The sequence below is a fragment of the Marmota flaviventris genome, chromosome 11, assembly GCF_047511675.1.
Source record: "Marmota flaviventris isolate mMarFla1 chromosome 11, mMarFla1.hap1, whole genome shotgun sequence".
In the NCBI taxonomy this organism is placed as follows: domain Eukaryota; kingdom Metazoa; phylum Chordata; class Mammalia; order Rodentia; family Sciuridae; genus Marmota; species Marmota flaviventris.
Window position 1 is genome coordinate 75,759,663 of NC_092508.1, and position 288,358 is coordinate 76,048,020.

General features: G+C 33.7%; 1 protein-coding gene across 1 annotated transcript; it reads right to left on the reverse strand.

The window, feature by feature from the left end:
- Positions 1-77,791: 77,791 nt before the first annotated feature.
- On the reverse strand, positions 77,792-211,120 carry Kcnj3 (potassium inwardly rectifying channel subfamily J member 3). The gene is made up of 3 exons (XM_027938018.2): positions 210,425-211,120; positions 199,736-199,952; positions 77,792-78,378 (listed from the first exon to the last, which is right to left on the reverse strand). Exons 1-3 carry the CDS (start codon positions 211,118-211,120, stop codon positions 77,792-77,794), a joined length of 1,500 nt encoding a protein of 499 aa, XP_027793819.1.
- Between the last annotated feature and the right edge of the window lie 77,238 nt (positions 211,121-288,358).

The window sequence follows — 288,358 nt, forward strand, 5'->3', positions numbered from 1 at the left end:
GCTAGAGATGTTGAACACTTTTTCATATATTTGTTGATTGATTGTAGATCATCTTCTGAGAAGTGTCTGTTCAGTTCCATGGCCCATTTTTTTAAATTTTTTTTATTGGATTATTTGTTTTTTTGGTGTTAAGATCTTTGAGTTCTTTATATATCCTAGAGATTAATGCTCTGTCTGATGTGCATGTGGTAAAAATCTGTTCCCATGTTGTAGGCTCTCTCATCACCTCACTGATTGTTTCTTTTGCTGAGAAGAAGGTTTTTTAGTTTGAGTCTGTCCCATTTATTGATTCTTTTAAAAAGAATTATCAGTGTAGATAGACAGAATGCCTTTATTTTATTTGTTAATTGTTATGTGGTTCTGAGGATCAAACCCAGTGCCTCATACATTCTAGGCAAGCATTTTACCACTGAGCTACAGCCCAAGACCATTTATTTATTCTTGATATTAATTCTTGTGCTATAGGAGTCTTATTAAGGAAGTTGGGGCCTAATGAGACATGATGGAGATTTGAGCTTATTTTTTCTTCTAATAGATACAGTGTCTCTGGTTTAATTCCTAGGTCTTTGATCCACATTGAGTTGAGTTTTGTGCATAGTAAGAGATAGGGATTTAATTTCATTTTGTTACATAATGATGTCCAGTTATCCAAGAACCATTTGTTGAATAGGCTATCTTTTCTCCAATGTATGTTTTGGCGCCTTTGTCTACTATGATGAGATAACTGAAATTATGTGGGTTAGTCTCTGTGTCCTCTATTCTGTACCATTGGTCTATAAGTCTATTTTGGTGCCAATATCAAGCTGTTTTTGTTACTATTGCTCTGTAGTATAGTTTAATATCTGGTATAGTAATGCCACCTGATTCACTCTTCCTGCTAAGGATTGTTTTAGCTTTTCTGGGTCTCTTATTTTTCCAGATGAATTTCATGATTGCTTTTACTATTTCTATGAGAAAAGTCATTGGTATTTTGATTCAAATGCATGAAATCTGTATAGTGCTTTTGGTAATATGGTCATTTTGAAAATATTAATTTTGCCTAACAACAAGGAAGATCTTTCCATCTTCTAAATTATTTTTTAATTTCTTTCTTTAGCATTCCGTAGTTTTCATTGTAGAGGTCTTTCACCTCTTTTGTTGATTCTGAAGTATTTTTATTTATTTATTTATTTGATTATTTATTTATTTCTTTTGAGGCTTGTAAATGGGGTACTTTTCCTCGTTTCCCTTTCAGAAGATTTGTCACTGATATACGGAAATGCCTTTGATTTATGGGTATTCATTTTGTATCCTGCTACTTTGCTGAATTCATTTATTAGGTCTAGAGTTTTCTGGTGAAATTTTTTGGGTCTTCTAGGTATAGAATCATATCAGCAGCAAATAGTGCCAATTCTTTACCTATCCATATCCCTTTAATTGCTTTTGTCTGTCTAATTGCTGTGAGTAGAATTTCAAGAACTATGTTAAATAGAAGTGGTGAAAGAGGGCATCCTTGTGGTGTTCCAGTTATTAGAGGGTATGCCTTCAATTTTTCTCCATTTAGAATGATGTTGGCTTGGGTCTTAGCATAGATAGCTTTTATGATGTTGAGATATGTTCCTGTTATACCTAGTTTTCCTAGTGTTTTTTAACATGAAGGGGTGCTGTATTTTGTCAAATGATTTTAGGCTTCTATTGAGATAATCATATGCTTCTTATCATTAATTCTATTGATGTGATGAATTACATTTATTGATTTCCATATGTTGAACTAAACTTGCATCCCTGGGATGAATCCCACTCGATCATGATGTACTATCTTTTTGATATGTTTTTGTATTCATTTTGCCAGCATTTTATTGAGAATATTTGCATATATGTTCATTAGAGATATTGGTCTGAATTTCTCTTTCTTTGATGAGTCTTTGTCTGGTTTTGGAATCAGGGTAATATTGGCCTAATAGGATGAGTTTTGAAGTGTTTCCACTTTTTCTATTTCATGAAATAATTTGAGGAGTAATGATGTTAGTTCTTCTTTAAGTTCTGTAGAATTCAGCTGTGTATTCATCTTGTCCTGGACTTTTCTTGCTTGGTAAGATTCTGATGTCATCTTCTATTTCCTTGCTTGAACTTGATTTGTTTAACTTGTGTATATCACCCTGAGTCACTTTCGGCAAATCATAAGGCTCTAGAAATTTGTTGATGCCTTTGATATTTTCTATTTTATTAGAGTAAAAATTTTCAAAATAATTTCTAATTTTCTTCTTTAACACTGTAGTGTCCATTGTGATATTTCCTTTTTCACCATGGATGTTAGTAATTTGAGTTTTCTCTCTCCTTCTCTTTTTTAGCATGGCTAAGGGTTTATCAATTTTATTTATTTTTTTTAACAAACCAGCTTTTGGTTTTGTCAATTGTTTCTATTTCATTGATTTCATCTCTGATTTTAATTATTTCTGGTCTTCTACTGCTTTTGATATTGGTTTCTTCTTATTATTATTCTAGGGCTTTGAGATGTAATATTAGATCATTTATTTGTTGACTTTTCTTCTTTTAAAGAATGAACTCTATGCAATGAACTTTCCTCTTAGTACTGCCTTTATACTGCTCCAGAAATTTTGATATGTTGTATCAATCTTCTCATTTACCTCTAAGAAAATTTTAATCTCTCTTTGATATCTTCTGCACCCAATTTCTCATTCAGTAGCATATTATTTCATCTCCAGGTATTGCAGTAGCTTCTATTTTTTTAATTTTATCATTGGTTTCTTATTTTATTCCATTATGATCTGATAGAATGCTGGGTTTTATCTCTATTTTTTTATTTGCTAAGAGTTGTTTTGTGGCAAAATATATGGTCTATTTAAGAGTAGAATTCATGTGCTGCTGAGAAGAATGCATATTCACTCTTTGATGGATGAAATGTCCTATTCAGGTCTGTTAAGTCTAAGTTTTTGATTGTATTATTGAGTTCCATAATTTCTTTTTGTAACTTTTGTTTGGAAGATCTATCTTTTACCTAGTGGTAAAAGAGGTATGTTAAAGTCACCCAGAATTATTGTGTTGTAGTCTATTTGACTCTTAAACTTGAGCAGTGTTTGTTTGATGAATATAGGTGCTCCATTGTTTGAGGCATATATATTTATAATTGTTATAGCTTATTGATGTATGGTTCCTTTAAGCAGTATAAAATGTCATTTTTTCCCCTTTTGACTAATTTTGGCTTGAAATCAACTTTGTTTGATATGAGTATGGAAACCCCTGCTTGTTTCTGCAACCAATTTCAGTGGTATGTTTTCTCCCAACATTTCACTTTCAGTCTGCAGATATCTTTTCCTATGAGATGAGTTATCTTGAAGGCAGCATATTGTTGCTTCTTTGTTTTAAATCCAATCTGCCAGTCTATGTCTTTTGATTGATGAGTTTAGATCATTAGTATTCAGGGTTATTATTGAGACATTATTTGTATTCCCAATCATTTTTATTTATTTTGGTATTTAACTTGACTGGGTTTCTCTTTTTATTTGTGTTTCCTTTAGTATAATACCTCCCTTTGCTGACTTTCATTATCATTTTTCATTTCTCCTCAGGGAATACTTTGCTGAGGATGTTCTGTAGTGTAGGCTTTCTAATTGTAAATTTTTTTAACTTCTGTTTATTGTGAAAGGTTGTTAATTTGTCATCAAATCTAAAGCTTTATTTTGCTGGATATAAGATTCTTGGTTGGCATCCATTTTCTTTCAGAGCTTGGTATATGCTGTTCCAGGATCTCTTGGCTTTGAGGGTCTAGGTTGAAAAATCTATTGAGATACAAATTGATCTCTCCCTATATGTGATCTCATTCCTTTGTCTTGTGGCCTTTTATATTCTATCCTTATTATGTAGGTTAGACATTTTCATTATAATGTGCCTTGGTATAGATCTGTTGCACTTTTGTACAATTGGTGTCCTGTAAAACTCTTGTATTTGATTTTCGGATCCATTCTTCATGTTTGGGATATTTTCTGATATTATCTCATTGAAGAGATTGTGGATTACTTTGGTATGAAATTCTGTGCCTTTCTCTATCCCAATTACTCTTAGATTTTGTCTTTTGATGCTATCTCATAATTCTTTGATATTCTACTCATAGTTCCTTACCATCTTCACTGTGTGGTCAACTTTATTTTTCAGATTGTATACTTTGTCTTCATTATCTTATGTTCTGTCTTCCAAGTGATCTAGTCTGTTTGTGATGGTTTCTATTGAGTTTTTTCTATTGAGTTTGGTTTATTGTTTCTTTCATTTCAAAGATTTCTGAATTTTTTTTTCAGAATCTCTCTTTCTTTCTAGAAGTAATCTTTTGCTACCAGTATTTGCTCTCTTATCTCTTTGTTGGTGTGATAAATGGCTGCCTGCATTTACTCATTTAGGTCATTCTTTAATCATAGATAATTTTAATTATGAACATTCTGAACTCCTTCTCTGACATTTCATCAACGGCACTGTCCGTAGGTTCTATTATTGTAGTATCCTAGTTATTTGGAGTGCTTTCCTCCCCTGTTTTTTTATGTTGTCTATGGGATTTCCTTACTTGCAGTGTGGATCTGAGGTATTACAATTTCTACTCTAAAATCTTATAGTATCTGTGCAGATATCTGTATTTCACCTTGGTGTTGGTCTTCCAGACCCTACCTGTGTCCCAGGATGGATGCTACTGCAACTATATTTGGCGGAGGCAATATAGGTAACTGGCGATAGCAGTGGAGGTGCCCCAAGATCCCAAGATGGATGCAATGTCTTTCATACATGGGGCTGAAAGTGTGGGGCTTACACTGGCTTTGGGATGCCTGCTTCAAGACGCAGCTGCTTCTAGGCCCTGTCTGTTGTCCCAAGGTAGAAGCTACTCCATGGGGAAGTCTATGGGGATGGCTGCATTGTGTCAAAATGGAAGTGGATTAGACGTTGGCTCCCAGGTGGTGGTGGGTGGGGGCAGACCCAAGCTTACCCTCTCATGTGAAGGTCAACGAGTCAGGTCTAGGCCAAGCAGGACTCCATTGGTGTCTACCGGTGGGCGGAGGTGGTCCTGGGCTGAACCTGAGCTCTGGAGGGTGTCTGCTAGTGACTAGATGGACTCAGGCCTTCCTTGGTCCAGAGCTCCTACACAGGTCATCCAAGTGAATCTAGGCTGAGCTTGACTCCTGCAGATGTCTACAGGTGGGCCAAACCTTATAATTTTTGGAGTATAAATTATTTTCTCTTTCCACTATATACTCACAAAAATTTATTTATTGCTAATTTTATTATTATTTTCAGTAAAATTTGTAAGAAATTTTAATGTTGTTCTTTAAGGCTTTCCTTGGGAAAAATATACTCAGATAACAGAGTAGGTATATTATATAAAGTAATCTTTTTAATACATTTATTCCCTAAATAACAATATTTTAAAATATTATTTTGCCATATCAGTATAATTTTTTAAATAAATTGTGTATCTTAAAATATGAAATAAAAATAATCATGTTATATAACATAAAATATATAAATAAAATATATATTTTTTATATAACATAAAATATATAAAATATATATAAATAAAATATATACAGATAGTGTATATATTTTTATAAAAATTTTACATATATATAAATACAGTAAATGTCATGCCTATGACAGCAAGACTCTTATGTGAGTTGAATATGATACAGAAAAATGAGATCATAAAATGCCTATTTCATGTATATTTTTAGTTTATGATACAGAAAACACATATGACTCAATCAAATAAAGAAAGGCAAAATAACAGGACAACTAGAGATATAACCAAGTGTTAATATTCACTGACAAGGAGAGAAATATATATAAATTGGAAGATATGCAGCGGGAAAAAAGAGAGGTATTATTAAGAAGGCATTAGAGTTCTACTTCTTCATGTAGTGTAAGATTTATTTGTACAGAAGTTTTCCCCATATGACTGCATTCAATAACTAAAAGGTACACACAATTCTCAAAAGTATGTGGTTCAGGTTAGTTAATAAATAATAGGAAATGGTAATGGCCTGAATAAAGGGTTTGCACATTTTCAATCTACATTATCTTTGAATACAAACTGGGGGTTCATTTTATACAACAATATGGGAAAATAGTTAATTTAACTCAATAGCAAATAACAGCAAGAAGAATCACTCATGTCACACTAATTTAAACTAAATATTACCTTAAGCTCTTTTATATAATATTAATTAATTTAATTTATAATATAATCCCTCATTGTAATACTGTTCTATCCCTATTTCATAGATGAGACACAGAACAGATAGGGATTGGCCCAATGTGCCCTGTGAGGTGGTAGAGGAATAGAAGTCGTGCAATCTGGGTAGAGGGACCAAACATCTACATGATCTTGTCCTTATTAATTTTTACTTTACATTGCATTTCCCTTCAAAGAATTAATGACAGTAGTTCTTTGAAAAAAAACATAAATATATTCTCAGTCTAAAACTTGTTGAATTTTCTGACTCAGTAAAAGAACTGAACTTTATAGGTAGGATTCATGTTTCATAAGTATAAATTGATATCGTGAATGAAATGCTCCACAATGCAGATAGCCACTTCTGTGCATGAGATAGAACTATTTTAACTAAATAAGATAAATTTTTAAATTGTTTTATATCTTCTTGTTAAATATCAAATTATCTCTAATTTTACAAAACCAACTGAAGGCAGATAATAGTTTGAGTTCCATTTATGATTTTAAGGAAACCAAGAAACCCCACGAGATTATGATATACATATTTCAGCAAAATAAATTATTTAAATATTTCCTTCATTTATGAACTGTGTACCCCTCTTATGATGTCCACGATTAGATTTTTGATCAATGGAAATAAACTATAGAAGTTTAATACTTCCTCATGCTCATCAGAATGTATTCAATCATGATTCTTAGGAAATATCTGAGTTTATGCCTTTATTTTATGTTTAAACATTTTTACTTAATTTCTCCATATTTTTCTACTCTGCATCATCATCCCCCCTCCCTGTCAGTTAAAACAGTTAAAAGAGAGTTACACTGAGAGCTTAGAGCACCTTGAGCAGCTGGTGATGGAATAGCTCAAGCTGTTTTTGGATCTCTGATTAGTATAGGATTCCAGCATGAGGCATTAAAATAAATTAGCCTTAGACTAAAAGAATTGTAATCTAAGTAAATAAATGCATGCATTATACCACAACATTGCAAGCTGTTTATGCCCCAAAACACACAACACAAGACTAGAATAATTCCAAATTTCTAACAAAAATTTTTGATTAATATATATTAATTATACATATTAATAGGTTTCAGTGTGAAATTTTGACACATGTATACATCATGCAGTGATCAAATCCATCCTTTCTTTATACATTCCTTCCAACAACTATTAACCATTATTCTCCATTCTGGCTAAGTTTTTTTTTTTTTTTTCCTTCTTGACTTTCAATATGAAACAGAGCTTGCTGTACTCGTCCTTCTTTGTCTGAATTATTCACATAATAATATGTCCTCCAATTCCACACAGGTTGCTACAAATGACAGGATTTCATTCTTCTTTATAGTGAAATACATTCCATAGCATATATATATATATACATCATAATTTCCTTATCCATTCATCTACTGATGGACACTTAACATTGATTTCTTATCTTGGCTATTTTTATTAGTGCTGCAGTATACAAGTGTATGCAGGTATCTCTTTGGTATGCTGATTTCACTTCCATTGGACATAAACTCAGGAGTTGGATAATATGGTAGAACTACTTTTAGGTTTTGGAGAATCTCAGTACCATTTTCTATAATGGTTGTATTAAATTATATTCCCATAAAAAATGTTTGAGATTCCCTATTTCCCCACATGTTCATTAAAACTTCTTTCTTAAAATAGTTGCCTTTATAAATGAAGAGAGATGATAACTCACTGTAGTTCTGATTTGAGATTCCCTGATGACTAATGATACAGAGCATTTTTTCTACAGACTTTTTGTAATGACCAATAAATTATGAACCTATCATTCACTAGTAAAAATTACCAATTAAAGTTTTTAGTCAAGAGTCTTACATCCTAAATAACTGTAAATATTGAATCTAAAAAATTTCCTTTGCCTATGTATATTTGGAGGCATCAAAGAGCACAGAATTATCTGTCATTCAGCATCATTAAAATCATTTTAAGTGTTAGATAATTAATAATATCTTTCTCATACTGAAATGCAACATCTGTTTAATTCTAGATAGGGCATTAATATGCATGGTATGTGTTTAAACTCCATAGTGTTAACTGGGCTATAATTAGACTGTGCTAATAGGAAATGTGTCACTTGAGATGGATAACACATTCATATTTATTGAATTATATGAAAAATCCTATATTGGTGAGAATGATTAAATTTAAAATGTGAGGTGACTATGAAATGTGAACTCTATTCTCTTTGGTTGACTCCCATTATCCCTAGTTATAACTTATTCCTTAACTGGGGAAATTAGAGTTTCTTCTGGTTTGAGGATATATTTTTTGCAGATTGCCAATTGGACAAATCTTGGAAATTCATGCTCATTTAAATATATACTGTGAGTGTTTATAAAAACAGAGGTTAAATCTTAATTCAGAAAAAAATGTGTTTTAAAAATATTCTGATAGAAACAAGGATTTTGTCTACTTGCTGACCAATTAGACATAATTACATGGTGAACTTAAGAGGTAACTAAGTTCCCAGTTGGACCACTACTATTTTTCTGTTGTGTTCCTTAGCTATAAGCTTGTGTCTCCAGGATTTGAAAAGTTCGTTATCATAATGATCATGGGTTAAACCCATATCCATGTGATATATGGTGAAATTTTAATGAATTGCAGTAGGCACCATCAGCAAGAACAGCAGGATGAGCTTTATTAAAGTAGTTTTACCACAGTTTACCTAAAACATTCAGACTGTACTAAAACAGCAGTCCTGATATAGGTTGTCTTCTAGAGGTAAAATTCTTTTCAAAATTTCATGATACAAGTTCTTGCCCTGGGTATGTGATTGGTTTTAAAATGTCTTACTGCCCTTAAAATTTAGATATTCTCTCTACCTACATTTTTCCATCTCATAAACTAATGCTACTAGAATTAAATCTTTACTATCAATGTAATTTTGTCCTGTAAAATATTTACTATACAAGTTTTAATTTTGGCTTATGTCTGATACTTATATTTTGTAGCCCCATTTTGTCATAATGAAGTTTTTAGGAGATGTTGAAAATGTCTGATGATAGCACCAGGCAATAAAAATCATGACTTAGACTCACCTGATTTTCTCTTAACCTTTAGATTGATCAGGCTCTTGAAAGCTGTTTGATGTGCATTGATCAGATTAAAGTTAATTTTGGATTTCTATCTTTAGCTATTTAGACATTGTTGATTTTCAAATCACAATACAGGTCCATAGTATATGAGAGGAGGTCTGTCTGATTTTTCTCATGGATCCCTGCTGAAAAGTATTGCATAGTTGGGGACTGGTTTTTCAATTTGTAATAGAAAAGCTAGAAGGACAAATAGTGATAAACTTGTAGCAAGATGCTTTTAAATAAAAATTAAAGAAGTTTACAGTGACATTTAAGTATTTAAACTTTGGAAGAGCTGCAAGGCAAATTAACCAACTATATCTCCCAGCATTATTACAAAAAGAATACAGGACTGTGGAGTATTAAAACATCTATTGGCATGACAGGGGGATTTGGAAGCATTCTGCCGTTTTATGCTCTAATGTTAAGGACCTACATCTTAATAGTACCTAAGTGCCAGGGGAAGAACTAAGCTTGGGTTTCTAGATTCTTCCCAGGTTTCCCCAGGATCTTGGTTCAAATATCTTAATCTGATTGCTAGTTAAAGAGGATGCTCTCCCCCCCCCTTTTTTTTACCCTATTGTCATTTTACTTATTGTGTAGTGATAGATCATAGTCTGATTACTGTCATGTTTGGAGAGATGCTTGTAATCAAACAAACTAATATTTGGTCAGCCTGTTTGGAATTTTTGCTTTATTTTGCTTACAGTTTCCTTACCTTTTTAGATCTTCCACAAAAAAAAGGCTACCTGTTCTGCCATCTGGTTTCTGCTCTTCTTTTTACCTAGTTTTTCCTCAAGTAATATTGCTCCATGGACCTCAGTTCCCTGTGAGAACTGCCTACTGTGAGAATCAACAATCATAGAATTTAATTATGATTTTTTTCTGAGAGGTTAGTAAGGAATAGTAATCTCATGTATGGTTTGTTATCAACTGATCAGCTGCTACTGATCAGTTATATAAAATTGTATATAATTGATCTTTTATTTGTAGTGAGTCATCCTGTGCAAGATAAAGTAACTAACAATAACAGGAAATCCAACATTATTTACACCACTCTTACTTATAATGATAATAGTAGTTATGCCCATTGTCTTGAGGAAGATGGACTTCTAGTGAACAGCTGAGAGTAGGTGGAAAGAAGCGATAGGTTGCTGATTCATTATCACAAATATGTGATGATTATCTTACCTGTTTCCATGAACCATGAGATTTGACCGAAAGGCTTTGACTTTTCCTAAAAGAATAGCCTTGGAAAAGATTCCAGATCATGAAGACATGATTAAAAAAAGAGTTAAGATGGCAAATCCATCACTATTCTATTCACACAGAGAGGGGAAGCCTGGATCATGTAGGCAACTGAGCAGTTATAACTTTTGTGAATTCATTTTAAAGAAGACAGATTTCGCAAACACATTGTCCTCTTTTCAGCCAGAAGAATAAGAAGAAAAGAAGAAAAAAAACACCTCAAGGAAAATATAGTTAGACAGAATCAATATATATCACAGAAAAGAGAATGAAAGGGAGAGGTATCCATAGAACAAGACTTTTAAATCTTCTAAGATAAGCAAACAGGAAGCCATTGCATGGATGATAAAGATATGAGGGAGTGTAACTGAAAGACCTCAGGACTAGATGATACTCTAGTCCAAGTGTATGGAGTTGGAAGTGAGACAAGAGTAATGCAGTGAGTTGAAGATCTGGAAATGGGTTAACATTTCCAGGGACTGTGAAATTAGAATGATAGATGTTAACCCCAAGCATTCTAGTAATGAGAAATATTTATCAAATCAATATGGTGTTAAAGCTATTTAAAATGTCAGTGCCAAAGTTTATAAAGGTAAGAAATATTTAGCTGAAGATGAGGGTGTAAGTTAATATCAGTTGCCTTAACAATGTAAAATTAAGAAATAAAGACAGTATATGAGAAGGAAGAAAAGAGAATTTTAGGAGCTCTACTGTTCTCATATTTAAAAACAGAGAGGAAAAATTTGTTAAAAATGGCAAGAAATAAAATTTTACTTATTTATTTAAAGATATTTTAAGCAATACTAATGAAATGATAATATAACTGAAAAATTGAGAAAATGAGAAGACAAAAGGAAGGGGATACAATAAGCTAAATACTGCTTTTAAAATGAAAGATGATATCAATAAATATGACTTGGAATTGCTGAATTACAAAGTTGAGATAAACTAATTTTATCTACAATTATGGAGAAAAATCACTAGAAACTAAAACAGAAAAACTGTTAGAATGTTGCCTCAGGATAGGAACTCTGGTATTGGAAAGGGTGCTCTTAAAGACATGATTTTAACCATAAACTCTTCCATAGTATTTGGTTGATATTATCTTTTTATGACAGGTTGATAAAATCAGATTTACTTGATTCCTAAATGTAGATATAACTATGTTTATTCTTTCTCAATCCAAATTTTCTTAGGTCTAAACAAGATAATGAAGATAAGTTGCTTAGCATGATTCCTCTTGCACAATTAGTTCTCAGTGACAGATTTATTATCAATTATTAGTTTGCTCTTCATTCACATTATTTTAATTTTTTGGGAGGTGATAGGGTAGTTGGTAGAGAAAAATCAATACTCAATAATAAATCATATTATTACATATTCTTATTTTCTTAACTGTAAAGTAGAACTTAGAACTTTAAACTATCAAAGAATAGGAGAAGTCACATTTTTATAGTTTTAAAGCTTTCAGAAAAACCTAAGCAGCCTTCAGAAAAATTTAAGCAGCCTGCTTCTGGATTTATGTCCCTACCATTAACATCATGGCAGGGTTTTGGTTTGCTCCAGGCAGAGACATGAGTTGGAAGTAAGCATTAACAGAGTGGTTTTGGAGTTGTTTTCCTCCATTAGCATCTAACCTGTTTAACTTGGTAACAGGACCCAAGCTGTTCTCATTCATTTCATGAAAATTTTATGTAACCTACTAGCAGGAAGTGGTATTCTGTATACTGCTTCAAATTTTAACTTGGAGTATTTTCTCTTTCTGATTTTTTATATATTATTCTACCTAAGTGTAGGAGGTTTTCACTAGCAATGGAATTAATTTTTCCACATTTTTATTGGTGCATTATAGTTAATAAGGCTAATTTAACAAAAGGTGATAATGTCACACATTGAATCATTGATTGAGAGAAAAGTACACACAAGGGAGATGATAATCGATATTCATTGGTTATTTGTAAGCTTTGCAGCTGTTATCTTATTTATAAAAATATTTAATTTAAATTAATTTTATTTTTATCTAATACACAAAAACATAATTGGATATTATGTGATATTTTTCAAACTTGTATACCCTTATGTAAGGTTTAAATCAGGTTAAACATATCCATCTTTCAAACATTTATCATTTCCTTATTGTGAAAACGTTTTTAAACATACTTCCTTCTAGCTTTTTGAAATACACAGTACATAACTATTTATATTTAGTCACTCTAATGTGCAATAGCATGCCAGAATTCTCTTCTCTTATCCAACTATAACTTGGTACTCATTGATCAGCTTCTTCTCAGTCCTCAGCCTCTGGAAACCACCACTTCACACTCAACTTCCATGAGAACAACTTTTTTAGACTCCACATGAGTAAAACCATGCAGTACTTGTCTTTCTGTGCCTGGCTTCATCATTTACATGTTTTAGATATAAGATGTCCCCCAAAATCTCTTGTGTGAAATAATGTAGGAATTTTCTGGGGTGAAATGATTAGATTATGAGAGGTATAATTAATTCACTGACTAATCCGCTGGTATGGGTTAAGTTTGTGGTAACTGTATACTGTAGACAGGTAGGGTGTGACTGGAAGAAGATGGTCATGGGCAGAGACCTTTGGAGTTATTTTTTGTTTTTGTGAATGGAACTTTTCTCTCTCTCTCTCTCTCTCTCTCTCTCTCTCTCTCTCTCTCTCTCTCTCCTTACTGATTGTCATGTCCTGAGCTGCTGCTTTCTTCTGCCACACCCTTCCACCAGAATGTTCTGCTATGAAGTCAACTGACCTTGCAATGAACCTCAGAAACCATGAGCCAAAATAAACTTTTTCTCCCCCTATGTCTTTCTTGTCAAGTACACTGATCACAGTGATGCAAAAGCTGACTAAACACATAATGATCTTCCACTCCACCTGTGAGGTTGTAAATGATAGGATTTTTTTTTTTACATTTTATAGCTGGATCATATTCCATTTGGTATACGTATGACATTTTTTCTTTATGCATTTCATCAGTTGATGGACTAGCATGCTGTTTCCATTTCTCAGTTATTGTAAATAGTGTTACAATAACTATGGGAGTACAGATGCTTTTGGCATATTGATTTAATTTTATTTGCATATACACCTGAAAGTGGAATCACTAGATCACATAGTAGTTCTATTTTTAAATTTTTTTGAGGAATGGAATGGCTTAAATAGCAGGTGTCTCACAAAAGCTCATGTGTAAGACAATGCAAGAAAGTTCACAGGTGAAATGAGTGGGCTGTAAGAGTTTTAACCTAATTGCATGGACTCTGTTTCATCCAGCAAGGAGATCCATGGAACAGGGTAGAGGAGAGTGTGGCTGCAGAGCTGCTAATCAAGACCAAGCAGGAAGCATGTCTTATTTTATTGTGCAGTTATACTTAAGCAGTAGCTAATAAGATTATAGGCAGTCACCAATACAATTTCTGGCCGACGACTATCCCTGTAGTGACCAATCAAGGAGTGTGCTTACAGGGTAAGAGGTCTGCCACTCACACGCCTAACCCTAGGGGAGTGGCCTGCCACTCATACACCCTTAACATATGCCATGTATGCAGTAATCCATTCACTTGTCCCCACACCTAATCAGTGATATTAATCCCCTGATAGTATTAACTGTGTAGTAACTATATGCAGGTAGGGCGTGGCTGGAGGAGGTGGGTCCCTGGGGGCATGATTTTGGTATATATATTTTGTCCTAGTTAAATAGAGCATATTCTCTCTCTCTCTCTCTCTCTCTCTCTCTCTCTCTCTCTCTCTCCTGATTGCCACATCCTGACCTGCTTTATCTAGCACATTCTTCTACCATGTCTGCCTCACCTAGAGCCCTGAGAAATGGAGCCAGCCACCTATGGACTGAGACCTCTAAAACTGTAAGGCCCTAAATAAAATTTTCCTCCTCTAAAATTTTTCTTATCAGGTCTTTTGGTCACAGCAACAAGAAAGTTGACTCAAACAAGGAACAAAATATTGTTTTCTATAGTGACTGTAATAATTTATATTGCCACAGTGTACAAAGGTTCCCTTTTCTTCTGAATTTTCATTTCTCTGATATGATTAGTGATGTTAAACATTTTTTTCCATTACCTGTTGGGTATCCAATATTTTTAAATGATGAGATAGAGAATTCTGTTACCTATAGTATGTACTATACATGTATCAGGAAGGTGAAATATGCTTATACAAACTGCATAATTTCAGTGATGCTAAAATAGTGTGCCTATGTATATATAAAGACCTTGGTTAGGAATAGACCAAAAGTAGAGGCTATGATTCTATTTCCAAAGCATTTCCTCTCTAAATTCTGTATTAACATTTAAATTTAGCACCATATGATCATATTGTTTTAAATATGAAAAGGTTGCATAAATTTCTTGAAACATTGTATAAGCATATAGCATATGTGCTATAATCTGGATATAAGGTATCCTTTTAAAAATCCTATTGATGCAGGAATATACTGAGGTGAAATGATTAGATTTTGAGAGCTGTAACCTAATCAGCTCATCCTAGTTTAAATGGACTGTTGACTGTAGACAGCTGGTTGATGGCTGGAGGAGGTGAGTCACTAAGGGCACAACCCAGAAGGCTGCATCTTCTTCGCAGCTTTTTCCCTCTCCATCTATGTATCTGATTCCCAACCCCTCCATGAGCTGAGCAACTTTTCTCCCAGGGGCCCTTCCCCAGAGATGTGCTGCCTCACCTTGGACATAAAGCAATGAAGTCAGGCATCTATGGAATAAGAATCCCTGAAACTGAGCCCCAAATAAATTTTTCCTCCTATAAGTTGGTCTTGTCAGGTATTTTGGTCATAACAACACAAAAACTGACTAAACCAATATGCTACATGAGGGAACATAAAATAACCAAATTGATAAAGACATAAAATAGCATAATTTGGGCCAGATACTGAGGTAAAAAGAGTTTCAAATTTTTTACTTATTGTATACTAAATTGGAATTTGGGAAAATAAAAATGTTCTAGAGATAGATAGTGGGGATGGTTGAACAATAAATAGTGAACAATCTGAATATACTTAATATCACTGAACTGAACACTTTTAATAATTATTAAAATGGTAGATGTTATGTTTACTTTTACTCTAATTTTAAAATTAAAATTGAAAATAATGTATGTAGAGGGGTGGCTAACCATTGTAAATATCAAATCAATGAAATTGTTCTAAGATAATAATTACTTAAATCATGGTAGTTTAATTATTGGAGAAAAAAATCTGCTGTTGGTTATGGCATTCATGAATACTACAGTAAACACAAAACCGAAAACATGCTGCAGAGCATATATGAAAAATCTAGACCGACCCTCTCAAAGGCTGCTTTATCTTTAAAATATTAGGCATTTCTTGCCATAAAAGCCATTACATCTGAGGAAGAGTTGTCTCTGTTGCTAAATCCAAAAAATAAATTTTACACCAAAAGGCATAGCAAATGCAGGATCTAGTATAGACATGTGTCTACTCTCAGAACTCCAAACTTTTAGAATTATTTTCTTATGACTTCTCTCATGGCTGGAACTCAGTCAAAGTCCTCAAGGACATTAAATATTTTCTTCCCTGTTTTGTAGTATTGAAAAAAAATTCTGTTCTGTTTGAGAGAATTTCTTTCTAATTTTTTCTGACTTAAGTCTTGATCTAACAAAATTTAAAAAATAGTATTTGGCTACTTTTCTTTTCTAGAATATTCTGACACATCTCTTGAAACAAATGACTAAACATAGCATTGCTCATCCACACAAGAGAATCACATTTTTTTGAAATACACTTTATTGAGATATAAATTACATTTTTAAAATTGAATCCATTTTGAGTATACAGTTCAACAGTTAGATTAAGTCTATACTACATTTAACTACGAGTTAAAGAATATTTCTATCACCTCAAAATGTTCTCCTATTCCCAACTCAGTATTAATTCTAACCCCTACTTCTGATGTAAACAACTATGGTTGTGCTTTTATAATTATAGATTTTGTTTTCCTAATATTTTATATAAATGAAATTATTAAATATCAGATCTTTTGTGTCTGAGCCCCTAAAAGTAAAGAACTTTCTAGAAGAAGAGGAGATTGGCAGAAGAAGAAGTCAGAAAAATTTGAGCACTGGAAAGATTTGACTTGCTTTGCTAGTTGGAAGATGGAGAGGCACTATGGTAGCAATGCAGGTTAGGAGCTGAGGAAGTCTCCCACTGACAGACAAGGTGGTAGAAAACAGTCCTATGATCACAAAATTTGAATTCTGCCAACACATGCATAATCTCAGAAGGAGATTCTCCCCCCTAGGTGAGTTGATAACTAGCTTTTGGCATTTTGAGAACTAGAACAGAGGAATCAGTTAGGCTTACCCTCCCTGAAAATAACCTCTGATCATCAAATGACAAAGGAAAGCCACAGACTTCCAATAAATATACTTGAATGAAATATATACATAAAATTGCCCAGTATGCACTTTAAAATACGTGTAACCTTATTAGTCCTCAGAGAAATGCAAAATAGAACCAAGAGACTATCATACCCTTGTCAGAATGACTGTGGTTAAAAGGGGCAATGATACCAAGTGTACATTAAGGATGTAGAGGCCTATAACTCTCATTTGTTTATAGTGAGAGTTTAAACTAATTCAACCATTTTAAAAGTTGAGGGCATTGAAAAAGCCAAAAAATCATGTAACCTTCATCTATATGATGCATCAGTTGCACTTTTTAATAGATAGCTAAAATAAATGAGTTGATGTTTCATGAAAAGATTGTTTATAGTAGCTTTATTCATAATAAAGGAAAACTGAACATCAAATATTCATCAGTAATGACTAGGTATAATAGGATATTGTTGCATTGCAATTGAAAAGAATTTTAAAAAATCTTTTTTCATGAAATGCAGATGTATAATTTCATAGACAAAATGTCAACTCATAGAATTCAGACAAAAAATCATTCTTGTGATTCCTTTTAGATTATGTTCAAGAAAAGGCAAAACATACCTATGGTTTTAGAAACTCCAATAATTTCTATAGTTTTATATTTTTGAATAGAGCTATATTATTGTCTAGCATAGGACTAAATGAGTTTTTTACAGTGCTGATTCAATAATTTGACCAGAATGACATTTAAGTTGGTTTATCCCCATGTTCTTTATCAAGGCATGCTCTTATAATTATTACTTAAGTCATTATTCAATAAAGTAAAAGTAATGTTACAATTAAAAGGTGACTTAACTAATGACAGTAAGTATATGAAAGTGCTATGAACTGCATTATAAAAATAAACTTGTAAAAAATATTACTAGGAAGATAATTCAATTAATTATAGACACAAATGAGGTTTAAAGATTGAAAGAAAAAACCCTAAACTTGTTTTATTGGTCTCACGATGGGTATATCCAGCTATCACCCAGGGAAGGTAAATCCCACCATCACTTTATTGTTCTCCAGCTGCTTTATCAGCAGATGTCGACTGGTCCAGAAGAAGGGTGATATATTCTCACTTCACTGATGTGAATACTGCCTAACTTTCCACTCCTTAAGCCTTGTTTTAGTCATTGTTTTTGTTGCTGTGACCAAAAGATCTGACAAGCTCAAGTATTTTAGAAGGGGAAATGTTTTGTTGTTGTTGTTGTTTGGTGCTCAAGGTTTCAGCAGTTTCAGGTTTCAGTCCATAGATAGCAAACTCCATTGCTTTGGGGCCAGGTGAGGCAAAACATCATGGTGAAAGGGTGTGGAGGAGGAAAGCAGCCCCGGACTGCTTTCTGTGGATCAACTCATTGATTAGGTTAAGATTCTCAAATCCAATCATTTCACTTCTACACTTTCTTGCATTGGCTTACACATGAGCTTCTGGGGGATACCTCATATCCCAACCATAACAAGCTTCTTTCCCATTACAAATACAATCTGTATCTCAATAGGTAATGAATTTTCTGAACAAAAGAACTAGAGATTATTTCAAAACAGTAGGATGTGGAGGAGTTTGTGAAGTATAATCCCAGAATATATTTTTCTGTTCTTCCCTTTCTCCTGGGTTTTTATGAGTTCATTCCTCATGTGGTTACTTCCAGACTTTATGAAGATCTACTTACTAATTCCTTGTCATTCCCTCCCAATTCTAGCTCATGATAGAAATGAATAATCTCTTTGTTTAAATAGTTTTGACTATCTGACATAAAAGAATGCTTTGTATCTAAAGCCAGACTACTACCTGGGTTGGAATATGAATTCACTTCTAACTGTACAACCTCAGGATATTTATTAAATTCCTTAATTCTTAGTTGATATAAAATTTTCATCAATCTACATATGAAATAAAGTTGAATAAACATCTTTTAAAAGTTTCAAAAATAATGCATAAAATATATGATTTGGTTCAAAAGCTATAATCTACCATATAGTAAAATAATTATACATTTGATCATTCACCATGTAATTTATTTTGTGTAACTAACACAAATATTCTGTATTTCTTGTATCTGGTAGTATTTGTCATTTCTGTAATTTTATGTTTTTGATTAAAAGGAATTAGGCTATTCTGAAAGCTATGATATAATTAGGTTTCTAACCATATTTGTGCTTTGATTGAGGAAATGATATGCTGAGTTATAAATGTGATTATCACAAAAAAGGACAACATTTTGAAAGAAAATATTACCAAAACCCTACAGATGTTGAATTCATTAAAAAAAATGTTTTAAAGTATTTAGACTTAATGATTCTTAAGATTTTCTGAAAGCAGTAACAGATTATTTTATTATAAAATTATTTATTTATTATAAATTTATTTTATTATAAAATTATATTATTTTGTTATAAATATATTATTACTGTTAAAATTCCAATATTTAATTAACATAATCTTGGGTTTCGTTTTACTATTCTCTAAAATAAGAAACATTTACTTACCCATTTAATTTATAAAGTAGGTTTTCTTAATAAATAAAAAGCCATTTATTAAAAAAAAAAAAACAACACTGTTTACTTCATCCTAAAGTGCATTATTTACTTATGGTTTGTACAATGGCATACTATTTATTTTTATTTTATTTATTTATTTATGTATTTAGAGAGAGAGGGAGAGAGAGAGAATTTTTTAATATTTATTTTTTAGTTTTCCGCAGACACAACATCTTTGTTTGTATGTGGTGCTGAGGATCCAATCCGGGCCGCACGCATGCCAGGCGAGCGCACTACCGCTTGAGCCACATCCCCGGCCCAATATTTATTTTTAAAAAGGTGTAAGGAGCACTTCAATATATTGAGCTGACCATATATATATATATATATATATATATATATATATATATATTTTTTTTTTTTTTTTTTTAAGAAAACAAGTGAGAAAATCTGTTAATCTTTCTCCAACAAAAGTGAAGTATAACATATGTCTATGTATTTGCTTTTATTTAAAAATGGAAACAAAAATAAAAATCTGTATTTAATGATCTTTTGAAGGTAAATAAAAGAATTAGATTTAAGGGACAGTGATAGAAGCTAAATATCACTAAATATATTTTAAAGTTTATTTTTACTATGTAAAAGTATTTTATATAATAATGAAATACTTAAAAATAACCTATAAAAATCTAAAGTGAAAACATAAATTACTATGTTTTGTTAGATTTATAATTAACATTACACAGAAGGTATTTTAAATGAATTTAAAATAATGTTATTGTATGGCTCTCACAGAATGTAGTTCAAGCAAAATAAAAACTATTAAAAATTTTTAGAAGTGTCAGCATTGATATTGTGCACAGATTTGTGTGTGTGTATTATGGTGATACAACAAAAAATAATAATTTGACCATAATCTTTGAGAAATTTAACATTTTTAACAAAAGAAGAAAGACAAACAATAATATACATGATGCAAAGTAAAAGTTCTATAGTCTTCAATATGAATTCAGGGAATGGATTAATGTTAAAATATATGTGCATACATGTGCTTATATGAGTACAAATGCAAACATATGTACAAATTTCCAGCCCCATCTAATCGATTGGACTTAGTAACAAAGACCAATCTCATGGAATAAACATCCCAGAATCTAAATATATATCCATACATATGTGTATGTGTGTATAATTTAATGTATATTATTTGTGAATAATATATGATTTTGTATAAAATTAACATACAATGTGTATACTATATATAATTTGACATATATAAATTTGTATAATCTATATTATATATGTATGTATATAAGTCAAAATAAAATATTTGATTTCTGGAGAAAGAAAGAACATGCTGCCAAAAGGGATTCTAATATTAAGAAATAATGATGCTTTCAAAGACCATGAAAAAAAAAAAAAAAAAAAATATATATATATATATATATATATATATATATATATATATATATGGTAGCTTACCTACAAAATGGCCACTAATGACCCTCATGTTCTAGTATACATTGATTTATGTTATTCCCTCTACTTTGAAGAAGAGAGAATGTGTAGTTGATAAGATATTTGGAAATAATTATGTGTGTATACTGAAAATAAGTCAGAAAAGTTATTGCTAGTTTGTGGCTTGATAGTACTGGATGACTTGCTCTGGGGAAGCTGTCATGTCAGAAAAAGAATAAAATAACCTCTGTAGAAGTCAACTCAAATATTCATCTTAACCTTCCTAAACTGGCTACATATCAGACAAGCAAATGATTGGTGAGGGGATCATCAATGGATGATGCTAGAGGAATCCTAGTAAGATTGAGACTTTTGCCTCAACACACTGATAACAAGGAAATCTTCCCCTGAGGTGTCAGTGAGGGCAGATGGAGAACACTAATGTGACACACCCATGCTTCCCAGCCAGAGAGGGAACAGTGGATATCTAGAGGTGAGCCAGAACTACCATTTCTACTCATGTGTATCAATTGTCAATTGAGATCAAACTAGGACCTGGACTTCTATCCCCGTTGGCAGACTAAGCAGTTTTCTCTTCTCCTGCCAGACCATTGTCAGAGACAACCAGATAAAATACATTTTAAATAAGAGCCAGTCTCAAAACATAATTGGTAAATTGCCTAGTTTTCAACTAAAAATTAAACATTACACCAAGAACCAAGAAGATTTTAAAGTGGATCATAAAATGTAAACAATATATGTCAACACTAAGATGACAAAGATCTCAGAATTATCTGATGAAAATTTTAAAGTAACCATCATAAATATGCTCAATGAGCAGTTCAGAACTTACTTGAACAAAATAAAAACTTGAAGCCCAATAAATAAATAGAAAGTCTCAGGAAAGAGAAGACATAAATTTAAAACAAAGGGACATTTCAGAACTAAAAGATGTTACAGAAAAAAATATATATTACAACACAAATACAGTAGTGGGAAAATTTCTTCAAAAACAGTAGCTAAAATTTCTCAAATTTGGCAAAATACATAATTCTACAGATTAGGAAGTTTATCAGACTTCAAAGAAGTTAAACATACAGAAATACACATAAAGACATTTCTTAGTCAAGATCTGAGAACTAAAGACAAACAATTTTCAAAAGAACTAGATAAAAATCTACCATATTTATAGGAGAATGCAATTGAAATGGTAGTAAATTTCTTATGAGAAAGCACAAATTCGAGCAAGAAGGAGAAAAATATTTTTTGAGTGCTGGAGGACAGCAATTTCCCAGGCAGAAGTTGTAGACAACAAAATTATCTTTAAAAAAATATGCAGAAGGGGGACAAGATGCTGAATTAGAGTGAGGCAGTATTTCTCCTGCTTGGCTACTGGAACTTAAGCAACAAGAATAATTCTTCTCTCCAAGGCTTAGAGTGAAAAACCCTGAGACTGTAGGGACAGTCTGCCCTAGCCAAGCAAGAAACTGTTCAATTCATTAAATGGAACTAAAAAAAGTCATCCACGGTTTTCTGCAGAGAGCTGATCCAGGATCCATCTTGGGACTACAGTGCCATTGCATGAAACCCAAATCCATGAGTTTGCAACTAGGTCTTTATAAATCTATCTGAGCCTAGCAAAACTTAAGTGAGCCTAACAAACCCATGGAAAATCAGAAACAGAGCATTTCACCTGGTCTGCAGCCATCTCGGGGTGATGGTACTGCAGTGAAGGCTGCAGGAGGCTTGAGATCAAAGAAAACATTTCCACAATATCCTAGTAGATGCCTATCAGGTGGCCTAGGATGTGTGAGTGAAACAGGCTTGGAAAGGACCATATTTGGATATCTGAATTATCAGGGCAAAGAGCCCAAAGGGCTTCTTCCTTGAGCTTCTGGGCTCAAGTAACCAACTGTGGCAGGTCAGGAATGTGAGCAGACAGATGTGAATACACTCAGGAAGAAAGCCTGGGAATGCTGTTTTGGGGCAGCAGAGTGTGTGGAGGATTGACACCCTAGCCTCATGACTGGAATTCTTGAAAGGCTCCAGAGATACAGACTCCCTTCAGAGATGAGCAACTGCCAGGCTCTAGGGGTTGGTAGATATAATCTCTCCAAAACAGACACCATTCAACAAAGCCCATGAGGCCTTACTAGTCCTAAACTCCACCCACTGGCACTTCACTCTTAGAACTCTGCAGCAGCCCCACCCTGGAAGCTCACCAATCTGATTTGAGAGGGCAAAACTCCAACTGGACAGTACTTCCTAATTCATCCCACCTCATACTGATGAGAAGGGAAGCTGAGATTTGTTTCAATCAGCTTCAGTCTTAAGCCTGTCCAATTGGCAGCACAGAGAGAAACATAATATCACATAGGGGTTAACAATCCACTGTCCTTTCTCTATCAGTACTTAGCTCAAAAGGAAATGGAAAGGAATCCATTTGTTTATAGACAGTAACCATTCATTCTGGTCAACAATTTTAGCCACCTCATTAGAAATGTTTCCTTCATTTTTCTTTTCTTTTTTTTAAAATTATTTTTGTGGTTGTATATGGATGGAATGCCTTTATTTTATTGTTTATTTTTATGTGGTGCTGAGGATCAAACCCAGTGCCTCAGCCTCACACACATGCTAGGCAAGGGCTCTGCCACTGAGCTACAGCCCCAGCCCTCCTTCGTTTTTCATTAAGAATCTCTCTCTCTCTCTCTCTCTCTCTCTCTCTCTCTCTCTCTCTCTGTGTGTGTGTGTGTGTGTGATGCATGCTGTGCTGATAGGTTAATGAGCATATATACATACACTTATCTGTTTCTTCCCCCCACCTCATTTATCAGCATTTTTTAATGTAATTATTTTTCCTTGCCTTATCTTTTTAGGGAAAAGATTTTTTGTTTGTATATTTTGGTTTTGTATTGTATTGTTTTCATTTGTCTGTATTTATTCTTTCTATTTCTCTTTTCCCTTCTCCTGATAATGGCCAAATTCTATTTTTGTCACTCCTATTATTTTGCTTCTCATATTTTCCCCTTCCTTTATAAACATCATCTGCTATATCACTTCTTCATTCTCTCTGTTCACGTTTTGAAACTGTAAACTCTTTTCTACCCTCCTCTCCTAATTTGCTGTATTTTTACCATTTTTTAGAAATAATTGGTTTATATAACTCCTGCCCCCACCATTAATTATGATGCAATCATTGCTGCTGTGGATGTCATAGTCTACACCTTCTCTTTGCTTTAAAGCCAGATTTAGTTCATGGTTATTGTAAAAACAATAACTGTGTAAAAACAACAGTAAAAACTGTTGACAATTTCTAACTCCACCATTCCTGTTTATTTGTGATATTTAATATTGAAGATATCATAGTATGAACTGGATATTTAATGCTGTGTGTTGTTTGCAATAGTTGTTATTATTGTTTATTTTACCCTCTTCTGTGAGGTGCTGGGAAACTACAGGGATACTAAAAGTTCACAGAATAAAAAGTTTGGTGCTGAAATAAAAAAAAAAAAACCATACATCTTGATCCACAAACAAATTAATGACACTCAATTTTCAGCAACACTTTCATCAAAGAATAAAAGAGATTAAAAAAAAAACATAACTAAAGTTTAGACTATATAATTCCTGGCCCATTCAATCTGGTGTGTCTAATATTCTAGACAACATAGAAGACATCTGCTATCAAACTCCTGATATAGTTTGTGTTTTTTTTTATTGTTGATATTCTTGTTAAATGCTTACTCCACCATACCTATATGGGTGGCAATTATTTTTATAGATGTCAAAGTAGAAATCAGATAATTCTAACAAAGATGTATATCTGTTGATGACATTAGTACCACTCCTGGCTCTCTCCCCTCCAAGAGGGGATGAAAGGAGATTGAGACACCTCAAGCTCTCAGACTAGAAATCAGGCAGCTGAGAAATGTCACATCCCAACCAAGCAACACAATCTCAGTTCACACACAATCTATTCCATATGATCCCTGAACTCACTGCAACTCAAAGAATTTAGGGGAAAAAAAAAAAAAACTAAGAAAAAGGATCCATGGAAGTACGATTAGAGAGGGGGACCTCAGTTCCCACCCGTGGCATTTACTCATATATCAAAAATGGAAAATGTCCCAAAACACCTAACTCACATACAAAACAACATGCATAAATAAGAGGAAGAGTATTTATATCAATTGATGGAAAAGTCGAAAACCAAAATTTCCCCCAATATTCACAATCCCCCCCAAAAAGGATCCCATTGATAGTGATGTGGAAAAAAATCTCAGAGAAAGATTATTAAAAAAAATTGATTATTTAAATGTTCAATGAACTAAAAGAAGATCTAAAGAAGGAATTAAGAGAGCAAACAAAGATCATCTTTAGATCAAAGATCATCAAAGATCACTTTAATAAAGAAACAAATAGTGTGGACAAAACAATCAAATTCCTAGAAATAATACAATAAATAAAATTAAAAATTTACTTGAGAATATAACTAACAGATTAGATAGAGAACATAGTGATATAAGCTAAAGGTATAAAGAATATTTTCAATGAGATAGTTAAATAAAGCTTCCCATATTAGAAATGAGACATCCACATAATGAGAGAAACTCTCCAAGACACATCATAATCAAAATGCTTACCATGCAAAATAAGGAAGGAAAGAATATTAAAAGCATCAAGAGAGAAACATCAGATCATATTTACAGTCAAATCAATGATGCTTCCTTCTTATTTCTCACTTCAGAACCCAAAATCAAAGAAGAAATTCTGGAATGAGATATTCCAAGCTCTAAAGATAAAACTGCCCTCCAAAGTTACTATAACCAACCAAGCACAGTTTCAAATTCAAGTGGGAAATAAAAACTTTATATAACAAGAATAAAGTAAAAGAATTTATAATACCTAAATACTAAAAGAATTCATGAGCACCACAAAGAATACTCAAAGATAAACTGCACACAGCAGAGCTAAAAAACAATTCTCAAAGCCATTAAACAGAAGAAATTCAATAGAAGAATAATAACCCACTGATTGAGAATTAAGACAGGATTAAATATAGCAAAAAAATCAAAATTTCAGGAAACTACAAACACATATCCATATTAACAGCAAATGTTAATGGTCTCAACTCTCCAATTAAAAGACACAGATTAGCAGAATGGATCAAAAAAACAATATCCCACTATATGCTATTTATAAGAGACTTATAGGCAAAGACACTCTCAGGTTGAAGGTTAAAGAATGGAAAACAATATTCCATGATTCTATGTATATGGATCAAGAAAAGAAGCAGGAGTAGCTATGCTCATATATGAAAAAGCAGACTTAAAGGACAAATTAATCAGAAGAAACAAAGAAGGACACTACATCCCAGTAAAGGGAACAATCCAACAGGAATATCTAAATATATTAAACTTTTTTTTTTGCCTCAAATGTCAGCATACCAAAGTACATTAAAAAAAAAACCCTTTATGATGTTATCCCAAATAGACCCCAAAATAATAATTTTGGGTGATTTCAGTACACACTTATCACCAATAGAGCGGTCTTCAAAATAAAATCAATAAAGATATTCTAACCAAAATAATATGATAAATCAAATGGGCCTACCAGGCATGTACAGAATATTTCACACCAAAACAGCTGAATTTACCTTCTTCTCAGCAGCACATGGAACTTTTTCCAAAATAGGCCATCATCTAGACCACAAAGCAAATCTTAATAAATAAAATATATATATATATATATATATATATATATATATATATATATATATATATTCCCATGTATTCTACAAAACCATCATGAAACGAAATTAGAAATAAACAAAACAAATAATAGAAACCACATAAACATATGGAGATTGAATAATACTCTCTTTCATGAAGACTGAATTAAAGAAGAAATGAGAGTAGAAATCAAGAAATTATTAAAAATGAATGGGAACAGAGATACAACATATCAAAATCTTTAAGATAGTATAAAATAAGTTCTAAAAGGAAAAATTATATCACTGAGATCCTACATTAAAAACAAAATAGAAAGATCCCAAATAAATAAGCTTACATTTCACCTCAAGACTTTAGTAAAAGAAGAAACTCCAAAAGCAGTAGAAAAGAGGAAGTACCTAATATCAGAGCCAAAGTTAATGAAACTGAAAATCCCAAATCAGACAATGATGGGTTAAGGAAAAAAAAATACCGAACAATTACCCTGATGAACATAGATGCAAAAATCCTTCATAAAATACTAGCAAACTGCATTTAAAAAAATCAAAAGACAATACACCATGATCAAGTGAGTTTCATTCCAGGGATGTAAGATTGGTTCAACATACAAAATCAATAAATGTAATTTGCCACTTAAACAGAATTAAGGACAATAATTACATGAAAGTTATCAGTGGATGCAGAAAGGCCTTTGATAAAAGCCAGCACCACTTATGTTAAAAATGCTGGAGAAGCAAGTAATTGAAGGAACTTACCTCAACATCATAAGGGCCAGTTATGAAGAACTCAAAGCCAACATAATACTAATTGGCAAAAATTAGGAAAAAGATAAGGCTTTACACTCTCACCACTCCTATTCAACTTAGCCCTAAAAACACTAGCCAGAGCAATCAGGCAAGAAAAGGAAATCAGAGAAATACAAATAGGAAAAGAAGAAGTCAAACAATCTCTGTTTTCTAATGATGTGATCCTATATATAGAAGATCAAAAAAAAATCACCAGAAGACTTCTATAGTTAATAAATGAATTCAGCAGTCATGTTATATGCATATATAAATATATGACAGGGAACTTTACCTTATACATAGGTAGAAATAACAAATAAAATATGAATAAATAGATGAATGAAAGGAAGTCTAATAGAAGGAGAATAGTTTGGGAGGGAGAACAGTACAAAACAGGGAAGGGATATTATGAACTGAAATTGAATCCCATACATTTATGAGTTTGTTGTGATGAACCCAACTACTATTTATAACTATAAAGCACTAACTTTTAAAAAATCAATTAAAAGATAGCAATCTAAGCATCACACAGCATCCCATAATTATATATAGTTTTGATGTTTCCGTGATCACTTAAAAACATGTATTTAATTTTTAAAAAAGCAATTAACTGAATGGATTTTAAATGAGACCCCCAAAATATAGTATCTATGTGAAACTCATTTCCAATATGAAGTTATAGGGAGGTCCAATGTAAAAGGAAGGAAAAGACATATGCAAACACTGATCAAATAAAAACAAGAGTGATTATATTGCTATGAGATAAAGAAAGCCAAGCAAACAAAATTGTCTGCTAAACAAAATTTTACTATTTGGTGCAATTCTGCACCTGCACCAAATAGTAAAATCATGTAATATATGAAGAAAAACAGATATATAGAAAATAAAAGGAATGGATAAATCTACAAATACAATTATACAATTGAAAATCCTACTTTTAACAACTGATAAAACAGCTTGAGAAAAAAATCAGCAAGGATATAGAAGAATTCAACAAGCCCAGATCAAAATTGCTAGACATTATAATAAATTTAGGGATCATGTTTTTAAATTTTTTATTCAAATTTGGGTAATACAGTGAAACCCAGAAATAGAAAAAGAAAATTTACATTGCTTAAGGACCTATGAAGTAATTTAAGTCAAAACATTGTAAAATTAATGCAGTTTAGAGCAGCATTGCTTTCTATAAACAATGATTAAGTGATTTCAGATAAATTTCTATAACAAAAAAATTAATCTGTATGCTGTTGTCTCAAGTTAGCAATATACTACACAGTTACTGCCCATATTTTTGTGAATATATTTCATGAATTTTGTTTTAATACCAAATATTCAGCTCCCCAGTTTACATTGCTCACTTCTAGAGATGTCTACAAGCAGTTACAGGGAAGGTGCTCTGCTTTGCCCCACATTATCAAGGAAACATTCAAAGAAAAGGAAGAGATGTTGACAGGAACTGATTTATGGTAGATCATCAAATTCCACTGGAGACTGGAAGATGCCAAATGGAGCTCCCCAGCTTCAAAACATATCCATACAAAGTCTGTGATTCCTCAAGTGTTATAGAACTTGCATATAACCTAGAATTTATGTTATTCTTTATTTTGGATGAACATGATTATCTTAATAAATGAATTCTATAGCAATTGTTTAGATAATTCTAGAAAATAAATTTAAACCACATTTGTTGCCCTCATTTCATTATGCTTCAGAAAGAAGTTTCAGGGAATAGTGTCACCAGCAGTCATAACTTGTAAGCAAGGTCATCTCAAGAGCATAGTTCTGACTCTACCAATCCTTCCCCAGCATGATATGAACAGATGAATGTCTCTTTATAGTCGTTTTTTTCCTTATCTGTAAAAGTCAAGGAAAACATGCCTTTTAGTATTTTTGTCATGAATATCAGTAATGTCATATGCAGTGCCCCCCAAAAATATAGCAAGTAAAGCACATTTATCTCCTCAAACCTGTACCATTTATTTAGGATAAGAACATTCAAAAATTTTGTTTTACTTTTTGAAATATACAGGACATCATCATTATCTGTAGTAAGCCTGCTGTGTCATAGTGCTCCAGAACTTCTTATTCTATTAGCATAGTACCTATCGATCAGCCTCTCCCATTCCTTCCCACTCCACAACCCTGTGAGTTTGTGATAACCACTGTTCTAATCTCCACTTAAACCATTAATTTCTTAAAGGTGGAGATGAACTATTGTAATACATACATTGCTACAGACATAGTCATGTCTGTAGCAATGTATATATTAAGAAGAAAATGAATAATTGATCATGTATGTGAGAACATAAAGGTTCTGGGCTACCTAACACTCATACTATTATTGAATACACTAAAGGGTATTCTAATCAATGCACATGGTTATTTTCAACATGCAGGGGTCTGGGGGAAAAGTTTAATACATGGCCCAGTTTTTCTATAAATAGACATCAACCCAGCTCCTACCCCATTAGTATGACCCTAAGATACCCAAGGTCATAGTTAGTGACCAAATCATATGACTATGCTACAGAAATTAATATTACTTAATGCTTATTGTTTAATATTATTTATCAAATAATAATTCTAATACTGGAATATTATCTACTTGCTTTGCATCCTTGTAAAATTCCTAAAAACTATATTAATTGACTCAGTTAATATACAGGTGCTATAATCATCTTCGTTTTAGATGAAAAAATTGGTTCAGAGATCGTATAGCTTGCCCAAGGACACAGAAAAAGCAGGTAAATGAGCAGGGATTTAAACTCAGGCAGCATAGCTTCCGAGGCCTGTGTTCTCAGCCATTATTTTATTTCCCTTTATAACTGACTAAAGAGTCACAAGATTTTGACTCAACCTGTTTCTAGGCTTGTCTGATGAACAGTTGGTGAGTCCATCAGGAGTTATTTGAAAGAGGAATTTTTTTTGAAGCTGAAAAAATAATAGGAAAAATAAATTTCTATGCAGGTGTCAAGGAGAGTTTAAAGAACTGCAGAAGATGGCATGTTGCATTTGATGGCCAATAGTTCCCCAGAAGGGCCAATGAACCTGTCCTTGGGGATTATGGACAGTAGAACTTAAGGCTGAAAAAAAAAACTGTTTTGCAATAGAATTTTAGAGGCACAAGGCATCAACAAGCTCTCAGAACTCCAGAGCACAAATTAGGGTGAGGTTTGCATTTATCTTACTTTGCACAGATTAGAGCATGAATTTGGCCTATCAGTACATTAGAGCTATTCTTCTAAAACTTTAACATACATAGGGAACACACAGGGAGTTGTGAAAATGCAGATTCTTTTTCAATAGGTCTTTTCTTGTTTAGCCCTCACCTCCTTTTCTCTTCTTTGCTCTATTTTCTGTTAGTTTGTGGATGTCTCCCTATGATATTCTTTATAGTAATGAAAACTATGTAGAGCCATATGTCTACCACACTCACACACACAAAAACACACGTGTATGCATATGTGCAAAACAAGGGAGTCTAGAGATGTAAAGATGTTCTGTGATGGAATTGCTTTTTTAAATTCAATGGTACATTGGGCTGGGGTTGTGGCTCAGCGGTAGAGCGCTCACTTCGCACGTGTGAGACCCTGGGTTCGGTCCTCAGCAACACATAAAAATAAATAAACAAAATAAAGACATTGTGTGTATAACTAAAAAAAAAAAAATTAAAAATAAATAAATAAATAAATAAATTCAATGGTACATCATGAGCATACCTCTATGTAATATCATATAGCTATAATTAATTCTTTTTAATGCCTGATTTGACATCAAAATTTCTAAATATGTGGAAAAATGAATATCTGTCCTCAAAGTCCCTTCTCTTAAAAGGGTGAGTTAATCTCCAGGTAATTGGTAAGAGCAATCAATGAAACCATATCTTCTACAAACCTAAACTTGTTTCATAAAAGCAGACCTCCAAATCACATAGATGATTACATGATAAGAGATTAAGAAACTCACCCAATCTCACAATTTTTGTTATAATCACCGCACCTGGACACAGAAGGAAGGCACCAGAGTGGTCACAAGGCAGAAGATAATAGTAAAGGAATGGGTTAGACCATTACTTTTACTTGCAGTTTCCACAGGGAAACGCAAGACAGAGCAAAGTGAATGACTTATGATTTGCAGTCTGAATACTTTTCAAGGGCTTTGGGTACAGGAGTGGGCACTTGTTCCCTGTCTCCTGGTCCAGGCATACTAAGGCAGAGGAACATTGTTTACTGGGGTCTCTGGGCCAGGTGGAAAATGTATGGCTCTGGATTGTTTGTGGACATATCAAAGATATGCTCCAGGCTGAGACTTTTGTTATATTTAAGAATTGGCTGAACTAGGGAGGGGCAGGCTTTCTAGTCAGAAAGGATTTATAATATGTCAAAACAATATAGCATACAAGAAGTTTTAAAAAAAATCAATTACTTGGTTAAGTTTACTTGTGGAAGAGAATCATGATGTCTCTTGGACAGAGGAATTTATTGAGAGCTCAAGTTACTTACAACTACACTGTGAAGTCCCTCACAGGGGAGACTCATTATGCTTTCTTTTTGTTGACATGCTGAGGTAAGGCAATGTTTTTTTCTTTTGCTGAATAAAGATAGTGAATACTCTTCCTACAGTTACATCTTTGTCACACTGAGCTCTAAGCATCATGAGTTACACCCAGTATGACTTTACTCTGAGTACATTGCACACTTGCTATCATTCGTAGCTCAGTAAGTACAGGGTCATTTAACCTCTACAACCTAAAAGGAAAAGGAGTATGAACTCTATTCAACCACTAGAACGATTCATTAAATTATACCTTATTGTGAAAAGTAAGGAAAATCACAGGAGGAAAAATAGAAGATAGAGTAGAAAGAAAATACATCATAATTGCTACAGTCAAATAAAAATTAGCACACATATTTGCATAAGACTACATGGTGATGTCATGAGTAGTAAATAACTATTTCTGCTCTGATTTTCATAGCAGTAACACATTGGGAAACCACTCTAGATAATAATCTTGGTCATTAAAACACAATTGTATCTTATATTTCAATGCCCATTTCCAAAAACCTCTGATGTCAGTTTGCTGGACACTTGCACAGAGCATGTCACATGTTACATATTGACATATTAAACAGTAAATGATGTTTCTGCAGACGTCTTTATCTAAAATCTCTTGTTCCATGTCCCAGGTTGGCCCTTATTATTTCCTTGCACAGCAGGAAGAAATACTAATGGTGTTATCTTTGACTCTGAGGAGAGAGATATGTCATTCATTTTTTAGTTATCTCTTGAGTTTTTTTAACTGGAAATTTCTCTGTAGTGCTGAGCTCCTAATCTATAGTAACATCTTACACTTTTAAAATAACTAGACTCCAAGCACTTTTCATCTAGAGACAGTAGGAGAGATAAGGGAAGGAGAAATTTATGATAATATATGTGATGGAAATGAGGAATTGGCAAGTAAATTGAAAAGTAATAAATGGAGTAACATAAAGAAATAAAAGATTAAAAAATAATGAATTCATTAAAACGTAATGGTTACTATTAAGAAAATATTCTGCAGGAACTTGTGGCTATTGATTTCTCTTTTGGATGTAGTAAATCTGAACTATTACCTAGAATCTATATTTCTGACCCTCACTCTTGTTCTTCAAATGCTGAGGTTTGTAGGTTTGTTACCCAACAAAATTAGGAAACATTTCCATTATTCTTTCTATTATTCACATATCAGTGTTGACTGCTACACACACACACAAACAAACACATACACAGAACACAAGCAGACACTGAAACGCAAAATTTTATGAAATGTTAAGTATTTTAAAAACATATTTTAATTTTATGATTATGAAATTAGGCATTTTCCAAGAAAAAAAAATACATGCAATATAAGTTAGGCAAATTTGCAAAAACAAACACATGTCTAACAAAGCTATTTAATCACATTTGATTTACATGTCATTCTTGTTATTTACCCAAAGCAAAATAGTACAATGCTCTAATACCTGTCTTTGTTTTGGTTTCTGCAATACTCATACAACTTGATAAATTTTCTTACATTGTATTTTAATTTCTAACAGTATGCACTCATACATTTTATGAGTATTATAGTACGTCATATCTTCCTTTCTTGTTTATCTGGGAGAGGTTTTTGTTTTTGTTTTTTTCTTGGTATAGGAAATTGAACTCAGGAGCACTTAATCACTGAGTTAAACTCCCAGCCATTTTTAATTTTTATTTTGAGATGCTCTAAGTTGCTGAGGGTCTTGATACCTTGTACAAGGTGACCTCAAACTCCTTAGTCTCCTGCCTTAGCCTCTTGAGTCACTAGGATTATAGATGTGTGCCACCACAACCAGCCTAGAGAATTCTTTTTAAGCTTCTGTACATTACATTGTATTATGTTTCTTATTAAAAGTATTTAGTTTTTCTCTTCACAACTAAAATTCCAAAATCTAAATATATACCTACTTTATATTTCTTATTATTAGTCTACTTTTATAAGAATTCGTTTACATCTCAACTCTCTTTTAATTAACATTTCTTCTAAGGCTAATAAGATTATATTTGTTCATGTGATGTTGTTATCCACATGATTTGTGTAAAATACTTACCTACTTTGCACATTTGATACTTTTAGAGCTACAATAATCTGGACATTTTGGTCATGGCACAAGAATATACACATCGATTAGTATAGCAGATTTGATAATCCAAAAGTAAACTCTTCTGGTTGTGACACATGGATTCTTCATAGGAAAGCCAAGAAAATTCAAAAAAATGGACTTTTCAATTAACAGTGGTGAACATGTAGATAGTCAATTCAATATTTATCCTATTTCACATCATGCACAAAATTTAACTTAAATGGATAATAATTCTCAATGTAAAAGCTGAAATTACAAAACTGTTATTTAAAAAAACTGGAGAAAATTCTTATGAGTTTGAAATTTCTTAAGATACGATACTGAAAGTACAATCCACTAAAAAAGAAATGATAAACTTTATAAGAAACAGTGTTGGGAAAATGAAAAGCAAGCCATATATTGAGATAATGATAATTGCAATTCACGTATAAAGAAAAATCATTTGTATCCCAAATGTACTGATAAAAATTAATCCAAAATATTAGAATATATATTTCATCAAAATACATATGATTGGCAATTAAACAAAATTTTATGCTTCTACCTATATAAAATGTCTAGAAGAAAGTAAGTCTATAGAGACAGAATGGAAATTAGTGATTGACTGAAGGTGGGAGTAGACAATGACTGTGACTGTAGATGGACAAGAGGTATCTTCTGATACAACAGAAATGTTATAAAATTAGATTTCTTGATTGTTATCCAACTTTATATATTTACTAAAAGTCATTGAATTGAACATTTAAAAGAGGGGTAAGTTTTATTTGTGCAAATTATGTCTCAACAAAGTTGTTAAAGAAAAGATTTCAGAGATTCAAGATGGTGGATTAGATTAAGGCTACATTCCTAGTTGCTCCATGGCTTGGGATTCAAGCAGGAGCACTGCTTCTAAGAGACTCAGTGAAAGAGGTATTTTTACTAAAATTCAATATTGGACAGTCAGATCATCTTAGGAGACTCAGAAATTCGGGTACATTTAACAAAGAAGAAAGGGTACATTGGAGCAGAGCCTTTGCGGTAGTAATAGCAGTGCTAGTGGTGCTAGTTTACCATAGAGGAGAAGGATAACAACAGAAAGATATTGTATGGTAAAACCTGAGATCAGAAAAGCATCCTGAAGTTAGTTGATACAGAAACTATATTGTGCACTGGTGTTTGAAAAGTGCAGTTTCTCAGCTGGGTGCAGCAGTGATGCACGTTTGCAATCTCAGCTTGGGAGGCTAAATCAGGAGGAACTTTGCCTCAGCAACTTAGTGAGGCCCTGTAAGACCCTGTCTCTAAATAAAAACTAAAATAAAAAGTGGTCTGGGGATGTGTCTCAATGGTTAAGCACTCCCGATTTAATCTCTGGAACGAAAGGAAGGAAATGAAAGAAAAAAGAAAGAAAGAAACGTGCTATTTTTCAACTGGCCATGTAGAACGAAGGTGGTGTCATCTTGAGGAAACCACTGTGGCTGCTGTGGGAGCCAGGAGACCATAGCAAACACTACCACAGTGTCCTGGCAAGTGCCAACTGTGTAGCTTAGGGCATACCTAGCAGAATGTGAGTGAAACAGACACAGAAAAGATTGTACCATGGGGATTTACATCAGAAAAATTAAGAAGATTCCAATTTGCTTCTCCTTTTAGTCTGGTGGCTCATGTGACCAGTTAAAGAGGCCGATGTGAATACAATCAAGATGTTAGTGGGCAACAGACTGTGTAGATTGGCTCCCCTGCCCTGTGAGCAGAATTCCTTCTTAGAATGCTCCAGAGATCAAGATTACTGACAGAGATCAGCAACTGCAAGACCTTGTCTCTAAATTAAATATATATATTAATACATATATACATATATATATATATATATATATATATATATATATATACACACACACACACACACACACACACACACATACATACATACACACACAAAGCTGGGAATGTGGCTTATTGGTTAAGAATCCCTGGGTTCCAACCCTGGTGCAAAAAAAAAAAAAAGCTTTGTTTTGTTGTTCTTACTGTGCTGATTTGTGTGTGTGTTTGTGTGTAGAGAAAGAGAGTTTTTTCTCATTTTTAGCATTTTTTAAAATTGTAGTTATTTTCTTCACTTATCTTTTGAGGGTTAAAATTTTTGGTTTTCTTATTTCAGTTTTGTTTTGATTTGATTTGCTTGTTTCTCTTTCTTTCTTCAGTTAACAACCAAATTCTATTGTTCTCCCTTCCTCTCTCCCTTTACTTTGTTTCTCTTTTTTTTCTCTTCCCTATAATCATCAACTGAAATATCTTGTCTGCATTCCCTTTGTTTACTTTTCAAAATTAAAAACATTTTTCTGCCTTCCTATCATATTTTTTCTGGATAAACTGTATTTTTATCATCTTTTAGAACTAATTGGTTTATGAAAGTCCTGCCTCCACTATTCATGCAGTTGTAATTGTTACTGTTGTGGATGACATAATTTACAACTCTTGTTTGCTTTAATGTCAGATCTAGTTTATGCTACTTATTGTTTTTGCTCTTGGCAATTGCTGAATCCAAAATTCCTGCTTTTTGTAGTAATTAACATTGTAGATGTCATAGTATATTGTTGCATTGGTTGTTGCTATTACTTGTTTTCTCCTATTTTGTGAGGTGCTGGGAACCTATAGGGACACGACAAGTTCACAGGGTAGAGACTTCAGCTGACCAAAACTCAACCGAAAGACAGCACACTTTGCTCTACACACAAATTAATGACATTCAAACATCAGCTATACTTTAATAAAAGGGTCAAAACTCCGAACTAACAATCAGGCCCCAAGTAGAAATGGCTTACAGTGGACACTCAAGTCCCACTCTTGGACAACCACTGTTCCACCAAAAACAGAAAGAATTAACACAAAGGCTGTGGACACCACACTTATAAGGGTGACTCAATATAGATCATGATAGGATGCATTGGCAAGGGAAGACTATGCCCTAAAAAGACCCACACATAAGATTAAAAAAAAACCTATTCAAACAGATGCATAAAACCCCACCCAGGAATAGGAAAAATATGGGGAAAAAAGGTACCGTGATATCTCCTAAAGTTTATAATTCACCAGCAACTGAAACTCAAAATATGGAAGTGGTTGAAATATTGCATAAAGACTTTAAATGAATGATTATAAAATTATCAATAAATATCAATTTATAAACCTCAGAAAAACAAAGAGAATGGGAGAAAATCTTTACTAGCTAATCTTCTGATAGAGAATTAGTATCTAGAATATATGAAGTACTCAAAAAGCTTAACATTAAAAAACCAAATAACCCAATTCACAAATGTGTAAATAAGCTAAACAGACACTTTTCAAAAAAAAAAATACAAATGGGTATCAAATACATGAAAAATTTTTCAGCATATTTAGCAATTAGAAAAATGCAAATTTAAACTACATTGAGATGTCATCTCACGCAGTCAGAATGGAAGCCATCAAGAATACCAACAATAATAAATGCTGGAGAGAATGTGGAAAAAAGGAACACTTTTACATTTTGGTGGTGTTATGGTTTGGTTTGTCCCCCAAAAGATCAAGTGTGAGACAATGCAAGAAGATTCAGAGAAGAAATGGTTTGGTTATAGCCTTAAACTAATCATTGAATTAATCCCTAGTAGGGTTAACTGAGTGGTAGCCGGAGGCATGTGGGGTGTTGCTGGATGAATTGGTTCATTGGGGGTGTGGCTTTGGGGCATATATTTATATCTGCTGAGTGGAGCTTCTCCCTCTGCTTCATGATTATCATGTGAGCTGTTTGCCTCTGCCACAATCTTTGGCTATGATGCCCTGCCTCTTCTTGACCCCTGAGCCTAGTGTCTATGAATTGAGACCTTTGAAATCATGATCTCCTAAATAAACCTTTCCTCCTCTACAGTTGTTCTGGTCCTTTCATCATAGTGGTGAAAAAGCTTACTGAAACATGTAAGATTGTAAATTAGAACAACCACTGTGGAAATCAGTATAGAGTTTCCTCTAAAGGCTGATGATGGAACCACCATGTGAGATAGCTATACAATTCCTTAGTATTTATCCTAAAGAATTAAAGTCATAACACTATACTGGTACATGTATACCCATGTTTAAAGCAGGACAATTTACAATGACGAAATATAGAACCATCTTAGGTGTTCATCAATAGATGAATGGATAAAAAAATGTGATATATATATATGTATCATATTTTATATATATATAGATATAGATATAGATATCATATATATCTATATCTATATATATAGATATAGATATAGATATAGATGATATATATAAAGTTTTATTTAGCCATAAGGAAAAATGAAATCATGTCATTTGCAGGAAAATGAATAGAACCGGAGATCACTATGTTAAGCAAAATAAACCAAACTCAGAAGGTCAAAGGTCATATGTTTTCTCTCATGTGGAAGATAGAGAGCAGATAAAGGAAAATAATTGTGGCAGGGGTAGGGATCTCATGATATTCAAAGAGAGATTAGTAGAATAAAGAAATAAGGAATAGGAAAAGGGAAAGGAGGTGTATGTGTTGGGAAGTTATATTGGCCTAATTATATTGTCATATTGTGTTCATATATAAATATGTGATAACAAATTCCGTCTTTATGCACAACTCTAATGTACCATTAAGAAAATGTGGAAAGAAAAAAAATATTTTATACAATCTTAGAATCACATAATTCAGCCCAGAAACAATGTGTTGAGTTATGATTGTTTCCTAATCATATTTTTCCATGATATAAATGAAGTATGTGTGAAATCTCTATACTCTTAAGGTACAGGATATGATTCTACTCTGCAACAAATTCATGCTTATGAAGTTTTGTTTTTTATCTGTATTTACTGCTCTTAGCTTCAGACTTGTTTCCATTCTAGAAATATATACTGGTGGCCTGCTAAAGGTGTGTCTGTGGGATAAGTTGAAAATTGTAAGATAAGTCTAAGTCATTTTACTGATGACTGTGCTTTCACAGAAATGAATCTAAATGGATACATTAATTTTGATATAAATAATTTTAATTGCCAGGATTACTGTTTCATTCAATATTAGTTCTATGTGCCCTTGATCATATATCATTAAAATAACTTAAAAGGACACAGAAAGGGAAATTATCATTCCAGGAAATTACTAAAAATGATTAGCTTATTATATATCTGGGAAATACCACATAAAATACACTTTTAGTTTTATAAGGAATTTGGTGGAGTTTCTTATAATTCCTTTAAGTGCATTTAAAAGAAAGTATCTTCTCATTAGATTTATTATTATATATTGATCATTTATATTTTGGCCTAGGAAGATGAGATAAAATTCTAATAAAAGAGACTAGGAAAAAATAAATGTGTAATAAATAGAGATCTCAAAATGTAAGAATTGTGTAACACGAGCTACAGCCACTTTTTGCAGAGGTGTGGGTGAGTAGGCAGGATTTAGTTGTTTAATTTCTCCTCTAGATTTTGTATTTCTAATATATGACACATTCAGGAGAATGAGCTATAAACCCCTTAGAAATAAAGGAGCTATGAACCCCTTATTCATTTTTGAAATATCAAAGCCCTGTAATATTTGAAACTTGTTGGAGTTAATAATAAACACAAAGTATACAATCTTGAAAATAAACAGATCACACAGTGAAGATAGTAAGAAACCATGAACCAAACATCCAAGAATTATGGGATAACATCAAAAGGCCAAATATAAGATTCATGGGGATAGAGGAAGACACAGAGATTCAAACCAAAGGAATGCACAATCTCTTCAATGAAATAATATCAAAAAAATTCCCAAACATGAAGAATGAATTAGAAAATCAAATACAAGAGGCTTATAGGACACCAAATGTATAAAATTAAAACAAATCTACATCAAGACCCATTATAATGAAAATCTCTAGCATACAGAAGAAGGAGAGAATTTTAGAGTCATCAGACAAAGGAATCAAATTACCTATAGGGGAAAACCAATTAAGATCTCTGCCGATTTTTCAACTAGAACCTGAAATCTGGAAGATCCTGAAACAACATACACCAAGTTCTGTGGGGGAAAGGGGGAGGAAATGGATGCCAACTAAGAATCTTATATCCAGCAAAATTAAGCTTTAGATTTGATGGTAAAATAACAACCTTCCACAATAAACAAAAGTTAAAAGAATTTACAATCCTCAGCCAAGTATTATATGAGGAGAAAATGAAAAACAACCATAAAAATCAGCAAAGGGAGGTATTATACTAAAGGAAACACCAATCAAAAGAGAAACCCAGTCAAGTTAAATACCAAAATAAATAAAAAATGACTGGGAATACAAATCATGTCTCAATAATAACCCTGAATGCTAATGGCCTAAACTCACCAATCAAAAGATATAGACTAGAATATTGGATTTAAAACAAAGAAACAACAATATGCTGCCTTCAACAGACTCATAGGAAAAGATATCTTCAGACTGAAAGTGAAATGTTGGGGAAAAATATACCACTCAAATGGATTGCAGAAACAAACAGGGGTTTCCATTCTCATATCAAATAAAGTTGATTTCAGAGATTGCGGCGAGGGGAGTGCATTGCCCCTGTGTGCCGCGTCACTGTGTGGGAGAATGACGAGTCAGGACGGCTAAAGGCTATCTTGTTAGGAATTTCCAGCAATAGTGGGGTGCTCCGGAACCTGGAGGAAGGATTTCCATTGCACGAGGATCGGCTACGGGGGCTCAAACGCGAGAGATTTGTTGCATGGAGGGTCACACTGCTTATTCAGCAAATCGCCCCACGGCTAGAGTCTGCGGCGCGCTGGGAAACCAGGAGATAGCGACGCAGGGATACAGCGCTGCAGTTTCTGCCAGCTGTGAAAACACCGTACTCAGTGCTGAATTCTGGGTTCGAGACGGGGGAAGGAAGCGGTCCAATTCGGTTCTCCAAACCGGTCAGACCACAGAGGAGGCCAGCGGCCACCATCTTGGAGAGCTGACGTCACCATCCCTGTTTTAGACTGACCGCAGCTCATTCAGCCATAGAACAGGTAATTTCAGGCTGCCATTCGCCTGCGGCTTGCAGACAAATTACTCAGGCTCAGTGCTAAATAACCCACTGAAACTGCTTCTTGGAGCCTGCTCTTATCAGAGCATACACCGAGCACGGAGCGGCCGAGTTCCGGCTCCCGGAACTGCTCTGGCCCAGGGCTAAGGAGCCCACAGACTGCTTCTCGGTCCGGGTCCTGCTGAGAACTGTGGAGGTAAATACCGACCGAGCCTTCGAGGGCAGTGGCAATAGGACTGAGACGGGGCCTGTGAGGGCCGGTCATGACTCACCCGTTGCTTTGGTCACCTGGCAAAGGGAACGAAATGCTGCTATTCGCATAGGACACCAACATGGCAGAGATCTGATGTCATCAGAAAGCGGCGGAGGAGAGAACTTCATCAATACCAGCGGCGACAGAAACAGTTGGTCTCCTGGTAGGGAGGGTGAGTCACAGACACCCGAGTCTCTCTCGCTTTGTCGTCGAGCCAGAGGGGAGGAGCCAGGCCGCGCCCGCGCCCGGAGCAGGCCCAGCGGGTCGCCGGCGTGGTGGTCGCGTGACCCCAATTGGAGAGGGGGCGGAGCGGAGCCGCCACCCGCGCCCGCAAGGTGGGCAGACCTGTGACCGACCGGCAGAACAGGCCAAGTGGTCCGTGGGCCTGGTAGGAGGGGCAGGGCAGAGCCGCTGCCCGCGCCTGCAAGGTAGGCAGACCTGCGACAGACTGGTGGATCAGGCCCAGCGGCCTGCCGGCGTGGTACACACGTCACCCCAATTGGAGTAGGGGCAGAGAAGAGCCGCCGCCGCGCCAGGAACAGGCCCAGCGACCTGCCAGCGTGGTAGTCACGACACCCCAATTGGAGTAGGGGCAGAGCAGAGCCACCACCCATGCCCGAAAGGTGGGCAGACCTGCGACCGACCAGCGGGACAGGCCCAGTGGCCTGCCGGTGTGACAGACACGTCACCCCATTTGGAATAGGGGCAGAGCAGAGCCGCCAACCATGCCCGCAAGGTAGGCAGACCTGCGACCGACTGGTGGAACAGGCCCAGCGGCCGGCCGGGGTGCTAGGCACGTCACCCCAATTGGAGTAGGAGCAGAGCAGAGCCTTCGCCCACGCCCGGAACAGGCCCAGCGGGCCGCGGGTGTGGTAGACAAGTCACACCAATTGGAGGGGGGGCAGAGCAGAGCCGCCGCCCGAGCCCGGAATAAGCCCAGCGACCCGCCGGCGTGGTAGACACGTCACCCCAATTGGAGTAAGGGCAGAGCAGAGCCGCCGCCCGCGCCTGCAAGGTAGGCAGACCGCCGCCCGACCCTGCAAGGGAGACTTTTCAACTATACAAGAGCAATATAAATATATAGGGGGAAAATGTTTTCAAAAACACAACAGTTTCACCAAGCAGAAAGAAACGCAAGCAGTATGAAAAGACAAGGAAAGAAAGGACCACAAGCAATGCAGGTCAACTCAACTTTAGAAGAGGTAACAGCTGCAGCAGATGGAATGTCAGATAAAGAATTCAGGATATACATGCTTCAGATGATCTGGAGTCTCAAGGAAGAGACAGCAAAATCAGACAATGAAAGATCACTTCGACAATGAATTACACAAACAAATCCAGGCAGCAAAAGATCAACTATACAGGGAGATAGAGGTTATAAAAAACAAACAAACAGAAATCCTAGAAATGCAGGAAGCAATAAACCAACTTAAAAACTCAATGGAGAATACTACCAGCAAAGTAGAACACTTAGAAGATAGAACATCAGACAATGAAGACAAAGTATTTCAATTTGAAAAGAACATAGACAGCTCAGCAGGACTGTTAAGAAACCATGAGCAGAACATCCAAGAAATATGGGATAACATAAAGAGACCAAACTTAAGAGTCATTGGGATACAGGAAGGTATAGAGCTCCAAACCAAAGGAATGAGCAATCTATTCACTGAAATAATATGAGAAAACTTCCCAGACTTAAAGAATGAGACAGAATCCCAAATCCTAGAAGCCTACAGGACGCCGAATGTGCAAAATCATAAGAGATCCACACCCAGACACATTATAATGAAGATGCCCAACATACAGAATAAGGAGAGAATTTTAAAAGCTACAAGAGAAAGGAAGCAGATTACATTTAGGGGTAAGCCAATCAGGATAACAGCTGATCTTTGAACACAGACTCTGAAAGCTAGAAGATCCTGGAATAACATATTTCAAACACTGAAAGATAATGCATTCCAACCAAGAATTGTGTATCCAGCGAAATTAAGCTTCAGGATGGAAGATGAAATTAAAACTTTCCACGATAAACAAAAGTTAAAAGAATTTGCAGATAGAAAACCATCTCTTCAAAAAATCCTCAGCAAAACATTACAGGAAGAGGAAATGGAAAATAACAATGAAAATCAACAGTGGGAGGTAGGACAGTAAAGGGGGGGAAATAATCAAAGAGGAAAACAAACCATGTTTAGTAACAGAAATAAACAAATATGGCTGGAAGAACAACCCATATCTCAATAATAACCCTAAATGTTAATGGCTTAAACTCACCAATCAAGAGTCACAGGCTAGTAGAATGGATCACAAAACAAGACCCAACAATATGCTGCCTACAGGAGACGCATTTGATAGGAAAAGACATACATAGGCTGAAGGTGAAAGGTTGGGAAAAATCATATCACTCATATGGACTTCGGAAACAAGCAGGAGTGTCCATACTCATATCAAAAAAAATAGATTTCAAGCCAAAGTTAATCAAAAGGGATAAAGAGGGACACTACATACTGCTTAAGGGAACCATAAACCAACAAGACATAACAATCATGAATATATATGCCCCAAACAATGGTGCAGCTATGTTCATCAAACAAACTCTTCTCAAGTTCAAGAGTCTAATAGACCACCATACAATAATCATGGGAGACTTCAACACACCTCTCTTGCCACTGGACAGATCTTCCAAACAAAAGTTGAATAAGGAAACTATAGAACTCAATAACACAATTAATAACCTAGACTTAATTGACATATATAGAATATACCACCCAACATCAAGCAGTTACACTTTTTTCTCAGTAGCACATGGATCCTTCTCAAAAATAGATCATATATTATGTCACAGGGCAACTCTTAGACAATATAAAGGAGTAGAGATAATACCATGCATCTTATCTGATCATAATGGAATGAAACTGAAAATCAACGATAAAAGAAGGAAGGAAAAAGCATACATCACTTGGAGAATGAACAATAGGTTACTGAATGATCAATGGGTTATAGAAGACATCAAGGAGGAAATTAAAAAATTCTTAGAGATAAATGAAAACACAGACACAACATATCGGAATCTATGGGACACATTGAAAGCAGTTCTAAGAGGAAAATTCATTGCTTGGAGTTCATTCCTTAAAAAAAGAAAAAACCAACAAATAAATGATCTCATACTTCATCTCAAAATCCTAGAAAAAGAAGAGCAAAACAACAGCAAAAGAAGTAGAAGGCAAGAAATAATTAAAATCAGAGCTGAAATTAATGAAATCGAAACAAAAGAAACAATTGAAAAAATTGACAAAACTAAAAGTTGGTTCTTTGAAAAAATAAACAAAATCGACAGACCCTTAGCCATGCTAGCGAAGAGAAGAAGAGAGAGAACTCAAATTACTAGCATACGGGATGAAAAAGGCAATATCACAACAGACACTTCAGAAATACAGAAGATAATCAAAAATTATTTTGAATCCTTATACTCCAATAAATTAGAAGATAGTGAAGGCATAGATAAATTTCTTAAGTCATATGATCTGCCCAGATTGAGACAGGAGGATAAAGACTACCTAAACAGACCAATATCAATTGAGGAAGTAGAAGAAACCATCAAAAGACTACCAACTAAGAAAAGCCCAGGACCGGATGGGTATACAGCAGAATTTTACAAAACCTTTAAAGAGGAACTAATACCAATACTTTTCAAGCTACTTCAGGAAATAGAAAAGAGGGAGAACTTCCAAATTCATTCTACGAGGCCAACATTACCCTGATACCTAAGCCAGACAAAGACACTTCAAAGAAAGAAAACTACAGACCAATATCTCTAATGAACCTAGATGCAAAAATCCTCAATAAAATTCTGGTGAATCGGATACAAAAACATATCAAAAAAATTGTGCACCATGATCAAGTAGGATTCATCCCTGGGATGCAAGGCTGGTTCAATATAAGGAAATCAATAAATGTTATTCACCACATCAATAGACTTAAAAATAAGAACCATATGATCATCTCGATAGATGCGGAAAAAGCATTCGACAAAGTACAGCATCACTTTATGTTCAAAACTTAGAAAAACTAGGGATAATAGGAACATACCTCAATATTGTAAAAGCAATCTATGCTAAGCCTCAGGCTAGCATCATTCTGAATGGAGAAAAATTGAAGGCATTCCCTCTAAAATCTGGAACAAGACAGGGATGACCTCTCTCACCACTTCTGTTCAACATAGTTCTTGAAACACTGGCCAGAGCAATTAGACAGACGAAAGAAATTAAAGGCATAAAAATAGAAAAAGAAGAACTTAAATTATCACTATTTGTAGATGACATGATTCTATACCTAGCAGACCCAAAAGGGTCTACAAAGAAACTATTAGAGCTAATAAATGAATTCAGCAAAGTGGCAGGCTATAAAATCAACACGCATAAATCAAAGGCATTCCTGTATATCAGCGACAAATCCTCTGAAATGGGAATGAGGACAACCATTCCATTCACAATATCCTCAAAAAAAATAAAATACTTGGGAATCAACCTAACAAAAGAGGTGAAAGACTTATACAATGAAAACTACAGAACCCTAAAGAGAGAAATAGAAGAAGATCTTAGAAGATGGAAAAATATACCCTGTTCATGGATACGCAGAACTAACATCATCAAAATGGCGATATTACCAAAAGTCCTCTATAGGTTTAATGCAATGCCAATCAAAATCCCAACGGCATTTCTTGTAGAAATAGATAAAGCAATCATGAAATTCATATGGAAAAATAAAAGACCCAGAATAGCAAAAACAATGCTAAGCAGGAAGAGTGAATCAGGCGGTATAGCGATACCAGACTTCAAACTATACTACAGAGCAATAGTAACAAAAACAGCACGGTACTGGTACCAAAACAGGCGGGTGGACCAATGGTACAGAATAGAGGACACAGAAACCAATCCACAAAACTACAACTATCTTATATTTGATAAAGGGGCTAAAAGCATGCAATGGAGGAAGGATAGCATCTTCAACAAATGGTGCTGGGAAAACTGGAAATCCATATGCAACAAAATGAAACTGAATCCCTTTCTCTCGCCATGCACAAAAGTGAATTCAAAATGGATCAAGGAGCTTGATATCAAATCAGAGACTCTGCGTCTGATAGAAGAAAAAGTTGGCTACGATCTACATACTGTGGGGTTGGGCTCCAAATTCCTCAATAGGACACCCATAGCACAAAAGTTAATAACTAGAATCAACAAATGGGACTTACTCAAACTAAAAAGTTTTTTCTCAGCAAAAGAAACAATAAGAGAGGTAAATAGGGAGCCTACATCCTGGGAACAAATCTTTACTCCTCACACTTCAGATAAGCCCTAATATCCAGAGTATACAAAGAACTCAAAAAATTAGACAATAAGAGAACAAACAACCCAATCAACAAATGGGCCAAGGACCTGAACAGACACTTCTCAGAGGAGGACATACAGTCAATCAACAAGTACATGAAAAAATGCTCACCATCTCTAGCAGTCAGAGAAATGCAAATCAAAACCACCCTAAGATACCATCTCACTCCAGTAAGATTGGCAGCCATTAGGAAGTCAAACAACAACAAGTGCTGGCGAGGATGTGGGGAAAAGGGTACACTTGTACATTGCTGGTGGGACTGCAAATTGATGCAGCCAATTTGGAAAGCAGTATGGAGATTTCTTGGAAAGCTGGGAATGGAGCCACCATTTGACCCAGCTATTCCCCTTCTCGGTCTATTCCCTAAAGACCTAAAAAGAGCATACTACAGGGACACTGCTACATCGATGTTCACAGCAGCACAATTCACAATAGCAAAACTGTGGAACCAACCTAGATGCCCTTCAATAGACGAATGGATAAAAAAATGTGGCATTTATACACAATGGAGTATTACTCTTCATTAAAAAATGACAAAATCATAGAATTTGCAGGGAAATGGATGGCATTAGAGCAGATTATGCTAAGTGAAGCTAGCCAATCCCTAAAAAACAAATGCCAAATGTCTTCTTTGATATAAGGAGAGTAACTAAGAACAGAGTAGGGACGAAGAGCATGAGAAGAAGATTAACATTAAACAGGGATGAGAGGTGGTAGGGAAAGGGAGAGAGAAGGGAAATTGCATGGAAATGGAAGGAGACCCTCAGGGTTATACAAAAGTACATACAAGAGGAAGTGAGGGGAAAGGGAAAAATAATACAAGGGGGAGAAATGAATGACAGCAGAGGGGGTAGAGAGAGAAGAGGGGAGGGGAGGGGAGGGTAGGGGGGATAGTAGAGGATAGGAAAGGCAGCAGAACACAACAGACACTAGTATGGCAATATGTAAATCAATGGATGTGTAACTGATGTGATTCTGCAATCTGTATATGGGGTAAAAATGGGATTTCATAACCCACTTGAATCAAAGTGTGAAATATGATATATCAAGAACTATGTAATGTTTTGAACAACCAACAATAAAAAATTAAAAAAAAAAAAAGAAAACAATCTGAGAAGATGAAAGAAAACAAATAAATAAATGTTGGCGAGAATGTGAAGGAAGAGGTACACTCACACATTTCTGGTAGGACTACAAATTGGTGCAACCACTCTGGAAAGCAGTAAAGCAGAATGGAGATTCTTCAGAAAACTTGGAATGAACCACCATTTGACCCAACTATTTCACTCCTCGGTTTATACCCAAAGGAATTAAAATCACCATACTACAGTGATGCAGCCACATCAATGTTTATAGCAGCTCAACTAATAGTAGCTAAGCTATAGCACCAACCTAGGTGCCTTTCAACAGATGAATGGATAAAGAAAATGTGGTATATATACACAATTGAATATTACTCACTCTTAAAGAAGAATGAAATTATGGCATTTTCTGTTAAATGGATGGTGCTGGAGAATATCATGCTAACTGAAATATAAGCTAATCCCAAGGAAACAAGGGCCAAATGTTTTCTCTGATGTGTGGATGCTAATTCACAATAAGGGGCGGGTAGGGAAAATAGAGGTACTTTGGATTAGGCAAAGGGTAGTGAAGTGAGGGGAGTGGGTAAGGGGGTAGGAGGGAGAGTAGAATGAATCAGACATTATTACCCTATGTGCACTTATGTTTACACAACTGGTATGATTCTACACCAAGTACAACCAGAAGAATAAGAAGTTATACTTCATTTATATATAATATATCAAAATGCACTCTACTGTCATGTTTAACTAATTAGAACAATTTTTAAAAAGTGAAATTAGAAGTTGAAAAAAGAAGCCAAAATAAACACATTAATTTGAATAAGATGATATAGGAGCAGAATAAGAAACTGAAGAAAGGCTATGAAATTCTATTTCCTTGATGTTTCATTTTCATGGGAGGAGAATATTTTATGGTTTAACTCTGTAATTGTAATAATGGGGCAATTCATACTGGTCAAATTTGGGAATATTTTAATACTTGTATGATATCATTTAGAATATTGTTATGCTATTATTTGAATTATATGGTCATTATTGGAGAAAAAAAAATAAATAAAGTTGATTTCAAGCCAAAGTTCGTCAAAAGGGGAGGGGGGGCGGACATTTCATACTGCTTAAAGGAACCATACATCAACTAGCTATAACAATTATAAATATATATGCCTCAAACAATGGAGCACCTACATTCATCAAACAATATCTTCTCAAGTTTAAGAGGCAAATAGAGCACAACATAATAATTCTGGATGACTTTAACATACCTCTTTCAACACTAGATAGATCTTCCAAACAAAAGCTAAAAAAAGAAACTATAGAACTCAATAATACAATTGAAAACTTAGACTTAATAGACCTGAATAGGATATTTCATCCATCAAAGAGTGAACACACTTTCTTCTCAGCAGCACAAGGGTTCTCCTCTAAAATAGACCATATATTATGCCACAAAATAACTCTTATCAAATACAAAAAAGTAGAGATAATACCCTGCATTCTATCAGATCATAATGGAATAAAATAAGAAATGAATGATAAAATTAAAAAGTAGAAGCTACTCCAACACCTGGAGATTAAATAATATACTACTTATGAGAAATTGGTTGCAGAAGACATCAAAGAGGAGATTAAAAAATTCTTAGATGTAAATGAGAACACCGATACAACATATCAAAATATCTGGAGCAGTATAAAGGCATTACTAAGAGGAAAGTTCATTGCATAGAGTTCATTCTTTAAAAAAAGAAAAAGTCAACAAATATATGACCTAATATTACATCTCAAAGCCCTAGAAAAAGAAGAAGAAACCAACATCAAAAGCAGCAGAAGACAGGAAATAACTAAAATCAGAGCTGAAATCAACAAAAGAGAAATAATTGACAAAACCAAAAGTTGGTTCTTTAAAAATTAAATAAAATTGATAAAACCTTAGCCATGCTAACAAAGAGAAGGAGAGAGAAAACTCAAAATTACTAACATCTGTGGTGAAAAATGAATAAAAAAGATAATTAGGGCTGGGATTCTGGCTCAGAGGTAGAGTGCTCGCCTAGCACAGGCGGGACCCTGATTTGATTCTCAGCACCACATAAAAATAAAGGCATTGTGTTGTGTCCATCTACAAAAATAATTCATATTCTCTCTCTCTCTCTCTCTCTCTCTCTCTCTCTCTCTCTTTTAAAAAAAGAAGATAATTAGAAATTGTTTTGAAAATTTTTACTCCAATAAAATAGAAAATATCAAAGGCCTCAACAAATTTCTAGAGTCTTGTGATTTGCCCAAACTGAATCAGGGTGATATACACACAAGTTAAACAGATCAATTTCAAGCAATGAAATAGAAGATGACATCAGAAGTCTACCAAGCAAGAAAATTCCAGGACAAGATGGATACACAGCTGAGCTCTACAGAACTTCAAATAAGAACTAACACCATTACTCCTCAAATTATTTCATGACATAGAAAAAGATAAAACACTTCAAAAATCATCTTATTAGGCCAATATCACTCTGATTCCAAAACCAGACAAAGACACATCAAAGAAAGAGAAATTCAGACCAATAACTCTAATGAACATAGATGCAAATATTCTCAATAAAGTGCTGGCAAATTAAATACCAAAACATATCAAAAAGATAGTACACCATGATCAAGTGGGGTTCATCCCAGGGATGCAAGTTTAGTTCAACATATGGAAATCAATAAATGTAATTCATCACATCAATAGACTTGAAGATAAGAATCATATCACCATCTCAATAGATACAAAAAAAGCATTCGACAAAATCCAGCTCCCCTTTATGTTCAAAACACTAGAAAAACTAGGGATGATAAGAACATATCTTAATATCATAAAGGCTATCTATACTAAGCTCCAGGCCAACATTATTCTAAATGGAGAAAATATTGAAAGCATTCCCTCTAAAAATTGGATAAATACAGGGATGCCCTCTTTCACCACTTCTGTTTAACATAGTTCTTGAAACCATAGCAGATCAATTAGACAGATGAAAGAAATTAAAGGCATACAGATAGGAAAAGAAGGACTCAAACTATCACTATTTGTGGACAACATGATTCTATACCTAGAGGATATAAAACATTCCACTACAAAACTTCTAGAACTAGTAAATGATTTCAGCAAAGTAGCAGGATACAAAATCAATACCTATAAATCAAAGACTGTTCTGAACATCAGCAACATATCCTCTGAAAGAGAAATTAGGAAAACCACCCCATTTTCAATAGCCTCAAAATAAATAAATAAATAAATAAATAAATAAATAAAATACTTCAGAATCAACTTACCAAAATAGGTAAAAGACCTCTACAATGAAAAATTCAGAATGCTAAAGAAAGAAATTAAAGAAGACCTTAGAAGAGGGAAAGACCTTGCTCTTGGATAGGCAGAATTAATACTGTCAAAATGACCATACTACCAAAAGCACTATACAATGCAATGCCAATCAAAACTCCAATGACATTCCTCATAGAAATAGAAAAAGCAATCAGGAAATTCACCTAGAAAAATAAGATACCCAGAATAGCTAAAGTGATCCTTAGCAAGAAGAGTGGAGCGGGTGGCATCACTATACCAGACCTTAAACTATACTATAGAGCTATAGTAACAAAAACAATTGGCATTATACTGGCATGAAAACAGAGTGGTAGACCAGTAGTAAAGAATAGAGAACACAGAGACAAACCCACATAAATAAGTTATCTCATACTAGGCAAAGGTGACAAAAATATATATTGGAGAAATAATAGCCTCTTCAACAAATGGTGCTAGGAAAACTGGAAACCCATATGCAGCAAAATGAAATTAAGCCCCTATCTCTTACCTTTCACAAAAATCAACTCAAAGTGGATTAAGGATGTAGGAATTAGACAAGAAAACCTGCACCTAATAGAAGAAAAAGTAGATCCAAATCTTTATCATGTTGGGATTAGGCCCCAACTTCCTTAATAAGACTCCAATAACGCAAGAAATAAAATAAAAAATCAATAAATGGGATGGATTCAAACTGAAAAGCTTCTTCTCAGAAAAAGAAACAATCTGTGAGGTGAGAGAGCCTACAGAATGGGATCAAATTTTTACCACATGCATATCAGATAGAGCACTAATCTCTAGAATATATAAAGAACTCAAAAAAACTTAAAACCAAAAAAAAAAAAAAAAATCCCCACACAATCCAATCAGTAAATGGGACAAGGAACTGAACAGACACTTCTCAGGAGATGATATACAATCAATCAACAAATATATGAAAAAATGTTCATCATTGCTAGCAATTAGAGAAATGCAAATCAAAACTATTCTTAAGATTTAATCTCACTCCAGTCAGAAGAGCAGCTTTTAAAAATACAGACAACAATAAGTGTTGGTGAGGATGTGGGGGGAAAGACATACTCATACATTGCTAGTGGACTACAAATTGGTGCAACCAATCTGGAAAGCAGTATGAAGATTCCTTGGAAAATTTTGAATGGAACCACCATTTGACCCAGCTATGTCACTCCTAGGTTTATACACAAATGACTTAAAAACAGCACACTACAGGGACACAGCCACATCAATATTTATAGAAGCACTATTCATAATAGCTAAACTGTGGAACCAACTAAATGCTGTTCAGTAGAAAAATGGATAAAGAAACTGTCATTCATATATATATATATACAGAATGGAATATTACTCAGCATTAAAAGAGAATGCAATCATGACATTTGCAGGTAAATAGATGGAGTTGGAGAATATTGTGCTAAGTGAAGTAAGCCAATTCCAAAACATCAAAGGCTGAATGTTTTCTCTGATGTGTGAATGCTGATTCATGATGGGGATGGGGTGGAGGGGGAGCATGTGTGGAATGAAGGAACTTTAGATAGGGCAAAGGGGAGGAAGGTGAAGGGAGGGGAACAGGATTAGGAAAGATGGTGGAATGAGATATACATCAACTTAAGTACATGTATGAAGACACGCACAGAAAAAAAAAGAAAAAAGAAATCTGCCATGGAAAATGGCCATCTATCATGTGCTGTCTGATAAAATTAGCTATATGTACAAAGTATTTAAAACTCCATTAAAATACTAAGAGCAAAAAAAAAATGAAATGTGTCAAATAAAGCATTTAATCAGTCTCCTGTTACCATAGCATATATATCTAATAGATCATAAAGTAACACAAAGAGAGTAACTTCAGAGCAGAATTGCTTTTTGGGCTCTTACCTGCCTTTTATGGTATTTGGAATTGAAATACACTCATAAAAACAGTCTTGTTCTAAATTGAAATGAAGATTGTGAAAATTGTAGCTTGGCTTAACATAAGGCACAGTTAAAAACCAAACAGAAAATTTTGGCCTACCGTGACCTCTATCATGAAATCATTATCTAATGAAAAAAACATTGCATTCACTTGAAACTATTGTTACTAATCCTAAAACAGGGTTTAAATGTGGACTAGGAGGGAGAGAATTTTTGAAAATAAGTGAAGAACCAACTCAATTTTCTCCCCATTCATACTCTTGCTCTCACTTTTGAACTTGTTCCAAAAAATGTACTATAGTTTCAGAATAAATATGGTTTTAAAGCTGAACATGTCTCTGATTATTTCATTATATTGTATGCAGAAAATCACATGGATTTGAAATTTTAATTAAATCATCTGTTCTTTTCTTTATGCTACCGACCTCATTCATCTTAACTTTATATTAAACTGATAATATTTGCTATTTGCTTATCCACTTATTTTTGCCATGATTTATCTAAAATTTATTGCACAATTTACTTTCACCCTCCTTCTCTATTTCAAATTGGATAGTCTAATTACGTTAGACAAATTTCAGTTTTTTCTTACATGCTACCTTTTTATACCTATATATCTTCTTAAACTATGCATGCAACAAAGGATTTTATCTCTATGTACCAGTTAAGAAAATTTCACTTAATACTTGATCCAAGGATTTCTTGCCCTTCTCAGGTGTGCTGCACTGGAAATTCTTTCTTTTATCTTCATTTCTAATAAAATGTCTGCTCACTTGCTTAAAAAAAATAAAGCTAAAAAAAAAAAAAACAAAAGCTTTCATCCATGTTGTCAATGCTCTACTCAAAGGTCACCATAAACACCTGCAGTTGGATAAGTTGATTTATTTCATTGCAGCATGGGACAATGTACACTATGGGAACAGTCATTTCTCTCAGTAAGAAAGCTCAATGGACTGATAACAGGATTTGAGCATGTGGTACATAATTTGGGAGAGGACTGCAGAATCACAATAATTATAATTTACATTCATTCTCCATCTTACCTGCCATTACTAGGTCCTCAAGGTCTTTGTTCTTAGAAGTGATGTTATGAAGAAATAGTCTCTCCTTCCCTAACTCAGAGAATACATTATTTGACATTTTATGTTTCAAATATTCATTTTGTTTCTGTAAGTATTGATTTATTTTATTGGTTGCCATTAATATTTACCATTAATGAGAGTGAAATTTACCAAATGCATTTTAATTAATTAGATAATCATAAAATCTGTCAATGATGTGACTTAAAATAATTGCAATAATTATGTTTTGCAATAATTTATTTTCTAATCAATAAATTTAATGAAAACTAACTTGATAGATGTTTTATTATATATATATAACTATTGCTAGATCTTCTCAAGTATATTTCATTTAGATTATGATAATCAGTGTAATAATATCATATAAGTCTATTGTGACCTTGACAAGTTCTTTTTTTAATTTTTTAATTAATATGATTGGAAGGTTTTTTCCTTTTTTATAATCTGAAATAATTAAATAAAATTGGAATTAATTATCCCTAAATAGTGAATCTTTTAAGGAAGGAAAATTCTTTTGACTGTCCACTTATTGTTAGAGACAGATCCAGGAATTTAAAATCAAGGATGAAAAAGTAATTCTTGATATCATTACTGCTATTCATAATCTTACTAAAGTTTATAGTTTAGTAAATTGTTAAAAGAAATAAGATGAATAAGAAATGGAAGGCAAAAATTAAAATCTTCATCATATGATTTTATACATATAAGATTTTAAAAATGCATACATGGTTAGGAAGAAAAAATATCATTATCCCTCAAATATATAGCTACCTACATAAAAAATATGAGAAAGCCAGGGTTTTAGACGCACTTCAAAGCATTCCTATTTGAAAGCATTATTTAGTAAGAAAATTTATTTGTAAAAATATTCACAATGGAAACATAAAACGTCTAGAAATCTCAAGATATAAACTTGATATATAAAGCATATGTAAGAAAATTTTAAATATTTATTGAAGTACATCAAAGACTTGGGTAGGAATGTTAAATACTACTCTCTATTAATGTAGAGAATTAGTATATTAAATTGTTCTCAAATGTACCAAAAATTGAATTTTGGTTGAATTTCTAGCAGAGCTTTTAAAATATATTTGGGGAATGAACTCAGGGGTGGGTGCATGCATGCTAATCAAGAACTGTATCACTGAGTTTCAGACCCAGCACCCAACAGAGAACAGTTTATAGAATTTAAATGTATGATTATAAAAGTTATGAAAGTTGAAAGAGTAAAAAGGCTCAAATACTAATACTAATACAATTTTTAGTTCATCACATCACCTGAAAAGTCTTCCTTTAACAGGCACTCCAGTTCCATAAATTAAAACTCTAAAATCTTCCATAAGTCTTATTCCCAAAAATGTGCATGTTTGTTTCTGTGATGTCTGTTTTGTTTCCTTAGTAACCCTTTCTGTTTTATTTGAGGTCTCTCATTAAATAAGTGTCAACATTTGCTGAAGTTCCTGTTTCAAGAGTAGACTTTTCCTAGTTTAAGTGTTCTTCATTGAAATAGTAAAAGCAGTCAAGAATTTTATTTGGAAAAATAAGAGGCTCAGAATAGACAAAACAATCCTTAGTGAGAAAAATAATGCGGGAGGCATTACAATACCAGACTTTATATTATAGATCTATAGTAACAAAAACAACATTGTATTGGCACAAAAATAGACTTGAAAACCCATGGAACAGAGTAGAAGACAGAGACAAACCCACATAAATACAGTTACTTATACTAGACAAAGCCACCATAAACATATATTGGAGAAGAGATAGCCAGCCTCTTCAACAAATGGTGTTGGGGAAACTGGAAATCCATATGGAGTAGATTGATATTGAACCCTTATCTCTCACACTGCACAAAATTCAACTGGATCAAGTGGATCAAGGACCTGGACGTTAGACTGGAGACCTTGTGCCTACTAGAGGAAAAACTAGGTCCAACTCTTCACCATGTTGTCTCAGGAATGGGCTTCATCAATATGACTCCTAAGGTGAAAGAAGTAAAATCAATAATAAATAAATGGGATGGCATCAAACTAAAAAGCTTCTTTACAATAAAGGAGATAATCAAGAATGTGAAGAGAGAGCCTAGAGAATGGGAGAAAATCTTTATCACCTGCACCTCAGATAGACTATAATCTCCAGAATATATAAAGAACTAAAGAAACTTAATACCAAAAACAAAGAAACAAACAACAACAACAACAAGAAAAAGCCAATAACCTAATCAATAAATGGGCAAAGGAACTGAACAGGCAATTCACAGAAGAAGAAATATGATTAGTCAAAAAATACATGAAAGGGGCTGAGGTTGTGGCTCAGTGGTAGTGTACTTGCCTAGCATGCTTGAGGCACTGGGTTCGATTCTCAGCATCACATACAAATAAATAAAATAAAGGTCCATCAACAACTAAAAAATATTTTTTAAAAATACATGAAAAAAATGTTCAACATCTCTAGCAACCAGAGGTAAGTAAATTAAAACTACACTGAGATTTCATTTTACTCCAGTCAGAATGGCAATTATCAGGAATACAAGCAACAATAAATGTTGGCTAGGATGTGTGGGAAAGGCTCACTTATACATTGCTAGTGGGACTGCAAACTGTGCAACCATTCTGGAAAGCATTATGGAGATTCCTTAGAAAACTTGCAATGAAACCACCATTTGACCTATTTACCCCATTCCTCAGTTATACCAAAAGGTACAGTGTCGATTTTATTGAAAGTTGTTTGTATACTAATCATTTTTCCATTTAATCTGTTGATGTGGAGAATTATACAGAATAATTTTTATATACTCAATCTAATTCTTCATAAGTAAAAAAAAATTGTATTTGTTGTAATATATTACTCTTTTAAAATACTTTTGCCTAAAGTTTGACCATACTTATTTTTAAAGGACTTCTCCTGTCCCTTCTGTTTATGAGTAAAATTTTATTAGTAAATATTCCTGCTCAGGGCTTGGTATTAATAATATGCAGGCCTCAGACATTAGCTTGGTAAATGTTCCTCATTCTCTATTCTCTGAAAAGTTTTTAACATTTGAATTATTTACTTCATGGCCTTTGATAAAATGTACTATAGGAACCATCTACCCATGGAGGTTTCTTTGCCATTAGATTTTTTTCTAAGTTGTTCTCTATGTTTCTGTGTCTGTTTTGGTAATTGACATTTTCCTAGGAAATGTCAACTTTATCTAAATTTTTTAAAGTATTAAAATACAATGATTTCTAGTGTCCTACTCTCATATTTTATGCAGTAATCCACACCTTTTTGATTCTGATGTTTTGTTGAGTCTTTTTGCGCAATCTTGCTAGAGCTCTGACAAACATTCAAATTGGTTCATCATCTCCATTTTTTATTTGTTTTCTGACTCAAGTCATCTTATATCTGTTATTTTATCCATGTTATTTTCAATTGCTTTACTTTGGTCTTCTTTAACTTAAGTCTTGACAGAGATAAGTCCATTAACTTTAATTAATTTTCTTTTCTAATATTTGAATGCATTTAAAGTGTAAGTTTGCTTAAATTGAATTCTAAATATTTTGATAAGTGTTCTCTTGTCATTTCAGTCAAATATTAACTACTGCTCATTACTATTTATTCTTTGAACCATGAACAGCTTAAGGTGGTTTGCTGATTTTTAAGTATATGGATTGTTTTTATTTAGCTTGGTTATACTTGTAACACTTAAATTGTGCTATGGCCAGAAGGCAGATTTTATGATTTTTTAAATTGAAACTTGCTTAATGGCCCTAGTATGATCAGTTTTTAATATTATAACTGTATTTAAATTTAAATTGGTGATTTTTTTTTACCAATGCAATGCTCTAAATTGTTTTACCAAATTTCTTAATAATTTCATCTGATTTTTGTTTCTAATAAGATTTTTGAAAATATCCATAATTAGAATAAATTATGGATTTTCAATGTTTTGCTTGGTTTATAAATTTTCTACATACATATCTTATGTTTCCATTTTAGGGTCATTGTGATTGAAAAAAATGTTCTTTAATCATCTTTGATGCTGTTCTGATTGGTGTCTTTCATCACCTTTGGTAAAGCTGTCCTAGGTTTATTTGAGCTAAAATTTTCATCATTTGCATGCTTAATTTGTATCTCTTAGAAATAAATATAGAATTAAATTGTTTTATAGTCTATTTTTTCTATGAAATCATTTGCACATTCTATTGTTTTTACAGTTTTCATTTCTATCCACAATGGAATTAGAATATCTGCCAAGAAATTCCTGAGCTATGGAAGTATTAGTGATGCCAAAATATATTTAAATTGCCTTTTATAAGAAAATGCAATACAGTGTTCACTAAAGCTATTTTTAAGAACTACTTTCAGAATCTAATTCATCAGTTTTGTAATTCTCTTCTTTTTTAGCTATGAAACTCCATCACTTTTTTATTTTCACTGTATGAAATATTGATGTGTAGGAAAAAAATGACAGTACAAAAATGATGTGGGTAGAAATACTTTTGAAACCAGGCTTTTTACTTTCAAATAAATCACTCGTCCCTTTCAAAATATATCTTGTTCTTGTTTTGTGTTGTGACGATTTACCCTTTTTACTAACTACCTACTGTGCTAATTCTAGAATTTGCATGGTCTTTCTTCTCATTTAGTCGGTTATATTTCTACTTGATTTATAACCAATTTTTTACTTTATTGCTAATTCCCATTTCAATGTATTTTATTAAAATAAATGTACAAATAACTATTTCTAAAATATAGTTATATATCTAATCACTTTGTGCAAATCTAAGTGTGCATTCTTTTTCTAAGTCTCTTAAATATATTGCTATATACTTGGTAACCTACATAGCTCTCACAAGATTAAAAAAGTTGTTATATTTATTTATTTTGTTTGATTGTTCCCCCCCCCCTTTTTTCTTTCTTTTTTTTTTGTGGTACCTGGAATTGAACTCAGGGGTACTCGACCACTGAGCAACATCCTCAGACATATTTTGTATTTTAGAGACAGGGTCTCACTGAGTTGCTTAGCACTTCACTTTTGCTGAGGCTGGCTTTGAACACGTGATCCTCCTGCCTCAGTCTCTGGAGCCACAGGGATTATAGGCGTGCCCTACCATGCCTAGCTATTCTGTTTACTTTGGATAAAATCTATGTACAAGTATCTTCTGAATTGAGATACATAATAACCTCTAAAATATTTACCATTCGAACATTCATTTATTAAATTAAGGTTATTTTGATAAACCTTAAAAATTATGAGATATTTTAAACTAAAATTAGGTTAAAAGCAAAATTACATATGCCTATGTACATTAAAGCAACATAACGTGTATTTATTTTCATTAGTTCATAAGAAAAGTAAACAAAACATTCTTGTATATAATTACATATTTTAATCTATTTCTTAGTTACTTTGTTCTCTAATGCTGTGGCACTGGTTTTGTTCTTAAGTATCTCATTTGGCTTATTTTTCATTTCTTTTAGATTTTGTGTGCTATTATTTATAAAAGTTGTGAAATGATTTTAATATTGACTAATTTAAATATTTTAATTAAGAACATTCTCCACACAACTGTAGGACAACTGATAGTCTAATTGTAATCTGCTAAATGAAGCTTATGTTCAATGCAATTTGTATTTGCATTGTATTCAAAATAAACAAGACATCTTCATCTTATGAGACCTATACAGACTTCCAGCTTCTTAATGATTTTGTTATTATAGTTGTAAAAAGACTGAAAACTGCCCTTAAAGAACCAAATTAGGCCCAGTGAAATAACTAAAAATTTATATGTATACATAATTCAATTATTATTCAATGCCAAGCACTGAGTATTTGCAATTTAAAAGACACTTAATGACAGATATGATCACATTTTCAGCGTCCATCAGAACTCACTCCTCATCTGCTATAGACATGGTATGCCTATCCACATTCTCTTTCCATGAAAGAATGTGCTCATTGTTTGGGGTGCTCTGTAGAGCACCCCAAATATCTAATATTCACCCCAAATATCTAATATCTAATATTCAATATTCATATCTAATATCTAATTTCCAACTCTGTCTCTATTTCTTACTAATTATTTCAGACTTTTTGTTTCCCAAGCTACTCACACCTCCTGAGCAGGAACTTACCCTGGCAGGGTAGTGGTCACATGCAATATCTGGCACCTGGAACAGCAACTGCTCAGAAGGAAATTCAAAACAAAAGTCAGGAGGGCTACCCTCCCCTGCAATCAAAGGTTGCACCCCAATTTAGAAAGAGAGACTGGAGGGGGAAAAGTGAATTTTTAGATAGACTGATGTTAAATTGGAGCAAACTCTAAAAGAGAAAAAAGCTGATGCCAACAAATCCTGTCAGCTATCTCCCAAAATAAACAGAATAAGAACCATAATTAATAAATACATCACCATATCCCTGTATATTTTTGTGAGCATCTCTTGTATGGATTATTACAAAATCTTCCTAAATGTTCTCACTGAGTTGTTTGCTCCTTATCAATTTATTTGCAATACAGTAGCCTGTGTCACTCTCTTGATTAAAAATTCAAAAAAACTTCTCATTCCATGGCGGCAAAATCTAAAATCACTAAAATGTTCCATATATCTTTCTATATCTTCCATTCACAAAACTTCTTAAATTTTACTGATTTATGTGAACTTTCTCAATTATCTCTAGCTAATTGTCCTGTTGTTTATTGAAATCAAATCATTATGTTTGTTACTGACTTGAGAATATTCTCACATTATGAAAATTTCTTTTCCCCAGGATCTTCTAGAAACTTCTTCAGGTCTTTATTCAAATGTCACTATTTCAGTGATCTTACTTTGCCCCCAATTCTAGCAACTTTTCCCTTCCTTTCCTATACTTTTCTGCATGGTGCTTATCACTATCTACCTATTATAGGATTTACTCATTTGTTTAATGCTTGTATTTCCAAACTTCAAACATACGCTCCAGGAGAAAACCCTCATGCTTGGTTTTGTTGTTGTGCCTTCTCTTGCAGTAGGTATTTGTTCAGGAAATGGAGTCATTCTGTTGCTTGAGCATGTCCCTCCCTGTATCAGAAGAGCACTCACCAAGCTACTTGAGGTGTCACTGTCTCAGCATCTTCATTTTTAACATGAGGGTAATAACTTAATTCATCTTATTGAAGGTCTTTAAAGGTTATAAAAGAAGAAAATGCACAGAAGGGTTTGTGCTATGCTGTGTACATAGTAAGAAAAGTAACTAAGATATGATCATGATAACAATTTGCTATGTGGCTTAGAGAATACTTAGTAGGATTTGGTTTCTTATAAATATAAAAATTAGGCCTGGGGATGTGGCTCAAGTGGTAGCACACTCGCCTGGCATGTGTGCCACCCGGGTTCGATCCTCAGCACCACATACAAACAAAGATGTTGTGTCTGCCAAAAACTAAAAAATAAATATTAAAAATTTAAAATGAATAAATAAATAAATATAAAAATTAAAAACAAAAATCTGTTAGTTATCCATTAAAGAGCATTGACAACCAAAAGTTGATTGCAGAGAAGACTTACATTCTCAGAATTTATTAGTATTTGCCTGCCATTTTAGGTTTACCAGGGCAGTTCATTCCAATTTCATACATCTCTTCTATCTTGCAACTTAACTTTATCATAATTCTCCTTTCAGTATTCACTGTCAAACAAAATAACATCCTTTGAAGCAAAGGATTATCCTTTCACTTGTCTTTATTAAAGCTGTATGTTCCAAAACATACAGGTAAACATTGAATTTCTCAAGCCTTAATTTTAGGAGCAATGCTAGCCTCCAGTGCCTGGTAGCAAACCATTTCATCCTTAAATAGAACTATTATTTATATTTTCCACTTCAGTTAAGCAATAAAGCACTTTCCCTTCCATGTTATTGGAATGCCACTAATTTCTATCCACTCATTTTTGTTGTCTTGTTTGATTTTCTATTTTTGTTCTTTTTTCCTAGATTGTCTAAAATATTTCCTAGGAAACCAAATACAATTGTACCAAGAAAATTGTGATAATATTATTACATTGTCAAGAAGCATTGAGATTGCAAATGTTCAAAATAATTACAGATTATTGCTATACTGCAATAAACTTTGTCTAAAGGTCATACTGGCTCTGAGATACCTTTACAAGACAATGTCTTGGGCTAGGGTTGTGGCTTAGCGGTAGAGCGCTCGCCTCACATGTGTGAGACCCGGGTTTGATCCTCAGCACCACATAAAAATAAATAAACAAAATAAAGGTATTGTGTCCTCTATAACTAAAAAAAAAATTTAATTAAAAAAGACAATGTCTTAAACATATTTTAAAAAATTTTTGTATTGAGTGTCTCAAATTAAAATTTCATTATCAAATTTAATAATTGATCTCAAAACAGAAATATATTTCAAACAACTATATACAACATATGCTGCATATACACACAGAAAACACTTTACACTTTTATCCTGAAAAAGTGAAAAATTTCAAGGTCAGTATAAAGATCATTGTACTTTTCTTTTTAGTATAATAAAATAAAAATTTCTCTTATATGTACTTTTGAAATTTAATTATGCTTTAATCTTACCACAAAGAGGTATACTGTAGATAAATTGGTTTTAAAAATGTATACTGATTGAAAATAATTGTTGAATCCAATGATTGAATATACTTGTTTGCATAGGCTTATATTCACTCTTGAATTATTATTTCTATAGGAAAACATTTTAAGAGTGAAGAAAAAAGTCTAAGGTATTAAGGAACTAATTTGTTGATAAATTATTTATATTCAGAAAGACATAAAATAGTGTAAATTGATAGAAGCTATCTTCAAAATTCAAAACATTGGATATATTTGACAATATGGTTTAGGGAAATTATCATCTTCTTGTTGAATTATTGAGCAATGAAAAATTATATTTCTAGCTGAGTTTTTATCAATTGCTGTTCAAATATGTAAGTTGAAATTTTCAAATCACAGCTTGCATTGCTTTGTTGTCCTGGTGATGGAGGTTTTCATGTTTATCATCCAACAGAGAGACAGTGTAAGATAAAGCTAAACCAGCCTGGTTATTTCAGTAACCAATCTGTGACAGAGATAAATTGATAACATCATAATGGTGTCTGTCAAGATTCTCTTTGTGAAAATGAATGTGAAACATTAAACTTTTCCTCTGTCCCACAACACTATTCTTATAAGATTAATGCACATTATTTTCTTTAGACTAGTTCCTTTTGTTACCATTGGGATGTCCAGTTGAAGTACAGGCCTTTGGTGTCCTGAACAAAAAATTAAGAAAGACACACAGAAGTAACTGTTAAAGTACAGCTTTATTTAAGGTGAAGATAGCACTTCCTTGGGTAGAGCAGAGTGGACCCATTGAGAGAGAGCGGCTCCAGGACCCAGTGTCTGCAAATTAGGGTCATATATTCCTGAACTGTGGGGTGTTGTCCTCTGTATACGAACCTGATTGGAGAACTTACCCCATATTCTCCCATTGATTATCTTATGATACCTGATTAGGATACTTTCCAACTTCCCCCATTGTTTACTTAAGAAAATCTAATTAAAATAGAGCCCACTTTACTCTCACTGGTTATTTTAAAATTTTAACATGTGGCGGCAGTTATCATGTTGATGTCCTCAGTGGAGGGATTTGTCATGGTGATGAGATTTATGGTAAACAGAGACAGGACTCTTCTCCTTGTCTTGTACCCCAGAGGGTTCTACTACTCCTTCTCTACCATCTTGGTGTCTCTGAACTCCTAATACTTTTTCTTTGCCTGATAACATTTAGTTGTAAAGATTCACTCATAATTTTCTTTTCAACTCTTAAATGACATTTGGATCCTTTTATTTTTTCGCATTATGGACAAATACTCTTTTACACGCATCCTCCTATAAATGTGCCTAGGTTTCTTTAGTGTAAATATGTAGGAATGAAAATGTGATTATAGATATAGATATTTTAATACATAAGTCCAATTTGCATGAGGATTTCTGTATTTTAAGAAACACAATATATGTACCCTACTTTACCTTGCCTGCAAATTCAACCAAAATTCTCAGTCTAATTAAAACAAAATGTAAGAGGTTATAGGTCACATATTTCTGTTTAATTTAGATCCGGGAACACTCTTTTGTTCAAAATTAAAAACTAATTTTGTTAAATTTTAAATTTTTATTATAATTTGAAAGCTAAATCAGATCTTGTAAATAAGGCTCTAAAAAGCAATAAAAATAATAAATAAATGCACAAGTAAATGCAATTTATATATATATGTATATATACATATATATATACATATATATATATATATATATATATATATATATTTATTTATAACTGATATATCAAGAAGGTAAAATATTAATTTAAAGATAAATACAAAATTATCTCTCCTAATTATGGCCATAAAGATTTTTTCCCCCATAGAAGTCTCTCTTCACATATGGGAAAGATCTTACTCATAGGTATTTTTTTTTTTTTTAGTGTTTTTTAAGTAACCTTGAAACTTGCATAAATTTCAATAAAAATATGTTTGGTGAGATAGGAAAGGTTTTTGTGGAATGTTCAACCACCCAATGTAGTTTAAAGTTGAAGAAAATGCCAGAGGACAAATTTTGGTAATTACCTAAATTTATGGTATGTTCAGATTATTAAAATTATCAAAATTATGAGTGTCCAAGGCAGAGAGAAAAAAATAAAACAAACAAACAAACAAAGCCCTCAATAAAAGAAAAGAAACATCTCAAATGGTCCTTACTTGTTGGTGTTATGCCTTTATGGAGTCCCCACCCCCATAAGACTTGTGGCTTGCTCAAATGAAATGAATGTGACAAAGGCAATGAGATTTCCATGATTACATGTATGTGACACTGACAGTATGGCACCCGTGTATTATTCCTAAAGAAAAGGAAAACAGCAAAACATCATGTCCCTGAATGCCCCCTTTCTGTTCCCAAAATATCTAACCAAGTTAAGGGAACAATGAGAGCAAGCCTTGGATACAAAGTCCAGATACATATTATCTTGGGACACTGGCTTTCTCTTATGCACACTGGGAACTAAGGCAAGTTCCTATTATCTGTAGAAAGCTACTTTCTTACATGTATGTCAGGACTGTTGCTCCCTAGGATGCTGGTCACACCAGCGAGCTAATGCTGACAATGACATTGCTTCTACAGCCTAACATATAATACCCTCTTCTGAGTAGGGGACAGGCTCAGAACTGAGGGCACTGGAGAAAAGACACGTGCTTCCTCTCCAGTCACCCCTGATGGACAAAATACTATGAGGAAGATGAGGCTCTGCCTAGCAATGAATCAGGAGGGATGCAGGTGCTATCTGTCAGACTTTGACCACTGAACTCTTCATGGAGAAGTAATTCTTGTAAGCTATCCCCAATTAATCACATTTCCCATCCTTTTTTAGGCACTTTCTTTGACCTTCCTGAAACCTGTCCTAGTTCCTTGGTGCAAGAAACATGCTGCCATGAATCCCTCAGCCAAAAGGAAAGAAATTTTTCTTACATATTCTGATCATATTATTTCTAAGCAGTAGGGTTTTAGAGTGCATTAATTATATTCAGAAATAAGTGGGCCCACATATTTCCAACCCAAGAGTGGGAAATCAAAAGTCATTTTCATTCAACTTAAATTACTTAAACAGGGAAAATAGCTCTTAACAACTATATTGTGTATTTTACATTAGAAACTTCAATTGCCCTGGCTATGAAAGGAAGGAGGATTAAGAGTTCAATACACTTAAATCTAGAACTTTCTTGAGGGTGGTTTTAATGATAATGGGACACCTATTACTAACTGAGGAATGTGTCCTTTTATGCCGTTGTTATGGAAGAGAACCTGATGTGATTTAGTGCCAAGCATATCCTCACTGGCCTGGGGCTTCTACTTGGAAGATACTATAGCAAGGCAAAAGACTCTACAGTTTGGCAAACAAAGGTATGATCTGTTTACTGGAAACAATTATTGATAAACAACGAAGCCACAGTATGAAACCAACTATTTGAACAATCCAGATTGTTTACATGAATGCCTGGTGCAGCCTAGAAAAAGTGAGTTTTCTCTAGTATAATTGGTTCCCGCCTCAAGACCTAATTGAAATTGTTCATGATCTGAGTGGTTCATTTATAGATATATACAAAAGTAATCCTCTTGATGTGTGAAAAAATTATGAGGTTTTGCTATTTTTCATGTTCTTTGAAAACTTGTATATTTATTTTGAAATTGCTAATATATGAGTCCAAGCATCTACAATAATAAATGTAGGTTTTTACCGAAATATAGCAACATTTTTATGTCTTTAACGTTCTGAGAATGTGTACAAATACAGCTATGCCAAAATATATTAGGTCATTTACTATTGTAAAACTATAATCTAGTTGTTTATGCATTGAATGGGCAGGAATTATAACATTAATTAAAGTAAACACTTGGCTTAGTAGTCTGGCACTTTAATTTTTTTTCCCCAAATCTAATGTGAGATAGAGTTTAGCTGACTCCTCTCTTATTATTGTCACACATTTCAGAGTTGCTTCCCTTTTGGCTTTTACCAAGTTGGTGACCAGTAATGATTCTGAGCACCCAGGTTAAGTCCAGAAGTGAATTTCTTCTAAGACAGTTTTCTCTTGAGGAGATAGTAAGCCTCAAAATATCTGTCATATTTATGTAATTTTTATAGGCATAAATTAAACTAAAGTGGTGTTCTGAGACTCAGTGGAAGCTGACACATGTTCATCCTCTCCACCTGTTCAGATGATATGCTGCATGCATGGCCATCATGCCAGATGTTCATTACTGTGGTCGATTAAATTTCCATTGATGTTCTAAAATGGTATATGGCTTTAGGGGCACTGAGATAAATGCCACCGATTGACCATGCTTCCATTTCTACTTTCTTAGACATGGAAATCACTATGAATTAAAAGTATAAAACTGGCCACTCTGATTTTTTTTCATCATACCTCATACAAGTAATAGAGATGTAGTGCATGTGACTTATGTATGACTATCAGCAGTTCACATGTGGTCTGCACAGAACAGTCATTATTATGAACTCCTAATTTGAAGAAGGGGTTCAGTATATAAACATTTATTGTCTATAGTGATATCTTCTAGCAATCAGTTATCTATAGTCACACAAACAATTACTGAAAAATATGATTTGTTACATGTGTCTTAATGCTAGTGATACAGGGTCAGGATGTAGTTCAGTGGGACAGTGGGACTAGCATGGCTAAGGCCATGGGTTCCATCCTTTCCATCCTTACCACTGCAAACAAAATAATAACAATAAATGTCAGAATAAAGAATATATTTTTAAAACATAAAAAATTTCTACTGATTTAACCAGTGAATCTTTATAAGATTTAAAATGGAATTTGTATATTTTGTTTCAGTTGTCTTATTTGTTAACACTGGGACTTTAGTTTCTTTTTAAATTTTACCTTGGATTAAAAATTAGTTAGATTAATTCATCTAAAACACAAACTTGATACAAAGTGAGCAAGCACCCCAATATCAAAATAATTATATTTTTAAATATTTGGTTTCTAACAGTCTGCATTTTGTTGTCTGACTTTAAATCAACTTCCAATTCTTAAAATAGAAAAAAAGAGAAGAAATTAATTTTAAAATCAAACAGTCCTTCAGGGAATGTTTTAGTTGGAGTCCAATTGCAAAAGTTGAAGTAAGACAGACCTTAAACAATATGACAGAATAATAGTAACAAAAACAGCATGGTGTTGGCATAAAAACAGACTGGTAGACCAATGGTGCAGAATAGAGGACACAGAGACGAACCCACAAAATTACAATTATTTTATATTAGACAAAGGCACCAAAAACATGCATTGGAGAAAAGATAGCCTCTTCAACAAATGGTGCTGAGAAAACTAGAAATCCATATGCAACAAAATAAAATTAAACCTCTAGCTCTCACCATGCACAAAACTCAACGCAAAATGGATCAAGGACCTAGGAATAAAACCAGAGACCCTGTGTCAAATAGAAGAAAAAATAAGCCCTAATCTCCATCAAGTCAGTTTAGGCCCCAACTTCCTTAATAAGACTCCTATAGTGCAAGAATTAAAATCAAGAATCAATAAATGGGATGGATTCAAACTAAAAAACTTCTTCTCAGCAAAGAAACAATCTGTGAGGTGAATAGAGAGTCTACATCATGGGAGCAAATTTTTACCCCTCACACATCAGATAGAGCACTAATCTCTAGGGTATAATAAAGCACTTAAAAAGCTAAAAACCAAAAAAAAAAACCCCAAATAACCCAATCAATAAATGGGCCAAGGACCTGAACAGACACTTCTCAGAAGATTATATACAATCATCAACAAACATATGAAAAAATGTTATCATTGCTAGCAATTAGAGAAACGCAAATCAAAACTACTCTAAGATTTCATCTTACTCCAGCCAGAATGGCAGCTATTAAGAATAAAACAACAATAAGTGTTGGCAAGGATGTGGGGGAAAAGGTACACTCATACACTGCTGTTGGCACTGCAAATTGGTGCAGCCAATATGGAAAGCAGTATGGAGATTCCTTGGAAAATTGGGAATGGACCCACCATTTGACCCAGCTATCCATCTCCTTGGTCTATATCCAAAGGACTTAAAAATAGCATACTACAGGGACACAGCCACATCAATGTTTATAGCAGCACAATTCACAATAGCTGAATTATGGAATCAACCTAGATGTCCTTCAGTAATGAATAGATTAAAAATGTGGAATTTATAAACAATGGAATATTACTCAGCATTAGAAGAGAATAAAATCATGGCATTTGCAGTAAATGGATGGAGCTGGAGAAGATAATGTTAAGTGAAGTTAGTGAATCCCAAAAACTAAATGATGAATGTTTTCTCTGATATAAGGAGGCTGATTAATAGTGGAATAGGAACAGGGAGCATAGGAGGAATAGATGAACTCTAGATAGTGTAGAGGGATGGGAAGGGATGGGAAGGGTAGGGAGGGAGCATGGGGTTAGAAATGATGGTGGGAATGTGATGGTCATCATTATCCAAAGTACATGTATGAAGACATGAATTGGTATGGGTATACTTTGTATACAACCAGTGATATGAAAAATCATGCTCTATATGTGTAATATGAATTGCATTGCACTCTGCTGTCATATATAAATTAAAAGAAAATTAATAAAAAATTGTTGAGGTGAGAGTCATTATTGTGTAAGTCTAAGGAAATATAAAAAGATCTAAAATGCTTGGTCGGTCTTTAGGGAATTGGTGACTTTCTCTTTTTCAGATAGAGACCACATAAAATGACTCCCCTGGACTGGAGTTGTAGTTCAGTGGTACAGCGCTTGCCTCGTACATGTGAGGCCCTGGGTTCGATCCTCATAAATAAATAAATAAAATATAAAGATTCGTGTACATCTATAACTAAAAAAATGACTCCCCTTCATTTCTTTTACATTACAGTAGTGAAACATTACATTCACCAAAAGCAACTATATTAACCTTCAAAGTTAGAATCTAATTTTCCATCTTTCTTTCTGTTTAATTTTATTCATTTTTTCATATAACACGTTTTGAGGCTCCTAAGTTCTTTTTTTCTGAAAGACATGAGTTATAAACAGTTTAATGAAAAATATATTGATTACAATGAAATGATAATTTTAGAATTAATTTATCCTGAGGCATTTTAGCAGAATAAATTTTATAAAATATATATTCTTATTTCACCATATTTTTAAAAATTCCCTTCAACATAAACTCTTTTCTGTGGGTGATCTTACCTTTCATGGATGGGCCCCTACTTGTCTATGTCCCATATGAATCCATTTCTCTTACCCCATGTTTTAGTCTTTTTGAACTCTCTGTATTTGCAAAACATGTTTTTTAAACTATGAATCTATACATGCTGATTCATGTATTTCTCCTCTTTTTCCTTATCTATGTCATCTCTTCAAAGCTCTTAAAACATACTCCAGCATCCTACACTGTAAAATACTTTTTAAGGTCTTCCCACCTTCCTTAATCCCACAATAATCACATCTCGAATGATTTGGATCACATTCTTGCTCAGTGCTCCCATAGTATACTGTGCAGTTATGTTTTAAAACATATACAACACTGTACTTTTGTTAGTAGTCATCTCTAATAGTTTTGGAGTTTTTAATTTTTATTATCTTCTATAACTCTAGGGCAAACTGTAGATTTGCCACACAAAATTGACCAATCATGTAAATACTGATTTAAAGATTTTGAACTGAGGATATTTCAAACCTGTAGATAATTCCAAACTAGATGTGATTACCTAGAAAGTGCGTGTTGATGGGCAAGAGATGGTATAGATACCACCACACATGATACAAATTGCATCCGTCATTCTCAAGTAAGAGCTTCCCACATACAAAAGTCATATTTAATAATTTTAAATCAATAGCAGCATGTTGAGGAAAAATAATTTCATAAACAGTGGCTGTAACTTATTAGTTAAGAATAATGGAATATTAGTTTGAACACTGGTCATTCACGGGTTGCTCTCCAATCTAATTGTAGTCAATGATTAGATTCTCATCTAAGGCGACAACTACTTTCTTCAAGGCTAGATATAATTCCCATTCCTCAAAGTAATTTTTCCCTGAAACTTGGTTATTAATTATTTTATCCACTCACAAATCTAAGGTTTATGGTTAAACCTTTCTTTAAAAAAATCCAAATACTTCTGTCATAGCATAGATCTCAATTTAACAGATATCTGCCACTAATGTCTAGTTGACAGCTGAATATCAACTCAGTCAGTCAGAAGGGCAAATGGCTGTCATTATACATGAGTTTCAATCAAAAAAAGCTTATTGAATAAGAGAGCTCATTGACTTGTCCACATCTGGATTTTTAAAGAAAAGCTGTGGATAATGTGAAACATGAATCCCAGAAGGAATGGAATGAAATTTTATCCTATAAATTTTATATACAGGGCCAAAGAGCCAGTGAAGTTAAATTTATGCAGGGTTACAAAATATGAATATATAAAAGAATTGTCTGATTCTGTACCTGTATTTCCCTTTACCAGCTTGCTTATAAAAATAAGAAGTCATTTCAGTGATGAGAGGGAAGAGAGAAAATTTCACAATTAAAATGTCAATCTTCATAAAAATAGTTTTATTAAGTACAGGATACATAAATTTCATCAGATATCACAAACCTTCTTTTTAACAATGGGCAGCAGGAGAGGACAGCTTTCATTTATAAAAATAAAGCCAAATCTAGGTGACATTTTCTGGCTTGTCTTTCTCATTTTTCTGACTTGCCACTGAAACTTGAAACCTGATAAAAGTGCCCTCTAACATGCACCCACTGAAAGTTTGAGTTACAGTTCATTGATCATTGGAATCTTCTTCTAAAATATTTTCTAGGTCACAAGTTTTAATACATATTGTTTCTATATGGGACAGTATTTTTTTTTTTTTTTTTGCCAACAAATGTTGACAATAGCTCTCAGGTTGATCTGCTGAAACTTAGTCTATCCTTGATTTTGTTTTAAGGCCAAAGAGTGGGGTAGTTAATCAAGAGAAAGTGAACTTACTATATAAGCTTAGATTCAGGGCACTAAAGTTATGGATGCTATTTTGAATCTATTTGAATGCATTTGACGGTCCCCCCACCTCTAGTGAGAAGTATAAAATATTTGCTTGAAGATTGTAAAAAAAAAGACATTTTTGATAACAGATATTTTTCCATCACAGATGTTTATTGTTAGAAAAATTCAAATGTATACGTAAATAATAAAGAATGAAAAATATAGAAAGGAAATTGAAGAATAGATAAAACATGTATGTGAGTAATAATAGATATATCAACTTAAAAACCATAATTTTTGTTAGAACATTAAAACAAGTGTAATACTATATAAAATAACAAAATATGAGAAGATCTGGGTGTATTTAAGATGCTCTAAGATGCTTGATTTTCTACTTGTGTTGTTTAAAAGGAAGCTTAGGATGTTAATTAAAGTTTCATTAGATCACGTATGCTAGCTTAAATATTCAAGGTTACTAAAATAATGAAATGTTTAACAAAGGAAATAATGGAAATACATAATCTAAGAAAAGGCAGTAAAGCCTCAAAAAAAAAAAAAAAAGACTAATTACAGGGGCTGGAGTTGTGGCTCAGCAGTAGAGCACTCGCCTAGCACATGTGAGGCGCTGGGTTCGATCCTCAGGGCCACATAAAAATAAATAAATAAAATGAAGTACTGTGTCCAAATACAACTACAAAATAAACTGATTAGCTATCTACTAACCTATCTGGTTAATATATATGTATATATATATGTGTGTGTGTGTGTGTGTGTATGTATATATATGTATGTATAAGTATATATGCATATATCAGTATATTTTCTGTTATATATGTAAGTATACTTATACTGTGTTTATATTTATACACACATAGGCATACACACTCACAAGCATGGGAAGCATACACACAAATTTCCAGAAAGTGATGCCTTCTGATGAGAGAGGCAGAGAAATACAATCCTGTAGGTTTCAAAGAAAGGAGGTAGGTGTTTTAGTGATTTCTATCACTTTTAATTTCTTTAAAATTACTTGGAGCAAATATGGCAACATGTTACTGTATCATTTAACCTTTTCCTCTGAGGTACTTGAGTATGAGATTTTCTGCTTTTTTTTTTTTGAAATATTTCATTTTTTTTTTCCAAGTAATCTGGTGGATTCCTGAATTTTTAGTGTGGCATTTATTTTACATTTTTGCCATTTATGTATTTCTCTGTGCACCACTAAAAGTTTCTGCCTTGCTCTATATTTCCTTAATTTTTGTTTATATTTCTACTCACCTTGTTTTTCTTCAAGTATCCCATAATGATTGCAATATATGCCTTATGCCTTTTTGCCTTTCACCCACCACTTGTTCAAATCACAAGGAAAAATGTAAACCTAATTATGCAAGTCTGAAATGATTGCCCAAACTCATTGAATATTTATGTTCATGCATCCGAATTGTCTGGGATATTCAAATGTTTTTTAAAAAAGATTCTCCATATACTTTATTCTCCCAGGGGGGTAGAGACTAACCTCATGTTTGTGGAATTAATTTTAAAAACCCACTGAAGAGCCTCTCTGAGAATCAGTTTCTTCAAATGTAAAATGGGAATAATGTACCATGCAGAGTTATTCCAAGAATTCAAATAACATCTGCTTGTCACTATGCAAGTGATTGACATATTCAATGCTGGGAAGGGATAAATAGCAGTGATTCTTCTTAAGCAGTGACAATTCAGTGGGTCCTACCATATTTATTCTCTATAGCATTCTTCGGTCATACACAGCTGAAATATTCTGAAATTGCTATGATTTCAAGAAATTTTATAGGTGAAAATAAATACTAATTTTCAAAAAATTAAAAAAAAAAAACATTTCACTTAATGGTGAGGACTGTCCTGAAACTCACCAGGTCAGAAGCTACAACTACTTAGCTTTTTAGATTAATTATGTAAACATCCTGGTGGTGGGGAACATTAAGTATCACAGGACTCTTCTGATCCAAGATGAAGAATATATGTCTTTCTATGAAACACTTTCAGCTGAAACAACGTTTTATTAAAAGATGGTTCATTATTTAAACCAAATTAGAAACCACATTTTTTTTCTAGTTTACTTACTTTAACTTTTAAAACACTGGTTTGTTCAGGAAAGGGTAAGATGATCATGAAGCTTCCTCCCAGAAAAACAGCTCTCAGGTCATCAGCATTATTATGTTCAGGTTGCAGATTGCTGAAGCAGCTCACCACTAAGGACCCAAATGAAAGGGATTCTCAAAGAATATCTTCTGATGAATGGAATGATTGTCTTTCAGGAGTTATGAATGTCATGATAAACAAAAATGAATCAAGGAATGTGAATGACTGTAGAAAAATGAAAAAAAATGATAAGCACACTATGAAAATTAAACCCATTGATGTTTCAAAAGTTTAATATGGTTTTTATAAAACTGAACTTGCAGTACTGAATACATGAGTTTTATATTTCTGTAACCTAAATGACCTTGTACATTTAAATAATTATAGATTGCATGCCAAAAAATGCAATTAGTTTGATAATAATTTGAGTATGTACAACATAATTCAAGCATAAATTTTGAAGTAGAGTTCATAGACATACTGTGCCAAACCCTCTGCTAGTAAGGAACTGTGGAAATTTTTCATTATACATGAAGGATGTAAGTCAGCTTCCGCATGACCTCAGTCTCCCTCCAATAATAATAATGCATGATGGAAACCCATCCTGTTCAGACAAAGATGGTTTTGGATGCTGAGACAACTGAATATTTTTCATGATATTTAAAGCCATGTATGCATGAATTTAAAACAGCATAAGAATAATTTTTCAGAAATAATTATTATTTTTCATTTAGTATATATTTACAATGTATATTCACATATTGCTGAAAAGAATAAGGATCAGCATTATCAAAATAATTCTTTTATTTACAACATTTTGATAAATAGAATGAAATATTTTACTATAACAAGAGATATACTATTAAAATGCTACAAAAAGGACAAGTTTTCTAGTTGTTAAGTGGAGTGATTCAGTTCAATGATCACATTACGCTTTGCTTTCCAATAGCCAGCACATTGGTGAAATGAAAATTGGTTTAAATTGACTATGACTCTTTGATTTGAGCTCTTACAACTTCCTGAAATGGAAATACTGAGATTTATTTTTTTATTCATTTAATAAAATGAGTAACTTTTCACTGCCAAGAGACATGTCACATACAGAGTGAACAAATGTTACATGAAACCACTTTAATAAGAAGTCCTTTAGGAACTATACGAAGCTGAGATTATTTTGCTTGGACTGATCCATGTCAAGAAAAAATGAGCAAAAAGAGAAGAAAAGCAATTCTTTATTTTTATCCAAATATATCAGACTTTATAATATAGTTAGTTTCAACAAAAACTTTGCCATATATCATCCAAACCAGACATTATAGGAGTGAAAGAGAATGCTACTAATAATTACACAAATACAACAGGTATAAACTGGAATTTTCCTGGGTAAACTGGGATCTATGATCAACCTAGAAATAGGGGTTAAACTGCAATTACATGCAGAAATTGTACCTTTCCCACACATGTGGAAAAGATTAAAAAAAATATCATTCACTTTGATTAATCAGTTTTGGCAACAGGAACTCCTCATCATTCAGGTCTCTATCCAAATACGACTCACCTCCCAAATCTAGTCATCTCTATTTAAATACTCAATTCTTACCCCACACAGTCATTGGCCATCATTACCCTGTTTTCATTCTTTTGCCATTTTGACTATCTGAAATTGTCTTGTTTGTTTTTTCGTCTGTTTCTTCCCCTCCCACCTACTGGTATGCTGTGTCTATGATGAACAATGACATCCTCTTCGTCATGTTCAAATCCCCAGGAAGTAAAAATTGCCCAGGACATGGAAGGCATGCAAACTTTTGTTGAATGAATGAATACATTCAAAGATTTTGTTTTTGGTTCTTCTTCTTGGTACCAAAAACAAATTTAAATGACCCTCCAAAGTAAATTATGGCTCTGTTTAGTTTTAAGGTGTTAGACTAAATGATCTATGCAGTTTCTTCCACTGCTAATAAATAGAGTATGCCATGCCTCTTAGGCCCTTTTCTCTGCTACTATCTCATTTCCTACATCCAGCAAATAAGAAAGTTTAATAATCAAGGGGTAGGGCCACCGCTCTTTTCACAGTGGATGAATATTCAAGGTTGATCATTTTGCCAGTAACAATTCCCTGGTATATGTTTGCACCTACAGAATTTGGTTGATATAGAGGTAGCCAGAAGATATTATTATAGTTAATGATAGAATCATTGATGTAATAATTTGCCAATAATAAAATCATCACAGGATTGCTAAAAAATAGCAAATGATGGGAGCCCAAACCAGCTATTAGTGATTTGCACATTAGTCAGAAGTGGAGTATTTCTGTGCAGAATTAGATTGCAATGCCCAAAGAAGTTTTGGAGGAAAAGCTGTAATATTCTAATAAGGAACACTTCTAACTTTTCATAAAACATTTGCACTTCAAATCTTATTTTGAATGTGTTCTACTGATCAATAATTTTGATTCCCAATAATGTGTATGACCATTGGGGTTATAAATATCATACTGCTAAAACTGAGTAGGCCAGGGATCCAAGATACCAATAAAATCAGTGCTCATCAAGAAGAACTGTGTGTAAGTTATCTTCAATTCATCTAATTTTAATTTCTTTCAGGTCTGTCCAGACAATCTTCCAGAACTATAAGTGACAGGTCTGGGACAGTTCCCAGGTATGGAAAAAAAAATCTCTCTTCTTACAACAAATGTCATAAACGAGAACAGCATAAAAAGAGACTCAATTAGACATACATATTTTAAGCATAAGTATTTATCATCTGTTTCATTGCCTTATTGCATTCCTTTAAAGATATTTTTTTTTTTTGTTTTTTAAATGGACAGAAAAATTCCAGAATAGGAGTGAAAACGTTTCCAATTGATTCTGTTTGAAACAGGGACTATGTCATTTTACACAAATTCTTATATATTCAAATAGAACCTGGCTACTGATTATTACAATGATTTAGCATTTGTTCAGAGCTCATATTTGTATTATACCATGTACAAAACAGATTTCCAGATTTTAATTAGTCCAGGAAAGAACTAATTCTCAAATAAATCAGCACTAATTTCCCCCCAGTACTAGCAACTTTTAAAATCATGAGAAAATTTCAATGATATACCAGGTATTGGTATGCTCTAAAATTTACAAGTCAAATGTATAAGGCAATACTTTTGCAGGACTGTAAATGGCAAACTTTTGTGACCTTCTCATGATAAAACACAATTGAACCTTCTATGACCTTGAACAGCAGAAAACATTAAATCAGATTTTTAAATGACAAATAATTTAAGGCTAAAATATTTGGTATTAATAATTAATGCCAGTAGCCTTCCTAGTCTAATAAAGTAAACATGCACAAGAACTACAACTTTGAACAAAACATCACAATTTTTATCAGATATATATGTATGTATGTGTACATGGATGTGTGTGTGTATATATATATATATATATATATATATATATATATATATATATATATATATATATATATACACACACACACACATGTATGTGTGTGTGTAGTTTTATCACCCTGAAAGCTATCCACTCATGTTTGGCTTAATACATGTGTTAGAAATGATAGGGAGACTACCTCTCCTTTAAATATATATTTGTATATATTTTCCAGAATATACAATATAAATATGACATATATAAATCATGCCATAAAACTAAATGCAAAATTTTCACATTATTGCATGCTTGATGTGATAATACATGCCCATTAACAGCTTTCTTATGATGTTCTCCCTTCCTGATTTTCCTTTCTGCACAGTAGCAATACTTGGGAATAAAGAGTTCTCAAATATGCTAATTAGACTGGGGGAGAAATATATCTTTCAGATTTCTTAGGGAGGATTATCTCTTCAGCCAAATATTGGACTATTACTAACTCAAAACATTAAATAATGCCTAAGGGGGTGTTTTGTTATGTGAAACGATCAGAGTTCATTTTTCTTAATTTGGCTGGAAGATTCCCTTCCATCCTGGCTGCTCCTCCAGCCATTTTTTGAAGCTTTGGTGGCAAATCAGCCACAGACTGGCTCATGGGATCAGATAACATCTTGGTGGTTTTGGATACCAGTTTTTCTTCTGAGTTGCCAGGAACTGAACTTATTCGTTGAAGTTTCATGGGCAAGTCTCCCAAACTGTAGGCTTTTTCTGAAGTTGTAGAACTCATCCTTAAGAGTTTTTTAGGAAAGTCTTCTCTTCCAGTAATTTTCTGCAGCTTCGATGGAAGTTTTGTGCTAATGTCATCTAGTCCATCTAAGCACTCCACAGAATTATGTCTTTCTTTGCTGTTAGTTATGGCTGGTGCTATTAAAGGGGATGACATGAGAAGCATTTCCTCCTGCTCTTTCACACTGTAAGGTGGGGTGGGGACTTCAAATGTTGCATGGAACTGAGAATAATCAACTTTAAAGAATCCTTCTTCTAAGGATATTACTGGAAAAAAACGATGACCCCAAAGAACTTCATCTTCAGTGTATGATGTTCGAGCTTGGCAAGTCATTCCTATAAACAGAGAGAAAACTGTTGATAAATTATGCTTAGTGGAAGCACATGGAAAGCAAGTTACACAGTTCAATTTGCTCAAACATTTATCTAAGTTAACTAAATGATAAAATAGGTTAGAAGTTTCATTGTGCATGCATAATACCTTTGCTACATATACCTTTTTCTAATGAAAAAGAGGGTGCTGAACTGTTGATGTTTGAAGGGTAATACATCATAACATAATTCATTGTTTATTATCTGTAAGCCAAAAGCAAAAAAAACAGCATAGCATACTCTCACAACATATGTGTCTCTATAAGGAGCTAAGTAGACAAATTATGTAATCATTTTCTGTCATTTAGGAAGCAATGTGATATGCAAAATAAATGATTTCAAATCCAAACTTTTCCACTATGTAAACTTAAGAAAGATTCTTAACTGAGCAGCATTTTCCTCTGATTAAAGCATGGAAAACAACACCTGTCTCAAGAGTGAGCATGAAAATAACATATAATGTTTTACATTTTCACATACGTTATCTACACATATTTGACTCTTTATAGAAAAGAACTCTTTCTCTTCATACAGAGAAAACAGAGGGAGGGAAGAGGACCAAAGTTAACACCCTCTCATATTTGTTACATGAATAAAAGATGAAGATATTTCTATATTGGGTATGGGACAGTCGTTGTGGTACTTCTATCCTTTTGGACCTACAAAGTCCGGGAATAAACTTTTTGCTCAGGTTTTAGACATCCATAATATAAAATCAGTAATCTGGGTCACTTGATGTGCCAAAATTCCATTCCTGCTCTAAGAGTTTTTGGAACCGGATGCTGGATATCAGATGTAAAATTTTGCTGTTTGTATGTTATGTTGCTTGAATATCGTTTATCTCATGGTACTCTGATTTACTCAATTTTGCTCTCTTCAAAATCAGTTATTTAGTTTGAGTTACTATCAAATCAATCAGCCTCTGAATATGCATTTTTTGAAGACTGGAAGTGCACGAATGGATTAAAAAGATACATCAAAGTTTCTGGCAAAAGATAAAATTTTGTGTTAGTAAAACTCACCACCTTCCTCTACCTTTACTATCAGACTTCTATTAAAAGCTATTAAAGTATAAAATAAAAAAAATTAAAAACCATTTCTTTAATTATTAAGTGTAATTTAAACAAGTTATGACAGTCTTTCAGCATTTAATTCAATGTTCCTTGTCACATTATTTTTATTGTTTTTAAGCCTGGAACTTGGAATAAAGGGATATTCTGCCCTTTTCCTCCCTGACTAGTAATCACACATACAATATTTGCAAAAAAGTTGGATAAAATGTATAATTAAAAGGCACACTGAAAGTAAAATGATTTTTTTTACTGAATCCTTTCAAATTGTTGCCTTGTGAATACTGTTACTTATATATTATGAAAGAATGTTATCAATACATACCATATTTTTAAATTTTTTTTTAGTTGTAGTTGCATGCAGTACCTTTATTTTATTTATTTAGTCTTTATGTGGTGCTGAGGATCAAACCCAGGGCCTCACCTGTGCTAGGCAAGCGCTCTACCGCTGAGCCACAACCCCAGCTCCAAATATCATATTTTTAAGGACAGTTAACAACAAAACAATTTGTGTTGAAGACAAATACTTATCATGAGGCAGGCACTGTGCTAGGTGCTATCTACTTTTTTCTAGTCCTCACTATGGTTCTGTCAAGAAGATATTCTTCCCTTCACTTTAAAGATAAGGAATCTAATACTTCAAGAGATTAAATCTCTTGGCCTTCTGTGGTCAGAGATCTAGTATGTTTTAGAGAAAAGATGTCAGTATCATTCTCATTTCTCTCTCTGAATGTACACATGTGTGTGTGGTTTTGTACTTTGTTAGAATGCCACTAATATTTTAATTAGGAAGTTGATTCTAAACAATTTATCGATTTAACTCTGTATGAACTAATTATCAGTGTTCTTGATCAATTGCATGTCAAGAATAGTCCCCAGAAACATTAATGTATTAAGATAATGTAGTTTAAAAGGTTATTTGTAAGTTTTGTAAACTAACATTGGTCCACATTTTGTATTTTCAAACAATTTTTTAGTCTCTGACTAAATATTTTTAGGATCAAATGAAAGAATTCTACCTTATCAGAAAAGATATAAAATTAACTTCTTGATACTTTTACTTGGTTTTATATTGACAAATTTAAAGATAGAGAAAAGACCCTACAAGCACCCTACATATAAAATAACAAAACAAATGATGTTGAAACACCCTTTAATTTCTCCCTAAAAAACATTACTCTATGCATTCATAAATTCTTTGTATCACAATTTAAATCAATGAAAAAGATCATAAATATACATTTTTTATTTTGAGTAGTATTTTCCTTACAACCCCATTTTGACTAAAAGAAGTCTTCTGATTCCATTGGCAATTGAAGGCAAGCAGGATTTTCTAAAGTGAAAGCATATACTCCATACAATCTAGTGTTTTGAAATGTAAGGTATGTTTCACAGGTTTTTCCTTTGACAAATGAATTTTAATTATTTCTAAAGGAATTAATACTGGAACAAAATTTGATAACTACCACCATTATAATCTATCTTTCTGTAACTGTTTGGCTTTATTTAGGGCATGCTCATGAAGCACAGCAACATAGACACCATTGTGGAAGAATGATCTCCAGCCTGTTCTTCTTCTGCTTCTATTGTCTCCTCTGCCCAAAGCAACTTCTATATTGGGTAAGATTTAGATAAAGCCTCTGCTGTTCAGCAGTTATTGATTGTGTAATATTTTCTGTGTCACAGGATCTAGTGATTCCCTTTGGCCTGTGGTTATATCATTTTTATCCACATCGTGCCCATCTCATGTGAGTGACACAGAAGAAACAATGGAGAAGAGTTGAGTTTGAGGTGTTCCGAGTTTAATTAAAGACTCATTACATGGAGACTCTCTGTCATTTTCACTTTAAAATATTTCAGATGTGTTCTTTAAATGGCCATTGAATTAGGTTAAAGAGATGAACTTAGTGTGGTGTCAAGGCAGAATCATGAAAGGGAAATGTCAAAAATAAAGGGGTTAGACTTTCCTGTCTCTGCATTTTAAACAGATGTACTGCCACTGGAATAAGGCACAGTAAACAACAATGTATACCCTTTTAATAGGTGAATCAATCCACAGAATAAATCTTTTTTCACAAAGTGTTTTTCATCTCAAGACTAAGAAGTCCCAGCTATTTCCAGTAGCAGCATCTGCTGCTTTGCCAGTTTCCACAGAGATGAGCTCGTGTTGATTTTCACCACATTTGTTCCAGTCTAGAATCTGGTTAAAACATGCAAACAGTAAGATTGCCAGTTAAGAGGTACAATCACATAGTACCCTTTGAATAATGGTATTCACCTGCATTTACTTTAATTCAAATAGTATTTTAGTTATGATTCTAAACACAATTTATTTAAAAATGATTTGAATTAGAGAAAGAAATATAGGGTGAAGCATTCAAAAAGGAAGAATTCTATCATGCATGCATATTCTTAGAAAACATAATTATATCTACTTCAAAGCTTCTCAATTGAAATTTGCATTTTATTTTTGAGCACCATTTTGAAATGGCCTTTGCAAAAAAGAAGTAGCACTCAAGTATATATCTTAGCTCATTGTGCACTGGTAATCATAAACATTTTTCCTATTATCCAATTTATAAAGCTCTATATCACAATTCATATATTGATTTTAAATTAATAATAACCTGAGGTAAAATCAAATTTTAACACTATGATGCTGAAGACTGGAAATATCTATTATTAATGTACTTACATCTAATAAAGTATGAAAGAAACAGCAAAAAAGCAAACAAAATTAAACTGCTAGCAAAATTTATTGGTATAATTAAAACAGTGTTATAATTTATTTTAGTTATATAGTCTGTTTGTTTTGTTTTGCAGTACTGGGGTTTGAACCCAGAAGAAGTCTACCACTGACACACATCCCCAACCCTTTTTATTTTTAACTTGAGACAATCTAAGTTGCTGAGGCTGTCCTAGAACTTATGATCCTCCAGCCTCAGCATCCTAAGTCTCTGGGATTATACAGTGCACCACTGTGCCCAACTTTTGAAATAAACCCCAAGTTTTCACACTTAGTCTCCCTTGCCAGTAGAGGTATTTAGGCAGAAAATACTGAGAAACCCTAAAAGTTGAAAATATGAATAATGTAATTTTTTTCCTATGATTGAAAATATTTTGAATGTCTATGGCTGAAAATTAACCAAAGCATTGCTTATATTCAGTGACTTAATAAAATTTTCTACATTACAAATGTGGGACAAATTACTAATATATCATACTTTCTCACTTATGTATTAATTCACTAATTTTCAGGGAAGCACAGGAAATACAGGCAAGCACTGTGGAACAATAAAAACAAGTCATCTTGATCACTATCTAAACACCAAATTCTTTCAAACCTTTAATAGGTCTATAAGAGAAGCCATTATTATTTATAGCTTATAAATGACAGGTCCAGAGATAACTTTCACAAGCTGTTTAGTAGAGGAATTGGTAAAAAATAATAATAATAATTCATATTTTTCAATTTTATAATGTTGTTGCTTCACATATATCAGTGGAAAAAAAACGAAGTTAATTTCAAACAGGAGAATAGAATCTCACCTTCCTTTCAGGCAAAATCACATGCTGGTATTTCACTAGTGATGCTTACAGGCATTTTAATATGAACAAACATTTGAATACCTGCTTCTATTGTAAATGTCGTAACACCTTAAGTACATAAAAAATCAAAGATCTGTAAAGTCAAAATTTTGTAAGGTTTTCACCTCTATTTAAGTTTTTCTAGCTCTTATCCTTGGCTTCTGATAATCCTCTAGAAAACAACTCAAGGTAGTCATTGACAATCAGTAATGTGGTATGTTGTAATAGTGACTAGGAGGGGTAGAATTCAAATTTTTAAATTAATACTATTTTTCTTATTATATAAAATCATAAGTTCAGTAAAGCCATGTAATAACAATGATTGTATAGGGGGGATGTTCCAAGTGTTTCTCTAAACTCACAACTCTGTGAGGAAGCACTGTTACCTTAGTCTCATATTTCTAGAGGGGTAAACTAAATCCACAGAGCGGTAACAAAACAGTAAGTTTACATAGAGGTTCTGAAGCTGGAATCTGAACTCAAGAAAATGGGCTTGAGAATTCATGCTTCTAATACCTACATTTTACTCTTATCAAATTGTATTATGTAGTCCAAAGAAGGAATAGGAGAGATATAAGTAATAGAAATATGGTTAATGGGGCTAAGGCTGTAGCTCAGTGGCAGAGCACTTGCCTAGCATGTAGGAGGCACTGGGTTTGATCCTTACTTAGAACCACATAAAAAATAAATAAAATAAAGTCTGCTGACCATCTACAACTATAATTTTTTTAAAAAAAGAAATGTAGTTAATGAATACTCAAAGTTTCAACTTTGGATACAATATTGTAGAATCTATGATTTTTTTTGTGGTTAGGAGGATCCAATTTGACACAATGAAGACAAAAACATGAGGCATAAAGAAAATGAGGACCATTTTTATAGAGATGAACTCAAGAGGCACTTTGCATGGCTCCATGAAGAAAGAACTCTTCTTCCAGAAAATCTTGGAGTCACATTCCAGTTCTACCATCTATGTAATTTAATTTTGGGAAGGTATAGTTGTTTCTTCTCCCCAGTTTTCTGAATTAAAATAATAATGGTACTTAGATCCTAGAATCATCCATATAGTTTTATGAGATATTGTTTGCAATGTCTGAATAAATATTAGCTATTAAATTTATGGTACCTCTTATAAATGTAGAAAAAAATATAGAACACAAAAAATATCAGTAAGCTTTTAAAAATTAAATTAATTTTTGACTAATCAGGACAAAAGTTGTCTGCCTATGTTCCCCTGGCTATTGGTTAAATGGTTGAATATTAATAGTAAAAACATTAGTGAATATATCAGTTACATATTTCAATCTTAAAAATGTGCTGAAAAATAATAAATGAAAAGTAAAAATAAACATAAAAGACTGTGCCAAACATTGTGCTATAGAGAGTTTATGAATTTTATTTTATTATATCAGAGAAACACTATGAATCAGGTTTTATTATTTCAGGGAGCTTTGGAAAATTCACATAATAAGATGTAAACAGTTGAGCTCAGTTCATACCCTATACTGAATTCTAAACCTATGCTCATAATCAATAACTTTTCTACCTCATGATTTTCTTAATGATATGGTACTGAAATATAAATACAGAATTCAAAATTAATATTATATATGTGTATAGTATGCATATTTCATGTTATTAAGTAAATTGTACATTGTTTATTTCTAGTGTAGGGTGCATATTTTTCAATTTTCTTTCTGAGGAAACAAAACCTTTAGGAATTTCTATCCGATTAGAAAAAAGGAGATGCTGCAGGATAACAATAGCTGATCTTCTAGGGTCCAAATGAAGCTGGGAATACAAGGCCACTTATACAGAGGACATAGCAGATGTCCCATCTAACACCAAGCACTGAATCCCTGCTCCTCTACTAATTAATATCCTCCACTAATTAATGTGTGACCCTGAAAAAACTATTAAATTTTTTTAAGCCTCAGTTTTATCATCTGTAATTGAAGCCAATCCTACAGATTTCACTTGCATATTGTGAGCACTAAATGAAACAAAGGAAATAACACATTATTTTTCCTCCTTAAATCTATCTTCTTTGTTTTTTTTTCTTCAAATTGGCTGTTGTTTTTATTTGCATCAGCTAAGAGCTTAGCACACAGAGCATGTTATATATCACAAAATAATTTCCTAGTTCACCCTAAATATTGCTCTGGAGATTATTGAATGAGATTGTAGCTGTTCTTTCCCTAAAGTACTTCCAAAAATTTACCCATCCCCCAAGACATAATAACTGTGAGGATCACTTGGCATTCTCTGCATGCTCTCTATTTTATTACACTGAGCTGAGCCTAAATTTAAACTATAAACTTTCTGAAGAAGCTTATGATTTTTATCTTGTTTATAAAACATAAAGACATTGTGTACTCTACAGTTCAATAATACTAAGGTTACTGGCATCAAGTTCTTTTGAGATGCAGGTTGCAAAGCCATTAAGAATACATAAACCGTTTCCAGAAACTGCAGTTTTCAAATAGAAGGAATCCCTTTAAAGCTCAACATAGTCTGCTCAGACAGACTTTTAGAGAGAAGTGGAAGTTTCTGGCAGGCATTCAACCCAATATTATCCTCTATTATTTACAAGCACTTGGTCTTACAATGTGTTCTCAGACATCAGTTTGCCATTATTGCTCAAGCTAGGTCAAAGAATTCTTAAAAAAATAAAAAAGAAGAAAAATCTAATTGTATTTGTTAGGAAATAAAACTACAATCAGAAATTTAGCAACAGATATTTCAAACATAATACTCTAGGTTTCTAAGTTCCCAGAAAAAAAGAAAAAATATGTAGATTCTTAGCAACGACGTGCAGAACAAATTGCTACACTTCCCCAAAGGAATAGAAGTGCAGATGCTAAGGGCCAATGGCAGATATAAAATATAACAGGGAATTCATGCTGGAAACATACTCAGGAGAGACAGAATAACATTAAGCAGTGTAGCAAGGATTTAGGGTATAAATTTGAGATTGTTTCTGTTTGAACCATTCAATATAAGATCAAGGGCATATTGCTTACATTCCTGAACCTTACTTGCTATTTAATATGCATAGTAACAGGAATATTAATATATAATTCATAAAGTTATTATGACAATAAATGTTAAAACCTATTTATGGGTTTACCATATTAGCTAGTAAATAATAAAGGTTGGATCATTAATAGCTCTTTTTAATCTTTATTATTGGAGTACCAATGAATTAAAAGGCCAATTTAGATATGTTTTAAATCATTCTTTGACAATCATCTCATGTTGTAGATGCCACTCAAAGCAAATGTAATAATTTTTCCTCATTAATCTCTGGGGATTTGCACAGACCACGTTCCCTCCTCTTATCTGGAGACTGAGGAAGCATGTATCATTACACACATTTTGAAATAAGTCAAGTCTATTTCCACTGTCAATCTGGCCTGCCCTGAACAAATGTTACTTAACTTTATAGTAACAACTACTTTCCACAAAGTACAATTAATTTATCTACTGTGTTTTACAGCACTATCTTCACCTTTCCACGGTCACATCATATGGGAACATTATAGAATCTGCCAAATTAATTTTCAACTGGTCATCATTCCCTTAACAGTGGAAATGTTCCATTCTTAGCCCACCTGTTTTTTGGCTTTTCCCTATGGTACCTATTAAAAACATGATTCCTTGCATTGTCAATTACAGAATCCAAACAAGAGCTACCATAATCCATTCATGCTATTGTTTTTTCCTAACACGATGTGATTTTAGTTTCCAAAACACCATAATTGTAAAGGTATAATGTGACACAGTTGCTGTTGGAGGATGCCCCACGTATTCAGGCTCATAGCTGAAAAGGTTATTTTTCAAAAGGAAAATGTAATAACTTGCTAGCTTAAAGAAATATAAATGGAAAATCTTTTAGGTAATGCTGACATTTAATTGTATTGAAGAACATTATTCCTAGTCATAAGAAAGAAAAAATCTTTTAAAGTATTTTCTAAAACAATTACATGAATGTCAACTTTTTCTAAATGTTACATACAATTATAGTGATTAAACGCTTAGATTAATACCCATTTTAAAAAAACATTCCTAAAACTTTTCTTTAAAATGTCATGCCTTACAATCTGATACTCATACAAAATAAATAAATTAAATATTTGCTAAGATGTCTTCCTAATTTCTTTAAAAACTTGTTCTAAATTGCCATTATAGTAAGTTTCATCTCTTAAAAACCCTTTATAATAATAACTATAGCCAGGCATGGTGACACAAGTCTATAATCCCAGTAACTATGGAGACTGAGACAAGAGGATCACGAGTTTAAAGCCAGTTTCAGCAAAATGAGGCACAAGACCCTGTCTCTAAATGAAATACAAAATAGGGTCGGGGATGTGGCTCAGTGGTTTAGTGCTCCCGAGTACAATCCCTGGCACTCCCATCCTCCATCCAAAAAAAAAAAAAAAAACCCTATAATAATAGCTATAACACATAATGAAAAATATGTGCCAGATCATAATGTTTTATGCACGTTATCATCCAAGTCTCCCCACTTCCCTATAAAGTATTTATTATTCTTTTTTCTCATATGAGAGATAAAGATACTAGAGTATAGGATAATGAAATAGCTTGTCCAAAGTTACATGACATGAGATGGTTGTAGTTAACATACAAACCTAGTCCTTCATTCCAGAGACAACTTTTTAAACTTCATGCTATTCTGCTATACTTGTCTTGAATGATGACTTTCCCATCAGATAGAAAATACCACTTTCCACCCCTATTACTTAGTCCATGCTATTTCAAATGCATGGCATGTTCTTTTTTACCCCATTTGACAATTTCTCGCAATCACAGCACAAATCAAATGTATTTAATTCTAACTTATTATCTTTTAAAATGTTATATCGGCCCCCATACATGTGTGCTTGCATGTATAAACATACACATTCCTCACTAGGCACTTTAAATGTCTCAATGACATACATAATTAACTTCAATCCATAATAATATTTAACATTAATTTATTAAGCATCTGCTTTCTGCCAGGCATTCTTTCAGGCACTCAATTCCAAGGTGCTATAACAATGGGATGAAAGATAACCCTCTTGACCTCCATTTCCCCTAAGTTTCATAAGGAGACTCTTATCCATCTTATCTACCTAGTAGCCAACACTATACCGGGCATTAGATGCTCAGTGCATGGCTGAGGATAAAAATGGAGGCAAGGGAACAACGAGGCTAATAACCTTAAAGGAGGAGAATGATACAGATTTGCCATAGCCATCACCAAGCTACACCAACATCTCTACAGAGAATCACTAACAAAACTGCAAGTGATATAATTTTTAATGCAATAGGTAACCACAATATGTAAACATGGGTTAATTTCTGTGCTTTGAAGATGATGATATATTGGGGTATTAGTTTTATTTTGCAGTGTTGGGGATAGAACCCGGGGCTCTGTGCATGCCACACAAGCTCTCTACCACTGAACTATGTCCCCATCCCTAGAAAATGATCTGTCAATTAGTTCAACAAATGAACTCAAAAATTGAGTTTGAAATATCTGTACTAATAGATTCTTATATTGATTAGTGGTGCAATGGGAAAGAATACCAAAATGAATTACATATAATCACTATGTAAGTTATGAATAACTTACATAAAAGAGCATACTTTCTTATAAATAATATTTAATGATAATTGGTTACTTTCTTCCTCATATCTCTATGAAATCATACACAGATATTCATAGAAACAGTAACTAGAAATGTTGGAGTTAGCTGTATTAACCATTATACCACAGAATTATTAAATTAATCAGACTTTTCTTATATGCTCAAATATATGACTTCTATAAATCAATCATCTTGGTGAAATTCCTACCCTTCATGTAACTATAACTGATCACCTTTTAAAATAGAGTACATCTATTTTTCCTGACACTTTAAAATTTGTTTCCCCTCTAATTCATGAGTATTACTTTTTATATAGACTGCCACATTTTTTTCAATCAAAAACTATAGTTATTTTTTAACATCTCTTTTGGCAGAAAGTCAAATACATTTTGTTTGCTTGTAGGCTTAGAACAGAGCCTGAATAAATATTTGCAATTCAGCAGTTGTTCTGAGTCTATGTTTTGCAGTAAAAGGTCAGAGAATTATAATGACTTATAATTCTAATTTTGCTCTTATGTTATTTATAGAGGCTAAATGAAAAATAAATTCTCTACAATTTTGTGGGAAGTACTCTGAGTGATTTTGAGTGTGAAAATACCACATCACAGTAATATCCACAAATATATGATATTTTGACACATGTATTTTAAAAGAAAAATAATGATTTGTTTGAACATGTATATACAAGTCTTCTGAAGGAATTTAATTTCCTTTCATGACAAACAGACATCTGAAGTCAAACGATTAAGTTTCCTTAAACTACATGGATTCTCATCTCTTTAGATACTATTTTAATTTACCTCAATTTCATGAAAAATAGAAAACCACTTTTTAGAAGTTAAAAAAAAAAGTACTGAGGCAAATAATATATGAAAAATGAGATGAAACTGTGACTTCCTTAAAAATCAAAATTTTCAGAAGAAATGATAACCAAGCTCTATGAATTGATGCTAAAATGTAGCTCAAACCTAAGGCAGCTAAGACCCCTCCCCCTACACACACATGTAGTTTTTAAAGTAAAAAATTGTCTATCTACAGGATTCTGTTAATATGCATATCCGGAGTCCAGAGGTAAAATTCTCAAATGGCCTAATGACCTGTAGGGAAATTTTATCAAAAAATATATATATCTTTGAAGAATATTTTGACATCTATGAGTACAATTATCTATATCATACAAGTGGTGCTAAGACATACAATATATTAAACTGCCTCATATTCAGACTTGTTAATATTGCAAAGCAAAAAAGCCAAGGAAGGGAAAGAGAAAATATATTTTGATCCACCTGAAATATCAAAAATCAAGTGTTCTGGCCAGATCTCCGCTTTGGACTCATTACACAGAATTAATTATTGGTTAAGAGAAGTTTTACTTTGTGGCCATACATATTTATAATTTTTGTGTAGGTATATATGGCCACATATATTTTTGTGCCATTTAGATTCAGAAACTATATTCTTATGTATTCTGCCAATTTTAATATCTAACTCATGATGTTCATCCTTCAATATGTTACATTTTGAACAACAAAAAAGGAAAAGAATTTAATGTAACTCAGTTATTTTGTTTCAAGTAATATTTCACTCTGCTTATAAATATTTTAGAGTTAAAAATAGAATATTCTAGTTAGCCTGAAAAAAATACATAAACTGTGTATGATTAAATCTTCACTTTAACATGTTGCCCTGAACTTAAAATCATTAAACTACAGGGACACGGCCACATCAATGTTTATAGCAGCGTGATTCACAATAGCTAAACTGTGGAACCAACCTAGATGCCCTTCAGTAGATTAATGGACAAAAAGAATGTGGCATATATACACAATGGAATTTTACTAAGCAATAAAAGAGAATAAAATCATGGCATTTGCAGGTAAATGGATGGAACTGGAGAAGATTATTCTAATGAAGTTAGCCAATCTCAAAAAACCAAATGCTGAATGTCTTCTCTGATAAAGAAGGCTGATTCATAGTGGGGTAGGGAGGGGGAGCACGGGAGGAATAGACAAACTCTAGACAGGGAAGAGGAGTGGGAGGAAAAGGAACGGGGCAGGGGATTAGCAAGGATGGTGGAATGTGATGGTCATCATTATCCAAAGTACATGTATAAAGACACAAAGTGATGTCAACATACTTTATATACAACCAGATATATGAAAAAATTGTGCTGTATATGTGTAATAAGTATTATAATGCATTTACTGTCTTTTATTTTTTAAAAAAAAATCAATAAAAAAAGAAGAGATTAAAATAAATGTTGCCCTGAGTATCCAAAAATTATTCTGAGGCTGCTATATTCACCAATGCATGTATTTATTTAAGAAGAAGGTAAAATGAGAGAAATCTCTCTATATTTAGAGGATGGATCAAGAATAACAGTAATATGTAAAGTCAAATCAAAAAGAAGAATATTGGAGGCATTGATATTAATAAATAAATGGAAAGAAAACCTGATTAGAGAGGTGGAGAGAGTAAGTTTTGTTTCAAATACGTCATTATGAAGTAATGCAGGTAATCAATAAAAACAACATCATCTAATTCTTAGTTGTATAAATATATAACATGTGCATATATACATATATATTATATGTAAGTTTTATGCTTAAAGATTAACAACATTTTATTTTTAGAATTGCTGTGACATATTACTATTTTTTTCAGATAAAAAATTAGACCTAAATAAATGAGCAAAAGTTCTCAACAGACATCTCAACAAAGGAGATACACACAAGGTAAAAAAAAAATGAGAAGATGTTCAACATCATGTCATCAGGAAAGTGATAATTAAAACAACAATGAGTTACCATTGTACTCCTATGAGAATACACCAAATGGCACACCCATTCTGACACAGTTTGCCAATGTCCAGTACAACTAAAGTACTCTTAAGATACTATCTAGTCATCAAACTCCTTGATATTTATGCGACTATATTAAAAATTTAGGTACCTGTAAAAGTCTGCATAGAAATATCTACAGCAGCTTTATTCATAATTGCCCAGGCTTGGAAGCAACCAAAATGTTCTTAAAGAGGTGATGGATAAATAAGCTGTGGTATATCCATACCACGGAATATTATCAATGATAAAAAGAAATGACCTATTAAGCCACAAAAGACAGAGAGCAATGTTAAATGCACACTATAAATTGAAAGAAGCCACTCTCAATAGGCTTCATGGTGTATTATTCCAATTAAATAACATTCTAATCATGTAAATTTTTTTACTGTTATGCATCAGTGGAAAACAAAATTTAATTAAAAATAAAAATGAGTACATTTAAGTTTTACAAAAGCTTTTAAAAATTTACTTCTAAGGCAGGGTGCAGTAGCCAATGCCTATAATCCCAGAAGCTCGGGAGGCTGATGCATGAGGATAGTGAGTTCAAAATCAGCGTCAGCAACTTAGCAAGGCCATTCGTAACTTAGTGAGACCTTATCTCTAAATAAAATACAAAAAGGGCTTGGAATGTGGCTCAGTGGTTGAGTGCCCCGGGTTCAATCCCTGATACAAAAAAAAAAAAAATTACTTCTAAGGATGACACAGAAGTCCCATAAAGAAACAGGCACATCTGTTAGGAAAGAAACAAGTAAGCTTTCTATGTCTTCTAAGTTAATTTCCAGATTTAAGTCTAATGTCAAAGTTTCCATAAACAAAGCTAAAACTATGTAATTATTCTCTAAGTCATGAAGAAAAGTCCCCTCTATAATTTGAAGTCATCATTACGGTTTCAGCCGTGCCACTCCTCTGGTGCTGACAGCTCCCAGTTATTCGTAAGCTATAATCATGCTCTTTTAAATCTGTGTATTTCTCAAGTAGTATATATTGTTTTCTTTTGTTGGGGATATTCTGCTGGGCATCAAACACAGGTTCTTCCACATGCTGGGCAGGTACTGTACCCCTGAGCCACATCCCTAGACTATTCTTTCCTTAATCTCTATGTAGACACTAATTCCTTCCATAGTTAGAATGTCTAATAAAGGATGGAAGGAGTATAGCCCCATATAAAGCGGTATCACATAAGATCTATGTATGGAACTCCTGTGAGAATATGGCAGCCTCTTCATAAAGGTACTCATCATCACCAAACAAAGGGAAACATGTCCAGATTGCTTTTTAAAAGAAACAGAAAGTAAACATTCAAAACCTTAATTCACCAGAGATGGTTTTAACATTATACTGGTAAAGTTCAATCTTTCAAGACTCTCATCGGCACAAGTACTTTCCATTTTCATAACTTTGATTCATACTCTTTTATTTCTTTTTTCTTAAAGAAGTCTTACCAAATATGTGTAAATTTCTAGCCCTACCTTTTGCTCCTGCAAAATGTTATAATGTAATCAAAGCAAATTTCCCTGATGTGGAATACCTTTACAATGAAGCAGATTTGCCATTGCCTGGGTGCCAATGAATTCTTCTGCTGTTAATACATAAGAACATTGGAAGCAGCATGTACCTTTCCCATCCCTTTTATAGGCATTGCCTATTTCATCTCAATTACACATCTCATCCATACAAATATCCCAAGGACATTGTTCTTAACCTGGTATCAGTAGCACTGTCTTTGACAGCAAGACCTGATGATTTATCTTGACTTAACAACTCTCCTTCACAATCCCCATTCTTTTCTTTCAAGGGATATTGATTTAAGAGTGGCTACTGTCAGTAGAAATATTATCATTAACATTTTAGTGTTTATTTTCAGGAACTAAGATTGTCTTATACAAAACTCTTTCTATAGTAAAAGGTTATACTTCTCCATTTTCTTTGCCGGAAAACCTCTATCAGATACAGACTATTTGGTGTATATAGAAGGGAAATTGTACTTATCACCTGAAAAAATGTGTTATTGCACTCAGTAGGAGGTAATTGATGGTTTTTATCAAAGGCTGTGACACAGTCTGATAGTGTGTTAAAGACATCACTTGGGCTGCTCTGAGAAAATAGTCTGACTGAAGCAAATAGAGCAGGTGGGAAGTTGTAGTAAAAGACAATAACCAGGAGTGGCCATGGAGAGAGAGCAAAAAGATATTTAAAAGGCAAATTGAACAGGACTTGACAACGGATTGGAGTTAAAAGGTGAGAAAGACCACCTACCAAACAATTTCTTATTGTTAGAATGATGAAGATGGACATGCTCAGAAATTTCACTCATATATCCCCCAAGAAAGGGAAGATAAAAATTGTAAATCAAATCATACTGGTTTGTTTTCTGAATTTCCTGATCAAATATATCTGACAGTTTTGTAGCATCAAGACTGCAACAGTCTCAACAGTCAGTAGCATGAGAAAAATAATCATCTTCATCTCATCATGTGCCATTAAACTAAAAACAATTACTTGCAACTAAATTGTCTCTCCATTCTGCTAAGCTCAAAGAAAATGTTATGACCGAAGTGTCACCTCAAGTCTTAAGTTCTATATCTGGCATTAATTTCATTAATTATAGCCTCTTTGTTTTACTTTCAATCTGCTGACAGAGCACTGACTGGGTCTCAGCCAACTAATCTGATTAAATATATTAAGTTTGAAATACATGATATGCATCATAATGCAATTGTTTTTTCAAGTCTTTTGTTTGGACAAACAGGTATCAATAATCTTATGGTGATTTGGTAATGTTTAAATATAGTTTTAATGAAAGCTACTCACTTTCCTATAATCAATCAGAATCTGTTGAAATAGATGAAAAACTCTTGTTTGTTTTTCCAAGAAAATGAGAGCAAAATGGGAAAATAAAATTACTTAAGGGACAGCTGTAATGAGACAAAAATACTATCCTTTGTAAATGAATAAGTCTTATCACCTAAGCAGTATATTTACTAAAATCTAGACTGATTTCAACTGGAGAAGCCTTAGCAGACATATTAGAATTCTAACTTGTATCAAAAAAGGAAAATGAGGTTCAAAAAACTAACCTATGCCAGCCCTACCTATTTTACATTTTTTATGACAAAATTTGGTTTACAGATGATGTCAACAGTAGAGAGTTTAAACTGGGAACTTAGGTTCAATGACCTCACAATTTGAACATAATATAAGTCCTTGCCTTAAAATGAAAAGAATGTGATTATGTCTAAATTATTCAGATTAATTTAATTCTCTGAACAGGTTTGAGAACATTCTGAGTTACCTCTTATTTTAATGAACAGTCTAGTTGCTATTAGAATATGTGAAGGAAACGACCATCTGTCTTCTTCTCTGCTGTCATTTAAAAATATTTGAGTTTCAGTCCTTGCTATACCTACTCTGAGGTCCCATCAACTATTTGGACTCTCTAATTCACCATGGCAAGAAGGCAAATAACAGAATCAAGATGGTATAGCTGATGAAAAGGTATAGTCACTGAGTATTTTTAAAGATTTTTATTTCAGACCTAAATATTATGTAAAACCATTTTTACATAAAAGAGTATAATTGGTATTACATATTTTTGATCTGGTAAATTGGTTAAGTAAATTCTATTTTTCTGCTGTCTTCTGTGTGAAAAGTTCAAACTAAACATTTTTCTCTAAACCTATCTATTTAGCAATTGAGATTAAAAAGGATATAAGGTTTTACACATCCTGGATATGGACAAAAGATAGAATTAGCAACAAGAGACTTCCCACCGCTGCCTGAGTGAGCACCTTGCAGTGGAGGAGGCTGGGGATGAAGTGTTGATGTCCAAGCTGTGCTTCACGTTAGACTGCAGTGACCCTGTCTGGTCTAAGGATCTAGCTGTTGTTCCTGTTGCCATCTCATGTGATGCAAGCCTAATGGTGATAAATCCCCCGATTATGTCAAATCCCCTACCAGTCTTGACAAATCACCACCCAAAATGGCAACACGCAACCCATGTCCAGCAAACTGATGAGCCTAAATATATTGGAAACTTCTAACTCAACCCTCCCCTTTCCCAGCAAGTGGGAACTCCCACCCTCTTCCTTCTGCCTCGGCTGCCCTTGCTTGTGGGAGGCATTTAGACCTGAGATCACTGAGAGTTGCAGTAGGATATATAAAGCTTTTAATATCTATTAAAAACACTAGGATAGGTTTTCCAAGGTTCAGCTGAGCAGGATTTTGATATGATGGATCTTGTCAGTAAAACCTCCCAAGGCAGCAGGGTTTTGTGAAAATCATGTTTTAGGATTTTTAAACGTAAACAATAACAGGTAAGTCACGGTGATTCTGAAGAACTTTGTCATCCTAATCTGGCTATTTATCTTCTAAGGCTTGGTTTTAGCATAACTATCATGCAAATGTCAAATTTGTAACCCATTTAACATGATGGTAATTAATATCAAAGGGAACAACTACAGAAATGCAATAAAAATGTGTTGAGTCTAAAACACAAAAAGACATTGGACAGAATGTATAAAAATATTGGAGTAATGTTAAGAACAAAATTTCTTCTTATATTTACAATTAACTATATTACTATAAATGCCTATCAATGTATACTAGATCAATATACAATACACTGGGTTGTGCTAACATAATGAAAGCTTCTGAAGAATGAAATCTTTTAAAGAGAAATGATAAATTTCTGAACATTTATAGAAATACACCTAGATGAGTCTATTTTAAGTTTATTAACCCTTCTCCCTCCATCCTATGTCCTCCAAATATTACTGCTAGAGACTCAGAGAGGTTTAAAGCATACTTGTATTCTAGGCAGGGAACGTCTCTGGAAAGGGGCACATACTTGGCTCTTCATATTTGCCAAGCAAACATAGTCTCATTAGCATGATGCAGCCTATCTAGCAGAACATCAGTTAAGCTGATTAGGAAGGATACCACTTTTCAGAGGTCTTATGGAAGATTTCTTAAAAGCATTAAGCCACAGAATGGTGATGGACTTTATCAACATGCCTGTCAAAAGAAATAAGGAGCCCTTTTGAGCAATTTTTGATTGAAGCAGAGAACAACAATTACAAAATTATTGCCAACCAAAAAATCTGAGAAGCCAAAAATAAATTAAAAAGCCTATGACTAGAGCACTTTCTCTAGGAGTTAGAATTTCTTAGCATGATGAAGAGGGTATCAATTAAAAAATATATTTATGTAATGCTATCTGAATGGAAATATAAAAGAAAAATAAAAGTGAATTCATTATGCTGGAAGTAGTGAAATCTGGGATTTGGCAAGGGGTAGTCATCTTGAAGAACAGACTATGCCTATAAAAGAGGAATCTTGGATACTTAGCTAAGAAGAAAAGTAAAGGAAATGGAAATGCACACTCTGAACTGTTCTTGAAAGGAAACTATATAAGATGCCTGGAGGTCCCCCACACAGTGTATGCTATTTTTGCTCAGTAACTAGAAATATATGAAACCATATTGTTTCAAATTTGTTAAACGGCAGGTACCTGATTAAAATTAAAAAGAATTTGCAGAAGATATCTTGCAACGTGCCCCCTCAATACACACACACACATACACACACACACACACACACACACACACACACATGCAGGTAAGTATATTTTTTGAAAAAGTCTGGTCTAAATATGAATAACAGAATGATTGTGCAGCCAATTCACTGTCCAGAATTTTAGACTGAAAAATCTGTCCAGACTCCAAGTTGCTGGGATGACAGGAGAGTGCCACCACACCAGCCTCTGAACTGTTTTTTATGAACCTTTTCACATATCCATTGGGAAGACTATTTCTTATCCTTCTGTGCCCTTTCTAATCATTAGTTGAGTCTAGTGCATACCTGGTCTTTAATAAATGCCACATAAATCTTAAATCCAAGATATCAAGGATGCCATGGGGAAATTAACCAGAGCCTCAATCTGTCTCTCTCTCTCCCTTTGCCTCTCCTCTAAATTAAATAGGTATGCAATGAGACTAATCAAAAGACCAATAAATAAAAGGGAAGTATTATTGCTGAGGACTTTTGGTAAGGCATCAATACATTCATTCACATGTTAGATATTAAGAATCATACTGAGTACAGAAGATAAATTGATGAGCAAAACATGTTTGATCCCCATTCTTGTAGATCCAAGAATCAACAAGAATAGATGTTTAAATATAACATTTCAGCAAAATGTGATAAATTCCATCCTCAGCACCACTGGAACACAAAGCTGAGGCATTCACCCTGGGGCAAGGAAGCTTTCCAAGATGGGTAGAACACAGAGGATGGAAAACAAATGGTAAGTTGGGAAGAAGACTGTTGCAAGTCAAGATTTCGTCTTACGAGGATACCCAGAATAGAAACTAGAAAAACGCCCTGAATGAATGAAGAAGATGGATTGTAGACAAGGCATAGACTACTAAAAAGACAGGAAGAGTGAGATACCAAGTAAGTTAGTAAAGTTGCAGAAGATATCTTGCACACCCCCCACTCACAGGAAAAATATTAAATTTGAAACAGTAGGATATGTTAATGTTAAGACAATTTAGCAGTCATATCATTGTTGAAATGAAAAGCTTCTGTTTAATAAGACTAGTGTAACTTTATCAAGAATAAACATAAAAAATTAAAATGATATATTCTCAGGTGAAGGGTAATTTAAAGGCCAAATAAAGTTTTCTTGTATTCACATTCCTTATGACTAAAGCAAAGAAAATAAACACATAAATAGGTTTTACTTTAAGAAAGTGGCAGCTCTTCCTTCATCCAATAATTATGATAAGTACTTCCTTTATTTTAAACACTAAAAGGTCATGAGAATAGAAATGAATAGATGACACAAACTGCCCAAAATATGAACAAATGCCTCACTAAAGAAAAAAATTATAAATGAAACAAGAAATGCATGCATAAATATTGAGTTAATAGAAAAAGAGACTAATTAATGTTGGACATGAAGGATGAGATCAGAACACGAATTAAAAGGAGGCAATGTTTGCACTTAGCTTGCAATACAGAAATAAATTACATAATTGAGACGATCAATAAAAGATGAGGAATCACTAGACTCAAGGATTCACGAAGACAGTGGATCAAAGACAGGAAATTACACTTGAGAGATGTTGGCATTAATTATCTGTGTGCTGCCATATGGTAGATACTTGGAAAATGTTGTTGGCAAGGGGATAAAGATTAAATAAATAAAACCATGAGTGATTACTGGACTTTGGTCATTACTTGGATGTTGGAGAGAGGAGTGGCAAGTTACCATGGTCACTTTACCTAGCCCTTTCTTTCTTTCTTTCCTTCTTTTTTTCCCCCTAGTACCTGGGATTGAACTCAGGCACTCAACCACTGAGCCACAATCCCAGCCCTATTTTATATTTTATTTAGGGACAGGGTCTCACTGAGTTGCTCAGTGCCTTGCTTTTGCTGAGGCTGGCTTTGAACTCAAGATCCTCCTGCCTCAGCTTCCCCAGCCACTGGGATTATAGGTTTATGCCTCAGCATCCTTCTCTTTCTTTGTTTTTTGATGTCCTCTGTGATATAATTCTTTATCAACATGAACTATTCCTTGTTTTGCCAATGTTTTTTTTTTTTCCTTTTAATTACTATCAATATATGTACAATAATTTAGAGAGGTAAAGGTTAAAAGTCAATTCAATGTTGCATAAGCATGATTCTATACACTATGTACTTTGTGTTAGTGCCATATTGATATCTTCATGTAGTGTAAATTGTTTGAAACATTTTTAAGATTCCCAAAAGTCAGAAAGTGGATATCATGGGTTAACGGTGTAGTTCAAGGATAGACTGTTTGCCTAGCCCGTGCAAGGCTCTGGGTCCTATCCCTAATGCCAGAAAAGAAAAGAAAAGAATATTCTGATATATAGTTCATAACAATAATGCATCTCATTCAAAAATTCCATATATTAATAGTATATTAATATAAATATAATATGTATAAATATTCATATATTAGTTATATATGATTTATTATTTATATTGATGTTTTAATAAAATATCCAATGCCAAATTTTACTTAAAAATTCAACTACTACCTAGTCAAGCAACAATAATTCTGGTATCACAAACTCTCTTTCTTCCTTCTACATCAGATTGTTTCATCCAACATTTTTTGGTATACCGTGTCCTCAATTGTTGATATTTTAATATCTTGAGAAACTTAAATATACATTTATGAAAATATTACAAGAATATTAATTAAAGCCATGATTCATCTACTCAGAGCAATGAAAACCTTACTCTTCTATCATAAAAGCTATGTTCTGCTCCCCTTCAAATATAGTATCCATTACTTTGGTAAAATGTTTAGAATCTGCTGCAGATTGTAACAGCATCATTGGCTAAACTAATTTCAGTTCACCTTATTAATGAAGCAAAGGAAATGGAAAGATACCTATTTTATTATCATAATGAGTGGATAGATCTTCTTGATCCCAATGTATGGTATTGGTCATATTATAGTTTCATTTTGTTTAAAGAAAAAAAATGAACAAACTGTGTATAAATTTTATTCTAAGTCAGAGCTGCTGAACTGCCCCAGTGTTTCCTGATAATTATGAGGCAGACATGTCAAAATGAAAGTATTATGAATACCTTCTTTCTTATAAGTAGTTTTTATTTCACATATTAAAAAAATATTAAGGCCAGGTGTGGTGGCAAATATTGCTAATCTAGCTACTTGGAAGATTAAATCAGGAGAATCACAAGTTTGAGGCCAATACAGTACACATAGAAAACAGAGTAATATCCTATCTCAAAAAAAGATTAAAATAAATAAAAATTTAATAAAAACATTTTTTAAAAAAAATGATTAGGGACACAAGATTTATTCCTTCTTGACATTTAAATACAATCTCAGGCCTATTTGTAAACATCTGAAAATCGAATCCAAAACTAACTACTGGAATCAGAATATCATGCCACTACTTTGTTATTAGTATTTTGGAGGAGAACATCATTAATTTTGATAAGTTTTCTACAACTAGTGAACAGTAATAATGGCATGCTGAAGTATTTTAGTCCACAAATAAGAGTAGCGTGACTGCTTTCTTTGAGTAGTTCTGTTGTCAGATGCACACCAATTTTCTAAAAATTTGCACATTCTCTCTTACTTTTATGGAAGAGTCATGCCACTAGCAATTCCACCCAATCACTCAGTTTCTGAGGAAGGTTGTGATTTTTCTAAATCATAAAGCCATCAAAAGGAAGGTGGAAGCTATAACTAATAGAATTCTGCTTAAAGTACTATGCAAAAAATGATTTGTTGATAGCTTAGCTTTGAAATGATGTGGGGAAAATATTTTAAACAAAATTGCCAGCCGCAAAACTTTCTCAATAGATTATTTTCTAATAGCCATTTGCCTAGTAATTTGTCCATGAGAACAATGCACTGAAAATAATAGCATCCATGTTTTGAGTCTTGTGTCCAGGCTATGAGCTTTCAATACCATTTTTATTAAAAAAATTAATAACTGGGGTTTTTTGAAGAATTGGATAATCAAAGGTCCATGGCAAGAGGTACATACGACAAAACTCCAAGAAAATAAGATAGTCAGAGTCTAGCTTATGTACAAAAGGCACAGAAGCCAGCTGATTGTGGACTGATAAGCAATGAGGAGTTTGAACGTGAAAAATAATAATGAATACAATTAACAGAAACAGTAAGTGCATACAATTCAGGAGTTCACAATGAAACTTAAACATCCTAATACAGATTACAAAAACAAAACAAATGAGAAAAAGTCTATCTTCAGGGAAGCTAGATAGAATGGAAACTTTTTACTCTAAAAGTTGGACATTGAAGAAAGAAAATTAAAACTCAAGGTAACTAATCTCTAGTTGTTAAGGGCAAATTTTTCTTAAAAGTAATTTCTTAAAAGATGCTAAGTTTTAAAAGAAATAATAAAAGTAGAACATTACTACCACTTTGCAACTCAAAATGAAAAAAAAAAAAAAGATTCAGGCAATGATTATTAATGGATATTAAGGTTAAACATTTCACCTTTACCCATCACTAAAATGGATCAAGTACTTATGTGTTTCCTGATGTGATATAATATTAAGTTCACAGCATCACTTTTGAAGAATTTTTGTAAGAATCAATGAACCTAAAATTGAATCAAGCCAATTTCTTCCAATGCTTAAAACATTTGGATTGAGGTATATACTGAATATATATTTTCAGTATATATATATATATATATATATATATATATATATATATATATATATATACATAATATATAATTTCCATGAGGAAACAGTAAGACAAGTTCAGAGTGCAGGACATCCCATTCATCAATTATTTGATTTCTTCAATAACTCAATAAAATGTGGGAGAAAGTGGATTGCACATTTAACAAAGGGGTTTGGATTGGATTCTGGAAGGAAAAAAAAAATAAACCTTAGTAAAAAACCTGGTAAAATCTGAATTTTACCAACAGGTTAGTTATGAAGTTTGTGACCTCTTAATTTCTTGGTTTTGATCCTTGCACTCTAGCAAAGTAACATGTTAATACTAGAAAAGCTGAGGGAAGAGTATTCTGCAGTTCTACTGTTTTGACAGTACTTAAATAATTCTAAAATTATTTCAAATTAAAAATTAATAACTATAGAGAGACATTACAAATGCCAAGCATACATTTTTCAGTTTCAAACTGAACATACCATCTATAAAGAAACATTTTTCAGCAATCAGAGAAATCCATATATAAAATCAGTATTAAACATGCTGAATTTTGTTATATTTTGATAATGGTATTGTGGTTATAAGAGAAAATCATTATTTTTAAAAAATAGAGAAGTATTTAGTCGTATAATGTCATGATGCTAAGATCTGACTTAATCCTACAGAAAAGCAAATTAAGCACTAAATATTTTTCATTGATAATGGTTAAATCTGAGGATGAATATACAGGGGAGTTCATTACAACACTCCTCTCCACATTTATGCTTGTTCACAAACTCTATCCATCAAAATTCACTAAAACATTTATATTCCATAGCTTTTGCTTGGCCTCACAACTAGAATGGAGCTCTGAGTCTGTCTCTGCCTTTGCTCAGAACATTTAGTCACTATATGCTGTTTGGTACAATAACTGCCTCAAGAGCTTACTCTTGCAAATGTCGCCTTGTAACTCTTGTGCTGACACTGAGATGGCAGAATTTAACAAGATGATTTTTTTTAAAAAATGCTTTTGCAACTAAAGCTCAAATGCTATGGGATTTCTATTACAGTTGGTAGGCTACTGAACTGTAATGAAAAGGTCAAGTGTGGCAGCTGTATTTTCTACAAAATTAAGAGTTTCAAAAGTTTTGAAACTTCCATGCATATGAAGACATAATAACCAAAAGAAAAGATTTTGTTTCTTCAGGGTCTGTGTACTTAGTAATTATTATTAAAAAAAAAAAAAAACTTAAAAACAAGTACAACATGGCAGCATAGCAGTGTAGCTAAAAGCAGGAGTTAGAATCATTTTAGCAGGTCCATGACTTTCATATGTCTTTCTTTTAACTTCAGTTCTCTCATCTGATAAGAAAATTCTGAGAAATTACTGAAATATTACATGAAAAGCACCTAGCAAAATATCTCATGCAAAAATACTTGTAAATTGAACTGAGTAATGGTATTATTTCACTTCTTTTGTTCTTCACATAGAGAAGTAAATATGATAATGATTGTTAAAATAGGATATAAACATCTAATTTATGTCCATTTAAAAAAAAATAAACTAGTTTCACTCAGTTGCCATTTGTAAGAGAAAAATAATTTCAAAGTTAATTCTAATCCAAGATCCATGCATCAGAAAGGTTTCAGACACTGAGGAAGGACATGTTGCTCTACATAATCTGTAGGAAAATTAGTGTCCACAGTAAGAGGAAAGCATTCTCCATTTCCTGATACTTGTCAATGAAATACTTGTTCTAATCTTTTTTGCACCAAAAGGGGGTACAAATATCTTTGAACGATCAAGTGTGGTTCATGATTTTAATAGAACATAAAAGACAATAATATAAAAAGGATTATATCATTTTTAAAGACATGGAATGAGAATTTCTTAGCTGATTAACAAATATGACTTTGAATGATCAAGTTTTTACCTTTTATAAGCTTTCCTGTTATCCATGTTCTGACTCTTAATGGAATAAATGCAATGCTTAATTGAGATGCAGGCTGTATATGAGGAATAGGAAAAAAATGGACAGTAAAACAAAGCTTAAAATAAAAGAAGAGCATGAAATTAAAGGAGGAAAAGATTTAGCAATTAGGGAGCATTCCCAACAATGAAATCTATTAGAGCAGGGAAAGTTCTCCTGGGGGAAGTATAGAAGTCTTATGGACCAAGTCATTTAGGTAGCTAGATAAAATCATCAAAAATGGCATTAAGAGAATGGTCCCTCAAGAGAAAGAGAGGGGTGGGAGGTTGATTAGATCATCTAATAGAGCAGTCTCATTTTAAATTTCTGTGATTCTAAAATTCTATGAGATTTTTAGACAGCTTGATCATTCACTAGAGAGTCCTTAATTTCATTTTTTTATGACATATCTAATAGGTGAACAGCAGCTATCATGCAAGCTTGGCCTGACTTGTTCTCTGGGGCTTGAATTTCTGGCACAGAGCTAACTACAGCTCTAATATAAACCTCAATGAAACCAATAATTACTAAGTAATCCCTGTGCAGAATTTCTATCAGACATCTAAGGCTCATATCAGCACTGCTAATGTAGAATTATTGAAATTTAAATCAGAAGTGTTTATCCAACACTGTGATGAGATAAAGTGATTTGAGACTGCTTATCATGATTAAGGCTGCAGATTGCAGGTTATTATTAGAATGAAAAAGGAATATGAAATTAATGGGAAGAAGACCAAACATAGGTTCTTATTATCAGGGGAAAGAAAAAAGATTGTTTCTTGTATGCAATTAATGCACTAAAATGATGGTGGTATTCTCTTGCTTTCTCATATTAATTACTTTTTAACTGAGGACTGGCACAGCTATGAAATAATGCCTCAGGACCAAATGATTTGCAAGAGAATAAAAATAAGACCCAAGATATTTAATATTCCTTACAAGGCCTCATCTTTTAGATAAGAAACTATTATTACTGACCAAAGATAAGGTCACTGAGAAATTATATCATGGATAGAAGGGCTAACACTGAACTGTGCTTTAAATCCCATATTTCAGAACATTTCTACAGAATAATTATTAATACTTGCATGAAAATATCCCAGAGAAATTTCTCTATCCCAAGACTTATAAAATCTGAAGACTTAATGCTGAAAGTTATTTATATATGATAACAGCTGATGTATTCAGGATTTTCTATCCATTACTTTATTACCAGAATTAATAAAGAATACTGCTTATAGAACTTAATATATAACTGTTTACAGTTACTAAATGTCACATGTATAATTTATTGCAGGTTCATTATGTTTCTGTTTGTTTCCAACAATTTTCATATCTTTAATGTAATTTTATTTCAACTAAAAATGACCTCCATCAGATTTGGGATTTCTTTATTCATATACAACACTGTGTGACACATAACAGGCATTCCAAAATGCGTGTTTCATGAAAAGAAATGCTAAAAACAACCTATGAGGCTTTTTAAATTTTCAAATAATGATATTCATACAGTAATACTGAAGCTATTTTTAAAAAATTAAGTTTTAAAAATTTTGATCAACTCCCAATAATCAATATTCCCTTTCTATTATATTGCATATAACAATTTTACTTAAGACAGCTATTTTATATGAGTTTTTGTGTTTGATTTTGTAAAATAATTACTTGCTTTTATTTTTAAAATTCTGAATTTCAAATAAGGATTTCCTTCATTATTTCATATCCAGTTTTGCAAATTTACTATGTGCTGGGAAAAATAACACTCTCATAAAATTTGCATTTTAATGGAAAAAGAGACAACATTTTTAAAACAAGCAAACAAATAACTAAACAACATCATGTCAAATAGTGATCAGCCCTCTGAAGAATATAAAGTAGTATGGTGGGCTATGCATTTATATATTGGGTGCCAAGAAATACTTCCCTGATGAACAGATGTGTGAATAAAGTGACCAAAGTAGGCCATGAAAATATCATCAAAATTACACTAGGATGCAAAGGCCCTAGGATGGGTGCAATGCTAGCAAGTAGGAGCAGGATTGGAAATCTAATAAGGCTGAAAGGCAAAGAATAAGGCACTGAATATTCAGAATTGAATAAGGGAAGTAGGAAGGATTATGTTCAAATATCTGTTGTATATTGAAGGAAAGAAATACAAAGTATAGGAGACAGGACGGGGATCTCTCTTTAATCAAAATGCATGAGCACCTCATATATGCCTATGCATGAGTACAAGGTCAGTATTGGGTTAAATCATGCATTTTCCATCTCTCTAGCCCACTGATTCTTTCTGGTGAACATGGGTATTTGTGATAAAGCTATAAATAAATTAAAAGAAAGGATACTGTTGAAATCTGACTACACAATCAATATTAATGTCTAGTACACTTTTTACAAAAAAAAAAGATGATGTAAAATAGAGAACTAAACAAAAGATAAAAGAACCCAATTACTGCTACCAGTAATCAATATGGATTTTGGGAGAAGTGTTAGCTGTTGCAATATTTTAAATGTCCAAATATGCTCTATAGCTGAATTAATGATAGTATATGTTTATCTTGTAAAAAGAGCTAACTTCAAAATACACAGTATTTAAGAAGCTGAGAAGATCCTGTTCCTTAAGGAGAAAACAAAGATACAGAAAAATATCTTATATAGAAATATGGCTTTAAAAGAAATGCTTACATTGAATAGAAGTCAAACAAATTAAGTGATGCAGCTTTCATGTCTGTTTGACTCCCGAGGGCAGCAGCAGCTATTCTTACACATTCAACTTGCCATAAATATACAAGCCCAGCCTCTGTGCAAGTCATGGTGCCTGCTCTGCCTTACCTATTTATGGTTGTGATCTTTTCTAGAATTGCGTTCTGGCTCTAAAAGTATTATGTGTTAAATTTTCTATCTTACAATGAATCCTTTTGTTACCACGTTATTCTTAGAATTAACCATTACAAAGTGTTCCTAAGAGACCCCTTTTATAAAAATGCATATAAAGCCATTGACTACAAATTTTCACCTGAAAGTCTTTGAAGGACTTTTATTGAGATAGTTATAAAAGAAAGACTGAAAGGAGAGCAAAAACAATTTTTATCAACTTCATGCATTGAGAGATTGCCTTCCTTAATATAGTTCATCTTTTATCATACTCCCAAGTATTTTGGGAATTGCAGTCTTATTTTACCTATTCATTATATTAGACACTATGTATTTAAATGTTCAAAAATAACTCACAATATTACACTTGTGTCCTGGAATAGAGCTGGGTCATCCTTTGTCAAAAGTCCCACAAAGAGGTAAAGAAACAAATCACTAAATTTAGTTTTTCTATAGAAGTAAGTAAAAATTTAAAAAACATCTTTTAGGCAAAAGTCTTAATAGAACTTCTGAGGAAGTCATAACAGAATAGGAGAAAATGTGATGAGAGTAGTATCTAAGACAAAGTTTAATTAAGAAGAAATGTAACATTTGCTACAGTTGTAGATACAGAGACAGCACAAATACATGATAGACATATACCTTTTAAGGGCTAAAAGTTAGGACAATTTCTCTGGGATATGTAAACCCAATCTGAGAACATAATATTATAGGAATAATGCACTTATCTCTGACTCAGTAGGAGCAAAATGCATTGTTCTTTACGTGAGAGGAAGATGCCATCTTACATCATCAGTCTTGTAGCTCAAGCCCTCCTACACACTCATCATTTTGTCCTTCAGCAAAAAGGCTGAATTTATAAGATCAATAACAAGAGTTATATACTGCAACCTCTAGACATGAAATTTGATGTACCTCACTGAATGATATCAAGATCAATCGCATGCTATTTCATATCACGTTGAGCAAATTATAAAATTTATCTCAAATAGTAACAAAGTCATCATAAAAATGTCAAATTAGCATGTATATAGCAAATCAATATATATATATGTATGTGTATATATATATATATATATATATATATATATATATATATTTCAGTTAAGTAGGCAAAAACCTATAAGAAATAAAAGTGGGGGAAAGAGTTAAATTTTGGATCTTAATAGAAAAAAATATTTGCAAAATAAAGTGTAGGAAGAATCAGAGGCTGGAAAGGTCACTCTGACCGAAGACTTTGTGTATGATGAAAAAGTTTGAGAAATATGTGCAGCATAACTCAGGAGTCTGTGGATGCCCTGGTCTACTTCGAGAGAGTCTCAGTTCCTATCAGAATCCCTTCCAGTGGAGGCTCCAGGATTTCCTGCACTTTGCACTTGGAGGACTGTTGTGCTAAGCAGAAAGTGGGACATGGTTGCAAGCTGCTTACTAATGAGGGAACATACATTAGAAAAAGATGGGACCGGTCGATGTTCATAGCAGCACAATTCACAATAGCTAGACTGTGGAACCAACCTAGATGCCCTTCAATGGATGAATGGATAAAAAAAAATGTGGCATTTATACACAATGGAGTATTACTCTGCATTAAAAAATGACAAAATCATAGAATTTACAGGGAAATGGATGGCATTAGAGCAGATTATGCTAAGTGAAGCTAGCCAATCCCTAAAAAACAAATGTCAAATGTCTTCTTTGATATAAGGAGAGTAACTAAGAACAGAGTAGGGTCGAAGAGCATGAGAAGAAGATTAACATTAAACAGGGATGAGAGGTGGGAGGGAAAGGGAGAGAGAAGGGAAAATGCATGGAAATGGAAGGAGACCCTCAGAGTTATACAAAAGTACATACAAGAGGAAGTGAGGGGAAGGGGAAAAATAATACAAGGGGGACAAACGAATGTCAGTAAAGGGGGCAGAGAGAGAAGAGGGGAGGGGAGGGGAGGGGAGGGGAGGGGAGGGGAGGGGAGGGGGGATAGTAGAGGATAGGAAAGACAGCAGAATACAACAGACACTAGTATGGCAATATGTAAATCAATGGATGTGTAACTGATGTGATTCTGCAATCTGTATATGGGGTAAAAATGGGAGCTCATAACCCACTTGAATCAAATTGTGAAATATGATATATCAAGAACTATGTAATGTTTTGAACAGCCAACAATAAAAAAAGAAAAAAAAAGAAAAAAAATAAAAGTAAAATCATATACGACATATATGTCTATAAATTTTTATAACATATCATATGATTTTTGTCCTCTTTTTAATCTAAAAACATTAGATCTATTCTGTGCCCCACACACCATGATAAACAGTTTGTCAAAATGTCTTTCATTATATAAGTACTTGATTTCTACTGAAACTTTATTAGAGTTGCATTAATTTTTGAAATCAATTTGTGTAATTTTACCTTTATAATATTGATTCTTCTCACCCAAGACAATGACATTCATGTTTTTGTATAATATTAGGTCAAAATGTATTTGTTAAAGGAATTAGGTTAATGTTGCCCAATTATTTTTTGCAACGCTATTAAAATAGGTCATAAACATTTCTTTTCAAATATATTTCAAGTATTTTGTTATTTTGGCTCTTTACATGTGGCAGAATTAAATGATAGTCCACCAGTCTCTGCTACCTGCAATTCTTCCTCCTTATCCACTTCACCAAGCCAGATGAAAAGCATAAGGAAATATATTTCTTATTTGGATATTTCTGAATACTGAAGCCTTGCTGACGCAATCATGGAATAGAAAAGACAGCAATGATGTGGTGGGTAGATGTTCCTAGAGCCCGTAGGGGAGTGACGGAAGTGCTGGAAAGAGTGAAAGCACCTGAGGAAGCACTTCATTGGAAGAGACTCCAAGAGCATATGGAACCAGTTTGTGCTGACCACCATCCTTGTCACATGTAATATAACCCATTATTTAACATCTACTGAGTCTCCTATCCCTCTTCTGACCTGAAATTCCAGAAGATTTAGAAGTGTTAGGGGAGGAGATGTTATAAGTCACATATACTCCACAAGATTCTGTATGAGTATATCCTAATCATTTCCCAGAGGGGTGCTGGGTACATATTAAGTATACAATAAATATATAAAATGGGAGAAAGTTGTCCTGGTTTTATCCCACACAGGAACAAATCTAGCCACCCTATTTTTAATTCAAATGATAGAATGTAAGACACATCAAAAGAGATATCACAGCAACATGCTCTAAAATAACCTTAGTTTGGAGTAGTTCAGGGACCACCCATGAACCAGGGCAAAGGAAATTGCTTTAATCAAAGTTTTATAAGAATCTGACACCAAAGCATTTGCCAGGAAAGGAAGTTTTATGTATTTAGATCTCAGTCTTTTTTTTATTAAAATTCCTTTTTCCTGTCTAAGAAATAGATTAGCTACATTAAAATTCAAATACATACTTAAACTGTATTTCCAGATACTTAATTTGGGCTTAATTTTATGTTTTAATTCATTTTGGGTTATAGTTTGGTATATTTTCAAATATTTTTTGAAACAGTAGTAAACCAATTACTAATAGTAGTACCATTTAACATTTTTAAAATACAAATTGAATTGAAATGCTAGTTTTAAGATATGCTGAATGTTTCTGGGTTTTCTTCTTCTGTTAACTTCTCTAACTATCCTTATGACAGCAATAAGCATTGGCCTCATAATTTTTATGAACTGCTTCAATAATTGGCTCTTATGATTTCCTATCCAGTGCCATATAATTGATGTGTCCTTGTCTTGCCTGTTTTACTGACTCCTGAATCTTAATGTAGAAGATGATCTTAATCACCTTTAAAATTATATTTAGTGCCCTGCATATATAAATGCTCCAACTATGTGATAACAGAGAAATTTAGGAAAAATAGTATATGTGTGAATGTGTATGTTTATCTCTAGGTTAAACATATATGTGTGTGTGTGCGTATGTGTGTGTGTGTGTAGATAGATAGATACAAATATATATAATTTTAATAATAGAGAATTTCACATGCAACATGTGAAATAGATAATATTATTTCTTTATAAACCATCATACATAGGTATGAAAACTTGAAAAAAATTATCTATACAATGTTGGTTTTTTGAGCATTTGGCCCTCCCAAAAATTCACTGTGGACAATACAACACTCTGTAAAGTATATTATTGCTCCATATGAGTACAGAGTCAACATTTATTTATTTAAGTTCCCTCTGCTTCTGACAGAAGACTGATAAATTAAAAAAAAAAATCCTCAAGCCCAGATTTTTCTCACGGTAAAAGCTAAAAAAAAAAAAACAAAAAAAAAAACCTGAACTGCTCTGTTTCCAATACAGCAATTCTTATTCTAAGAGTGTTTCTGATAATTGCTTTTATATGTATTTCACTTTGCTTCTCAATTTGGTAATTAACCTGCTTTTCTAATTTAATTAGCTAACTTTGTTATTTTCATAGCACTGCAGTAGGTGAGATAATTCACTGCTCTCCTCTGTCTTCTGCAGGTTGAAAGTTGGTTCTAATTGCTGAGATGTAATGGGAAATCCCTCTCATCAGGTCTTTCCTATCTTGGGAGATCTGGGGAAAGAACAAGGTGATTTATTAGGAGTTGAAGGCTTTTTCTCCTTCTCTCCTCTGCTATATGGTAAGGTGTCTACTGTTGGATGGGGCAATCTAAAGCTGTCTGGGCTTATTATAGCTGGAGGAGTGAACTTCTGGAGAGGGAAATATAATTGTAGTCTGATCAGTCAATTCCAGCTATGTCTCTGTGGCCCATGAATCTAAACAGTATCCTGTGTTAAATTTCAGACTATTTACGAACTAATAATGGTGCAACTTTTATTTCAAAGGTCACCCAATAGGACCAGTATCTGATAGGTCTTCATGCTCCTTTTCATTCTTAAACTCTGGTATCATTAGTTAGTTATAAAGCATACTGAAAAGGATTTTTGACTCCACATGCTGCACTTTCTCTTGATCCAAACACAACACTAAAAGCAGCTTGGTAAATGAATGTGGCAGTTCCCCCAGATAGGAGATGATCAAGAACTGATCAACTGAGTAATAATCAGGATAAAAGGGTCAAGGAATTATACAGATCTATTCCGAAAGTTTGGGATTTAACTCTCACATTCTCAACCATAACGCTTGCTTCTTTTTTACCTAAAAACCATGGATTAGCCTGGTCAAAAGGTGGCCTAAGGAATCTGAATTTCATTCTTGTTTAGACATATACCTTCTTTTGTTGGGTGGTTATCTTCAAATCATAAAGAAAATGATCACTGGGTTGAATACACTGCCCCCTCAGTCATGACAAAAGTCCATATGGGGCAAGGTAGGGTATATAATTACACTCAATATATTTTAGTGAAATAGCTTCTCTCTTTTCCATCTGACTTTCCACATGAAAGATCTGGGTGCACATAGATGATGATTGAAGAAAAGTCAAATTTATACTTCCTAGGTCTAGACACATTGCTTTTGTGGGAGTACTGGGAAAACAGCAAAGCCAATATACCCAGGGAGCTGGAAGACACCATAGAGCCCAGGAGAGCTAGAGCAGAGAGGTTTAGCAATCATGGTTTGTCTTTGTCTTTCAGAGGCCTCTTGGAGCCTTCCTCACAACAGAAAAGACCCTGGTGTTATTTTCTCAAAGAGCAACTTCTAGATCTGCAGTTAACCCAACCCCCCAAAGTGTCACCATCCTGGTCACCAGGATTTGATCTGCAGTCTCTATTTACTTTACAAAACAAACAAACAAACGAAAAAGAGGCAGCTCTTGCTCCTATAGCTCCTAAGCAAAATGCCTTTCACCACCATTAGATGTCTTCTTGTTCCCATTCCATTCATATTAATAGATAGTCCCTTGGAATAGATGGATGCCAACTGACAGGTTGGATACAGACAAATATTATAGGTGAGCTCTCAGGGAATCTCTTCAAAGACAAAGACTTGACTAAATGGAGGACAATAGGATTACAGCTGGCCAGAAAGCCCCATTCGCAGCACTGTTAGTGCCCGATACTGTTCCCCAACTGATGTGGGTCACACTTGGAGTGAGTGAGCAACACCTACAATTGTCATTTTCCTTCCATATGTACTCCTAGAACTCTATGTCTGTGGAATCTAGTTATTAGCATGTCTTTTCTCTGAGCCTGTTGTAACCTATACTTAAAAAGTGACCATAAAAACCCTTCAAGTGCTTAATAAAACACTACAGTAAACCATGTAGCCTTCAACAACTCTGGAGATCTCTCTGGAATGAGCTTTCAGTAGTCATAAATGATTTATTATTTATGTTCATTCTTTAGGTGGTTATCTCTGCAATGGAAGCCATTCAATTAAAACAAAAAAGTAGCAAGAAATGTGTCCCTGCCTTTAGTTCAAGTTATTAATGATACCACTTTTAACAGAGAAAGCATTAAGGTCAGCCTCAATTCACTAGCCTGGACTGTTATGCAACAGGGCATTGTCTTAACACATTCCTTTTTGAGTCCAAGGTGAAACCTGTATAATCACTAACATATCTTGGTGTGCCTGGATTAATTTCTCTGGACAAGAGAATAGGTCAAAGCAAAGACTTAAAAAGAAAGTCATGTGTCTTCCTAAGGTATTCCTGATGTTTATAGGATTTATTCAGTGGACTGAATGGGATACACTGGGGGGACATGGTTAAGATCAATAGTGCAGGTTGGCTCCATCTAGTGTGGAATCACAGAGACAGTAGTCTTAAGTAAATGTTATATGAGACAAATTGACCCTAGAGTTGCAGACTCTGCTGATAATATTAATTGAGTGGCTCACAGAGTGGCATACACATGTGAAAATTTGAGGTCAGCTAAGAATGGATAAGGTCAAGAGGTTTTCTGGGGATAGGCAGTCCTTCAAGGTTCTTAGCATCCTGTACATTCTTGCTGAGTATGCCAGCCTTCAAAGCTTATGTCTTCTCATAGTGAGCGGCAGTTTTTAGCGAGTCACATAAGCTACTAAGTAGGTCAAGTTCACTACAGTATGAGAACCTAACTGCTTTGTAGTGGGAAGGGGATCTGCTTGTTTGCCCCTTGCTGCAATGTTTCATACTTATACAAAAAGTGCTATGCTTTTGGTCTTGTATTCCTCAGCTGTAAAACAAACCTACGTCTTTCGTAGCACCTATCTTGATCATCACATTGCCTCAGTAGTATATGGGGGGTAAGGGGTCAGAAACCAGTGTGCTGATGCTCATGCTACTTGGAATACCATTAGTAATAAAATCATTAATTTCTGACCCAGGAATCTTGTATTTTCTGTCAGCATCCATGTAATGGTGGGAGACTGAGGTGTCAGAAAGTGGAATAAAATCAGATCTAAGAACTTTCACAATTCTTGAGAAAAACAACATATATTTTAAATATAATAGAATTGTATTTCATTTAAGCATTTCTTAATAATTTTCAAACAAATCTTAAATACATACTTATAGCCTCACAAAAATCACACTAGATAGAAAGAAGCTAATCTAATTTTTAAATCAAGCAACATAATTGCAACTGTTATCCTACACTTCTCTATATAATGTTTAGTTTAAAATTTGGAACACTTCACATTTTACTAAGTTTCCCATATTATTTTATATATGGGAAACTTAGTAAAACTGTTGCATACCCACTAAATATCAGACTTTTTAATCTTATATTCTACATTGATAATCACTTCATGTAAAATTGACATGTCTAATAATTACTCTCTTTAATTTGTATATAATATACAAACATGTTTAAAACAAACCAGATAATAACATGTCCATGTAATACATGGCAATCTATCATTTGAAACAAAGTTAAAGGAGGCTGGTTCAATGTAATGAATAATTAAATCTAGACAAATAATAGTCCTTTCATTGGAAAGTTCCAGAAATCTAGATGTCAAATTTATGAATAAAAATACAATATTTTAGTTCCTTTGCTCCAAATTGTAATTCATATGATGACTTTGAAACTCTACCTGAACTATACCATTCAATAATTAATCAAAAAGAAAGGCAAACTTAAAATCATTTCAAAGTGTTACAGAAATGTTTTCCGTAACAGAAAAATAAATAATAAAAAGACTTAAAAACAGCCTATTTATGAGTACAAAATAGTTCAAATTCCAAGAGTTCTTAATCTTAGCCTGGGTTATTCTACTGTCTCTGAAATTTCCACTCCTAACAAGCCACTTAGACAGTGTTAGCACTACAGCCACCTCAGGCTGGTGGCTCCTCCTTCAGCAGCAAAGGAAATTATCTTGCTCCAAGTTCCTATTAATTCCTTTTAGCCCTCTCAGTCTTTGAGATCAGGGTTTATACAAAAAACTGTTTTGTTGCTGTTTTCCTCTTTCTCCAGTTATTAAATCCAATTCTCACAATAGACTCATACATTGTGATTTTTCACTTCCACACCATATTCCAGTAGATGCATGGTCTTAGGAAAATTGTTCATTCTCAGGATCTCATTTTTTGTCCTTTAAAGTACTAAGAAGGCCCCATTTGGAGTTTTATACATCTTTCTCTATGCCTCACTATTCTGTTCTGATTGTACTTAGTATTTGTCAATTTAAAGTTAAATTTTAAATTGTATTTATTATCATTACATTCTAACATCTGATTTGGAAATAAACATCTGGAACACAATCCATCTGTAACTTGGAGACTCCCTAAAATTTTACACTTGTAGAACTCAAATGATGAAATAATGAAAAATTGATAATGTGCAAATATTTATTATGGATTATTTATGTTTAATATTTAGAAGTTTAGAAACTTGTCAGATACAGGTAAACACATTCTCCATTTGGGAATAAAGTTCAGATCTGACTGACCAAGACTTCAACATCAACACTATTATTATTTAATGTATGAACATGGATAACCTCCTTAAAGCTTTTTATTTTGCATTATTCATAAAGAAAATGTATATAATAGCTACTTTACACAGTAGGATAAATATCAACAGTACATTGCCTAGCAATTGGCACTTACTTGTGATAGACTGAGTTAAAGCTATTATCTGAGGACAAATTCAGCATAAAATTTATTGTAAGAACATGAGGGATGGCTTCTCCTTTAATTCTTACTCATTTTGCCTTTTCTGCACATTACAATGTAAAGTATCTTCTAGGCAATCAGAAAATTAAGAATTTTTAGAAATGTATAAAATGAAGAAAAACAAAGTTTGTGTGATTGACAAGAATAGCTAATAACATGTCAGAAACAGATCAGGTGGAACTGTTCTGGTTTTCATGTATTCTCTTTCACTATGTATGAAAAATATTAGCCTTTGAAATAGGTATTATTTTTAATAATTTTACAGATAAAAAAACAAAGCTTGAAAGACAAAACACCTTGTGAAAAATCATTGCTAATGCAATTCTTGGCCTTCAAAGTGTTTTGAAATGGCCTTCATAATACTGAAATCATTCCTATAAAAAATAAAAGCTTTTGAAAAATAAGCTGAAATCCCCTTAGCATACCATACCATGTGTTGGAATACTGTAAGACTATCACAAATATTACATTTTGTAACCCTTCATATACTCCTTTTGATTTTTACTTTAGTTCAAAAGTGATATGTAAAACATCATAATCTTCTGTAGCCAGTACATTATTATTTACCCACAACTTTATTGCATTATTGAATCACTTTGCATTAAACTTCAACTCAAATTCAAAATTTTTGACTCTGAAATTTCCACTCCTAACAAGCCACTTAGTGTTAGCACTGCAGCCACCTCAAGCTGGTGGCTCCCCCTTCCGCAGCAAAGGAAATTATCTTGCTCCAAGTCAAAGGTTTATTAAAAAAAAAACAAAAAACTGTTGGTTGCTGTTATTTTCTCTTTCTCCAGTTATTAAATCCAATTCTCATAATAGAATTATACACTGTGATTTTTCACTTCCACACCATATTCCAGTAGATGCACGGTTTTAGGGAAACTGTCAAAATCTTGACTGCATTTCATTTTATGCCACAGTATATTTTTATTTGTCTACACATCTTGTTGACAATATATTCTAATTAACTAATCTCATTTTCATTTCAAATCCATCAGAAAAATAATATCAGCAAACACCCATGAATTTTAGACTCAGAATTTAACTCCTAGATTTTTTAAAGTAATAATTAAAGAGATGTAATAATTTAGTTCAAGAATAAATATAGTAGATTCTTAATTGCATGGGACAAAGTATGACTTGCCCATCATCACTCTTTGGCCACCATACTTAAATCAGTCAGTAGATATTTAATAACTTAATGCACCAACTCAGCAGCAATCATTCTTTTTGTGTCTGTGTATGTGAAACATTTTGACTTAGAATCAGTTTGTAAAAGACCAATATTTGTGGATGATTTTCTTATTCACAATCTTATTTTTTAAAATGGATACTCATTTAATTTAATTCTAATTTTATGATTTACCAAACCATTATTTTATATTTTACTAGAAAATATAGGACAGAAAAAGTAGGTTATTTACTGGAAAAAAAAAAAAACCTTTTTTGGCCTCTGGGACAATATATTCCCTTAATATGAAAAAATCTACTTACAGTAGATGTTTAAAACACTATTTATTAATAAAATCTCCAAGATTTAAAAAATATAGGTTTGTTCCCTGTGAGTAATGGAGGTGTTCTTCAAAAAGTTTGGTCACCAAGAAGATGCAATTTACAAATATTCTATTTGTAATACAATATTTATTTAATATCTTTCTCTTCATCATTATTTGAAGTATGAGAATTACAACAGTTTGTTTTAGAGCCTTTAAGATAACACTAAGTTTATTATTAGAAAATGGGTAGGTTAATTTCAAAATATATAATCTATTTATGATTTAATTGTTCAATCCTAGTTAGTAATCCCCCTTTTCTTAAAAAAAAGAGAATGCATTTTTAAATGCATTTTTAAAAATAAATATTTTTTACTTAGAGGTGGACACATATCTCTATTTATTTATTTATGTGGTGCTGAGGATCGAACCCAGGGCCTCACAGGTGCTAGGCAAGCACTTTACCTCTGAGCCACAATCCCAGCCCTGATCAGTGCATTTTTAAGGCTACTGAAAAATGAGTAATATATCAATGTCAGTTTTAACTTCTTGCCTTAATAAAACAGCTATAATAACATGAATTTTGCTATAAAACGATTAAACATATTTATATATAATAAAATATGATTATATACATTATATACACACATACATACACAGAAATAAGGAAACATACAGAAATAAGGAAATATGCAAATGTATCCTAAATACTGAAGCTCAATTAAAATTCATATTCAAGGCAGTAAGAAGCAGAATTGAAAACTGAAAATGAGTGATGTGAAGGAAAAGTGCAATAAGTGCTCTGACAATATAGGAGCAAGCCACTGCCTTCTTCAAAGATAAGAAGAATGAGAGATATGGGAGAAGGAGAATGGAGGCCAAATCTATACATTCCTTCCATCACTCCACAAATACTTATTAAACATATACCTAATACTGGTAGAAACCTAAAACCTCTTGCTTCTAAAATTATGTTATATATATCCAATATATATGAACTTTCTCATATAAATGCTGTTTTCCAGTAGCCTTAAAAACGTACTACAAATATTTCAAAATGCCTATTCTATATATATATATCTGTGATGATGAATGAAATAGAATTCTTTTTTTTTTTCTGGAAGAAAATGGGATGTGAATCATTTAATTGACAAAAAAAATCAGTCATGTTTATACATCATGCAAAGAATACATTTAATCTTTTAGACAACAGTGTCAGTATATTTAAAGGATAAAATTGTGATTGCAAACATGCAATCTAGATTTTTGTTTCTGAAGTTCTTTAGGTACTTGAAAGCATGTGAAGATACACAACTGTATAAAATCAGGCAATACTCACTGAGGATCTAAGTGATATTACCGAACCTAGTCTTGGCAATGAACCAACACTGGGATAACCTGGTCTTTCCTAGGGTCCCTAATCCAGGCCAAACTGAGCCATAGCTTCTCACATGAGCACCCCTCTCTGTCACCATCAGCACTTTCTACTATACTGCAGACAACTGGGACAAGAGAAAGCTGGAGGCACAGTACAAGAAAGAAGTGGCTATAAAAAAAAAAACCTTTAGAAACCCTGGAAATGTCACATAATAAGTAGCAGACTCTTTCATCAGATTTGAACAAACAGCTCAATATTACACCTGACTCAGAACCACCATAAGAATCAAATAGCCAAAGCAGGAGAAAATCACTAAGCAGAGGTTTTATAGACACAAACTATATTAGTACATATGAAGAAAATGAAGACTAATATTTTTTCATTGTCATTCTGTTTGAGTTTAAATTTTAGGTGTAATATAAAAGAGGGGATATTCTAGAAGCAGGGGAAGCTGAAGTAGGTAAACACAATTCCTTCAGGTATCAAAAGCTAACAAGTAATAAATATGTTTTCTTTAAAGATGAGGAAGCAAAAACAATCAAAAGGTATTGAATCTATAAAAAATAAAAAAATTTTGCTAATACAGAGTTGTTATTATTTGTCAATCATTCTTTCAAACATTTAATATACATGAACTTATTCCAAGAATAAAGCAGCCAAATCAGTGGTACTTTTATTTTTATTTTACAGGTCAGAAAACAAAGAGCACAGAAATTAAGGTAAGTGACTTTCCTTGAGTCATGCAGTTGACAAGAGTGGGTAAAAGTAGAATTTAAACTCAGCCATCTGGCACCAGGGTAAACAGGCTTAATATTACACTTTACCTTCTATATCCGAGGCTTTAAAAAAGTGAGAATGCCTGAGATAAATTCTAAAACATCTCTAGGTGCATCCTTCAAGTGAGGAGGAAGCCAGAGGGGCCTAAGGTGGTAAGAAGACCATGGGAGTTTGCTTCTCTTATGGTCATAATATCACCCCAAGCATCCCTGCTTTGGTTATCCACCTTTCAGATATGCTTTTAACATATTTTACTTAAAATATAATCCATACAATAAGCAGAAACTTCCTCTAAAGTCACTGTGGGAAAACAGAGCAGTAAAAAAAAAAATAGCTTCACAATGGGGAAATGTATTTTGAAAATAATTGTTCAGTGTCATTACAAAATCTTAAGCTTTGTGAAACAGGAAGCTGAACCATAAGGAGCAAATAAGCTAGGATGAAGAAGGTATCATAAGTAAGTTGGCAGAAATAAGGAAATATACAAAAATATCCTAAATACTGAAGCTCCATTAAAATTCACATTCAAGGCAGTAAAAAGAATTGAAAACTGAAAACAGTAAAAAGAATTGAAAACTGAAAACAGTAAAAAGAATTGAAAACTGAAAATCAGTGATGTGAAGGAAAAGTACAATAAGTGCTCTGACAATATAGGAGCAAGCCACTGCCTTCTTCAAAGAAAAGAAATATGAGAGATATGGGAGCAGGAGAATGAAGGCCAAATCTACACATTCCTTTCATCATTCCACAAATACTTATTAAACATGTACCTTAATACTGGTAGAAACTTAAAACTTCTTGCTCCTAAAATTATGTCCAGTTATTTTATTTTATTTTATTAGTACCAGGGATTGAATCCAAGAATGCTTAACCACTGAGCCACAGCCCCAACCCTTTTTATGTTTTTTGAGACAGGGCTTGCTAAGTTGCTGAGGCTGGCTTTGAACTTGTGATTCTTCTCCTTCAGCCTTCCAAACTGCTGGGATTTCAGGTATGCACCACTGCACCCAACATATCCAAATTTATATAGCATTAATAATTTGAAAGAAGCAGAACTCATCCTCATTTTGCTTGAACTTAAGTAGAATTACAGAATAAACTAAAACAACCTAAAGATATTTTTGCTTGTTTTAATGGTACTGGAGACTGAATCCAGGACCTCACACATACTAGGCAAGTACTCTACAATTGAGCTACATGTTTATTGATGAAGAACAGACAATACAAATGAAGAATTAAACATGTTTTTGAGTTTCACATGTAATGAAAACATACTGTTTAGTGTAGAGTCCAGATATTTACACTGCTAACCTCTCCACCCTCTTTCAAGACTTGACACAAAGGTCAGCTTTTGGTTGACTCTGTCCTGAACTTCCCATTTAAAATTATAATCTTCTCATTAAGTCCATTTCACGTTGCTTTTATTTATCCTTAGCACTCACCATATACTAAAGTATTAAATAAAGTCTTATGTATTATTACTAGAATGCAAGCTTCATGTAGGATGAGACTTTAAAAAAAAAAATGCTGGTCAGAGATAAATCCCAAGGGCAGAGAATAGGGCCTGATGAATATTAGGTTATCAGTAAGTATTAATTTTATTATGGAATAAATTACCAAACAAGGAAGTAATGGGCCTGTTACACACCCAGGAGGAAATAGCAGGGCTTGTGCACTAAGAGAAGACCCAGAAATGTGCTTGGAATGGAAGACTGGAATCAAATGGGGAAACAGACTTGGATTCTAAGCCTGGAAATGGTTTCAGTGGTAATGGATTGAGGTTTTTAGCTATCTAAGATAAAATAAGAAGGGGCAGTTTAATCCAACATGCAGAACCTTCAAAACATCCTGGAACATGTTTGGAGCATGGGCTCCATCCGTCACCTACCTCCTTTCCTGAAATGCCTTGTTTCCTTAACATCTTACCATGCATTGTTTTTAAATCATGAGATTGTGACTGTGGAGTCTGTCAGATTCATATAATCACATACATAATCATCACAGATTTACCATTTTATGTATTCAGCCCTCTACTACAACACATACACACATACACACGCACGCACACACACACACACACACACACACACACCATACATACATCACATACATGCACACAATCTGTTCTCCAGCCACAGTACTCCTGTTCACCACAATACCAGATATAAGACATATGGTTAAGCTTAAAAGATTCCTACACAAAAGGTTCAATACTTTAAATATGTCAACTCTTCCCAAATACATCTGAAATTCAGTGCAATCCTAATCAAAATCTCGACACTTTTTTCCTTTCAGAAAACTTGTCAAGTTGATTCTAAAGTCCATCTGGAAGAAAAACTGTGCAAGAACAGCCAAGATATTTCTGAAAAAAAAGTAAAATAATAAAGGAAGACTAGCCTTTATTGCTATCAAAACATGTGAAAGATTTCAGTGATTAATACAATGTGGTTTGGTGAAGGCATAGCAATGAAAAAGAACAGAAATTGTGAAAACTGTAATCTAAGCATTAAGATAAGTGAGCCATGGTTGTTTGCTTCAAAATCATTTAGTTTTTTTAGAAGGTACAGTTTGACCTTCTAAGACTTGCTTATTTCATCTATCATAATATCCTTAAGGTTCATCTATGTTGTTGCCCTTTGTAGAGTTATCTTTTTTAATGCTGAATCATATGCCATTGCATCTATATACCACATTTTTTTTCATATATTTATCCATTCATGGAAAATTTACATCATTTCCACTATTATAAAAAGTGCTGAACATGGTTCCCAGAGACTGCAAGGAGGAGGAAATGAATAGCTGATATAAAGTTTCAATTATGAAAGATGATTAAGCTCTAGAAATCTGCTGTAAAACATGGTGCCTATGGAAAATATCATATTCTATCCCTAAAATATTTCAAAATGTCTTGTTACATCACTCTTATAATAATTTAAAATAATAATAATAGAAACTAGAAGTGACCTAAATATTCAAGTTATGGGGAATGATTAAATAAGTAAATCATCATATATTCCATGAAATATGGTGTATAGAAAAGATTGCAACAGTTTCAGAAAGATAAAAAGAGAATATAGGCACTTACATATGTGTGTACTGTATAAATACATATGAAATGTTTCCATCTTTATAAGATCATAACATTAAAAACAACAACAAGGGGCTGGGTAGTGGCTCAGTGGTAGAGCGCTTGTCTAACATGTGAGGCACTGGGTCCGTTTCTCAGCATCATATATAAATAAATAAAGTCCATTGACAACTAAAAAAAAATATGTTAAAAAAACAAACAAATACAACAAAACTAAGTGTATTTACATGCATGAATAACCACAGCTAATAGCATCAGATAACACACTAATCTGTGAACAGTGATGTTTCAGGAGGAGAGAATTCAATTTTTTTTATTTTATAAAGTTCTAGGTTAATGGAATTTTCAAGAAACAGATTTCATGTTATTTTGTAATTATTATATATGCACATGTATCATAGTATTAAATAGTTTTCTTAAACAGATATTATCTAATCTAAGGCTCATATCAACTGTGTAAAACATAATCAAATATATCAATTTAAAAAGAGATAAAACAAATCAAAAGATAATCCACAGAATGTAATTGAAATGATTAGGTCAGAAAAATGTTGCCTAATTTCACAAGGTCCTAGAATATTGGGTAGCTAATTATGTCTCCGTAAATGCTGAATGACACAAAGAAGAGATGGGTTGTTTCTATAAGCCAGAGATCTTAACATCTAGTTAAAATTCCTGAACAAGAGAGCTTTTTGCTAGACATTTCCCAAGAGGTGTGTGCTACAGCTTGTTAGTTAGGAATGCTACAGCAGAATGGGATAGAATGAATCTAAAATAGAATGAACTTGCTCAGCTATAGATATTTTTCAAAAGACTTTTCTATCCTTATAAGATTATTTTACTCAATTGAACTTGGTAATTTCTTTTAATAAATATATTCTGGAATTTTTAAGCACTTTTTTTTTCAATTTAAAATAATAATAAATATCAATAAAACTAACAAGATAATCAATGGGGAACCTAACTTTAAATGTTGCCCACATCAAGCTATTTAACTGGTTATATAGTTTCTTTTCTTCACAATTACTATCAATATTACACAAGAAACATTAAAAATACTTTGGATGTAGTGAAACAAAAATTATTCAGCAATATAAATATGTTATCATTTAATTGCTGAATGTTTTGCCGAAATTGATAGAAATACTTGGTTCAGGATCCTCAGTTGAACCTCAGCCAAAAGATATCACTTCATTTAGTGAGACAGTTACTATCTGAAAGACCCACACACAAATAATTGTGTCAATATATCAATAAAACCTCTAAGAGGCTACAATAGGTGGGTTATTGGGCTACTTAAACCCTGTTTGGGCAATGTAACTGGAAAAACTACACTTTTAAACTTTTATATGAAGGATTAAACATCCACAGAAATCCACAGAGCTCTTGAATGTCTACCTGGCTTGACAATTCTTCTTTCCTGACCATTTCCTCGGCGCCCATCTCAGAACGAGTCTATTGCACAAGTAGACTTTGTACCTCAAAGAAAGACTTTAATTGCTAAAGTATCATCCTATGATTTTGTGATTTTTGAACTGCGTCACAATCCCCATTAAGACACTCAACACAGTTTGCTGTGTAATTTATTACCCGTGATATACATGTGATGATTAGAGAAAGGTCAATGAAAAAAAAAAATCAGCAAGCTGGTAAAACCACTATGGCCCAGGGTTTTGTGAACAAGTCGGTTATTCTAAAGGACATCCTTCTCCTGGAGTTAGAGTTACTGTCAGTCACACTCTACTGGAGAAACCCAACTCCTCAAAATCCAATTTCCTGAGAAGAAATCCAATTCTCTAAGTCCTTCCTACTCTGTAATGATGCTTTGGGCTCCACACTGATTTAACAAAAGGGATAAAAAGAAAAGCACCTCAGAAAGACCTGCAAAAATAAAGAGCCAGGTATTTTTGATGATTCATATCAGAATTGCTTATCAAGTTTACATAAGAAATACTCATCTATATAATTAACAAACAAATTAATAGGAAACATAACAAATAAAGCCTTTTAATTTATCTCAAAGAAATAGAGAATACAATAGGGGTGACCAGAGTTGGGGAAGGGTGTGGAAGAAGAAAGGAGGGATGGAGACAGGATGGTTAATGGGTACAGGAGTATAGCTGGAAACGAGGAATAACTCCTAATATTCTATAGCACAGTAAGGCAACTATGGTTGACAACAATTAAGTGAATATTCAAATTAGCCAATACCACTGTGAATGTTCCCAACACAAAGAAATGGCACATGTCTACACTGATAGATATGCCAATACCCTGATTGGATCATTACACATACATTTGATCATTACACATTACATACTGCAACATATTGCACACTGCTCTAACTTGGAACAAGCACCAACCTCAAAATTCAAGTTTTGAAATGGCACACTGTGCCATATAATATGTACAATTACTATGTGGCAATTAATAATAAAATATATATACTTAAAGAATAAAGCCATGTCTGCTAAAAAATGCTTTTAACCTGTTTGATTGACTCATAGAAATTGAACAAAAATGCCTTTCATAGGTAAAAACCTAAAAATTTTAAATAGAAAAGAAGTTATGAATGTAGATAATTTTAAAGAGCAAACAGATATTTCAGAAGTTACCTGAAACATTTACAAAAAGTATACTAAATAATGTTATTATATTAAAATAATTAAATAAATTTAGGAAATTACTTTTGAGCATTGAATGCCCACTAAATGAAAATCTACCTGTCTATCCATTTGTCTACAATGCACACAATGTATACAATACAAATTAAAAGCAATGAAATATAATTTCAGATTCAAATAATTTGGCTTGATAGCTTTTACATGAGAATTATAGATATATAACCTACAATTTCACAGAACATGAATATTCCTTTAAAACTGCAAAATACATCGTAGTTATTCACCAACTCCATTTAAAGGCAGAACAAGTGGGTCAACATGTTTTCTTAAGACATACATATAAAAAGAAAAATTAAAATAGATTCTGAATGGATAAAATTAGCACATACTTTTAATAGTATAAATCTGATCAATTTTAGTAAAGATTAATGCTAGCAATCAAAATTATTTATTGAGAAAAACTGTGTATTCCCCCCAAGGAACATATATGCTTCTGTTGGACAAAGTATACTTATTTGTGAAAATACAGGCTACAAATTGAAGATAAAAGGAAATTATGACTAGTTACAAATTTGATTATCCTGAATGACGGAGTTTAATTCAGAATATTCCAAGATACTTGTAAATGTTACTGAGGATACTTCTCAGTGTCCTATGTAACATCTTTCCCTTAGTCTTACAGATGTGCATCCCCCACTTCACTGCTGATCTCCTGATTGCTGGAAAGCTGCCAATCACTCATTTTTATATCTTATTACTCAGTACCTGGAGTAAAGTGTTGGATATTGGTAAAGGGAATCATTCTTTGATAGGAAGGAGAATAGTCCACTTCTTATAAGTCCACTTCTTATAAGTGTTCAATAAATAATATTCACTGTCATTTATTGAATACCTACTGTATGCTCAGCACTGTACACAAACGTATTTCAATATAACTAAATATTAAATTACCTTTCATCCCAAATGAGTGCCTAGATAATTCCTTTGTTACTCAATAATATTTAGTTCTTCATGTAAACAAAAATATTCATCAAAAGTAACAACCCCACTTGTTCATAAATGAGATTCATTATGACTCTAAGGAAAGATGCCATTTGGCAGGTTAATCCCCTTTGCAGGAGAAATGAAAAGGGAGAATTTTGCAGTGAGCACTCTTCTAGATATATTTATTCCTGGATCTCTTTCTCTCCTCCACTCAGTCATACTGCAACATATTGCACACTGCTCTAACTTGGAACAAGCACCAACCTCAAAATTCAATTTGGAAAATCTTAAAAATAGACTGAACATATCATGACAAATCAAACATTTTGAAATAACACTGTTGGCAAGGTGGTTTTTACTTAAAATTGAAAATGTTAACATTTTGCAAGAAGGTGAATTATTTTTCTTGGCAGATATATTTTAAAGATCATTGAAAGGAAATACTGAATAAGAACAAAAGTTTCTAAAGTTAAATCAGTTCTCCTAAAGGAAATAAAACATCAAAGAGAAATGACAACAAAATATATATCATTTTTATATGACAAAAACAACTTTATCTGAATAGCTTCCTAGCAATGAAGCAATAGAAATTCTCACTCAATTGTCCAAGACATAAAATTACAGTATATAAGATATAATAATCTCAGTCTTACAATTAGATTTGAAATGTCAGCTCCCAGTTCAACAAAACCAAAGTTTCCTCAAAGATTGGTTTTGAGGAGTTTCCAGACACCTCCACTTTACATTGCTGAAAGTGAACACATAACAGTCCCTGAAAATAGCAAGGCATTTGCTCCAGGGGGAAAAAAAAATTACCATAATGTTTGGGCTCAGAATCTGCAATACAAGTGCCTAGAGGCTTTAAATCCAATTACATAGATTCAATCCATAGTCATTTATTCATTCAACCAGCAAATGTTTATTAAGTACAGGCTCTCTGTACTGGTTGCAGAGTTTACAAAGAAACATTAAAGGTCAGCCCCCAGTCCCTGGAAATTTAAATTCTAGCTTAGCTTCTATATGGGTAGTGTGTGTTCATGTATATGTACCATGTTTATATGTGTGTGTGTGTGTGTGTGTGTATAAGAACCTTCAATACTGAATGCTTGGCAAACCTAAAGTTTCAAAAACTACTGATAAATATTCATGTAAACATTTCTTTTTGATTTTATGTGTAGAAAACACAAAAAAGAGATTGAGTCATGTAGTCATGGAAGCTGAAACAATCTCACTTTCTGATTTGCTACAGTCCGGGGTCATATTTTTTTCAAAAGAAGGTTAAAAGAACAGTTGCATACTGTGGTGTTTCTTGTTTGCATCTGTTCGGATATATGCTAGAAGTTTCCATATTTCATCATAAATTGATAATCATAGCACAAACCTGATAGAGCTTATGTGGTTGTCTTGTATTATTAAACAACACAGGGGCTGAGGTTGTAGCTCAGGGATAGAACACTTCCCTCACATATGTGAGGCACTGTGTTCAATCCTCAGCACCACATAAAAATAAAGGCACCGTGTCCTTCTACAAATAAATATATACATATATTAAAAAAAAAACTTCAGTGTCATCAATGGATATTTTCCAATAAGCAAAGATGAGTGCAGAAAAGAACATTACATATATTGTGCCTCCTCAAAGAAATGGAAAAATGTAGTAAAAATCTTTGCTAATACCACAATTATTACATATGCTTGTGTTTTTCAATAACACCATTTATCCAAAATTTTGAAGTTTACTTTCAAATGTCACTATACAAAACCTTATAAACTATACTACAATCTGGGGGAGAAAGAATGGTCAATCAGTCTGCTAAAGTTTAGAAGTTGAAGGTCCCCCAAAAGTTCATGTGTGAAAAGCCTGGCTCCCAATGTGGTGCCACTGGGAAGTGGCAGAACCTTTACATTGTATTGCTTAGTTGAGGTTCTTAGGTCATTGGGGACCTGCCCTCAAAAAAGACTTAAGGGCCCTCAATTCTTCCTCCTCTTTGCTCCCTGGCTCACAATATAAGTGGAATTTTTGTTCTAACCTGTGCTCCCCACTATTGCCATCTGACACACCCACCAAAGGTCTACAGCAATGAACCTGTGTCATTCTTTGAAAGCTCTAAATCTATCATCTAAAATAAAGAATCTTTGTTTATAAATTAATTATCTCCAGTGTTTTGTTATAGTGACAGAAAGCTAACACAGCCTATAATGTATTTATTCTGTTTCATAAAACTGACCCTGTCAGGAAGCACTTTCTAATGTGTTATTTAGTATAACTCTTGGCTTTCATTTCAAATGAAACTGCTCATAAATTCTGTTTTTTCTAATTCACTTCTGAAGATCCATGTTAAAGCTTTGTGGTAAAGATTCTTTCTTTCTGTACTATCTCTGTGATTGTTATTTACAATCACGAAAGACAATTTTGTTCTGAAAACATTTTCCCCCAGTGATATAAATATAGTTGATAACAAGGTAAACTAAGTTAATACTTTTAGGTTCAATAGTCATTTCTCTGAAGTCATGCAAACAACTAAGTGATAATTAAAAAAATAAATGAAGACAACTGTTCTGTATGGACACACAATCTCTCTCTGCCTTTGGCCTTGACAATGACCAAAAATAAAGAATAACTCTACAGGCAAATAGAATGTGAGTGAGTGATTTGAACGTGATTGATTAAGTAATATGCTATTCCTAATGGAATATTATTGGAATTTTATCCTAGTTAAATAAGTGTGGTTATGAGGCAGAGAGCTAGTGGAAGGGCGGTTCACACATAAACAACCATATGAGCTAACAAAGTCAGCCTGCCAATCTTCACGGATTCTGAGAGAAGACATAGGACTCCAGATCAGAAAGGCAGAAGTATCAGCATGGTTCTGCCTATTCCCCAACCCCCAAACCCCACACAGTGATCCAAAAGACAAAGTGGAGTTTGCACATACAGTAAGATACGGTACCAAGAGAAGAGCCCTGGGTTTATAAAATCCACTATTTTTACAGCATGCAATAAACAAGCCTCTGCTCTGCCCACTGGAGGACCAAGTATATCTCAGGACTTCACGATGCATCCCTGGGGCACCCTGCCTCACTTTTCAGAATTACAGTTGGGGCATTGTCATTTTACACATTTCGGAATACAAGTCGAAGCACAAGGGGACCAGGATTACTGCCTCCAGCATATGTGAGAATTGCTTTATATGTATGCGAGGTTGGGAAGTCATGTGCTCAGAACTAGAAATATAAAAGCAGTTAAAAGACAAACCACCCACTTCTACTTCTACTTTTCCTCTTGAAGTGGCCACACAAGGATAGGGCACATCATTTGATTTGCTGATTCATGTCATCTCAGGGCCTAATCTAAAATCTGTCCCATGGTGAGACTTTTAATACAACTTTTTTGAATGAATACAAAAATTCTGTCTGCTGGTGCACTTGCCACATTCTCTGGGCATTCTACAGGTTAACCACTTTATTATTTGGTATTTTCTGTCTGAATCACCATCCTTGGATGTATCAAAAGTTGGCTTGTTCCTGTAGTCTAATGCTAATGGCTTTCTAGTCTCTGCTTTGATGCTGTGGCTCCCAAATCCTTGCATGAACTCTCTTACCCTTTCTCTACCTCAGAGCTTTTATCCCACCAGCCTTTTTCTACTGTCCACAGTCATACAACTTTACCTCCTATTTTGCCAGTTCTGACACTTACCCATATTAGTTAAAAGGCTGTGTTTCTGTGTCAGAATGTTTAGTTTCATCCTAGCCATCTACTATCTGTGTGAACAGACAGGCTTGGTGACCTTGACGGGACTCATATTCCTCAAATGACAATAACAGGATCTAGTTCACAGGGAATGAGGTAAAACACAGGCAATCAATTTGTAGAACAGGCTGGACAGAAGCCTCCAGCAAAGTAACTATTTTTTTTTTAAACACGAAAGCTTTCCAAAATCAACTTTGCAGTTTCCTTCTTCCTCTTGCCCAGACCAAACTGTGGGCATACACGTTAGCTGTTCAGTCAGTTTCAGAAATTAACTCATAAGTAGTTCTTATGTACATTAAGCTACTGTAACTTGAATCTCCATCAATTAAAATTTTAATATTTCCCTAACTCAACGTGGCTAACAAACTGCACTGACCAACAGTTTCTGGATCCAGAAACTGGAGGAAGGGACCAGGGAATGTGAGGACAAGATCAAAGTCCTATAAGATGTTGAAATCTAAACGTTGGTGATGTCTTAAATTTTTTCCCCAATTATTCAAAGATCATGTTCTCCCCTTCTCCATACTCCTCCTTGTTAAAGAAGCAAAGCTGACCTGACAGATCACTCAGGTGCCTCCCTCAACTCCTGCTGGACATTTCTAATGGCTTCTTTCTGGTAGGGTCAAGGTAACACTGAAGGCATACAGATTTTAAAATACATGCCGCCCTAATGAGAACTAGTCCCAAAACAATAACAACAACAAATCTTGTCATTTAAAAGAAGCATATCTAATCTATATCTTATGGAAAGCTACACATCATAATCATGTTCAATTTTTGTTTTATGCAGGAGCAAACTTCTTCAAAGTATTTACCCTCACTACAAAACTACAGTGAGAAATTAGAAGACAAAGTAACATAGTTAAATGTTCCTGTTTCCATCATCCTATCTTTCTACCTCACTTGGGAGCCTCAGAGCAATTGCAGAGTGTCAGATTCAGGACAAGTATATAAGAGGAATATTGAAAGCAAGTGGAGGAAATAATTGAAGTTCACGCAACAACATAATTAGAAAATCATCACAAGTGTCAGAAAAGGGTCTATTTATATTTGGTGTCTGCTTCTCTACTTCCCTAGTAATTTGGCTTTTAGAGTACGATTTACTAAAGTTATACTCTGGTACACGAATTACCTGTGATGGAAAAATAGATATTCTAGGATACTTTTTTCTTACCTGTATTACTTTGATTCATTAGGTCAACCTGCTTGAAAGCTGTGCTACTTTTTACACTTCTGTGAAACTAGTATCTGATATTTATCTTTTTATCTGTCATGAGAAAAGAGCAAAGATCATGCTCCCCAATGACAGTGGCATTTATGAGACATCAGATCAGTTGCTTTCTCTTTATCCTACAGGTAATAAAACTACTACCTATTATTAGTAACACCTGGTGGAGATGATTTCTGTGTGTTTCTCAAACACTATAGTATTACTAATATTCTTAGTAGGGATTTCTAACATTTGTAGGTGCGATGTATTCCTTTATTTTTCCATATACTCTCTGTTGCAAATCCTTATCCCCATCACATCCTCTTTAAGTTCTCTTCTTGTATTTATCTTTGATTATTCAAAGTCTTTCCTATTTGAATGCTTTATTTAAAAATTTCACATTTCCTCATTGAATATCAACAAATATTTTTAGACTCTGTGATAATTTGAAATACTTAGTAAAAATGGGTATGTGTGCATACCTAATTAAAGAACAGAGGATAAAGGAAATTAGTTTAATTTCCCTATATCCAGTATGGACTATCTTTTTTTTTTTTGGCCAGGAAGAATTTGTTTTTATATCCTAATAATATGTAATATTCAAACAGTGTTTTTGTATCTCAAGCCACTTTTGAATGCAACATCCTGGTAATTGAAGTTGACATCTACCTCTATGCTGTGAAGTTTACAACATATACAGTTTCCAAAGAAAGTGATTCCAGTTCCCAAGCTCCCTTTGCTCCTCTAGGTCTTAATAAATTCTGCCTTAAAGCAACCTTGCACAATTCACATTCTTAGATAAAGTAAATACTCTCAGTGTTTTTCTCATATAAAAAACCCATGATATTCCAACAAAGTAAATTCAAGAGATAGTGGGTTTAATTTCCCCTGTGACCATTCTCTTTTTTACTCTAAGTTTTTAGCCTGATTGCTATTAAACCCTAGGTACATGGTAACTTTTAGGCTTGTTGGTTAGAAAAGAAATCTAATACTCAAAATCTTTATGCTTTATCTTCTTGCAATATTACGCAGCTAAGAAAAATATCAGCTACACAATCTCTGTACCTTCAACAAATAAAAAGTTATAGATATAAATACATAGGAAACTATAATAACAAAATTATAAGAAAAGTCAATGTGCATACTAGCAAATTCTCAACCATCTAATAAAGATTTCTCAGATTCTGAAACTGAACTTCAGAGGAAGAGTCATAAACTACTCTGAATCAAGAGCAAGTAAAATAGTTATTTTCTTAGAACTCTCATAGACCCAATAGTTTGGCCCCTATCCTGCTCAGCAAATAGCAAATTTGGGTTAGACCTTTTCTCCAGCAAATTTTAATTTCTTCAAAGATTAACTTTCAAATATCATCTACTACCAATTCTCACATCTGATTCTCACATCTCAAAATATCACATACTGATATTTTCTCCATACTTCTTAAAAACTATAGCAATATTAATATCAGAAAACATAAATATAATTGAATTCAATATTTAAAAAACAGAAAGAATGCATGATCATACAAAATGATATCTATAATGAGCATTACTAACCATTTCAATTTTTTTCCATCCATATTGATTTCAAAGACTACTTTTTTTAGCAAACACTAGAAGTTTCAAAGTAATAAAAGGGAATATTAAAATCTTCATTTACACATGGGAAACTATCAAGCAAATTGTTTCCTCAAAACAAGAGAAATGCATGCATTTTATGACAATGATAGGCACTGGGTGTTGATGGATCTATGTCTTTCTGAACATATTCCTCTGTCCAGTATTTTTTGACTAACACAAGAATATGCTGGACTGCATTAAAAAGAAGGGGAGATAGTCATCATTAAAAAACTACAAAAATTCAATTAGTTGGACAGGACCAGGGAATGATACTTGGAATTCTTCAATGACTACCAGAGAATGAACAGGTTTTCAAAAAGCAGAGCTGAAGGAGCTGGAGAGGGGAAATCATGACAAGAAATAATTAAGTGCAAAAGAATACACGGTAGGTTCAGGAACTTGAGCAATACAGGTTGATTCATGGATAAGGAATCAACTGATCTACACCTAAAACTACCTAGAGATGGCTTCATTTTGTAATAATCACTACTTGTGAGAACTAGATTTCAGAAAGTTTGAGAATATAGAAAAAAAAAGAGGGGGAAATAAGTGCCTTTCCTATGTTTGGAACAGATTCAACCTTTGATCCTGGCCCCCTAGGGTTTCGAAGAGATGCTCATGTTAGTGTGCTGGGTTTGGAAGATGAGCAGAGAAAAAGAAGGAAAAACACACAAGGTTGAGTCAATCCACAGTGCAGAGCAATTCCATACTGATATACTGAAATTTTCTAAAAGTTTTATTCAAAAGGAAGGTAAAAGGGATAACAAAGAAAATAATATTTAAATCAAAATTTTCAAAAGAATGCTAGGAGAAAAACGTCATTAGTGAGTGGTGGAGCTGCAAGAACAATGAGATGTTATTGAAAATGCAAAAGGAAGGAAACAGAAGTTTAATTCTACAGCAGAATATAATGAGTGTTTCCATCCATTTATGAATTAACATTTTTTAAATATACATTATAGTGATTTTTAAATTGACACATCAGAAACAACAAAAGGAAGATTTCAACAAGTAAGCCAATTGGTACCATCCATTACCAGAGTGTTCCTACTTGTTATCTCAAAATTTCTCCAGTTTATATAGTATGCTAAATTTTGGAAAAGCAAATTAATATTTTCTTTTTAATGTAATTTTTTATTTATATGTGACAGCAGAATGCATTATAATTCTTACATATATAGAGCATAATTTTTCATATCTCTGGTTATATACATAGTATATTCAAACCAGTTCCTAACTTCATACATGTGCTTTGGATAGTAATGATCATCACATTCCACCATCATTAATTACCCCATGCCACCTTCCTTCCCCTCCAACCCCTCTGTCTTACCTAGAGTTCGTCTATTCCTCCCATGCTTCTGCTCCCTATCCCACTATGAGTCAGCCTCCTTATATCAAAGAAAACATTCAGCATTTGTTTTTTGGGGGATTTGCTAACTTCACTTAGTATTATCTTCTCTAGCTCCATCCATTTACCTGCAAATGACATGATTTTATTCTCTTTTATTGCTGAGTAATATTCCATTGTGTATATATGCCACATTTTTTTTATCCATTCATCTACCAAAGGGCGTCTAGGTTGGTTCCACAGTTTAGCTACTGTGAATTGTGCTGCTATAAACATTGATGTGGCTGTGTCCCTGTAGTATGCTACTGACCCAGCTGTCCCTCTCCCTGGTCTATAAAAACATTTTAAAACAATGATTTTATGAGTTGGCTTTTAGAAACTATTAAGTAAATGGTATATTTCATGATTCTTTTCAGTTAACTAGAATAAAATCGTTTTTATAATATACTTTTATAATTTGGGCACATTTATGTAATAAAAATATTTTAACATGTTTGGTTTTGTCCAGGCAGAAGTAAAACATAACAAGAGTCTTGACATGTACATCTGTATCAGTGGCACCAAATACAATGGTATTGTACAAGTACTATGAAAAAGAAGTTACTGAAAATAAAAAATGGGTAGTGACATTTGATCCTTTATATAAGTGGTCTGCAATAACCAATTATTAATTATATAGGTTTTGACAAATAACATCACTAAGCCCCAAAAAACAACTCTCAGAAATAAGTGAAATATCTATATATTTTAATATTTGTTTTTCCAGGAAATGTTTGGGCTTCAATGACTCCCTGGTTTCCAAGGATTTAAAAAAAAAAAAGTTCTTATAATTTTCCTTCCAAAGCTCTCAAAGTAAAGGGATCAAATGTTCATCGGAAGTCAATTGAAGTAAAAATAGATGAAAAACTAAATTTTTCTAACTGGTGCTATTTTATTTCAAAATAAAAGTGATCAAAACCCTCTTCTAAAAGTTTTCATCAGATTTATAACCCTTTACAATAGCCTCAGCCTCAGATAGTGGATATGATCCATACCTTTCCATAAGGGATGATGTTGATTTCATAATAGCAGTCCTAAAAGACTGATGTACATCAATTTCAAGATCAAAATGTTGAAAAAAGATGATGACATTTCATACTTCAGACTTTTTCTAGTTATTTAGTCACAAGTTCATTTGCTACTAAAATGGTCAGCTTGGGCTGAACTGTGTTCCCCAACTCCCAGAAAAAGATTTATATGTTGGTGGATCCTTATCTCTGGATACAAAATGTGATTTGGACATATTCTCTTTCATTTTTTAAAGGGCATGGAAATATAATTTTGTGGGTAATCTTGGATGTTGTACATCATAATATAATTGAATTTTAAGATGGACAGTCGAATATTTACTTAAGTTAAAATGAAGTTGTTTATGGTGGGCTATACTCTAATTTGACTGGTATCCTCCAACGTAGGGAAAACATGGGTGTATAAAGACCAAGGATGTGTATACATAGAGAAAGGAATGCCTGCAGACACATTGAGAAGGTGGTCATCTGAATGCTAAGGAGAGATCTCTCAGAAAAAAATTCAAACCAGCCAAACCCTTGATGTGGGACTAGGACCCTCCTCCCTGCAAGAAATGTTTCTGTTATTTAAGTCACTCAAGTCTGTGGAATTTTGTTATGGCTGCCTTAGCAAACTAACACTATCACTTTGCCACATATCTTTGAATTTCATCAAAATGATACATTTTACTTAGTCATCATATATTCTCTAGGAGTAAACCGTTCATAGGAGCCACATTTGGAAAAACTGCTTCTCTTACATAACGTGTTATCTGTTCTTTAGCACATATGTACCACAGTTCAGTAAAGCCCCCACCATCTATTCCTCCTCCTTCTCCTCATCACCATCACCATCATCACCATCACCATCATCACCATCACCATCATCACAACAAAAATCTTTTATTGAGCAAATAGTATGTTACAGGCTCAGTTCTAAATTTTTTTGTATATTTAATTAATTAATTCTCACAATGATTCTACAGGGTATGTATTATTACTGTATAGGAAAAAAGACATAGAAAAATGAAATAACTTGCCCCAAATTACAGAGCTAGAATTCCAAATGTACTACGGACAGCTCAAGTGCATTATAAGGATACAGCTTGTATAAAACTTAAACTGAGCATTAAAAAAAATAACAATGCAAATAAGTACTATTGAGTTTCTTGTTTAGAGGAGGGGGAAAATTTAGATTAAAAAAATAGCTATACTACAAGGTCACCTGGGTTCAAATTTGACTCCAGAATTTAGTAACTGTGCTACAATGGGCAAGTTATTAAATTTCTCTTTTATAAAATGGATACACATAATGCCTAAGTCATACAGATTTTATGAGTATTTAATAATTTAACATTTACAAAGCAGTTAAAATGTGATTTGGACATATTCTCTTTCATACATGTTTTTTAAAGGGGCATGTAAATATGATTTTGTGGTTAATCTCGGATGTTGTCAGTGGCAGGAAAAGCAAACACCAGGAAGCACTCCTCTCACATCATATGAAAGCATGCTTCCCTGTTTCCTTGCCTCTGTTTCATTCCAAGAGAGTTGAAGAATCCAACAAATAAGGAATATATCTGTGAACCTCATTAAAACTCAGTTTTTAAAAAACTGAATCATGAAAAAATTCACTGGGGATGCAGATAAAATCCTTTAACATCCTTGACTACTCCAACACTGTTAAAATACAAAGCACATTTTATTATCCCAGTGTCTCCTCTGGATATTTCTTTGCCAAAACATTCTAAAAGTACTCTTCATGATGCAGACCTCTTCATCAAAAAAGAAACACAAAATTTTGTCTGAATTTTACTTTAACCCCTATTCTTTTATATTGTTACACACCCTGGTCAACTGAAAAGACAATGAAATAGGGTCAGAATTCTCTGTACTATGATCTGAATAGAAAACCATGAGACAATCATCTCTCGCTTCTAAATCTTTTCAACGAGGTAGTTATGAGGGATCATTTTATTAGTTTTCACACATGGCACCAGACAAGCATTTGAGGGCGGAGTTTTATAAGTAGATATCTTATAATGTCATTTTCCCTTATTCTCTGATCTATAAAATGCATGCTGAATATGCAAATTTGTTTGCATGTGTGTGTGTGTGTGGTGGGAACATGAATGCACATGTTATTTGTATACTATGCTTCATAAGAGTTTAAAATGTATGCTTCATCTAAGTGCAATTATGTTTAAGTAAATCATTATCACTAACATTTATTTAACACCTACTGCGGGCCATCACTGTTCTGAGCACCATAAATGTGTTAATTGATTTTATCATTTCAATATCCCAATGAAATATCTACTATATCATTTCCATTCTGCACATAAGAAAACTGAGGAATAGATAGGATGAGGAAAGAAACCAGAATTACATGGCTATCATGTAGCAAAACTTTCTTCCTCTTAAGCATCAGAATGCTTCTTTCAGTTATTCAATACCACTGTATGCATAAGCATGATGAAGCACCTGAAATATTCCAAATTAAGCAATAGTGTTATACTTAAATATTTCTGAAAGGCAAAATAATTACAAGAACATATTAAATGGTGCAAAGAATTATTTACCAACTTAAATGAGTACATTTCTCAACACTCAAAGCCACTGAACATTATGTCCAACAAAGAGCAATTCACTGCCTGTTATTAGACTGACTTATTTAAATACTGAATAAATGAAATTTAATTCATTAAGCTTCTTCTGAGTTGCTAATGAGTGTAAAGTAAGCAGAGCAGGAGAAATAACATATCTATGATATACTCTACATTAATATTATGATTTCTATATGCATTAGCTATAGATATTGCAAATAAATTGTTAAGTGGTTAAGAAGAATAAGAAATATCCAAATATTTTTCATTTAATTTCATTTGTAATTACTCTATCATCAGTAGCAATAAGCATGCCAATCAGGAGACGAGGTCTTACACGCTATTGAATTCTGCTATCACTTAAGTGATTAAAATGCACATAATTTAAGTACCATTCAAAACAGAAAACTCCTGCCTAATTCTTGCATTTTTACATTTGTTTCCTCAAGTAATGGTTATTTTTCTTCCTAAGACTGTTCATTCTATCAGCAATAGACTAAAGTTAAAAGGTGATGTACCACTTGAAATCTTCCTGTAAATAATTTTTCAAAAGTTGGCTTATTTAAAAAGTCATCAAAAGACACATTGATGTTCTACAGTTGAATTTACCTCTTATTATGCCTGTAAAAAATTGCCACAACTTTTGCAGACTAAACTATTTTAAACACATTATTTTGCAATTCTGTAAATCAGAAATTTTCCGTGGGTTTTACAAGTAAAAATCAATTGTTAGCAGAGCTATACTTCTTTCTGCAGGTTCTGAGGAACAATCCACTTCCTTGGCTTTCCACCTTCTAAATCCTGCCTTCATTCCTCTTCACAGGACCCCATCTATCTTCATAGTCTTCAATGATCTGTTGTCCTTCTCATATCTCACCAGGCTAACATTGATTCATTTGCCTTTGTCTTCCATATTTTAAAACCACTGTGATCACATTGAGATTCTCACTTTACACTTAATTCAGGATGATCTCCCTATTTTAAGGCTAGCTGATTAACTACCTTAATTACACCTCCTTCTTGGATTCCTCTTGACCACGTAGTATAACATAGTTAGAAGTTTGGGAATAGTATGTGAGTATCTTTGGGGGGATATGCTTTATTCTACCCACCACAAAGAGACTATTCTTTGTCATTCAGAAAATACTCAAGTCAAGTCTTTTGTTCAAGAAAAAAGAAAAACCTGAGGGATAGTTTCTAAACAGATGTGTATATACACATGTATATACTATCTATGTATAAACAATAAGATCACAACCACAAACATTCTATACCTCCTGTCAGAGAGAGTGCAAGCGGAACTTAGGTGCCCCTCACTGGACCTACCGGCTTCTCTCCATCTAGTCCACTGAACCTTCCTCTCTCACATCCCCACTAATACTGCCTAGTTCTGAACCCCATGCATTTTTTTTGCCTGGACTATCCCCATTGACTATTAGTTGCTCATCTTCCCCTCTCCTCACATCCTTTATACTGTTGATAGAGTCATTTTCTATGATATAAATTTTATTATGTGCTCTTTGCTTAAAATTCTTGCATAGTTATGCATCACCTATGATAAACTTAAGTCAGTCAAGATAAATGCCCATCTCAGTATCTAGAAATCAGATCACCTGAAACAGACAATTTTCTCCCCTACAGTGTATGCACACACAATGCATGTATGTGCACACATGCTAACTAATATGTACACACCTCTAATCCATGCTAACATACTTATTGTATCCAGGATATGCCAGCCTATCTCTTACCCTTGTGCCTTTAGCTCTTTGTTGAAATTCCTTCTTTATGTCCCTCAAAATCTAAGTAATCTAGTTCAAATATTTCCTCATGATTAAATTCTCCCCTGACCTTTCCATGGTAGGCTACTTCCTTGTCTGTATTCCCAAAGAATATGAAATACCACTCTATTAGACAGTTTATTACATTGTTTGCAATATATGGCTGTTACATCTCTTTCTACCCCTCCCTATTTGTGAGCACACAGATATCACTACTTTCCTCTCTTTTTCCCTTTCTTTCTCTTCCTCTCTTCCTCTCTAACTAGGATTTGATCCCATCAAGGTCAGACTCTGTGCAATCACTGTCTTTGAATGTGTTCAATATGTAACTGGAGTTTACTGACATTTTTAAATGTTTGTGAAATAAAATAACAAGTTAGTATATAGAAAATTGACTTCTTCCTTACAAGGGAACAGTCCCAATAGAGATATATTTTGAAGCTATAGAAAATAAAATTCCAAAACTACAACATAATCCTAAACTAGAAGAACAGACAGAAGAGTCATATACTCTTTAGAAGAGTCAAATTCTTTGGAGATACCCTTTCCAGTGCACTCATCAAATGTCACAGTCATGATGTCAACCATGACCTAAGAACTAGCCTAAGAAATCAAGTGTTTCAGCTAATTGTGTAGCTGGGGGAAATTCTCATGTTGGAGGAGCAAGTACCCTAAGCAGCTTCAGGTTACAAGTGCCATCTCATGAAGTCTCTTTTTCTTAATAATTCCTTTGCACAGGTGCTTCAAATACCTCTTCCTGGCTAGGAAGAGCTGAAATCCACCAGAGTTATACTTCTCAGGTAATTCTACTTTCAATAAATCTACAAACTGTACGATGCCATGAATGCTAGAAGTCATTCTCCTTGTACCGTACAAGAATAAAAAAAAAATTATCAGACACATATTTAATCCTAATATCTCACTGAGAGGTGCATTACCATCTTTCTTTCACATGTAATACACCTAAATTTTAAGGCCTTACACAAATGCCTTGGTACTGAGGGTACTTAGCCCTCTCCAACAACTAAGCCAATGCCATAAACTATTAGCCTTTCTACTTTCCCATAAATCTGAGGGGGGAAAGTATTTAAGGGGTTAACCTCTCTCTGTCCAAAAGAAAGGAAGGAAAGTAATAATATTCCCAATCTTAACTATAATTCCATAGGGATATCATTGAATTCCAAATGAAAGACACATGAAAACTTTATGAAGATTAAATAAATCAATAAAAACAATTAAATAAAAAAATTAGCTTCTAAAGCTATTGCATTGTTTATATGGTGGCTTAATTATCTTAAGGGAAAACTATCCATGTCTGACTTTATGACAAATCCTATTATGAGGTAATAAGATAAAAGTCTGAAATAAGCTTAATGACTTCATTCACTGAAATAATTTCTGACAGGTGTGGTGTGGCTCAGGAGGCTGAGGTACGAGGATCACAAATTCAAGACCAGCTTCAGCATCTTAGAGAGGCCCTGAGCAACTAAATAAGAAATTAAAATTAAAAAGGACTGGGGATGTGGCCCAGTGGTTAAGCACTTCTGAGTTGAATCCCTGTTTTAGAAAAAACACTTCCTGACTGGTACTACAGAAAATACTTCCTGTCCTAGAGATTTCAGACTCCTAGAAACTAGACAAAAAATTACTAAAGGGAAATCTGTTGGATTCTTCAAAGAATTTTAAAGAACAATTGGATTTGTTGTTTTGCTTTGATCTTTAAATATCTCAAATCACTATAGTAATTTTGGTAAAAACAAGTTAATAAGGAACTATAACTGATCATTAATTCTCTGTTTTAATAAAAGAACAATATTTTTCAATGTTTTTAATATAAGTTCTATCAGTGAAAATATAAATAAGTCTGACATGAAAACTTTGAAGCAACCGCTAGCATCTGAATAACCAAATTATACAGAAGACCTAAAAACTCTTCAATAAAGATTTAAAAGACAGCATAACATCACAGGCATCACACATGTATCTATCCTTTATGATTTCTAGTTGTCTTTTTTGTGTGTGTGAGGAAAATTAAGACAGAATAAACCAGTTAACAAACTAGAAATATCTAACACATGGCAGGGTAGGACACAGTGACCGTGGAGAAAACAATCACTAAGTTAGTTTTCAGTTGGTTGCCATTAAAGCTCTACCTTAGAGTTGGGGCTGTGGCTCAGTAGTAGAGTGCTGGCCTAGCACATGTGAGGCACTGGGTTCAATCCTCTACACCACATAAAGAAAAAAAAAATTAAAGCTCCACCTTAAAGTTCTATATTTATGGTAATGTTTCATTGCCTAGTGGCTTCTACCATAAAGCCTATCTTCTGTTCTCATTTGTCACCCAAGTCTACAAACTAAATCAGAACAATGGACTCAAAGTAAAGTTGAAAAATTCAGCAAGCTTATGCAAAAATATAATCCTCTATAAAATCATTACTTTTTAAAAAGAGTAAAATTAGTGTTATAAACCCCAAAGTTCCCTTATATTTAAAACAGAGTGTTCCACACAGTGTGAGTGGAGGGAAGGACAGCTATGATTCAACTAGTATCACCACTTTCAATATCCCACATCACAGAGATATAAAAATGTATCAGTTCACATGTAAGGAATGAGAGAGGGTAAATAGGTGAAGTAGAAATAAAAGATAAATAGAACTTGTCAAAGTGACAGAAAATAAGGAAGACAAGTTACAAATTTCACAGGACTGTTGATGGTTGTATGGTTTACACTGGGTCAGTACTTTTTGACAGCAGACAAAGTCTGGACTAAGCCAAGAAACGCACAAGTGCTCATTAGAAAATGAAAACCTAAAAGAACATTTGCTTAAGTTAGAGACACACAAATAAATGTATGCAACCACCACCACACATTCAACCATTCACAAAGTCGGGGAATAGGATATAGCTACAGGAAAATAGCAAGATGTTTTGGCATTTCAATCCACACATTCACAGTGGAAACTGAAAAGACCCTAGTTACAGGGAGAATTTTCATGTATGTGCATTATGTATGAAGGGCTATTTGCAGGCTGGATTTCCTATTTTGATCCTTGAGACAAGTTTAGCTTGATCCAACTGAATGTTTCTGATTGATGACTGTGTGTGTGTGTGTGTGTGTGTGTGTGTGTGTGTGTACACAAGAGAAAATGAAAGAGTAAAATGGTGAAACTTCAGCAGAAAACTAAGAAGCACAAGATTACCTTGGAACATCTAGAAACTGAATGAATGGTATGCGTCATTTTAAAATGAAACACTAAAAACATAATTCCCTTCTTTTCATATTCATTTTTGTTTAGATAAATTTTTTCCTATCAGTTACCAATGGATTGCTAATAAGCCTGAAAATACAAGATCAGAGATGATAAAATTTCAATTATCTTGTGGAACATTGTTAAATGTCTAGTACTATCAGATTTTTTTCCGGATTATCATCATTTAAGTATAGTAATTTGTTAAAATATAGTTATACATCTTTTTTTTTCCAAAGGGGCTAGGATATTAATTCAATATAAGAGGCTAAGATATTAATTCAATATAACCATAAGAATAATTTTAAAATACTTTTCTGTCCTTACTGAATCTAGAGGTTCTGCAATCAAAAGAATGTTTCTTATATTAGACATGAGAAAATTTCAAGAATGAAAAAGACTATTACAAAATAATGAGGCTCAAAAATTACCATGAAATGTTTGAAATGCTCAGCTTCAAGAGAGAAAGAGCAGAGGCATAAAGAACCCCTTTTCTTGAGTTCTTTTTAAACATGTTTATCAACTGAAAAATAAAGGTGCCTCTATACACTGCAAAATAAAATGGGAAAAAGTAAGCTCAGTATTTTGAAAGAGATTTTTGCTGCCTTATATAATAAGGTGAGCTACCTGAACTGTCATTATATCCTCATCTTGGTTTTGTTTCCTTTTTCCACCTTCTAAGGTTTCCTGGACTAATGTTTTGTCTTTCCAATGTTTTATGCAATTACTTAGGCCTAAATAGTTTAACAGAGCAGTTCTATAAACTTCCGAAAGGAAATGTACTTAATTCCCTTGGTTCTACAGTGAATGCTGTATACACGGCAGCATTCAGAAGAAAAGATATGTGTTCCAAATTTAGGAAGCTACTTAATAAAATTCTCATTTGTTTTTCATGTTGACTAACCCCCCCAAAATGTATTGCATACTCAATCTTCTATTTGTTAGTTGTCTGTGACAGGAAATGAAAAGAAAATATTAAGAAATGTATATATTAAGGAAATATCCAACACAAAAATATAGATGCTTAACTCTGTGAAGCAAACAGCACAGTAATACAGATTCTGAGACAAATAATAGAGATGAGTGGTATGTCAAAACTTCTGAAAAATATTGGTTCCTAAACAGAAAAATAAATTACTCAAGGTTCTTTGAAATGATTTAAAAAAAAAAATATTCAACTGAAAATATACATAATTTACTATTTTGTGGTATTCACTAAATTTTATTTAAAAAGACAATTATTTTGTCTTGAAAGAAAAGTTAACCAAAAAAAAAAAAAACCTTCAGTGGGAAAAGTTAAAAAAGATAGCCACAGGACTTTATTAGAATTTTAAACATAAAAAGTGCCTACTGTTATTACAATAGCTTAAAATATGACATTTCTAAGACTAATCATGATTTAAAAGAAAAACTTTGAGTTTGGCTTTTTCTCTTTTCTAACATTTGCTAAATTGAGGATTTTTCCATGTGTTACAGAATTGCTTCCACACAGTACTTAAGTAAAACTGGTAACTGTAAGGGATATGTTTGCTTTTCATCAAATGGAATTACAGTGCTCTCATCAGATATAACCACTTCATGAATATTTGCTCCTTTATTACTGAAATTAAGTCTTTGAATCAATGAAAACATTTTACTCCTCCAAAGGCTAACAATAGTTTTAATTATTAATTTTAAAAATTAAATCCCAAAGTAAGCCAATGTAAGAAATGACCTCAGTCAATTCTGAGTATAAAAACACTATACCAATCACCTTTCTTTAAATATTTTCATTATAGGGCTATAATAAATATTGCAGTGTGTACAAATACTTTCTATAGTATGCTAAATATCCTTGTGACCATAAATTACTATGTTAAAACACCAAAGCAATTCAAGGAATCAAGAGGTAAATGAATATTGGCTTTTTTATCCAAGTGCTAGAAAACTCATCTGGGAGATGAAAATAAGCAGAATTTATAAGCATAGAAATTAATTTTTTATTTGAGGGATATAGTTCTACTCTATAAAATTTTCTTTAAATCATTTGTCACAGACTGTAGAGTTCTTCCCTTTTGAGTACACATATCATTTCAAAAATTATGTGCTGGAAGCACACCATGATTATGAAATGATAGTCAATCTACTTTGAAGTTATTAAAATATTAAAGTATTACTGAATTAACATTTAAAACTTAAAATAGAAGTGCAATATCCATCTTTGGTCAACTTAAATTGTCAAAACTAAATTTGAAGGTCTTCTTTGCCATTCACTGGGATGCCTTAAGTGGAAATATGAACTCTGATAAAAGGATAGAATTAAAGAATAGCACTCCAGGCAATTATGAACTGGTGGTATAAATAGTTGTATAGTAAGTATAAAAATAGCTGAAGACTAACAAATTTGTATATAAAAAGTCATTCTCTGACAAAGTACTAAAGAAATTTAACATCTCATAAGAACTACACAAATGTTTTAGTAGATATAATTTACATATTAAGACACGCTGTCAAGTATGAATATTATACAATCAATTTAATAACCCTTCAAAATTTCCAAAAGTGCTTAATGAAAAATGTGCAACCCAAAAAGAATATGTCTGAATTATTAAAAGAGCACCGAAATACAGAACACTAGTGATATCAAAGTTGGAATAAAAATGTATTAATTAAAACACTGCTTCACATGACTCTGGTTTAATAATTCTTAATGTGTGGGAGAGGACGTAAATGTACCATGGATTTGAGCAAAACCAAAAAAGTTCCAAAATGAAGTTTGTCTCTGGATCATAAAACCTCTCCTTAAACCCTGTATACTTCATATCCTAATGTTACCTTCAATGCAAACCTATTCCAATTTTCAGAATCACCCTTCAATCATCTGATAAAATATCTCATGATCCAAAGACAGGCCATACTTCACCAACTTCACCACCACCACCACATGAGAGTGCGTGCATAACACACAAAAACACACTTAACAATTCCTTTTTAGTGTTAATCTCAGCAGGTTATCAAAAAGACAGTAATGCCACTAGGAGCAGTTTGTCGCACGCCTGTAATCCCAGTGGCTCGGGAGGCTGAGGCAGGAGGATTATAAATTCAAAGCCAGCCTCAGAAAAAGTGAGGCACTAAGCAACTCAGTGAGACTCTGTCTCTAAATACAAAATAGGGCTGGGGAGGTGGCTCAGTGGTTGAGTGCCCCTCAGTTCAATCCCTGGCAACCCCCCCATAACCTCCCCAAAAAGAAAAAAAAAAAGTAATTCCATGGTGTAATGCTTAGGGGGAATACGGTACATCATGCAAAAAAGGTTTTCCTGGTGGAATCAAAGACTAAATCATGAATTAATATTAATTAAAAATTAATGTCAATAGTTAAAATATGTTTTTCTCTTATTAAATGTGCTAATTTTTCATTGAGGAACCATTATTATGTCCCCGTTTAATATATGTTACTGCTTCTTATGTCACCATTTAATTAATTTTACTGAAAATTCATTTTCACTGGAATTTACCATCCTACTGTTAAGGTCTCATGGACTGTACATACAGCACACAGCAATAACACACAAATGATTTTGACAGAAAAATGGGTAAAACTCAGAAATATTATTTTAATACACTAGTGAGTTAATTATTTCTGATGAAAAAATCCATCACATTTGTTAATGTACAACTTGAATGTCTAAAATTCTCTGTGAATTTTAAGACACTGAGATGTGGGAAAGGCTGCCATTGCTGATCAGGTTTATAAAAAATGATCTCTGCAAACAGAAGTTTAAGGATAATTATTCAGAATAATTTTTGATATTCAGACAAATCTGATTTTCTTAGTTAATATTTAAACTCAAAATTTTTAGATATTCTTTCATTTGCTAGAATACATTTTCATAATCACTAATTTGGGGGAAAGTTAACAAGAGTAATAAGTTTAGATGTCCATCCAGAATTGTTCTCTCAAAAATCATATTTCAAGAACAAAACAAACTGTCAAAAGTATATTGTATATTACTCATGTTTCCATCATTCCAAATGCCATGCTCTATTTTCAATACCCAGGGATCGCACATAAGAATCTTCATATATTCCAGCAGACATGGAGCAAATTAAAAAATGAATTGAAAAAAGAAACCATTAGCCATCATCATTCTCAGTCTTTATCTCTTGCTTGCTTTTTCTCTCCTCATCTCCATGTATAATCCAAGGGAGAAAATAAATAAAATGAGATGGGGACAGGGGATGAGAGATCCACTGAGTATAATATTCAGTGTACAAAACATGAAAATATCCTGCCTCATTGTAAGATAGTAAGAAAAATATTTATCATAATTTTTATTTTTCCCAAAACTCAAATATTCATTACAGATAATTGTTAAAATGTCAATGTTGGTTTATGGCCTCACTCAAATCTTTCTCAGTGTCAGTTTGCATATTATCAGCATCTTCATGCTAGCTCTTCATTTCATTCAAAGCTCCTTGTGGTTTCTCTAACCCAAACATAAGCAAAAGGAATTCAAGACAACATAGCACTCTGATACTTGTTCAGAAGTTCTCCTCTGAGTGCAGTTACCACTCTTGTGTTCCAGCATCTGTGAACTAACTTGCATAGTGTGTTTCACAAGTATCATCTCCCCCCATGGCTTGAAGGAATCCAACCTGTGATCCTAATCTAAGGTATGGTCCTACAGTCAAGCAACAGTATTATCTAGTTCCTGAAGTCCACGTGTACAGTGTTGAGCAGTTCCTTTTCCCATGTTTGCTTGGAACATTCTGACCATGTTGAACACAGCTATTATTTACCTGTAATGGAGAACAGCTTGGCAAATGGCCTAAGTTCTGAGGGCTCTACTTGTTAGAATGAACCTCCCTCACAACTACCATGTCTCCATCTATGGTTTTCTACCCATCCACCATTATTCCTTCAACTGTCCTGTTCTACAGACTGTGAACTTTACTCCAGATTCCTACTTGCAACCATCATGTTGGCTTTCAACAGTATTGTCCCAGACTTAAAGAGCAATTCTCCAGTATTTTCATCTAATGCTTTTGATTAATTTTATATTTAAATATTTGATAAAGTTTCAATTTATCTTATATAAAGTATTACTTCAAATTTACTTTCTTTTTCAGATATATACATACATATTTTTTACTGTTCCCAACATTATTCATTGAAAAGCCACATCTTCTGTTGGGAACAGAATCTACAGGTTTTTAAATTCCTCTTCTAGATATGATACTTTTTAAATTTTTTTTTTATTTATCAGATAAATCAGGTTCTGTTGCACTTTCAAATGTTGGTGTCAGTATTTTCCTATAAAATAAATATAATCTAGAGGCTGGAGTACAGGATAACAAAATTGCTTCTGATACACTAGTGAATGAAAATGACAAGACCTTCATGGATTCTTATGATTCCTAACACAGCCCTAATTCACCAGCTCTCCAATGCTCCAAAACAACAACAAAAGTAGAATTTTTGTAAATAACCTACGGTTGAATGGAAAAAAAAAAAACAGAGGGAAGATTATTCATTTGAATCAGAAAAATCATCAAAATAGCAATGACACAAATTGATCGTTATACAATAATATATCCTTAAAACACTGTAGACAAGAAAGAAGGGGGAAAGAATAAAATAGAGAAAAAAATCCTTTTTCTTGGATCCTTCAAGCTGCCAAATACACTACTTTCTGTTTCCAAGAGCTGTGTTGGAACAGAATTAAGGACTAGGAACAATTCCATCAACATGAATTCTACTCATCTTTCCAAGAAGTATCAGTGATACAAGTTCTGAACAAATTAGTTTGGTGCACAAAATCTGGAATTTCAAAGAGGACTGTTCAGAGGGCAGATGTACTAAGGAGATGGTTTTAAGAATAACATGTGCTTTCATAGCAAATATAATATGAGTTTCTGACACTGTTGTCTTTATATATATATATATATATATATATATATATATATATATATATATATATATACATATGCACACACACATACATATATATGTGTGTGTGCAAGATATATAAAATATGTTTACTACTGAGAAGTGCAGAGTGTTGAATTCGCTGTCAAAGACACACTCATCTAGTCAGCAAAGGTGCCCGAATCATTCTCAAATGTAATCAATAATTGTTGTCCCTTCCAAGAACTTGTAGAAGTTTGAAGATATAATCACCTTATAGAAAAAGTCATTTAAAAGGTTTGGATTTATTACTGAAAATTTTCACATTAAAGCTACAAGTGGAATAATAAAAACAAAAAGTGAAATCTGTTACTAGTTTCAGGACTCATAAAGCTTCTTTTCCACCTATTTCTGCAGGAATTCTTATAACTACAGAATTCTGGAGATGATATATAAAGTCCATTAAAAGAGAAAGACTGTCTCAGCGGTTAAATAGGATTTGGATTTTCTACACTAAGTCAACTAGAATTGGTTTAGTTACAATTTCATTTATAGAATCTGTAGCACCACTGAGAAACGGTCACTGAAAAGTCAAAAAGGAAAGGAAATTTAATTTAAATTTTTTTTTAGATGTTGATGGACCTTTATTTTCTTCATTTATTTTATACATGGTGCCGAGAATTGAACCCAGTGCCTCGCACATGCTAAGCAAGCACTCTACCACTGAACCACAACCCCAGACCAGGAAAGGGATTTTTAATATAAGAAAAACAGATCTAACCAAAAAAAAAAGTATCTCTTACAAGAAGTTATTTGAAATAAATCTTAACTAGAGATACTACACCCAAGATACTAAGTACTATAGATAGTAATCCTCTGGTGGGTTCAATGATGAGGTCTAATATCTAAAGATAACAGCTTAAGTTTAGCACGAAAATGAGAATGAAAATTATAAATAACATCGGTCATATTTATGTTAAAATTCCTTCTATCTGGGTAGCTTAGAAATTTCTCTCAAATAAATATAGTTTCTTTGAACATTGAGCTTGAGCATTATGGCAGAAGAACACTTCCATGCATGCAGTCCTTGTCACTCCTGAGTTTCTTACTACTTCTCTTTCACAAAGTATAATGAGATGTCACATCATAAGTAGATAGATACAGATCAAACCTATTAAAATATAGTATAACGTGAACTGGAAAACAGTATTTATAAAAAGAAAATATTTAGAATGAAATGGTTAAATTTGCTGGTGTAGAGTTTCTAAACTTTCTTGCTTCACACCCTTACCATCTCAGAAATTTTTTTCATGATATCCCTTGGCCAAAAAAAAAAAAAAAATCTACTCATTCTAGTTATTAAGCAGTTAAATTCAAACCTCTAAATCAAATATGTCCTTAATAACTTGGTAGTCATTCTTAAAACTAGTACACAGAAGGAGAAAATAAATTAGCATTTTCTTTCTTTCTTAAATAACCATAATTAAAACTTACTAATTGCATACATGTTACTAATGGTACATGTGTACCTGTTTGGTGTTGTACCATTTCTCATATCCTGGAGTCATACTGAACATTACCACTCTCTTTTGTGGCTGTAGTTGTTATTCCACATCGATTTTCTCATGATACTTGTTTTTTAGCACATAGTCAATATGTAGCTGCACAAAGATGTGATATCATCAAAAGTAACATAATGTATTCTAATGTTAAAATTGTGAACTATCAGGAGCTAGTAATTTGTAGCCAAATGTATGCCAAATGTCACTGCATTTTCCTTGAATATTAAAAATATTCTACAGCAACCCACCAACTATGAACACACTGGAGCATACTGGCACAGAACTGTGGAATTACTGGATTAATATCATCACACTAGCAAAGCTTGTGTGGACTCTGATGAATGCAAAGTTTTACTAGTCTCCAATATACTATTTTTATATAGTTGAAGTAAGTTTAATTATGATCAAAGATCAATAGGTTTACAAAGACATACAGTATATATATAAAGGTATATATGTAAGGCAGTGACGTAGATAATAGAAATAAGGTAGGGAACCAAGCAGAAAAAGTCATTTCCTTCCTGAATTTTACATTTTGGCAAAGAAATTAATGTAAAATGTACAGATGTTTCTCAATTTACAATAAGGTTACTTCTGATAAAGCAAAAATAAGTTGAAAATATCCTAGATTGAAAATGCATTTGCTACACCTAGCTTGTCAAACATTATAGCCTAGCAACACAATGTGCTCTAGGGTATCAGTTGTTTACCCTCATTATCTCCTGGTTGACTGGGAACTGCCACTTGGAGTTTCCTAGCATCAAAAGAGAGTACCCTACTGCATATGGCTAGCCTGAAAAAAGATCAAAATTCAAAGTGTGTTTTCTACTGTATACCTATTGCTTTTACATAGTTATAAAGTTTTTTTAAAAAAATCAAACAACTGTAAATTGGGGGACATCTGTATACATAAATATTCATTCTGTTATTTTATTGGTAATTAGTAGGAGATAAATGACTAAGACAGACTAACTTGAGAATGAATAAAAGGTGGAAAGAATCAAATTATTTTAGGGGATGAGAGAATCCTTTCTTAATAAGGAAATAATATCTGTAGTAAATTCTAATTTTATAGTTCCCAACCAAGAATAAGTACCCTCTTCCCGGGAGATATATGACAAAGTTGTTTTTGTTGATAAAACTGAGGAGGATAGATGCTACTAGCTCTGTATCAAGGACAGGCTTGGGCTGGGATTGTGGCTCAGTGGCAGAGCGCTTGCCTCACAAATATGAGGCAATGGGTTTGATCCTTAGCCCCACAAGAAAATAAATAAATAAAATAAAGTTCTTGTGTCCATCTACAACTAAAATGATATTTTAAAGGGTAGGCTAGGGATTCTGGTAAACATCCTGCAACACACAGCACATCCCCAAAACCCTTCTTCACAACAAGTTTTTCATTCAAAATATCTATAATACCCAGATTGAGAAATGCTGTTCCAAAGCCAAAGAGGACCTAAACAGACAAAGGTGTGTATGTGGGTGTGTTTGGAGTTAAGTAGATTCAGTGAAAATTTTGTTCAAAGCAGACAGTGTGCAAAAACTTTGAAAAGTTGCAAGCATGGTGCATCTAAAGAACTGAGAGAGGGCCACTATAAATGGAGCTTGTGTAGACAACTGCAATTATTATCAACATTCATTCAAGGAAGTTAAGAAAATATGTAATAAACATGGTTTGGCTTAAATAATCCAGAGAAAAAAATTAATAAGAACTATTATTATAACTATTCAGGCAAATTCCAGGCTACATATAATATTCAACATTGCCTTCTGCTGTGAAATGTGACAGCATAAAAAGCAAGTCATCTATGCAAAGGGCCACATTTGTGATGGCCATGCCATGATTGTGGTGGCCATTAGGTAACTATATTGGCCTCTTCTGTAAGATTTAGAAGGTTGATCAAACATAACCTGTCAAACAAAAAAAAATCTGAACAGGAAAAATCAGATGTTTTCACCTGTGAAAACATTCTTATAAATGATTACTTTTGGTACTCCTCATAAAACAATACCTTTTAGCTCAAAATATAACTGAGAAAGTTATAGCATTTTCCATGCTTAAGCAACTCAGCGGTGTAGTAAGCCGAAAACAAACACTGATATCACAATTCAAAATAGAGATATGTCATGGTTTGAATGAGAACACTGAATCATTCATATGGGATACGCATATACCAGTAATATCCCTATCTATAAGACAGAGGCTATTGTAAGATCTATATAATCTTTAAAAATAATTTCTCCAAACTTAGTTTTATTTTCATTTCTTTATCAAGTACACAGCAAAAGAGAAAAGAGAAGGGATATTTTGTTTATTAAATATCTAGTTTGCATAGTCAAAGTACAGAACTGAAGCTTTTCATTTCTTATATTCATCTGCACAAACATCCTCATTTTTAAAGCAGAGAAAACTGAGGTCATACAAGAAGTCACTGACCCATATTTGGCTTATAGAAGATAGAAGCTAGAGCCAGGTTTGATTTCCATATGTAGCCTCCTACCTACCCTACTTCATTTCCGAAGAAAAGGATAAGAAGAACAACTTCCCCTTTTCTCTACAATGAATCTTCTGCATTCCAGATACTTGGTACTCTATAGTAGCTTCCAGGCACACACACTTAATTGAGCACCTACTATATTCTTCCTCTGGAAGGGAAAGTCCATCTCTACTTTGTGCCCCTAAAGTAGAGAATCAGTGCCTGCATAAGATCATCACTCTTGCACATTCTTTAGTCTAAAATAATACACGACAATAAAGATACTGAAGAGAAGAAACATCCATGTTATTAAAATGTAATGATACTCCCAGAAGCTTCAACTTATGCTGAACCATGTTAAAAGGACACAGACTAGAGGGTATAGAGGAAACCCAATGAGATGCCAAAGAGTCCATTTATTTCTTGTTGACACATTAGCTTCTAAACCATACCAGATAGCTACAGACAGGAGAATAGCTTCACCTAACATACTTAAATTAAATATTGACTTATAAAAAGTTTATTAATTTATTAAAAATTTTTAACACTTAAAAATTGTCAATTACTAAATTGGTAGTCAGAAATAGAAATCACAAAGCTACAAATATAGATACACAGAACAGGGATTTTTTTTTTTTAATTTGGTAGTAAGAATTGAAACCAGAGATGCTACACCACAGAGTTACCTACTCTGCCCTTTTTGTTTTTTTTTTTTTATTTTAATACATTTTTAATTTTTTTTAGTTGTAGATGGACACAATACCTTTATTTCATTTGTTTAATTTTTTTTTTTTTAAGTGGTGCCGGGGATGAAACCCAGTGCCTCATGTATGCTAGGCAAGAGCTCTACCACTGAGCCACAACCCTGGCCCCTCTGCCCTTTTTATTTTGAGACAGAATCATTCTAAGTTGTTCAGGCTGGCCTCGCACTTGTGATCCTCCTGCTTCACCCTTCCAAGTCCCTGGAATTGCAGGTATATACCACTGCACCTGGCAGGACTGGGTGCTTTCATTATATTATTTCATTTCAGCATTACAACAGTTCTGCAAAGCCTTGGAACTTTTCTCATGTTACAGATGAGACACTGAGGCAGGAAGAATTTAAATAATATCACCTGAGCAGATAATTCTTGGTAGAATGGAGGTTTGTCTGCACTTTCCAGAAGACCACCTGCAGGGCTTTTTTTCCCTTTCTTTTCTTTTCTTTTGACCAAATAGTTTTAAATTTCCTAAACCTCTCAATAATCACTAAAGGCTACTTACAACACATTCAAGTCAATATCCAATGTAATGCAATGGCAATAGTCAAACAGGTCTCATCTATTTTCATTACCAATTTGTTTTCTCTTTCCAATAGTATTTTTCCTTGTATGATCCCCAGGGAGGTTCCTCTTACTATTAATTTTCTGCATATTATTTGACAGTTTATATATAGATCTCATTTTTTTCTTATGACAACCTCTTCAGATAGGAGATATAAATCCAGTTGTGAAAAGAAAGAAGGAGGAGGAAGGGAGAAGATAAATGGATGAAACTAAGTTCTGAGAGGTAAACTGACATTTCTAGGATCACTTTCATAAATACAATCACATCTTGAAACATCTAGGCCAGAACTGCATCCTCTATTTTCAGTCAGACTTAAGACCTGGTCCCCTGTTCAGGAACCTGTGTATTGCTCTTGGATGCTTAGCTGAATGAATCTCCATTAAGTGCCTGTACTCCTAAATCAACTTCATTAAAATAACAGACTTTCAAAATGATCCAGTGTTTGTTTTTTTTGTTTCTTAATAGTACTGGTACTTTTTCCTCATATTGAATTAGTCAGAGCCTTGCAAAGAAACTTCACAAGAAGGTGAATTTGCTTCCTAATTTTTCTGTAACAAATTGGCATAAACGTAACAGCTTAAGCCAAAACATTACTACCTTGCATTTCAGAAGATAAGAAGTATGATATCAAGGTATTGATGGGCTGAGTTCTTGCTAGAGACTCTTAGGAAGAACCAATTATTTTCCTTTTCTTATCTCTAAAGGCTATCCACATTCCTCGGCTTGTGGTTACATCAATCTAACCTCTTCCACGGTTACATCCCCTCTTCTAACAGAACAGGATAAAGTTAATGAGCACCATCTACTTTATTCCACTTTTATGTGTGTCAAAACAGAAAAGATTAAAACAGATGAGGATGGGAAGACCCAATATTATGAAGAGGGCAAGTCTCCACAAATAAATCTAAAAGTTCAAGGAAATTCCAGTCATCGTTACAATAATTCTTATTCCAGAACTTGAAAGCAGATCCTAAAATTGTGTGAGATATAAAGTGACAAAAACTAATAAGGGGACATAATGATTTATTTTAAAACTCTAATCATTAAACTAGTGGGATACTGGTGAAGGGATAAACACACGTTTCTGAAATAAAGTTAAAGCCTAAAAACAAAAACACGAATAAACAGAAATTACAGGGAATGTACATAAAGCTGGAAATGGCATTACAAATGGGTGGATAAATTGTGCTCTATTTCTTCTGTAAAAGTCAACTCTCCAAACAGAAAATGTTAAGGTGGCATCATGACCTCATAAAATATAGATTCAAGAATTCAAAAGAGATTACAGACAAAAAAGCAAAACTTTACAACACTTAGAAAAACAGAGGAGAGTGCCTTTATAGTACTAAAGCGGTTCATTAAATGGAAATAAAACAACTGATTTTATTCACTTATTTATTTTGTAGTGTTTGGAATTGAACCCAGGACCTTGCACATGTTAGGCAAGAGCTCTCCACAAAGGTAAATCTGCAGTCCCAAACAATTAAGTTTAAAGAAAAGAGCTACTAAATCTAACAACAAACTAAAAGCTACTTTACAGCAAATATTCCTAAGCAAATGTTCAGAGCCAAAATCTGGGAGAAAATAGTTATAACGATACACATAGAAAAGGTTACATCCAAAATAATGAAAGAACTCCTACACTTCAATAAATAGATAATTTAATACAAAATCAAATGGTGAATAATCATATAAAAAGCTTAAACTTTTGTAGAACCAGGGAAATACAAATTAAAACAATGACAAGGTATCATTTTGCAGTCACCAGACTGTCCTAAAATTTTAAAAGACTAATATCATGTATTGCTAGTTAGGATGTGTTGATTATAGAGTTCATGAATAACTGATAAAAGTGTAAATTGGAGCAATCACTTGGAGAGTAATTTGGCAATGGTTACACAGTACTTAGGAAAGCTTTTCATGTACATTGCCTGCTATCTAACATTTTTGTTAAAAATTCTGTGGACTTGAAAAACTCTGTGCTATCTAAAAAACTTTTTATTTAAATTATATTCAATTCAGAATAACTGATAATAAATGAAATTGGAAACAAATGACCAGCTAATCAAATTATCAATTAATGAACACTGTCTGTCCATGTAAGACTGCAGAGCTGTTAAAATACATGAACAAAAAACTTTTGAAACATATAGTGAATTTTACAACTGAAAATTTGCAAATGATATAATTTACCCAGATTTTAAAAAAACAGACTAATCAGTATTTATTTTTATAGGTATATACAAATACTTGTGATATGTATGTATAAACAATTACAGGTGGTGTTGAAGTTTCTTTGTGAAAGAAGATAAGGAAAGGTAGGTCTTTCTTAAAAGAAAGGGAAGAAATGGAGAGAGAAGGAGGAAGGAAGAAAGGAATGAGGTATCTTTTTATACAGATATAGATCATTTAAAAGAGAAAATGAAATATTTCAAATATGAAATAAATATTTCAAAATGTAAATAACTGTTAAATTTGGATGGGTAGATACAGAAATCTTTTTTACCTGTATGTTTGAAATATTTTGTAAATAAAATTAAGTTAATGTAAAATAAATATGAAGAGAACTCCTTTAGTTATATTGTAAAAGGAACCACTTCAACTGGCAAATAGTGGATTACTGGCACAGGACAGAATCTTGATGCATCTGAAAGTCATTCCCACTCCAAACACTTGACTATATAAAGGACTAAAAATTAAGGTCCATGTCCCAGCACTGGGTGTTTGTTCTAGGGTTTAATCCAATTGCACCTGACCCTGTGCTTTATAAGCATGAGTCTTGCTCTGAGTTGGCTACAGACATAAAGATTTTAAATGGATATTTAATAGAGGGATTAGGAACATAATCTGTTCCTGAATCAGCAAAAACAGAATTTCCATCAGTCATGTTATTTCTATCCTTCTGAAACTTGTTTTTATGTTGTCAGAGACCTCTAAGGTAAATCCAAGAGTCCAATCAACAGCATAAGCTGCAAACTCAAAATAACTAAACATAATGCCCTGAAGAAAAGGTAAAAAAAAGAGTTGTCAAGACAAATACTTTAGAAATATCCTTTTCCTTAAAATTGGGTTCCTGTCTAGATAAACTTTCATCCTATATATTTAGCTTAATGTTTAATCCAATAAGGGGATCAGCATTTTCTTCAGAAGCTTTCTCCCTTAACGCATCTCACCTGATAGCCAAGAATGCCATTCCTTCAGGAACATCCAGCATTAATTTGCAAACATATATACTTAGGCAAAGCTCTTACATTATTATGTTGTGTGCTTTATGTCTTCAATTTGTATTAAACTGCATTAACGTGCCACTTCTCTAGAATTCAGCACCTTATATAAATTAGGAACAAGTTGTTGCACAAATGCCATCCTGGCAAAAACAACCTTGGCTCTAATTCTGGAATTCCCCACTAGAAGTCCTGCAAAGTCACTCGCCTTAACATTCAGCTTAAAAATAACTTCCAAGGGGTTCTCTATTAAGAGATTCGTAAAATGTTTGAAATAAAAGACCTAAGTTAGTGAAGATGATATTCAAATGAATTTGAAAGGCTGAGCATTTCTCTGAATTTTTTAAAATACCATCTGCTGCATTCTAAATATTGGTTTTCCCCCAATATTCATGTGTGGGAACCTAATATCCAATGTGATACTGAGAAGAGGCTGGATCTATGGGAAGTCATTATGCGAACAGCACTGCTTCTCCCTCAGAAATGGAATTAGTGCTCCTGTGGGTGAAGCTCAAGCAAGTGCCATTTCCGTCCAGCAAGTGCCATTTCTGTCATGTGAGGACACAGTGACAAGGCCCCATATTTGAAGTACAGTCCACACCCTCATCAAACACCAGTTCTGCTGGCACTTTGATCTTGAATTCCCCAGCTTCCAGAGCTCAGAAATAAATTTCTATTGTTTGTCTATATTTTCATATAGACAAACAGTCTATGTTTCCTAAATCAGCCTGAATAGGTTAAGACGCCATCAAAAACAGAGACAAAAAATAAGTTTACGAAGTAGAGAGAAATCTTATGTCCTGTCCATACTACCTAATAAGATCTAGTGTGTAGGAAACAAAAAATTGTGCACATATATATAATTGAAATACACATAAGGGAGATTTAAGGAGGGAAAAAGGGTGAAGAGCTTTCTTGTTTGAGTGAAAACTGTATTTTAAGATCCCACTCCTACTTTTGATAGTCTAGAAGCACTATTTCTGATAAGGCAACAGCCTGAACCAGCTGTTGCAATACTAAATCTTCCTCCCAAAATATTCACTTCGCTTATTATACTGCTGTACTGCTCACAAATACAAAATCAGCAGCTTTCCTTAGTTGCTCATCTAGAAAAATGCCAAAAAATAAAAGTGGGGGAAAGAACATTCTGTTGCATTCAAATGTCTTAATTTATACTATTTTATTTGCTAATATGTTTTATTCCATTCTGAGAAGTTCATACTTACTGTTAAAATGCTTTGGCTACTAAAGTATATTCTAAGCTCAACATTAATTTATTTCTAATGACTTAAAAATGATAGTTTTATAAGTTTTATAACTCATCATATGTAAAACTGTAGAAAGCTTAAAGACAAGTTTTATAATTTTTCCAAGAACATATAATTCCCAAGGGTGGGTTCTAGTCAAAATCTTCTTATATAAATTGTGTGCTCCTTTGACTACATATTTTTGGGTGATAAAATTTAAAAATATACTTTGTCCTAAATATTAAATTAGACTGAAAATAAAGGAATTTGCTTGATTGCACACATAATACCTTTAATGAATATGACATTGTGAATACATAATTACTTACAGCACAAGTTTTATAGAACTCATGTAGTTTCCCAATATATGAAAAGTTTAATTCATTAGATATTCACTGAATTATCAAAACATGGATCCTAATAAGTTTAGGGGAGCAGGGCACAGTGGAACATGCCTATAATCCCAACAGCTGGGGAGGCTAAGGCAGGAGGAGTATTGTGAGTTCAAAACCAGTCTCTGCAACTTAGGGAGACCTTAAGCAATTGAGCAAGACCCAGTCTCTAAATAAAATATAAAAAGGACTGGGAATGTGGCTCAGTGGTTGGGCACCTCTGAGTTCAATTCCTGGTACCAATAATAATAAACAGCCAGAATGAATGTCAAAAAAGGAATGCCCCTAAAATTACATGCAAGGTAAGACATTGTAGAAGAAAAAAAAAGCATGTTTAAAATTTAACAGAATTTGTGATAGCATATTCCTAAAAACTACATCCACATTCATTACCCTCAATTTACAGATGAAGAAACACCATGAAAATTTATCTAATATTAGAAAGACAGTACAAATGAGCCAAATCCAAGCCATCTACTCTATCACACCAGCCTTTGGATAAAACTGTTACATTATCTGCATTTCTTCTGTGTAACTTCATATTTAAGTACACTTAAGAAGCAATAAATAACATACTAATCTGTATTTGATTTCAACAACAGAAAAAGCTCAGGTTTGTTAGAAAAAGGTAAAAAGAACTTTTGGGTAAAATGTTTTAACTTCACCTTCATAGATATGAAGAACATAAAAATCTTGACCATGTACAGAAACAAGGAAGTAATAAAAATTAAAATTATTAGAATTTGAGCATCTCCTGTACTACCTAAATTTATAAATCCTTTCTTGAGACTTGGATTCTTTAATAATAATAATAATAATAATAATAATAATAATAATAATATTTGTAAAATGTACAGAATATCAGATTAAATAAAATATTCAAATAATTGGAAATTCAGCAACAAAACTCTAACAATAGCTACATGATAAAACTTAGAATGAAAACCAGGATTCTGAAATTAATGAAAACTTAGAATAAAAAATGTAAGCTTTCATCTCCAGAAACTAGGGAAATAAGATAAATCAACCTCAAGAAGGAGTAGAAGACAGCAAAAAAGAATGATAATGGAAGAAATCAATGACAAAATGGCAGACACACAATGGAAAACCTCAATACATTTAAAAGCTTACTCTTTTATAAGCTTTACTGATCAGGGGAAAGGAGAAAATACACATTGCCAATAACAGAACTGGGAAGAGAGGTACTTTTACAGATGTTGAAGATATTATAAAGATAACACAGAATGATCACATACAAGTTTACATTTACTTAGAAGTAAAGATAGTTTTCTTAAAAACACATCTGAACAAAATTGATATAAAGAAGATAGAATATTGCTATATCAGACCAAGAATTAAATGTTCATTTAAAATCTAAAACCAGAGTCAGAGATTTTCACTGGTGAATTTTATCAAACATTTAAAAAGAGATAATATCAATCTGACACAAATTCTTGCAAGTAGAGAAAAATTTTCCCAATTTGCTTCATGCCACTGGTACAATTTTGTTACAAACTTGATAAGGACATTGCATATAATTTTCACCAACAACAAACTGAGGGCTACTCTCTCATAAAAATAGATGCAAAACAGTAAACTTATTTCAAATCAAATTCACCAATATATAAAAGGATAGTATTCCATGTATTGTTAAAACAAATGTTAATTCAAAATTTAATGAAGGAGTAGTAGGTTGATTAAATATTCAAAAATTACATTAGTGGAATGAAGAAAAATAACCATACAACAGATGCAAAAATATTATTTGATAAAAGTAAGCAATTATTCCTGATACAGACTAGAAATAAAAGGGAATTTTGTTAATCTATTCAATTTTGTTATGGATCCAAACCATTCTAAAAATGATTATGAAAAAAAAAACAGATAATGGGAAAATGGGTAAAATTCAAATGTTCTGTAGTAAAGAATTATGGAGTTGATGCCCATTTCCTGTTACTATAATTGTAGTATAATTATGAATGATATTAAATTTTATTTCACTTATTTTGATGTTAAGTGGAAACTTTACTAATATATAGCTTTTTATAAATATAAAATTATTTCAAAATAATGTTTTTAAAAAGAAAGTGTAAGTCATGGGTAAATGAGCAAATCTTCATTTATGTCATATAAATGAAGAAAATGTATAAAATATTTTTGGAAATACCATCTGAAGCATATTTAAAATCTGATTAAAATCCATTAACATGGTTAAAAGAAAAAAAAATAGACTCTGGAGTATAACTTGCCAAAACAAAATAAGTACAAGAAAAAAAACATAAATCCAGTGGAAATCAAACTTGGATGAAAGACATGGTATTTATACTTCAGTGCTGCAATCTGGAATGAATTCTAAAATTAAGATTAGATTTCTTACAATCTTAATTCTGGGTAAAGGCAATAATAAAAAGAGAAATAAAAGAGACATCTTCCAAATGCTAGTGTCAATACAATTTTAATAAGCCAATGTACAATGCTATTTCTAAAAGGCTTTGAGTTAATCAGACATTCTATTAATAAGCACCAGTGTCATCAATTTCTGGGGTAGTTTAATCAGTATGACCTGTATTGAAAGTAATGGGAAACTGTCATGTCATTGGACTTTGCCCTCATTATTATAGCTTTAGCAATCCATTACAAAGAAATATTTCAATGGCTTAAAAAGGCCTGTTGTGAAAGCAATAGTAATTATATTTTAAACCACTAGACAAAATTTATGTCCAATATGAGAGTACAAGGGTCAACTGCCTAAGTTCAATAATAACATCATCCCCCACAAGAATACTGTTTTAACAAAAACTTGGACATAAAGACCCTCTATATTATTTTTATTAAGCTGTCTCATATACAATTTGGTTATATCTACTGAATATTTTAGACATTATAATTTGTTTGATGGCACATGTTCTCTTTCTGTTACATATCTTTTAACTCTGTCCATTATATTTTAAGATTCAGAAGTTTTTATCTGTATTTAGTCACATTGTCAACAGCTTCCTTTACTTATGTAGAATTCTAGATATTTGTGCATAATAGCCTAATAGAATCTTAAGCCTTCTAACACTTTATGTCTTATTGACACAACTATGATTCTTATATTACAATTGAGGAGAAGAAATTATAGAGAGTCCAGAGCCTTACGTGGAACTTTAAAAATAAAATAAGTTGAAAAATTTGGGGAAATGATATAGAATACGCAAGTGAGAAACTACGGGATATTAGTAAGTATTCAGGAAACTTTAGTGGTTAGTTAACATCGATTATTGTTGCATAATATTTTCTATTTCTGTACTTAAGGTTACACTAAATAAAGTGTTCTTATAAAATTAGTATTTCACAGTATAGAGTTTATTTTAATCAGAAACACATCTCTTTTCATTTCTTCAGGTTTTTAAAATCTCCTTCCATAAAGCTCCATAATTTGTGTATATCTTCTACATTCTTTCTTAGATTTATTCATATACTTTGGTAGTTTATGTGGTTGTTTATGTCCATGTGGTTACTGCTACTGCAAAGGAAAATCACCTCTGTTGAATTACTTTTATAATGACAGCAGTACATTTGAAAGAAATGGACTATTCATTTTTAAAGAAAGAATTCTCAATTTAAGTATAACAAAATCTTTCTCTATTCAGTAAATTTTATTGCTCAGCCCTTAAAATAACATCAATTTCACTTATGTGAATATTTATAAGAAAAGATTATTTAGAAATGAAATCAAAGAAGTTATATTGACTTATGTGAGTGAAGATTACTCTTAATCAAGATTATGGTCTGAATAAATAAGTGTCTTTCCAAAACACATATGTTGAAATTCTAACAACCATTATGGTTGAATGTGACTGTATATGAGAGAGGGTCTTTCTCTTTAAAGACACAATTAAATTAAAATGAGGTGATCAGGATGGGCCCAAATATAATATGTCTCAGGTCTTTCTAAGAAGAAGAGATTAGGACAGAGGTAAACCCAAAGGAAAAACCATGTTGAAATCACAGGGAGAAGACATACATCTACAACCCAAGGAGAGAGGCCCCACAAAAACAAAACAAACAAACAAAAATCCTGCTGACACCTTGATGTTGAACTTCTAACCCCAAAAAACTTCCAGAAAATAAACTCCTGTTGTTTAAGCCACCAAGTCTTTGTACTACATAGACTGCTATAGTAAACTAACAATAACAAACAATAAAGTGGTTTTTTTAAAAAAATATATACTCATAAAAAGGATTTATAATTTTCAATGGATGCGAATCATATAGAATATATCCTTTGTGTGAAATACACTTAACCTAGAAATTAATAACAAAAGATTAATTTGAAGTGTCACATATTTTGGCACATTATAAAATAAAAATCAAATATCCTACCTCAAAAACGAAATAAAAATAGAAATTAAAAAATATTTTGATAGTTAATGAAAAACTCTATTATCCAGCTTTATTATTACCATAAACTACATTACTCAAGCGTTAGTTGAGTGCACAGCTAAATCCTTCCTTAGAGAGAGATTTTTTGTTCTTAGAGAGAAATTTGTATCTTAGGGGGATATTAATAGCATATCCTGAAAACAGACAAAAGTCAACAAGGTAAACTCCCATTTCAAAAAATTAGGAAATAACAGTAAAGTAAATTCAAATAAGTGTTATTTGAAAGCAGTATATATAATCAAAATTTTGGCAATGTAATGGTAATATGCAGAGCTTGATTTTGTCCAATACCAAACACAAATTTTTGAAGCTTATTTCAAGAAAAAGAATTTTCTTGAGAAAAAGAGTGAAAAATACTCATTTCTGATTAGAAAATTTATAAACAATTATTAGGATTCCTGCCACCACTTAAGGCACACAGCTTTTATGTTCTCATTGAATAAATGATCTCTGAATTAAACAGTTTCAACAAGAGCAAAACTACCAAACATCTCTGGTTGATAACCAGTCTACAAGGGCAGATAGAAATCATACACTTCAATAGTTCTAAGCCTGTTAAAAAGTTATATAAAGTTCGTCAGAAGTTACAGAAAAAGAATTCTAATCAGGTTTGGAATTAAGTTACCATTGTTACAAGAAACAATAAGATTTATTATATTTTTAAATTCCATAAATTGCATACTTTTTAATCTACAATTTTCTCAGCATAGATATTCTAATTATATTAGCAATAATTAGTAATATAATACTATTATAAGTTAGTAAACATTATGACCAAATTCTATAGGTACTTAAGCTAAAATGAAGACTTTGTTAATCATCTGGTTAATTAGAGTAGCATAATATAATTGAGCTCAAATAAAATATAGAGAAACTCTTTGTAAGGAGCAATTTCATTGTATGTTGCACATAGTATTTATATAAGTCTATCTATAACATTGTTCAGTGAGAGAAATATGAAAAAAAGCTAAGGAAAAGAAGCATCTTCATTGCTTAATTCCTAGGTAGTCAACTTTCTTCCCAAAGACATTTGCTGTAAACTAATATTTTAAACATAATTTTTAGTTTTAAATCCATATAAAGGAAGATGGATGAATATTTATTTAGTGGTTAATAAAGCACTCCCCACCTCTCCCTCAGAAGTAACGTTTCCATCTTGCAGATAAAGGAAATGAATATAATGGAATCTAAGGTACTTTGCCAATGTCATAAAACTAAGATATAAAACCAGTACTTGAATATATTTTAAAATAAAGAAAAGCAAAATATATATCCTGAGTTAGTCTCTGACACAAGTTACAGAGGCACAGAATTCAACAATTTGGAGTAAACTTATGCTATAGTCACATGCAACCAAACTTGGTTTTGCTTTTTTGTCTACAACATATTGCTCAATATTGAGATTGACAAGCATTTCATGACCATTCCAGGGGCTGGCATGCTAACTACCTTCACAAATGACAACAAAGCAGATCTGCAGATACTTTGAACATATTTTTCAATATTTTTCATGCAAAAGCTCATCTACATGAGACCTCTATAAATTAGATATCTTCTAGAAATGAGGATATCTGAGAAAGCTTAATTTTGAAGGTCACTTGGTTTCAAATAAATGATAAGGTCTCCTACTTATCAGTAAATCTACATTTTAGTATTCAGCAGCTAAACTCCTAAATGGCAATTTATACCAAATCAATGTCTTCTATAAGAACAGCTTGACTTCTTTATTGATACAATTCACCCCACCACTGTCCATTACAACTAAAAATGTGAGCAGTGATTCTTATCACACAGTATATCTGTTAACTTAAAAGTTAAATGGGAATGAATCCTGCTGATGTTGGAGAAATAATATATTAATAGTTCTCTATTGCAAAGAGTGGTCAGCTGAAACTTGCAAAGTATACCACAAACCACTTGATTTTTCCACTATCAATAAAGTGGACAGATAATCAGATAATTATTAATACACCCATGTCTGTGGCATATTTACCAAATATCCTATCTCCAGTAGGTTAGGTTAAAAAAAATGTGTTTCCCAGTGTATCTAACAGTCCTGTCACTGCCCATTTTGGTTAAAAAAAAAATTAAACTGTGTTCATCACATTTTTTGAGAGTGTAAGTTATTACTTTGGTTATATGATATAACTAAAGAAAAGTATGGGTTTCTAAGTAATTTTTCAATTCATGTATGACTAATGGTTTTCAATTCACTCATTTATTCTTAACTAAATTTCTTCCAATTGGGTGAGTTTGGTTCTAAGGCATGGACAAAGGGCAGCAGGCATCCTAGAAATGTCATGTGAAATTGCTTCCTCACTTGCTCTCACAAGAAGATATCACATTCCATAACAATGTAAAAGGAAAAACCAGCCTCTGACACAGAAACCTCATGTAACTTTCTGTGGTCCAGTTCTTAAAGGAGACAGTCAACATGAGCTACTGTACTGCTAAGATGCCAACACATTTCTATTTTTACACAAGTTTATTTGAAAGGCCACTGTATATCTAACACATGAAAGAGAAAGTGGGGAAGAAGGCAATCAACCATAAGATTTTGAAGTGATTAAAAAATAGGGTCACTCTATTTTTAAAAAAACTACAGTACTATTTTGTGCCATGTGCTCAACAGGTATGAATATTGTACATGGATGTTACATAAGTGAAGGAAAGGTCTTATTTCATAGCTTTTCTAACCAGTCAAAATAATCTAATATGGTTTAGTTCTTTGTGTCACACAGGGTTGACAGGAAATTCTAACACAGTCATGTGGGGCAAGGACCCTGAACAATCTCTAGGGTTCTATCAGAGAATAAATAATCCCCCCAAAATTGAAAAAGTTAGAATTTGATGAGAATTGGTCACTAACAAGACACTCCCTGTTCAAGTCCATGTTCTTCATGAATCTATCATTTTCCTGCCTTAGGCACTGGAATCTCACCACTTATTTATCATAGCTGTGGTTTCCAGGATTCAGAAGTTCCCAGTAGCCAAACATCGCCCATCAAAGTTTGGTCTTCCTTAAGGATTCTGTAGTGTTCTGGACCCAAGGTTTTTCCATTTCCTCACTCTCAGCCCATTTATCTAGGAAAATTATCTCCATATTGAGTTGTTTTCTCATTTCAAATTGAAGCAAGAATCTTTTCATTCTGGTATCTGGAATGGGCATGAAACAGTAAGGCTGTTTACTTTCAGCAGCAAGCAGATGGGGGTGGTATTAAGAGCTTAGATTTTGGAAATACAAATTCTGTGCCCTTACTCCTGTTTTCCTAGAATGGAGAGAGAAAATACTAGTATCACTCTTGCCTACTGGGTTCAAACCAACAAATAATCCTGAGTAATACTTTCCCGTTTAAAAATGTACCCGCACACACACATAAACAGATGCACAGGCACAAAACTGATTAATAGAAAAATATTAATTAAACTTTCTCTATTTCTCCCTCAAAAAATTCTTTAGTCTTATCTCTTACAACTATTTTTTTTTTGGCAAATACAAGGACCATAGTCCTAATCTCATTAATACATGAGAAACAGAAGTAATTATTAGTAGTTTAAAAGTTATGTTTTATGAAAAGTATAATACTGATTCCACAAGAAAGCCATTATTTATAATTCACTTGATGACTCTAAAATACAACTCTAAAGTGGTTTACACAATGACAAAATACTGCAATTCTGGTGTGTACCACTTACTCTACAAAAGTAATGTTCTGCACATCACTGGTTTTTAAGTAGTAACACCTGGAATGGTTCTGTTGTCAGTTCTTGCTGTCACTCCATAAAAGACAGACTTGATTTTATTCCTAAGATCCAAACTATGTGCTATTACTGTTAATTCAGACAAAAGTGTTGTCCATATCATTATGACATGATAATTTAGAGAATATACTACACAACTGATTTCCCAGAAAGTTATAGCAAGTAAACGTGTTAAGTGAAAGAGACTTGTACCTATCAATTTTCTATGTAGTTTTAAAAACATTTATGAACCTTCTTGTTTTCAGTATGATCATTTTCCAAATTATAAAACTTCAAATTTCATGTTTTGAGGCATCTGAATACAATCTTTGGAAGATAATTAAGTTAGGAAGGAAGCCCCCTGAGGAATGGATAAGTACCCTAATGAAACAGACCTGAGAGAAACTCCTTGCCCCTTCTACCATTTGAGGACTTAATGAGAAGGCACCAGCTGTGAACAAGAAACCAGGCCTCAGCAGACATCATGCTTGCCGGTACCCTCATCTTGGACTTTCCAACCTCCAGGATCAGGTGCCAAAGAGATTCCTCTTATTTTTAAGATGTTTGGGTTACTGTATGTTATTAGCCCAAATGGACAAAGATTGCAATGGGGCGTCAGGAGCCAAGGTGAGACAATTAATGAATTCACTGGGTTTCCCTATTGCCTTATACTTCTTTATCAGAGTTAGAGCAAAAGAACTGGCAACTGAGAAATACCAATGGGCATAGACAAACAAAACAAGCAAAAAACAATAAAAACTCACAAAACGTCAAGCAATAGGGCAGACCAACAAGACAGAAAATTTGTGGACATCACCCTTTCTATTCCAATCATGCACCACAGAAAACAACGTTGGTCCTAACCCATACACATAACCAAAGGCCAAGTGGGGAATCTAGATTTCCACTTCCATCGGGATATAATGAGTTATCCTGAATTCTCTTCCAGAGTGGTGTTTTAATCAGATTTTTAACTGCTGGGACTAAAATATATGACTAGACAATATTAGGGAAGGACAAGTTCACTTGAGGGCTCACAGTTTCAGAGGTCTTAGTCCATTAGGAGGTCAGCTTCATTCCTCAGGGCTCGAGGTGAGGCAGAACACCAATGCAGTAGAATTGTGGCAGAGGGAACCAGCTCACATGGTGATGAGGTATTAGAGAGAGGTAGACTCCACTCTCCAGATACAAAATATATACCTCATATATATGTATGTAGCCACACCCCGATTAAATCAGGCGCACCCCACCTGCTTCTAGTTACCACCTAGTTAATCCCAACAGGTATCAATTCACTGATTAGGTTAAGGCTATAATCCAAACATTCTTGCATTGTCTCACATGTGAGATTTTGGTGTACGTCTCACACCCAAAGAATAACAAGTGGTCTCAGAAGTAAATGAATGGAAAACCAAGACTTTTACTCCTGCCTGACAATAAGGACCTCCATCACCTCTTCCCCCCCATAACATCCTCTAAAGGCAGTAGAGATCACATGGGGAGCCTAGAATTCCACTCCTAACTGGTAGAACAAGGTGTCCCCTTGTGTCAGTGAAGGTCTTGTAGAGAGACAGGACTTTCACTAGTGACTACACCACTCCTTTCTGTTGAATCAATAGAGGTCCCCTTGGGAGCAGTATGATATAGTCCTAAACCTCCCAGAGAGCTAGAACTTTACCCCTGCCTAGCAGTGTGGAGGAGACTGTGATGTCAATGGAGAATAAATAAGATGATGGACCTCCACACCCACATGGTAACTAAGAAGTGGTGCCTTGCCTTCCCCTCTCCAGACAGTATCCTGATATCCAAAGCACAGAAACAATCCAAATAAAAGGATAAGCAAAATGTAATAGACACATACAATGGAACGCTATTCAGCCTTCAAAAGGAAGGCAATTATGACACATTCTACAACACAGATGAACCCTGAGAACACTACACTGAGTTATATGCCAGTCACAAAAAGACAAATACTGTATAATCCCACCTATATGAAGTACTTAGAGTAGTCAAAATCACAGAGACAGAGAGTAGAAAGGTGGTTGCTAGAATGGGAATGAGATATAGGGAAAGGGGAGTTACTAATTAATGGGTATAAGATGGAAAAACTTATGGAGATGTATGGTGATAGTTGCATACACTAATAATGTTTTTTAAAATGCTGAATTGTACACTTAAAATGGCAAATATTACAAGCTACATACATATATTTTTCCACAATAAAAAAATATTGTGGCAAAATATATGTATGTAGCTTGTATTTAGCAGGATATAATTGCTAAAATCTTCAAAATTCACCAAAATGTTTTATCAAAGGAAGATATTCTTTCTTGATTTGAAGAATTATTATAAATTAATTACTTTATACATACATTTTTGTGCCATTAAAATGAAATGTGGGAAATAAAATGGCCTTAATTTATGTTTCATCTCGAATTTCAAACTCAATTTTCTACATTTCTGTTTCAGCTGTAATTTTCTACATAGATACTAAAATTTTATCATACTCAACTTCTGAATCCCATTCAACCAGCTTTTACTAAGATTTGACTGAGTAAATGATCATATCCCAATATCAATAAAATCATCCAATCAATCTGCCTTTTATCAAAATTAATACTCTGCAAATCATTTGAAGAAGACACATTCCAAAAGATAACAAAATGACAGAAAACTTGCATTAAAATTGAATAATAGAAAATGATAAAGCACTGGTATTGGCCATGCATGTCTGTAATCCCATGACTCAGGAGGCTGAAAATAGCAGCCTCAGCAATTTAGGAAGGACCTAACTGATTTAGCAAGACCTGGTATCAAAATAAAAAAGTAAAAAATAAAAAGGGGTAGGGATGTGTCTCAGTGGTTAAGTGCCCCTGGTTTCAATTGCTGATACCAACAACAGAAGAAGGAGAAGGGAGAATCGGGGAGGGGGGAGGGAGAGAGGAAGAGAAGGAGAAGGGGGAGAAAAATAACGAAGAAGAAAGAAGAGGAGGAGGAAGAAGAAGAAGAAAATGACATAGCAAAGCTAATCAAAAATTATTTTCATTTCTGTATAAAATTGTTTGAAGTAAACTTATCAGGCAAAGTAGTTTGTAGTCTATTTGAGATAATCAAGCAGCACAGCATACTGGGTACTAGAATATGCCCTAGAGTTTGAGGTCAAGGGCTTAGATCTTAGATGCACTATTAGCCAGCTGTGTGGCTGTGGGAAGTAATTTAATCTCTATGATGTAAAATATGATATGTAAATATGATAATTTTGATGGTGATAAGAAGCCTAAATAATATATAAAACACTTAAAGTAAGGATTAACAGATTATAATAGCTCAATAAATATTTCCTAAGGGTACTAAAATGTGTGTTCCTCAAAAATCATAGATGTAGGTTTGTCCAGAGCCATGAACTTTATATCCTATCAACACTAATTCCACTTACAAGATGTCGCAGTAAGTGAAACATTCAGCTATTTGGATCTCAGTACAAAAGCTCAAGAGAAGAAACTAAAGTGCTTTGTCCTGATCTTTTTTTGCAATGTGATTATTTTCTTTCTGGCAAGTCAAATGTAGGGCCTGAACTGGTAGATTCTGCCAATTCAAAATTTGTGGTTTTGATTTCGTATCATGTAGCACATTAAAATCATTTTGTACTTATTTTATATGTGAGACATCATTTTTTTGATTATATAAAAGTTTCACCAAAAAATATAAGAAGGAGATTAAAAAGAGAGTCAGTGCTAAAACAGACTCTTTAAAAGCAAAAGCCTACCATCTGTAGCAGGAGGACTTCATAAAACCCAGGGGTGTCTTCTTACCCAACTGTCAACACCAGGAAATGTGCCAAGGGGACAGATGCTAAAACTGGAAAGTCTCATCTAGGGCGTGACATCAGAGTCCTATAATTTCTCTCTAAAAAAGCATCAGCCAACACAACAGCAACCAAGTATTAATGAGAAAACTAAAGCACCCTCCTTAATGAAGAATGGCTTCCATTAAACGGTCATACTACTAAAGTTTATTAACAAAAATGAGCATACTGGTTTGTGGGATGGGATGTAAAATCTGTATTGAACAAGTTCCCAAGAAACCAGGAGGTATTTTTTTTTTTCATCACTGGCAACAACAGGGAACATATGAACAAGCAGGAAAATAATAACAGAAGCCATTACTTAAAATAGCTTCCAATCACTGTGCAGAGTTGAAGAAAAACAATAAGGAAGTCTCTCCCGTTGTTCTAACAATACACTTGACAAGCTTGTGATAATGAAAGTTGTTAACCCAAAGGTAGCATACAGCATTAAACATTAAAAAATCATCCATAATTAATATCATTCATTGCATGGGCAATTTATGGCCCCCAAACAGAGAATATCCCTTATTAAAACACTTTTCATGCTCATTCACGTGGAATTTGGAATGGTACTCCCTCAAGATTGTCATTTCTATCAAAGACGACATTTGGTTTTTAAATAAGAATTCATATCCACTTGAATCAAATGTATGAAATATGATATGTCAAGATCATTGTAATGTTTTCAGCAACCAATAAAAAAAAAAGAATTCTGTCTTCAGCTGCAACATGTGCTTTAGAATCAGTCTGAATCACAAGATATACCTGCTGACTATATGGCTTTCATTTCTAAAGCCGAAGTTGTAAATTCAAATAGAGGCCCAAGCAGGTAACAGGAAAGAGTGAGGCAGACAGTGTGAAGACTTTGGGAACCTGGAAAGTAAATGACATGGGATGGATGCTACAAATTCATACAAGAAAGGAAGCCTGGTATTTCCGAACCTCATTTTTCAAGAAAATGTAAAAGAATATATATCTATATTTATGTTTGAAATCCCTGATTTATATAAGTGGTCATAAAAATAAAATAAGCATTATTTAAAACCATGGATGTCATGTACATCTATAAACTAAATTCAACACAAAGGTTAACAGATGGCAATCTCAGAAGGGTTTCTGTTACAATTAAACCTCATAAGGGTAAAGATGCCTGTATTGTTTGTTTTTGCTTTATTGGGGTACTGTGATGACAACTTCACATGCCAAAAATCACATGGCTTTTATATGAAGAGAAAGCCTTCAATTTTAATTTTGTTCAGTTGTCATATATAAGAGATCTGAACTTGGAGATGGAAAACTGGATTATAATGGTTTATTCAACTCCCTTAATATCAGAAATAATACCAGATTTTTCAAGAAATGAAAAGAAAAATGAGAAACATCCAGTAGTTATTTACTTTGTTTGAAAAAGTAAGAGAGCAATATGAACATCCATGTGTATTTTATATGAGAAGCAGCTCCAGTGTGAACAAGTTTGGTTATTGGCTTATTCAGTGTTTCAGAGAAAACAATAACGTCATTAATAGGGAATAAGAGATGAGCCACTACAGGCAAATGTAATGAAAGAAGCTCAAATGTATGTTCCCTCCTCCCTATATGAGCAAAAACAATGATTAAAAATAAAACTCCAAAGGAAAAATTGATAAAAGTACCATAAGTGAATATTTTATCCATTTCAACAACTTCTCTACTCTGAAAAACCCTTATTATTCTCTTTCAATTCATTTTATTCTGAGGCATATTGACAGGACGATTTTCTCATCATCCAGTCTTTTCCCTTTCTTTACCTCACTGTTCCTCATTTCTACTTACAAAGAATAAAATACATAAATATGCCTAGAAGACATAATGCCATATTAGTTGAGGAAGACATGAAAATACTGTTATTTCTCAAAGAGCAAACTAAAAGCAGTAAAACCATGCTTATAAAAGTATATGTGGCAGACAATATCTTAAAATATTAGCCTGAGTACTCTTTTGTCTATTTTTTTGTGCACTCTTCCTATTGTAAAATCAAAAATGTACCCTCCCCTATGGGCTAATTTTCCTATATCCACATGTTAAAAAAATAAACAACTTGAAGTTCATGCCTTGACTCATAATAATGCATGAGTTGTTCTGCTCCAAAAGACAAAATAGGAGATAGGATAGAGGGTGGGAGTCACTGAGTACCACCACAGCAGCATGAAGAGGGCACCACAGAATGAACAGCCCTTCCCAAAGTGTCAAGGAGGACTGCCCATGGCAGGAGACAAGTAGAGGCAGGGGAAAAGAGAGTAACTATTTTTTTTCTTAAGGGAACTCATTACTCCTGTAAAAATCCAATTGGGCACTTATTCTAAGAATCTCAAAAGAATATAAGGAATTTGAACTTTCATGTGAGAATTTTGCCATGAAGGAAAAAATAAATAAATCTTACTTCTGTCCAACATGGAATTTTGTAGAACTAATTGGGGATTTTCCAGGAGCTCCTATGGAGGGAATCAGATAAAAGATGACAACCAGGTCTCTGTAGTAATTTAAGACCACTTTGTGCATGGCACATGGGTGAGCCTATTAATACTCCCTCACACTACCGAATTTAATAAACTCAATTCTATTGAAAAGTAAAAAATGGTGACTAATTTAAGAAAAAGTAATGGACAATTCTAGAAGACTAAAAGTGATGTATTTTTGTCAAAAAGATAATTTGTAATTTGTGCTTTCTAATTTATATTTATTATGTTAGCACTAGTTCAGAAATGCAAAAAGTAAGTGGAAGGTTTTTAAAAAAATATTCACTAAGGCATTTACGATTTCTATGTTTTTCACATGTATTGTTAGAGAAGAAAATCAAAGTGCGGTAGCATTGGTTTGTATCATTTACAATGGAGTAAGGAGGCCTTGTTAAACCAGATTTCAGGCCCATCCACAGCTAAACATTTGAACTAAGCTGTCTGCATATACCCACCTGGGTAACATGCTGACCTTATGAAATGGTCAAATTGCAACTTCCGGAATAAAATTAACTTACCCTCATTAGAGCTTGTGAAACCATGTCCCTTGCTTCTTAACACTGTGCCCAATCCCTCTTACAAGACAGTATATCAATCATAATTCTTCACAAGAGGAATATTCAACAACTCCCTTTACAGTTTAAGCTATAAAAATATGCACCATCTTGTGAAACTTGAAAACATTAGGATTGTTGGAATTTGGTGTCTTCCCAGACTTCGATCCTAAAAATCCCCATACCAAGGTAATCCTTGTTCTGAACTAGGTTGATTTCATCTTGGGTGACAATAGATCCATATCTACATTTGGTACTATTTTACTTCTCTTGAAGAAATTCTTTTAAAACTTTCTACAATGTGGATCTTTTGGTGATTAATTATTTCAGCTTTTGTATATAAAAAGTTGATAAATTTTATTCTTTCATGATTGATAGTGTGTGCTAATTAGATCATTTTAGATTACACATTTTTCCCCCTTTCAGTACTTCAAAGACATTGCTCCACTGTATTCTGGCTTACATTAATTCTGATGAAAAATCTGTTGTTTATCACTATTCTTCTGCCATATGTGTCTTTTTTTCACGATCACTTTTAAGACTGTCTGTTGATCATTGTTTATAGTTAATTTAACTATAATTTTCCTTGATGTAGTTTTGTCCATATTTCCCCCTGAAGATTCACTTAATTTCCTGTATAATGTATACACACAGGATTAGAGTTTTCATAAAATTCGGAAAATTTGTGATCATTGTTTCTTCAACATTTTGTCTCACCATACTGCTTTTAAGATAAGCCACACCTAACTGATGTTCTTTTAGTAAAACAAATTTCCTTTCATTTGAATAGTTTCCACTACCATGTCTTTGAATTCACTGATCTTTTCTCTTTTGATACTAAATTCACATTTAACTTACACAATGTAGTTTTCATTTCAAACATTACAGTTTCCATGTCAAGAAATTTGGCTGGGGTCTTTTTAATATCACACCTGCACTGGTTCAGTTCATTCTTTAGCTTTATGTACTGTGGAATATAGTTTTAAAAGTTGTTTCAATGTCTCTGAATGTTTTTTATATACATATTTCTTTTTTCTTTGAATGCCTGATAACTTCTGATTGGATGTGAGAATTTAAGAAATTTATTCTGTTGGATGCTAGAAACTGAATTTTAAATTATTGGGTGCTAAATGTTTTTGTATTCCTATAAATATTTATGAACTTTGTTCTGAAAAAGATTAAATTACTTGGGAATAGATTCAACTTTTCAAGCCTTGATTTTAAACCTTGGTAAGCAGATCTAGACCAAATCCTAATCTAGAGTTAATTTTGTCCCAATACTGAGACAAAACTTTTTTCAGAATACTTAATGTACTACATCATGAATTATGATATTTTTGTCTATTTCTGATGTGAACAAGAACTCTCCCTGGCTTTCTGTGATCTCCAGGTACCTTCACCTCCAATCCTTTTAAGTGGTTCTTTCTTCTGCTACAGGTAGCTTCCTTATGGACATTAGCTAATCCATACTCAGCTGAAGATTGTGGACTCTACTGAACTTCAACCATCTTTCTCTCGTAGATTTTTTTCCTCTCCTATTTTGTCATGTGAATTACCATTTTAACCTTTCTGGACTCCCACTCCTTCTCAACTCAAGGAAATATCTAGGTTCCACCTGGATTCCTTCTCTTCCTACATTCCAAAGTGGAAAAGTATAAGCAAAAAGCTGGGGCTGTCATAGGAAGGACCAACACTTTTTTGTGTGTGTGTCCTGAAATTGATGTTTCATATATTTCATTATTTTTAGGTGGTTCCAGATAGTAGAGCATGCCTTGGCCCTACTACTCCAACTTCTCTGGCATGGAGGTTTGGATTATTTAAACCCATATATAATTTAAGATAATGTGCTTTTCTTCCCACATACATTAGTCTTTACAATTCCTATTGCTTCACTGAATATACATATTATCACCTCTAGAATAAGTTAGACAAGGGGAGCTACAAGCAGAATCCTGTGCCAGGTACTTTGTTTTATTATTTTTCACATATGACTAGTGACTCATTGTCACTTTCTTTCACTCCAAGAAAGCAAGATACAGTATCAAAAAGATAAGACACATCTTATGGCCATGAGTGTCTCTTAGTTCTAAAACAGACCCAGGATCTAGACATTAATATGGTCTGCAAAAACAGCTGCATTAATTAATTTTATGTATACCAATGTATGATAAGCTCAGGAGAACTGTACATAACTTGCAATAACAAGTGAAAAAAGAATTTACAATAACAAGAGAGAAAAGAGGATCAGAGAAACAAAAACTCAAAAATGATTCAGAAGACATAGCAAGTTTCTAAAAATTGAAGAAATTTCTAGGACTTTGAGACAGTTGCCTTTCCCTACCACTCCAGAATTATAACCAAAAACTCAAAGGTTGTACTCACTGAAGACTTTAATAATGTATCAAATTAGAAGAGTACAGCTTATTTAAAAAAAATTCCAGGACATAATATTTTTCCATGATATCCAAAATCAAATTTTTCCTTTTCTTGGTTCTCCTGAAAGATATAGGAAGTGTGGGATCCAAATAATGGCTTTCTTCAGAAATAGCAAATATTCTGGAGGAAATAACTCATAAAGTGATAATTAAATTAAGCCATTTATGATAAGATACAAGGGAAAAACTAAATATTCAGAACAATTGGAAAGTCTTTATTATAGTTCTAGTTGTACTTTTAAATTGGACCACTCAACTTTTGAACATTTTAAAATGTTTTATGTAGCATAAATAATTCACGCAAACTTAATTAAATCTCAGATTCCTTAGTTTCAATATCCCTTCACAAAGTGATGTTAAAATTTAATTGCCATAGTAACAGCAAAATTGGTTAAGAGCAACCTAAGAGAAACCAAAATTGGTTAAGAGCAAGCTCTGCCCTCAAGAGTGGATTAGTGTCTTTATTCCACAAGCCAGTTAATCACCACAAGACTGGGTTTGCTGTAAGTTCAGCCCCATCTCTGTATCACATAGGCTTACTTATTTTCCCACCACACTAGGACAAGACTCTCACTAGATACTATCCCCATACTCAGGTTTCCCAGACTACGAAACCATGGGCCAAATAAATTTCTATTTTTTCTAAACTACCCAGTCTGTGGTATTCTGTGTGGGCAACAGAAAACAGACTAAAATATAAGATAAAAACAAAATAACGTAGGATCTTCCTGGAGTTTCCCTTCATATTTAGAGAAAAGGTGCCACATAATTAAATGTATTCTTGCCCTGAAAGGCTGATTGCCTTACCTCAGGTGGCTTATGTTAACAAGAACACAGATTAAGATATTTACTCCAGTGACCTGGAAACAGGCCCACAAGGGGAATGTAAAGTCCAGCTAGCTAAATTCATTGCTATTACTTGATTGAACATAAATGGACCTTGTCCATTGAGCAGCCTGAACTTGATATAGAAAGGAAAAAAAAAATGGCTTCCTTCTGTTTTGTTTTGGTTTGTTTTTTTTTTTTTTTTTTTTCATTTCTCTGAGTTGGATCTTCAATATTCAATCCTCTGATGTTTCAATCTTTCAGATAATATTAAGATATGAAACAATCCCATTAGTGATAATAACAACTCACTTTTACTACAAAATGGTTCAGGCTTTTCTAAAATCAAACATGAATCTTAAATTCAAATTATGTATTCTATACTAGCAGGGACAGGTGGTCTAATATTTCATTCCATCTCCTCCTTTATCCCCTTTCCATCTGCCAGCTCTTGAAAAATTGGAAAGGGCAATAGGAGTGAGAATAGATGGTAGAAGGGTATAACACTAGCACCTCTAAATTCTATTTTATTGGACACAGACTGGTTCGCTTGCTCTACGCCCTATTAATCACCAGATGCTGGTAATGTTATATGACACTTAGGTAGTAGTTGGTGTTTTTGTTTTGTGCATTTTTGAGATGCCTCATAGTTACTTACAGTTAATACTTTACAAATTGATTTTTTAAAGGAGGTAAAGGCAAGAAAGCTGTAATTATAAAGACGTCTTCTGATTTTGGAGAATTATTACAGATTTTCTTAATGTTAGAGTGTTCTCCCCTCCAGCAACCAGCCCTTTTGGACCAGATTCCCCTCAGGACAGTAAAACCCAGCTACTTCTGCAAGTATGCAGTTAGAATTTGGCAACCTAAGATATCGTTCTCAGGCATCTTCCAGTTTCCCAGCTTTTGAATTCAGTAAGTAGGAAACAAATATTAGTTTACTCTACAAATTGATTTATCACGAAATTTAAAAAGTCTGAACTTCAGATTCTCTTGCATAAGACCTTTTCAAATTCCTGACAAGGGCCTTAGAAATATGTTTACACAGTTAAAGTTTATGAAATTTGAAAAAGTAATATAAAAGATAATATAATATCAAAAAGTAATATAAAAAGGTTCCTCTATTTTGCATAATTTTCATGTCCCACAAACTTGGGTCTTCTCCTAACAGTGTCTATATTTACTTGTGAATACCAAACCCCAACAGGGACAATCACATCTCAGATTTTCCTGGGAACTCTAACCAGGCTTTCTCCTCTTCAATCTTTTATGAAGGATAGGGATAGGGATGGAGAAGTTTCAGGACAGCAAATTCTACAGCAGGCAAATATATTCTACTTATAGAATAATAATCCTTAGCAATATCCTTCCAAATAGAGATGGACCATGGGAGGTTAATTTCGCTGATCCAGTTTTTCCATCTTTTTAAAACTCCTGCATCATCATGATATGAGGAACAGGTCATCTAATGATCTCAGTTTTGGAGCTTCAACCTTAAAATTCAAGTCAAAGAATTTTTTAGAGAAGTTTTTATTACATTCATTCATTTGAAACAATGCAGGTGGATATCTCTGACTCAGGCTTCTTATTCTTCCCCAAAGCAGGCCTCAATTTAAAATTGATGAAAATATTTAATCAAATTTATATTATACTTAGTCTTCCTAGGAAGACATGTATTTATTCTTCAAGGCAAAATGGAAACAAAGCTGACCATTCACTATTAATTTTAAATAATAATTTCTCAATGAAAAGCAAAACATTGGAAATAAATTTTAAAGGGGTTAGAAATCTATCATTTGTAAATTTGAATTTATAATTCATATAGAGTAGAAGAAAAAAGCAGTCACTTGAGAACAAGGGTTAAGTTGATTCAAACAAAAAACTGAAAAATTTTGCCATAAAAGAGAATATGCTAGAGATAGAATCTACTTTAACACCCAAAATGCATTCTTCCCATAGGTTACATGTCTGGTTTAATCTCCAAGTTTGTAAAAGAAAATTAAATTTTGAAAAAAAATATGTATAGTTATTTATAGGTTAATCAAAAATCACTAAGCAAATTATTTACTTCCTTTTTTCAGTGTTGCGTTTCCTAGAAATGCACTAAACATTTGATTTATTTTCAGCTTTTAAAATAAATCACTCATAAAAACTAAAATGTGTTTTTGTGCTTTCCATCACTGATTAATCCCTAGTACTTTCGAATGATCTGTAAACAATACGTGCTTTTGAATGATTTCTTGCTACATTATTTTCTACAGGCCCAAGCTACACGTTGAATTTTGATAGGCAGTTAGTGAAACAATGCAAAGAAAGCAGAATGAACAGTTAATGAGCTACTTGGGTTGCCAGCATGGCATTTTGTCCATGCAAAACTTCAAGTCAAGTGAAGATACAAAGAAAAAAAAAAAAAAAACCTGATCGAAGCCACAAATCTTTTGAATCTTATTCCAAAATATAACCCTGTAAGATGTTTTTGTGTTACAATAGAATTCACTGAAGTCTGCAATTGTCTTTAATTTACTCAAACACCAACAGGGAAGAAAATCATGGAATGCCTTGAAGAAAAGAAAGGGAGGAGAAATAGAAAGAGCCATACATGTTATTCTAATTAGAAAATAAAGGCAAATTTCTTGAAAAAAAAAAGAAAGAAAAGAAAAGGTTGTCCTGGGATAAACAGGACATAAAAAATGCACAGATATGCAGAATCAAAAGGTGCGAAACTGACTTCCTCCTAATCTATACCTTTACAAACAATTTTATGAAAAGAAAATTTAAATCCTTGCATTACCAGCACTTTCTAACTCAATAAGGAGGTTTCTTTACTTATCTCACATAGGTGAAGTTTAAAATTGAGACTGTGACATATAAAAGGCCAGTTACTCTCAAACTATTTCCTCTTCTACAGGAAGAAATATTGCCTAACTCATGAGGGCATTTTAAGTAGATAAAAGATGTGTTTTAATGTATTACATTTTAGTGCATTTGGATGCAATACAATGGATACATTGTTGCTCTACTAGCAGTATGTATCAGTAGATCATTGTGACAACTTTTTACTACATAAAGAGTTAGCATTTTCAGCTTGACAAATTCACCTGGTCATAAAATGTTATGTATATGAGAACCCAGTAATTCCCTCCACTAAAAATAAAATAAAATTATTTAAAAATTTGAAAAACTATTAACAGAGAAAACTGTTTTATGATATTTTTCCCCAGAGCAAAATATGTTCAGTTTGAAGAGGTAATTTCATAAGACAACAAACATATAAGACAGTAATACATAGATACCATCACCATCTCATAAACAAAAAGCACTAGTTACATACATTAAAGATAGGTCAAATAAGTGATCTGGCTTATTTCAGAACAACTCAAATATGTATATAACACCTGAATTTTAGGAATGAAGTTTTCCTTGAATTAACTAACTTTCCATTTTCACAATGAAGTATCATAGATACTTTGGCAAATAGTACAAAGAAGCTGGTAATTTTAACAAAAAATTTCATCATATAAACTTCATCTTTCAAAACTATTCACAATTATGTTAATCTCAAAAAAGCTACTTGACTATATGTATGATCTGGGAACCCCTTTTCTTATTTTGTGTCCCATGCAGAGGGGCAAATATCATTACCCAAATAATACCATACTGTATCACTCCACCAAGCTTTTACTTTTGGTGCTACCTAAAATTCTATTTACCGTTTAAAATTCTAGTAAAATGACACTACACTTGAAGAGGCAACCTTGACATCAAACTCTCAGGGATATTTAGTTATACCTCTCTTGAAACAGTATGTTTTTATCCCATATACTCTTATTATTATATAATTCACACTATAGAATTTAAATAAGTTATATTCTTACTTCTTTTATAAAAATGTGATAGATTACTTTTATACATCATATTTTAAATATTAACTACTTTAAAATTGCTTTTTAATATTTCTAAATTTTTGGCAGGCTTACTGCATTGTACTTCAAATGGTATAACTGTGGGTTATTGGAGTATATGAATTAAAAATACATTATAGATAAATACAATCTACTCTAAGTACATTTTTAATTTGTGATGAGATTCCTACTAAATGTGTAGGGAAAAAAAACTTCCTTGTATAAATGTGCATTCAATTATACAATAAAATTTCATATCCTATAGTACTGCATACGGGCTTTAATGTTTATATATTCAAAATTCATGGATTACTAAAAAAAAAAAAAAAAGCTGATGCTCTATCTTTTTCCTTATACCTCAGCCTTATTTCATATTAAAGAGCATTTACCACTCAGTCACTTAATAGGATAATAGTCTTCAACTAATAATTTTTCCTACTTAAATTAGTTTTTGCAGGAAAAATATAAACTCTTCTATTTTATTATTTGCATTTTTAAATGATTAAGCTGGAAAATTGCATATAAAAATATTCTCATTATATTGCTTTAACATAACTTTAAAACTTGACTGAAAAATATTCCCTTTTATTCTGAGATTATTTCTTCCCATAGCCCATCATTCCTCACTAACACAACCCTTATTTAGTCCAAGGAAATGTGCACAGCTATAAATACTCAATTTGTAAAAGTCTAACAGTTGGAACCAGGTGGTGGGAGGAGGCAGTTATGACCAATGCAATGGAGGCAGAATTTCCTAGGAATTGTTCTTTGCTGAATAAAATGATGGTATCTGTAGGAGAAAGCACTGTTGACCTTTCTTTTGTCCCATTTTTCTCCTTATAATTCTTAAATGATGTCTCAAGGTGCAGCAACCATCTTAAGATCCCAAGTAAGAAAAGCAAACATTAAAGACAGTGAAGTCAGGAGGGAGTCTGGCCATTTGAGGACATCTTTAAGCAGCAGGACCAGCCTGATTGCCTGCTTCTGAATATCTCATTACAAATGAAAAATAAACCCCTAGCTGCTGATGTCACAGTTGCTTGGATTTTCAACAATTTGTAACAAAACTGCCTTCCTAGTTCATACAATTTTAGAAGACAATATTGCAAGAACAAATTAAAGATTCTGATGAAAGATTATTCTGATTTAAAATTATTGTTCTGTTTTTAAAAACTGATTTATAGAGTTGCTTTAGATGTGCAGTCTCTAGTCCTCAGTCTTTGCTTCTCACTGATGACAAGAAGTCATGATAATTAAATTTTTTTGACAGACAATATAAGCCAATATTACTGTTTTACTGGTGCTGGTTTACATAATAAGTAGGCTATTGCAAAATACCCTAAAATAATCTTTGTATCAAAAATGAAAAAAGAAAAGCCTGAGTCAATGAGAAGTTACACTGTTGTTAATAACACGAGATCTAAAAAAATATTATGAAGACTTATACTCAAGATGATAGCACAGTTCAAAGGAACATAATTAAATGACATGATTAAATCAGTTTAAGAGAAGACTTAAACAGCTCTTACCATTTTATGACTTTAATAGCATTTAAGTTAAAGTATAGGTGAAATTCTTTTATGATTATTGGTTGGCAAAGCTAATCATAATATTTACATATATGTGTGTGTGTGTGTGTGTGTGTGTATATATATATATATATGGTGTAATTCTCACAACATGGCATAAATCAATCCAATTTTAAATTTATTTTGGTCATACTAAACTTTGGTCAATTAAAAACATGCTGAAACTAAAAATCCTTCATTTTTTGTAACATTAATAAGATGTTGTAAATTTATTGATATTTCACACAAATTCCATCCTTTATAAGAAGTTAATTAGTCTAAGAAAATTATAGATATTAAAGCTATTGTTACTCCTCAGAAATGATTTAAACTGAAAAATCTTATAATAATAATGAATTTAATAACAATCACAACTATTAATACTTTTACTGGATGCTCCTTAAGCTGCAGATAATGTGCTAAGCATATTAACTATAAAATCTCATTTTAACACTATTAATTTCATCCTTCTCTACCCTCTAAAGGGAAATGGAAATAGGTATAATTTCTACCTCATATGAGAATACCAAGACAAAGGGAAGGTAATCAACTTGCCCAGAATCGGGCAAATAATACATGGCAGAGACAAAAAATAAGCAATCTGATTCCATGGCCCATATCTATAACCAAAGCATGTGTGATTTTCTCAAATACAACAGCACACCTCTTCTAACAATCTGATATACTTTAAACTGAGTCCACTGAATTAACATGTACCATACTGTACTTCAGGAAATTCAAACAACTCAGTGAATATTAAACCTTTTCACTAGTGGTGATCGATTTGGTCCAATGATTCCAGGAATCAATGACATAAATTCTCCCAAAGTGATATCAAACCTGGAGTATACTCATATGTCATTTATTCTAACATCATAAAAGCTTTGAGAATATATGATCCTTTAGATATTCCCCTTTCAAATATATGAAGATTACAAAGTAAATCAGACATTTACAAGGCTACTCAGCATCAGAACATTGGGGCAATGTATCACAAAAATACATGACAAGGTTATTCCCATAAATAAAAAATAATGCCAAGGGTATGAGTAGTTTTACTGGCTACATTTATACTGTTATTAAAACATAAGGAGGTCACCATGAATAACCAAGGGCTAACCTACTAAACATATACACATTATGACCCTAAAATACTATTGAAATTTTGATATAACCAGAAAAAGAAATGTTGAATAAACACAATTGAGCAATGACATAAATACTAAGATGAGAGTAATATAAACAGCAATATTTAAGTCATTTTCAATTCCTCATAATCAATATATTTTCAGAATATTATTATTGCTCTTAATAATTTTATAAAATATTAACTTCTCTTCACTCAGCCCAAACTAGGACATGCAATATTATACATACATTGTAAATATAGAAAAATATTATTTGAGAATATTATTTGTCTTGGCAGAAACAGCATGACCAGTTAGAACTGTACTGTAACCCAATATTCATCTACCATATCTGCTGACCATGCAAGTCAGAAGTACTCTAAATATGTTTATAAAAAGTTAACACCATGTATAACCTCCAGACTCCAGAAATTCAAATTCTGAGCAAACTTTTAACATGAGACACTATGTAAAACCACATATTATATTCTGTGTACACTAAAAATTAGAGCTTCTGAATAAATTTAATTCATGCTATTTCCATAAACTAAAATAATTTTCAGGTTAATGGAGGTCTAGGTTGCACCATAAATGTTAATAAAAATGGGAAGCTAAAAGTATTGTCAAGAAGTAGAAAAATAAAGTTTGATAAGGGAAAAGTATCAAATATTTCTAAGGAAAAACACTGGAAGTGGAACTGGGAATGTTCATGTATCTAAGTAGGTGGCAACTGGGAGCAAAATGTGAAGACGACACAGGGACATTCACTGAGCTTGAAAACTTTTTTCTATGTAGGACTTCAATCCTGCAACTCACATTCTCTACTTCAATCTCTTTTAGTTTTCAAGACAGCACTTGGAGTTATAGATGAAGAGATATTATTACTGTTTTTCAAAAAAGGCAAATTTCAAAGAAAAGATTCTCTCCAAACATCCAGACATCTGGTGGAGAATAAAGGTTAGAAAATACAAGATACAAAAAGTAGAGTGTAGTCTCCAAAAGAGAATTTTGGAGGAGTAAAAAAACAAATAAAACAAAAACAAAATGCAAACCAGAAAAAAATATTCATTGTCTGACTAGAAAATGACAAACGGTAAATGTGATCAAAACAAATTTGAAAGATTTTACTTTCAAAAACTCCAAAAGGCTGTGTCTGACATTATGTCAACAAAGTTGTATTTCTTGAAGGAGATTTTCTGAATTTCTAAGAAAATTATTTTTGAAACATGTAACATTAAGCAGCAGAAGAATCTCCCAAGTGTACCATTAAAAACCCAGATAAGTCACTAAAAATTCTACAGTTCAAACATTTTTTCCTGTCTCAGGTCTGTATCAAAGATACACATGTATATTAACAATAAAATACAGCATTTTACTTATAAATAATTAAAAAGAAAATGTGCCAAGTATAATGTAGCTACAATATAGAATTTACTTTTGCCAATTAGATATTTTATTTTCCAAACTGAAATCACATTATATTGGGGCATGGCAAAGTTAAGGTTAAAAAGCAATAAAATATTCCTATGACACTTGATGGCTGGCACCATTCCAGGAAATAAAGTATACTAGGAAAATCATTCTTCACCAGATTATGCTCTGTTCTCACTTCTGCTTGCAGAGTAAAAATCACTGTCTGAGCGGGAACAACCTACCCTGATGCTAGTGACACAGCAAAAGAAAGTTCTGGAGCTGTAAGAAAAATGGAATTATTTGCACATCTTCTTTCCTAAATCAATTGGAGACGCATTTTTTTCAATATTAAGGTAGAATTTATCCACAGTCAGTGCTTCCTGAACTACATTATTCTTGTAATAGCACAAATAATGATAATGATAATGATTATGATAATGGTGATAATGGTGCATGGTTAATCTTAAATTTGTACATCAAAAAGCCAGAGGCACATACTCATACACACTCATACACACATAAGTGACATTTTTAGTTTCAGATAATCCTGCTATCTTATTAATAATATTAATAATGATCACTGTCATTAATATACTAATCTCTATAACCATAAAATTTATCACTTGTCTTTGTACTAAACATTCATATAATTTTCTAATTTCATATATATCAGATTTTTGAGATTTTATTTTCTTCACAGAGCCATAATTTTATTTCTTAAAGAATTTTGTAAGACAAATGGGGCATGATTCAAAAGTTTCCTCTAGAACTTAATTTTATACTATGTAATTGTATAAAGAGAAGAAATAATTGAGTAAATTCAAGTACTTTTGCAGATTTTTTTCTTCAAAAATATTTTTAATTCAAATTATGATTTGAAACTTTTACCTTTCATACCTCTGTAGAGTGGATATTTTAAAATCATGCTTTAATACAAACTCACTCTAAATATTTAAACTTAAAAAGAATAAAGTCTAACAATGTTTCATTTAAAATTAGTAATTTAAGACCATTTATTTTATTGAAGTACAGAGCATGTCTCATTTGATTTATAAAATTTACTTCGTCCATTGATGCAAAACATTTTTCAAAAGTTAAATGAATTCAAATTAAGGCATTTATCCTCTCAGAAGGGACAAAATCAACAGAGAACATTTAGGAATGAAAAAGGAAATTTTAAATATTTGAATATTATTTATCTCATTCATAATTATTTAGTGATCTTATACAAATCTGATCACAAACCTGTCCTGTTTCAACACCTATGATGGCTTTTTTGGCTAATGAGTTGAAGTCGTGGCACACTGAGCTATCCTTTCCTTCTCCCAGCCCCTTTCCCACCTTACCTTCTAGCCTTATTCCATTCATACCTCTCTAGCCCTAATGAGAATTTAGAAACTTCTGCTTTGTGTCCTCTACCTTTTCACACCTCCAAGCCAGCCCAGTTTCCCCATCTTAATTGACTTCTCCATCTTCAGACACTGAACTTCATCAGGGGCAACAAGAAATGTTATGTACTTCAAGCTGCCAAAATATCTTCTCTGATATCTTAGCCCAAATGAAAGCTTCTTTAAACTTCCACCATTGCTGTTCCACCAGCAATAGGTAAACACCATTCATCGAAATTACTACCACTATACTCTACCTGGCTTACACATCTAGTTCTGCCCCATTGGATATTTTCTCCAAAGTCAGACAGCTGATTGATTTTTCAACTGAAATTGTGCTCATATCAATCTTCATTTTAAATGTTAACTGTGGGGTGGGTTTGGAGCTCAGAGGTAGAGAACTTGCCCAGTATGTTTGCGATAGATAGATAGATAGATAGATAGATAGATAGATAGATAGATGAAGGTTCATTGACAACTAGAAAGAATTATTAAAAAAAAAAAAAGTTAACTGTGTCCTTCTTACTTGTTGCAATTAAGTGCAAACACATGTAGGACTTGAATCTGGCATGTTTTCCAACCTTTACTTTTTATTACCATCTCCTGAACTCTTCTTTCCCATTATTTCACGGGCAAACTCTCTGCCTTTAGCCAAATGAATGCCATTATGTAACTTAAACATAGCAAGTTTTCCCTTTTCCATTCAACTGAGGTCATATACCTCTGTCATTCTTTTCATCATACTCCTCACACCCTTCTTTGCCTGGCCACCTTTCACATGTCCTTCCCAATTCCTTCACACAAGCCCCCCACAGCATGGTACTTTCCTCCTTTAAACTATTCTTGGCTGCCCTCCTCTCTCACAGGGTTAGGAGTTCTGCTGGCTGCGACCCTTGGACTTTATTATTCCTCATGCTACCCTTGGACTTTAATATTCGTGATGCCTGAAAAAGATCTTGATATCTGGGGGATATATACTTATTAAAAAATGGATATCTTGGTATCTTCCACCTTTAGTATTGTTGACATTACTGAGAAAAGACTTTGCAGTACTCACAATCGGCACTATTTTAAGGCATAAATCTATGGACTGCTTTCCTTTCAACTCAGCTAGATAACTAGTTAATTGGATCTATAATTTAGACTTAAGAAATAGATAAGACCATTTGACATGCCTTAACAAAATATAATTTTCATGCCATTGTAAATTATTTTAAAGTAGGGAAGCAAGAAATACATTTAAATAGGTGAAACTTTATTGCTAATGAGATCAAAGCTGGAGTAAGATTGATAGCACAAAAAACATCTTCCAGATTATTCTACCAGTGGGTTCTGAGAAAATAGGAAAATTGTTTTATCTCATTGAATCATAGTTTCCATTTCTCTAAAATGGGAAATTTTAACTAGATTATCCCTGAGATGCATTTTTATCTTTATAATTCTATCACTCAAATTCAACTATCTAATAAGGTGACGGCAAAGATGCAGAAATCATAAATAACTTTTCATTTCTTCCTCTCAACTTGTACTGGTTCCATTGCCTTCCAGTGTTAAGCAAAGTAAGAAACATGCTTTCTGAAAGGTAAAACCAGCATGTTAAGAGTTCACCAAGCTTATACCCAGGCTAGGGAAGACCTCATATTGGGCAGATAAATAAGTTACAATGTTTAAACTGCTTTCTGTACCCCTGGTCTAGCAGAACATGGGATGTAGGAGAGCCTTTGTAAAGCTTACATCTCTTCTCTGAGTCATGTTTTGACACATTTATGTTTAAACACATTTTAAAATAAGTTAAATTCATCTTGTTAGATTGAATTTAAAGAATATTCAATAATTGAATTAAGATCTTTAGATCAGTAGTATACTGGACATTTGTTTAAACACATTTTAAAATAAGTTAAATTCATCTTGTTAGATTGAATTTAAGAATATTCAATGATTGAATTAAGACTGTAAGATCAGTAGTACACTGGACAGTATAAGACATAAAATGTTTGAAATCAAAGTTTGTCCTCCACTTCAGCAAGTTGGCCTTAAATACTTAAGACAGCTGAACTACTGTGAAGCCCTACTATTCTAAATTTATAGGCTATGAAATATTAAAATCTTAACTAAATGCATAGGTTAAGCCATATATGTTTAACAAATCTTTGCATGTAATGCACAAAAATTAAAATGGAAGGTACTAAATTATATTTGAATAAGGCCACTGGAGGAAAAATGTATAGCAAAGCAAAAATAGAAAAAATCCAGATAACATATGTTAAAATATTTTTGGATCTGATAATGCTAATCTAAATAAATATAGACACAAACTCAAAGAGGCTGCATCATTTTCCTTCTACATTCTCTAAGTAGTGCTGCCAAATACAGAAGGATTGAAGCCATTTCTGGGGAACTGCTGAATCAGGAACATGAGTCAGAAAGCAAACTCTCAGAAAAAGTCCTTAAAAAAAAAAAAAACTGCCGAAAGCCTCTCCACAAGATGACACATGTGTTCAACATGCATGAGGTCCAAACCACCTCAGCACATGATGGCCCCACACTTATCCTCAGATACCTGTGTGTACTGGGGAGAAAGCTTTGGTTCCAAGGAACAAGATTTTTCCTGTATCAAAATGGGAAGGGTGACACTACAGGTGAAAAAAGATGACTTCTGAAACCAATAGAACATTTTCCAGCTTAAATGACAAGAAATCTAACATGAAAATAAAATTAAAAAAATAAAATAAAGGGCTTATGTTATATTAAAAACTAATTTGGAGACATATGGAAAATTTCTTGACAATAATTTAAGGGAGACTAAGATGCTCTTTCTCCAAAGCCTTTCAGATCTTATCATCCCTGAAATGGTCTAAACATAGCTCTTCTCTGAGACAGGCAACAGGAATGGATGAGAACTCAAGGGACTCCAGGCATTTAAGTATATTTTAGGTCTAAAAGGTTAAGCAAATAAAACCCATGTAAAATCAACACAATTAAAATTATGCTCCAAAGATAAGTCATCCTTCAGACAACAAAGAATTGATTTTTCTACTTTTTTTCCTCCCCATCTTGTTACATGAGGGGACCTTTTCCATGTTCTGTTGCCACTCCACCACTATTATTAATAAATACTAAGATGCCACAGTTTATAAAATAATTTCATGTTTCTTCATTTCATTCAACATTTATTTTCAACAGCAGCAACAAGACAGCAGTAATGATTTCCCACTTGAATTTCACTGCTAAGGTCACTGCTATGAGCTGAATAGGTCAATGATCTTAGCTCTTTTGCAGATAAAGCCTGGGGCACAGAAATAACAAAGTAAAAACTAATCATAGTGAGGCAAATTGGACCTAGAATCCTTATTTGTCAAGTTGAACTCACTCTTTCTGGATCTTAAATTTTACCCACTCATTATCAGAGCTATTAAAAGCCTATTTCTACTTAATCTCTGTTATAGCTACAATATTTTCTCCAAAAGAAGAAAGGCCTAATGCTTTAGCTTTAATAACTAATAGTCAGCATTTGTCTTAGTATAAACTTATGAAAATCACCTTTTTGAACTTTGCCATAAGCATAATGATATTCCCTCCTATGAAACGGTAAATAGCTGCACACAGTGTCCTGGGTCTAATGAATGTGCAATGATTCTCCATCAGCAAGTAACACTAACATCGTTGTTTGGCATTTATATTACATCTTCACACAATGTTCCATAATACATAACACATCTTGTTCTTGGTTATGATGATGAATAGCAATGCATTTTAATTCATACTCCTGGTTTCCACTGTTTTCTACCCACATTAATTTGCATTTGGCTACATTGATCAGCACAGTCTGAATCAACATACAGCTTCTTGTCTCTGAACACTTCACAAGTTTAAAGAGCTATGTTCTCTTTCAGTTTTACCATGTGCTATTGTGAAAAGTTAGGTCAAGATACTCCACAGTCAAGTAGTTAATTCAATAAATATTAGTGGCTTTCACAGATGCAAAGTAAAGACATTCTCATACTTCAAGTCTTTTAATAAGAATCATCCATATGATTAAGAATGCAAATTTCCTGAACCACAAATCCTAGATATTTTAACCCTGTAAGTCTAAGTGAGGGCCCTGAAGTCAGCATTTTATCAATCCCATGAGATTCTGATGGTCCTAACATCTGACCTTGAAAAACTCAGAAAATTAGTTAATGTCTAAGCTGGACAAGGTGGTATATGCTTGTAATCTCAGCAACTCGGGAGATTGAGGAAGAGGAATCATAAATTCAAAGTCAGCTTCAGCAACTTAGCATGGCCCTAAGCAACTTAGGAGACTCTGTCTCCAGATGAAAAATAAATAGGGCTGGGGATATGGCTCAGTTATTAAATTGCCCTAAGTTCAATTCCCCAGTACCAAAGGAGGAAAAAAAAAAGAAAGAAAAGAAAATTAGTTAAATTCTAAATCATGAAGTTCTTAGTCACTGTATTATGCCATGTCTTAACCAAAACTGTGTCTCACCCTTTACAATTCCTCAGTGCTTACACTTAATAATCAACAAGATTATCTATAAAAGTTGCTAACTTCTTTAATTCCTATCAGCCTTAGGCAAAACTGTAAAAAATGTACAGTAGACTCCACCCCAAACACCTTACCTCCAGTAATTTACCCACACCAGTCTCTTGCACAAGGAACAAGACACTATCCCCTAAGGTGCTTAGGATCATATTAATTAAATTATACTAAAAGATAGCAATGAAAAAAAAAAACTACCTTATGTCTATATGTTTTTAATGTCTTTTTGAGACTGCAGTAATGACAAAAGTAGAGTGAGAAAATGGAAGAGGATAAACAAACATCAGTGTTAAAAAATGTATTCCATTTTCAGTAAAGCAAACCTCAATTAAATTGAAGCTTCCAATTAAGAAGGTTAAGCTAACAATCCTCAGCTACTAAGTAGGGTGACTCCTCCTTGCCATCTTGGCTTCCTCCAAACATTCTAGATTCATCACTAAAATTCCCACATCACACAAAACCTTTCAGTTTTAGGCAAACCAGGATAGTTGGTCACCTGGTGCTCAGTAATTGGATACTAATGTTTTAAAAGCTGAAAATTTTCTTCAATAATCAAAAGATGATAAAGTAAAATTTTACTTAGAAATGACTCATAAAAAGTTGCTTTAGATTTAAAAAGGATCCAGATTCCCAAAACATCAATTTTGTTTTTACTTAGTGAATTATTTATAAAGTGTCTGTAAAAGAGAAAAAAAATCATAATGAAGAAACCAATAGGTATTTAACAAACGTAAGAAATATAATGGAAGTTGCTAGGGATTGCTTATTTTCAGACATGCCATCTATACGGATTCATATAACACTGACTTTTACCTGATCAGGTAATAGTCTTCTAATAAACACCAGCAATTACTGCAAAAGGTAACAGCAGTCTTCAAAGGAACAGGGAAACTAGACAGAGAAACACCTGATTTAGGTCCTGGAGATGGGTTGATCAATTCACAGTCTAATGATTCAGAAACTGCAATTAGTAACAATGCAAAATTACACATGGACAGGGCAGTGTTACCTCATCTACCATACCATGAGACAGTTTTCTGATCACTGTCTTTTGATGGATCACTAAGGAGGAATGATTAATTAATAGAGCTAACTACTATAGAATCATTAAGAGAGGAAAATTATAGAAACATCTTAATTGTTCAAATGTTCAGATACTGCTTGGATCTATTCCTTTGAAATAAGTTATTTTTCACTAGTCCTGAGGGAGAAGAGTTAATGGCTTATTAGTATTGTTTTATTTATTATTCTAAATTTATTTATTCATTTATTAATTCCTTTTTATTTCTTTGGGTGACGTGGATTCTTCTAAATAGTAATGAAATTTCAGGAGGAAAGACCCTAGGGCCCTTTTTCCCCATTTCCACTTAATCACAGTAACAACTTTAAAATGAGGGGCCTTCTTCATTATTTTCGACAGTCACGTAGTTGTCTGAGCCAGACAATTTCACGCAGAACTCAATTACCTCTGGTGGGACCTGATGCAGTGGCCTAATGACTGGCCGTCTCAGAGCTCAGTCCCACTCAAGCCATCCTCTGCCTGCTGCCAGAGGGCTCTTTCTATCATGCAATTACCACTGTGGCATTCTCAGGCTTAAAGCCTTCCTGGGCTTTATTGTTTGCAGAATTAGGCCCAAATTATCATCGAGGGACAATTCTAGGCTCATCTCCAGACAGTGGTCCTACACGTCTTTTTACCTCTGCATACTAAATTATTGGTGATGTCCCTAACAAAATGAATTCTCAGGGCCTGCCCTGGCTGTCTCTGGCCAGAAAGCTCAGTTTCCTGAGAAGCTTCTGCTTCTCATTCAGTTTCAGCTTGTGCCATGTCCTCCAGAGGGCCTTCTCAGACCCCCTTAAGAATCCATCCAGGGACCATGCTTCTAGGCTCCAAATATACTCTGATTGGCATTTATTTGAGCAGACCATGCTAATACTGAATTTAGCTCTTCTTGTCTCTCCTTCTGGACTGTAGACTTCCTCCTTAGGCAATCTGTACTATCTTGAATATAAGATAATATAGGTAATTTCAAGAGTATCGATTGACTGAGTTCCTACAAAAAAAATAATCAATGACTGATAAAGCAAGTTTTTAAAGTGAGAACAGTTCTATTAAAATCAATTGAAAACAAAACAAAACAGAGATGTTTGCTGGAATCTACCACTTTCTTGAATCTATGGTATAAAAGTAAATAGCCATAAAACGAAGTTCTTAAGCATAATTACAAGATTAAAATTTTTTGAAGATGTAACAAAACACATATGAAATCCATATGACAAAATAATTTATATATATACATGAAGAATATATTGATAAAAGGTAAAGACTATCAGAGTTATGATTTTGCATAGTTGTGTCCGAATTATACAAGACCTTTCTGCATAAAAAAAAGAGTTTCAATTTGCAAATGACCAATATTAACTGACAATTTGAAAAATAGAACACATAGCCAACAGGCAGATCAACAATTGCAACCTCAATACTAATTAAAAGTAACAATATAATGACAAAATTTTAAAATTCTACTTGTTTTGGCAAGAATTTGGCAAGGCACCTTTATATACAGCTGTAAACTGGTCCTAACTTTCTGAATAGCAACCCTGAAATATGCATTAAAAACTAGCAGACTGGTCTGAGTATATGCTAAGTGACAGAGCACTTTTTTAGCATGCACGAGGCCCTAGGTTAGATCCCCAGCATTGCAAAATAAAATACCAAATTATAAAATGTAAAATACCAAATCAACTCAAATAAAATGAAAACTAAAACATTTATATAATCCCTTTACCTAGGAACTCCATCTCTATGAATTTATCCAAAGTAGTACAGTTGGTACTAAATAAATTTAAACTATGGAATGTAAGAGTATTTGCCTTATTAAATGCAAACACACCTGAAGATCCCAAACCAGGGGATAGGTACTAAAAAGTTTAGATAGACACGTAGATTAGCATATAAAAAGTCATCAAAGCTAATGATGTATAATTTTGATTTGACATGAATGGTAGTAACAAGTGATTTTACAATAAATCAAGTTATAAAAAAGAGCACATGTAGCACAGTAACAACATATCTGATACAGGCAGCTCAAAGGGTAATTGTCAATAGGTTGAGAGGACACTAAATGAAATCAAGAGTACATTTTTACTTTTTGTATATTTGTATCTTTTTTTCCAAAATGAGCACTTGTTCAATAGCCTTTCCATATGAAGTTTTCATTTTCATGTGTTATTAAATAAAAACTGTGGATTAAAAGTATGCAGGAAAGATTCAACACACAGGTGATCCTGTGTTATGGGAGAGAAGACAGAAATGCCTTCATAGGCAGTGAAAAACGGCATGATCACAGATATAGGAGGCAAAATCAAGTGCCAGTATATGAGCATTACGGGAAGAAAGGCAGCCTAGCTTTCTTTGATATAAATCATTAGGGATGATGGAACACAAAAGTGTCATGAAAGTAGAGTTACAAGCAAATTTACTGGGCAATAGTAAGCAATGTACTTATAAGTACAGATCTGACAGGTACTAAATCCATGTTTGAATAACAGAGAAGTACCCTCCTGTGGCTTAAAGAGGAGGAGTGGAGAGAAAACACAAAGAGGAGGAGCAGACAGTTACCCCACCCCCTTGGACATCAGCATCTGCTGGGAATTCCACCTGGAATGCCCTCTTCTGAGCTATCTGTTTTGCCCAAGACACTAACTTGGCTCAACTGTCACTTTTTCCTCACCAGCTTCCCTGGCCTCCTTACATTCCCATTCCTTCTAGTCTTGCTTTATTTTTTCACGACCGACATGTTATCACTTTCTAACATTATAGAAGATGCACTTCATTCTCTTTACTGTTTTCTCACATAATATCATTGCCTTCCAGAGCAAAAATTTTGTCTTGCTAATTAATGTGTTTCTAGTGCCTAGAACAGTGCTTATGCCATAATATGTGCTCAACAGATATTTGTCAAATGAATAAATTAGATGGATATAAAAGGAAAGGTGTTGGCAGTGATAAAATAGCGATGATTAATAAAGGCAAACCTTCCAAAAGAGATGTAATTTGAGGATTAGATGATTGGTGGGTCTGTGGAGAAGGGGACTCAGAATTAAAATGGTGACACTGAAGTGGAAAAATATGGCCTGAAATGAATAAAAAACATGAGATCGTAATTGGAGGTAGGTTTCATAACTGGAGATAGAGGAATGGTGAACTTGTGAGTACTTTGTGAATTCACCAAAAACATCAGAATCTAAACTAGAAAAGAAAAGAGGCAAAGGCAGATAGCTATGAAGACTATGCAGGCTAGAGGAGTAGCAAGGGGCAATGATGCAGGATATAAGGAACATATAGAAAATAGAAGGAGGTAGGGGAGGAGTTTGAGGAGGAGGGGGGAAAAAGGCAGAAAGGGAAAATCTTTTGTTTCTAAATCCCAGAAAGAAAAAAAAACAACAACATATAAATGGAACAAATAACAAGATTTATTTCCCCCTTTAGAGAAAACTGAAAGACAAAGCAGTCAGTGGGATGTTAGATTTATAGTATGGTAAAAACTAAATGTAAGCCCACAGGCTATGGGGGAAAAAAGCTACTTATAAAGAATATGGTTTGTGGTAAAATACTTTCTTCTACTGTTACCACAGAAGAAAAAGAGGACATAACTATGAGAAGAGGATAAAGACAGTAAAGGAATGTACAGAAATTTTTAACAGAAAATCACATTGTTTTTAATAGAATAGGTGGAGAGATGATGTGTCAAGGAAGGATGGGACAGCTGGAACTGAGGACATGGAGGGAGAGAAAAGGTCTAAAATAGATCCCATGAGGAGAAAGCCTGAGAGTACAGAAAAGACAATTAAAAAGACTGCCAAATAGCAGCAGAAACCAGATTGAAGTTTGAAAGCATCCAGTTCTAATGAGCCAAATCTGCAATGCTTTGTTTGCCTCCAGCAGTGTTCTCTCTCCTGGGAGAAGAAGCAAAGGGAGCAAGAGTTAGAGGTAACCAACATTTAAGAATTTGCTGGATGGGAAAAGGTCTGTAGTGGTTATTGATGAATAAGAGACAAATCTTGGGCAGTAAAGTCCAATTCACTTGAAGCCAGGAGGGCAAAAATCCTTGACTCTGATCACTGAGGAGTATTTGCAAGGAAATGAGGAAAGTAATAATTAGAAGTCCTAGACTGGAAGCTGAAACTTCCATGGAAATTAGAAAGCTTCTAATTTCTCACCTGCCTCCCCACCACTCCTGCTGAGACCACAGGAATGGGAAGAAGCAATAAGTAAATGAGATTAGAAGATTCTTAGCAGAGGATGGCCTTGGGATGAGGGGAAGGGAAGGAGGGGTAAACAGAAGGGAGAATTTGATTAACAGGAACGAGGTGACTGTCTGAATTTTGTATGCATTTGTATGTATTTCTAAGACACTAGGGTTATTCATTTTCAAATAAACTTCATGCAACCCAGTAGAAACAACAGTGTTTTGTGTGTGTGTGTGTGTGTGTGTGTGTGTTACATATGGTTTAAAATTCTTATTACTCTGCTTTTTAATGAAGTCCCTGATGGTGCAATAAAATTATCTCTAGTGCAGAGGTGGCCCCTCCACCTCTCCAGCTTCTCACCTCACTCTCCACACTGTTCACTCTGCTTCAACCACCTCCGCCGTCTTTTGATTCCAGGAATAAAACAGGCTTATTCCCAAATGGGGGCACTCTCATCAGCTGTTCCTCGGTGCCTGCAGCATTCTGCCCCCAACCAGTCCAGGTGATCCTTCTGGAGAGCTGGACTCAGCTTAAACACCACCTCCTCAGTGAGGTCTTCTCTGACCATTAACCTAAAGTAGCCTGCATACATTTTTCATCCTACCACCTTGTCTTGCTTTGTTCTTTATTCCTGAAACATTATTACCTGGTAATATCTCGCTTATTTATTTGTGTTTTGTGATCCACCTCTTCCAATTAGAATATAACACCCAGGAGGAAAAGGATTCTGTTGTCTCAGTCACTATGTTTAGCATCTCAAATACATCCTAGCACACAGCATACATTCAATAAATACCTATCTGGTGAATAAATACATGCTTGAAAACTTGCTACTTCAATGCTTAATAGGATGGAAAGCTACATCTAGTACAAGTTTATTCACAAGGCTCCACACCAAAGAACTTCAGAGGTAGAAAATGGTATTCTTGCTGACTTAAAACAAACTCAAAAACTCCTGTCTTATTCTAAGCAATAAATATGATGAGGAAGTAAATTTTATTTTTAATGAAGGGATAAAGGAGAAAATATCTTTAAAGATGAATCTGAATAAATGTCAATAAAATTTTAAATGATCAAATGGGTATAAAAATGTCAGTGTTATTTTTATCATACTCAAGGATGGCTAGAAACAGACAGGTTTTACAGAGTTTGAACAGTGTGGAATTTAATTAGTTAGGGCATATACATAATCAAAATGTCAGATAAATTTTCCAACAAATAAATTCTATAAATTATGAGCAATGTTTTTTTCTGTTTGTCTTGCTATATTAGATCTAGAAAACAGGCTTAATTAAGAGGTTAAAAGAAAATAGACTATAATCTCTTCTCCATGAAAGGTAATATCTAAATAAGAAATTCAGTCTTCAGCTAAGTTTTCACATTTTATGTTGAAAGTATTCTCAGCCAGTTCATTAAAACAAACAAACAAACAAACAAAGCAAGAAGGAAAAAATGTTAAAATAAAATCTATAGTGCTAATGAATGATTGATGTTACAGAATTGTTCACGGACTTATATAGGACATTATTTACTAATCATGATCCTCTGAAATATAGGTAAAATTTTTCAATAGAGCCTGCTTCAGCATTCCCTCAAAGTGCCCATGTAGAAGCCAAAAATCAAAAGACTTAATAAATAAGAAAACCCCAGACTTATCCAAATAGAAATGTTCTACAAAATACCTGACCTGAATTTTTCAAACACATCAAGGTCAACAAACACAAAGGAAGGTTGAGGAATATTTTATCTTTAGACTGTGATTTTGTATGCAAATGATTTCACTCTTAATAAAGACAGTATTTAAAGATAAATGGATGTATAAATGAATAATTATGACTGATCTAATACAGGACCACAAGGCTATCAATTCAAACAAAATATTCACTCATGTCAGTGATTTAAATAATAGTTCAAAACTATAAGAATCACATACTATAGGAATAAAGAAATATGCCTACATGTATTGCTTATGCTCTAATAATTCATTATTACTTTGGTAAATGAGATGTATAAGATTTACAGTGAAATGTAAGTATTTCTTGGACTGAACCTTTATAAATTGATTTCATTGCTCACTAATATATGACATTTTAGAAAAGTACAATGACATCATTTCAATTTTAGTTGAGAATTCAATGGGGACTTAAGTCATCAAATAATGGACAAAAATATCAAATTTCAAATATGGTTTGATGAGGTAAATATTTTCTTTTTTATGAGTAAAAATCATAATTTTTAAACTGAAGCATTTATTACAAAAATAATTTTTAAGATACAGTGTTGAGGTAGTAATTATGCTATCTTCTCTAAAGAGAAAGAAAAGAAGTTCATAGAAACTGAATATTTTCCTTAAATTTCTGATAGGCATTATATGATAGATGCGAAAAATTACAATGGCTTGCTGTCCCCTTAGACAAAAGCAACTATGTGTAATCAAAGATCTTACACTTTGGTATAAAGACTGAATTTATGTTACTGTCAATGTTAAGTTCAATATTGTTATAGTTAATATATAATAGCATTTTAAGATTAAATGAAAGAAAAAAGTTAAAAGTCGAAAGTTAAAATATTTCTTGCTTTTTTTAATTACCTAAAGAAAAATAGACATCCATGTACACATACACACACACACACACACACACACACACACACACATACAGATGTTCCACTGTTGGTCTCAAGTATTCAGCAGGTTCCCAACCAGCTAGGCAATATTGAGGTCCCAAATAATCTACTTCTTTTTATTGTTTCTTTCCCTTGCCAACCTGACTCTCCTCAGAGAGTAGCAAATTTTAAGTATTTGGGGCCTTCCAATGGTATTTGCCTCTTAAGGAATACTGTGCAGCACACAGCTATGCTGAAGCAGAAAAAGAAAAAAAAATCTCTCTTTTTTTAAACAAAACTAGTCAAGGTTCAGCTGAGGAAATCTATTGACCCACTTTGAAATTAAAATGCTGCTTTCGTGCATACATACATACACACACACACAGAGGGAATTTTCCACTGAGGTTGTACATAATAGATATTGAAGCTCTATCAATGACACCCCAAATCAGCATCCTCAAGGGAAGAATATGCACATTGGGTTCAGGCTATTACTAATTACCTTGAGTTTTTTTAACCTTAAATGTTTAGAAAATATGAAAATCATAAAAAATACGAAAAATCATGATTATAGGAAATCCAAGTTTATAATTAAAACAGAACAACATAATCATTTCTAAGGCATCATCTTTGTTCCTTTTTTTTCAGTGAGTTTTCCTGTATTAATATCAGGCATGTAACCATCAAAACAATAAAGCTGGATTTGCAAAGTAATATCAATTTAGTGTTAACAAAGATATAAGAGACGTGTTATTACTTTCATTATTGTGAACTCGAGTCATTTAGACCAATTTATTACAGATATTGTACATATAATATAATGCAATTATGGAAAAAAAAACTTGATGGCATATCTATGTTTTTACTCACCAGTTGTTTCCACAATGCCTTCTAGGATGACGACAATCTCGAACTGTTCAGTTTGCATGCTTCGCTGGGATAGGTCATAAAAGGGGCTTTTGGCATCGATCACGTGGCAAATTGTGAGGGGGGACACAAGAAAAAGTTGATCTGCCCCTGTACTAAAACCTACATCCAGTTCAAGTTGGTCAAGGGGAAGGAACTCACCCTCAGGTGTCTGTCGAGACTAGACAAGCACACAGAAAAAGAGAAGAAATCACCACTTGTACTGAAATTTTCAAGGCAGCCCAACAGTAATTTACATCATTGCCAACATTCTGCACTATCAATCATCTGCAACAAAATCCAAACAAATCATTATGCAGCTATGTTCTAGCAAATGGGCCGAAATCCCACATAGCTCGTGCGGAACATACATGCATTATTTATAATATACAACTTGCTATAATTACCATTCCCTAACTCATGAGCTTTGGAGAAATGCCTGGTCCAACAATGGCTGTTAGCACAAACTGTGTAAGTGAGTATACACGTGCTACAGCTTGACACAAAGCACTGTGTGATAACTCATTGCATGCCAGAATATTCTTTCCTCATAAAGCAAATAAATAGGCAATTGTCATGTAGTTACTTAAAGCCAAAAAAGGTTGACCATCATATAAGAAGATATTTATCAAAATATTAAAAAGAAAAATAAAATAATTTATTTTTCTAGGACTTTGGAAAAGTAACAAATGAATATAAACTGGATTAGAAGTGTAAAAGCATCATATTAAATTATATACATAAAAGATCACATAATAAAAATAAAAGGCTGATGCTTTTAGCTAATGACTTTCAAAACCCTAATAATAAACTGCATTGTAATTGTTTATTTTTATATTTATGAATTTTAAAGCATAATGAAGAAATTGCATTAAATTGAACTTAATCAAAATACAATTTTAAAAATTTGTACTTGATCAACATAGTTCTGGAAAACTTTCCACCCACTGACTAATTGAAAATTAGTATGATTTCAAAATTAGTAATCCATGAAAGCAAACCTGTTCATCTTTCTTTTATATTCATTTTAATTTTGTTTTCCATATGTGTTATGTATAGCAATCACATATAAGCAAACATTTAATAAGTTTAACCTACAAATGATGGTGTTAAAATAAGAGATGGGTAGTCAGAAGTTGTACACTGAAAAAAGAAAATTAGGAAGGAGGAGCCCATGCTGCTGGTCAAATGGGACTTCAAAGAATTTGGTATATTTTAACAATCTCTTTGAAAAGCTAATTTAATAAACAAAACTGAAACTGTAAGAATAGCCTTTCCAATGAAATGAGGACTTAAAGACAAAATTCTTACTCTCAGGGTTCAAAGAAATACATTGCCTTTGTATATGGAGTAAATGAGTTTGAAAATGGTAATTGGTTTAGTAATATGTCCTTTGACAAACAGAAGGAAGAGTTTTAAATTGGTGGTAGTTTATTATGCAGCAATTGCTACACAGAACAATTGTTAATTCAATTAACACAAAAATTAGTCAATTAGGGAAGCTACTTTATAGTTACTCAGGAATATTATTTACATAGAAGAAAATCCAATGAAAAAATTGAGACTACTTTTCTGCTCAAATTTTTGGGTAGAATTTTTTTTAAAAAATGAAAGTAAAAGGGAGAAGAAAGACAGAGAGAAGAAATGGGAAGGAAAGGTGGAGAAGAAAAAGGAAGGAAGAAAATGATTACTGACCAAAGAGAAAAGAAAACACACAGAAAAACCTGATGGTATTAAAACAAAAACAGCAGCTCTAGCAACCAATGTTGGAGAAAACTAGGCATTTTCAAGGCTGTATGAAAAATCTCTCTTTGGAGCTTTTTCAAGTCACCTATATTTCTGAACCTACTTCCACGTTAGTAAAATATGAATGAGATCATTTTTCCAACTGCACAGTTGCATAATAAGTATTGATGGCTATAACAAAATAAAATCCAAATGCAAAAAAAATAAATAAAAAGATCATTGATATTGTTCTTTCACCTAGTTAGAAACAGGTGCTGTATAAACACAAGGTGGTATTTTGATATATCTGATTAGTGATCAAAACTGGATCATTTTACTGACTACTCTAAGCTATGCTTTTCCTATATTATGACAATGGTAATTCATTAAAAACTAAATGTTTATTTTATTTAATAATAAGTTTATCCAAAGAAGATTTATTTTTTCCTAATCGCCTTATGTGCATACCAATACTAGGATTTGTCTCATTTTTATGTATTTATTTATACCTGTGCCTCATTCTAAAAGGCTTTAGATAAAGTAAGTTCTTAAGTTTTATTCAACATTCAACAAATCATTCAGAAAATCATGAAAAGAAGAAGTGGCCTAGAAACAGGCAGGCTATCATCAGGAAAATACCAATGGTAAGAAATATTTCATTTTTAGCAAAGCAGTTTATTCAGTAATATTATTTATGTACAAGAAAACCCAATAAAATTATATTTTAGAATTAAATATGCATAGATCTGCTTTATTCAAGCTCAATATACCTTCTGACTTTAAATACTTGTTCTATATGCTCCAAATGATTACATATTATCCCTCACTTGCTGTGAAAATTTGTATCTTATCCAGGTCTTTCCATTATGTGACATATGGAAAAAGTACTAATAACTGTATATCTGTGTGTGTGTGTGTGTGTGTATATATATATGTGTGTGTGTGTATATCTATATATATATATGTGTGTGTGTGTGTATGTATATATATATGTTTATATATATATATAAACATACATACATATATATTTGTTTTTCATGTGATTTTATATATATATATCTTCATCCAAGGATTGAACCATGGGGCACTTAAACCACTGAGCTACCTCCCCAGCACTTTTTATATTTTATTTTGAGATTGTCTCCACAAGTTGCTCGGGACCTCACTAAATTGCTAAGGCTGGCTTTGAACTCACAATTCTCCTGCCTCAGCCTCCCGAGCCACTGGGATTACAGGAATGCTTTCCATGATTCTGTATTTTTCAAATAATGATAGTCTCTACATATACATTAAAAATTGTTTTCCACTGGATTCTATATAATTTAACCTTTCTTTAAGTTACTGAGACTCGCCCCACCTATCCACAATTTTATGATCCAGGTGTTCTTCCTTTATGTTAGACCACCAACATGTTTGAATTTAAATATGCTTTTCTCCCTCTTTGTTGTTGTTGTTGTTGTTTGACTCTAATAGACTATCAAGACTATTACTAATTGGAATTAGAAAGAAGTCTTTGGCTCAGGTCAAAAGCCAAGGGTATGGTTATACTGTGGCAGCTGCTTAAAGAGCTGCAACTGTTGTTCTGAGCTCTCAAGTATAATCAAATTACGTTATCACTGCTTTCAAATCTCTCAAATTTCTTAAGTGAAGTGAGAGGTATTTTGTTTAAGGAACTATGATATGCATATGTATATGAAAGGGAAAGAAAGGAAAAGTTTGAATTATGTCTGTGCCTTTATAATATCAATCTGCAATCTATTACATGAATGTATAATAGAATAGTAATACTAATACTCCATTACTTTTATATTACCTTATATAGTATCCACTATTGTATTTTGGAGACATTTTATAAAAGGTAGACTATGTTTAGATTAAAAAAAAAAACTTAAATTTTCTTCATTATATCATAAGACTTATGACATAAAAAAATAAGCCTGCCATTAAAAAGGTTATTTGTTAGTGGGTATAATTATCTTCTTTAGTTCTATTAATTTCCTAATTCTAAAAGGAACACAGAACCATAATAATTTCTTACCTAGAAAATGTATAAATGGATATGATATAGAACAACAAGAATTCAAACTGTTTTCAAAATCAAACAATTGCTAAAAGTTCAGATAGATGTAATTTATTAACATTTCTAAAAATCTGTTTACAAAGGTTGACTTCTATTTTATGAAATAATCATTAGAATCATAAAAACTGTGGAATGAATAAGAAAGTAAGAAAAAATGAGAGAAAAGACAATGAATAGGACATTGATAATTCTTAAAATTTAGAACATAATTTGAATAGCTATGATCTGACAATGACTTCCATAAAACTTTTATTTCCCATTTTCTGAAATCATAGAAAAGAAATAAAGATGGTTTCAACATTTTAAAGCTGTGCTGGCTGGCTGAATTATAGCAAATACTTGGCATTCTAAGAAAAATTGGGGTATCTCAGGCTGAAAATTTGTTAAAATTTACTACCCCAAAATATGAACACCTTTGATTTTTGAAATGAATTGGCACATTTAGGTTGTGACAATAATTTCTAAGGTATTCTTCATAATAATAACATACTTCTAATATTTAAATTATACACATTTCCATTATATGCAAATGAGATCTACATAGAAGGCTTATGCCCCCACTTTATAGTCTTATGTACAAATTTCAAAGAAGCGATTAATTTCAAATTATTTTGAATTCTGTTGGGATCCAAAAGGAACTGTAAGGTCATCAACTACAATTCTCACTGGAGGTGACAAAAGAATCAAAAGTCACTTGTTCCTGGAAGGGACCACCATGTTCTAGTACTTTCAGAGAAATAGCTTTCATACGACAGAGGAAAGACTGTTGAAGGTTTATGCAAACACATGCACGCGCGCGCACACACACACACACACACACACCCCACTTACTGTCCTTGGGTACACATTTAGCACTGTCCTGGCAAAAGAAGACCCACATTTGGCCATCCTCCTTCTGGGGAACAGGCAACTAAATGACTACATTCACCCTCCAGGGCCACCCTTCACCAACACATTCCAAATCTTTGCTGGCTTTCTCCCATCTCTGAGCTGTAAGAGTGTTCTTTACCATCTTGGGGTGAGGGTTAGTGGATTTTGAATAAAGCATTTGCTCACTACCACCTGACTTTTCAGATTTACCCTTATCATATTCCAAGGTTTGATCCATGCCTTACCAACCTACTACAAGTTTCCATTGTGACAGGACCTACAGGGCCAGTTGTCAACAAAGGAAGGAAAGGAGGCAAAGATGGAGAAAGCAGGCCATCCTTGTCTATAACCTTCCTTCATTTTTGTCTGGAATTTCATTTATCCTCTTTAAATATGTAATATACGTGTGTGCTTTTGTATGGTGAGTAGATGGTAAGTCGAGAAAAGAATTACATGGAGTGAGATCAGAACAATATGTGGAAGCAAACATTAGGAACTAATTCCAAAACACATTCCAAGGTCAAGAAGATAGTGTTTCCTTGACTAAATGTACTTATGACAATGGCTTTGACAACCATATCAAAAGTTAAGTCAGGTAGAGAAAAGTATAGACCTAGAATTCTACCTAGATTGTCTACTATAAAATTGTATAATTATTTGGACTCTTTAAGCTTGAAATTTCATGAACGTTCAGGTGGAAGGACTGTGCCCAAGATCAAGTCTAAAATAAAGGTTTTAAATGCTTAGCTAATTAACCCATAAGAGTTCATTTTCATGAAAAGAATGTATATATAGAACAAAATGTAATTTACTTTCTAATAGATTATGGGGAGGCATTTATACCATTCAATTGAAAGAGCAGCTTTATAATTCCTTGAGGGCTTTTTGTGGAATTTATAATAACTACAGGCAGAATTTGTAACCCTACTTGTACATTCCCTGCCTACTTACCGAACACCCTCCAATCCATCAAAGGCCTTTTCTTACTTCTCTTTATCATTTGTTCTTACCTACTGCTGTTTATTTGTGGGTCATTAAGTCCTTATTTCTGTTCATACTTTATACTCTGAGTACCACCCTGTACATTTTAGGAACCATATTATAAATAAATAAAAGAAGCAGAACAAAATATATTACTACTATTGGAAAAAGGGATAATAATTATAGATTTTAGAAAGAACCCAAGATCTATACTTATTAGAGAATTATTGTACTTATGTCATAGAAAGCAAGCTAGGCTAAATAGTAACTGTGCTATTTTTTTAAAGACAGAATGAATCCATTAAAAATTAGCCAACAAAATGGAGATCTTACCCCTGAGAAATCTGAAGTACTCAGTCTTAGACCTCTTGAGTATTTTTGCTAACACCTTAGACCATGTTCAGAAGAACGGTATATTATATATGTGTATTATATATGAGAATTTAATTTTTTAAAGGAAATAATTGTCTCAAGATTAATAATAAATTTAAGTTAAAAATTAAGGTCAATTGGTGAAAAGTCAGTTACAAGGGTCACATAGAGTCAAAAACATAATCACATTTAAGTTTAAGATATGGAATGAAGATAAGTCAATAAATACAAGAGTAATATCCAAAAATCTTTTGGTTTAGAAATAATTATGTTTAAAAGGTTAATAAAATGGCTGGGGTTGTAGCTCAGTGGTGGAGCACTTGCCTGGCACGTGTGAGGCACTTGGTTCCATCCTCAGCACCACATAAAAATAAAGGTATTGTGTCCATCTATAACTAAAAATTTTAAAAAAGGTTAATAAAATATTAAGATAGGACAGGTCTGAGTAAGTAGCTCAGTGGTAGAGCACTTGCTGAGCAAATGCAAGGTACTGAGTTAGATCCCTATAGTGAAAAAAAAAAGTCAGGATATATGAAGATGATAATAAAGTACTTAACGGTTTTGCAGAAAACATGTTTTATTGCATCTGCACTTGATCACATTCATATGGGAAAAACAACAAAGCATCTAACCATGAATATCCATATAAATGGATACCAGAAAAAATATGTATAAAAATAATGCACATGATGTTAGAAGAGGAAAGGAATGCACTCTATTACCTTTCAATAAATGAAATTTAAAATGTGCACAGCTGACCTCCTAAGAAAGAAAGATGACTATTGGCAATGAATGTAAATATGAAGGAATATGATTATGCTTCCATGAGAAAAACTCATTATTGTCTGTTTGAAAATACAGATGCAACCACAGTTGACTGTATGTTTGCATTATTTTAAAAAGTTTTGGGCAAATACAAGCACATATGAGACACATACATATATGCAGATATATGAGAGCCTTTGGATAATAAATTTGTACATTATTCAGCAGTGCATTAAAGATTACTTAATTCTTCTTATAACAAGTTGTGTATCCATGGCAGTCAACTTTTAATGTTATATGAATAAAAAGGAATATGTGAGATTTCTAAATCTTTTAAACCCAATACAAAATTACAGGCTATAGCATTTGAGTAATAGAGACCTCAACTCCTTAACCTACACATCCTAATTTTCTACATGAATACATTGAATTAGCATATCCACAATTCTAATTAATACCTATTCTCTATGTTAACACAACTAAAATAAATTAATAATTAAGTTAAATATCAATATGGCCATGAGAGGAGGAAAAGATTAAAATATTTACCTTAAAACAGCTTTCTATAACTCTATTTACACATAAATTATAGATTTTAAATAATAAATTCAAAGCTATATCCTGTTATTTTTTTTAATCTACTTTATTTTTGAGTAAAAGAGGACTGGCCTCTCCAGGCATAGAGTTGGAAGATCTATATTTGATTACTGAAAGAAATTTCAATATTTTCAAGCTGGAAAGTCAGGAATAGAATTAATATAAAATTTACTTTGATATAAGCTAAAATCCCAATTTAAAATGAAGTAGAGAAGTTAGGGGAAAATTTCCATCAAAATTAGGGAATCCAAAATAATTATGTATGAAAAATTAGCAAGTATTAGAAAGTCATATCCATGTTTCAAGTGTCTTCTTAAGAATCCAACAGTGCTTTATAACTATTGAGCAAGACTCTACTATTTATACTAATAAAGAAGCTTTTATTCAGCAAATAAGAAAAACATGACATTAAAATGTGATATTAGGTCATAGGAAGAATATTTGTGTGCTATAATTATTATCATTAAATGTATTTATTCAAATAAATTTTTTTAAATGTATTTTTTTCCTTAAAAGAACATATATTCTGTGTTAAAGACACATAAACTTTATACACTTAAAATTTTGTGGGGTTTAAAACAGGAGACTGACTATACATAATATTATTTAGTAAGAAGAGTGTATAAAACTGATAACAAAATATTACAACTTAAAGATTTGGTATAGGTTTTCTCTTATTACATAGCTGACTGTTTTAGGTCACTTCAACTTAGTCCCTAATAGAAAATGAAAGCAATTTATTAAAGCCAAATCTCCACTCCAATTTTGCTGAATGTTATAAGTTCCCTAATTTAAAACATGAAGTCTGAAGAATTTATAAGATCTAAAAGAATTCATTTTAATTACCATGGCTACTGGAAAAAACAACTTCAAACAAGCTACACTAACTGGCTGGTATGAAGAACTGCCATTGATCAACTCCTTTTCTTCATAAAAACTAGAGAATTTCACTATAATTTTGTTTAAATATAAATTTAATATCACATGTCAATCATCTCACTTCCAACACTGACATCTTACTAACAAATCAACAGTAAAGGATTTCATAGGAGTATTTTCCTATTATTTTAATTAGATGTTGTTTTTATCACCTTGTGTTAATATAGCACCTTGCTCCAAATTTGTCAACACTATACATCTTTTATTTTTAATCAAGACTCTGCTTACAGTATATGTGATTCATGACCTTATGCAGAACAATCGTTATCAGTGACCTACCACTGTAGAGACTGGGGGCTTCAGACTTATTTTACCTTTGTGTGTGAAGGGGGGTGTAACTAATATGTAGATGAATTCTATCTTCCTTCGTTAAAATAAAATTTTATAACAGCTAAAACATGTTGCCTTGAAAAGATATCTATTTTAATAAATAATCTTATATATTTGAAAAACTATACAATAACAATAAATAACCTATTTAGTCTAGTTTTCAATTTCCACTGAACAATGAGGTAAATTACACTTCAATAAGAATCTCAAAGTGATGCATAAACATGGATTTCTTGATAGAGACTTTGGCGCTATTCTAAAAATTAAAGTGTTTCTATCTGCTCAGTAGGCCTAACCTAAAAAAGAAAAAAAAAAGAGGAGAGAGATGCATATCTTGTTCTAGGCATAGAAATAAGCACATACAATAATTATCACAAAAATAAATGTATCTGCAACACAACTGCCTGATTTGAAACACCAAGCCACGTAATTCAAACACTGGTCAGTAAAACAATATGCAAAGTTAAATTTAAAAGTTATATACAGTTCATTAGGGTTAGTTATAAAAATGAAATCTACTAAAAATAGTTATTAATAGTTATTTTAATGAAAATGTAAATCAGAGCCAGGCTGATAATTTCACACTCTGAGATACAAAATATAGTATATTTACTGTATATAGCATTGTAAATACACACATGTGAAGTGACAGGTCAAGAGTATTTCTTTAATTCAAACACTTTATTGAGCAACTTGGTCAAGCATAATTAGCATAAGATCTTATAGGTGAATAATGAAAATAACATAAGAGCAAAACTTTCATAAAGTACATTGGATCAATTTAACCACAACATAAGTTGAGGCTTATGTAAAACAATATATACTCATACAGTAAAAAAAATAAATAAAATTTCAAAAACAAAGACCTCATTAAATAATTATCAAACTGCTATTTTATTAATACCAAATTATGAATCTGGCTATGGTTCTTTATGTAATCATAAATAAATCTTTTTCAATTTCTGAACTATTTATTTGAGGTCATCATTTTCAATTTATGAACATTAGAAAACTACTTGGGCAAATCCCTCAAAAAATTATATGAATTGTAAATGACACCTAGAAAGAGAGCTGGGCTTTAATCCCTCTTTCCCTGCAGCAGCAGTATGATAAGTGACTAGGGAGGACTGCTGTTCCTGGTGGTGCCCCCTAACGAGTACAAGAACCTTGCTTTAATAACCACTCTATGTGCAATTTGTTTTAGCATTTTACACTACTGATGGTAGGAAGCAATCTTCTTTAATGGATGCTGAAAAGCTTCAAGTGAAATCTATAATTGACAAAGGCTTCATAGAAACAGGCAATTAAGAATAAAATTAACAAGAGGCTTTACAGGAAAAGCACTCAGATTTCCATATGATATTTCTTTAAGAAAATATTTAATAAAAGTTAAAATTTAAAAGAACCAGGTGTGGTGTTTCTTCCACTTTATTAACTGCTTCCTGGATCTGTGTGTTTAAAAGTTGAACACAGGTAGAGTTAAACTTATTGGGTCCAGAGGAATAATCCGACTGCTAATATTATTGGGGGGGGGGGGGGTGGAGTTAAGGCAAGTTCAGCACCTATTTCTTCTAAATAAAACCTGTTCGGTTTCATTTTAGTACCTCAAGTTTAATGGAGTTATATGTTGATAACAAATCAAAAGCGTTCAGAATGGCAGAGCATCGGAGTAGGAGAAGAAGAAGAAGGTACTGATTTCCCTCAAGGTTCCAGGAGCTCACACCACTCCTTAAGTGTTACTAGTTCAGAAAGTGATGCAAGCACACCCAAAATGATGGATATAAATAAGAGCAAAAGAGTGAGTAGGAAAAGAAAAAAAAAAATGACAACTGTGCTCTTCACCCAATTCCCTCCTCTCTCCCGCCCCCACCCCCACCCCCAAGAAGTTTACCAGAGGTGACAAGTTTAATAGGGGAAGGTGTTTCTCAGGTGAGTTAATCTCTCTGCTAGTGGGATGGCAGTCGCTTGGTGGGGAAGGGGAGGGGAGAACTTACTTTGAGCAGCTTACAGCGGATCTGCGCGGAGACCATGTGGCTGTTGCGCAGGTTGCCCACCCGGAACATGAGCGTGAGTTTTCCGTCCCTCATGGAGATCACCGCGTGTTCACTAAACATGAGGGTCTCGGCGCGCTTCTTGGGTTGGGACATCTTGATGAACATGCATCCGATGAGGAAGGCATCCACGATGGAGCCCAGGATGGATTGAAAGAGGAAGAGGATGATGCCCTCGGGGCACTTGTCGGTGATGTATCGGTAGCCATAGCCGATGGTGGCTTCGGTCTCAATGAAGAAGAGGAAGGCAGAGGGGAAGTTGTAGACATTGGCCACGCAAGGCGTATAGTTTCCAACGTGGGCTTTGTTCAGGTCGCCCCGAGTGTAAGCGATTACCCACCACATGGACGCCATGAAGAGCCAGGCCACGGTGTAGGTGAGGATGAAGATGAAGAGGTTCCAGCGCCACTTGAGGTCCACCAGCGTGGTGAAGAGGTCCGAGAGGTAGCGGCTTGTTTCGCTGCCCAGGTTGCCGTGCTGCACATTGCACCGGCCGTTCTTGTCCACGAACCGCTGTCGCTTCTTCTTGGGCACAAGCTGCTGCTGCGGGCCCGGCCCGTGGGGCTGCAAGCCTGAGCCGCTAGACGAGGTGGTCACTACCTGGTAATCGTCCCCAAATTTCCTTCGGATTGCAGACATAATATGGAGGGGCGAGCCAGATTCAAACGCGAAGCGAAGGCGCAGGAGCCAAGCGCTGCAAACCAGCACCAATAAAAAGGTGGGGGTGGGGGAAGGGGCAAAAGCAGGCGCTCGTTGTGTGGGGGGCACACCCTGTAGGTAGCTGCGGTCTCTGCCCCCTGCAGAATCCTCTTCCTCCCCTGGGACGGAGGCTTTATTTCCAAGCTGAGTATTAAGACAAAAAGTGTTCTCCCGCACTCAAGGCAGGAGGGATGCAAGGACCAGAAACCCAAGTGCAATTTTGCCTCCAAGCTTTTCCAGGGTCCTCTTTTCTTCCCCCACCAGCGGCATCCCGGGCCACCTCTTACCTTTCCACTGTCCTCCTGACTATCCTGCAGCGCCTCCAAACTGACTGCTTAAAATTAAGGACTTGATAGGCAAGTCCCACCCCACCTGCCAACTCCCCAGGCTGCCAAAGCTGCGTTACCTGCTTGGACCAGACCCTCCCCCCTCCCCGCTGCTCCCAGATCTCTTGCCCGCCGGGACCGCTCTCGGCTGCCCCTGGCGCTCCCGCCTCCTATCTTTTAGCCAAAATCCCGCCCAAAGACATTTCTGCTGGGCAGTGGTGCAACGCCCCCTACCCACGCCCTCGTGGCTCAGAATCCCCCGCTCTGGATTCCAGAGACCTGCTCGCCTGCCGTGAGCGGGCGGCTGAGTTTCCACAGGCGCCACCAGGGCCCTCGGGTGGACCCTCAAAGGCCCCCTAGCCACCCACGCTCTTAGGTGAGTGCTGGAAGCCGGGGCACTCACCCAGCGGGAGAGGGCAGGAGTCCGCACTGCAAGAGGCAGCAGCAGCCTGGCCTCGCACCCGGTGTTCGGGGCTGTTTTCCTCCTTCCCACTTTTCCTGAGGTACCCTGAAGAGCTTCAATGCCGGTCCCTTAAGCTCCGCACTTCCCTGAGGGCACCACACTGTCCTCGCCAGAAGATCTTAGCGCGTTGACCCCAGGCAGGCTCAGGAGCGAGACTCTGGGTTCCTTGGCGCGGTGCCCTCCTTCCAGTCGACAGCCGTGCTGCTGGACAAGGTTGGAGCCTTGGGCTGCAGGTCAGACTTTCAGGTTGAATACTAGCGCCGCTCCAGCTTTTCCTCTGCCTCACTGTTGAACCTTTGCCTTTCCCTTCCTAGGTACCCTACTCCCTGTCCACGCCGGGGTGCAGGATGAGAGGCGCAAGCTGGGGCGGCGGGAATGAGGTGTGTGTGCTGGTGCGTGTGATCAGCTGCAGAGCCGCGTTAGCCCCGCCTGTCCCTGCCTTCCCCCGCTGCTCCACCAGCCTGAATTGCACCTCCGCGCCTCAGTTGAGCCTGCAGTGTCTGGCAGCTCAGGAAAAGCAAGCCCCTCCAATGAGAAGCGGCTCTAAATCTGCTCCCAAACGCCAGCCAACTCTCCTTCATCCCCCCCACCCCGCCCCTGCGCGCATCAGTCAGAAAGCCCCCAACAAGCAGCAAATGCTGCTCTCTGAAAGAAAAGTACAATATGTCTCTATAACTAGGGCTCTTATTTAAACGGATTCTGGGTTTGGGGATGCATCATAAACAGAGATCCCAACTGGCTCTGAGATAAACATATTCAGAACTCAAAGTTGCAAAAAGCAGAGAGCCCTTAGGATGGGAACGGGAAGGAGAGGAGACACTAATAGGAATGTTTCTAGTCTTTTCTGAAATACGGTTAATGTGTGGCTGTAATTGAGGGAAGAAAGCTGGATTTTAATGGCCCTAGCCTGGCAGTTAACTTAATGGAGGGGCAAAGTGCAGAAATAGTTAATATAGTGCCCATGAGTAAATGTCGGTATGTTTATCATATTTCATGTTTGTGTTTAAAATGTCATGGTATCTAATGGCATATTTCATTCAGTCCAGATACATAAAAGTGATTTGTTGGAAAGTCATCAAATCATGTTGTTTGGAAAGCAAAGGGTCTTTGCTTTCAGGGTCTTTGGCAAGAGGAAATAAACACATAATCTTTCTATCTATAAAGTTCTCCTCTGTATCTCCCTAACCCCGGCCCTTAGTGCAGGCAAGTGCATGTCACTTCCTCCTCCATAAGTAGAGGACTCACATTGTCATTTGGCTAAAATATCTATCTCCAGTTACAGACACTTCTCCTGCAGACTCTCTGATAAGAGGTCAGTAACTCTCTGTTATTCTTTTAGGATTACATAAGAAAGGAAAGTGACACCGTGGGAAGTGAAAACTGCTCTGGTCCTGGAATCATAAGACCTGATTTGGATCCTGGCTGTGTCATGTACAAGCTGTGTGACCTTGAGCAAGTAGCTGAACAATTTTAAGCTCCATTTTTCTCCTCTAAAAAAATGATAGTTTTACATTTTCCCAGTATTGATAGAAAAAAAAAATAGAATGAATGTGGTTTTATTATTTCAGCTGTGACTGATGTTATATACCTGCCTGCTAAGTTTCAACAAAGCCAAGAAGAGATTGTGAATGAGTTTTGGGAGTTGACACTATGCTGTGAACTAACATATATTCCCATCTACTCTCTGACTACAACCTCACCCTAGCTCACTTTGCCCTTTACAGGTTGTCTTCTTTCAATTCCTGAAACACATCAAGGCATACTAACCCAACCCTAGGCATCTGCCCTGTTTTCTTCTCCTCCAATGTCTTTGTCCTACTACTCCATGTTGCTATTTCTTTAAGTCATTCAGCACTAAACCCAAGTGCATCTTCCTTGGGGTATCCTCCCCTAGTGTCCGAGGTACTGCTTACCACATCAACTGGGTTCATTTTCATTTTTTTTTTTTTTTACTTTTTTCTAGTTGCTGTTTTCTTCATTTGTTTGATGTCTCTCTCCCCCATCATTACCAAGTATAGAATGTAGGCTCTATGAGAGCAAGGACCCTGTCTTATTCTCTGGTATGTCCCCAATACCTAGAACAGTACTCGTCACATACTAGGTCCACAGTGTTTGTTGGATGAGTGACATGTGACAATCTATGTCACTAGAAGCCCAACATGCATTGCAGTTCTCTCCCTAGTAAATCAGAATGAAACCAGGTTACTTACATGGCTTAACATAAAAGAAATGTATACCCAAAAGAAAAGGTTAATACTTCCTATGCTCATTAGCTTCAGATTTGATATTCAATCATGTCCCAAGTCCTTTTGGTTTTGATCTAATATCTCTCAGATGATTCTCTCTCTCTCTCTTTAAAAAATTACCAGTAACCTTTTATGCCCAAACTCAAATTATTCTCCTGACTTCATTGTCTTTCTTTCCTTCAGACTATCCTAGATAGTATTATTAAATTTATTGCCTTAAAATAATAAAGTAGCATTGAAACAAATACCAAAGTATTCTCAAGTTACTTCCATTTTCAAGATTTAAAATATTCCCTTTAAAAAAAAAACTTTTCCATGAAAAATATTTGTCATTTTATAACAACCAAATTTATATAATAATAAATTTGACAAATAATTTTATATGTTAAAAGACATGCCTGATCCTTTCATTTTACAAATGAGCAAATTGAGGCTCTGCCATCCCTTGTCAACAGAGTTAGAAAGGAGTGGAAGATTTCTGACCCATAGCTAGGATCCCCCTCCTCTATAGGGCATGTCTCATTTATGTCCTAGCCTTGTCTTCCAGATTATTTCCTACCTTCCCTTTAATGTGTGCTCTACTCTAGCCAATTTTAATGATTAGCAATTCCCAAAATATGTCCCATATTAATTTCATTTGTTCACCTTATTTCTCATCCATTAGATGAACACCCAAATTCCCAGCACTAAAAATAAAAATTAATATATAGTCTGTATTTATATCTATCCCTGAGAAGTCCAAATTACAGTGACTAGTGTGCAAGAAAATAAAAGAATTTCTTCATATTTTATTTCAATTTCTACTTCTTATCCTCCCACTAACAGCATTCTACCATTTCTCTAAACTCCCATTTTCCCAGACTTGTAATACAGCATTTTTCACATTCTGGTTGATATTTCAGCTTAGAATTCCCCAGTACTGTCCCTGTGGAAGGGAAAGCACCCTGAGCATTCCCCTGATAATGTTTTGACACCTTCATCTACTCCGGTGATCCATCTCAGTCTTGCATATGGTAAATATTTAATAGAGTTTCAAGGAGGACTAACATTTATTAAGAACCTACTTGATGTGCCAGGCAACATGCTTGGAACTTTAAGGTTAGTATGTGTATTACACAGCTAAAAATACAGTGGAGCAGGATTTCCAAAACACATCTGCTCATATCCAAGGTCTCTATTCTTTTAGACACACAGGACTGCCAGATAAGTTATATATTTTTCAAGATGCCATCATATCCCACTTTAAATGTGATTGAGGCTTTGACCTCTTTGTGACATTAAGTCCAACTCCTTGAAATTATTTACAGATGAATCGAATTCCTCTTTCCCCGTGAGGACAGCTGCTTCCAGGATGAGGTTCTGGAGGGCAGCCAGCCCCATGTGCCCAGGCTAGGCGGTATGTGTAGGGAGTGCATGGCAGAAGGCCGCCTAATCAGTGCTCTCTGTTGAGCCAAGGTAAAGCACATCTCATCCTGGAAGCCTAGGTCAAAGCCGAATGGGTCAAAGCAGGGAGAGGCACACGATTTCAGGCCAGGACACTAAACCAGAAAAATATAACTGCAGAATACACAATCATTTGGAGTCTAACATTTAAAGAGAGGGTGGTAGATTGTAAACAAACTAACAGAGTTCATGGGGGCGGGGAGACCAAAGCTATATTTAATAACAAACTACTCACATAAGAGCAAGCTACATTTTTATTCTGCCTAGAAAATACTCTGGCAATGTCTTCTTTACTTTGTCCAGAATTACTAATATCATGAATAACTAACTTCAAAAATGAAGGATAAGATTTTGTATTTTCTACTAAAAAGGCATGACTTTGTACATGCACTCATCTTATTATGTAACTGAACAGTGTTGGGAAAAGAGTATTTTGAATCAAAAAGTAAAAACCTGCCCCTGAGAAGTCCAAATTCTAAAAATGACTTAATCACCCAACTGTGACAAAAGCAAGGCTTTGAACATCTCAATATACCTGGAGTCTGTATTCTCGTCATTCACTTACTGCCACAGTGACACATCATGTGACAGTCTTCATGGTCAGAAACATTAATTACTCTCAGAGGAAAATATTTTTATATTCTATTTAGGAGGTTTACTCCTAATCCTACCATTTCCCCCAAAGTATAATGCAGGGACGGACCTACCTGAAAATCTTTCATGCTTCAAAAGGTGACATGCTACCACGGCCACCATAAGTTTTTCTATATCTGGGAAGAGGTCAGTCTTTGAAATTCTATATGCAATTTTAGGAAATAGAATGGTGTTCCTCTTTTTTTTAACCCTCCTAAAAAAGAATACTGAAGTTATTTTCTCTCTTGCCAAAAAAAGAAGAAAAAAAAATGAAAAGGAGGAATCAGTTTGAGATTTGATTGCACAGACTTGAGAACAGAGGCATTGCCATACCATGCCAGATGACTCATGAAACCTTTAATCTTGGCTCTAAACTCTGGCCTCTGCCTGAGGATTCAGAGAAAGGCAATAAGCCACTGTCACTTGGAGGCCATTTAGTTAGCAAGGTTTTCCCAACTTAAATTCTCTCTTTACTGCAAACCTGTACCTTAGAGTACTCTGGTATTTGAAAGAATGAGGACTTTTTATTTAAAGAGTCTCCTGGAACTCAACATCCTTTAAGAGAAAATAATTGTTTAATCAGACCTAGAGGTTTGTTGGCAGGGCATTAAGAACAACAACAACAAAAAGTATCCAGTTCTTACCCAAGTCATGCAGTTGTACTCCTGAGGAATTAATTGTCCTTTAATAACCCCAGTGAAGACCCAGATGTCAAAACATGTACAAGAATGTTGCTTACTTAATACAATAGACAATGTATATATACACTGGCCACTGTGTCAGTAGTTGTACAGGTCAGAAAAGAAGAAGACATCATGCCAACAACATGTATTAGCAATAATATTTAATACACTGTGGTGAATACTTACAGGAAGAGGACTGTTTTATTAGCAGTCAGAAGAATGAGTCCCTTTAGGGAACACTGCTCTAGCTTGTGGGAGTTTTCCAAACCTATCAAATTGGAATCGCTTACATTTTGTTCAGCACACAACTACCTCTGTTCAAACTACTTTATTTCAGAACTGGGACAATAAATTTTTGATAACAAGATTTCTAAAAAGAGAAGATTTCTACACAATTAGAATAAAATTAAAAAAAATAATTTGAATCCATATCTAATATTTATAAAATAGTAATGCAACTTTTATATTTTTAAAAAACTATCTTAGGTAATTAAGAAAGATTGTGTGAGTGCAGCTTGTCTGGAAAGAAGATATTAAGAAGAAGATGGGGCGAGAGATTTCTTGGAAGACAAAGCCTAGGACTAGTAAAAGGAAAGGAAAAGGATGAGGCAGAGAGATGCTTCAACTGGGATACAGCTGTCACACTTGTGCTATGGTTTGGATATAGTTTGAGGGTCTTTCCAAAGGGTACGTGTATGTTGAAATTTAATAGCTATTGTATTCAGAGGGTGGAAACTTAACTTGATTATGGCATTTACTTTGGGAAGTGATGGGATTAGAAAAGATTATTAAGATGGGGACCTCATTGAACACTAGGGGCTCCTAAGAAGGCACAGAGACCAGAGGACCAGAGGATATAAGTACACGTGTGATCCTTGTCTTGTGATCTCTCTTTGTCATGTGATATCCTGGGCCTTTTCAGAACTCTTTTCAGCAAGACCACTATCACAAGATGCAGGCCCTTGAACCTCCAGACATATGAGTTAACAAACCTCTTTTCTTTATTATCTTAGCCTCAAGTATGAAGTTGCAGAAACAAAGAATGGACTAGTATTCCCATATAAGAGACTCAAACTCAATGGGGAGCTTCGGAGCAGAAGTCACCAACTTTAGGCAGAGATGGCCTGGTCCTAATGGCTCCCTGAGCTGTCACTGACTGAGGGCTGCTTTTGGAAGAGCATGTATACTGCAGCAGATCTAAAAAAAAGTTCTGCAGTTAGAGATGGTCAGCTAACTACACTGAAGGATGCATTCTTCTGGAAGGGATATATTGCTATACCTCCATGGCTGTGAGACAATAGAGAAATAGAATTTATCAGTGTTGTTATAGAAGTCCTTCACAAATACCCAGAAATGCTTCTAAAATCTAACAAACTGATTATGGATGTACACACGTATCTTCTGTTTTCTCCTTGTACAGTCATTCACATGAATCCTGTTAGCAGGGGGTAGTGTGGGAAGTGTCATGGTCCGTAATCATGTTGGTCTTAGCTTTGATTATAGCCAGGAAGAAGGTAAGAATAGACCCATTTAAGTTCCTTTATCATCTCCTGTTAGGGTCTGTAAACAAGTCAAGATGGTGCCTGGCATTTTGCCAGAGGGAGTGGTTTGTGAAGTAATGCCAGTGAGCCATTAAGTGTGGAGATTCCTTATTGGTTGACTGCTGTATCTAGTTTATGTTAATTAAGATAAGCTGTGTGTAATGTATGTATACCCCTCCGGTCCTACAATAAACGGCTCCCACTCTTGCTGTATCAATGTACAGAAGTTGCTCGTCACCCCCCGGGTTATTTTGCTGCAACCGGACTGCGGCAATCTCCAATACTGTGACTGCAATATTGAAGATTTTATGAAGGAGAAGGAGAGAGGGAGTAATGGAACTGTGGGGCAGTGGGGCAGGGAGGGAATAAAGAAATTGGCAAAGTAGGAAAGACCCTGGGTGACAAAGGGATGAGGAATAGGAAGTCAAGCATTTCATGGTAAGTAACCCAGGTTAAAAAAGAAGGGAAAATCATGAACAGAATGTCCTGAAACTGAATTGCTATGTTGATAGTTTCTAGCTAGCTGTACATTAGAAACACCTTTGTACTCCACTCCACATCAGTTATATCAGACTCTCTGGGGGTAAGGCTGGGCCATCAATGTTTTTCAAAAGCTCCTGTATAGATTCTGACAGCACAGCGGGACTGAGAAACCCTGATCCATGGGAACTGCACTTCTTTCAGTGGAGGAGCTTCCCAGGAAATGTCACAGGCAGAGGTACCATCAATCTATGTTCCCACTCCTCCCTACCCTTATCCTTTGGTACCAAAGAGAGGTAGTTTGAATTAGTAAACCCTAGTTCCAGGCTCTCTCACACATTACCTGAGTCCAACACATGTGGATGTGGATTTTGGGTGATGAGAAGATCTTTCCTCATTGAAACAGCAACCAAGCAAAGCAGGACACGCTTCACACTGACTACAATTTGAACCATTTTTACCATCTACAGTCATAAATAATGAACATGAATGGGGGGTGTTTGGGGTCAATGAGTTGTAAAACCTACAAGTGGTTTAAGTTTTTTCACTAATAAGGTTTTCACTTTCCATGTTCATATACATAAAAGTTGTGTCTTTATAATCCTTTTTTACTTCAATGCATCATACTTTCCTGAATTAAAGAAGTAGGAAATGAAGTGGAGGGATTGGGGAAGAACAGAGAAAGGGAGGAGTGAGGGAGTGAACACAAAAATTTATGTTATCTCCACAATGACTACTTATAAGCCAGTGGAAGAGCACATCACTAGATGGTCATTATGACAGACAGCCAGACAGGGATCAGCTATGTTGGTCATTTGCTTTATGTAATATAATTATTTGGAGATGGAGGAATTAAGTAGAATTATAAAAATAGAAGCAATTACTAGAAACTAAGAAGTCATTTTTACACATTCATCAGTAAAATTACTTCCAGATTTTTATCAAGAAAAACTCACAGTAATTTTCATTTAGCTTTCACTTGGGGAAGAGATAACTGTTTCAAGTTCACCTCACAAAATGACAGTACAAGTTTGCTCCCTTTCATGACTACCCAGCAGTCCACGGGTCATCTTCATGCTTCTCCAGGAAGTCATGGAAAAGACCCTCAGGACTATTGTAGGTTTGGGGTGGGAATACATTAAAACTCTCCACTTCCTTGTTATGTGGTCTCTCTTCCAACTTACAAAGTGGGTGCATGAGCAACTCAAATTTCAGGTTGAATAAGTAGGAATTATGTGTAAAAACTGATCTTGAAATAAAAGTTGTATACAATTTACTCATAAGGAATATCAATCTAGTTATTACGGTCTCATAGGTAATGTGTGATTCCAAAAGCATGTTGGATTGAAGTGATAGTAAAACTGAACAATTTCTTAAACTTAATCTATTTCCTTCTCTCATGTCTGTTTATCAGTTGGAGAGTCTATTATCTAAGCCACTCCAGTGACTGCCATAATTTTAAAAATCAGAAAGGATATCCATTAGCAATAGTGGGTGTTAGCATTGTATTGCACACATAACATAAGGAAGATTACCTGCTGTTCAATATTTACATTTCTGTATCATTTGTGTTTTGCAGCAAGCTGAAAGATCAAAAAAAAAGGAACAAAATCATGGTGTGAAATAACCAAATGATGAATTCTCTTTGTATCTATGTAGAAAGAAAGTCCTTTCTGCAAAATTTTTTTAGTAAAAGCAAAGAATGGGTATGTAACAATGAGAAGAAGGAAGAGGGAGGTCAAATCCCAGTTGCAGCTGCCAGTGAAATGCATGGTCTTTTTTGCATTCCATGAGGCTGGAATTGCTGATGAAGAAATGTCCTCACATATTCTGTCAATGTCAGAATACAAATATCACTAAATAAACCTTTGTGTCAAAATGTCGCATAGTGATTATTTATGCTTCTTGACAACACTAGTGACTGACAAGCTTGCCTCTATGGCTGTGAAAGGTTGCATATCAATTGTTAGAGGTAGCAGAGATGAAGGCTATGCAGTCATCAGAATTCATATAAACTGTGCCAACTAATTATATATGTTAACAGTGGCCAACATAATAAATGCAAGTGTGATTCTCCTGAAAAAGTATTGTCTAAACAATTTGATGTAAAACATTTAACGATTAATTTACATTTTTGAATCTTTGGAATCAAATAGATATTCACACTGAAAGGAAAATGTCATTTATTTTTCCTTTTTAATTGTTCATTTTTTTTATAACGTTCCTTCTTAGAATTGAATTTGGAGTCCACATGTTTAGAGAACACTGCAAATACTGAACCCTAGATAGCATAGAACAAACCCCAATGACACAGTGGAAATTTCCTAGCAAAATGGATACAAAGTGATAATAAAACTGAAGAATTTCTTAAACTTAATCTAGGTGACTTATAAAGCAATTCCCTTGCTCCTGAATTCCATATTTTCTCTCGTTCCAACTTTATGCATGAGGGATAAGAGGCATGACAATGATCAATGGGACAAAAGCATGTATTATGAAAATATTTTCTCAAATCAATAAGTAATATGTGCAAGGTATTTACAAATATATATTCTAAGTATTAAATAATAATTGAAGGAAATGTTTATTAGGGATAACATTTCACAGAGAACCCAGTCTATTAACCATTACAGGAACATTTGATACTGAAAACACAATTCAAAGTTACTTAAATAAGCCTGACACTTAGGATTTTGGCGAAGACCCTGATACTGCCTTGGATTCTCAAGAGTGTGAATCCTTGCTTTACACTTTCTTGCTGTGTGGTCTTACGCAAGTTAGTAACATCTCTCTCTTGGATTTTCTCATTGTTAAAATGAGATGGAAATAGCACCTACATCTGTGAGGTGGTGTGATGGAAGAATTCAATGAGAAAATCTCCATAAAGCATAGAGCCTAAGATTTGGAACAAAATATTTCCATGTTCAGTGAAAAATAAATTCAAAAATTATCTTTACATGAAAATATAATCCACATGGAGAACATCTAATTTGCTAATAAGACTATAGGTGATTTTGCACCCACAGAAATATACTAAAATTAAAACAATTAAATTAAAAGAAGTCTAATGTTTTCTCCTCCTTTATAATATTGCAGTTGTATAAATCACAAACTGTTTTCTCAATTCAACAGAAATAAGAATGTGATTGCTTTTACTCTATATGCTACCATTTTTCCATAACTCTCTTAATTTTGGCATATATGATTTTCCCCATGCTAGTCTATCTGCTCTTCATAGGCACCTGCATTCACTCTTATTCATGATATGTGTGCCTATTGATGGAAGAAGAATCCCACTTACCACCCTACCTCATTCCCTAGGAAAGCCTTACCTATATAGAATAAAAGAATTGGCCAATTGGCTGTCAACAGAAAAATAACCCTCACCTGCTCTCAACATTAAGACTACTTCAGAAGCAAAACAAGCAAAAGCTTCCTAAATTTTTCTTGTATTGGAGTACTGAAAAACTTGTTTACCAGAACACTTCTTAGGAAGTGAAATTTTGGGACTCTAGGTCATCTGAAACCTATAAGAATTGCTTGCTATTCCTTCAAGGGAGGAAGAAGGACAGGAGGAAGAGGAAGCTTCAGGAGTAGTGTGAGCTCTATGATAGGAGGGCCTTTACTCTGGGAGGTGACTCCTCCCCATAAAGTTAATCAGTCTCATAAGTGTTTCTGTAGACAATGCAAAGCTTGCACTTCACATCTATCTGATGGATGGCAAAGCCAAGACAGGGCTTGCAGGTAAAACAGTTTAAAAGTAAAAAGGTTCAAGAACATACAGTCCCTAAAAACGTAAAGAAATCTCCTTGAGGGGTTGGATAAGGTCATAAAGTTCAAATCAATATGGGACAGTTCCATGAAGGGCAATGGGGCTCTAAGATGGCCCTTGCTTTATAATATTGATTTTGACATTTTGATTCATTTAAAAATATTTTCCTCACCAAGTCAAAGAGATCAATGACTCCACTAAATCAGCTTTTTCTCCATTAACCTTTCACTGTGCTCTGTGTGGGTTACAAGATGACAAAACTAGAAAAGAGCATTTGAAATTCAGAGATAAGGGTGGGCCAAGCTATTAAAATAACTGTGCAAATAACAATCCAGCAACACTCATAGCGTGTTTCAAATAATGACTTTAGAAACTTAAACCTACCTAACATAATAATGCACATTTAAATTGGTGCTATTTAAAGGCAAATAGCTGTACTATAAAAAGTGTCACTGATACTTCAATTCTACATGCCTTTCAAACAGTGTGAAAAGCTGTAACTCTAGTGTATGCCTCATATAAAAGCAAAGATTTATAGCAGTTGCTCATGGGTAAGCACACACACATACACACACACCCCTAAGAAACATCTTTATACATACATTGTAGATCAAAGAAGTTCATTTTCAAGAGCAAGAACACTTAAAAGTAATAAATTAGTTTTCTGATACTATTGTAATGATGAGTCAAGGGAGAGTTTGCCCCCAGAATATGTTCACCAAAATTATCTATTTTTCAATATTTATTTGCAAGAAGTTAGAATTGACTCCACTAATGCCAAAGTTACTTATAACACCTACCAATGCTAAGTAACTTCTGAACTTAGGTACCTCCTGGAAATATGATTAGGAATTAAAAAAAAATTAAATGTTCAAAACTCTTTCATAAAATGAAAGCTTATAAGGGTAAGCAGAGCTACTTCTGTGGAAGCCGGGCTCTAACTTGACAATTTCCTTATGGTTGTGTTAGTCAGTTTTCCAACCCTGCTACAAAATACCTGAGAAAAACAACTGAAATGAGGATAGATTTATTTTGGCTCACAGATTCCAAGATTTTAGGCCATGGTCATTTGCTGTATGGTGAGACAGAATGGAATTGTGGGAACATGTGGTAGAGCAAAGCTGCTCATCTCATGGCAGCCAGGAAACAGAGCGAGAAACAGACAAAAAATGGAGAGTGAAAGCCAGAGGCTGGGGACAAATACCTTTCAAAGGCACACACCCAGTGACCTCCTTCATCCAACAGGGCTCTACCTCCTGGAGTTTCCACCACCTTCCAATTGTAACTTTAACTGGGGGGGTCAGTCTTTTAACACATGAGCTTCTGAGGGACATTTGAGATTCAACCCATAACAATCGTGAGATCTCTGAAGGAAAGCTGAGGACACTACAGAGTTCTGAGGGGCAAAATTCATCCTCTATAACTTTCTGCAACTTAACAAATGGAATGGGAAGGGACTGGAGTGAGAGAGATGACAACCTCAGTCCCAACTTCTGGAATTCTCTCACATTTGGATGGATGATGATGACACAGACTTGACAAAACTGAATTTCTTGAGGGACTTATGGCATCATGAAATACCTAATTCACTCCTTAAAAGAGAAAAAGAAGTGAAACAGAGTTGCTAGAAGCAACCCTCCATCACAGATGGATGAGCCATTCTGCCGCATGTTGCTCATCACACGAGATATTTGTCATTTATGCTCTAATATAATACATGATTCTTGTATGTGTGAAGGAGTAGGAAAAGGTTGGAATGATTCTAATTAAAAAGATAAGTGACTGTTTCATTAATATTACTGTTTCTAAAAAGTTCTCTATAATCATCAATCATGCTTATAGTACAAGGTGCCTTAGTAATTTGCACCTTTGCAATTTGCACCTTTGCAATTTGCAACTAGTAAATTGCAAGTTAAATTGATGCTAATTTAACATCTCCAAAGAACTTCTAAGCATGTCAGCAATGGAAGAGACTTCAAAAGAAACCAGAAGGGAAGTATAATCTCTGTGCAGCACTAAGAGATTCACTGATGCACTCTTTGGAACACTTTCACTGTCATTCAGAACTCTATTCCCTTCTTGCTTTACTTTTCTGTTTTGAATTGCTTGCTTTTGGTCTCCTCCTAAAGTTCTCCCTTAGGAATTCACATTTTATAATCTTAGCCAGATCTCTGTATTGTTTCTGTTTTCTCCTAATGTTCTTGTCCATACTCACTAATTCAATTTTTGTAGATTGATGACCTACAATTCTAGTTCATCAACCTTGATCTCTTTAGAGTTTCGTATCAACATTTCTACTGCTAACTGGATATGTCTGTCTTGTTGCCTTACAATGTATGGAACTTTGTGGGTTCAAATCTGAAATCAATACTTCCCTTCCTGAGAGACATTATTGCTCCTTCTTCTCTGTCCTTAGGTGTTATTGGAATTACCATCCATGCCATGTTCCAAAGTAGAAATCTTAATCTTCGACACTCCTGTCTTGCTGCCTTTCCCATATTCAACAAGTTACCTTTCTCAGAATGCCTCTCAAATCTGGCTTGTGTTCTCTAATTCCACTATAACTGCCTGAGTTCAGAAACTCAGGATCACTCATCTGAGATACTGCAATAGCTTTCCATCTGTTCTTTCTCTCACCAGGCTCTCTTCACTACAGTCTCTACCATATTCCTGCCAAGTAATCTTCCCCAAAGCATTTTGAATTGATCTTGTCCCTATCCTGCTCTTAAACCTATTTTGTTCCTATTGCATATAGCACAAGTATGAATTTTTAAAACAACATTTTTCTTTTTAGTATCTCAGATTTACCTGAAAGACAAATACATCACCCACAATCACTTGTACTAACCATTTGGCCTTTTATTAAACATCTAGATCGTAGTTTTACAATTTTCCATTCATGTATCTAAAAGTTCCAAACAATGGATCCCCTCACAATAGGAATTCTATCGTAGTAATATTTTTATTCCTAGAGTATACAATATTGCCTAGAACAGAGTCAGAGGTCAAAAATGACTATTACTAAATGAATTAATAACTTAAACAGTATCTACCAAATTAGCATCTTCCAAAATGTGTCCAAGGAGTATGTGAAATAATGTAATATAAAAAATAAAGCTTGGGCTGAGGATGTGGCTCAAGCGGTAGCACGCTCGCCTGGCATGCACGGGGTGCTGGGTTTGATCCTCGGCACCACATAAAAATAAAAATAAAAGATGTTGTGTCCACCAAAAACTAATATATATATATATATATATATATATATATAAATTCTCTCTCTCTCTTTAAAAAAAAATAAAGCTTTATAGACAAACTAGTTTGAGATGTTTTAGGAAAATAAATAAAACACCTTTTTCATAAGTGTAATATTCTTTTCTGAATATTTCTCAGAATAACTAATATTCCTTAATGCATTTCATGACCAAAGCACCAATGTGTTATAAAACATTAACTAAACTTTCTGTCTACTGAACCAATTTTTGAAAGGAATAGGGATCTAAGAAAATTATTTGGGAAATAATTTTATAATGAATTTATAAATTTACTGCACAAAAATATAAAGACAGCTTCTTCTATGTATGTCTTTATTCTTTAGAAAAAACATAATATGATCCACAGGTACAGCTTTCTTCTAGTTAAATTTAGAATATTATGCAACACAGGTGAAAGCAATTTAGGTAAGGTTAGTTTCCTAATGCCATTTTAAGCAAATATTATAGATGATATTCTATTCCACATAACAACAATGATAAATAAATAAAAAGCTTGTGTATATTTTTCTGAACTTTATTCTCACTTTGAATGAAAATCTTAAAGTCATTGAGAACTCAAAGCTGGCATATTGATCACTACAGTGTATGTAGTAAAACCAAGAATCCAAGAAAATAATAGCCCTTATATGATTAGTTTCTTTCATATGAAACACAAACTATACTTGATTTTTTTTATTAGGTAGAAAAAATTATTTTTGTGTTCATTAAAAGAGGCAAGTCCTGATTCTATTGATTTGTATTGGTTGTACAAATACATTAATATGTATTCCTAAGTAAAACTTTAATATACCTGCCTTCAGTTATAAAAATCTATTTAAAAACTACACAAGGTTGTATACAAAGTATATTCACACAACCAGAGATATGAAAAATTGTGCTTTATATGTGTAATAAGAATTGTAAAGCATTCTTCTATCATATATAAATAAAAAAAAATTAATTTTAAAAAATCAGATGGAAAAAAACTACACAAGGGAAAGAGAAAAAAACTGATATACTAGTTAACTTTATGTGTCCAAATAGCCAAGCCACAGTGCTCTGATATTTGGTCAGACATTACCATGGATGTTTCAAAGAGGGTATTTTGAGATGAAACTTATATTTAATTTAGTAAACTTTGAATAAATCAGATTATTTCCCAAAATGTGGGTGAGACCCATTCAATCAGTTCAAGCCCTGGATAGAACAAAAAAATAGACCTGCCCTGAGAAAAAGGAAAATTTTCAATAGACTGTGTTAGACTTCATCATCAAAATTGCTTTTCCTTGGTTTGATAACAAACTGGGACTCAAATTGCTACTCAACTCTTCCCTGAGTTTCCAACATGGAGGCCTCCTTCATTAAATTTTGGACTTGACTTGTTTAGGGAATAATAACAAGAAAGGACGTTTGCATATGTTGAACAGAGATGAAGTTGTTTACTCCAAATATTTTTGATCGTATTATAGGTTAAATCCATAGAAGTGGGAATTATGATCACAGAGGGCTGTATGTGTATATGTTCTATTTTGACTAATGTGCAGAGAAACCACGGCAGTAATTTTACATTTCTTAAACTAGGTTATGACATTCCTATTGATTGGTTTTCTAGCACTCTATAATCCTTTGAAAACACCCCTTCTATTTATTCCTCTATTTGTCAGCTGCACCCTCGATGTCTGGCTAAACAAAACAGGCAGGCCCTGATGTTTCCTGGAACATCAAAAAAAAAAAAAAAAAAAAAAAACTTCACTGAGGAAATGAAGTCAGTCTCCCTTGGGCACCTGCAATATTCCTAAAGAATATTGGATGTTTGTAATATGAAACCAGGGCTGAGAATCCCTGATTCACAACTTTATTTGCCATGATAATACAAGTGGGCTTTTGGATTCATTTGCTTTTAATTCCAAAAGCTATGGAAAGACACTAAAAGCTATTACATAAAGGAATAAACTTATTAGGGCTTGGCTTGAATTTTTCTATGTGCTCATTCTGGCAGGTGGAAAAAATGAGAACAATGGTAGATATAAGAAGATTAATTGACTTGAATGAAGGAGGTTTCCATGAGATAGAATTGGAAGGAAATTACCAATAGATTATCTGAGGGTGGGCATTAGAAGGAGTGAGGGGTAAGAGTTGTCTCAAGCTTTCTACAAACTAGATGCTGGTGTTTATTGAATAGGAATAGAGGAAGAAGATCATATTTTGAACTCTAGGTCAGGCATATGAGTTTGAAATACAAGTTGACTTTGTATGTCTAGAATATAAGTATAAAATTGTCAGTGAGCATGAACATGATACATCAGGACTCTCTCTTCTTTTGATAATACTTACATTGGTTCCAGGAACTATGAATTTTAATAGAGTTAAGATAGGAACAGAATTAGGAAAGAAAGAGTGAAATGCTGCTGTGTGCTTGTTTGTGTGTATGTGTGTGTATATGTTTACTTATTTGAAGTATGGTCAAGATGTACCTCTTTTAACTATACTTAAGATAGTGTTTTGCCTGTACTTCAAGGGAGAAATAAAGAGATCAATGAAATTTCTAAATGATTCTTGTTACTTTAAAATTCTGAATGGTCTTCTTACTTTTCTATTTTCCTCATATCTTTATGGGAAGTTACAATTAATAAAGTTCCTAGTAAAAGTTCAAGTCAAAAATAATACAGTTCTAATCATTTTGTAAAAATATATTTGTTTTTTAAGTATTAATAGATCTCCACACATCAGTATGATTTATTAGAGAAATACTAATGTTATTTGTCTAAATTGTCTGATTTACTAAAAGGTTTTCTTGACTCAGGTTTTACTGTGTGGTGAAAGCTGAAATCACTGACTATCAGGAAAGTATGGATAACTTGAGAACAATAGTTATCAAGAGTTTTCCAGAGTTAACAACAAAAACAACATTTGTCCAGGCTTGCAAGATCTTAGGTATGGGCCTTGTGATCACCCACTCATGAAGCTGACAGAAGAGTGATGGTATACAGACACCTGTATTGATGGGCAGCAGCTGCTGTGTTCTGAATGTCCCCTTCCAGTTGAAATTTAATTGCCATTATAAGAATATTCAGAGGTGGGACTTTTCAGAGGTGATTAGGCCCCAGAGAGCTTCTTCATCTTGAATGGATTAATCCCTCCAGAATGGGCACATTATCATGGAAATGGTTTCTGATAAAAAGACCATTTTGGCTTCCTTTTGTCTCTCTTATCTGATCTTTGCCCTTCTACCACAGAATGACTCAGGAAAAAGGGCCTCACAGCTTGCTGGCCTCTCAGTCTTGGACTTCCCAATCCCCAGGACCATATGTTTTTGTTAATTCTAAACCACTCCGTCCATGGTATTCTGTAATAGAGCGAAAATGGATCAAGACAATAACCAAAGTTATGGTAACTTTCAGGAAACCTATATTCATAAAAGATAAAGATATTGAAAGATTAGTAATATAGGAGAAACCAATGAAAAATAAAACAAAAAGCTGGTTATGACTGTAAGAGGAATGATTTATAATCAAGAGCTTTATTTATTTATTATAACGTCAAACAGTTTGCTTGATAACCAATTTAAAAAAAAAACTACATATTATAGTTATTCTTTTATAATAGAAAAGTTCAGAGCTAACATAAAGACCAACAGGGAAAGCAGGTAGCCCCAGAATGATCAGAAAAGACCAAAGGGAGGACCTCCTACTCATAAATGTCAGGCTGTTTGACAACCATTTTTTAACAACTAGACTGTCATGTTTTTTTTTTTTTTTTAATTTTTCAAATTTTTTTTATTTTTAAATTTGTTTTAATTAGTTACACATGACAGTAAAAGGACCTTGACATATCATACATTTGAATGGGAGACTGTCATGTTTTTAAAAAGTAAATCTTTTTCATACCTTAGGACTTCACTGTAACATCTTAAGGAGTCCCTGTCAATAACCTACCATGGCGGTGATTTGGGAGGGACTCACATGTTCCTGATATCAGTTGGCAACCCATTTTTGTATCTGGCTGGGAACAGAAGCACTGGCAGATTATCATGACACAGCAGTTGTTACATATTCAAATATCTCTCTTGGACCTACCTAAAGCTATAATTGGCAAAATCCTGGAGGGATAGGTATATTTTATCAAAGATATGGTTATTCCAAACTGATACATGGTATGAAAAGTACTCCTATTTGGCTTTGAAATGTATTTTTGTACTAACATTTGAATGTGTGTGTGATGTTCTGAGAAATTACTTCAAAGAGATTAATGAAGCCATACTGTGAAGACCTGACTCAGGAGAGCTGGGAAATTGTCCAGCTTTTTCTTCATTCTGCTTCCCTGCTGAACTCCTCTTTGACACCCACTCTTTAACACCCCAAGGAATAACTAAAATGTCTTTCAGAACAATGTCAAACCTTCCCTATGGAATAGGACATAGGAGTTTAAGTACCACTGATGCTTCTTTGGTTGCTATTTTGCAGCAGGAAATGCAGATTTAAAAAAAAAAAAAAGTACCTATAATCTAGCTTTGTTGATTATATCCTTATTATCCATTTTCCTTTTCATCCTTTTGCAGGATGAAAAGCCTCAGGTTTTCATTTAGAGATCCCAGTGCTTCAGGCAAACTGACTCTCCTATAAACTTCACCTGTGACTAATGTGACCTAGGCATTCTTTGAGCATTAGGTGTAGAGAATGTGACCTTGGCTCAATATATCAGGTTCCCTTTACCTCAGTCAGTGGATTCAGTGACTATGCATTTTAAGCTAGCCCAATAACAGTAAATCTCAGGGTCACCGAAGTATTGCAACTAAGCTCTCTTTCTGTGGATGATGTCATATCTAGACACCATTTTAATTAAGTCCTCATGAGCACAAACCAATATGTGAAGATGCACAGAGCTAAGGAATACAGCCCTGGATCCCTTGTGATAAAATAAACCTTCAGACAAAACCATGACTGAACCTTCCTTTCCCCTTTCACCAATACAAGCACTCACTCAACTGAACATTTTCTTCGTTTATTAAGTCAATTAAAGTTGATATTTATGTTGTTTACAGTTTCAGGCCTAGTAATTAAAGCAGTGAGTCAACAAACAAGTAATTAAACTGATTAGGATCTGTCAATTATGTTAAAATATACATGCTGCCAATTGTTATGACAGAAAATTTCACCACAAATAATAACATGTTCACAGACACATTTACCTCTCAGTGTGCACACGCCTATGTGATGTGTGTGCACACACATCATATACACATTACCAGTCTAAGTGAAGCCAGACTTAAAGTTAGGTAGTCAGTGTAGTTAGATAAATCGGGTCTAATATCGAGTGAAATCTAAAATGGAGACCATGCGGAGAATGACTCAGGGAAAACACAGGACAACTCATGGAATGTTAATGACGTCCCGAAAAGGCCCTAGGCCAAAGTCCACCTCAAAGAAATGTTAATGAACAGCCCCCAGCAAAAAGGTGCTGACTCAGAAGTCCTTCCTGACCAGATTACTTCTTTGGCCCACCTGTGTCCCACCCCTCGGGCCTTCCAACCTACATTCCATCACCAAAACTATAAAAAGGGGAAACAACCGCACTTCCACGGATTCCACCTCTTGGGTCCCCTTCTTCCTCCGGGAGAAGTCTTTTCTGCTGTCCTTTAATAAACTTCTAATTTCTACTCTGACCTTGCCTCGGCGTGCTTCTTTGGTGTTATTCTTCAACATTGGGGAAGCAAGGACTCGTCACCGGTCAACAGCGGTAACATAAGTTGCCCGATATATTTCAACTCCATTGAACTGTATATTTTCAAACAACATAATGATGAAAAAATGTAAAGTAATCTCTCTATATTATGAGCTAAGCCCACTCAATCTTGAAAGACTAGACTGAAAGACAGCCAGTGTATACCAAACAGCAGGACGTTCATCTTCAGAAGTTCTTGTAGATTAAGCTTCTAGGCCTTACTCAGAATTAGATACTTTTTGTGTAAAATGAACAAATTTTGATTAAAAGAAGAAAAACTAGAAATGGAAGAAAAAATATAGGGAAATAATAAAAGCTGTGAATTAGACTTATCTTTATGCAATCATAATCCATATATTGATATGTCATCATTGTCAGTCTTTTTGAATATTCAGAAAAAGTCTTATGTATTTCATTTATATGCATTTATTTCATTATATTAAACAATAAAAGTATTCTTAGGTATGTTATAACCAAAAATAAGAACATTTAAAAGTCATCAAAGTTAATGAGGTAAGTTAATGAGTATTACATTTCCTGTAATAATACTTTGTCATTTGGGGGATATTATGAGTAAGTATAAATATGTAAAGTCATTCCTCCAAAATTTTGCTACAGCAATTCCTTTGACCTATGATCCATGGATTGCACAAAAACAAATTGACAAGATAAGATTTTGTCAATATTATTGAGTACCTTCACAGAAATAATTTAAAAAATTAATAGAGTGTCATGATCAAAGGCCATGTTGCTGTTGTTCAAGCCCTGGAGCTAGGCAATTGCTTTCTCTAAGAAAAATTCTTGGAGATGCATCATTAGCCTTGCCCTGTAGTCAGAACAACTGCAGTGAGGCTGTTCCTGAAAGTGTTCACTGACACATGCTGCCAGGGTAATGGCTTGCATCCGCGCTTTGCTTTCTGCTGCAGAGATGTGTGGGACCGATTGACAGGCTCATCATCAGTAACAACTGGGAAACAAGAATTATGACACAATGGGAAGATAAAGCCATTGTAGCCACAGAGAAAGGCAGAAAAAGTTCAGTGATGGAAGATGTGGTTTGGGTGGCTTCGGTTACAAATATATGATTGAGTTAGCAACTGAAATAATCTTCAGCACATTCTGAGCTATGCCAAGAACATCACCCATCAACAAATCAACAGTTGGTGTTAGAAAAAAAAAAAAGAGTTCTAAAGAGCCAGACTGTATTTACTGTATCATTAGGCAAAAGGAAAAAATGGCCTTACCTGTAAAGTCCTCATTTCCTGTAATTCAAAAGACAAGGCATTTTTATGCCTTATTACATAATAACATCAATTTTATATTGATAACCAAGGAAGTTATGCAATATTCATAGGATTTTTTATTCTTCATTAAGTGGATGGGAGCATTATGAGATGCCTCTCTCTTCATTCTACCCATGAACTTATAATGAAAGAAAACAAGAGTGTCATAATTGAGTTAAACTATAAATATAATGTACAGAGGATCAAAGCAGAAAAACACAAAAGCAGTCTCACATCACTGTTTAGCCCCAATATCATCATCATTATCATGTTCATCATTTTTATTATAAAACAAATTGACTGCCAGGCAGCTAAATATATAACTTGGTAAATATTAACATGCCTAACTTAGGAATGTGTTATCAAGTAGTGAATTTCTCTTCTATGAACATAGGGAAGAGAAGGAAAGAAAAAAAAAAAGAAGAAAAAAGCCCAGATGGGCAACTCTTGAAGTACCAACAGAGCCCTAATAGGATCACAGGCTACATGGACATAATAAGACAGGTATGCTTTAGAGCAGGGAAGGCTGCACTCTCTGTTGATGGCTCAATAATGCTGACACTGAAGATATGGTAATAACTCTCCATTTTGTAAATTCCTAGTCACCCAGCATTTTTTTTTTTTTTACGATTTGTATTCTCATGAAGAATCTCCTGTAATAGTGAATATAAGTATTCTTATTGGTTAGTGAGCTTTCGACATTCAGATTTTTACATACCACCTCTTTGTGAGTTTATTTAACATGAGTCTATCCTCTACAATCTTATTATCTCTAAATTTGACTTAATTTATAATCTTGAGAAAAGAAGAGACAGACAATGGAATGAGGAGATCCATGCAGGAAACAAGGCAGCCTTCCCAGGTAGAATCATGTTCTTTATCTTTCCGGCCAATTTCAAGTAAATAAATAAATAATGTCAGTTATCATTTTCACTGTTACATTAACTATTCTCAAAGGGCTAATATATAAAGAAATTATTGATTTTTAAAATTATTTATTTAGTTCTCATTTGTTAAATTTACATGTTTAAATAAATGCAGTGTTCAGCACTGGTAGTTTTACATGGAAATAAATATTCATTTCAAAGGGAGTATAGGTTAGTATATATCTTTCAGAAATCAATCTCTGAATATATTTCAAGTATTTCTAAAATGTCCACAAATTTTGGATTAGAAATTCAGTTACTCAGTTAACTTCCTAAGAAATAATTCTATATTCAAAGTCATGATTCATACATAAAGATGTGTTTTGAAGCATTGCCTGAAATGGTCATACACAAATAACATTCAACAAGAAAATATTTAGGTAAATGATTATGAATATATTGGTTGTAAGATGAAAACACTTTTTATTAAGGTAATAGAATAATATAGAACATATTAATATTAGTTTTATAAATGAAGGATAAGTATAATTTGATTGAAATGATTTATGTAATATAAATCTGTCACTGATGTTCCGTGCAGGCGATGGAATTACTGTCACTCCGTGTGAATTGGGCTTGCAACAAAAAGACCACACAAACATAAAATACCTTTTTTGGGAGGTCAGGGATGGCTCTGTGACCTCAGGGGTCAGCTCCCATGCTGAAGAGCAAGAGGAGCAAGAGAGGCAAGAGGCAAGAGAGTGAGCGTACCCTGAACCCGTGTATTTTAGGGGAAAGACATTCTACAGAATATTCCACCCAGATAAGGCAAGGGATTGTGTTACAACAAACAGGGGGGTGTAGCCCAGTCCCATTGAGTGATGCCCAATACCAGAGCTGCACTTTCTTGCCAAGCAAAGGTAAGGCCCACTTGTTTTGCACTGCATGCCATGCCAGTTCCATACCCCCATTGCTCAAGGCTAAGGAGACATGCTCAGCTCCAGTTCAGGGCAGCCCCTGACATAAATCCATATTTAAGGAAAATATTAAATTATAATATCTGATTATGAGCTTTTGCCACTTACTTTTTTCCTATCTATCCTTAAAAATTTTTATTAATAAGCTTTGCATTGGTTTCATTAAAGAAACTTACTTTCTTTTGGTTTAATATTTTAAAAGATTTAAGAGTGGCATGCTTAGGAATTTCATCTCTGGATAAATTGCTTTATTTATAAGCACAACATCCCTCTCACTGTCTTTACATCAAACACTCCTCTTCCTTTGATTTATTCACTTGACCATAATTATCACAGATATTCACAGAGCATTTGCTGCATGTCCAGGGCAATGATATGTTTTGGAAATGCAATGAAAGCTAGGACCTTATTCTCTGCAGTTTGCATCACAGAGACTATTGTAACATTGTATGAAATAGAGAACTATTTATTCTATTAAAATAAAACATCTATTAAAATAAAACATGATATGGATATGGAAATGTGAAAGCACACAAAGGACAGCTAACCCAGGCTGTAGGAAAGTGGTCAGGAAGAATTCCCCAGAGTGGGAGAACTGTGATGAAACTTGAAAATTAACACTAGTAGAGTGCTCATATGGACTAGGTGCTGTTCTTTTTGCATGTATTATTTGTTAAATTAATGATCCTACGATGCTAATTTTTATATTAATAACTACTATACAGATTAAAAAGCTGAAACAGAGGTCATTCAGGTACTAAGTGATAGAATAGGAATTGAACCCAGGACATGTAGCTGCGGAGTCATTAATTTTTGCACTACACTAATTTGTTGAGTGTGATGTGGTTAAGGAAGACTAACTCCAAACACTGAGCAAAGCAGGTAAAATGCCAAACAGGTGAGAAAATCCAGGTAAGATTTTGGGGAGGTACAGGAATTTGGATATTGTAAGACTACAGAAAATTATCTGGAGACTGTTAAGGAGAAGGTTAGAAATGTGGCAACTATGAAGTAGTCAGAGACCCTTTGTGCCAAGCTCAAGAATTTCCAATTTACCTTGAATTAATAGGAGGACAATAAAAAAGGGTTTTAAATAAATAAATCAAGTGAACAAAAGAATTTCAGAAAGGTCACTGTTCTGTGTGAAGAGAATGGATTGGAGGGAAAACAGATTTGGTTTTATTTGGGTTTGTTTTTTTGCCATAGTGTATACTACATATTGTTAGGTACTACTTTAATGTTTGATGATTTTACATGTTAGAATTTGGAGCTTAAAAAGTTTAATGTGTCACATGATTTAGGCACTCAGTGATTGTGCATACTGTGATTTCACCTCTAAACCTAAGTGGAAAAAATAATATTAGAATATTAATTTTATACATTCATAGTGGACTTTTAGTTAGAAATCTTTCCATAATGCTTAAACATTGCCTTGTAAGTTGTATGAAGGCAGAGAGGTAAGCTTCAATTGGCTTTGCCTAAATGCAAGATGTTCTGGTCTGTCCAATCTTATTTATATAAACAAGAATCTTTTTGAATTTCATGTAGTTGTATTAGTTTACTAGGGCTGCTACAACAAATTACCACAAATAGAGTAATTTAAATAGCAGACATTTATTTTCCATATTTTGGAGACTGGAAGTCCAATATCAAGATGTTGTTAATTTGGTTCTCCTGAGGTCTTTCCTTAGCTGGCAGATGGTTTGTTTTCAATGTATCCTTATAATGAAACTCTTCTTTATGTTATGTACACATGTCCCTCTTGTCTTTAATCTTCCGATATGAACATCAATCATACAAGATTAAGAACTTGCCTTCATGATGTTATTTACCTCATTTAACATTAATTACCTTCTTAAAACCCCTATTTTCAAATATAGTCATATTCCTAAATACTGAGTACTAGGGATTTACCATATAAATTTTGGGGTGACACAATCCATTCTGTAACAATAGCCATTTAGTGCACTGTGTGGATTACAAGTTAATTGTTTCAGTGTCATGAGTTGAAGGCAAGTTATTTACAAAGAAGCACTCTTTGGCCAGGAGAATTCATATATTTACAGAAATTAAGCATGATATTTTGAATTCCAAGTCCAAATGTTAGATAAAGGCTGTTGTAATTTGTTTCTCTCAGGTAAAAATAATTACTTTAAATAATATCCAAATGAAATTTGTGAGATTTAGGACTAGGAAGCAATCTTTTGTAAAGTACCAAATGATGACCACATTCAGTGAAGGAAATAAAATTAGCTGTTTCTAAATAAATAATGCCAAATACTTTTATTTCTTATCAATTGTTGATGGATTAGAATACAGATTAATAATGATGTAAAGATTCAAAATTATAATATCCTAAAAACCTAAAATATGAAATGGGGAGCTTTTACTATTATTTGAAGAGAAAGACATGTTTTACCTTTCGGATCTTCTATTATCTCAAAAAAAAAAAAATCAGTGAGGTGAATAGAGAACCTACAGACTGGGAGCAAATCTTTACCACAAGCACATCAGATAGAGCACTAATCTCTAGGATAGACAAAGAACTCAAAAACCTTAACACCAAAAAAACAAATAACCAATCAATAAACGGGCCAAGACACTGAACAGACACTTCTCAGAAGAGGACATACAATCAATCAACAAACATATGAAAAATCTTCAACAACTCTAGCAATTAGAGAAATGCAAATAAAAACCACTCTAAGATTTCATCTCACTCTAATCAGAATGGCAACTATCAAGAATACAAACAACAATAAATGTTGATGAGGATGTGGGGGAAAAGGCATACTCATACATTGCTGATGGGACTGCAAATTGGTGCAGCCAATCTGGAAAGCAGCATGAAGATTCCTTGGAAAACTTGGGATGAAACCACCATTTGACCCAGCTATCCCACTCCTCAGTTTATACCAAAAGAACTTAAAAATAGCATACTACAGAGACACAGCCATATCAATGTTTATAGCAGCAAATTCACAATTCACAATAGCTAAATTGTGGATTCAACCCAGATGGCCTTCAGTAGATGAATGGACAGGGAGACTTTGGTATATATATATACACAATGGAACATTATTCAACATTAAAAGAGAACAAAATCATGGTATTTGCAGATAAATGGATGGAGGTGGAGAATATAATGCTAAGTGAAGTAAGTCAATCCCCCAAAACCAAAGACCGAATGTTTTCTCTGATTTAAGGCTGCTGATTCATAATGTGGTGGTGGGGGACATAGGAGGATTAGATAGGGTAAAGGGGAGGGAGGGGAAGGAATGGGACAAAATGAGTTAGACATCATTACCCTAAGTACATGTATGAAGACAAGAATTGTGTGAAAATATTTGTGTACAATCAGTGACTTGAAAAGTTGTGCTCTATGCGTGTAATATGAAATGAATTGCATTCTGCCATCATGTATAACAAATTAGATAAATAAATAATTTAATTAAAAATTCATTCTGCCAAAAAAAAAAAAAAAATAAGAAGAAAGCTAGCAAAACTGCCTGAAAAGAAACATGAGCCTCGTCCGACATGTTGCTTGAAAAGATTTTTCTTCATCATATTTGTATATTCAAAGTAACACCTAGTGAAAGGTTCTTCAGTTTTGAGTTGACTACAATATATGGCATTTATTTGAGTTTATATTCCAAGGGAAAATTTGAACATGACACAGAGTAGGGCTAGTCTACTGACACAATCCTGAATTATATGGTAATTTTATATTTTATTTTTATTATTTGATGAATCTACATATTGCCTTTTCTTTACAAGAGTCATCTCAATATTTCCTATATTTCATAAGTATTGCATCTTTAATGCTATTGAAGTATCTTCTGGGAATAAGAAAAGAAAAAGAAATGACATTGGAATAAAGATGATATTGGTCATAGGTTTTGAAGGATCTAGGTTTCCATATCAAGTTGGGAAGGAAATAATAGCTGCTAATATTATAAGGACTTAACAAATTGCTATCTAGATTAAATTATGCCTATTAAGGTCATTAACTTAATGACCATAAAGAAAAGGTAGAACTTTGGCTTCTTCTATTTCTTCCCATTTTTTTTCTTCTTCTTCTTTTTATTTTAATCTAAAACCTTGGGGATTTGTAGTATTTCAACTTTTGGAACCCAGACATGTAAAAGCCATAGCAACGTCTGAAATTACTATTATTGCTATTTTACTTTTTATTGTAACATATGAATTTAAAATGTACAACAATGTTTTGGTATGCATATTAATAGTGACATTATTAATACAAATGAGCAATTTAATATATCAGTCACTTTCTAGAGTTACATTTATGTGTGGAGGGTGGTGACAAGAACACCTAAAACATACTCATTAAGCAAAATTTCAATATTCAATACAATATTATTAACTGTAGCCCTTATACTATTCATGAGCTGTGTGGACTTATTATTCTTACATAACTGTAAATTTGCACCCTTTGACCTACTTCTCCCGATCCCTGGCAACAATCATTATTTTCTGTTTTATTTACTATTTCATAAATTACCCACAGAAGTTACAATTTTTTTAGACTCCACACATATATAAAATCATATCATATTTTATTTCCATACCTAACTTATTTAACTAGGTCTAATGTTCTCTAGGTTCATCCATGTGGCTTCATTGTTTTTAAGACTAAATAGTATGCCATTGTCTATATGTAACACAATTTATTTATCTCTTCTTTTATTAAAGGACACTTCAGTTGTTTTCATATCTTTGTTTATTGTGAAAAATGCTGTAATAAACATGGGAATGTAGATATCTCTTAAAGATACTGATTTCATTGCATTTGAGTACATATCTAGAAGAAGAAATCCTGAATCATATAATTTTATATTTTATTTTTATTATTTGATGAACCTACATACTGCCTTTTCTTTACAAAAGAGTCATCTCAATATTTCCTATATTTCATTGGCCTCCAATGAAAAATTTACAAAAGTACTAGAAAACACCCCTTTCAAATTATATCTACTCTTTAGGCCTCTTGTATTATTTTCCTGAAATTTCACATTGAAAGATTCATCAGCAAATGTCAAGCACTGGTTTTTCTTCATTAAAATAGAAATATCCTTTAAAAAGTCAGTTTCAAATCTTTTCCTATGGTAGCAGAAGGTCCTATTAAAATAAGGTACTAATGACATTTGAAATTACAAAACAAATAAAAACACAACTACTCTGGTTGAAACAGGGTCAGGAGGCCAGGAGCCAGAACACAAAGCTAAAAGAACAAATTTGGAAAACAATTCCTTTAAAGAATGTTATGTTTCCCAGTGAATAAATTTCACAATACATTTTACACGTAGGCTACAAAAATGTTGAGTGTTACCTGACTAGAAGGGCAATAGGTTATGAGTTTCCTTGGATTTGAGGTTAGTCTTAATGGGCCCTGTCTGAGTTGTTTTTCCTTGGAATGCTTCTGACTGTGGCTCAGTCACAGCTACATGAAATATATGAACAGAATTAATCTTCCCACCACTGAATCTGCTTTTCCTAGAAGCATGTTATCAGTATTTTTGAGTCACTCACCAAATCATGCGGTTATCCATCTCCAAGAAGTACACTTTCATACAAATTTATTTAAAATTATAGAATATTATAATTCATACAGATAAACATTTTTAATAAGCCTAGGGATTTTTAAATGCCTAGGTGGTATTTGTGTACTTACACTAAGAATTCAACAGCCACTACTTCATTGATTGATTTGGAAATTATCTGCTCAATTTTAAGTCATGTAGCAATTTCCAGATGTTCATTAGTATTGCTTATTCAGAAGATTGACTATATTGGTCTTTATATATTTTTAGGTTTATTAGAGTGTGAACATATACTGTAATTACGAGATGCAGATGAGCAACCATCTGCAGAAAGTTCTCCTCCTCTCAAGGACTTTCAGATCAAACTGAGTCATATTCCACTGATGAGTTTCCCCTGGATTAAAGCTTTACAGCACTGAAAATGACAATAATTATGGTGCTGAAAATATAATGCTTCTTTAGACTGGAAACTTCCTTTTCTGTCCTTTCTTGCTTTTAAAATAACTTCTAAAATAAACAACTTTTGGGGTGATATGTTAATAAGCCCTTTAGGTCAAGATATTTAGCTGTGCTTTAAATGGGCTTTTACTGAAAAATGAACAATTTATTTTTAGGCCACAATTTGAGGACCAGAAGGAGCAGCTTAATTATTTGATAATAATTCTTGCATATATATCTTTATCCACTTAATCATCGCAACGAATTTCTTCCTTCTCAGGGCAAAGCCTCAGTCTGTCTGAATTGCTATATTTGTTAATGGGTATCTAATAAAAAGATTTATTGGAAATGTCTACAGTAGAAAAGTCCCTTGAAATTTCCCCAGGTATTTCTGCTATACCCTAACATCACAAATGGAACACTCAAATTTTCTCAACAAATTTTGCTTATGAAAAAGATATTCAGAGATCATTGAGACAGTAGTGTTGAACATTTGGATTCCTGAGACTCAGTTTGGGATTATTATGAATAGTCCTTCTATTCATATTCTAACCAATTAGTATTCCCATCAGTGTTGTATGGGAGTTCTGATTGCTCCACATCCTCACCAACATATGGTATTTTCATGCTACTCATTCTGGTAGGCGTATATTACAAATGGATGGGGACTGCCCTGTCTTTGGACTTGAGCCTTCAGAACCAAGAGCCACAAGAAAATCCTTTTCTTCATATTTCCTTGTATTAATTCAAAGCTGACTAATACACATGGATCTATTTTATAAAAGGTCATATTTTTCTCAAATATGTAATATATATTCTTGCAATATCAGGAATTACTTAGCAATTTTAAATCAACAGGATTCATTTATACACAACTGTTAAATTTTTAAGATATATAATTATCTTGAAATAGGTATATCATTCCCATTTTATAGATTGAATTCTAAGACAATTTTCAAGTCCATAAGTGTTGCTCAGTGGTAGAGAACTTGCCTAGCATGCACAAAGCCTTGGGTTTGATCCTAGAACAGTAAAAAAATAATAATAAAATAAAAATCATTTTTAAAAGTCATGATACATATCAATTATTGTATGTGGCAATTTTCACTTTCACATTTTAAGTTTTCCATAAAATATTATTGTGATTTTTCTTACTTGCAAGATTATCTGAGGGAGAAATGAATCATCCACTTTACAAAGGCGAGCTTTTCTACATCTGCCTCAACAAGAGTTATCAGTCAGAAAATAACTCAGCTCTTTTTCACCTTTGATATTTTGGATCTTACCAAAACACAATACTTAATATTATTTTTTCTCTGTTAGAAAGGTTTACTGGATATGAGATTCTGCTTTCTTTGCTGCTTTCTTTCACTTATTGACAAAAGTTAAATCACTTATTCACAGAATTATAAGGATGATCTTGGGGGATAAAAACCCCAAAATAATAACATTGGATAAGTAAAGTAAAATAAATACTGACTCAGAAATATACACTTCCCTAGAAATATACTTTAACAAATAGTTCAAATAAAATTTTAGATTTTTGATAAAATCCTTGTGCATTAAATGTGGAATGGGGGGCTGGGGATGTGACTCAAGCGACAGTGCGCTCACCTGGCATGCGTGCGGCCCGGGTTCGATCCTCAGCACCACATACAAAGATGTTGTGTCCGCCGAAAACTAAAAAAAAAAGTAAATATTAAAATTCTCTCTCTCTCTCTCTCAAAAAAAAAAAAAATGTGGAATGAGTTGAATACCAAAATTGGCTTCAACATACTTTGCAAAAGCTGTTTGGATTAGATGTAAATGACTCTTCTCCAGGTAAATAACAAATGCTTTAATAGTAAATGAAGAAAAAAATAGCTAGAATAGAATATTAAATTATTCAAATTATTTATATCAGTCTTGAATTCTTTATTCATGTATTTTGTTTAATTGTTTATCCCCTTCAAACATGATCTAATGTAATGGTCTATCTTCATGTGTGAATATAGTGTCTGCTAATTTTCCCTATATCATATGCATACATGCAAATATACCTGGGAGTCTTTACTCCTCCCTGGAGAACTTTCCCAACCACCTCTCAAATCAAAACAAATACTCCCTGCTGCTTTCAAAACCCATTGCTTTTCAGTTACCTCAAAGCGTTAAATTTCGCCTACATACCAGTTCATTTCCTTTTAGGAATACTGTGATTTAGATAAGAAAAATGATTTGGGGATATGGTAATTTTAGAGGGGGACGTATACAATAGAAGAGGTAAAGTAGAGTGTTGTTGAGGTTGGGGAGGGAATGGGTGGCTGAAATTCAGACGTGAGATTTGATGCAAAATAGTGGATATTTTGCATCCAAAAACACCTCCTAATGATGGCTACGTGGAGTTTCCAGGAACAAATGCAGTGGGACCTAAAGCAGTGTGTTAGATGTAGAGTTTAGAAGATCAAAAGCAGGAAAGTGTTCTTAGGGTTAGCATGGGCAAAGAACGGGATGGTGTTTTGGGGCCAGCATTTAGTTATAAAGGAATGGAATAGAAGCCGAAGTAAAGCAGAGACTTGCAGTAATGAGCAGAGGTTATTTTTAGTGGGAGTAGTGGGGTGTTGTGTAATTGTGATTTCCATGTATAGGATTGGAGTGGATTATCAATATAGTGAAGACAAGTATATAGGAGCAAAACTTTCAGTAAGTTTCTCTTCATTACAAAAATCTTTAGAAAAGATGGGGACAAATGCAAAGTGGTATCTGATTAACAAGACCAAGTTCCTACCTTCCATCCTCCATCCCTAAAAATATATTCCTAATATCTACTTAAGGAACATTTCCCTTTCTTTTACTCCCAGTTCATTTATTGAACCTTTGAAGAACAAGTCTCCAATAACATTTCCAATGTACGGTTGGTTATACTATAAAAAAACAAAAACACTGTGCTTTCTTCCTTGTCTCTCTTCCACTGGATAGTGACATCCAGAAAGCTTTCACCACTAATCAGTCTGACTTCTGCTCCTTGATTTGTTTCATTCCACTATTAAACCCAAAATTTAGCCAGTGAAAATTTTCTTTTTTCTACTGTTGTGCATTTTGATAAGATTTTAGCAATATTTACATTAACATTCATGGAAAGAGGCACACAATTTGAAATTCAGACCAAATGTATGTTGAATTACAGCAGAGCTAGTAAAAGTTTATGTGAAAATGATGGGTTTTGCATAACTAAAATAAAGACATAGGATTTTTTCAGAATTTATTTTCTAATTTTTAAATAATTTTTGTTACATTTTACCAAAAGATACTCAAAAGACTACTTACTTGGAAAATTCTTGACATTAATATTTGCTAGGGTGTTTTCTTAAACTTGTTAGAATTCATATTTGCATCGTTATAATGGTGAATATAATGTATTGAATATGTAGAAGTTAAATATTTGCTAACCTAATGAGTAAAAAGTGAAAACGTATTCAAATTGGAACTACACAAAACAAAAATATATAATGACCAGCATTCTAATTAACTGGTTAACTCCATTTAGTATGATTCTTAACTATAATGAATAATTGTGCCTGATGTTTTTTTTATTCTTGAACACTGTATCTATACTTTTATCCAGACTGCATAGTTATGCTCATTTTAAATTTAATATATGACATTTATAATGGGAAGTATTATACATTCCTAACAAAGGGCTTGTATCTGGAAAATTTGTGGTCTGGCAAAACTGTAATTTCATAGACACCAAGAGGCAAAGCCTTAGGACTTGTGGAATTTCTGAATTAAGTTCAAAAGTGTGAAACAGTTAAGGTATTCTGGGAATGGCCCCAAAGTAGAACAGATTGCTCTAACTCATCCTTTCTAGTTTTTATTTATCCTGCGAACTGGAACAAAGCCATATTAGAGTGGTGGGGAGATAAATCACTACTGTCCAAGTTTATTTTTTAAAATATCTTTACTTTATTTATTTTATTGATTTTTATGTGGTGCTGAGGATCGAACCCAGTGCCTCACATGTGCAAGGAAAGTGCTCTACTGCTGAGCTATAACCCCAGCCCCACCAAGTTTATATTTTAATGGTTAAATGCATAGGGTCAAAATGTGAGAGGAATTTGGGGTCTGAGATCTACTTACTATCATGTAATTTTGAACAGTTCAGGAAATCTAAGTTTCCTTTATCTTATCTGAAAATAAAAACAGTTATGTACCTATCATGATTTTTTTTTATACTGGGAATTGTACCCAGGGGAGTTTTATAATTGAAGATGTAGATCTTCAATCTCCAGTACTTTTTATATTTTATTTTGAGAGAGGTTCTTGTTAAGTTGCTGAGGGTCTTGCTATGCTGCTGAAGTTGTCCTTGAACCTGTAATATTCCTGCCTCAGCTTTCCTGGTCACTGGGATTATGGGTGTCTAGCACCACACCTGGGTATCATATGATTTTCATATGTATCATTTTAATATATATTGACATACTTTATTTATTAATATTATGGATCACTCATCTACTAAGTTGTCTTTTTTCTTCTGTGAGACTACCAACTACTATTCTCTTTTTGATCACTTTAACTGTAGTAAGTAGTTTTACTTTATGTATATATAAAAATGGAAAAATTACACTCTATCTATGCCTGTTCAATTCTCTATATAGATTAATGATAGATAGTTAGATATATACATAGAATTTCTGTATTGTAACATCCTATTTAAAGTGTAATTTAAATTGTATGTATGGTATACACCTATAATATCAGCAACTCAGGAGAAAGGAGGAGTGTAAGTTCAAGGCCAGTTTCAGTAATTTAGTGAGGACCTAAGCAACTTAGACCCTGTCTCAAAATAAAAAATAAAGGGGCTGGGGGATAGCTCAGTGGTAAAACGCCTGGGGTTCAATCCCAGTACCAAAACAAAACAAAACAAAACAACTCAAAAAAATATAGTTTAAGCTGAGCATCGTGATGCCACACCTATAGTCTCAGCTACTGAGAGGCTGAGGCAGGAGAATCAGTTGGACTCAAGAGTACAAGGCCACCCTGGGCAACATAGCATGACCCTATCTCAAAAAAAAAAGAAATAAAGATTAAAATGTGATTAAAATTTGCATGTAAATTATGATCCTCCTATTCACATTCCAATAGTTAAAAAGGACCCACTACCAAGAAAAATGTATGAGCATGACTGTTGTTTGATCATTGTCTTAGGCTAGACTTTTTACTTGCATTTCTTGTATCTTGTCATTCAAAAAGTAAACTCTGACACCATTTTTCAATCTCAAAAGAATCCTCTGCTTCAAAAATACTAAGAACGGGTAAAGAAACGATGATGATGAATAGCTGATGTTGTTTGGGTGTAATTTTAATTCAATAAAGCAGCCTTTATGTTTGTTATAAAAATGTGGGCTTCGTGCATCAGAATATAGAAGTTCCATTTATTCCTGGATGAGATCCTAATGTTCACTGGCCCTGAGACAGGGCACACTGAGACTCACATTTAGAATGTGGAGGTGTTTTAGGGAATCAACAAACCAAGTAAAAATGTAAATTAGTCAGCCTTGTCGACAAGGACAGGGTATCTGCTGAGAATGTACATTCAGAAAAATAGTTCTTAGAGAAAGAAAGAAACATTAAACAATTATGCCTAAAGTCACTTATAATTTGTCATTCCACAGTTCACATAAGGTAAAGGAAGGAAGGTAAAAGAAGGACTCCTTCTTAAGTGTTGTCCAGCTTTTTTTTTCAATTCTCCCAGATATTTGAAATAAATGTCCTTCACCATCAAACGTCATGTCAGCGGCACATTGTGAAAGACATGTCTATATTCAGAATTATATTGAAAAAGAGAACAAACAATTTTATAACTTCTGAATCCACAATATTCCTGAGCACTTTCTTGAAAAATTACACATTAAAAAAAAAAACAGTATTGAGTTATTTTAAGTTTGTATTGCTTTAAGAAAACCATGATGAAATTTTTAAGTTTGTGTGGTCACACAAATTGGAAGCTGAACTATTAACTGTAATGAATATACATTTTAAATAATTTTTCCTATAAGACCTTTAAATAACCTCCAAGGAGAATATCCTATAGGTCCTCTAGAAATCCTTACCAAAATAAAGGAAGCTAATGAGACACAAAAGTGACCAGGAGAAGGGTTGGTGTGGTCTGTCTCTAAAGGTGTGTGGTGGATACACAAATTGATAAACCATGTCCACACAGGGAAGGAGGACAGAGGAAACTGAGAGTCCCTTAGAGCTTCAACACTCTTTATCCTATACCCATAACTCCAAGGCTTTGTTGCACCCATTTCCTCATCCATTAATTATGCATCAATATATAATCATCTCAACCAAATCACAGAATTATTGCAGTAATCCATCTTAATTCTGTTTGCAAAAAGTATTTTATGTCAGCATAATACACAAAATATTATGTCATATGATATTTGTTTAGGAGAATGTAAGAGAGATTATGCAATTTTCAAAGGGTCTGCTCCATGCTAATTTGGTTATCTGGTATCTTCTTGTGGTAGCAACATGGTATACCAGAAAATGCCACAATTATAGAGTTAAGACTAACCTGTACAACTACAGATAAAATGCATTAAACAACTTTGAGCGAACTGTGCAATCCTTGAGCCTTAATTTTTCATCTGAAAATGGTCATAACATTTCTCATCTGCAGGACTAAATGCACTTATGGAAATGCCTAGGTTACTACAAATTGCATTTTAATAAGTAATGTTTGCATCTAATAGTCTACGGAATAAAGCATTGGTTGCTTTTTGAAAACACATAAAATTCTCTTTCTTAGTTAAATTGTTCAATCTTTTTTCAACTTGTAATTAAAGGAGTAGACTGGGGGAAAAAATGCCTAGAGGAAATAAATACTTCCCACCTGATGATTCTAGCATAAGATTGATAGTAATGACCTTTCATTTTGTCACCTCTAGTGTTACACCCTTTTTACCTTAAAATATGAACTGTTACAGAATAAAGTTTTAGAACTCTATTTTCTCCACACTGTTTCATCTTTGTACTTTCAGAAAGAAAAATAAATCCTAAATCTCTAAATATGAGTTAAGTATCTAGAATGTTTGTAAGAAGTAAAATCACTATGCTATAGGTGTAACATTTTATGTACTTTCCAACTATTTAAAGTTTAAAAACTGTAATTGGGCAGTTAAATAAAATTCCTTCTTTCTAAAATGACAAATACATTAAACTGCTAAAAACTATATTTACAGGTATTTAAGTTCAGAGAGTCATATGCTTTTAATATACTCTAAAATAAAATTCAGCTTAATGATAAACCCCAAAATTGTGGAGAAGCCTTTCAATTCCATTTATGACCATTTTTGGCAATTTAGTAATCTTTAGGACTGTGTACAGTAGTATTTGCAAAAGAAAACCTTACCAGCAAGATAACTATGATTAGTAAGCAGTGTTTTCTATTATTCAGTGCTCTCCAAAAATTCTCCTGCTGGGCTGACATTTGCAAGGTTAGTGTACCAAAAAGTGTTTCTGCTCTCAAAAGCAAAGATAAAATAATTCAAACATATTTTTTACAGATCCAAAAATGGAGATAATCAAAAGCCACATTTTTTTTTTTTATAAATTGGAAGCTTGTAACACAAACCTTAGCATGAACATCATACATAATTAATAACAGGAAATGCTTTGAAAATATTTCAACTGCATATCTAAGTTAGCTTAGAATCTAAATTTCAAAATAAAAAATGTATTAACCAATGGAAGTTACTAAAATAATCGTTTTATATAATTAGTATTATGAATCAAATAAAATTTAGAATCCTAAAATGAATTTAATAGTAGTCACAGAATTTTATGCAAATGTTTTATTATTTCCCCATAATTGAAGTTATGAATAAGAGATACATACCTCCTCAAATATGCTGTTTTGATTAAATTATTTTAAATCCCCTATTACAAGAGCAAAGGGGTATTTTCCTCAAAACATGTTAGAATTACTAGTACAGCTTCAAAAGGCAGAAGTGGAATCAATCAGTGCCCATAACTGGGAGACAGATTTAAGCTCAGCATAAGGAGATATTTTTGAACAATTAGAACTCCTTGCCCTAGGATACAGTAACTTGGGAGTACTTGCCAGGAGACTGAAATATCTTTCAGGATGGTCAATAGAGGATCAGTGCAGTGGCAGAAAACTAAGGTCTTCTAAGGAAATTTTCAATGCACGTTTTCACTGACCACACAAATAAAAATATAGTTGGGCAAAGAAAAAAGATTAGCTTCAAAACAAGGAGAAACTTAAGAGATTTCTAAAATTTAAAATTTTTAAAACTATTGTTATCAGAAAAAGTTCGTGATAAAGCAATAATTTTTTACTGTCATGAATAGCTCTGTAGTCCTTTCCTACCTACTAACATATTTTAAGCACACCATACTTAAAATATGCATTAAACATAGTATATTTTGATTTTTCCAGTTAATAGCCTATAAACATTTTGTAAGCTTTTACATATTCTTACAAAAGTTGATTATACAAATTATCATAAAAATTAGGATCATAAAGATGGTGATAATCAATTCCATCAATTGAGTCATATTTTTATTTCAGGCACTGTTGAAAGAATTGTACAGTATTTATCTTTCTTAATCTCACAACTGTTTACAGACAGGTTTATCTAGGCAGATAAACATTTGCTCAAGCATGGCATTAAATTATGTGGTAAAACCAGGCCTTTATACCAGGTAGGTTCTCTAGGCTGTTTATCATAATTTCCTAAATCATGTAAACTGCCATAGAGATAAAGGTACTCCTCATGAGCAATGAGAACAGGTGAAGGATTTCTGATGTCGGTGGTGACTTAGTATTTTTCCCTGCCTTTTTAGAAACAAGAAAGTGTATGTTTCTCTATAACACTGCATTCTAATAAGTGACATTTAAGAATAATCTGCATTTCACTTTGATCTTCTTTCAGATATGAGTGCTTCAGTATTCTCCTGGTCGGAGGAACGCGCACGCACCTGAATTCAAACTCCTGGAGTGCCAGGATTGGCCAAGAGCTTTTTCCAGAGTAGAAAATGATATCTTTCGTCATAACATTTCAAAATTCACAGGAAAAAAATCCACATTCAAGACTACAGGAGTGAATAGCTGTGAAGGTGCAAGGTGAGCTACAATGTAAGGCTTGATTTTTATCTGCCCCTGATGGTAAGAAAAAGTTGGGTTTTGTTTTATGATTATGATAGTGGAAGGGATGAAACTGGGACAAAAGTTTCCAAATGTTTCAGTGAAAGAATTTTTAAATGTCTAGAAGACTAAGCCCCTGGTCCAGTGTGGCTGGCTAGCTTCATGGAGCTATTGTCTTCAGTGTGTTTGCTTTTAATATGATATACTGGGAATCTAAGGACTAAAACCACAGAGGAGGATTATCCTTAAATAGTTGGTTTGTTAAGAGTAAGGGGGAAAATACGACTTGTTTGTAAACAATTAGAAGCACTTTCATTTAAGCCTTATTTTCTTAATGGATTCGAATAATTCAAACCCTGGAATAATGTCTTAAACTTTCAGTAATTTGCTTTCATAAAAACAAGTGTCTAGAAAGCCTTCTTTCTTTCTGAGATAGGTAGGAATACCTCCAGTTTCAAAGCTTCTCTTTTCTTTGCCATCTCGTTTTCCAGCATTTTCTTTTTCTTTCTTTTTCATCTTTTATTGTTTGTTTGTTTTGGCCTTGCAGCTGGCCTGGAATTAAATCCACCACTCCAAAATGAATTTCAAGCTCCTGGGTCCTAGACAATTCCATTGACTTGCTCTGATCCACCCTCCCCTCCTGTGGTGGATTCCTGACTTGCCTTGAGGAGAAACTGTGAGACTGGATTTGGTCATGAGGGGATTAAGCTCACGTAGAAAAGGAGCTGCTGAACTCTAGAGTACTAGCAAAACAGATATTAAAGGTCAAGACCCAGCTCTACAGGCAACAAACTAGAAACAGAGGAGATGTTGGTCTGAGATGAAAACACGGTTATTAAAAATGACAAGATCTAGGTGAAACAACAATGAGACTGAGCAGTGGATTCACAGTGGAGGACCTTATCATTGGCAGAAATAAGGACAAGTGTCCGAGCAGCCTGCATATTGGAAGTGTTATGCTCGAATTTGGGACCCCCAAAAGACCACCAGAGACCCAGATTGATGTAAGCAGCAAAGAGGTGTTTTTTTGCGAGCTAGCTCAATCCTCTGAGCACACACAGGAACTGGTGACCCTGAGAGGCCCGGAGGCCCAGGTTTGCAGCAGTTTTATACACTCTTCTGGGAAGGCAGGGACTTCACATACATCACAACATCTCTTAGCAAATCATCACACACCGCGGGAAAATCATAAAACAACTCTAAAACATGATTAGCACATGATTAGCCACGAGGGGTGTACATGCTGAATGACGTGGTTTCCTAACACGTTGTCAACCACCATAAACTACTGAGAGGGTCATCTGTCATCCCAGGTATTTTCCCTGTCTCATGCTGATTGGTGGCTGCTAGGGGGTTGCTATGGGTCCCCACCTAGCCTGACTTGAGTCAGGGACACCTGGCTCCGCAGATCTCTCCTGTTCTTTGTAGATAAACAACTCAGCAGGGTGGGTATATGCCTAGGAGTGCTCTGTGGGTCTTTTCAAGGACAAGGGTCACGCCCCCTTCCTTGAACAGGCTTTGCTGAGGTAGAGGCTGGTTTTTCAGAAGAATCATACTTATCAATTTTAAAGTACAAAAATTAATCATAGTGACCCAGGAAATCTTCAAAGAATGAAAAATATTGACCACAGATAACTACAAGGAAGGTTTAATTGTTCTAATTCCACTGAGTCTTTGGGATATTAGTGCTTCAGTATTCTTGTGGTCTGAGGAGTATACCTGAATTCGAAACTCAAAGAATAGGTAATGAGGACAAACTTGCACACTAAGAAGAAGTAGTGGAACTATTCAAAATATTTAAGAATAAAAGCAAATCTGTATTAAAGAACTAACAGTATAGTCAAGAATCATAAACCAAGCTGCTCAGAGATAGGTGAGAACACAAAATACCAGAATTTGGAATTGCTTTCCCAAAGAGATGCCCAGGGTATTTAAAAGGGTAACCAAAACAGTGAGTGAAGATTTTGTAGTTTCCTTGAAGTTAACATTAAGAAGTTAAAATTCAGATTCTGCAAAGGATTGAGATGAAGGCTGAAAAAAATCCCAAGATTTTAGATAGGAGCCCCATAGTTTATCAGGAGTAAGCAGAACACTGGCCCTCCCAGAGAAAGAAGCTAGGCATTAAATTACCTCAATCCCTGATTTGATTCAGTTTTATCTGAGTTTGTAAATTTCTATTGACTGGAGCTAGCAAACTACAACATAGTTGATTATGTGCAATATACCTAAATATGCATTTCTCAAAAGAAGACATACAAATGGCCAACAAGTATATTAAAAAATGTTCACTGTCTCTGATCATTAGGGAAATGCAAGCCAAAATCAAAATGTGATATCGCCTCACCCCAAGTAGAAGGTTGTTATCAAAAAGACAAAGATAAGTGATAGTGAGGATGTGGAGAAAAGGGAACTTTTACTTCCTGTTGGTTGAAATGTAGATTGGTACAGTCATTATGGAAAACAGTATGAAGTTTCCTTGAAAAATTAAGACTAGAACTATCATATGATGAAGCAATTCCACTCCTGGCTATATATCCAAAGAAAATGAAATCAGCATGTCAAAGAGACATCTGCACTTCCATATTTATTGCAACTTTATTCTTAACAATAGTTAAGAAATGGAAACAACCTAACTATCAATCAGTGGATGAATAAAGAAAATGTGGTACACATACACGTACATACGCACATGAATAATACTCACCCTTCCCCCCAAAAAATTCTATCACTTGTGACAAAGTGAATGGAACGGGAGGTCATTATATAAAGTGAAATAAGTAAAAAACAGAAATAAAAATAACACATGATCTCACTCATTCATGGAATCAAAAAAAAGTTGATTGTATATAAGACGAGAGTAGAATAGTTGTTACCATAAGCTAGAAAGACCAGAGAGGAGGCAGGGATGGGAAAAGTTGGTTATCCAGTACTAAATTATTGTTTGAAAAGAGAAATAAATTCTGTCATTCTACTACACAGTAGGGTGACTGCAGATAATAGTAATTTCTGTGTGTCTCCAAAAATCTGAAAGAGTTTTAAAGAATTTCCTCACACAAAAAAAATGATAAATATGTGAGAAAAATAAATATGCTTATCCTGATTTGAATATTACACAATGTATACATGTATTAAAACATATCAGGGCACTCCACAAATTTGTACAATTTTACATATATTTGTGTGTGTGTGTTTCCATATGTATGTGTATTTGAGTTGAAGTAAATCTAAGCTATAATGAACATGCAGTTTAGAGCAAGTCTTAAATATAGCTTAAAGCACTAAAAACAAACAAACAAACAAAAAAAAAACACTTTAAGGAAAATTGTTGGGTTACAGTAAGCCAAATAATTTTAATGTCTCACAAAGGTACAGAAGTCATTTGAATTCTCACAAATCACAGTGAAGAACTTTTGGACTTTTCTTTTTCTTTTCCCTTTGGTACTAGTAATTGAACCCAGACCACTTCTTCCACTGAGCTACACCCTCAGTCCATTTTTATTTTTATTTCGAGACAGGGTCTCATTAAGTAGCTGAGGTCGCCTCAAAATTGCAATCCTCCTGAGTTGCTGGGATTACAGGTGTGCACCACTATCCATCTCTATGTGAAGAACTTTTGCCTTTTGAGCACTAGGACAAAATCAGTTACTCTACACCACCAGGAAAGCTGAAAAAAACCGACTTGAGAACTTGACATTCCTGATAATCTAACCAGAAAGGCCAGGAATGTAACTAACTCAGGTCCTCCCAGAGGCTTGGGTTGCCCAGCTTTTCAAGTTTTATTGATTTTTTTTTGCTTCATTTTAAATAATTAACAAGCATTAATTACTGTGATCTGCTGGAAATTGGCACTTAGTATGAAGAACACACTATTGCGACAAGAGTGCCATTTCAGGAGTAATATTAGCAAGGCTGAAGAAACCACTTAATAAGCACAAATGATTCTGCCAAGCATGAAGAAAGTGAATTGTTTCTGAGCTCCATTTCAAAGATGTGAATTAGAAAGGCAGTTACTGTTATCAAATTATCTTTTCTCTGCTGCAGTAAACTTGCCATGCTCTTTAACCTTCCTTTTCTATTCCTTCTCATACCAAACAAAAATTATTTTAGATGCATTTTAAAAAAGTCTTGCAATGGAAATTTTACAAGTTAGAAAATCAGAGGAAATATGTAACAAGACATCATCAGTTAGCAATGAAACATTAAAACCATGGAGAAATTTTCTTCATGTAAGAGATTCAATATTCATTATAACAGGACATTTTCAAAAATGAGTAAGTCTATGACATAATTTTTTGTCTAAATTACCTTTGACACAATTAAATGTACATTTTAATGTGATCCAAAACAGAAACAAACTCAAGAGTTCCGAAACTTTAGGTGCATATGCCATTTAGACCAGCATATATATGTGTATGTATTGTATATATGTATATGTGTATGTATATATACATACACATATACATATATGTATATATACATATACATATAATAGTTCAATAACCATATGCATCTTGCATATGTATATATGAAATGATATAAGTGCAATAACAGTATATCAATTATAACAGATTATTAGAAACAATGAAAATTAGTTAAATTATATGTACTTATTAAGGAAATACTATGCAGCAACAAACCAAAATGACCTTAGAAAAGTATATGGAAATTTTAGAAGACTTCCACACACCAACACTAGATGTTGTGTTTATTCCTGTTTTACTAGGAAGGAAGCTCAGGCATATTGAAAATAAACAAAATGTCCAAAGAGGCTATAGCACTGGTGACAGTTGAAAGGAGTTTTAGCACAAGCAGTCTTTTCTAAAAATGGTTTTATTAGTGCATTATAGTTATACATAATATGATTAATCATACATGCATAGAGTTTTAATTTGTTCCACTTCAGTCTATAACACTTTCTCTTTTCCTTTCTTCGTTCCTACCCTCTCCTCTTCCTCTGCTCTACTGGCCTTCCTTCTATTTATTTATAGTTGTTTTATTTTTTAAAAATTTATAGATATATATATAAAGGTGAAATTCACTTTGGAATATTCATATATGTAAAACAACACAATTTGGTCTATTTTATTCTACCCTTTCTCCCTTTTCCAATCCCTCATAACTGCCCCCCAATCTCCTTCCTCTACTCCATTGATCTGCCTTCTATTTTCATGGGCTTCCCACACAGTCTTTTTTGTTGTTGTTGATGTTGTTATTTTGGTCTAATTTGTCATTATAAGAAAAGAGTCAACCCTTGTGTTGGGACAGGCCTGAAATGGCTACCATTAGGCTCCCTTCCTGAGACCTACAGGGGACTAAGTTATGTTTTTAGTGTGTAGCCAGGGCTGGGAATCAACTATGCTATGGTTAGTCAAGGTCAGGAACTCTCTGATTCAGTGTATATACTCAAGGTCATAAACCTTAACTTGTGAGCATGTGTCCCTCCTTATGTAACCTGTTGGCAGTGTGCCTTCTTTGTTTGGCCTGCATATAAATAGGGGTCTAGGAAAAGACTCAGGGAATTAATAAGGGCTACTGGGGACAAAACAAAGGCCAATGGGGAAAAATGGGGGGCGATGAGGGCTAATAGGGGGCTAAAATGGAACTGGAAGTGGAGGAGAGGGAGCTAAAGCTAAAGCTGGAGGGTGTTACCACCTCTGAATAAAGCATGTCTATTATTTAACTGCGTCTTGCATCTTCTTCCACTTGCTGAACCCTAAGTCTGTTTCCTGGGAAAGAGCACCCTCATGATACCTTGACTTTCTGAGTCTAGCTTATTTCTCTTAGCATTATATTCTCCAATTCTATACATTTGCCAGAAATGCCATAATTTTTTTATCATAGAGCTCTGTCACTATAGTATGCTGATTTCAGGTCTTTCAAATAAATACTGAGAAGTGGGATAGCTGGGTCATAAGGTGGTTTCATTACAAGTCTTTTGAGGAATCTCCATACAGCTTTCTAGAGTGATTGTAGTAATTTGCAGTGCCACCAACGATGTATGTGTGTGGCTTTTCCTTAACATACTCACAGTATTTATTATTATTTGTATTCTTGATTTTCATTCTAACTGGAATGAGATGAAATCTCAGTTCAGTTTTTATTTGCATTTCCCTGATTGCTAGGGATGTTGAACACTTTTCATACATTTGTTGGCCATTTGTGTTTCTTCCTTTGTGAAGTGTCTGTTTACTTCTTTGCCTATTTATTCATTAGATATTTTTTGTGTTGTTTTTTGAGTTCTTTATAAATTCTGGATATTAATCCTTTATCTTTCAAAAACCTTAGCCATTTGGGTGAAACGTATATCCCAGTTTGTCTGTAGTAAGTTTTACTAGAACTTTCATTCATGTTCAGATGTGTCCTGGTAAATTTAGGTAATATCTAAACTTGGAATCCATCCCTAGAAAAAAATGACAGAAAATGTACATTATGTGATCATGTCAACATGGATTTCACTTCAGTAACTCTAAATTTTCTTATTACTATCTTTTATCCATACTAAAATGATATTTTTATTTTTACATTATATTTCAATAACCATCCATGTATTCTTATCTTGTAGAGAACATTTAGATTTTCTATTTTCCTAGGTTGTTACCTGTGTCTCATAATAATTACCCCATGTGTGTTTAAACCATTCCTAAATATAAATGCACTACTTATTTTCTGTTTTTGAATAGTCACACTAAATTTCATATGCTGAAAAAGGACCTTTCAAAATATGTATCTTCAGCTGGGGTTATGGCTCAGTGGTAGAGCGCTTGCTTGGCATGTGTGCAGCACTGGATTTGATTCTTCGCACCACATAAAAATAAATAAATAAAGGTTCATTCACAACTAAAATATATATATATGTATATATATATATACATACATATATATAAATTTTAAAAATATGTATCTTGCATGCAGCATGATGAAAAGCTACATTCATTCATTCATTTGACTTTTAGAGACTATTTTTTCATTTATAGCTAGTGTTTTTTAATGTATACACTATAATTTTTAAAAGTTATCTTATTAGTATCCTCTATTATGATATTAAACAAAAATCAATCTTATTATATAACAACATAAAGGCAATTACATGAAATATAAAATAAACATCAGGTAAAATAAATTTTAAATTTTCAATGATAAGATATTGAGGTTATTAAAACACTCAGTCTGAATTTTAGTTTGTTTTAAGGAATCATCAAATAAAGAATAAAGAATATAAAAACATTAGAGATTACTTTGTAAGTTGAAGCTGATTCGTGGCTGTGCTACAGTATTCCATCTACTATACTAAAGTATTGATTTCATATAGCACATTACTTGGTTGTACAAAATTATTAATTTTGAGGCCTTTACAGCAATCAGGTCTTATTTATAAATCATGTTATAAAGCATATATTTCCCTTTTGCATTTTAATAAGAAATTCGATTTTCCTCCCAGTCATCTTTGCACTGTTAACTTCTAACTTTATTTTATATTATATCTGTGGTGATAAACTAATGCTCTATATGATACAAAATTGTGCACTTTTTAATTTACTATTTTTAAATCCTTTTAAAAATTCATTCTTTAGATTAGGGCTGCTTATTGAGAAAAATCATATTTAAGATCTCCCATGTCTGACAACATAGTATGAAAAAGGAAAGGGCCTTATTTCTCTGAGCATCACAAAAAATATTAATTTTTATATAACTTCCATATTTTCTTTATCCTTGCCTTATATAACATATCTAAATTAGAGAAAAATAATTTATTTACTTATCTATCTCAAATATTCAATGAATTACCTATCTTATCTGCCAAGTCAGAAAGATAAAACTTATTCTATATATTTGCAAAGTAATCAAGAAAATAATTATTTTACTTTAATTTTATTTTAATATAATAGTATTTTTAATTATGATGAATAATACATCTGGGAAGAAAAATACACACACACACACACACACACACACAATGTGTATGTAATGATTATTTGAAAAGTAACCACCCAGATTCTCAATAGCAAACTATGAGCTGTTCTGAAAAGAATAAATTAATAACCTTGATGTTCTACCTTTTTTAAATTAGCTGTAAAGAAAAATAGGAACTCATATTGGATACCATTTCAATTATGGAAGACAATGCTTTAAAAAAACAAAAAGTATGGTAAGAATTAGGTCACAAAACTGGTGTGCCCTATGGGAAGAAGAACATAACAATGTCTATGTTAATTCTTCCTAAATTGGTTTTGACTATATTTATATGTGAAAATTGGCTGAGTAATATATTTTAGTGATTATTTTTGAACCATCCTTTACATAATGGGGACCAAAGAAAGAAAAGTCATTAAAAATATTCAATTTTAGATACTTATCTGCCTTAAAAGATAGGAACCCTGATATGAAGTACAATCAACTGTATCAAAAATGTACTTATTTTGCTTAAGCATTATTTTTTCTAAAATGTCTCATAAAATTGACTTCCTGACTGCATCAGAATCCTAGAAGCCAAAGTTATTGCAGTTTGAGTTCCTGTCAATCCAGAGTACTATGGACTAATTGGTAACCAAATTACTGACATCAGTTTAGATTTATAGATTAATAATATCAGAAATACCAGAGTGGTTTGGGAAATGTATGTTTTCTTTATGTCCTTTAGATTGGGCCTAGAGTTTCTAGGTTACTTTTTTTTTAAGATTACCCAATACAGATATCAGTAGTCAAAATTCTTCAACAGTTTAAGTTAGGCTGAATTTTTTGTTGTTTCTACAAATTTTATTATTACTCCATATTCAACCACAGAAAATAAATTAACTTATAGACCAAATCCAAGTAAGGTCAAAATATCTTCCCAAAGTTATTGTAGTGTCTTTTTTGCTTTTGACTAAAAAGTCAATTCAATTCTATGCAAATAAATTAAATATTAATCCTTTAACAAAGAAAGTAATAGTTTCTTTAAAATTGGTAATATATAAGAATTTTAGATCATATAACCATTCGCAAAACTGTTTAAGGCTACAGAAGCCTTCAAAGACAAGTTCAAAGTCTTCTATTCCAAGTTAGAATTACAGCAAAATGAAACCAGCCTTCACCATGAGATCTAAGTGGGGTTGATGGAGGAAATCCTACTCTTACCAGAAGGTAGTTAAATTTCTGAGAAAGTGTAAGTAGTGCTTAAGAGGTTTGGCTTGGGAACTGGCTTGTTTTTGAACCTGTTGGTGACATTATCAGTAAACCCTTTTTACAGGGAAGGACAAAGTCTGGTGGCTGGCTAGTTAGAGATGGTTAGCCTCTGGTGACTGATATAAAAACCCATCCTCTCTAGACCTTTTAGACCCATGTTACTTACATAAAAGTTTTCAAAGCTCTTGAGGCAGTCCAAGCTCAAATAAAAATTTCCGTTCCTTAGGAGGAGGATTTGGCATCAATTTTATCAATTATTAGCCTCAGCTGTGGGGCTCTATTCTGGGAATCTCCAAGCTTAAGCAATAGCCTCCCTAATCTTAGCCCTTTTGGCTTCTTTCTACAGTCGGAGTTTAGTCTAAACTATCTAGAACTTCAACCCAATTTGGAGTACCTGACCACTCACACAGCTGTCAAACTGCTGTTCAATTTGTGGTTGACATATGGTTTTATCGCATGATAGCAGGAATGCCGGAGAGAACAGACTCTGAGTTTTTTGACCTTTGGAATTGTACAGACTGAGTTTGTGTCCTGATCCCACCATGTACTAGTGACATGATCTTGTACAAATCTGAGTATCTAATACATTTGAGTGTTGAGAAGATTAATGCTGATAACCTCTGGAAAGAATGTGGCAAAATATGTAGGATTAAGAAAAGTGTTTAACACATGTTTGATGTTATCTACAAATGTAAGGGTAAAAGAAATTGAAGTTAAAGCGTAAAAATTAAAGGGTAAAAGACCGGGTGTTGTAAAAGTTTCTAAGCTGCAAGGTCTGAGTTAAATTTCTGTAGCTGTTAAGACAATGCTTAGAACCGCCCAGTAAACATTTCCCCTGATTGTCTGGTTGTTTAATAACTGAAGGGGTCTGTGTGGTTGCACGCAGGCATTGCAGGGCCTGGACCAATCAGTTTAAATGTAACCCCCTCCTTAGGAATGACCTATCACTCCAGCCTGACCTGTTCCCGCCAATGAATGAACCAATCATGTTTAGGAGTTGTTGTTCAATTTTCCCGCGCCTAATGATGATTTGTTCTGATGTATACAAAGCCCTCCGCCCTCCCCAAAAAGTGTACTTAAGCAATCCTCAGCCCCTGCTCGGGGCTCTGGGCTGCTTTCCCTTCTTGAGTGGGCACAGAGCCCCAGCATGCTGGTTCAATAAATCCCCTTTTGCCAATTGCATGAGTGGTCACTTGGTGGTCTCTTTCTCCGACGTTTCGCGGGACCCTTACACAAATACTTCCTGAGGTCTTGCTTTCAGAAAACTAACCTGGTACAATGATGTTAATATTCAACATACTTCTGTCCCCCCCGCCCCCACTTTCTTCCCTAAATAAAAAAAAAAAAATCCATTTCTTAGGAAAAAAAATACTTAAACTTATAAATGAAGTTCATATCAACATGCCTGCATTTTAGTAAATGATGATATGTACAAATTGCCACATTCTGTCCTTTAGAATATTGGTGTGGTACAGACTGTTGCTTGCTTATCTAGAGAACCTTCTCTTTATTACTCCTTTCTCAGGTAATCAACTCTCTATCCAGATATCTATCCTTTCTCATTCAGTTCACATGACTCAAGAGAAATTGACAGCATTTTCAGCTCCTAGGTAGGTCATATTAGTAGGTCTTTATAATCCCATGCCACATGTCAATCAGACAGAATGTCCTTTCCATAGGTGGTGGTTATCTGCCCAGGAATTTGCAGATGATCCTATCACTTTGAAGGAAGCTTTTATTTTTTAAGGTTAAGGGAGTGCCTCTCTCTCTTCTTATGCATATAATTCCAATTGCTACTAGCAGCTTTTTTTGTGTGTGCTGATAAGGGAAGCCAGACTGGGGAAGAGTTTAAAGTTGAAAAATCATCAAATCATTGTGACCAGAATTGGAAAGGTCAATTACAGGACTTTCTCCCACAGGCTATAATCCCCTTCCTGATTAAGACAATTTGAATCTGGTCTTTCCATTCATTGCATCCAAAAGCATCTCAACTAACAAGACTATTTGCTGTATTTCTTTTCTTTTTTCTATAATGAAGTGATCATAATTAGATTATTTTAAACAGTTATCATTTTTTTTTCTTTACCTGCATGACTCCTTGGTTGATTTCATTAATTTCCATGACTTTAGTGACCCTCTGTATGCTGAAATATCCATGCCAGACTTCACTATTGAGAAACAAACTCGTACTTCCAAATATCTGGGACAACAAAAAGCTTTCCATAAATGATCTGTCTAATCTTGAAATTTCCATCTAAGTTAGTATTACCTCTGCCTCCACCTATATGCTAATTTTTCTCCCATTTACCCAATTTAAAACTTGAAAGTTTAAGTCTCAACTTATCTTTCCAATGATTATTCAATCAATGATGCATATATTTCTTTTCCAGCTCCCAAAATATCCCTGAGTTCATTTTCTCTTTGTCTTATAATAGGTAACCCTACACACCAAATCTTCATCATTCACATGGTGAATGCAATCACCCAGGCACGAATTTCTCCCCTTTCTATCTATCCTTAAGTCACAACTGCCAGAATTATATTTCTAAATTTAAAAAAAAAAAGCTCACTTTGAATTGAGTTTCATTCATGATGAGAGATAGGGGTTTGAATTCATTTTGTTACATATGGATTTCCAATTTTCCCAACACCATTTGATGAATAGGCTATCTTTTCTCCAGTTAAAGTTTTTGGTGCCTTTACCTAGTATGAGATAACTGTTTTTATGTGGGGTTGTTTCTGTGTCTTCTATTCTGTATCTTTGTTCTATGTGTCTATTTTGGTGCCAATACCATGCTGTTTTTATTGCTCTGGCTCTGTAGTATAGTTTAAGATCTGGTATCGGGATGCTTCCTGCTTCACTCTTCTTGCCTTGGATTGTTTTGGCTATTCTGGGTCTCTTATTTTTCAAATGAAGTTTATATCTAGTTCTATGAAGAATGTCATTGGGATTTTAATAGGGATTGCCTTAAATTAGTTTAATGCTTTTGGGAGATGGCCATTTTGACAATATTAATTCTGCCTATCCAGGAATATGGGAGGTCTTTCCATCTTCTAAGGTCTTCAATTTCTTTCTTTAGTGTTCTGTAGTTTTCATTAAAGAGTTCTTTCACCTCTTTTTTTTGGATTGATTCATATGTTTTTTTAAAGTTATTATAAATGGGGTAGTTTTTCTAATTTATCTTTCAGTAGATTCATCACTGATGTATAGGAACATATTTGATTTATGGGCATTGATTTTATATCTTGCTACTTTGCTGAATTCGATTTTTTAGTTCTAGAAGTTTTCTGGTGGAATTTTTTGGATTTTCTCAATATAGAATCATGTCAATGGCAATTGGTGACCAATCAAAACTACTCTAAATTTCATATCACTCCAGCCAATATAGAACTTATGAAGAATATAAGTGACAATAAATGTTGGCAAAAATATGGGGGAGAGGTGGAGGAAAATGTACACAAATACATTGCTAGTGGGACTGCAAAATTGTTGCAACCATAATAGAAAGTTTTATGGAGATTCCCCAGAAAACTTGGAATGGAACTACCATTTGACCCAGCTATCTCACTCCTGAGTTTATACCCAACGGACTTAAAATCAGCATACTACAGTGACATAGCCACATAAATATTTATAGCAGCTTAACGCATAATAGCTAAACTATGGAACCAAACTAAGCTGAATGGATAAAGAAAATGTGGTACATATACACATTCTTCTTTACTCAGCCTTAAAGATGAATGAAATAATGACATTTCCTGGTAAATGGATGGTGCTGGATAATATCATGCTGAGCGAAATAAGCCAATCTCCCCAAACCAAAGGCTGAATGTTTTCTCTAATATGCAGATACTAATTCACAATAAAGGGAGGATTGTTAGGGAAAAATAGAGTTCTTTGCATTAGGGAGAAGGGAGTGAAGGGAAGGGAAGGCATATGTGGGTATGAAGCATAGTAGAATGAATCAGACATTATTATCCTATGTGCATATATGATTATATGACCTGTATGATTCTATATCATGTAAAATCAGAAGAATGAGAAGTCATACTCCATTTATGTATGAAGTGTCAAAGTGTATTCTACTGTCATTTATAACTAATTAGAACAATTTTTTTAAAGCCACTTTTTTTCCTTACATCATAATCATACTTCTCAGCATGTCTTCCAGAACTCTTCATGAATAAGCCCCATTCCACCTCTTTGAGCTCATTTTCTTCTGTTATCATTCTTTTACATTTCTAGGTTTAAAATATTTTCTTCTCAAGCAGGCATGCTCCTCTTGACTCCATGTAATTATACATGTTATTTCTGTGCCTCAAATATTCTGATCCCATTTCACTGCCTGAGAAATCTGGCACTTATTCTCCAACATCCAGCTTAATAACTCTTCTGAAAACCTCTATTTAGCAGCAACTTCAACTCTCAGGCAGAATTAATCCCTCCTTGCCCTGTGTTCAAATACCATGTTCTATATAACATCTCATATAGCATTCTTCCCCTGATACTATTATGTATGGTTTGTGAGTCTAAAAATGTTCTTAAACCATGAGCACTTCGAAAAAGACAGTACATGGCTCACCCATAAATCTCTCAGAGTTTTAACACACTATCTGGTACATAAAAGTTTTCCAATAAAAGTTTGTGGAGGAAAAAGCTGCAGAATATCTCAGGGCTTCATACAGAGAGAGTTAGGTGATTTTTTTCATGCAATTTTTAGATTTTGTTTGAGTTATAGTTTTTGCTAACTATGCTCGTACTCTATCATCACTCTATCACCTGGTAATCCCCTTCACCCTACAGTTTGTCCTCAAGGATAAATAACTTGGAAACTCTTCTCATAGTCAGTAGCTGAAAAAGAACATAGCAACCTTCCAGATCTAAAGGGGAAAATAAAGATTATCATGAATGCATTTCTAATAAACAACCTATCACATCCCGAGGCTGTTAAAGGTGAAAAATCCTTGGCATGTACATTTATGAAACATAGCGAGGGTTGAAGTGAAATCAATACAGAAAAATAAATTTGCATAATGCTTTTAATGACCCTCTTTTTCAGCTCCATTTGGATGTTTTTACCCTCAAAATAAAATTCTTTTAAGGTAATGGGTTAGGGTGATGCTTTGGGAGACTATACCAGAGGATGCGGGGCCACACTTATTTTGATCCAAACACTGATCATCTCTCAGGAGCCTCATATAGAACAGTTCACCATGTGTGTATAACACTTTGTAGGACACAGTGATATTCTGCTTCCAAACATCCTAACAGAGATGATGGTTTGCAGCCAAATATTGCTTGTTGCTCTTCTAAGTACCATTGTAATGGTGCTAAATTCTTTTAAAGTGTTGCTTTGCCCTTTCTTGCATGAAGGTCTTGGCACATGGATCAGGAGGCTTTGTGTGGTTTATGAGAATGTAATTTTTGAGTTTCATGTAGGCTTGGCACATTTATGAAAATGATGAAATTAACTAGATGGAAATGGAACCCAAATTATTATCCTGAGACAATTCCGAATAAACACATGTTCCCTCATGAATCCATGCTGGAATAAAGCTATAAAACTCCATAGTGAATATGGGACATATTTGTATATTGTAGCCCAATTCTAAACTCTTAGGAAGAAAAACAACTGGGGAAATCTAAATAGTTTTGGACTAATAGTAATAAGAATAGTGATGATTCTTTGAGTATTTACTATGTGACGCTTTTGAACACTTGGCATGTATTAACAGATTTAAGTGTCACAATAATCAGTAAGACACTGTTATTATGCTCATTTTAGAGAAAATAAATCATGTGATATAAAAGCAACTTGTCCAAGTAACAACTAGTGATAAAATCGAATGCAGCATACCTAGTAATTCAGACTGGCTTTACTGTCTTCAGGCTTTACTACTTATGCAAATTGCCTCTATTTCAATATTATCCAAGGAAAACTGTTGACTTTCTGAAAAAAAGTGAAAATATTTACTACACATTGCTAAGGTCAAGACACAGTGTCCAATTATAAAGTTTGTTTTATCTTTTAATCATACCATTTGCACTTGTGCATAACCAAGTCTTAAATATTCAGGAGTCATTTACATGCAAATTATCTTTACCAAATTTATATTAACTTAATAAGATCTAATCATTGAATTCTATATTTGAAACTAATTCAAGAAGTACACAAAAGCAAACAAAGACCTGGATATTTCAAGCAGCTAATTTGAACACTTCCTAAGAAAAATAAATAAGCCAGTTGTTCAAGGTTATTTTTAAATCCAAGGGCAATCAAACTTAAGTCATGGTCAGATAGCCAGTATTACTTGGTACAAGAGAGTCTGCAAGGATCAGTTACCAAAGGAGAGAGGAGCAGGCTATCCAGTCACGAAAAAAAGAGTAGTCAGTAACAGTTTATATGTAATTGAATCATCTAACAAAGATTATAATTAATGGATTTCAGTGACTGCCTTGCTTCTACTTATATAAGCAATGAAAAGATAATACAAAAAAGGTGGAAAATTTCACATTATGGCCTTGGAATTGTTCTCAGTTGGTAGAGTACTTGCCTTACACGTGTGAAGCTCTAAGTTCAACCCCCAGCACTACAAAGAATCTCTCCATATCTAGTTAGGGGATCTTTGCCAGTTCACCATGAGAGGGAGTGCCATCCAGTTTTCAACTTTCCATTGGAGCTGAGAAATAAAATATGTTCAGAAAGCAGAATGAAATCGACCTCAGAGCAGTAAAATTAATCTTTTGCTGGGAAATAAAAACTGCATATCCTCAACCAATAGCTGCTGAGAGCTTAAGGTGGAAAACACACCATTAAAGCTGGAAAATCTTATTTGTCAGTAAAAACAAGTTCAGAAATCCATTCCTTAATGCTATCCTTTCATAATTTATCGAGTCCACTTCCACCTTCAGTTAATATATTAGGGAGGGAAAAGCTCTTTATATGTGTGATGCTAAGGAAGAAAATGAAATGTTTACACAATAGAAATCTCAAGGCCAAAAAAAAAGAAAAAAGGAGATGCGAGGACTGGGATTTCCACATAGTCACTGAAAGGAGAAGGAACTCTGCCACAGAAACTGAACTAGGTCCAAAGGAGATTAAGGGAAACAGAGACAAATTTCAGATTTGTTTAATATGCTGTAATACCTCTTCTTTGATTTGGCTGAACCGCCAAAGATGACAATCTGGGCTTTTTTAGAAGGAAAGAAATAGAAACGCACATGCAAACATACACACATACACCATATATTTATGTACATATATACATACTTATTGGATGCATATATAAGTAATATAAGTAAGTTTTTACAAATACAAACACACAATCTACATAGGCTTAATTTGCATTTTGAAAGTCATATAAAAATACTAAATTTCAGAGTAACAGTTTCTTGATTTTATAGTTCCCATCACTGTAAATGAAAATTTCATGGTTAAATTGAAATTTTCCAATCACAGAAGACGGCAAGGATATTCTCTACTGTGATAGCTGTGGTGGATAGGAGTCAAGTATGATGTGGCAAATAGAAATTCTGTGCCCTAATATTTTAACAGGTCAGCATATTTTGTAATTAATTTTCAATGTCATCATTCACCCATAGTTCTTATATGGAATTTGTATTACACTCCTTATTCTGTAGTTGAAAGAGCACCGGATCTAGAATCACCTTGGCAAAGCATGATATTATGTAACAATTCAATCATTTTACTTCAAGTGAGGAAAATAAAACCTAAATAACATATCTGTAGTGAGGATTAAATGAGATTGCATGTATGAAACCACTTTGTAAACTGTAATATGCTAGATAAAAAGTAAAAATAAAATTACCTTTGTTTACCATATGTCAACATTAAATTATAAAGTACTTTATTACCTGGATTTAATATAGCTTTTTAAGAAAAATGAACTGATAATGAGAAAAGCCAAATTAAGTTTCTATGTATGGTATAATTTTGTTCAACAATATAGGACTCTCTACTTAATAATTTGCAAGATTTTATAGTTTTAATATGTGAACTCTACATTTCTTTTAAAATGTCTATGAATATGTCAAAAAAGCACTAAAAGCAAAAAAAAAAAAAAAAAAAACCACTGAAACTAAATATAAAATTAAGATTATACATCAATATAAGAAAATTCAATCACTTTATTATTGATGGCAATTTATTCAGACACATAAGATTGAGGTATGCATCATGGGCTTCATCTTTACAAAATAAAACAAAAAAAATTACAATAATTGTCATACTCAGGAGATCCTCTCAGTGTAGTCCTAGGACCAGCATCATAAGCATCTTCGGGGAACTTGTTAGAAAGGCAAATATAGCAAATTCATGGCCCCACCCCAAAGCTACAGAATCAGAAACTCTGCTGCTGGGGTACAGCTATCTGGGGTATCACAAGCCGACAGGGCAATTCTTGAACCTGTTAAAAATTAGAGAATCTTTGACAGGACAAACAAAAAGAAGGTGAGAAAATTATTTTGACCCATATCCTATGAACGAACTCCAAAAAAGGGTTTTGCAATGGCTCCAAACAGATAAATATAATAATTTGCATTTTCAGGTAAGAAAATTGAGAGACAAGAATTAGGAGGTTGAATTCAATCCAACACAATTTGTTAGTCAGAGCTTATGTTTTAATTATTTGACCTCAAAGACCATCTCTTTCTTAAGCATGGATTCATACTGTTTCCTTGGTGTTGAGATTAACAGTTGAAAATTACTTATGTGAAGAAACTAAAAAAAAAAAAAAAGTAAGATTTATTTTTTAGAACATTATAAAAGACATGGTCTAGATATTGGTAAACAAAATTAAACATGAGCCTGGAGACAAAAGGATAGTTGAAGAAATTACCTAATTCTTAAGAATTTTAAAAATTTGTTATATTATTACTTAGGTAAGATATCCGAAATTAATTTTTCTTTTAAATTCTGGGCATTTGAATGCATTTCTTGCTTTACCAGTTTTGTTACTCTGAAGTTTAAAAGATCATTTTGGATATTTTCCCTTGAAATAAAATTCCTTGGCCTGGAAAATAAAATGAATTTTTTCATTTATTTTGCCTTAAATGCAATCTTGCAAGTAATCTTTATTATTTTTTTAGGTTTATATCATAAACTTATTTAGAAAAAAGTCTATTAAAATTTATTTTTGTGTACTCAAATATTGAGAAGTCATTAATAAAGAAATCTGACTCTCTCCCCCCCCCACACACACAGCCTTTTATAAAGTTTCTATAGTTTTTAAAAATTTACTCTTCCATAGCAAAAACAATGCTAAGCAGGAAGTGTGAATCAGGCGGTATAGCGATACCAGACTTCAAACTATACTACAGAGCAATAGTAACAAAAACAGCATGGTACTGGTACCAAAACAGGCGGGTGGACCAATGGTACAGAATAGAGGACACAGAACCCAATCCACAAAACTACAACTATCTTATATTTGATAAAGGGGCTAAAAGCATGCAATGGAGGAAGGATAACATCTTCGACAAATGGTGCTGGGAAAACTGGAAATCCATATGCAACAAAATGAAACTGAATCCCTTTCTCTCGCCATGCACAAAAGTGAATTCAAAATGGATCAAGGAGCTTGATATCAAATCAGAGACACGCCGTCTGATAGAAGAAAAAGTTGGCTACGATCTACATACGGTGGGGTCGGGCTCCAAATTCCTCAATAGGACACCCATAGCACAAAAGTTAATAACTAGAATCAACAAATGGGACTTACTCAAACTAAAAAGTTTTTTCTCAGCAAAAGAAACAATAAGAGAGGTAAATAGGGAGCCTACACCCTGGGAACAAATCTTTACTCCTCACACTTCAGATAGAGCCCTAATATCCAGAGTATACAAAAAACTCAAAAAATTAGACAATAAGAAAACAAACAACCCAATCAACAAATGGGCCAAGGACCTGAACAGACACTTCTCAGAGGAGGACATACAGTCAATCAACAAGTACATGAAAAAATGCTCACCATCTCTAGCTGTCAGAGAAATGCAAATCAAAACCACCCTAAGATACCATCTCACTCCAGTAAGATTGGCAGCCATTATGAAGTCAAACAACAACAAGTGCTGGCGAGGATGTGGGGAAAAGGGTACACTTGTACATTGCTGGTGGGACTGCAAATTGGTGCAGCCAATTTGGAAAGCAGTATGGAGATTTCTTGGAAAGCTGGGAATGGAGCCACCATTTGACCCAGCTATTCCCCTTCTCGGTCTATTCCCTAAAGACCTAAAAAGAGCATACTACAGGGACACTGCTACATTGATGTTCATAGCAGCACAATTCACAATAGCAAGACTGTGGAACCAACCTAGATGCCCTTCAATAGACGAATGGATAAAAAAAAATGTGGCATTTATACACAATGGAGTATTACTCTGCATTAAAAAATGACAAAATCATAGAATTTACAGGGAAATGGATGGCATTAGAGCAGATTATGCTAAGTGAAGCTAGCCAATCCCTAAAAAAACAAATGCCAAATGTCTTCTTTGATATAAGGAGAGTAACTAAGAACAGAGTAGGGACGAAGAGCATGAGAAGAAGATTAACATTAAACAGGGATGAGAGGTGGGAGGGAAAGGGAGAGAGAAGGGGAAATTGCATGGAAATGGAAGGAGACCCTCAGGGTTATACAAAAGTACATACAAGAGGAAGTGAGGGGAAAGGGAAAAATAATACAAGGGGGAGAAATGAATGACAGTAGAGGGGGTAGAGAGAGAAGAGGGGAGGGGAGGGGAGGGGAGGGGGGATAGTAGAGGATAGGAAAGGCAGCAGAACACAACAGACACTAGTATGGCAATATGTAAATCAATGGATGTGTAACTGATGTAATTCTGCAATCTGTATATGGGGTAATAATGGGAGTTCATAACCCACTTGAATCAAAGTGTGAAATATGATATATCAAGAAATTTGTAATGTTTTGAACAACCAACAATAAAAAATTTAAAAAAATTTACTCTTCCCTCATTATATTCTTGAGATTTTTTTTCCTGTTGGAAGTGCAAAATTATACTCTTTCAAGTAGACAATTTAATGAAATAAATCAAAAGCTTAATTGGAAGCATCTTTTGACCCAGTGATGACAAGCGTTTCTGAAAATATGCTCTAAAATTCAAGTTTAAAATTCTTTAAACTTGATCTACTGTGTACTTGCTAGATACTGAGATGGAATCCCAAGAGATATCAAAGGATATTCATATTATCATCATTTTGATTTCATGTGGGAGAATTCTTTTTTTGTTTTTTTTCCTGAAAGCAGCATTTCTCTGAGCATAGACTGCCACATGTGGAACTTTCACATTAGGGAATCCTGAAAAATTCAGTCAGTGTGAACTGGGTTAATGACTACTGTTGTCTCCTTCAAGCAATTAGATTGTATTGTGTGGTTTCTTGGCGAGTACTTAAAATTAACTAAAATTCACATTTTTAAATGTGCTTGCATTTATACTTTTCCTCTATGTTTTGATTCATCCCCCAGAGAAGCATATATTCAAAGAAACTAGTTCAAACCCTGATGGAGGTTGTAATTACTTATATTTAGTAATATTTATCTTTGAGTTACTTATGAATTGCAAAGGTTAAAAATGGGGGGGCTAATCATTTTATATAAATATAAATTTATATGTCCATTTTAGACACATAATTTGAATTGAGAATATAGAGTTTTGACTAATAGTACAAATTTGATGCATAATTTAAAACTCCAGTAGAAGATAATAGTAGGAAAATTTAGTATAAAATATCATAAATCTTAAGTTTTAATTGTCCTTATGTTGACCTGAGGTTTTTTAATAATGAACTTGACATCAAAGAACTATGAATGTTTTAGTTCTCATCAAAATCTTTATGCATTAGAGTCTACTTCATCATTATTCATCAAATACATGTTGCATCAAAGGTTTTGTTTTTGTGATTTTTTTTTCATTGTGCTCAATGGAATTAATTTTGGAAAAAATGATTTGAATATTCATTAATAGAAATATTTAATGAGATGTAGAAAACTTACAAGAATTAGTTCTCCTAGGAAGATATATGCTGATTTAGTGAGAACAAATGTCCTGACAGAAGGCTCGAAACTCTACTATATTGATGTATTTTGCTCTGGAAGAGAAAAATAGTATGACAAAAAGAAAATCCCTAGGGCTGAGGTTGTGGCTCAGTGGTACAGCATTAGCCTACTATGTGTGAGGCACTGGGTTCTATCATTGGCATTATATATAAATAAAGAAATAAATGTATGTCCATCAACATCTAAAAAATATATAAAAGCAAAAAAGAAGATACCTAGTTAAGGTCAACAAATTTTTAGAAATTAACTTTAATAATAAAGTATTAAGTTAAATTATTTGTAGATTTTTAAAATGTTTTGTTGAAATTTGCAATGTTAAAAGCATGAAATTTGTGATTTGTTTACTATACATGATAAAACAAATGAAAGCAAGTTTGATTATAAAGTAAAAAAGTATTGCCAATAAGTATTATGATTTATTAGTTTCACTTGATTCATTTGTCTACAAGAGACAAGTGGGTATCTGGACAGTGAAATAGACTGACCGAAAAAAAAAAAAAAAAAAAAAAAAGAATTTTCTAGTACACCACAGTACCCAAGTGACTTCACCTTTTACCAACATGAGATCAATTAATATTTTCAGAGTAGAATGAAAAGATTACATGTGATCCTTCTTGGCTGCAATCTTCCATTTCTGTTCATGAATAATGAAAATATTATTGTCATTTATACTCAATAGTTGGTGTTATGATGGGGAATTGAAACAGAAATAGACCCTTCTTCATATTACTTTTTATGTAATAGAAATTTGAATTATAGTATATTTAGAACTTTAATGAATGCTAACAGACTAAATTATCATGCAAAACCAACAGAATGTATAATACCATCTTGATCTAATACAGAACCTCAGGGTGGTTTTGCCTAGTTAAGTGTTCCTGGAGTGGATATCAAAAAATGAATAGAAGTGAACTGGTAGAGGTGGGATGATGTGGGGTCATATAATGTAGCCAGCAGGAAGAGACTTGAGACAAAAGGGAGCACTGCGTGTTTGAAGAAACGAATGACATCTAGTGTGGAATAGTGATGTGAAAAAGTGAGCTAAATGTGAAAAAGATGGAAGTGGAGAAACAGATGGGAATTGGATTAATCAGGGACTTATGTGACTATTTAATAAAACTGAGGTTTTTACTGCCGATGGAATTTTAAAGCAGAAAATGACAAGTGTATTTGAGATTTTTAAAGAGTCTTTCTGAGAGCTAAGTAAAGAGGTTGGAATAGAGTAAAAGGAGATTATGGGAGACTCCTTAAAATGCTATTGCAATGTTTCAAGTAAAATATGATTACACAATAGGCTATTATAGAAAAAGTGATATGGATCACTTATAAAGAATTGAGGAATAAATTCAAATAGGAATTGATGATGTATTAGAGAGGCTGAAAGACAGGGACATTTCAAGAAATACTCTTTTTTTTTTTTTTTTTTTTTTTTTTTACTCATAGGATAGTATGAAAGATGGAGACAGCAGTGAAATAGGAAAAAATGAAAGAGCTTCAAGAGGCCATGAGTTTTAGATGAATTTATACTTAGAAAATTAAAGTGCAAAAGCAAATGCAAGAATCTACTTAGTCAAATCCCTTATTTTTGCAGGTGATGAGGTGAGCATAAGAGAAATCAGGATTACAGTATAAATTTTTCAAGAATTACACAAAACATGAAAACATGTGTACAGATATATGCAAGCCCCTTGCACCATGTTGCCAAATTGTCCACTTTGTAATGAATACATGTTGTGTAACCTGTCATTCTGAAATATTTGAAAATTTGTTGTCAAAGAAAAAGATGATTTTTGTATAATTTTCTAGAATAAAACATGTAATAGGTAAATAAATAATAATTAACAACCCATAACTAGATATTTAACTGTTGAAAAATAAATGGAGTAAATGTAGTATAAATAAAACGTTTAAATTGTAGAATTTTAAAATATTCACAGTAGTGCATACTGCCTGCATATTGGACAATACTGTTGGGTAGGTGTCAAGCACACCAAGAATATTTCAGCAAAAAATGCATCCAGACAAAGTGCAACCAATCAATATTTTCCAAAAATAGCAACTTCAGGATTATTTTTTTTAAAAGAGAGAGAGAGAGAAGAAAGAGAGGGAGAAACATTTTTTTTTAATATTTATTTTTCAGTTTTCAGTGGACACAACATCTTTATTTATTTTATGTGGTGCTGAGGATCGAACCCAGCGCTCCGTGCATGCCAGGTGAATGCGTTATCGCTTGAGCCACATCCCCAGCCCCAACTTCATGATTCTAATATTGAATTTTCTTCAGAAATGCTTATTTCCCTTCAGAAATAAAAATGGTTAATTAAAACTAGTATACTAAGATAAAATTTTCATATTTTTAAAATATTTGGCATATTTTTAAAATATTTGGTACATTTTTTTTAAAGAGAGAGAGAGAAAGAGAGAGAGAATTTTTAATATTGATTTTTTAGTTATCGGCGGACACAACATCTTTGTTTGTATATGGTGCTAAGGATGGAACCCGGGCCACACACATGCCAGGCGAGCACGCTACCGCTTGAGCCATATCCCCAGCCCAAATATTTGGTATATTTTTGAAGTCATTTTCTGTATCAAACTTGAAGAATTGAGAAAGTGAAATTTCAAAAATAACTGCATACTAAAGCAAAAACTTATTAATAAACTTATTCCATTGAAGATTTAAAAATCTTCTGAACAAATTACATCAGGTGGGATATGGCCTTACTCATTAGAATTCATGGAATATTTTTTGATGATCCAGACTGTTTCACCATATTCAGTAGTGACAGGCATCTGTATACAGTTGCTAGTGAATTGCACAAAAAAGATATTTAAGATATCCGCCCCAAATGTAATAAGTATTAGGATGAATTAAGTTAGCTTTAATATATTTGATGTCACGGCAATGTGGAGAACCTATGCACTATACATTGTTAATTCCTATGGCTATCTATAAAACTTAAAATTCTCAAGAATGATGTATCTATGTAACTTGGGACATAGTGGCTGCACAGCATTTTGAAACACACAAAAGAATCATTTCTCAGGTGCCATTAATATGCCAGATCTTGTGCTGGGGATATGAAAATGTGAAGTTGTAACTGTACCTTTTAGGATTTCTGAGTCCAGCGCACCAACAAATTATGAGACCAAAAGACACAGACTGTAACAGGGCGTGAGGGTGCATGACTGTATCCCAGTGGCTGCGAGAGGCTGATGCAAGAGGATCGCGAGTTCAAAGCCAGCATCAGCAACTTGGTAAGAGCCTAAGCAACTTGGTGAAGCCTTAAGCAACTCATTGAGAATCTCTCTCTAAATAAAATATAAGAAGGGTTATGGATATGGCTCAGGGATTAAGCGCCCCTGGGTTTAATCTCTGTACAAAATAAAAAATATTGTGGACTATGAGGGTAACAGAGAATGAAGGAAATGAAACTACGGGTAAATGGCACTTAAAACGTCTCCTATGAAAGCAATATGTGAGTTTCTTATTGTGCTCTACAATTAGCTGAAAGAGGAGTGTGTGTGTCTGCGCACATACACGTGCATGGCATGTGGCCACAGACACACTAGGTGAGAGAACAAGGAATACGAATTCATAAATAGATGCTGTAGAAATAAAGAACAATATTACACAACAGAAGGCTAGAATTGATTTCCAATCTTTATTTCTTGATGCCCACCTGAGAGTCACATTCATTAATCATAGCTTTTCCATAATGAACTGAGTTCATGATGCTCTGGGACATGACAGATTCACCTAACAGAAGGTACAATTCACTTTCAATAGATGGATGCTTTTTGTCCCCTTACAAAGAGAAATTCAGAAGAGGAAAAGGGAAATTATAAGCTAATATTTATAGAAAACCAAAGAAAATAGAGAGACACTCATTATAGCACACATTGAAAAATACACTTGAGAACAATTTTACCAGATGTCAATTTACAATGTGCTGTAGGCTAAGAGGAAAAGAAAAATGGAAATGGCTTTCCAAACCCAAGGTAAAAATGAACACAAAGAGTGATAACACTAATAATATTTGTAAATGATGAACTCAATTACAGAATATTTTGGTACTCAGAGTCCTGGTGCTTTAAAAATTTTTAGATATAAATTTGGTTAAATTTCTTCCTGTTTTAAAAATGATTCCCCCTGCTATAATCTACCTTAATATATAGTAATAGAACAGCTCGAAAGCTTCCTCACAGAAGGTTGCCACAGCAACAACCCTTCAGTATACATGCATGAAATCAAGGGGAAAAAATGCAGGTGAAATGCAGTGGACTATGGAATGAAATATAGATGACTTTCAAGGGAAAAATAACTCGGAGAGAGATGAGGAAAAGGGACAGGATCAACTGCAGAATGTGCAGATTGTTTTAGCATTGGTCACCTCTGCTCTCAACAGACCTTCAGAAAACCTTCAGACAAGCAGAGGGATGTTTCTCCTGAAAGACAGGCAATGGACCCAGAGATGATAGCTGAGGAAGGAGCAGGGGATATGTCATGTAGCAAGGGCAGGCCCATAGCCAACTAGGGCCAAGGTGAGCGTATACAAAACAAAGAACTTGGTGCACCTGGCCTCCCAGCCACCTTGCTACCTCTGATTGCAAGTGCACACGTGTCTGCCAATACTTTAATGCCCTGTGTGCTCTAAACATAAATGGATGTAAGGGAAGATCAGCATTGAGGTTAGCTGTTCCACCCTCTTCTTGAACCCTGGAGTCCTAGAGAAAGAAGGATTCCCTGGCAGAATCAAGTTCATTAACTGTACAGAGGAGGCAATGTTCCACTTAAATATCACTTCCCCACTTCTCTTGGTTTCTTCTCCTAACTCCATGCCTCACTTCCCAGGCATGTAATCCTGGTTGACATACTCCAGAATTCAATACCCATCATTTCATCTCCTCCCTATAGTTTCCTTCCTGTGTAATTTTCCTTTTTCTTTTATTTACACTGAAGTTCACACTAACCTGCTGTTTTTCTTTAGGGTCATGGTAAATAACTTGAATCTGTCCCTTTATATGCATTATCTCATCGAATCCCTACAATTTTACTATGGAGTACATGCTCTTATTCCCATTTTTAATGTAAGGCAACTACATATTTAAGGTGTTATATCCCTTGGATAAAGTTCCACTGCTCACATGCGAGTCCGGAGTTGATCCCACCTGTGATACAAAGGTTTACGCTCTCAGCTTTCACACTCACTGCTTGCTGAAACTAATCCATGTGAAGACATCTACCTGCTGTAAGGCCATGGCATGTCTTTCTCTTCTTCTAAAAATGATTTCTTCAGAGGAATCTTCACTGTATCAATAGAAAGAAGTGATGATGAAAGCAGATTTCAGAATGAGAAATTTTGACACCGTCTCTCAAATTCTGTAAGTGACTCTGCTTTCTGTTTTCACTAAGGTTTTTGTTTGAGGCTCTGTTCTTTGCTTCTGTCAAGGATCACCTTGCTTTGAAATTTAAAAATCTATTCAGTCCTGTGCTCAGGTATAGATGTGGCTGAGGCTTTCCTGGGTGACTCACTGCCCCCTCTGCTGGACAGCCGGAGACAGAGGGAAAGCAACCTCAAATCCAAAAGTTTGACATGGGGCCTAACTTTCTTTATAATTATTGAGAAATTAAGATAGTTGAACATCCATCACAAACAATTCAAAGGCACAGCGGCTGATAGCTGAGAAATAGTAAGGGATTCCAGCAAGAACTTTTCCTAACACAGAGGTGAGTTTTGTGACTCAGACTTACTTTTTCTTTAGGAGGCACAAGGAAGATATATTTTTCACATCAACTGCAATTTTGATCTGTTTGAATATAGAGTTGGTGTTATTATCTCAAATACCTGCTATTTGTGCACCATTCCTGGTGTGCAGGTCTTACATGCTTTGTTCATCCAGAAACTTCTTACAGTCTAGAAAATATGAACACGAAAGAATATACATTGACATGGTTAAACAATTTATAGCAAACATAATCTAAGTTTACTACAATGTAGACATGATTCTGAATTAACTGCAGTACAAAAATATAGCTAGAAAAGTGCCTGAGTCATTTAAAATCTTAAAATACAAGCTAAGCTCATAGAAATTCAAGTAACACAGCAAGATTCATGGTTACTCATTTTCATTCATTCATTCAACCAACAAAACAATCCGTCTATGTAATAGACTCATAGTTAGGTGTAGGGAACATATTTTTTAAAAAAATATTTTCTCAAAGCAAACCCAAGATAAGGATTTGATTGCAAGTTATTTTCTTGAAACATGATCACAGGAAGCACGTGGCTAGGGGAAAAGAGAATTGAGACAGGGAGGGATGACAGCCGATGAAAAATGCATTGTTTAACCAGTTACTATTGAGGGTCACTAGAGTTTAATTGGACTAGTGAATTCTGGAAGACAATGTAGAGTACATGCCTCATGGTTATCTCACCTAAGGAGAATGAGGGCTGGAAGATTTATATGCCTTTTTTTTTTTTTTAAATAAGTCCTCTGTTGAGGGCTGAACCTGGGGTGGAGGAAATAGGTGATGCTCTAGGACCTTTTCATGTAGTGCATGTGAGCATAACAACACTGCTGCTAGAGAAAGCCCAGGCACAGAGAGGTAAGATTTTGTTCACCAAGTTCCAAAGGCCCAGGGGATACAAGCAGGCCACCATCCATCTGCTAGAGAACACAAAGTAGTGAGGACACAATGTCTGCTCACAAAGACCTTGCAACTGGAGAGAGGGAAGTCAGGGGCACAGGGGTTGACCTAGTTTGACATGGAAAAAGAGAAGTCCCTGCATCATTTGTGATTAGAGGCAAGGAGAGAGGGTTGTGGGGAAAATAGATAAGTATGTATTTAGGAGTATAAGCCTTCAATGAATTAAAGAACACTGGCTTCATATGGGTGATCACTGAGGGTCAGAGAAGAGAGAAGTCAGTGAAAGATGCTTGGAACTGAGAAAAGAAACAGTCAAGGATGTGTTTTATTTTATTTATTTTTGGCAGTTCTGGAGACTGAACCCAGAACCTCTCCTGTGCTAGGTATGCTCTTGTGTGCTCTATGGCTGAGCAACATCACCAGCCCTCAAGGACATTTTATTTAATTGCACAGAATGGGGAAATATGAATACAGATAAGCAATCTATAAACCTTTTAACTTCCAAACATAATTTTGGGAGTGTGTAGAAATAGAGGTATTTACAAACAGAGTCAAAAATAGACCTGCTGGTCTCTAAAGAGTCTTGATTTTTTTTTTTCCCTCAGTACCATAGAGTATTAACCTACATCCAATCACCCAATCTTAAAATTGCAGCATTTGGAAGGAATATTTAGGTAAAGTCATTGAAAGGGAATCTTTCCATCCTCATCCACCACCCTCAGTATTTTCTTATTTCAATCCAGTTCTTACGTGGACCACCAGAAAGACATTCCTGTATCACATTATCTTAATACTTCTTTGGATAATTTTCAGTGAGTCATGAGTGTTTGTTCTATATTAAGATTTAATTAAGCATCTTAAATAATAATATTAAGCTTTCTTATATTTTTTTCATGAATCTTTCACTCATGATATTTCATTCATGATATTGCCAATTATATCATCTAGTGTCTGTTTTAAATGTGCATATAAGAAATTTTCTTACTGCAACTAAAGATATTATATGCCTCCTCCTCTTTGACAATAAAACATTATAACTTGGCTTACCAGTATTACCCTGACTATAAAAAAAAACTTGGAAAAGAATAAGAATTATTATTATTATTATTATTTACATTTACCATATTGGCCATTTCCTGTATTCCTTGATAGTGGTTTTCTTACTATATATATATATTTTTTGTCATCATCAGTGTAAACTTTGTTGTGTCAGCTAAAAGTTCTCTTATAGAAAAATAAGTCTAAATAAATTATGATGTGAAAATAACTTTTAAAGCAATATATTTTAAAAAGAATTACAAAATACAAGCATCCAAAGGGTCTATAGATATACATAGGATGAAACCATTTATTCTATTTATGCTGACCCTTGGCATCAAAATCACTGCTATTTCTACCACATGCTTTTTATGTCAATATGATTTACAATCTACACAGAGTCTATGATGCAAATATGTCTGCATCAGAGCATCAAGAAGCAGCTCACTTCCCATTTCTACACTCCTAAGAAGGAAGATCAGACACAATTTATTTACCACTTAAACCTTATCAATTAATTACATCCTCAGAATGATCCCCAAAGATAGAACCCCTTCCAGAGAAGTATACTTGCTTTTAATGGTGGGGTTTTCAAACGCAAGTCTGTCAAACTTAGGATGTTCTTTCTACCAAAATATTGTGAATTTTATCTTTAGGCTATATTGATAATAATATGTAAAGCAGAAAAAATATGTGCTGTTGTGATGGTTAATTTCATATTAACTTGGCTAGGCTAGGGGATGCCCAGATAGCTCGTAAAACATCATTTTAGGGTGTCTTTAAGGATGTTTCCAGAGGAGATTAGCATTTGATTCAGTAGACGGAGTAAAGGTTACTCTCACCTAGGTTGAGGGGGAATCATTCTATTCATTGAGGGCCTGATTAGAACAAAAAGGCAGAGGAAGGCCACATGCCCTCTCTCTGCTTGATGTGGGACACCCACTTTCTCCTGTTCATAGACTCCACCCCTCTGAAGTTTGGTCCTTTAGACTCAGGACTCATACTAACAGCCTTCCCATTCTAAAGCCATTGGCCTTGGAAAGGGCGTTCAATCATTGGCTCCCCTGGTTCTCAAACCTTTCTATGTGAACTGAAACTACGCCATACACCTTCCTGTACCTCCAGCCCACAGACAGCAGATTGTGGGAATTCTCAGCCTCCAGAGTTTTATGGAGCATTTCCTCAGTGTCTCTCTCTTTTTCATTGAAAGCTTTTGTTAAAACTTTGAAAAATTCTGAACCTAAGCTAATTATATTTTATTCTTGTGTTTAAATTACAAGAATTCAAAGATTTACATTAATGTGATTAATTGTAGAATGAAGAAAAATTGTTATAAATATTTTATAAATTGTACTATTCTCTTTCTCTCTCCCTCTCTTTCCGTCTCTCTTTCTCCCTTCCTCCCTTCCTCCCTCCCTATATCCTATTAAATCTGTTTCTCTGGAGAACTCTGACTAATCAGGTATATTAATGCATATTCAATGCCTGGTGACTATAGACGTATAAAAAGCCTCACTATGGCAGTTCTGGAAAAGACCATTAATTGTGTCACATCATTAACTGTTCTTGTCATGTAATGTGACATTTCATTCTTATGTGCTTTTAAAGAATAGTTTATGAGTCTCTACAGGGCATTTTTTTTTTCTTTTTGCCATGTCATAGAGAATCATTAAACTTGTACATGTCTACTTTCCATGGAAATAGAAATTAATTCAGCTAGGTGGATGATTTCAATAGCAAAGCTGAGGTGTGCAAGGAGGAGGGTGGCTTAACTGACTCCACATCAGCAGAAATAAAGACAGAAGCATAGATGAAGGTGAAAAACCCACATCACTATTAAATGGTCTAGGCAATCAGTAATATAAGAAATAGAATCAGGGGATATAAGAATTCAAAGAATTTATATCAATGTGATATAATCTTTTGTGGTTGGGATGAAGAGGGATACTAGCTAGTGGCCTTTTCTAATTTGCAAATGTCAAATTGGAGTGAGAATCAAATAGGAAATTGCCATTTATAGTAGGTACAGCCACTGACATCATCTCATCACAAGAAAATGACTAGTGGCTCAGAGTAAGTGGTTACTCTTTTCTAGGTTCACTTGATTTTCTCCTTTCTTTCATTGACAGTAATAGCAGTTTCACAGGTCAGGGTAGTGGCAAAGAAGCACCCCTTAATATACTTGCTACCATTGTTTGGACAATGATGCAGCAGGAGAATGCTTCCTGCTACTACAGTCAAAAAACCCTGTTAACAAGATGGATTTCTGCCAAGAGGGAGGCTGAAGGAAAATGACATCTCATAAAGAGCTGCCCACCCACTTAAAATAACGGATAGGGTTGCAAAAAATCAAGAAAATGTCTAACTCATACACCCTTTATCCTATGGCACTGTTTTCTACAGTGTTCCTTGAACTTCTGCACCAGAATTTTTTAAGGGTGGTTTTGAAAATCTACTGAATCAGAATCTTTAAAAGTGGCACCCAGAAATCTGCATTTTTAGCAAGGAGATCAATCATTAATATCAAAGTTGAGCATCAATCACTCTAGTTACATCATCAATATACCTCAGCTTGATGTAAAGAAAGACTACTTGTTGCTCTTTACTACCAAGTAAATTGACTTAACAACATAATTGTGTATAATGACTATTTCTTTTCCATTGAAAGCAGTTGAAAAATTTTTTAAAATTCTGAAGCCCTAACCTCACAACATAATTCTCTTTTATTCTGTACTGGGGATATAAGAATTTAAAGAATTTATATCAGTGTGATGACCAAGTTGTTGAATGATATAAAATAATTATTACAAACATTTTAGAAATAATGATGACTAAATCTCTACATTCTTCAAACTAGAGCAATCATTTTAACAAAATCATCTTTGCCTCCCTTCATAGCAAAGAAGAAGTTGGGTAATTTTTGTGGCTAATTTATCAGAGGACTAGCAAAACACTGACAGTTTGATTAACATGGGTATTATTAAACCATATTATTTCATTATGATTTAATGAATGCCTAATATTTTCTATTTGTCAAGTTCACATGAAGAGAAATCAACTATGAATTATAGAAGCTAATTTTCTTATGGGAATTTGAGTAAATATATGTAGTCAAAACTGACCTGTAGATGGCTAAGGTTATATAGGTGATAGAGATTGGTAATAAATTTTTAAAAACTTGAGGAAAAAGTAAAACAAAGAGACCAATAAAAAGTTGGTGAGGTCTTTCTTAACCATCATAAGGGTGAGATAATATTATTATGAGACTGTTTGAACACCTATATTTTCTAAATTAGTCTTGCTTTATAATGCTACGTGAAGATTCCAAGATTCCAAGATTGTTTTCTCACCTGAGAACTATAAATTACAAATTCATATTTTGAATTTATATTTTGAAAGAACAAGGCAAACAAATATTCATATTTTGAAAGAACAAGGCAAAATTAAACATTTTTGGTAGTATTTCTCATCTTTCATTAGCTAATAACCAATTTAACGTCTTTATATTCTTACCAAGTAGCTATTTTAACAGCGTATTAGCACTAGATGTCGAATAATATTAGTATAACATCACCTTCCAAAACTGTATGATATTTACAAGACACTATTACTATTTTGAAAGACATTACAATGGAAACACAGTGCCATGAGCTCATCTTAGAAATCCAATTTTTTTTCACTTGCATAGGTATCTGTTGATTTTTCATTTATATTAAGCATCTACTAATTATGGAACATTACACTAGATGGTGATTTAAAGAAACAGTAATCTGATATTAGTCATTTATATAAATTTGTGAGAGTCTGTTGAAAGAATAGTAGTTGTCTATTTTAATTTTACATTTACATAATGCTTGTAGGAACTAGATTATGTAATCCTCATAGCATTCCTTTGAGGTATGCATGATTGTTGTCATTCTCATTGTTCATATGAACAAAATCAAGGCACAGAAAAGTTCAGGAGCTTGCACAGGGTCCTACAGAGAGTAAGCCACAAGGTAGGATGATTCAGACCTAGTCTAAAGTTGGTATACCTAACTGCTATGTGATGTTGATTCCAAGAAAACCCACGGTGAAGAAGTGAGAAAAGAAGCATACATCTAAACCATTTCCATTTTTTGATTTTTGATCACTATTTTCAAATCCAGGAAAATGACATACTTTTGGGGAAACATCTCTCCTTTCTACAACAATCTCATGACACTGTGTATAAAATATTAAAAAAACCTTTCCTTTAAAAAATTTTTGAGAAATTATAATTTTTTATTGAGCTAATTGTATGCTTTTTCTATAAAGTATTCTCATTGGTGAGTATAAATAGTAATTGATATTTACTTTTTATAAAAATCACAATAGAGCTTTTAGAATACTACAGCAAAAAGTGGGATATGATGGTCTTACCCTGAATTCTTAATTTTAAAGATTCAGAGATATTAATTTGCACATATTCGTTTGCTGTGTAATGGACAGAAGTCAATTTTTCTGTACCAAGGATTCTTGTCCTCTTCTTAATAGCACCTCAATTTCCTACTAAGGACCAATTTCTTCCCATTTTCAGTTATCTTGGAAGGAGTGATCAACTGACCATGTGTATGCCAAAAGCCACATCCTCCCTAACTTGATCTATTACCCCTGCACCCCACTTATGTCATAATTCTGGTCAGTTCTCCCTTCAAGAACATTGACTCTTGGCTACCTGCGGGTGGGAGGGAAGAATCTTCAGAGGTGACTTATCCCATTGCCATAGCTGCTGTAGGTCCTTATGTCCTGTACCTACAGTTGTTCCAGCTGTGAAACAGTTTGCTGTTCTTACTTTGTAGGCTTTCAGAACATCCACTGGTTGTAGTCCACTCTTCTTTTTTATCTCTTACATAGCCTTACATAATCCTTCCAATAAATCAAGTTTCATTTAATTATCCAGAGTTTACTTCTATTACATGTTAACTGTAAATTCTAACATTTATACCTTATTAAGTCTGTAGATTTAAGTAGTCAATGAAAGAAAAAGGACTTGCATGAACTCAGATGTTCTTACACAAATTTACATACCCTTTTCAATAAGGCATTCTGCTTCCCAAGTGCATAGTCCTCTCTCTTTCGTTCATATCCAAATTCTTCCTGTCTGAAATCTCACTACATCAAGTCCAAAAATAGACTCAGTGATATCCACTTCTATCCAAATTGTTTATCTGCATGCTCATAACTCAAATTAAGATCTATTTGGATAGACAGGTATATAAGTAATGGAGAATGAGCCTGTCCTGCAAAATTACTGAGAATGGTTAGCAAATGGACAGTTACCAAATAGATTTTCTGCAGGAGAAGCAAAATTTGTTTTTAAGAATCAGAAAGTTATTGTAGAATAAAAGACTTATGAAAAATAAAGTGAAAGAGTAGGGAACTATCTTTCCAAATATCTTTTATTTTTTTAAATGTTACAATAGTGTTTAATAAAGCAACATCATAGAGAAGAGTTCTGAATCATTACAGAAAACTGCATAAAATTCTGCATCTATGATAAAACTCTCCTGAACCATAATAATGAATTGGTACTTACAAGTTGTTCCCATGTAAGAACATTAAAATGTCAATATCTTTTTAATCAATAAAATGTAAAATGACCTAAAAAAGAAACTTATTGTATTAGTAATCAGACATTATTTCATCTGGAAGGAGTTGTGATCATATAGCTCAAGATTCATATATTTACAAACATAAATCTTTCACAGAGGACCAGCCCGAGAGAGTGGCTTGTGCAAGGTCATAAAGCTTGTTAGTGGCATCTTCAATTTCTATGGTATATTTTTACTACACCACACGTATCTTTAACCAAAAAATGAGACTTTCATTTTGTTCTTGGTAGTTATGATTACTTCTAAAACTATATTTATCATTATATAAGACTTTATAATTCACAATCATGTGAGTTTTTTAGGCTCCCCATACTATAATATTATACTCTTGTTTCTAGCCATTTAGAGATTTTGAAAGATTTGTTCCACTGGACAGACCAGGTTATACATGGTGTAGGAATAAGGAGTCATGGAGCAAAGAAGTCTGGTGTAAGGTACAATGCAGAAACAAAGTAAATTTTTTTTTTAAAAATAGTCCATATAAGAAGTTATATTAAAGGTTTAGTATACAAAAGAATAATGTGGATTTTTATTTCACAGGGAGAGGAAATGCTTAGTAGGAGACATTAAAAAAGAAATGATTCATGGCACTTCACTGTAGACTTTGCACATAAAAGATGTTTCCTGTGTTCAGACAAGTAGAGAAGGCCACACTGTGGGTAGGAAGACAGGAAGTCATTCTGAAATAATGAAGAGCAAAACAGCACAGATGAACTCTCTATACCTATAGGAGCTACATTTCAATAATATAAATCATTTTTGAGACCTTATCGAGTTAACATAAAATATTTTTGGCATTCAGACAAGAAAGATAGTCAGATATGATGACTGAAAAAACAGAAGGAGTTTTGTTAAAAAGTCAAAGAAAATTGGAATTGTATAATTCTATTCTTTTACCATCAAAAACTTTCAAATAATATTTTCTTATTGTTTTAAAAGCTCAGAACATTAGAGACCCACTCTATTGAATTTGAGAAAATATATAAACTGAAAATCTGAAACACTTATTAGACTGTCACAGGATTTTATCAGAGTTTTCTTCTGTTTCTACATATGTCAAAGCTGGATATCCCTGATTATTTAAATGTTGCACTTCTGTATGATGAGATGATAACCATTTTCTGACTGGTGTCACAATACCACAATTGCATATCAATTATAGATATTAACTGGATCATTTATGGGTGGTAATATGGCTTCCTAGAGACTTAAAAAGGGTGATCATTATATAAGGAGGGCATATCATTTACTTTAAAGATACTTATTGGTTATTAAAAGATTTTGCCACCATGACCTACCACACTTTGGTTCTATTGAAAAGTAAAGCAAACTAGTTCCTGAAATACCATTCCTCCTGGTCATGAGCTCCTAATCTTGCAGCTTCTACTCCAAATTCCAAGAATTTCTGTTGTCAGGTCTTCACATGGGCCAACTGGTCTCTACATTATTAGTTAGAAGCTACTTCTCATGAAAGGTCAGAGAGAAAGCAAAACAAGGATATAATAAAGTATAGGGATAAAGGAGATCCTTCAGTCTTTCTAACAATTATTGTACTTGAATATAAAAGATTCTGTCCATAATCATACTACTGTTATACATTATCATCCATCTATGTATGTATGTATGTATGTATGTATCTATCTATCTATCTATCTATCTATCTATCTATCTATCTATCTGTTGTTTATTAGGGATTTAATCCAGGCCCATCTTACCACTGAGCTACAACCCCAGCCTTTTAAATTTTTCTTTTATTAATTTTGAGACAGGGTATTGCTAAATTGTTTAAGGCCCTGCTAGATTGCTGAGGCTGGCCTGGAACTTGCAATCCTCCTGCCTCAGCCTTGAGTTGCTGGGATTACAGGTCCACACCATCATGCCAGCACACCATGCTAAAATGGGTTCTCATCGGTGAGTCTATACTTGACTAGAGCTAGTCCACTTTCTATTCACAATCTCTAAAAGTATAATCAGAGCCTATCTTTCCTCTGATGAAAAATTGTACTCTAATATTATTGGATAAACAAACAAACAAACAAAAAACCAAAAACCTCCCTGAGTCTATAACATCACTTTTCAGTCTGGCCAGTGCTGCAATCTTTGTCTCTTACCTTGCACTAAACTCAGAGGTTTAGCTCTAGTAATTTTTCTGCCTAGAGCCTTCTTGCTTCAGCTCCTTCCTCATCTGGCTCATTTTCTCACTCATGAATCAGTGAAATGTATCCCTCTTGCCAGATCATCCTAGCACCCAGGATTGTTTTTCTATGTCTAAAATTATTTTCATTTCTAATTTGTGTATGTGCTCATTTTAATACTTCCCTGATTGGAATGGAAATTCTTTGAGGGAAAGATGGGTTTTCCTTTCTGCTGTATGTCTACTACAGAACAGTGAACATAGTTGCGGTTCAACAAATAGATGAATAAGAGGATATATGGATACCTTCCAAATATTTTTGGAAAATAAATCTGAGGAATTGTCTTCAGCTTTCTAATGTAAGTGCAAGACAATTTATACACATAAAAATTGAGTAAAACTGTTCATAAAACTGGTCTGTCCAAACAGCCTTCTGAATTAGAAACATACTGGGCATCTCAGGTATGAAGGGTAATATGCTGAGAATTTTTCCTTATAAAATTGAGTGAAATCTTTTATAGTAACTAAAAATAATAGTTATCTGATTCTATCATATTATTATAATCTCACAATATGACCACGAAATTTTTTAAAAAATTGCCAGTTATTGATTCTTAGCCACAATAAGTATCATTAAAGTAAATGATACATACACTAGATTTTAAAAGACTTTTTTTAAAATTTTTAATTTGTAAATAATACAAGTAGAATAAAAAATAGAAATAAAAATATAAAACTTATAAATGCTTTCACAGAAGAAAAAACACATGAAAGTTGGAATGAGCTCTTTTTTTCTTCAATATTAAGAAATAGTAAGTATTGGGCTTATCCCACATTTTTCTTTTTCTTCTCTCTTTTTTTTAATTTATTTTTTTCCGGTCAGTAGTTGTCACAAGACTCCTTTAAGTAATGTGCTATCACATAAATGTTATTTGAATAGTAACCACATTTTCAAGTTATGTTTTTACAGGAATCAAAAATTTCTAACAGGAAATGTAAGTAAGTACAAATCTAAGCTTTTTTTCCCAATCCCTTCACTTCCCACAATTATTTGAAACAAGTAAAGCAAGTCCTATATCTTAACTTAAAAACATAGGATTATATCAAGCTTAAAGTTTTTTAAAAATAAAATGGTTACAACATGATAGTAATTTAGTTTGCATATGAAATGTCCCCTAAAGGCTCTCATGTTGAAGGTTTTTTGCCCCATGTAGCAATGTTCAAAGGTGGAGCTTTGGGGAAGTGACTGGATCTTGAGGGCTCTGATCTTATGAATGGAGTAACCCCTCAGTGGGGTTACTAATTAAATGGACTATAGAAAAGTGGTAAAAGCTATCAGAGGTGGGACCTAGTTGGAAGAAATGGGTCACTGGGGTCATGCTCTAGAAATATGTATTTTTTCCTTGTCCTCCTCCTCTTGTCTCCCAGTTACCATGAGGCGAGATGTGCTCCACCACACCCTTCTTCCATGATGTACTGCACCACCAGCCCAGAAAAAATGGAGCCAGCTGACCATGGACTGAAACCTCTAAAACCATAAGCCAAAAATGAATCTTTCTTCTTCTAAGAGATGTAAAAATTCATCTTTTCTCCTCCTGTCTTCCTCAAGTATTTTGTCAGAGCAA

Coding starts and splice junctions, on each gene's coding strand:
- Kcnj3 (XM_027938018.2), bottom strand. CDS start 211,120: ATGTCTGCAATCCGAAGGAAATTTGGGGACGATTACCAGGTAGTGACC. Junction 199,953..210,424: donor TCCGCTGTAAGCTGCTCAAA/GTAAGTTCTCCC, acceptor GTGCTTGTCTAG/TCTCGACAGACACCTGAGGG. Junction 78,379..199,735: donor AGGCATTGTGGAAACAACTG/GTGAGTAAAAAC, acceptor CTCTGTTTATAG/GAATGACTTGCCAAGCTCGA.